The sequence below is a fragment of the Scardinius erythrophthalmus genome (genome assembly GCF_964197995.2).
Source record: "Scardinius erythrophthalmus genome assembly, chromosome: 19".
In the NCBI taxonomy this organism is placed as follows: Eukaryota; Metazoa; Chordata; class Actinopteri; order Cypriniformes; family Leuciscidae; genus Scardinius; species Scardinius erythrophthalmus.
The window spans coordinates 34498641-34786998 of NC_138239.1; the positions used below are offsets into that span (position 1 = coordinate 34498641).

General features: G+C 39.5%; 7 protein-coding genes across 16 annotated transcripts in view; 4 read left to right on the top strand and 3 right to left on the bottom strand.

Annotated features, from left to right (window-relative positions):
* Positions 1–5681, bottom strand: part of filip1a (filamin A interacting protein 1a) — a 19124-nt gene extending 13443 nt beyond the window's left edge. The window contains exon 1 of the mRNA XM_081347456.1: positions 5405–5681. The gene's annotated coding sequence lies outside the window, so the exon portion shown is untranslated. The remainder of the gene's footprint in view (positions 1–5404) is intronic.
* A 3910-nt stretch (positions 5682–9591) lies between these two features.
* vps39 (VPS39 subunit of HOPS complex) lies at positions 9592–38252 on the top strand. Its single transcript, XM_081347457.1, has 24 exons — positions 9592–10181; positions 11065–11130; positions 11223–11287; positions 11685–11727; positions 11899–11993; positions 14527–14625; positions 14711–14803; positions 16655–16838; positions 18556–18676; positions 19745–19865; positions 19953–20082; positions 21048–21190; positions 21275–21415; positions 23322–23463; positions 24226–24312; positions 25985–26058; positions 26141–26357; positions 28046–28174; positions 28259–28361; positions 29961–30006; positions 31312–31461; positions 34012–34146; positions 35533–35624; positions 37251–38252. Exons 1-24 carry the CDS (start codon positions 10109–10111, stop codon positions 37327–37329), a joined length of 2628 nt encoding a protein of 875 aa, XP_081203583.1. The 5' UTR covers positions 9592–10108; the 3' UTR covers positions 37330–38252.
* Positions 38253–43900: 5648 nt separating this feature from the next.
* galnt16 (UDP-N-acetyl-alpha-D-galactosamine:polypeptide N-acetylgalactosaminyltransferase 16) lies at positions 43901–107713 on the top strand. Its single transcript, XM_081347944.1, has 15 exons — positions 43901–44339; positions 56327–56508; positions 57945–58043; positions 58894–58961; positions 69353–69418; positions 71282–71403; positions 82568–82655; positions 83650–83734; positions 83921–84024; positions 88215–88341; positions 88423–88515; positions 89756–89839; positions 89985–90108; positions 94536–94652; positions 106542–107713. The coding sequence occupies exons 1-15, from the start codon at positions 43956–43958 to the stop codon at positions 106683–106685; spliced, it is 1887 nt and encodes a 628-aa protein (XP_081204070.1). The 5' UTR covers positions 43901–43955; the 3' UTR covers positions 106686–107713.
* A 3099-nt stretch (positions 107714–110812) lies between these two features.
* On the top strand, positions 110813–186061 carry numb (NUMB endocytic adaptor protein). Of its 5 annotated transcripts, XM_081347238.1 has the most exons (12): positions 110813–110984; positions 145020–145120; positions 151410–151549; positions 156410–156484; positions 166210–166242; positions 168110–168184; positions 171481–171621; positions 174320–174524; positions 175923–176228; positions 178129–178272; positions 179807–179950; positions 184704–186061. In XM_081347238.1, exons 3-12 carry the CDS (start codon positions 151424–151426, stop codon positions 185465–185467), a joined length of 2013 nt encoding a protein of 670 aa, XP_081203364.1. In that variant the 5' UTR covers positions 110813–110984; positions 145020–145120; positions 151410–151423; the 3' UTR covers positions 185468–186061. The 5 variants fall into 5 exon arrangements, with proteins under 5 accessions (XP_081203364.1, XP_081203363.1, XP_081203367.1 ...); XM_081347237.1 differs by lacking the exon at positions 145020–145120; XM_081347239.1 differs by lacking the exons at positions 110813–110984; positions 145020–145120 and adding an exon at positions 123733–123833.
* Positions 186062–187774: 1713 nt separating this feature from the next.
* Positions 187775–204776, top strand: exd2 (exonuclease 3'-5' domain containing 2). 6 transcript variants are annotated; one of them, XR_014032177.1, is made up of 10 exons: positions 187775–187918; positions 189421–189783; positions 190076–190332; positions 192036–192162; positions 194943–195232; positions 197014–197120; positions 199900–200035; positions 200542–200907; positions 203388–203837; positions 204457–204631. XR_014032177.1 is itself a non-coding variant. In XM_081394054.1 (9 exons), exons 2-9 carry the CDS (start codon positions 189451–189453, stop codon positions 203602–203604), a joined length of 1842 nt encoding a protein of 613 aa, XP_081250180.1. In that variant the 5' UTR covers positions 187778–187918; positions 189421–189450; the 3' UTR covers positions 203605–204776. The 6 variants fall into 6 exon arrangements, 4 of the variants coding, with proteins under 4 accessions (XP_081250180.1, XP_081250178.1, XP_081250181.1 ...); XR_014032178.1 differs by having other exon boundaries at positions 187782–187918; positions 189421–189798; XM_081394054.1 differs by having other exon boundaries at positions 187778–187918; positions 189421–189792; positions 203388–204776.
* Positions 204777–207142: 2366 nt separating this feature from the next.
* On the bottom strand, positions 207143–220632 carry LOC308679975 (uncharacterized protein; the record flags this gene model as incomplete). The annotated part of the gene is made up of 11 exons (XM_081347849.1): positions 207143–208287; positions 208659–208761; positions 208852–208946; positions 209055–209203; positions 212383–212441; positions 212561–212658; positions 216326–216662; positions 217226–218674; positions 220079–220144; positions 220427–220469; positions 220592–220632. The coding sequence occupies 11 exons, from the start codon at positions 220630–220632 to the stop codon at positions 207590–207592; spliced, it is 3138 nt and encodes a 1045-aa protein (XP_081203975.1). The 3' UTR covers positions 207143–207589.
* A 65169-nt stretch (positions 220633–285801) lies between these two features.
* Positions 285802–288358, bottom strand: part of odc1 (ornithine decarboxylase 1) — a 5984-nt gene continuing 3427 nt past the window's right edge. The window contains exons 6-11 of the mRNA XM_081394193.1: positions 287927–288143; positions 287754–287837; positions 287494–287656; positions 287080–287195; positions 286764–286978; positions 285802–286205 (exon numbers count right to left, since the gene is read on the bottom strand). Of these exons, the coding sequence (XP_081250319.1) occupies positions 286067–286205; positions 286764–286978; positions 287080–287195; positions 287494–287656; positions 287754–287837; positions 287927–288143 (934 nt within the window). The 3' untranslated portion in view covers positions 285802–286066. The remainder of the gene's footprint in view (positions 286206–286763; positions 286979–287079; positions 287196–287493; positions 287657–287753; positions 287838–287926; positions 288144–288358) is intronic.

The window sequence follows — 288358 nt, forward strand, 5'->3', positions numbered from 1 at the left end:
GCCTGTATTTAGTTCTACTCGTATTGCATGAAAGGTTGCAGCGCTGAGCATTGTGGCCAATGCAGTGATCTCACTAGCTGAGTTTCCATTACAGATTTGCGCAAAACTTTTTCGATGTTTCCTGAATGTCGATAAAAAACTATTGCGAAATGACGGCGTTTCCATTAACCGATGTTATGAGACTAAAACGTCATTCCAAAAATCATGGCAACGGATGTTGGTAGGTTTACGTATTTCCTGCACTAGCCATTATGTTTAATCGAAGGAGATGTGAGCGTGTTATTCAAGCATTAATGGCAAGGAAAACCCAATTAACATGAGGCCATTATTGAACCCGCGGACAATCCTATATGGGATCACTTACAAATGTTGGCTGGGTTATTATACTCATGAGCTGCACATGTGAGGTGTTTCTCCCTCATATCTGCTTCAAGGTCTTGATAAATTGTGCCATTTCTTTGTTGTTTAGAATCCAGTATTCCCGTAATACTTTTATCTTTTATGAGTTCTCTTGTCTCGAAGAACTCTTGTCTCTGTCCAAACACACTGAACCTGACGTTTACTTCAGGTTACCTTTAAAAGTGCAAAAACTGTTTCCATTGCAGTTTTGCGAAATATTGCTTTTTCGCATTGCCAGAAAAAGCACCTCATGCGAGCATACAAACTTTTTTGTGATATATGGGAGTTTTACGAAATTGGTCGTATTTTCAATTCGCAATTTCAATTTTCGCATTTTGAAGGGTCATGGAAACGCGGCTACTGAATTCTGCACACTCACAAATGATTTTATCATGACAAGTACAGTGCTGTAGATGAGAGACTGAGTGCAGTGTAGACAGCACCATTGATTATAACATGGGTTTGTCTTGGCGAGAGAGCAGAACTGCTGAAGTGAAATGATTGACAGCTCCGGTCATTATAAAGCGAGTGCTGTTTGTTGACTCCTGCAGTTTAATGCAGCTCAGATAACAAAGTCTCCTCAGATATGTTTCTGACACTAAAAGGTAAATCAGGCTCAAGCCAGCATACTGTGTTTGTACTGCCTTTATGTGGAAATGCATATTTAGCCAGAATGGAGGTGGCACAGAGCCAATAAGCTGGAAAATATCATATTCAGCTGTCACCAGCATGCGAAAAGATGATTTCATGTCTTTGAGAGGTGTCAGCACTCATAGTAAAGTGCTATTTATAAAGCATGTCTGACAGTTGCTTTAGACATTTGTAGTTGGGCGTTTTCTTCTAATACACAGGACTGGGCAGGGTTAAAAAAAATATCTTTAATAAGATTTTTGAGATCATTCATAAGCTTTCCAGAATTTGGGGTCAGAAGGATTTTTTTTAAGAATTTAATAAATGTATTCAGATGCATTAACCCTTTCATGCATTGAGGTCACGCAGTGACATCGATTAAAAAAGCACTTTCTTGCGTATGCATAGTTGCACATCAACCTCTACAGTGAACTCTAGAGCATCATCCTATACACTGCCACCAAGTGTCAAGCTATTGTATGTGGATTTTTTTCTCCAAACCAAGATGAAATGTCAGAAATGCCAAGTTGCTCCGGAATATCATCCATGCCTTCTATAGGAGACTCTTGCAGGTTAAACAAATGTTGTAGCTTCAATTAGCATCTAAGGAGTCATATTATTGTTATATTTTCCAAGTATTGATTTTAGATTGGGAGGAAAATCTGACTGATCATCTGTCCACTAAATTGGACATCATGCATCACTTGCTATATTTCAGCTACAATTCATACTGTTACTGTGACTGTTGTTCTTGAAAATACTTCATCTCAAGTAACTTTTTTGGCTGTGAATAAATGTATTTGTGGTATTAGAATGTAATTCACAGTTACAACAAAAAAGTAATCTGATTACATTATGCATGTTACTTTTAATGTGTTACTTCACTCATTACATCAGAAAGTAATCTGATTACTCTATGCATGTTACTTGTAATGCATTACTCCCAACACTGCTCATTTCAGATGAGATTGAAAACATCTGATCACTGACTTTTCCACAATCTGAAAACATCAATAGATCAATGTAGATTTCAGTCTGAGGTTTTCTCGCTACAGTAGAAATGTGTCCATTTTGAACATAATCAGAATAGCTAATCAGGGTAAATCGACATACTCTGGTAGACTGGAGGGAGCATGAGCGTTTTCTACATAGTCTGAGTTGGGTTTCCACAGAGTTGTACATCGACCAAATCTTTTTTATGGAATCACGTCCTCATGTTCTGATATCAAAGACATGCAATGTTAAACTTGTATGAAGTTCTTCGTCTGCTGGTTGAACGGGAATAAACTCAATTGCAGTTGCAATAATTGAAGCATATTATAATTTTGGTTTCCACGTGATTTGATATAATTTTATTCATTGGTTTATTAAATACACACAGTATTACTGTCCACCACTAGTGGACATCTGAAAAATCTCTTTTAAAAGAGCAAAAAAACACAGAAAAAATCCTGACTGAGGCTGTAATAATTCATGCAAGAATTGATCAAAAGTAACACAAAAAAATATAAAGGTGATATATCTTTAAATTATGCATTATGCTTGTTATGTTATATGCGCTGGCATGTAGATGCAAATCAAGAGAGATTTTGTGGGGGAAACATTTCAAACATTAGGGAGGAACCACATAGTTTGCAGATGTTTGCAGATTTTAAAGGGACATATGTGCCCATGGGAACATCCCTGTTTTTTTTGCTGAGCTGGTGGTGTTATTGGCTCCTAATTTGGTCTGCTTTTGAAGATAACCAAGAGACACAGCTGGTACCAGCAGCTGTCCAAAATCCACATTCCTGTGCCGCCAATGAAGAAATGAAAGGTTTTAGCGGACATGATGGGTCCAATGTGTCTAAATAAGGGCTAGGAGAGTCATGGCATTTGCGGTTGTGGCTTTGGCAAGGCATGAAGTCTGCCTCACACTGAAGTTTCACATTTGCGTTCCTGGTCACTTTAAAAGGTGTCCATGTAAGCGCTATAAACAAACTAATACCAATATAAAATGGAAAAGAAAAAGAACTTTCCAGGCAACAAAACACATGGCCTGTTTGATGGACACTTGTTTAGAGAGGAGGAAAGAAGGTCAAAGTCTCTAACAGTTTTATCATTGGCTCTGATAACAGTAAAACACAGACAAACATTACGAGCACACAATCTCATGTACGTTTTATGAGTCTCTTTGATATATATTTTTTATTATTTGCGATCTGTATCTATTACGCATGAGTAAATATTACCCAGTTCATCTTACTGTATACAGTCATCAGCTTCTATTTATATCAGCCATCCATAACTTATGTTCAGTAGGAGCAGTTGTCTTATTGGATTTCAGCTTATAGTTACTCACAAATACTCGGACTACAGGCAAAGTGTGTAAAAGTGCACAGCAGTTTTGATGAGGGTTGTGTCATGCAGCTGAACTGATCTTATAAAAAATAATTTCTTATTTCTATAAGATTCAACAAATCTCACTTCTTATTTTGTGCAATGATCATTCAACACCAATTACATTCAAAATGTGTTTGTCAGTAATAAAATCACTACATAATAAAATGTGATGTTCTATTTCAATAAATGATGAATGGTGGTGCATCACAATGTCCACAAAAATACTGAGCTGCAAAAAAAAAAAAAAAAAAAAAAAAAAAAACGTTTTCAACATTGATAATAATCAGAAAAGTTTCTTGAGCAGCAAATCATCATTTTAGAATGATTTCTAAAGGATCATGTGACACTGAAGACTGGAGTAATGCTGAATGCTGAATATTCAGATTTGATCACTGGAATACATTACATTTTTCAAATATAGTCACATAGAAAACAGTTCTTCTAAATTGTTCATTTAAATCGGCTAATGTGCCTACATTGCTGCACATGATACCCATTAATACCTTTCTAACAGGTTACATTCTAATGTAACATCATAAGTAAATCAAAACCAAGACCTCTGGTTACATGACATCATTGGATAGCTCTTTAAAAAGCCATTCCAAGGGGGTGATTTTGAAGTTCATCTGCAAGCCGCAGTATTAATAGGAGCCGTAAACGACACCTGGATGAGGCGGTGATAAAATACAGTAGCCTACATAGTCAGTAGTCAATGGGCCACCATGAACATGACCAGAGACAACCGGCACCCAGAATCTCAGCAACCCACACACCAAGAACCGACACCACAATGGCCCTCAAAATAAAAATTTCCTAAAAAACAAGGCAAAACGTTCCTTCACTTTCCCATCACAACTATTATTACTGGAATAAATGGCCAAAGGCAGCAGTCCACTGGGAATAGATGAGCACTTTTTTATGCTGTCACATAATTTGTTTATGATAAAATTAAATTGTAAAAAGCCAAAACATATTATATTGACCAACATTAAAGGGATAGTTCACCCAAAAATGTTTGGATATTTTGAAGAATGTTGTTAACCAGATTATGGAAGTCAATGGCTACTGTCAACTTTTGTATTGCTTCCGCTAAAGAAAATAGTCTGTTCCGTCTCTACGGTTAGAATCCTGCGTCCATAGCAACTCTCTGTTTTTCATGGCAACATTGTGTTATACTTCGCAGCGGTCTGTTATCAAGAATTGTATAACAAGGCTTGGTTGAATTCTAATGTAGAATGTGGTGTGTTATTTCTTGATAACAGATCGCTGCGAAGTATAACACACCGTTGCCATGAAAAACAGAGCGTTGCTATGGACGCAGGATTCTAACCGTAGAGACGGAACAGACTATTTTCTTTAGCGGAAGCAATACAATCGTTTTTAAATCAATAAACTCCTTTTTAAATCAATATTTTGTGTCAAATTATTGATTTATTTGGTGGGTAGCCATGTAATAAGCGGGATAATGTAGAGCGAGGCGGTTGTTATAGCGAATACAACCCTCCGCTTCATGTCGAGGTCCTGATCAGCCTGTCAGGGTTGTATTCGCTATAACAACCGGCTCGCTTTACATTATCCCTTACATAACAGACCGCATTCTACATTGGAATTCACCAAGCCATGTAATAAAATAAGTTAATAAGCCAAGTTTTCTCCTTTTTTTTCTTTTTTTTTCCCAGTGTATACGCAGGACATTCAAATATGCACAAGATGTTAATTTATGCCTAAACTATATTTCACCTGAAAATGTGATTCTTCCATGCAGTCACACGATATAGATTTTACATTGCAATTTACAACTCTCCAAATTTAAGACAAAGATGCTGCATTTGCCTGAAATGTGTGTGAAAGTCTAAGAGAAAGTACACACAAGATACCACTCTCATGTGGCAATCTTTAGTAAATGATTAATAAAGTGGTGGATAGAAATTGCTGCGATCCCGTAGAACAAGAACACACTGCTCTCTGAATGAAACATGAATGAAAAACTTACCCACAATAGTCCCAAAGCCAAAGTACATTCCTATGAACTCCAGATTAGACGATTCTTCTAAGAGTGATACCCATTATCCAAAGATCTTTCCTCTGTAAGATAGTGCTATACTGAGAATCAGGTGCTTCAAACCATGAGGCAACAAGTGAAAGAAAGCATGACTGAATGCAAGCCGTTAGGAGCCGGGCTGTAAAATCAATGAGTCACAAACAATGAAGCTGTTATTCTATTCCAGGGACAAGAGGTGCACATGCTTCCTCTATCAGTGATTGTGTGCGGCTCCACCGCGCTGCTAAGCTATATATAACCTCTCCGCTTACTCAGTTGTAGCCATTAGGGTGTGAGAGTGACTTTAGTCTCTCAGAAGTGACAGCTGAGCCTTCCTTTCCTCACATCAGAGAACGCTCAGGCCTGTTACTCCACCCACATGCAGTCCAGGAACTGCTGTGACAAGACATGAGCTCTGAACAAATGTAGAATTTGTCCTTATGGATTCAGCTGAGAGCAGCAACTATCCTGTTGCTTTGCAGTATCACATGAATTACCACTAAACGCTTTTATCCATTTTACAGTAATTATAACTAGTAAAGAAAAGTGTATCAAAGTGTACCTTTAATATTGGCTTGACAAAGAAAGTAAAAAAAAAAAAAAGGTTTGAAAAGCCTTACAGGCCTTCACAAAAATATATGTGAATAATATAATTATTTCTTGACTAGCTTCGCATTAGCATCTGGCTAGCCTGTTAACTTATCTTTCGGCTTACCGTCTTTTTTCTCTCTCGTGCTTCTTTTTTTGAGTCCATCAAACAACTGTGGTAAGTCGGAATCGGTAAACAAACATAGTGAGCCATTGCACTTTCTCCTGTCATATCAGATGGACTGCCTGCCACGCCAGTGAGGGTTTCACATGTGATAAATGCAGGGACATAGTTAGGCTGACAGAGAAGATTTCAGAATGAGAGACACGCATCCAAACTTTAATCGAGGATAGAAAGAATGCAAGGGCTCTAGATACGGCTTTGGATGCGACTAGTTTAGAGATCCCCGTACATTGCTCTTTCCCGTTGCAGAGCCCCCGCAGCAGGGCATACCAGATCGTTTAAGAACTCAATGTTGCAACAGAAACTATAGACTCATTATTTTCCAGCACTTTAGACACGGTTGCTCCTTTGCGCTAAAATAAAGTTAAGGAAAATAGTTTGACGCCGGTGTATAAAGCTCGGGCCCTCAAGAGAGCAGCCTGAAAAATGGAGTCCAGCTGGAAAACAAAACTAGAGGTATAACCTGGAATAGCTACATATAACACATTATCACATATATATAATTCACATCCATTAAAGGATTGTTAGGCTGCATAAATTAGGTCAACCAGAACCAGGAACACTTCCTATAACACCCAGGGCCCTATTTTAATGATCTAAGCGCATGGTGTGCGCATGGCGCAAGTTCAGTTAGGGCGTGTCTGAATCCGTTTAGTTTAACCATGGTCTAAAAGGGTTGTCTCTGTTCTCTTAATGAGTAATGGGTGTGTTTTGGGCTTTATGTGCAATAAACCATCTCATCTCCTATTCCCTTTAAATGCCAGTTGCGCTCGCGCCATGGCGGATTCACTATTTGAGAATTTGATAGTGGAAAGACCGAACGCATCTCCAGAACGCAAACGGATCTGCTTGTGCGAGAGGTTAAAGCTCAAGCAGACCATCCACGGGACAAGCTGGATTCACCATATCTTTATGTACACAATAATAATCGTTTACATTGTAATCCTTTTATTTTTTATATTTGGCATGTCTGTGTGTTGCTGCGTGTAATAAGCAGAGTGTACGCGCGTTGTGGACCCGCCTATAGGCGCACATTACTACCAGGCTCTTTAAATAACAACAAAAAAAATTATATTGCATCATTGATTTTAGACCAGTTTTCAGTCGGTCAATGGCTCAGTCTATTTCAGTTGCCTCAAAATAGCAACGTGACAACAATGCACCTGAACACACCTCGTTTTCAGACTAGCAGCCCATGGGTGCACAGATGAGCATTTACTAATTAAACAACATGGTGCAGGACGTGAAAATGATAACTGCGTCAGGCTGAAACTAGCAAAAAACACTTGCGTCGGGTTGCACCGGGTGTATAATAGGGGTCCCTGTCACGGTTCATGAATTCACTGACTCTTTCTCGCGCTGTGTTGTGTTGTGTGTGTGTGTGTGTGTTGTGGGCGTGGTCGCTGATCTGTTGCTGATTGTCATCAGCGCCAGCTGATTCTGATCAGCGATCTCTATTTAAGCTCATGGTGTTTCGTCTTGTGTTTGTCAGATCGTTGCGAGAGTTCTCCCTGTGCTGTTGGTCTTCATTGGTGTTCCCGGTTCCCGTTTGGATGTTCACGTTGAGTTCTGCCTGCCTGTTCTTGTTCAAGGATCCTGTTTCGTCTCTGCACTTCACTGGTTCGTGTTGTGTTCCTGTCAGCCCACGTCATCTGAGGATTTATCCCTTCTCATCACATCACCACGGGATTCGGGTTGCCCATCTGCTCCCTGCGCTACCAGGGATATATGGACTGAATATTGAGTGTTGGACTACTCTTTCTACGTGTTCATTCAATAAAATTGAGTTCTTGCATTTGCATCTTCTGTCTTCATTTCCCGTAACAGTCCCAATGTACTTGTACCTGTGCCTAGACATGACCACAACAAGGCATGATGTAGTCAGCCGGATCCGGGCCGAATCCAGATCAGATGGTGGATCTGTGCCTAGACACGACCCCAACGCAGCCCTGAAGTGTCAGCAGAGATTGTGTCAATAGACTCTCCCCTGTGAAGGCCTCATCGACACGACAGCCATCGGCACTGATCCTCAAGAAAGACCTCAAGAACCAGACAGGTCCTCCACACAGACAATATTACTGATTTGACTGCTATTTGACACTATTGGATGAGAACTGAACTTCGCTGGATGAAAACATCACTGTTTTCTGCAGATTAGCTTTATAGAGGAATTTAACTCATTATATAATTGATGATGTTTACACAGTTATTGTACCAAAATCAACACTGGACTAATTTCAACCGAATAATAATGACTGTTCAGTGTTCACTATTATCTTTTTAGAATTATCTTGAATTCTGTTCGCATCATTGAATCTACTGTATATTTTGCTGTTATCACTGCAAAGATTCTTTGAAGCAATCATTATTGTATTAAGCGTTATATAAAAAAAGGTGACTTGACTTGTTTTCTATATTGTTCGCTATTTTAACTTGAAATTAAGACAAAAATACTCTTTAAGAAAGTAAGAGTTTGATGCAGTAGGTCCTATTCCTCTTTTTGACCACCAGATGGCCATAATGTACACAGTTTCGAAAAGCTTTGAGCAATGAACAATTATTTTTGTTGGCCCAACCCCCAAAATGAGTTTTAAATAGGTTTTTGGTTCAATGCATGAAATAAGGTCTGTGGTGAACACAAAGTGAAATCGTGTGACTGTAGTGTAGTTTGCTTATCTTTTTAATTCTATTGATTGTATTTAGGCTTCAAATTGTATTAAAAAAACGTTTGTTCATTTGTGAAGATTATCATAATGAACAAAATATGTAAGAATCACCAAAAATGGTGGAAAAAAAGGTATAGCTGAGTGACAGGTTATCCCGCCCTCGTGCCAGTAAACACGTCATCAGAGAAGAGAAATTATTTTGATTAAAGACTACTTTTCACGTGTGTGTTTTTTTTTTTTTTTTTGGCCACTGTATAATGAAATTATGCATATTTGGATGCATCTATACATTTGTCGATATACTGTATGCAAATTGATGAGAACAGGATAGTTTGAGAATCACATGTTCGTCACAAACTCACTGACTCGTTGTGTGAACGCCAAAATTGTCCTGAAACTGAATATATATATATATATATATATATATATATATATATATATATATATATATATATATATATATATATATATATATATATATATATATATATATATATATAATAAATAATAATTTTAATACATATTTTAACATACATAAAATATTCATACATAAGCATTATTACATTACAATTCCTATCAGGCAATACACAATATAATTCAACTGTGTAAAGGATTTATGTGTGGAATGTCAATCATCTGTGGCAGCAGAGTGCACGCGCTCTATGTGTGATGTTTTTAATATAACTCTCACGAGCTCTCACAGTCACGTGTTAGTCACAGTTCCAGGAAGTTCCCGCAGCATCAGCTCAGGCTCGGTGCTAGCTGTCAAACACTGAAACCTGTCAGATAGAAACTCAGATTAACGGACAATTAAACGGTTAAAACGGGAATAAACCACCGCGTCTCGCAGAACAATGGGATGAAACACGTTTTTAATTTCAGGATCTGTGTTTTTGCGAGTTTAAAGGGCAAATATGGAAGCTAACTAGCAAGATGCTCATGACACATTAACAACACAACAAAAACAAAGGAGTTTCAGTGTTATTTTTTTTAGACATTGGACCGACACAGGACTCAAGAAGGATGGAGTGGGACATTTGACAAGAGGCGAGATGGTTAACAAATAAGTTAACGATCTATGTCTGCTGTGTAGTAGTAGTGGATTTGCCATATTTAGTTTGTTTACTATTGTCCTGTCAGCTGCCATCAGATTATACAGTGCTCGGGCGTTTAATTTTTTGTTTTACCATTGTTGGTTAAGTACATTAGAGCTCCAGTATGCATGACGCATTTGAACCGGTTCCTATTTTGGAGAAATTACCGCTCCAGATTGACTGTCTGGCGGCCTGGGGTGAGTTCACATTTAGTCATTTAGCACGTCTTTATCAAAAGCGAGTTCTGCTTCCCTTTTTTCTCATTCCCATTTCCTTATACACTTTTAACTCACATGTGGAGTATCATTGATAACAAATTTGTATTCGTCGATTAAAGACTAACTTTAAAGAAAAATTAAAGTCTCAAAACCTTACACACTGTAGCATTTGATGAATGAGTTGTTGTATAGTTGTTCAAATCGCCAGAAAGCTGTTTCCTCTGGCTGTCTCACAACATCTTTTAGCTGTCTACATAGACAACGCGTTAGTATTTCTTCCCAGACAGATTTTTGAGCAATAGGGATCGAATAGTTGAATGTTTGTTGATCAAAAAGTGGAATAGTTGCTGTGCATCGATTAATCGCATCCAAAATAAAAGTTTTGGTTTACATAATATATGTGTGTGTGCGCTGTGTATAATTATTTTGTGTATATAAATACACACATATGCATGTATATATTTAAGAAATATTTGCATTTATTTACTGTATATATATATATATATATATATATATATACATATACAACGTGTATTGTATATTATATATACATATACATATTTTATGTATAAAAAACTAAATTTTCTTAAATATATACTGTACATGTGTGTGTATTTATATATACAAAATAATTATACACATATATTATGTAAACACAAACTTTTATTTTGGAAGCGATTAATCGTTGCACAGCCCGAGACCCAGTTGACACGCCTTTGATGTCCAAGAAACTTTAAGCATTTTACACCACTTGAGATGGACTGAGCCTCTTAATTCTGGATTATACTACAGAATTAGTTCATGAACTCATTTGTACATCTTTGCCATGTCATTTAGTGTGATAATGATACTGTGATTGCAGATGATTGGCTCCTTGTCGGGACCAAACCGGGTCATCTCCTTCAGTACAGGATCAAGAAAGATGCAGGTGGATAGTTTTTGTTCGCAGCTGTCATATATTCTGCATTGATTATTTGTTGGATTTACTTTTAGTTTCATTGATAATATATTTCATTACAGGTACAAACCGGTTTGAAGTTACATTAGAGAAATCCAATAAGAACTTCTCAAAGAAGATTCAGCAGGTATGAACCGATAGAGTCCATCCATCAAAGGATTAATTCACCTAAATGTCGTCATTATTTACGCACCGTTATGTTATCGATCAATAGTACTTAATTTGTGGTCTGCTTCCCACACTAAGCTATCGTACGACTTCAAAAGATGTAGAACATGGGCCATTTTTATGCTGTTCTTTGGTCCTTTGTGGGGTTTGACATCTGTTGTCACGTTAAACTGATTTTTTTATAACCTGCATGAAGATTCTTCAAAAATTCTCTTTTTTTAAAATAGAAAGATTTGCTGCATGATGGTGAGAAAATAATGACAAATTGACAGTGGTTAACAATGTCTAAAGAAATGAATATACTTCTGGGCATCTCTTATAATCTGTCAATTCCTCTTTCTATAATCCTCTTTCAGCTGTTTGTGGTTTCGCAGTACAAGATTTTGGTTAGTCTTTTGGGTGAGTATTTGTCATATGATGTGTCATACTCATATGTACTTTCTTTGTTGGTTGCATATTTGAGTTCAGCTTGCAAACTTGTTTCATAGACTAACATTGATGTGGTGTAGTGCATATTATGGAACTGTGTAGTTTTGGTGTCAGCTGTGCCATTGCCCTCTTGTATTTCAGAAAATAACATCCACGTTCATGACTTGCTGACGTTCCAGCAGATAACTGTGGTGTCCAAAGCCAGGGGAGCCACACTGTTTGCCTGCGACCTGCAGGTAGGCTAAAGAAGTCCTCTGGCCGGCTGATGTTTTCATGCATACAGTACAGTGGTCCCAAAATGTGTTTGTGAAATGTTGATGTTGATATTTAAAGGGATATTTCACGGCTGGAAAGATGAATGTGTATTTAAATTGGGTCATTTATGTAGTAGAAATGTGAAATTTGGAGCTTTCTAGACTGAGAAAAGCCAGAAAATGTATTTTTGGCTCATGTGGATGAAAGACAACAACTCCCAGAATGCACTTGCTTCGCTGCCCTACGAGGACACTCCCAAGCCACGCCTACCGGTTACAGAGGGCAGTGTCGGGAGAAATAATACAACTAGGCTACTAGTCGACTCGAAACTGAAAAGACGGCGTTTTATCGTGAGATCCCCCTATGGGCGAGTTGAACATATGCGGGACGAGCTCCTCCTACTGGCTGTAGTCTCTCGCCTCTGGACAAAGAAGCCTCTGATGATGATAAATGACGTTTTTTGCATCATCTGAGTTTTTTTTCCAGACACACAATACAGAAATCTCTCGTCTCAGGGGGACATGAGGGAGGGAAGCACATCACTCGAAAATACTACTAGGTTTCTACTGATACAAAGCTTAATGCTAATCGCTGAAGTATCCCTTTAACGTAATAAATTATGCGAGTGGTTACTCTGCGAGGACTGAACTTGAGGTGAACTGACTTCATATATCTTCTAAAAATCATCGCCACAGTTGCTTAAAAGTCATTACAAAATAAAAAAATTATTCTGTGAAAAAATATTTTGTTATGATATGATATTCATACACTTTTAAGTGTGCCTAAGGGGTCCAAATACTCAGGGTCCCCGGGGATCCTTCAAAAGTTTTAAAAATCTTAACTGTTATTAGAAAAGTCTTAATTATAATTTCAAGAGGTTCTTTAATTTGTGGATAGAAAAACAGGAATCTTGATATGGCATAATGTGATTGCATGAAAAAGGCTGTTATAACAAACTCAGGGTTCCCACGGGTCATGGAATTTCTGGAATGTCATGGAATTTTAAAAGGTCTATTCTAGACATTGAAAGTCAGGGAATTTTATATATTTTTTGTCCAAGTCATGGAATATCAGGGAATTGAGTTTGTTGCTTTAAATTTTAGTTTCCATTTATCAAAATTTGATAATTTTTTTTATCGCGCTGTTTCACACATCTTTCTGTATTGTTGTGCTTAGCCTATTTTGAGCGCCATATTTATTCCCTTGCCGCCCAATTGGAAATCACTTAGTTAACAGGTACAGGTGACTGCATTCGACTAAGGCAAACATGCCAGGAAAATGTAAATTTCAAGAGCTTTGGCTACAAAATAAACAATTTAAAGACTGGGTGTAAAAAGTAGATGACAGAAAAGCTAAATGTAAAAATTGTAAAACTACTATTGAGCTATCAAATATGGGTGAGGGTGCACTTCACAGCCGTTCACATTTTGCCGTTCATTATAGGTCATAGAAATTCATCTTTTTAGTCAGTGAAAGTCAGGGAAAAGTCAGGGAATTTGACACTTGGTTTAGAGTGGGAACCCTGCAAACTGATAGTTGTGTAATGTCTGTTGCATAATCCAATGTTTTACTCTGGGTAAAATAATTAATGTTGTTAATAAGAAATATTTTATAGCAAAAAAAAAAAAAAACTGTAGTTTGCCATGTTGTCTTATTTGTATTTTTTATTATTTTTTTCTTAGTTTGTGCCTCTCTTACAATGTTGGACTGTTGAAGGTTAAATGGATCCAATCCATGTTCAATAAAAAGGATTTGATGATGCAGCAATAACCATAATACATGTGTTTCTGAACTTTGCTCATTTAAAACAGGATCTATTTTAATGGCAAAAGTTCAAATAAGTGAGCAAGTGACAAAATAAATAACAGCTGATGTTATTTATCGGTTGTTAAAATAGGTATCGGTATCGGACAAAAAAAAATCCTAAAGATGCATCCCAAATTTGAACTGTAAAGTTGTTTAGTATGTGACCATAGACAGACATTGTTCTACCCGGCTCAAATGGTAATAATTATGTTTGTGCAGGTCTTAAAAAAAGCCTTACATTTGATTTTTACAACCCTGCAAATACCCTGAATACTTTTGGGACCACTTTTAGTCAATGCCATTGCTTGTTAATAATCTGACTCTCTCTACTGTCTCTCTCTCTTTCTCCCTCTCTCTCTCTCTCTTTCTCCCTCTCTCTCTCTCTCTCTCTCTCTCTCTCTCTCTCTCTCTCTCTCTCTCTCTCTCTCTCTCTCTCTCTCTCTCTCTCTCTCTCTCCCTCTCTCCCTCTCTCTCTCTCTCTCTCTCTCTCTCCCTCTCTCTCCCTCTCTCCCTATCTCACCCTCTCTTTCTCCCTCTCTCTCTCTCTCTTTCTCCCTCTCTCTCTCTCTCTCTCTCTCTCTCTCTCTCTCTCTCTCTCTCTCTCTTCTCCCTCTCTCTCTTTCTCCCTCTCTCTCTCTCTCTCTCTCTCTCTCTCTCTCTCTCTCTCTCTCTCTCTTTCTCCCTCTCTCCCTCTCTCTCTCTCTTCAGAATTCCAGCTCAGGTGAGGCCAAACTGCGCATGTGTGTTGCAGTGAAGAGGAAGATTCAGCTGTATTACTGGAAGGACAGAGAGTTCCTTGAATTACAGGTTGCTTGAGGCTTGGAAACACACAAACAACATATTTTTGATGAACCATAACAGTAGCCTAAATCTAGTTTGGTCTCTCCTGCAGGGAGATTTTGCCGCTCCAGACATTCCCAAGTCCATGGCTTGGTGTGAGAACTCAATATGCGTGGGTTTCAAACGAGACTACTATCTGATCCGGGTAAGGGAAATACAATTCAGCTCTGCTTATATTTCATTTCCTTTGCAATTTTGTTAGCCAGCAACAATACAGCAGTGGCCCAATAGGGCGAGTGATCATTCAGTCAACACCCCCATGATGGCCCCTTGGTAACTTAAATCAGAAAACCAATATTTAGCTTTTCCTCACTAGTGTCAACATCAGCCCGGGACCTTTCAAGCACACTTTGTTTCCTCTTAAACTAATACAGGGTTTCCGCGGAGTCATAAAAAGTCATAAAACGTCTTAAATTTAATAAGAAGAATTTTAGGCCATAAAAAGTCATAAAAACGTCCGGATTTTCCATACAAGGTCATAAATTTAATTTAGCCACGTCATAAATTGATATGCTCGTTCATTCGTTGGTTCTACCATTGCCTTTTCCCCCTGAAAATGCGCTGGCGGTATTATGTTAAATGCACAGGATAAATGCGCCAAAAGCGGAACGCTCATTTGAAACGCGCGCCACACGGACCATTTAGCCGCTCGGCTCCAAGTCCAAACGGCAGCGCAGCGCGAGCTCAATAGAGCAGACGCGTTTACTCTGATCGGTCTCGGTCACAAGATCCAGTGAGAAGTGCTTGAATTCAGCGAGGAACACAAGTGTCTCCGTGATTTAAACCAGTTTAAAGGCAGATGAAGCAGCGCTGACAAACAGGAGAAACACTGTGCGCAACGATACAGTCAGAAGGCTTTTCCGTCTACAATCTCCCATCATTTATCATGGATATACTGTAACGTTAGCCTAGTAAAATTAACTGCACCATGTGGGATATACATATTGAATTTTATTATATTATTAGTGCTGATAATGTATTAAAGGACTAATGGAATATTTACAGTATTTAATAATGTATTTAGGCTACTGTTTTTCATACATTTCCTGAAGATACGTGCCATCAAAGTTAGGCAACACAAACCTGTTTCAAGGCTTAACCCCTATTAGCATATGCAGAAACTAAGTAATTATTTTCCCAATAAAGGTAATTATTTTCTCAATAAATATGTTTGAATGTCCTACCTCAGATTTGTGAAATGTTCACCAGTTTGGCAAGTGTTTGTCATTTATATTTTCTGACAGTAAAGAGTAAAGTTAGTTTAAAACCACAATTAACGCTCTGGTTTCTACAACTTTCACTTAGAAGCAACAGTCTGCCTTTAAACTTGAAAGAAATAAAGATTTGACATTTATCGTGATAATTATCGATATTGACTAATATAAAACAATTATCGTGATAATTGCCTTTGGCCATATTGCCCAGCCCTAACTGAAATCTCCCGGTCTATCACAATGGGAAAGTGTAGGCCTACATTTAACAAGCCATGGCTCAAAGATGGTGTGTTTAGTAGTTGGCTCAAGCCCGTTGCAAATAATCAGTATCAAGCATATTGCACACTGGGTAAGAAGGCGTTGGAGCGGTCTTTAGGCATTTAAATAATACATCTTGTTACTTTAAATGAAAGTCAATAAAAAAAAACTTTTGAAAGGAATTTTAATGAATTTTTCGTAATTCGTGTAGGTCATAAATTTCAATCATAATGGTCATAAAAAGGTCTTAAAAAGTCTTAAATTTGACTGACCAAACCCTGCAGAAACCCTGTAATAAAATCAGTCAGATGTATAGTGAATGGTCTATGATCCATGATGTATAGCTGATATATAGTGAATATAGACTAGATTGCTCTCCTATAATCTGTAGCTTAAGATACCATGTATGTATATCAATATATACGTGATATATTAAGCTCTTAATATATATATATATTACGGATATTCACTCATTAGGTTATTGTTGTTGTTTTTTGGTTCAATCATATGACTTTTCTCTTCAGATGGATGGACGTGGCTCAGTCAAGGAACTGTTCCCCACTGGGAAACAGCTGGAACCGTTGGTGGCCCCATTGGCTGATGGGAAGGTGGCAGTGGGTCAGGATGACCTCACGGTTGTTTTGAACGAAGATGGCGTCTGCACTCAGAAATGTGCCCTTAACTGGACGGACATTCCTGTTGCAATGGGTATGATGTCAGTCTTAACAAACGTGTTTCTCAGGTGCTCATAAGCCACTTATCAAACGTGTTCAGTCAACAACAGATTGTCAAGAAACAGTTAACGATCAGATAACCTGATCAAATAATGAGCAAAATAAGTGGTTGAAAATCTTGTCTAATATCACTTCCAATGTCGTGAACAATCAAATCTTTACTAGCTTACCGTACATAGCATAATAAAACAAACTGCAAGCAAAACATGCTTGACAGTGTCATTTCTTTCACTTGATGAACTGTTTGTTAATTCTAACAAATAATTGAACATCATTACATTGTTTTTTTAACAACTGAAAAGAAAATAATAGGATTTCTAACAGTAAATCGATATCATCATATTTGTCGATATCATCGACTCAAATCTATATTTGTACTGTTGTTTTATTGCTGTTAGTTTTTATGATTTTTTTTTTATTAATACTGTAAAGCACATTGGACAAAGTAAATTGTATTTAATTTAATTGACGTGTTGCAATGCTCTTCGGTTTTTAATGCTTTATTCAACATCACAACCGACATCACAACTGAAATACGCAGATACGCGAATCATTGCATTTTCACGTCACTATGGGGAAATAATCTGATTTATTAATAAAGTCTTGTAAACGCGGTTTACTTGCGTCGTCGGGTTATTGGTTTACATGTAAACCCGGACAACAGGTTTTTTTTCAATAAGCTGTTTTTTGTGAGTTATCAGCGTACTGTGCATGTAAACGTGCTAACGTGTAAACGATTGTTATAAATGCATATAGGGTACGTGCAAATGCTTAGATTGTAAACCGCTTTAGTTTATGCAAATGAAAGGCATTCACTTTATTGTTCGTAGCCTAATTTGCTTCATTGTTTTTATTTTATTACCGAATCTTGACTTTTCCTCAAAAGTTGCCTGAGAACTTTTTACTTACGTAAGTTAAGTTAGTATCAGGTTTTTTTTTTTTGTGGTACCGAAATTGGATTCAAGAATTGTGAAATTTAACTAACTAAACAAAAATTTTGGTTTCTAGCGAAAATAACAATATCATCATGATATATATTGTTATTGTGGTATAAAATTACTCATATCTTGATTATAAAATTTTGGCAATTTGCCGACCTGGGCGTTTATTTTTTATTATTCTAGTACTCTACTAATTTTATTGTTTTACAAGAAAGATAATTATTTGTTTTATTGATGGTACTTGTGCATTATCTTTAAGCTTCCGCTAAGGCAAACGTTCATTACAATGTGGAAGAACAGCATAGCAACAAACACTCCTGGAACAACAGTGCTTTCAGTCCTTATTTTTTTAAGTCCTTATTCAGATATATTTGACGCCTGAATGCTGCAACTTACTAATGAGGATCAGAATCGGAACTTTTTTTGAGTGATGATGCAAACAAATCATTTACATGATTTTAAACTGATTCCTAGAAAAAACAATTATGTGAGTGTATAATTATTAATATTGGCCTATGAGCAGTTCCACACGTAATCTGTTCCTGCAGGAATATCTACAGATTTCCACACTCAACATGCACAAACTTCTTTGCATGGCTTTTTACATATTTGCGCTCGTTTGATTCTATTTTAAGCTATTAATGATGATGTATTACTGTCAGCTCTTTTGAACATGTTTTTCTATTTTTAAATCCATTCCTCTTTCATTTCTGAGTCTTCTTATGGCTATTTTCTCATGTCTGTCACTAGAGCACCAGCCGCCCTACATCATTGCAGTGTTGCCCCGGTATGTGGAGATCCGCACTCTGGAACCCAGACTGCTGGTGCAGAGCGTAGAACTGCAGAGACCGCGCTTCATCACCTCCGCTGGGTGAGAGCTGCACACGATCTCACTTTACAGGGAAACATGGGCATTTTCACTCTGACTGAAGAGCTATTTTACATTAGCTATGTTTACATGAACCCACATAATCAGTTTAGAATCAAATTAATTTAGTCAGACTGAAAATCCGTCATGTAAACACCACTATCGATGTGATCGAGCTTGATCCGAATGAAATTTTCACCGGATTGAAAGGGGTGCTGTAGACCTGAAATATATGGAAGCTTGTTTGCGCCACAGAATAAAAAATAAAAAAGATAATTGCGACTTTTTCTCTCACAATTGTGAGTTTACATCTCACAATTCAGACTTTTTATCTCAGAATTGCGTGATATAAAGTCGCAATTGTGTGTCATAAAGTCAGAAATGCGTGATATAAAGTCGCAATTGTGTGTCATAAAGTCAGAAATGCGTGATATAAAGTCACAATTGTGTGTCATAAAGTCAGAATTGCGTGATATAAAGTCACAATTGTGTGTTAAAAGTCAGAATTGCGTGATATAAAGTCGCAATTGTGTGTTAAAAGTCAGAATTGCGTGATATAAAGTCTGAATTGTGAGATTAAAAACTCGCAATTGCGAGAAATAAACTCGCAATTCTTTTTTTCTCAGAATTGCATATTTATATCTCGCAATTCTGACTTTATAACACGCAATTGGGAGATATAAAGTCGCAATTGCATGTAAAAAAAATGTTGGTTTCTAGCAAAAATAACAATGTCATCATGATATATATTGTTATTGTGGTATAAAATTTCTAATCTTTTCTCAGAATTGTGAGATATAAACTCGCAATTCTGTCAGTATTTTTTTCCTTATAATTGGACTTTATATCTTGCAATTGCACGTTTATATCTTACAATTCTGAGAAAAGATGTCAGAATTGTGAGATCTAAACTCGGAATTGTGAGTCCAATTTTCTTTTAAAATGTTTTATTCTGTAGCGGAAACAAGCTTCCATAGAAATAACCGCATCAGCAGGGGAAAATGAAGCATGTAAAAGCTTCAAGCGTTTTTTTTTTTTTTTTTAACTTTCTTTCCCTCTTTGATTTCACAGATCAAATGTTGTCTATGTCGCAAGCAATCATTTTGTCTGGCGTCTGGTGCCGGTCTCCATAGCCAGCCAGATACGGCAGCTGCTACAGGACAAACAGTTTGAACTGGCGCTTCAGCTAGCGGTGGGAAACTCTGATTTTAGCATCCAGTAAATACTGTACGCAAAGTACACAGTGTGTTGACCTTGTTTTCTTCTCATCTTTCCTCAGAAAATGAAGGATGATTTAGATGCAGACAAGAGACAACAGATCCATCACATTCAGAACCTGTATGCCTTCAACCTGTTCTGTCAGAAGCGCTTTGACGACTCCATGCAGGGGTTCGCTAAGCTAGGCACCGGTGAGTTAAGTTCACACAGCAGTGATGATGCACCAACAATGACGAAAGAATAAATGGATTGTTGTAATTGATTTCCTTGACGACCACATTCAATCATTCTAGAGAACTTTCTGGTAGGCTGATTAAAAAAACAACAACTGTTGTTTAAATACCAACAACTGGTCAGATTGAAGTTAATTTTCATGTCTGATAAATCTCACGTTATCTGTGGTCTTGCTGACTAAGGCTGAGCTGCATTGTACAGTCCACTAGAGAGTGCCATTGCACCAGGACAGTAAGAGGTGAGGAGAGGAGAGTGATGAGGGATTTTTGTAAGTTAACATGTAAGATTGCATCACTGTTTTTCCCTCAACAAAACCATTTTCATTGGCTTTTGGATTATTGCAGAAAATAAGCTTTGTGACCAACAAAAGTTCATGATTTATACACATTTTCTTCATCATGGTAATCTTCATAAATGAAGTTTTGAAGCCCAAATACAATCATCAGAAATATAAAGCTAAACGTAGGCTTTAAATGAACTACAGCACGGTCACATGACTTGAGCGTCACCACCATTAAGCTTCAACAACTCTTTCAGTCTTAAATTTAGAGTTCGAATAGTTTGCAAGAGCACAATTATATGTGTGACTCGTGAGTAGGTGAGTTTACCTGTTCAGTGTGATGATGTTTAAAGTCCCCGACAACCTCTCTAGTCCCATTTAGACATTTATTAGCAAAAGCCTTTTTGAAGCTTTATAAAATTCACAAGGTGTTATTATCACTAATGTGTTTTATATCATAGAATAAAACATGAAAATACTTTGAGCTTGTGTTCACCACAGACCTCATTTCAGGCATTTAACCATAAACCCAATGACTTCAGGAAGATGCAAAATGCAACTCGTTTTGGCCCCTCAAAAACACGTCATCGCTGCAGCGCTCTGTATAATGGGTTAAATCTGATTTGCTCTTCTCTTGTATAGATCCCACTCATGTGATTGGACTGTATCCAGACCTCCTTCCCTCCGACTACCGCAAACAGCTTCACTACCCAAACCCTCTGCCCACACTGTCCGGAGCCGAGCTGGAGAAAGCCCACCTAGCCCTCATAGACTACCTGACACAGGTGTTCGGGACTTACGAAGTTCACACGGAGTGCTTTACAAACGTTTTTCATATTCTTACGGTTTTCTCTCTGTGTTTTTGATAGAAACGCAGTCATTTGGTGAAGCAGCTGAATGACTCGGACCCCTCTACCACCTCGCCTCTCATGGAGGGAACCCCGACCATCAAGAGCCGCAAGAAACTCCTTCAGATCATCGATACCACCCTGCTCAAATGTTACCTCCATGTAAGACCTTCAGATTGTTCTCAATAGCCCTGTTGTAAGCCCTCGTGGGCTGCATGCACAGCATCACCTACTGGTGATTGCATCTCGCTTATCTTAAAGGGATAGATCACCCCAAAAATGAAAATTTGCTGTTAATTTAAGCCCTCATGCTATCCAAGATGCTTCAGTAGAACAGTAAAGAAGATTTTTAGCTGAAACCGTGATCCTTGGTGATTTATATAATGCAAGTCAATGGCTACTGCCACTTTAAGAGTCACAAAAACACACAGGCAAAATATACCTGTGGCTCATGATGATACATTGAGGTCTTATGAGGCGAAACATTAATAACTGTAATCCACAGCCTCCGCAAACAGTGTTCATGACAATCTGTAGTGCGAGCATCCTGTCGCATAATGACGTATTCTGACGTCTGTCTGTGAAAATGGTTTAAAAAACGTCTTGTAACAAATCTAGTGACATGCTGTAATTATCTGTCCACAGACTGTTGATTTGATGAGCGTAACTGGTGCCCGCTGCATTCCCAAATGTCCTTTAAATTCACAGCACATGCACAGACTATTCACTGTGAACTGAGACGCAGAAAACACCAGATCACGAGATGATTGTGTGATCAAAGTGCGCTCTCCACTTTGAAACATGTAGCGCAACACATCTTGTTATTTTGAGAAGTGTAAAAATATTTTCGGTTCACTGAAACTGCCAGTGTAGTGTAGTGAGAAACAGTGAGGATCATGTGACACTGAAGACTTGATCACAGGAATACATTACATTTTACAATATATTCACATAGAAAAAAACATTTTAAATTATAATAATATTTCACAATATTGTTGTTTTTACCATATTTTTGATCAAATAAATGCAGCCTGGGTGAGCGGAAGAGACTTCTTTCAAAAACATTTAGAAATCTTACAGACCCCAAACTTTTGACCTGTAGTTTGAATATATTGCATATAGAAAATGAAGACTATTTTTAGGACCATTAAAATATCAAACCACATTATTTATAAATTGGACGCTGCAAGATAATTTGTGGCTGCTGCTATTAATACTTTTCTAAAGGGATTTTGTGACTTTTCAAAATCTTAGTTATCCATATTTATCAGTATGTATCAGTAAACCAAAGCTGACATTGAATGTTATGATAAGCTCACGAAAGATTGTAACTAAGGTGTGTAGGGATGCACAGATATTAACATTTTCACCGACACCGATAACCGATATATCGGCAGATAAATCTAAGTCCAAATTTTTATAGAATTTTTGAGAGCCTGATTACAAAAACAAAAGTCTCACCATTAAAAGCCATGTCCCAAGCACACAATTATAATGTTCTCATTATAATTTTATGTAGCATATATGACAGACTTGCATGTTGCACTTTACTGTATTTTACTTTTTGAAGTGATTTCAATCATAAAACATCACGGAGAACAGTGTGCATCTGAAGTGTCTCAGCTGAAGGAAATAATACATTATTTATCGTTTTTAATATATCGGCCAAACGCATTATCGGGACAATAACGTTAAAAATTATCATATATCGGCCAATACCGATAATATGGTGGCCTATATATCGTGCATCCCTAAAGGTGTGATTAGTTCTTTAGATAATTGTGCCATAAACTCTAAAATATTTTCCTTCAAACTGTTAAGAAACTCATTTTCATTACAAAATGCCACCAGTAAACAGTGTTTTTTTTTCTGTTCTCTTAATTATTCTCAGTTGTTTCTCATAACTGTAATACTGTCAGTAGAAGTATGATGTATAAATGAATACTTGTCTATGATGCCTAAAGTGCTTGACCAGCTAGACGGCTCTCTACAGTTAAAGCTAGATTACCTCAACACACTGTAATGGATTCTGTGTGAACTTACAATGTAGTTTTGTTTTGTTTTTTAGACCAATGTAGCCTTGGTGTCTCCTCTCCTGCGCCTGGAGAACAACCACTGTCACATAGAGGAGAGCGAGTACGTGCTGAAGAAAGCTCATAAATACAGCGAGCTCATCATCCTCTATGAGAAGAAAGGCCTTCACCAGAAAGGTGCGCACAGTCTTATCAACCGCTTACTGAAAACTTACATCATCTAGACTATCATGTGTTTATGTGAGCCTGAGGACTCTCCATTAGGAGTGTAATGTGTGTGTGTGTCCGACATGTTGCTCATCTCTCTGCCAAACCCAAGCATCTGAACATCATTCGGAGGGCTCAGATCAGCTCTTGTTTATAGAGATGGCTCTAATCATGTTTTGTTGATGTCATGCCTTACAGAAAAATGCAGATGAGGACCAGGCTGTGTAGATCCATACTGCCTAATAAACCCTCAGTGCAGCCAAGAACACTTCTGTATATCAACATCACTGTCACAAACCGTTCATGAATATACACTGATTGCCCTCTCTTTCTGTTTGACTACGTCATTCTCATGCTGTTGCTTCCTATTGTTTTTATTTACGATCTGTGTGTATTTATGTGGTTGATTGATTGATTTCAGTATCACTAACCTTTTAAATCAGCTTTTTTTTAACATTGCATTCAAAATAACCTGGGGTTTAGTGAGAGCGAATCATCTGAGCTGTTTCATTGAGGAAGCCCGTTCAAACTGAATGAGTTGTTCATGAATCGGACGACGTATTGCACCGTATATTCTGCAATAGTGTGTCTGTTGACTATTTACTGTCAACATATGATTCTTTCTCTCTTGTAATTCAGAAGTCACCTGAAAAGTGCATAACCATGTTTGCCAGTCGTGTGTGTCATCTTCCTCATTCAGTTGAATTGACTTACAGAAGTGTGATTGTCCAGCTCTGCAGGTTCTGCTGGATCAGTCCACTAAAGCCAACTCTCCTCTGAAGGGTCACGAGAGGACTGTACAGTATCTTCAGAGGCTGGGTGAGATTAACACACTCATTTACTGCACACTACCTGGCTGTGCTTTAATATAGTCAACAGACAAGTTGAGTGAGTGCTGTGGTTAATGTGATATCCGGATGCCCACTTTTGTCTGAAGGTCGAGACAGAATCTTAAACATGCTAGCAAACTCTCATGGACTCTACAGCTGCACAAATTCATGAGATTTTAAGAGACTCCAACCTAGGGCTGCACAAGTAATCAAAATCAAGCCAATATTGCTTAGTGGGATTTAAATAAATAAATGCTTTGCATTTTTCAGAGTGAAGCGCAGCACTGTGTTCATGTACACGTCTCAGAGCGACTCGGTTAACAGTAAATGCTGCTCCGCATGAACTCGTGAGCTGCTTTTGTAATGAGAAGAGCTTATCAATAAAAGAGAAGCTGCAAGGGCTTTTGTCGGTTTCCATCAAAATAAAAGTTTGATGGTTTAACGTTTAAAGAGGAAAAACTTAAAGACAGCCATAATTATTAGTATTGTATATTTACAGCTGTAATGTACCATACAATTATTAATTATTATTATATTATTATTTTCCCTAACTACTTATTTTTTTATTTTACAGTCAATTATTACAATATTGGTATTTAATGTGTTTATATCTCTATATAATTATTTGTTTTTATTCAGTTATTGTTATTTTTATATAGCAAAAATGGTTTATAATTACAAAATGTTATCCAAATTGTGCAGTCCTACAAACAAGATTAGCAAACTTTTAAAGGGGGGTTGATTATGATTTCACTTTTCTAACTTTAGTTAGTGTGTAATGTTGCTGTTTGAGCATAAACAACATCTGCAAAATAACAACGCTCAAAGTTCAAAGCAAAGGGAGATATTTTCTTTTAAAGAAATAGATTTTTAAGGACTACAACAAATGACTGGTAGAGACTACATGACATTCCTCCCGGGTTAGTGACATCACTAACCCTACAATTTGCATAAACCCCGCCCCCGGGAACGCCATTTATAGATTATCATGACAGAATATGCTAATCAATGACTAGAAGATAACTACACATAAACTACCTAAAATCATCAACTAACCATTCAGAAATGTCCTGTTGCATTCTGTTGTCACTTCTTGAGTCTCTCCATCATTGTCCGAAAGTTTTTGAAATTTTCAGTGCATGTCTGTGTGAGGTAAAAGGACACAAGCTGTTGAAGCTCCGCCCCCTGTGCCGGCAGCAGCAGCTCATTTGCATTTAAAGTGACAAAAACAAAAACAGTGCGTTTTTGCTCACCCTCAAAAAGTGACAACTTTAACATGCTATATAAAAATATCTGTGGGGTATTTTGAGCTAAAACTTCACATACACACTCTGGGGACATCAAAGACTTATTTTACATCTTGTGAAAAGGGCATTATACCACCGCTTTAATATTTAAAGTGCATTTTAAATTGCAACCAAAAACTACAATATTTTCAGTATATTACTCTCGGCTCTATTTAACACATTTTGTAATGTTAAAAAAAAACATTTCACAGATTTTCCCCCAAATATACAATGTAGAAACATGCAAAACCAGCCCACAGATTCTGCATATTAGTAACAATGGGATGATCGATGAGTCGCATTCTTCCATTCTGACTGACTCGATCAACTATATTAATCTGTAACAGTGACATGCATTGGTGTCTTTCTGCACAGGTGTGGAGAACCTGGGCATCATCTTCGAGTTTTCACCGTGGGTTCTGAAGATTTGTCCTGAGGATGGACTGAAGGTGAGATATGCATGGTCTGGTTGTGTCTGCATGTCTTCTGTGGTCATTTTGAAGAGCTTGAGTTTGACTTTGCTGCTGTCAGATCTTCACTGAGGACCTGACGGAGGTGGAGACTCTACCCAGGGATAAGGTGTTGAACTTCCTGAAGGAGGGGTTCAAGGAGCTGGCCATCCCATACCTGGAGCACATCATTTACATGTGGGAAGAGACACGGCCCGAGTTCCACAACGTTCTGATCCAGCTGTACCTGGAGAAGGTGCAAGGCCTCATGAAAGTGTACCTCAACTCACTGCCCGAAGGTCAGACACTGCTTTATCAGCACAACTACAGAGCTGCAGGAAAACTGTCTGTCTTTTATGCAGCAGCTTCTGAAAAAACTATACAGAGGTCACGGTCAACTGCTGCTGACTAGTGTTAGGTTACATCATCTAGTTTTTAATTTACTTTTTAGTTTTTTTCATATTTGTGACCCTGGACCACAAAACCAGTCACATGGGTCAATTTTTTAAAATTGCAATTTATACATCATATGAAAGCTGAATAAATTAGCTTTCCATTGATGTATGGTTTGTTAGGATAGGACGATATTTGAAAATCTGGAATCTGAGGGTGCAAAAAAATCGAAACATTGAGAAAATCTCCTTTAAAGTTGTTCATTTATGTTGGCGATTGTGCTGCATTCACTCACCAAAATAAATGTTTTACATATTTACGGTAGGAAATTTACAAAATATCTTCATGGAACATGATCTTTCCTTAATAATTTACTTTACTTAAATATAAATATACAATAACAACATACAATGTATTGTTGGCTATTGCCACAAATATACCCGTGCGACTCGTGACTGGTTTTGTGATCCAGGGTCACATATAGTCAATTTCAGTGCATTTTTAGCCAATGAAAACATTTTCGTCATGCTGCATAATTTTCAAATTGATAATCACGATTATTTTGCTCACAATTATAATTGCAACAATTGTTTTTACAAAAAAAATATTTTTATTATTGCACATCCACCTATTAGCACAAATCAAGAGGATGCTAACTCGTATGCATGGTTTATTTGACCACCTAGTTTCCTGATTTATTATAGGCTGTTTATCATATAAATTAACACACATTGTGAAAATGTGCGCTTCTTCCGTAGTGTGGAAAATGTACAACACAGTTCATGTCTTGAAAATAGCCTCTGCTGACATTTCTACCTACCGATGTACATTTATAAAATAAAAAATATAATTGTTTTGTAATTAAGCCACCAATGCGTTCATTTAATGTTTAATGTTCATTTTATATATAAAAACATATATATATATATATATATATATATATATATATATATATATATATATTGGCAGTATGTGCGAGTGGTAGCATGTGTGTGTGTGTATATATATATATATATATATATATATATATATATATATATATATATATATATATATATATATATATATATATATATATATATATATATATATATATATATATATATATATATATATATATATTTATTTATTTATATTAATTGTAACCATTGTTTTTATTTTACTTTTGTAAAAAAAAACATTCTTTGGTTTTACACTTTACAACAATGTTTAATGTTTTTTTTTTACATTAGTTAATTAGTTAGTATAACATAAACTAACAATGAAAAATAGTTCTACAGTGTTTAATAATCTTTGTTAATGTTAATTTCAACATTTAATAATATGTATAAAAAATCTAAAGTTGTATCTGTAAATATTACTTAATGCACTGTGAACTAACATGAACAAACAATGAACAATAGTATTTTTTAATAAATGCTGGAAAACATATTTCTCATTGTTAATTAATTTTTGCTAATGCATTAACGAATGTTAACAAATTAGACTTTATTGTAAAGTGTTCGTAAACATAAAAACAACATTTGTGCCAAAAATGAATATTTTCCAGCTCTGTGAAAGTACAGAGTAAACGCGTTGTGTTGACTGTGTCCAGGTGTTTCAGCTGTAGCTGCGGGAAAGGAGGCAGGAGAGCTGGGAGAATTCAGGAACAAGCTTCTGACATTCCTGGAAGTTTCCAGCAGTTATGAGCCAGAGAGACTTATCAGTGATTTCCCATTTGATGGTGAGTCCAGAGGTCAGAGACATTACACTGTCAAATCTAGCAAAAGATGTGTATGAGCCGTACTGTTCCTCTTTGCTCTGTCAGGTCTGTTGGAGGAGAGGGCTCTGCTCTTGGGTCGTATGGGGAAACATGAGCAGGCTCTCTTTATCTATGTTCACATTCTGAAAGACACGCGTATGGCTGAAGAGTGAGTATCCTTCTATAATGCTGTTCTACATCATGAAATCAGTATGGACCCTATTTACTTTTTTTTAAAGGGGTGGTTGATTATGATTTGACTTTTTTAACTTTAGTTAGTGTGTAATGTTGCTGTTTGAGCATAAACAACATCTGCAAAGTTACAACGCTCAAAGTTCAAAGCAAAGGGAGATATTTGCTTTTAAAGAAATCGCTTTTTAAGGACTACAACAAACGGCTGGTAGAGACTACACCACATTCCTTAGTGACATCACCAACCCTATAATTTACATAAACCCCTGAACACGATTTATAGATTATCAAGACAGAATATGCTAATCAATGACTAGAAGATAACTACACAAGCTACATAAATTCATCAACTAACCATTCAGAAATGTCCTGTTGCTTCTACATGTTGTCACTTCTTCTTGAGTGTCTCCATCTTTCTGACTCCGGTTTGAACATTTTTAAAAGTTTAAAAGTTTTTGAAATTTCCAGTGCATGTCTGTGTGAGGTAAAATGACTCAAGCTGTTTGAGCTCCGCCCACTGTGCCGGGAGCAGCAGCTCATTTGCATTTAAAGGAACAGACACAAAACAGTGCGTTTTTGCTCACCCTCAAAAGGTGACAACTTTAACATGCTATATAAAAATATCTGTGGGGTATTTTGAGCTAAAACTTCACAAACACACTCTGGGGACATCAGAGACTTATTTTACATCTTGTGAAAAGGGCATTATACCACCCCTTTAATACACGTTCCTGCCGCTATTCATCAGTGCACACTATTATTGAAAAAGAAAAATAGTTTAATAATTTCCTCCACCTCTGTATCGTCTGATGCGACTTAGGCCGCACTATTTGTTATGACGAAGCTATAAAGATATTAAGACATTGTTTTAGTCTGCTTTTGTAGGTAACTGTAATATAGCGCTGCATAATGTACATTGCCGTGAAAAGTTTGGAACAATTTAGATGTTTTAAATGTTTTTGAAAGACGACGACTCTGCTCACCAAGGCTGCATTTATTGATCGAAAAAACTTAATATTGTGAAATATTAGTACAATTTAAATAAATGTTTTCTATTTGAATATGTTGTGAAATGTAATTTATTCCTGTGATCAAAGCTGAATTTCAGCATCATTATTCCAGTCTTCAGTGTCACATGATCCTTCAGAAATCATTCTAATATGATGATTTGCTGCTCAAGAAAAGCATTCATTTGAAATAGAAATCTTTTGTAGCATTATAAATGTCTTTACTGTCACATTTGATCAGTTTAATGCATCCTTTTTGTTTTTAACATGAAAAATCTCAACAAAATTTTAATATATTCAAACTTTTGACCGATAGTGTAAATTTGCATTGAAGTTGCAGCAATAATAGCAAATGACATTGGGGTCGTTGGTATATGTGCCGAGGCTCTTGACAAAAACATCAAGTTCCACCTTTAATGTGTGGATTATCCTGTTACTGTATACAGTATGTCACACTCACATTACAATAGTAAAATGCATTGCATTTCATGTTGACTGTTCCATGGTAAGGAATCTGACTCTAAACTCAAGCTGTCACTCATGTTTTGTGTGTTTTGTGATGTTCTCAGGTACTGCCACAGTCACTACGATCCAGCAGCAAATGGGAATAAAGATGTGAGTGCTCCTCGAACACTTTTCACCAGTGTTATTTCAACTGGTTTCATTTTAACATTGTGATCCTACATGTTGTGTAGTCACCGAAGCAACAATCCCAAACACTGCAGCCCGAAATGAAAGACTTTGTGGCATGTTTTTGTGTTGTTTTGTAGTGAAAACCCACCAGCAATCATGATGTACTTATTATTAGTGAAAGAAAGAGTAAAATTACTGCTAAATATTTTGTGCATTACTGAAATTTGAGTCCTGGTCCCAATGGTAGCATCAGCATAGAAATACTCATAATTTGCTTTGCTGCAAATACAGAATAGTGTTAGACACAATAGCTTGTACACTCTCTAAATCAGTGCATTATGTATTTATTTACTGATTATTATAAATGTTTTTAATTATTCATGTTTTTACAGTTTAATAGTTATATCATTTATCAATTGTTGTCATTTTTATTTTATTTTTTTACAAATTATAATAGTAAATTAGTGATTGCATTTTCTCTAAATATAAAAAAGTACATACACTCCAAAAATTAAGCCTTTTTTCAAGATTTACACATTTAAATAAATAAATCTTAAACTTAAATTTAAACCTATTTTACCCTTTTTTCAATTTATGAATACGAATCACATAAAGTAAATGGTAAAAGTAAATTTATACAAAATGTTTTAAGCTCAATTTGTTTTAACTCATTTAGAATTCTTGTAAATGTAAGGATTATTCTATTCAATTCAATTCAATTTGATGGAATTTTAATATTAATTGAAATATAAATGAATTACTATTAGAACTTGTTTAGTGTATCCAGTAAAATAATTAGCTTTGTAATCTACTAGTGAAATCAGACATCATGAGGACTAACAAAATATTCACCCTAGTTTACATTATATTCAGTATTATATATTGAAGTTTAATACTATAATTAAACCACTAGAAGCTTTCATTTCATCACACGTGTTTAACATGTAAATATAAAAGCTGCATGCGGTTTTGGAAGCAAAAAGGTTGGAAAGACAAAAGAGTAGGTTGTGAATGAATGATTTGAAAGTATAACAATTATGGAAATAAGACCTCAGTTGAACTCATTTGTGATAATAAGACTTTTCGTTCATTGAATTCATCATCTTTAATATTTACTGTACAGTCACTCTCACATACATTATTCATTCAGTGTTGGAGTGGCTGCTGTAAACTGTTGAATGAGAGTAACTGTAAATATGGTTGTCAATGACAGACACTGTGGAAGTGTAGAAGTGTCTCTCTTGTTCCGACACACCTTGTGTAAATGTTAACAGAGTCTGTCTGTAGGTGTATCTGTCCCTCCTGCGCATGTATCTGTCTCCGCCGGACGTGCACTTCCTCGGGCCCATAAAGATGGAGTTATGTGAGCCACAAGCCAACCTCCAGGCGGCCCTGAACGTCCTCAAGCTCCACCACAGCAAACTGAACACCACCAAAGTGAGTTTCCACCAAACACCAACAGGATCATAGACTCCAACCACCATCCGCATAGCAGAAGCCTGGAAAGATCCAACACACTTAAAGGGTTAGTTCATCCAAAAATGAAAATTCTGTCAGTAATTACTCTCCCTCATGTTGTTCCAACCCCGTAAGACTTTCGTTCATCTTCAGAACACAAATTAAGATATTTTTGATGAAATCTGAGAGCTGGCTCACTCCTCCATAGGCTTCTAGGTAATCGAGATCTGCCGGCCCAGAAAAGTTATTAAAGACATCGTTAAAATAGTCCAAGTGACTACAGTGGCTCACCCATAAGTTTATCAAGCGACGAGAATACTTTTTGTGCGCAAAAAACAACAACTAAAATAACGACTTTATTCAACTCTTCATGTTCTTCTATGTGGGCCTGAGTGAGTTCACGTAGTGTAACAGCGCAGCGCTTCTGGGTTGTATGTCAGAACGTAGGCTCTCTATTGGCCAGCATCACACGCATCACACACATGAACAGCGTCGGCCAATAGTCTTTACTATTGTCTTTACTAACTTTCTGGGCCGGCAAGTTTCAATAACATGGAAGCCTATGGAGGAGTGATCCAGCTCTCAGATTTCATCAAAAATATCTTAATTTGTGTTCTGAAGATGAACGAAAGTCTTACGGGGTTGGAACAACATGAGGGAGAGTAATTACTGACAGAATTTTCATTTTTGGGTGAACTATCTCTTTAAGGTGTTTTCACACTGTCCTCTTTAAAAGAACCAAACTCTTTGGGCCCTATCTTGCACCCAGCGCAATTGACTTTGTACACCGACGCATGTATCATTACTATTTTGCACCCGCGCAAAGCGGACTTTTCCCTCCAGAGACACACGTCGGTTAACTAAGAAATACACTTCCGCTCCCTGGGCGGTTCAGCGCAAAGAGGAGGCGTGTTCCAGCGCAAACGTTCCTTCATGCTATTTTGCAGATTTAGAAAACAATTCCGCCATTGACCGAAAAACCTAGTTTAAAGTCAGTGGCGCGTTGCGCATGTTATTCATATGCTATTTTAAGGGCGCATGCTTGGCCATAATCAATGTAGCGTGTGCACAACGCGCATACACTTTGATTCTCTCATCTACATAGAAGTAGATGAGTTTTCATTTTTGCAAATCATACATTATTATGATAGATAGATAGATAGATAGATAGATAGATAGATAGATAGATAGATAGATAGATAGATAGATAGATAGATAGATAGATAGATAGTTTATTATAAAAGCATACATCTAGCTTACACATTTACCCACATTATCATACGCCTGTTTAACCGAAGTTAATTTGGGTGGGTTTCTCCATCCCCAACGTCACTTCTCTGTGTTTTACGGCCCTGACGAGAACGTCGGTCTCCTCGGCTGTGAACCGCTCCTGGCGCGCACCTGGCAAATCCGCCGTTACAATAGGAATCCGCTTTAGAACAAGCGCGCCTGCTCTTAAAGGGAATGTGGGAATGTGACGCTCTGATTGGTTTATTTCACGTTACGCCCAAACCACACCTATGAATAATGAAGCTACTTCAGACCAACCCATTTTAGATTTGCGTCGGGCGCAAGAGTCATTTATCCCGCTGAGAAAATAGCAACAGCTCCTGAGACCCGCCCACAAAGTTACTTGCCCTTTGCGCTTGACACTTGCGTTTCAGATCGTTAAAATAGGGCCCTTTGTGTTCTCTTTACGTTCACACTGTCCCTGTCCTTGAAAGAGGACTCGGATCCTTTTTTGGTCCGCTTAAGTAAGAATGTGGTCTCAGACCTCTTTGTGTTTATACTGTCCAGTTCAATGTTTAATGGCTGACATCCCGGGATGTAAAAGTGTCCTAATTTGGTGTTACTTATGTCAATTATCTCAGTTTTAAGAAATCAAATATTGCAGTAACCACCTGGAATAGTCAAATTGAATAAAGGCCCATTCACACCAAGGATGAGAACTATGGCGAAAACGATATAGTTTAAAAAAAAATTAAAGCATAGCAGAGTTCAGATCTCAGCTACAACGGCACAGAGGAACCATATAGTTGGAATGACTTTTTTCCCAGCATAATGAATGATAAAAACATTGACAGCCAATCAGAATCCATCCTGCTTTAAAGAGCTCGAGCATTTAAAGCGGCAGACGACAAAACTGCAGTGTGTGCTGAGAATAAACAGAATGATATCATCCACCGCTGTGAGCGCTAATGTAGTCATCGTTGTTGGTGTGAACGGACCTTAAGTGTGTGTTGCCAGCCCCAATTAAATAAGACTGAGAGAGTGAAGCATGTGCTGTAGACGTGAAGAGAGAGAGCGGAGAGTGTGTGTTGAAGTGCTGCACAGTTCAATCCTGCTGATGTCAACACATCGTTTAAGATGCCGGCGCTGGAAATGAGACCCAGTGTTGGCGTGTTGTCAGATGCCAGAGCTCTGAACATGTGCATTACTGTGTGGGAAACATCTGTGGAAACATTTCCACTTTCAGACAGAGACAATTCCTGAACAGAACTGAATCCATGCCTCTGTCTCCTTCATAAGGCCATAAACCTGCTGCCAGCCAACACACAGATCCGGGAGATCCAGGTGTTCCTGGAGAGTGTGCTGGAGGAGAAGGCTGGGAGGAAGCGCTTCGACCAGGTCCTGAAGAGCCTCCTACAGGCCGAGTTCCTGCGGGTGTGTTTACTCCTGAATGATTGATTCAGTTCCTTCTGAAGCTGTGTAATTAACTCAATTCTGTGTTTTAAAACACTGTATCCATGCATCTCTATTTTTATTTTATTTTTTCAAATTATAGTTACTTGCTGAAAAAATCTACCTTGTTACTGGAAAAGACACAATACTTAGATTCTACAGATTTTTTTTTTTAATTAGTTGCATCACTTCTAAATAATTCCCATATATTTATTTTAATGTGGTCCTATTATATATATATTTTTACATGTTTTATGTTAGCATCTTTCTTTAGTGTGTAATGTTGTTGTTTGAGTATGAAAAAGCTCCAGTTCTTCTCTGTATCAGTGTCAGTGTTTCTGAACTCCTGAAACGCCTCCATTGTAGTCTTGAGTTTCTTCCGGAAATATACACGTCACAATATTCCTCATTTAAATAATTCATACGCAGAATAAAGGGGCGGGGCCTGGTTGAGTTAGTTAGTAGTGTGTTGAAACATACAGTTATGGGAAGGGACGGGACATTTCCCAAACACACTCGAAGCACTAGACCAATCACAACACACTAGTCCAGCCGACCAATCAGAGCACAGTGTGCTTTTCAGGAGGAGGAGCTTCATAGAGACAGGAACTAAACAGAGAGTTACTGACAGACTGGGAAGAGAGGAGCTGCAACAATGGAGAATATAGGGAAAATAATGTGTTTTTTTTATGTTAAAGCTTAAAGCATATACTAGTATAGCCTGGTTCTACCAGACTCTCGTACATTTCATTTGTACAGAGAGTCTGGCCTCGCTCCATTGAGAAACGTTTACTTCCTTGTAGGCGGGTTCTCTGTTAAAGTTCAAAACTATTGGATCTGCCCAGAGTCACTCAGGATCTGCCATAGCCAATCGCTAACGTGTGGTCGTCCGAATGATCAGAGGATTATGTTTAGAATAAGATGTCTGTCTTTTATGAAGTTTATAAAGCGACGAGAATACTTTTTGTGCGCAAAAAAAAAAAAAAAAAAAAAAACTTTATTCCACTATTCATTTCCTTCTCTCTGTTCCTCGAGTCTTGATAAAGCAGCGCGTCTGTGTGTTGTACGTCACACGTAGGCTCACTATTGGCCGACGCTAGTCATGTGTGTGATCACATCAACGTCATCGTTCTCAGCCACTCCCTCTATTCGCTGATTGGTCCTACAAAAAATTTGTTTCTGGAAACTTAAGAATATACTGCAGTCCCAGACGTAGTACTGAAGGAAAATGAAATTGAGCGGAAGTACGTAGGAGGGCGGAGCCAGGCTAATACTAGTATAGCCCAAAAGCAAAATCAAGACTTTGTAAAAGTGCACAATATGTCCCCTTTAATAATATTTTAATACATTGTATTTGTCCGTGTGCAGGTGCAGGAGGAGCGTATCTTTCACCAGCAGGTGAAGTGCGTCATCACAGATGAGAAGACCTGCAGAGTGTGCAAGAAGAAGATCGGAAACAGGTCTGCCTCACATTATTACCAGTTACACCGTGAACTGGCCTTTCAGTCAATCTGGCACAGTTAGGCCCTGTCACAAATGGCACACACTTACGGTCTTTTGGACTTACAGTGGCTGCCGTGCGCACGTGTCCGTTAAGTCCATGAGACCGTAGGGTCGATCACGAGAGTGTGGACTTGGAGGAAGACCGCGAGTGATTAGGGTGCCATTTAGGACAGGGCCAAAGTTTATCTTTATTAAATGCATTACATTCATGTGTGATTACATAAAACACAGACAACAATAGATGAATCAAGCCAAAATTGGTCTGATGATTCATATTACTTAAAGGAACACTCCACCGTTTTTTTGAAATAGGACTTATTCGCCGTCTTTCCTACATTTAGATAGGTGGGCAAACACATTTTTGTCTCAGTGCATGCATTGTTTTAGTTTGGAAGCGCTGCCGCTAGCTTAGCTTAGCATAATGAATGGAATCCTTTGTTGCCAGCTAGCATGTCCTGAGTAAAAGTGATAAAAAAAATAAAAATAAAAATTACTTATTGTGTATTCACAATTACTACCTGCGTATTCACAAGCATATTCACTCACAACCTCCTCCTCCTGTCGTTCTATTTCCAAAGCAAGCAGCTCCTCTTCTGAAAACTCTGGTTCATAGAGGTATGGTTCTAGATCTTGATTGTCTGAGAAGTCACCCTCTTCGTCTCTCACAAAATCCGCCATGTTCATCGCCATTTACTATGTCTACTGTAGGAAAAATAGCCGGCTACTATTCACGCTAGTATGTTGACAGAAGTCGTGGGATTTCAGGTGTTGTGTGATATCTCTGCGCCCAAGTAGCAGTGCTTCGCCTGTGCTTCCCCCTAATATAGTCCCAAGTCAATATCTGCCTAGGAAATCGCCTAGTGTTAATCTGCATCGCTATTTGTACTCGTTGTGAATACGCAGGCCACAAGAAGTAATTTTTTTTTTTTTTTTTATCACTTTTACTCAGGACATGCTAGCTAGCATCAAAGGATTCCATTCATTATGCTAAGCTAAGCTATTGGCGGCACTGTCAAACTAAAACAATGCATGCACTGAGACAAAAATGCATTTGCCCACCTATCTAAATGTAGGAAAGACGGTGAATAAGCCCTATTTCAAAAAACGGTGGAGTGTTCCTTTAAGTTAAATTCTGAACTATTAAATTGAACGTTATACAGACTAAAACATCATTCAGAGTCTCTATTTATTGTTTTCTGGTTTCGTCAAACTGTCAGATTAACACAACCGTTTCCTGGTGGAGAATTTGACATATTGCTGCAATGTGGAGTTGTATTCATTCGAGTGGATGCGTTAATTCCAGTCACACATATTGTTTAGGACAAATATTGTGCATGTACGTTAAAGGGATAGTTCACCCAAAAATGAAAACTCTGTCATCATTTACTCACCCTCATGTCGTTCCAAACACATGCGTATTTTGTTAACCTTCGAAACACAAATTAAACCCATAGAGGAAAACAAACGTCTCTGAGAAACTCTACAGTTGTGCTCTATTAGTTCTCAGTATGTGATTGAAGGGCTGTTTGAGGCGATGCACTGTATGACAACTTCATTTGTTTGTGTGTCCTCTTCATGTCCAGTGCCTTTGCCAGGTATCCAAACGGTGTGGTGGTTCACTACTTCTGCTGTAAAGACCGCAACATGTGTCCAGCAGAGTAGAGGAAGACCGGAGACGGTGGACACACTCCCTCAGATGAGCACAGAGACCTCAGCAAACATCAAGCGTCTGTGTGAAAACACACCGAAGGAAACTCACTCGCTCTTTACATCTGTCTCATGCAATTCATCTAAAAACTCTGGACTGTGAGACTTAATTCAGATTTATGAAGTGCATTACTTTGAAAGCTTTGCCTGAACGCACAACACAAACTGTGGCTTCCTTCGTCCCCCTGAGAAACGCTTCTCTTTTCCCTCACGTCCCTCTTTACTCACAGTGCATCCGACATGACGCTGTGTGTGTGTGTGTGTGTTCAGCATCCAGGCTCACAGTAGCTGCTGCTCTGCTTCACTCAGTTAGCTTGAGATGAAATCAGACGCCAGATAAAACCCGTAATGTGGCCTCTCGTACAGAAAGGTCAGCGCTAGCACACAACACACCCGTCCGATGGAAGGATGAATGCTTGCATGGACGTTCAGAGATCACTTATAGCTAGAAGTCTGCTTTTTTTAAGCAATGCCAAAAAGCTTGGTATTGTGTCTTAAGTTTTCTAGAGGTTTTGCAGAGCTCTACAATCATGGTAGCGTGCCACTTTTTCTTTTTTGTTCTGGTTACTCAAGTGGCTTTAACTTATTATTAACACACAGTCTAAACATGTCCAGGAATGTGTCACCTATGTGTGCAATCGCGTCAGTATTTTTCTGGCTTCCTAACACACATGTCCAACTAACACTGTTTTAAAATGCTTGTGCTTTCAGTCAACTGTAAACCGTGACCTGGACTGTTGCTCAAACAAAGGCACGCTCACTGACATTACACCATTATAACAGGCCTGAAATGTTTCGGCGGAAATGGATGTGAATGTGTAGATTGTACATTGAACCCGAGGTGGAAGATGAACCTAATAAACATGTATCTTCTCTTATGAGTACGAGTGTCATGTGTTTGAACTGTAAGAGTGATGCCTGAGACTTGAAGAGGGACTCTTTCTGCAAGCAACCACACAGAAACATGCTGGAAATCTCACAAAAAACACACTATAGCCTCTTTTCTCTTTGATTCTCTTTGAAGTTTTAGTCATTTTGTTTTTTTTATGTATTAGTTTTTAAATGTCTATACAGTTTTTATTAACTTGTATTTCAGATTACACTCTTCGGGATGGTTCAACATTGAACCAGGGTTTTTTGTTCAATTTTAAAGAACCCTTTATGCCAAAAAGGTTCGATATAAGGAGAAATGAAAAGCCTTGTACAGATACTAGAAATCATGAAAAATGGACCGAATTTGACTTTATAACGTGAAGTTTATATTGGTTTTTCCTCTGAAGTCACGTTTGATCCTGCGAGTTTCTGTGAGATCTGGTGTCTGTGAGATTTGCCACTTGTTCTGAGGATTATACTGTTAAAAATCATATGAAACTGTCCTTATGACTGTGGTTTCCCATGGTTTTAAAATGAAAATCGTCTTGTGTGTCCCAGGCCTTAGTCAGAGCTCAGTTATGATGATTATAAGATCTGGTGTCTGTTAAATCACCTCAGATGTAATGCGTGAGCTGTGAAGAACGGACCACAGCTTGAGCAGCAGAACCAGCACATGCTACAACATACAGTGACACTTCAAGATCTGCTAAACCCACAGCATTCTGATACATTATGACTCACGCCGAGGAGGAGCCAACGATCTCAGGCCAAACCTTGTAAATGATTCAACATTTACAGATAGTTGCTTATTTGAAATACTAAAAGTGAAGTTTTAATTCCAACAAATTCTCATTGTGTATTGTGTTTGGAGGCTGATGCTTCTACGAATGCAGTGCAGTGGTCAGAAGAGTCCATTGCCAGCAGGAATAATAATAATAATGGTAGTTGGCTTTAGTCCAAAACTGTAAATACAATGTAGACACAGTCAAAGACGCCCGTTACTGTGCTGTAGTCTATCTGAAGAGGCGCTCCGGGATATTCATTTTGTTTCCTTGTGTTCTCTATTTGGAGATTTAAAGGGGACCTATTATGCCCTGCTATAACATTTTGATTTTGTTTTCTACTAGTTTTTCTACTTTGTTGTTCTACCCAGTCTGTCAGAAACGCTCCGTTTAGTTCCTGTCTCTATGAAGCTCCTCCTTCTGAAAAATACAATGTGCTCTGATTGGTCGGCCGGACCAATGTGTTGTAATTGGTCAAGCACTTTGAGTGTGTTGAGCAAATTACCATAACCGCCAGTTTCAAAACACTACAGACTAACTCAACCAGGCCCCGCCCCTTTATTCTGTGTATTAATTATTTAAATGAGGAATATTGTGATGTGTTTCAGGAGTTCAGAAACACTGACACTGATGTAGAGAATAACTCCCGCTGGAGGGACTTTGTGCTTTGGAGAGCTTTTTCATGCTCAAACAACAAAGTTTGCATAACTGGATATTACTGCTGTAAAATATTAAATGTTTTGCTACTTACGTCTTACCACACACTCTTTCACTACTAAAACTAAAGTGTTGGGATGGAATTCACCCTCGTCTTCTGTGAACTGTAAGCCCTGCCTTCTTTGATTTGATTGGCCATCTCAGTCATAGGCGAGGTCCCTGGCCTTAAAGAAAGGCAAAGTGGCCGACCGGTTCCGCTTTACCTTGGAGGGGTCACCAGAAAGACCAGTCAAGAGCTTGGGGAAGATCTTTGACAGCTCCCTGAAGGACACAACCGCTCTCCAACAAACAAGAAACTATGTGACGAACTGGCTCACTGCAGTCAACAAGTCGGGGCTTCCAGGAAAGTACAAAACCTGAATGTACCAGCACGGAATCCTTCCCAGGCTTCTCTGGCCCCTTCTCGTGTACGACGTACCCATGACAATGGTAGAAGCACTGGAGAGAACCATCAGTCAGTTCCTCAGGAGGTGGTTAGGGCTCTCACAGTCCCTAAGTAACATCGCCCTCTATGGCCACTCCACCAAGCTGCAGCTTCCCATCAGCAGCTTGTCCGAGGAGTGCAAGGTCACACGTGCCCGGGAGGTCTTGATGTACCGAGATTCCTCCGAAGTCTCCTCAGCTGGAATGTGCGTTAAGACGGGAAGGAAGTGGCAGGAAGCGGTGGACAGAGCGGAGGCACGGCTGAGGCATGGTGTCTTGGTTGGCAACGTGGCAGTGGGACATGCAGGCCTGGGCAGTTTTCCTAAGCCACGCTATGACAAAGTAAGAGGGAGGGAGAAGCGTCAGTTGGTGCAGGACGAGGTGCGGGCAGAGGTGGCACACTGGAGCATATCCTCAGCTGCTGTCAACTTGGACACGTCTTTGGGGACTTTGGGGGACGGCTTTGGGGGATGGGCTGTATCGCTGGCGGCATGACCAGGTCCTCAGGGCTCTGGCAGATACAGTCACCGCAGCGATTCAGAGCAGTAAGAGTCAGCATCCCTCCAAGCAAACCATCTCTTTTGTCAGAGCTGGGGAGACCCCAGGTGGGCTCCTCGCCAATGCAAGAGACTGGCACCTTCAAGTGGACCTGGGAAAGCAGCTCAAGTTCCCGACTTCCATCACGCCCAGACGTGGTGATAACATCGGAGTCGACCAGGCAGGTGGTCATAGTAGAGCTTACTGTCCCCTGGGAAGACAGATTGGAGGAGGCAAATGAGCGCAAGAGAGCCAAGTATGCGGAGCTGGTGGAGGAGTGCAGGAGCGGCGGCTGGGAAGCACGCAGTGAGCCAGTGGAGGTCGGTTGCCGGGGCTTTGCTGGACAGCCGTTGCTCCGAACACTCAAACTCCTTGGAGTTAAAGGACAACTGTGCAGGCGAGCCATAAAGAACATTTCTGAGGCTGCCCAAAAAGCCTCACGATGGCTGTGGATCCGGAGGAGGGATGCATGCCACTTAAACACAGGGTCGCCCGGGCGAGGGTGTCTGTTGATTAAAGACCCGAAACACCTGCTGACCCTGTTCATCACTGATGACGTGTCCAAGTTGCTCCAGAAGGTGTGTGTTAGAACAATAGAATGAACAGAATACAACTTTCAAACGAACTTAGAAAAGAACTTTAAAATATCTTTTGGAATGGAATGGAAAAGAATTGAACTTTTATATTTTTACATCTGAAGAAAGTGTGAGTGGTGCTTGCCATGGAAAAACTTATCATGATGCTAAGATCTTCTGAGTGGATTTCAGCACATTGCTATATGGTTGCTAGGGTGTTGTTGTGGGTGGTTGCTAGGTGGTCGCTTGGCTGAGTTTTTTGCCCCCAAGAAAAAGAAAACAGTAGGAATTTTTCTACACTTGAGCCAGCAGAAGAGAAACCAAGAGGAGATGTGTGTGTGTGTGTGTGTGTGCTTTGGCAGCAGGGTTGTAAATGCCAGCTGTGGCTCTGAGAGGATTAAGAGGATCATGTGGTTCATTTTAGAGGCTGTTCCAGGATCAGGTGGGGCTTGTTTATCCTTTTAGCTTCTTGCAGCTCCAGTGAACAATGAAGAAACTGCAGTCATCAACGAAATCACTAATTAATCGAACTCCACCTGATAACCGTTACCAGAACAGCTGATGATGTTCCTGGCCCATTTGTGGATCCTTAGATGTCCTGCAGTGAGGGGAGATCTTCAATCTTCTTGAATATAATATTTCATTGGTTCTCTTGTTTTTGCATTTTCATAATTTCTATATGACATCCTGGACAAAAATTATGTCGGCTCAATTTGGCATGTTTCATTTCAATTGATTCAAAGTACAACTATGCAATATGCTAAAAATTTATTAAAGAAATGTTTTAATAGTATTTGAAGAAAGGAGGAATATGTAAATTGTCTTTTGGCACCTGTAAAATGTTTCCGTGACTCAAATCTAAGCTAACCTACAGTAAATGCCTGGCCACTTTCTCTCAGATATCAGTAAATTAGATGAGACCATTTTAGTGCACATCAGTTTAACTTTTCTAGCCTTTCTTTAATATTAATTCTTTATTAATTGAACTGTCTGGAAAACGTTGATGCTGAGATGGGAACAGCTGTGGCACATTGTCAGAGCTGCTGATGGGCTGGGATGACCTCATATGAGGAAAGAACCAGCAGAAGAAAGTCCTCTCTGACTGCCAGAGCAGATGTTGATGAGCAACAGCCTGTTAACCTGCAGAGGTGAAACATCTGGATCATGCTAATGAAGACAACAGCAGGACAACACTGTGAGCTGATGCTGGACACAACTCGGACATATCTGCTTTTGGAATAGAACAGAATAGAATAGAATAGAATAGAATAGAATAGAATAGAATAGAATAGAATAGAACTTTGAAATGAACTAAAGCACTGAAATATCTTCTTTTGGAATAGAATAAAACATAATAGAATAGAAAAGAATAGAATAGAACAGAATAGAATAGAATTGAATTAATATAATATAACCTTGAAATGAACTTAGAAAATAATTGAAATATCTTTTGAAATAGAACCAAATAGAATGGAATAGAATAGAATGGAATTAACAGAATAGAACCTTAAAGGAACTTAGAAAAGAACTGAAATATCTTTTGAAATAGAACCAAATAGAATAGAATGGAATGGATTGGAATTAACAGAATAGAAACTTGAAAGGAACTTAGAAAAGAATTGAAATATCTTTTGAAATATAACCAAATAGAATAGAATAGAATAGAATAGAATAGAATAGAATAGAATAGAATAGAATAGAATAGAATAGAATGGAATGGAATGGAATTAACAGAATATAACCTTGAAAGGACCTTAGAAAAGAATTGAAATATCTTCTTTTGAAATATAACCAAATAGAATAGAATAGAATAGAACAGAACAGAATAGAATAGAACAGAATAGAATAGAATAGAATAGAATAGAATAGAATAGAATAGAATAGAATAGAATAGAATAGAATAGAATAGGATTTTTTTTTCACAGAGGATTATGTTGTACAAATAAGAAGGGATTATTTGCGTTAGGCAATTTTTGGTTCAGTGAATTTTAGTCTGCAAACCGTCCAATACAAGAAAACATCTTGTTAACACTAGAAGAACTGTAACCAATCTGTAACTTCATTTAGTTCACAAATGCCATGAAACCTTAGAGCACCTTAGAGACCCTTTATTGTATTCATCAAAGGACATTTAATTGATCAGAAGTGACAGTAAAAATACAATGTTACAAAAGATTTCTATTTCAAATAAATGCTGTTCTATTAATCTTTTTTATTCATCAAAGATTCCTGAAAAAAAAAAAGCCCGGCACAGTTTCCACAAAAAAAAAAAAAAAAAAAAAAAAACATAATAAAAAAATACATTTTTTAAACAAATGAAGAGTTTCCGACTGTAAGCAATTTGGCAACCAGGTTACATAAATTGTGAATCTCATTTAAAGTAAATAAATAAAACAGCTCATGTTCAGTTTGACCTCCTGTGGTTGTCAGTCACTATTTTCTGAATCACCCTTTCATGGATCTTTTGTAGAAAATGAATGAATGAATGAATGAATGAATGAATGTATGTATGTATGAATGATCGAACTGTTTAAGAGTATATAGGCCTATATTTACATATGACAAAACACTTTTGTTTGTTTGTGATCTATAGAATCATCTGAAAGTCCCTGTATTCTTGGCACACGTGATGCGATGTGATGTGTGTGATGTAATGTGATCTGATGTGTGTGTGATGTGTGTGATGAAGGAGAGACGGGCTCTAGGACCTGCGCGAAACCCGCCAGAGATCCGCTCGATCAGCGCAGCTCTAGTCTGGAGAGGCTGTTCACTGCGCACGGCTTCATCATCCTCCTCCTCCTCATCACCGACAACACACACACACACACACAGACACGTAGCGGGTCGCCAGCGCTCGGAGCCGCTCATGATGCGCAGGATTCGGGCCAACGCCATCCTCATCCTCACCGTGGCCTGGATCCTCGGCACCTTCTATTACCTGTGGCAGGACAGCAAACCCTCCTCTTCATCCTCCTCCTCTTCCTCGGGCTCCCAGCTGAAGATCCACGGGCTGAAGTCCTCCTCCGGGAGGCTGGAGGAGCGCACTCTTCCTCTGATCGTGAGTAAGATGAAGATGATGATGATCTTCATGACTGATGTTACTGCACATGGTCATCATCACTGCTGTAATGCACGCGTTCATGCATGTTGACATACAGCAGCTTTCACTGCTGGTATATGGAGCTAGTGTGTGTGTGTGTGTGTGTGTGTGTGTGTGTGTGTGTGTGTGGATCTCATCAGCGTGATGTCAGGTTTATAAGAGGCTTTCCTTAAGCCAGCTGCAGGTGTGTGTGTGTGTGTGTGTGTGTGTGTGTGTGTGTGTGCTGCTTTTGTTGAGATTTAACCTACTATAAGCTATGCAGGCTATCAGTAACACCCTGTGTCATTTATCAGCAGGACAATAATTAGACATTTGTATTTTAGATTCATATCTTCTATTATAATTCGGAACTAGTCCTAACAGATTCTAATTAGAATTTTCTTATATCCTTATAAAGGTCTTTAACATCCATGGAACCTTTCAAATGCACAAAAGGTTCTTTACAATGGAAAAAGGTTCTTTAGATTATTAAAAAGTTCATGATTATTTTAAGATCAAATATAGATCATTTTAACATCACTGCAAAAAAACTTTTTGGAACCTTAAAAGTCTAGATTTCAACATTCCAAATATGTAATATTTTAGAATATATAATAGTAGGCTACTGTAATAGTAGTTCACTGGGGGAAAATGATAAAACTTGATTTTATAGAAAATATAGGATTTTAAAACTTCCTATCTGGTTGTTGAGAAAGATCTGCTTCAAACTCATCCTGACATGAAGTGTAAATGACAGAAGAACGCTGATTGAGTCCAAGCCTGTGTGTGTGTGTGTGTGTGTGTGTGAGGTGTGTGTTCTGTAGGACAGCTGTTTGCTGTTTGTTTTGCTCTTCTCACAGTTTGACTCCACATTCATCAGGTTGAACACAGGCAAACACTTGAGTTTGACTTCTCAGTCTGCCGGCTTCTAAAAACAATGCGTGATTTGATTTCAATGATTACACATTCAGAAAGATCACAGAATCAAGGAATCTGAATCGCATCTAAAGTTAAATTGTGAAAATACAGATGCTTTAAAGAAGATCAGAGAGTCCTGCATCCCTGAACTGTGTCCAGTGTCCATGGCAACAGAGCATCACTCCTGTCAGTGTCATGACACACACACACACACACACACACACACACACACACACACACACACACACACACACACACACACACACACACACACACACACACACACACACACACACACACATGTTTACATGCACAAAAGCTAATGGTAACATGAGTTCTGAATGCTTTTATCCTGGGACCTTGAAAATACTCTGTAGAAAATATTATACATTTAGCTTAACATATTGAATTTGACCAGTGGTTTCTTAATAATTACAGATAATTCTTATATAAAATTCAGTTTAATATAATATCTATGCTAAAGTGGATGGGATGGCCAATATAGTGCTGTTATATATTTCTGATATTGGCTAATGCAATTTAATTACAGGAACTGTGATCTATACATACTGTATGTGCTGAAATTTAATGATAATGTTATCACACAGTATTTACTAATATATACTGTATATGTTTGTTTATATATATATATATATATATATATGTTTATATATAAAACATTTTTGTGGCCTATTCATATTTAAATATATATTATCTTTTTAAATTTGGAATGCGTTTTTAGTTTTTTTACTTCACAATTTGACTGAAACTGTCACTTTTAAAGAAAGACTGCTCGCGCACACACATACCGGTACTGTACGCATTTAAACACGTATGCCTATAGACTAAACATGTAATACACATGTGAACACCGTCACCGTTTACACAGATTCCCATTTTTGAAGTGTACACGGTATCGTTTTCAAAACGTCTTTCAAAGTTATTTCAAAAAAACTATTTTAAAGTTTGTATTCTCTGGCCACCAAAACACCTGTGTCGTGTAAATGAACGGCCAGAACACGTTAAAAGTTTTCTGTTTCCAGTTGAAAATGGAGTCATGTAAGCGGCCGCCAAGTTAATAACTAATGATTTTTACAACAGAAATGAATCACTGAGAAACAATCCGTGCTGCGTTATTTTCCTGTTATCTCTGTAAAGCTGCGTTGAAACAGTCTGTATTGTAAAAAGCGCTATATAAATGAATGTGACTTGTTGTTTCTTTGTAATTGTTTGTGAAATTCAGTAGCAATTTCTGACTGAAAGTTATTTCTACACCAGTTCTTTTTTTCAGTTTAGGCTGATTATGAACTGAGAACAAGCTAATGCAGATTTCTAAGCCTGGCTATCATAACACAGAGTCTATTACTAATAAGAATGGACCAGCGTTGGCTTGTCCTCATAAAACCCCATTAGCGGAGCGCCGTGAACTACAGTAATGCTCGACTTTACCTCGAGTAATCCCGCTCTCCATTAGCAAACCTTGATATCTGATCCTCCCTGTAAAAGAAGATGAAATGATTGTGCACTCTCTATTAATGACACAACAAGTCCTGAAACAATAGGATAGCCAATATATGTGCTTTATCACAGTTATACACAGTAACTCAAGCTGATTTTATATGGACAGTGTCTCTGGAGCATTGTTGCACAACACATTTAAAGAATTGCCTTGAGCCGATAGCAGACCTTCTCTGAACTGAGGACTTTATGCAGTGCATCAATCTCAGCTAATGCTCTTTTATGAGGAGAACAAATGCTGAGATATCAGTGCAGGCATCTCTCTCATGCTCTATTGTGTTCAGTTTAGGAAGAGGAACAGATGCACTTCCCGTACCACAGGGAATTTATTAGATGTGTCTTTTATGCAAAGTGTGCTTATCAGAGTGTTTGTTTCAGTGAGCAATATTTGCTCTCGCCAACTCTCCCCAGCGTGATTCGCATGTTCCTCAAACGGATGACATTAGTGCCGTTCTGCTAATGGCCTGGTTTGATTTTGTTGTACTTGTCCATTTGATACATGTAAACAGCCCGAAACGCTTGGACACACTCTTAACACACACCAGATGTGCCTTATCAGGGTTGTTAGTGACTCGACTGAAGGGTTGATCGGTCACTGTTATGAAGTGAAGCAATGCAATGAAGCAAATGATCCAGCTTTATATGAACTCCTCTGTACAAATGACCTACACAGCTTGTTTCAATCCAAATTTGGGTCAGATATGGACAAACCCAACCGTTGGGTTAAAAATGTAATTAAAAAACTTAACCCAACCCAAATTTATGTGCATATTTTTTTATGTGCAGTAACATCACAAGATGCTCATGTGAAATATTATTAAATTATTCAGTGCTTGCTATAATAATAAAAGCAAATATTATATAAAAAAATATTCTGATAATACACAGTAAAAAAACGTTGGGTTATTTGTGTAACCCAACCGTTGGGTTACACATATTAGGTCAATAGGTTGGGTTATTTTCCAAAAATATTGGGTCATTTTTAAAATCGTTGGGTAATTTCTAGAAATAATTTGCAATAATGCATTGGGTTAAAATAACCCACAGTTGGGAAGGTGCTATACCAATCCACAGTTGGGTTATTCGTTGGGTTATTTTTAACCCAACATTTTTACGTGAGTAATAAAACATTGTGCATTTAAAATTTTCACTCAGATGTTATGATAATATAATTTGTAATTTTAAGGGTAAAAATTTTTTTTATTAATAAATGTCGCCATACTTCCCCAGTTGATTACGTAAAGAATTGCAAAGATTTTGGACATTGGATAAAGCCAGGTTCAGAGTTCTTGTTTCAGACTGTTGACATATTAAAGATAAAGGTTTTTACTGAGGGGATTTTGGATATCTCTTTTTACCACTTCATAAATGTTCGTGTTTAGGAATAAAGTGTTTATGCAAGTGCTACTTAAAAGTAGATTTCTGAAAGAAATTATTTAAAAAAACGGCCTTTGAAGATATGAATCGTAATTGAAATCTACAGATATAATAAGCAGTCTGTTTTGGATGTCTTCTTTCCAGTAGTCTGATGAAAAGCCCACACAGAATTGACCAGTGCCTGAGAAACACATAAAACAGAGCGTCTGGGTTTATCTGTCCGCTTTGGTTTTGGGTTTTCATCAGTTTCAGTGGTTATTCATTGTTTGATTAGTGTTTGTTAACTGTTGTGAGTTGTGAGTATTCAAGCCCAGTGTTTTGTTCTGTTCATTGTCCGTTCTCATCACATTTATATCGGTTGTTCTGTTCATGTTCTTTGCCTGGAGAGTTTAGTTAAATAAATATTTACGGTGCTGCTGCATTTTGATCCATCATCATCATTGTTCTTCAACAGACTGCGACACAGACCAAATGTTCTGCAGTCGTTCAGCTGAAGAACAGTGTGTGTGTGTGTGTGTGTGTGTGTGTGTGTGTGTGCTGAATCTGTGGGGATGTGTCCTCATGATGTGCATCTCAGCTCTGATCAGATCAGGACACTTTTACTGCAACCTGCCGTTTTAAAGCAGAGGAAATCTATGAGATGGCGTATGAACAACTTCAGTGAAGGAAATTAAAGCACACGTGACCATGTTGAAACAAAATGAAATTCTACACACACAATAACATTGTATGTCTGCAACATGTTTTAGCTCACTGTCATGTGACTTTATTGAATCTGTTGTTGGGATGCATGGTTCCCCTTCGTTACGGGGAACTCCCGCTGCGTCGAAATACAACGCTACGGGGAATGCCTTCGGCATGCGCTATCTGAAGTCACTATACAACTATCCCAATCTGGATTGGTGCGCGTCATCGTGCGTCATGACGTCACATGTGACGGTGACCCGGACGCTATATAAGGGTCACAGGAACAAGGAAATGACAGCTTCTGTTCTTCAGCAGCGCTCTGTGTTACTGTCTGTTCTATTTGGTGTTGTCTGTCTTTTGGAAAGAGTTTATTATGGCGGAAAAGAAATTTCAACAGTGTGTACCTCCTTGCCCATGTTTTCTTTGTGAAGGAGATACTCATGCTCCTTGTGTGGTTTGTTTGGGAATGGAGCATGCTCGGGCAGCACTTGAGGGTGTTGCCTGTGAGCATTGTGAAAAGTTGCCCCTAAGAAAGCTCCGTTCCCGCCTGGCTCTATTCGATAAAGAGTCAGGTCAACCACGTGCTCCCTGTGGATCAGGACCCGCGTCTGCTGAGGCAGCGCGGCGACTGCATTCATGGGGATCACAAAAGGATTTAGCAATGGATGTTGAGACGACTGAGGTCCTTTCTCAACATTCCAATGCTGAATCCATCTGTCCCGCTCAGGGTTCGGGAGCCCGCGCTGCGGCTTCTCCCGTCCCCGAAACGGACCCGATGCTTCACTTATCTAGCTCTGAGGAGTTAGATATTGTGGGTGTCGAGGCAGAGGAATGTGTGACACCGCCATCCCATTCCCCTGCTTTTGAGGAGCTGCTGGATGTTGTGACTAGAGCGGTGGCCAAGTTAAATATCGAATGGCCACCGCAGGTACAAGAAACGGCCGTTAAAAGCAAGCTGGATGAACGTTTCCTGCAGACCCGGTCACAACCTCCACGCCGTAGTCTGCCATTTTTCCATGATCTTCACACCGAGGTGTCGAGGACATGGAATAAACCCTTCTCCTCCCGTATTTCCGGTCCCAATACGCACATATTCAGATATAATGGGAGCGAGGGAGATGGGTTATGGGACGATGCCGCGGGTGGAGGAGACTTTCGCCTCTCATCTCTCTCCCGACGCGGCATCGTCTCTGCAGGCTCCGGCGCTCCCCACCAAGCCCTGCCGTACAACATCAGCTTTGGTGGGGAAGGCATATATGGCGGCGGGTCAGGCTGGTAGCTGCCTGCACACTATGGGGCTGCTTCAGGCATACCAGGCTGACCTGCTAAAGGAAGTGGATGAGAGTGGGGAAGTCTCCTACGACGATGTTCGAGAACTTCGTCGTGCGGTAGACGTGTCTCTCCGTGCCACCAAGGAGACGGCCCGTGCTATCGGCCGCTCTATGGCAGCACTGGTGGCTACGGAGAGGCACCTGTGGCTGACGCTAGCGGGTATCGGCGACAAGGACAGAGCTTGTCTGCTCGATGCCCCCCTCTCTCCTCGTGGCCTCTTCGGCGACGGCGTTAATAATGTCGTCGAGAGGTTTCAGGAGACGAGGAGGCAGTCAGCCGCATTCAAACAGCTGATTCCCCGCCGTCATCCCAAACCTCGCGAGCCTGCCGCCAGGGGGCAGTCTCGCGAGGGCGCCGCCTCCAGCTCCTCTCACATCCAGCAGCAGAAGGAGAGTGTTGCCTCCCGGGTACCCCCGCAAAAGGCCTGGCTCCGGAGGCAACTCGCTCGGTCGAAAGCCCCGGCTCAGAAGGCGGATCTGAGGACCGTCATTCAGGGCAGGAAGGCTTCGGCCAAGAGGCCATGACGGGATCCGCAGGCCTCAGAGGGTGTCCCCCTCCGTGTGACAATTTTAAAACTTCGCTCCACGGAGCCCTCAGGAAAACGATGTAACCAGACTCTGGTTACACCCATTTCTAACGAATGTACGGCACTATCAAAAACCCTGTCTCATTCGACCCTCTTGAGGTCTGCTGAAAAAGAGAAGAAAAAGATTCAGTTACGTCCTGCCAGTAAACTGCTTCAGGTCACTGTAAAATCTGCTTTATCACCTGAGACTAGCCCAGAAAGACTCATCCCGCTTTCAGATTATTTAGACGCCTGGAAAGGCCTTCCGAATATATCGAAATGGGTTCTGGATATAGTTAAGAAGGGTTATAGGATCCAATTTAAAATTCAACCACCTCATTTTCAGGGGGTGTTGCACACTTTGGTTCCTGCTGATCAAAGCCAGGTGATGGAGGATGAAGTTAATTCCCTTTTAGCAAAGGAGGCGATAGAGGTTGTCCCCGTTCGGGAGAGGGAATTCGGTTTTTATAGCCGGTACTTCATTGTTCCTAAAAAGGATGGTGGACTTCGTCCTATAATAGATCTTAGGGTTTTGAACAGATCTCTGAGGAGATTTAAGTTCAAGATGCTTACTATACCTAATATCGTTCAACAAATTAGATCCGAGGACTGGTTTGTGACGATAGATCTTAAGGATGCTTATTTTCATATTTCCATCATTCCTTATCATAGGAAGTTCCTTAGATTTGCTTTTGGGGGAAAAGCTTATCAATATAGGGTTCTTCCTTTCGGCCTAGCCTTATCTCCTCGCACGTTCACGAAATGTATGGATGCAGCCCTTGCTCCATTGAGACTTCAGGGGATTCGCATTCTTAATTATATAGATGATTGGCTAATTCTTGCAGAGTCAGAGAGCCTGGCAATCCAACATCGAGATGTTGTTTTGCGTCATCTTCAGTGCTTGGGATTAAGACTCAATGTTAAGAAGAGTTCCTTGTGTCCCCAGCAAAGAACAACATTCCTGGGGACAGAGTGGGATTCGCAAGCCATGCGAGTCCAACTAACTCAAACTCGTATCGAGAGTATCTTAACTGAGGTCAAGACGATTAGGCTAGGTCAGGCCATCACTGTAAAACGATTTCAAAGAGTTTTGGGCCTTATGGCAGCCGCTTCAGTGGTAATTCCCTTCGGCTTGCTCCATATGAGGGCCCTGCAGTGGTGGCTCAGGACCAGGGGGTTTTCCCCGAGGGGTAACCCCTTCCGCACGATTAGAGTTACGTCCAGGTGCCTACGTGCTCTAGTCAGTTGGAAAGATGTTCGGTTCCTGTCTCAAGGCCAGGTGTTGGGAACTTCGGGTCACAGAAAAATTCTGACCACGGATGCTTCCCGCACTGGCTGGGGTGCGGTTATGGAGGGCCGTTTCACCCGGGGGGTCTGGGAAGACCGCCATCTTTCTCGACATATTAATTTCCTCGAGATGATGGCAGTGTTTTTCGCCTTTAGGCATTTTCTCCCAGATCTCAGAGGCCATCATGTCCTGGTTAGGTCTGATAATGTATCTGTGGTCTCTTATATCAACCATCAGGGGGGCTTGAGGTCTCGACCTCTGTGTAAGTTAGCCCATCATATATTACTGTGGTCTAAGGACAAATTTCTCTCTGTGAGATCCATGTATATACCTGGGGTTGAGAATGTGGGAGCGGACACCCTGTCGAGGCAGGGGCCGAGGCCCGGGGAATGGAGGCTTCACCCTGAGGTGGTGAAGCTCATTTGGGAGAGATTTGGCCAGGCGGAGGTGGATTTATTCGCTTCTCATGAGAATTCTCATTGCCCGCTCTGGTTCTCTCTTTCGCACCCTGCGCCTTTGGGCCTGGATGCTATGGTACAGACGTGGCCGAGGCGACGTCTGTACGCCTTTCCCCCGGTGTCTTTGCTCCCTGGAGTTCTGGAAAGAGTAAGGAGGTATGGAGTAGATATTATTCTTGTAGCTCCATTCTGGCCGACACGGATTTGGTTTTCCGACCTGGTTAGTCTCCTGGCAGGCTCCCCATGGCAGTTACCAATTAGGGGAGATCTGTTGACTCAGGCGGCGGGCTCTTTATTCCACCCGCGTCCTGAAGATTGGAATCTTTGGGTCTGGCCCTTGAGGGGGTTTAGATCTCGTTAGTTCTAATTTCTTCTGGAACTCCTGGCTATGCAGGATAATTTAAGGGAGGGTGAACCCAGTGTTTACTGCCCATTGGCTTCAGTACGGGAATTTCTACACCCTTCCGGGACCTCTCATCCATGTTCAGAGCCTCTATGGCGCATTCTGCCTCCGTATGCTCTGAGGGTGGGCACGTGGGACCGTCCCATAACCTCCATTTGATCCTGTAGCTTCTTGGATGAATCCTGTTGTTGCAGGCTGACAGGTGACCCCTGGCTCCTGTCGGCGCTGCAGGGTATTTTGGAATTATAAGCTTTCTCTCATCCCCGGTCTCTATAGGACCGGAGGCTTTTCATTTTTCAGGTATTTATCCTCTGTTGCATGGACGGTGCAAGAGAGCCTGGTTTTTGGGCTTCCAAAGAAAGGAGTTTTCCCTTTAGACGGGTTAGGAGTTGAAGGAAGGACCTGCTTAGGTTATACAGGTTATATATCAATTTTGAAGTTGCTGAGGCATCTTTCCCTTACCACACCAAATAAGGATTATGATTCTTAGTCTAGTGGGATTTTGTCAACTCCTGGCGTAGCGCCTCTGAGTGTGCCAGATGTTTCACACCAGGGGCGCCTGTTCTCGGTGGGGGCTAGCTGGTACTCGTTCCCCGTAGCGTTGTATTTCGACGCAGCGGGAGTTCCCCGTAACGAAGGGGAACGTCTCGGGTTACTGGATGTAACCCTGCTTCCCCGAGAGAGGGGAACGAGACGCTGCGTCCCTTCTCCCCACCTTCGGGGCGCCCCGAGAGCAGCTGCTTTGAACCTTGTCGAAGCTGTCATTTCCTTGTTCCTGTGACCCTTATATAGCGTCCGGGTCACCGTCACATGTGACGTCATGACGCACGATGACGCGCACCAATCCAGATTGGGATAGTTGTATAGTGACTTCAGATAGCGCATGCCGAAGGCATTCCCCGTAGCGTTGTATTTCGACGCAGCGTCTCGTTCCCCTCTCTCGGGGAACCAGGGTTACATCCAGTAACCCGAGACGTTTTTTTGGGGGGGAAGATTAGTGGTTAGCTGTGCTAAAATGTTATGATTATATGGCTACAAAATAATACTACTAATAATAATAATAAAAGTATTATTATTATTACTATTTATTGCAAAATAAAAAATATAAAAATACAATTTAGTATTTAAGAAAATTATTTAATAATAAATCTATTTAATATTACTTTATTTACAATAATATTACTTTTTAACCACGAGGAGGCCAAAATATTGTAATTATGCATCATATGGCTATAAAATAATAATAATAATTATTATTATTACTAAATAAAGATTACTTAGGAAATATTACTGTAATATTTCACGGCTAAATTAATAAAAACACGATTTCAGCTTCATTTCAATTAATTGTGCTGCCCTAATCTGTGGTAAAAAAAATATATATATATGAAATTGTCATGCTAATTAATAACACCCATGTCTTTAACTGTAGAGGTTAAACAGTACATCCTTCTAAATGCAGATTATATTCTAAGAGATTGTGTGTACAGGTTTTTGTTCCAATTAGTAATACCTCAGTCTTATTTTAGAAAATGACTGGTCATCCAATATTTTATATCTTTAACACACTCTGCCAACTTGTATAATTTCGAGATTTCACAGTTATGCCACTTCAGCATAACAGTGGAAACTAATTCCATGGTTTCTTATAATATTACCAAGTGGCAGCATATTTATTGAAAATAAATCTGAGCTAAGCTGTAGATGTAAGCTAACAGTGCCTGTTCACTGAGTCGCAGCGGGTTCATGAACAGGTCTGGATAAAGCAGGTCTCTGGAGCTCTAAGTGCATCTATAAGCGTCCGCTGCTCTTTCTCAAAGTGTTTATGGAATGTGGGATTTTCAGCTCTATTTTCACTTCTTCACAAATGTAAGGTGAGGTCGCTCTGAGCTAAGCCTCTCTCGATAGCGCATGAATGCTTCCACTTATATCTCCGTCTCACAGCTTGATTCTCTTCTTCTTTTAGCCCCATTTTTCTGCATTTGTAAGTGTTGAACATGGTTGACCTTTAGGCAAGCTACCCATTGTTTTCATGCACCGGTCAATTTTGGAAATATGGGCTGTTTTGCCTCCATAACGTGTCTTCTTTCAGACTAGTGGCAAAAAATACACATTTTATTCAGTATTAGTTACTTTTTTGTTGTTGTTGTTTTGTAATTTATTGTGCTGTAATTTCATGATGTGTTTTCTCCTCTACTCAAAATAATCTGTTCAGTTGATTGTTACCCTTGTCATATTTCACATATCCAGTGTTGAGGTCCGCGTGTGGAATTTTAATGTATTTAGAGTATCATGTGATTTATGCCCGTGTGATTTGCCACTATAGCTTAACAGCAAGCATAAATCATAGATCAAAAGTTATATAAGCTCTATCAGGCTGAGAAAATATTGAACAATGAAAAGCCACACTGCAAAGATTGATTTCTTATTTTCAGTACAAAATATCTCAACCTTCTTAAATCAAGATAGAATTACTAGAGATGCAAAATGACATTAGATATTTGTCACGCTGGCTGTGCAGACAGAGATGAAGGAGCAGGGAGAGGAGGATATTAAAGTCCCCCTGTGGGTGAAAATCCAGCTTTTAATGTAGTTTATATGTCTATGTGGTGTTTTTAATATGCTTTAAGACAAACCATGTACAAATTCATAAATCAACTCCATTGCTGAGTATTTCCTCCTTAAAACTGCAGTGAACCAAAGACAGTCTCAAAAACACGCTTTGAAATCACTGGTGTTTCTGACGTCACAAACTAACTTGTAACCAATCAGATCAACGTGTGATTGTCAAACAGTGGATCTCTGAGCTGAGTGAGTGAGTGGAGGCGGGGCTCATTTGCATATTCATAGAACCGCGTATACTAAATGAGGCATGGGTGTCGAGTTACATTCAAGATATTTTAAGGTATGAAGAATTTTTTTCTAGGAAAAAACGTTTAAATATGTCATTTTGGTGATCAAAGATGAGATTTAAGGGATACAATTATTGACTACAGGGGGACTTTAATATTAGCTGTTTAACTATTAATAAATAAAGATAATCCAAATAACAGGAATCGCAGGAGTGCAAAGATGTAACAGCTTTGGCTTCAACTCAAAGTCACTGACTAGAGGACAATGGACAGGGCTTAAATACACAAGACAACAACAAATCCAACCAGAAACAGGTGTGCAACATAATTGGTAACCATGGCAACAAATGAAGAGTGGAGCATACGGAAAAAACGAAACGGACGGTTGACTGGGTAGGGTTATAGGAGATTGCACTAAGTTTGAGCTATAGCAACAGTGATGCTTGCCTAATAAATGACTTATAACACAGCAGTAAAATGATTGATGTATTATAGTGTACCTGTGTAATCTCTGTGACCAGTGTTGAGCAGCATCACTCACCAGCGTGTGTAATTGTGTGTCTGTCAGGTGACTCGTGCACCAAAGGTCGAGCAGCAGGGTCAACTCTTGGGCTTGTTCGATGAGAAGGCCTTTCTGTCCAGTAAGCAGCTGAAAGCAGGTGAAGATCCTTACAGGGAACATGCGTTCAACCTGCAGGAGAGCGACCGGCTGGGCAGCGAACGCGCCATCCGAGACACACGCCACTATCGGTAATATGTTCATTTGTTAAATATTTTGGCTATTTCAGGCCTTCTGTTATGTTAAAAGACTGGGAAAACTTTTGTCCTGGGGTCAGATAGACCCACATTAGTTTCCAAGCAATTCACCAAAAATCGACACTATGAAACATCCTAAGATTCATGGAAAAACAGAAGACCACTGTTGTAGACTTAAAAGATAAAATATGGGAGAAATTTAATGATTCCCACCCATTTCTACTGTATTATTTCTATTATTTTGGGATATATATATAATATATATATATATATATATATATATATATGAGTTCAGATGCAAAAGCCTCTAAGTGTCATCTGACATTTTCTTCAAGAATGATAATTTTTATCAAGCTCGTATATTTAAGTTCAATAATTTCACTTAAATGGCAATGCAAATTACCTATTAATTGTCATTTAAGTGAAATTACTGAACTTAAATATACAAGCTTTATAAAAATGATCATTCTAGAAGAAAATTTCAGATGGCACTTAGAGGCTTTTGCATCTGAACTCTTCATAAATTGTCATGACTATTTGTTGTGCCTATTTTCACACTAAGGTGCAAATAACTACTAGTAAGCATAAATAGTATTTCACATGATTGTCAGTGTAAAATGGGTTTCTCACACAACAGAAAACATCCGCTGACAGACTTTTTTTTACTATGAAACTCAACTAAAGAATCAGTGAATTTTCCCTGAGTGAATCAGAAGACGAGACTTCAATTTCAAGTAAACTTTTGTGTCTTAAATTTTTATAAGTTCTCATGCATTTCAAATTTTAGTCTTTGACGTCTACAATAAAGGTTCTCTGTTTTTTTACCGGATTACCAGTTTTTCAGAGTGTTGATTTTTGCCCTTTTTTTGACTCCTTTCCAAAACACATCTATTTTATCACATCTATCTAGTTCCTAAATGAGGAATATTCGCACAATTTCAAGAATTGATATACATAGTTAATACATATTTGAACCATTGATCTTCAAGCAGTTTGAAAATCGAATGCGGGTCAAACTGACCCGAACACAACAGCGTTCAGCTACCAATAGACCTTAGTCAGGTTAGACGCCATATTGAATTTTAACAGAGGAAAACGAGGCTGTGAGGGATAGACGTTCATTCTTTTTAATGTATAAAGGTCCTAGATCACATCATTTTCACAACTTACAACTGTTTTATGGAGTTATTGTATACAGATAGTTTATTCGTCAGCTGAAAAATCGGTATGTTGCTAAACAACAGTTTTCATTCCTGTCAAAAATGTGATATGGCGCTACCCTAGTGTAGTTCTCAGTTCTGCTTAACTTATGTGACCATGTTTAAATCCACTCCTTATGGCAATGCAACTGTCTACCATTGTGAGCACAGCCGTGACAATGAAACCCCTGTGTGTGTGTGTGTGTGTGTGTGTGTTTGCTGCATTCACAGATGTGCCTCTATGACCTTTGACCCTGACCTGCCGCCCACCAGCATCATCATCACTTTTCACAATGAGGCGCGCTCCACCCTGCTGCGCACTATTAAAAGGTAACAGCCTGGCCAGAGTCGAACACACACACAGTTTCTAGAGCTGTTCCAGACACACACACATACCTATTTCCAAATCCTTTACTTGCAGATAATATAATATTAATGAAATAAAAAGGCCACTTATGTGTACTTAAAATGAGCACATTTTAATGAGCTTTTTGTAATAGTCAAATTAAAAGTTTTACTTTAAATTACATTTTAAATTTTGAAGTTCACTTATTTTGATGTACTGACTAATATACTAAAGCACATTTAAAGTTCTTGATTATCATTTTAAATGTAGTGTTTTATTTGATATAACATTTAAAGTTAAAGGAGAACTCCGGTCAATTTTAACATTCAGCTCATTTTTTTGTAAATTTGGAGTGGCATTAAAGTCTTCTAGATTACCACAAATGCTTGTCTCTTCATTCAGCAGTGCACGTTAAACATATTTCAAAGACAATAGAAATAATTATGAAAGTTCATATAAAGATGTACTTAAGTGGGTCAAAAAAAGCATTCTACTATTTGCTTTTGAATTACATTTAAACTATAATACATTTTCATTTAACATCACATTCAGTATATTCTAACAAGTCGTCTTTTTAAAAGTCTGCTAAAGTGCAATTCTTCTTCACAAGGCATTTTGCTCTGCGATCACCGTGGTTTTATAGACATCTGTTAGGCTGTTACGAGGTGCGCAAGTAAAAAGAGCCCAACCACGCCTGCATAATTTAAGGTTTCATTCATGTCTGTAACAACAGACAAGTTACACACTGAAGTTTAATACTTAGAGTAAGATATAATGCATTAGCCTTTTTATATGGTATGTATGTTGTTATTCACCCTTTTCTTTTTGTTTCAGTGTACTAACGAGAAGCCCGCCTCATTTGATACAGGAGATTATTCTCGTGGACGACTTTAGCTCTGACCGTAAGTAGAGCTTCATTTAATTTCATACACACACACACACACACACACACACACACACACACACACACACACACACACACACACACGCGCGCACGCACGCACGCACGCACGCACGCGCACACACACACACACACACACACACACACACACACACACACACACACAAAAGCACTGTATGAAAGCACTGAATGATGACAAAGTGTTTCCCGCACTTGCGTGTGCTCATATTTGACCTCTGAGGACGCATTAGCTGTAGTTCTTTATAACTATTGCTCATTCTATGTTCATCTATGAGCCAAGGCTGAACCCGGCCCTGCTGTTGTCATGGTGAGGAAACAAACGGCACAATCAGAATCGCAGCTCTGTTGTGATTAATGTTGTGGAGCGACAGAGAGACATGAAGTTGGAAAATGTTCTTTTTTCCCTTTACAGAGATCATGTGTTGAGCTTAGGCAGTGCTTTATTCAAGAACACACACACACACGCACACACGCACGCACACACACACACACACACACACACACACACACACACACACACACACACACACACACACACACACACACACACACACACATACATGCAGAGATGCAAGCAACTGAAAATGAGATAAGACTCCACTACTGATTGCTTCAAGGGTTCATGTCTGATGAGTTACAGGAACTATGTCAGGTTTCTGAACTAAATTCTGGATTTACTAGATTTGCCTATCTAGTAGGGCTGTGTATCACCAACAATGTCACGATACGATACGCATCACGATACTAAAGCCACGATACGATACGTATCACGATATGGATCAATTTGGAATTTCAGAGTTTAGTAACAGTAATATATGTTTATTTTATAACCAGTGTTATAACAGTTGTGATCACTGAAAAACCATTTAGTTTTTGTCATAAAAAACGAAGAGTTAAATGAAATAAAAAACTTGTCACAAAAAAGCTTAAAATGGCTTTTCCTTCAGTAGCGCAAATAAATACAATAGAATAAAGATAGCCTACCAATAAAGAGAAAACTTTTTGAATAGGTCTAGCACTAGTATTCAGAAATACTAGAAACTGAATAAAGTAATCAAATGCAAAATAAAACAGTAGTATTTTAGTCCTGATTAAATTAAATACATATGCTATTAATCCAAATTCTTCAAATTAAAACTATCTTTTGTTGTTTTGACAACAATATTAAATGACAGACACATATGGCTTCTGTCCCTTTAAGAGCTAGTGCACGGATCCTGATTTCATTATACTGTCCCATCATGCGTTTATGCTGAAGACATAACCGACTGTGTTTAGAGGATACTCAACAAGACCGAAATGTTTGACATAATTTTGCGTGTTTTTGTTTGTTAAAGTGATATAATCCGCGAAAAATAACTTTTGTTACTCGCAATCTGTTTGTGAGCGCGTCGAGTATAAACGCCTCGTCCGTTTGGGGAGGTGCGCGTGCAGGCAGCGGAGACTTGCGCTGCGGAGCCAGGCGAAAGTACAAACAAGGCTTCACGCTCTTTGTGACATTTTAAATTGACTGATCTGATTGTATAGTCTGTGTGGATTAATTTACTCATACAATCTACATGCTAAAGTGCAGGAATGATTAAAATTATGCGCAATACCTGCGCCGAAATTCGAGCCCTGATTTGGCTACATAAGCACAACAGTATCGATACAGAAGCTGTATCGATACGCGCATCGTTCGTCAGGAGTTCATGACGATGTATCGTTGTATCGATATTCTGAGCACAGTCCTACTATCTAGAGCAGTCTTTACAGTGCTAATCATATACAGTGAATACACTGCAAAACTGATTGGTCCCACTTTATATTAGCTGTCTTTAACTACTATGTACTTATGTTAAAAAAAATTTTTAGGTACAATGTGTTTATTGTGTTCAACTTGCGCTGCTATTTGGTGGTATAGGTTAATGGGTTGGTTAAGATGTAAGGAAAGGGTTAAAAGTATCATTATAGATGTAACTACATGCAGATATATATATTTTTAAACATAAATACAATGTAAAAACGTGTGCACAATAAGTGCACTGTATCAATAGATTAATATAAATGTTAGTACATATTTAAATCGTCCAAATGATTTTTGTCTTGTTATTCAGTACAAATATCTAAATATTCTTAAATCAAGATAGATTTACTAGAGATGCAAAATGACATTAGATATTAAAGGTCCCGTTCTATGCCCCTTTTCACAAGATGTAAAATAAGTCTCTGATGTCCCCAGAGTGTGTATGTGAAGTTTGAGCTCAAAATACCCAACAGATCATTTTTTACAGCATGTTTAAATTGACATTTTTTGGGGCTCAGAAAAACGAGCCGTTTCAGTGTGTGCCCTTTAAATGCAAATAAGCTGCTGCTGGACGACCCAGGGGGCGGAGCTTCATGAGCTCGCGCTCAGTCTGTCAGGAAAAATTCATCTCACGGAATGATGATAATATCAGAAACTCTCAGTAACGGCGTTCATTTCGAGTCGGACAATAATGCCTACAGAGTCAGATTGCTGTATAGAGATGAAACAGGTTTGGTTTAGTAGTTTAATTACGGTTATTAAAACGTATTTGTCATCTGCTTGTAGGCTATGTATCCATTATTTATTAATAGCCTACAAGTCTGCTGTCTGAATGATGATCAAACATATACTGATGAGTTTAATAAAGTTTATTGTACATCACACAAAAGATGAAGCGTCAGTTTTACTTCAGAAAATCACCGTAAGAGCTGAGTAAACACAGTAGGCTAAGTTATAAGAAGTGCGCAAGTAGCCAGTAGAGTTGAGGGAGCATTCCTGTGGGCGGAGGTTAGTCAAGAAACGGTTCTGGTGATGTCACTAATGCAGGAAGTAGAGGGGTGTAGTCCAATCGAGCCGTTTTTTGTAGTCAACTTCTGTTAAATAAAATATCTCGCTTGGCATTGAACTTTGAGCTTTATAATTTTACAGATATTATTTATGCTCTAACAGCAACATTACACACTAACTAAAGTTTGAAACATGGAATCGCATGCAACGGGACCTTTAAGTCTTGCTTTCTGAAAAAAAAAATGGATTAAAATTAAGTGAGTTTATGCTTAAAACAAGAACAAAATGCCAATGGTGTAATTTTTCTTAGCCTATTGACAGATACTTTTTTTCTTGTTTTAAAGGTGCCATATGTAACAATTGAGGTAAAAATATCCCAAAAATGAGCTACACACATCAAAAGAATGAGAAGAAATAAGGGCGATGATGTCATTAAAAAAATGTCAAGTTATAGTGCTGCAGAGATATCAACCTTAATTAGCATTAGCATTACTAGCCACGGCCCGACAGGTGTCGTAATACCAGTTTTGGCCATGGGAGGCGGTATACGGGCAACATAACCACCAGCCAAACATGCAATACACGAATAACTCGCACGGCTTGTGGGCGTACTTGAACCTGATGTGGAAAGTACAGCCCACTACTACATTTCAGTTCAGGGAAGAGAGCGGAAGGATGGCTGAAGCCCTTGGCAAGAGACCCCTACCACCACCCGCTGCAGGGAAAAAAACGCGCTCTGAAGCACAAATAAAATCTCAAAAAGCTATCCGCCACACTGGCGGGTGAACGATCATACCAAAATATGACATTTTAAGCGCGCACGCGCTCTTCTGCCTCTAAGAACTAGCAGAGAGAGAGAGCGAGCCCCGGCCGCGCGCGCGCGCACTCACTCACTATATTCAGAGCGGTCAAGTTTCCCCGTACTTTTTGACAAGCGTCCTTGACAGGGCGGCCAGAGCTTCTTTGCAGCTCAAGTCGGCGGCGGTGTATACAGTTTTAGTAACGCTCTATCTGTTGACGGCGCTGAGGAAAAAGCTCCCGCCACTGGAAGAAGCTGTCGCCGCCCATTTGTGTCCTCCTGCGCACCCATCAAAGCCGTGCAGAACGTCTTCAGCACTCACGGATCGCGCATACTCCGCCGCTGGCCAGGCTGCTTCTGCTTTACACACCCTGGACGCACGAAACGTAACGGAAAACATTGCAAGGTGTAATGAGACCGAATGTTTTTTGGTGACTAATGATAACTTAGCTAGAAGTGGTATTGCTAATGAAAATCAAACTTGATATATGCTGCTAAATTAGCTTCAGGCGGGCAGCGTAACACTCTAAATAGATGTTGTCCCTATTTTAACTTGTATATGTGCAGCTAAGAAGGTAGGGGCGGAGCATAGACCAATTCACTTTCTGGAGGTATACTGCCCCCATCTGGTATGGAATGTGGAGTATGACTTGATTTTTTTTTGCCAGACATGACATATGGCACCTTTAAGCATAATTTTTTTCAGAGAGCAATACTTTTTGCTTCTCTTGTAAATGTATCGTGATTTAAGAGTGTTTAGATATTTGTACTGAAAAAGACACAAATACTAAACTAAGAAAATTATTATTGCATATACTGGGCCCTATCTTGCACCCAGCGCAATTGTCTTTGTACATCAACGTATGTATGATTGCTATTTTGCATCCGACGTACTGCAGACTTTTCCCTCCACAGACACACGTCGGTAAATTAGGGAATGAACTTGCGCTCCCGGGGGCGGTTCAGCGAAAAGAGGAGGCGTGTTTCGGCGCAAACGTTCCCTGGTGCTATTTTGCAGTTTCAGAAAACAATTCCGCCACTGATCAGGAAAAACCTAGTCTAAAGTCAGTGGCGCTTTTTCAGTGGCGCGTTCAGATGCTATTTTAAGGGCACATGCTTGGCCATAATGTAGCGTGTGCACATACACTTTGCTTCTCTCATCTACACAGACGCAGCAGCCCCCATTTTTGCAAACCATACATAATTACAAGGAAAAATATTCCACATGAGGGAAATCATTGTTGTGTCCTTGAAGATGATAAAAAATAGGCATAAATCTAGCCAAATTATCATACGCCTGTTTAACCGAAGCTAATTTGGGTGTGTTTCTCCATCCCCAATTTCACTTCTCTGTGTTTTACGGCCCTGAAGAGAACGACGGTCTCCTCGGCTGTGAACAGCTCCTCGCGTGCGCCTGGCAAATCCGCCGTTATAATAGGAATCCGCTATGGAAAAAGCGCGTCTGCTGGAACGTGAGATGACGCTCTGACTGGTTTATTTCACGTTACGCCCAAACCACACCTATGAATAATGAAGCTACTTCAGACCAACCCATTTTAGATTTGCGCCGGGCGCAAGAGTCATTTATCCCGCCGGTATGATAGCAACAGAGCCCAAGACCCGCCCTCAAAGTTACTTGCGTTACGCGCTTGATACTTGCATTTCAGATCGATACTTGCATTTCACTAAAGCTATAAAGATTTCACTGACCTCAGACATGCCCAAAGATTAGAAGTTGTGAGTTTATTTCAAAGCATGTTAAACTTACACAATGAGTTTGTTCAGAAGTTTGCAGGCTGATTTTTGCTCAGTTCATGAGTTTCGCAAGACCTGCATCTAGTCAGACTCAAACAGTCAGTATCTTGAACTGTATATTTGTCTTTGTTATCAGAGTCAGAGGAATATGTGTTGCTCGGCACATCTGGATGGAGGAGCGCAGGGTTGTTGGCAGAACAGAAAGCTCCTCAATAATTTAAATGAGCTTTTAGTTTGTTGCTGGATAAACTACAAAATGCGCCAGGTTTGATGAATGATTCATTTACTAATAAAAAATTACCTCACACAAAAGAAATGGTAATAATGTTAACAGGTTATTGTCCTTGTTCATTTTGGTTCAGGTTTTAAAAAGATTATGTCATTTTTTTTAATGATATTTAATGCATCAACTCCCGACTTTTTTTTTGTCAGCCGAACCCCTTTGATCTAAAATAATTACTTGCAGTACCTATTGAGATTTTAAGTAAATATTTCAATAATTTACACAATCGCATATTCAATTTGCCATAAATGCTTTCCAGTACATTTAGCAGCACACTTTAACCATATTTCAAAGGCGATCAAATTATGCAATTACATATAAAGATGTGCTTAAGACCTTCTTAAGTGGGTCAATAAAACACTCTTAATTGAATTTTATATAAAATTCAACTATAATACATTTTAATTTAATTGCAATTAACATGCAATTAAGTGTCTGAAAACATTACATTCAGTTTGCACTTAAGTAGACTATATGCTTTTTACAGTTCTCCATTATTAGTTACATTGCACGTAGGTAAACAAACTGAACATTATTGTCAGGTTTTCACGATGGATGTGAAAGAACTGTACATACAAAACAACTTTTGGATTGCTATCAATGAAGAAAGATGCTTTTCCCCACACAGTGCCGTTACTGAATCCACCAGCCAAAGCTTGACAACCCTCTCAATATCAGATCATGTACATGCAGATGGGGGTGTTGATCATGGCGGCGAGGAGCTTGGAGGTTTAGCTCTAGCCAGCTGTCCTGTTTCTGTGTGTATTTGTGAATGGCCATGATTATTCAATGTAATTACCTCCAACAAATGAGCCTCAGAGGTGCCAGCTAGCAGCTGTCCTGACGGGTTCACTGCACCGGATTGAAACACTGCCAGGCTTCATGCTGAAGCTGCAATGTTTTCATTCTGCTGGACATGTAAACCTGCACATGAGCAAATGTGTTCTGAAGGGTAAGGCAGGATTTTCACTGCACCTTTAAATCCTGTTAACGCTAGTCTTAACACTCCTCCTTCATTAGCAGGACACTTTCTTGCTTTTTCACGCTGTATATCTCATTTAAGTCCTGTTTTTTAAGGCAAGTATTGCTATTGCTACTGATTATACTTAGGCTTAGTGATTAGAGAGTCAGACTGGTAACCTGAAGGTTGCGGGTTTAAATCTCAATACCGAAATGACTGAGATTCCCTTTGAGCAAAGCACCAAACCCCCAATCGCTCCCCGGGTGCCGCAGAAAAACGGCTACCCACTGCTCACGGTGTATGTGTGTGTGTGTGTGTGTGTGTGTGTGTGTGTGTGCTTGGCTTGCAGTGTGTGTTCACTTCTCACTACTTCTAATGTGTGTGCACTAACTTGTATGGGTTAAATGCAGAAGACAAATTCTGAATATGGGTTACCATTCTTGGCTTCACATGTAAACTCGTTGAGTTGAGAACTCAATCAGGGATGCCAAGTCAGCAGTTTTCTCATGGAATTGGGCTACTTTTTAACAGTCGCCATGGTTTGACGTGGCATAAATTTAACTGAAATGTTTGCATTGAAATATTGAATATTCTACCAATCATAAAACCGTGCTACATGTTGAGTTTTGTGAAGGAGGGCCACTAATAGGGAGCCTTTGAGCTGTGTTAATGATCACTATGATTTAGTGGTTTTCAATTTACATAACAGTGACTGCAAAATATGTATTTTAGGTTTGGGAATGGCATGTTTTGATGTTTGGAGTATGATCATTGGGCTACTTTTGGTCTATTTGTGATTGGCCATTGGGCTTGTTTTGTTATGAAGACCTGGCAACCCTAAACTCATTTCTCACCACTGGGTCAGTCCATCTCAAGTGGTTCAAAGAAGATTACATGACCATTTTTTTAATTTTCCTTTTTATTGATGACCTCTATGTATTGCTATTGTAAAAGCACCCGTTTTATATTTTTGTGTTACTTGTTTTAACCACAACGGCTGTCTTTTGTGTCATGGCGCACAACATATTTTGGTTAAGCGGAAATTTTAAATCCTTGAAACAAAAAAAAACGTATCTTTAGTCCATGTTTCAAGGTACTTATAAAAACATTTTGCTAATTTTTTTCCCTTAGACTTAACAAGTCCAAATGTAATGATCAGGATTGCTTTTTGATAAGTTTTACTTTTCTAATTTTCAAAAAAAAATTAGGGAGTAAAGGTAAGTATATAGTGCACATGTAGACTAAAATTAGTTTTGAAACATGACACAAAGAAGCCGTTGTTTAACAAAGAAAAAAAAAACTTGTTTTGCAATACCAACACATAAAGGTTAAAAAACCTGAAAATGAATGGTGAACTGTGAAAATGAACAGGCATGAATGAAACCTCAGATCATGAGGCTTTTTGAGGAAAGGTGTGCTGTTACATAGATGGAGGAATGGGGATCAGAATATCACAGAGACTTGCTGGTGAGCTCTTTTGGCTTGAGTCTCCCGCAATACAATGCAGGAGGAATCAAAAAAATTGTATTTACTAAATAACACTGAATGTCACAGAATTGGCAAAATTTTGATGAATAAATCAAAAGTCCCTGTATTAGGTAACACTTTAATTAGGTGCATTATTAGGTAACTCTTTATTTTAAGATGACGTAGTACATATGTTACATCTACTTACTAGTAATAACAGCATTATATTCATAATTACTAGTAACTAACCCCAAACCTAGCCCCATTGTAGCCAACCACAGACATATCCGATGAGCGTGTGAACACAATGGCCAATCAGAAGTGTTTACGATTCCGCTCAACAATGCTCAAAGCGTCACGATTAAAAAATGTCAGTACCGACTTGGTACCAAGTCGTGAGTCCTGCTGTGAGTCCAGTCAGTTTGGGTGGTTCCTGCAAAAACGCTGCTTCAGGGCATCGATAAGACTAATTCAATCCAAATGATTCCTCTGTTAGACTTCGTGGCAGCGTGGCAACGTCTGCCTGATGTCTCTCGTGGGTTTTGAATACTTAAATGAAAGGTTACAGGATTCAGTTTGCCTGGTGGTGGTGGATGGTGCTACCAAAAGCATGGAGCGTGGTGGTAACAAAAGTGCGCCAAGTAGGAGACAAAGTATTTCTCAAACACGAACTGTGCCGCAGAATTTTGGAAAAATTTACATGTGAATTTGGGGGAAAATAACAGATTTCATAGGGCCCTATGTAAGCAATCACCTAGCAACGCCCTAGCAACCACCCAGAAGATGCTGGCAACCTTAAAAGCAACATGGTAAAACACTCAGAACACCGTAGCGATCGCATCCACCACAGCGCCTAGCATTATAGTGAGTTGCACTGATTTAAGCAAAAATTCTATTGTGAGGCTGTATATTCCTTTGTAATTAACACTGAATATAAATTCCACTCATTTAATTTCTTCACGCAAAACAAATACAGACAACAATCCACACACAGTGTGAATGTGGTCGTGAGATCATGATGACATCTGGATTAGAGTGAGTGTGACTTGACTTTTGTCCTCACAGTAATCTGTGGTTAATCCTCCCCCATCACCATCTGCCACTCTTCCTCTTCACCGTCTTTCTCTAACACATGCAAAACACAAACACACTATGTATGTGCAATACAAACCATAAGAAGCTTTTCGGCACATAGAAACAGGGATGCAATTCTAATTCTGAATAGGGAATTCTGGTTCTGATTCCTCTTAAAAATTATTTCCTTAATGATACCTTAAAAAAAAGTACTTTATTTTTCCTCAAATAGTTGTAGCTTTGGTGAATATAAGAGACTTCTTTCAAAAACATTAAAACCCCTAACTTTGGCAATGTATCATGGTTTCCTCAAAAATATGAAGCAGCACAACTGTTTTCAACATTGGTAATAATAAGTAATGTTTCATGATTAGAATGATTTCTGAATGATCATGTGACCTTGAAGACTGGCGAAATGATGCTAAAAATTCAGCTTTGATCACAGGAATAAATTAATTATTTTAAAATATGTTCAAACAGAAAACATACATTTATTAAAACAGTAATTTTTAATTTCTATACACATAGAAGTCTATCATCACATTCAATTAAAGCTGCAAACTCAGCAAAAACATAATTCCCTTTGCCCTGCTGAACATTTTCCAGGGATATTTTCAGCGTTCCGTCCGCTTCAGCAAAAGAATGCAGATGTTCAATAACCATTAGTGCAACCGCGCACAATGCAAATCATTCAATTAAAATTGAGCCAGTTCTGCTTCTGGATTCCTGGCTTGTCAGTGCATTTAGTTTTCACTGCGGTTCCTCCAGAGGTCTAGATTTACCTGATGTGTGATCAAGCTGTAATTAATCCTTCCTCTTCCAAAGTCAGCCGCGGACACGGCTTATGTGTGTGTGTGTGCGTGTGTGTGTGTGTGTGTGTGCGCATTTGTTTCATTCATGGATTGTTTACATGTATCTTATCTGTTACATTTTTACCTGTTTATTACTGTAAAATGATCATGTTGAAATGATGTTGCACATGTGTGCTGCACACTCTCTTGGGATGTTTGTTGGTGTATTCTGGGAAATCTGATGTCTCTCTCTCTCTCTCTCTCTCTCTCTCTCTCTCTCTCTCTCTCTCTCTCTCTCTCTCTCTCTCTCTCTCTCTCTCTCTCTCTCTCTCTCTCTCTCTCTCTCTCTCTCTCTCTCTCTCTCTCTCTCTCTCTCTCTCTCTCTCTCTCTCTCTCTCTCTCTCTCTCTCTCTCTCTCTCTCTCTCTCTCTCTCTCTCTCTCTGTAGCTGATGACTGCCGACTGCTCGCTCAGATCCCAAAGGTGCGCTGCCTGAGAAATGAACGCCGGGAAGGTACGTGTGAAATGGACACGCTCATATATACTGAGATAAAACGTGTAATGTTTTATGTTGAATCCGTAAATGCTGTACAATTATTGGACAGATATTTAAGCAATTCGGAATTCATATCTCCCCTGCGAATATTTTTCTTTCTTATGCACTTGTAACGTTTCAATCTTACACTGTAAAACATTGTAATCTGCAATTGTTTCCTTAAAGTGCCTATTTCTACCTGATTTACCACCTACAATTATTTTTGTTGATATAAATTAAAAGATAATATATATATATATATATATATATATATATATATATACACACACACTGTATATATATATATATATTTTTTTTTACACTATATAATATATAATATAATACAAATTTACTAATAAAATTACAATAATATAATCATATTTTTCACTAGAATAAAACCATTTAATTTGACCTTTTTTCAGTGTGCTAAACAAACAAACAAACAAACAAACAAACAAACAAACATACATAAAGAATTACAGCTTCCAACAGGAATAATTCACATAAAAAACTTAAAAAAAATCCAATAGCCTTTAGTCTAGGGGAAATTGTATATGCCTCTTTGAAGAAGACACACGACTGTTTAAAAGTTTGTTTTTTAAAGAAATTAATACTTTTATTCAGAAAGGATGCATTAAATGTATCAAAAGTGACAGTAAATACTTTGTTACAAGTATTTCAAATAAATGCTCAAATAATCATGTAAAAAATGTATCACGGTTTCCAAAAAATATTAAGCAACTGTTTTCAACATTGATAATAAAATATACTAAGTATATTAAAATAGAAAACAGTTACTTTAAATTGTATTCATATTTGACATTATTACGGTATTTTTGATGAAATAATGCAACCTTGGTGAGCAGAAGAGACTTCTTTCAAAAACATAAAAAAATCTCACCGACCTCTAACCTTTGAACTGTAGTGTATATCTACTTAATGTTTATGCTTAAAGGAACACTCCACCGTTTTTTGAAATAGGGCTTATTCACCGTCTTTCCTACATTTAGATAGGTGGGCAAATGCATTTTTGTCTCAGTACATGCATTGTTTTAGTTTGACAGGGTCGGCGCTAGCTTAGCTTAGCATAATGAATGGAATCCTTTGTTGCCAGCTAGCATGTCCTGAGTAAAAGTGATATAAAAAATTTAAAAAACCCACCTAATTACTTCTTGTGGCCTGCGTATTCACAACAAGTACAAATAGCGATGCAGACTTATATATTAAGGACTATATTAGGGGGAAGCACAGGCGAAGCACTGCTACTTGGGCGTGATATCTCTGCGCCCAAGTAGCAGTGCTTCGCCTGTGCTTCCCCCTAATATAGTCCTTAATATACAAGTCAATATCTGCCTAGGAAATCGCCTAGTGTTAATCTGCATCGCTATTTGTACTTGTTGTGAATACGCAGGCCACAAGAAGTAATTAGGTGGGTTTTTTTATTTTTTATATCACTTTTACTCAGGACATGCTAGCTGGCAACAAAGGATTCCATTCATTATGCTAAGCTAAGCTAGCGCCGACCCTGTCAAACTAAAACAATGCATGCACTGAGACAAAAATGCATTTGCCCACCTATCTAAATGTAGGAAAGAAAGTGAATAAGCCCTATTTCAAAAAACGGTGGAGTGTTCCTTTAATCAGCATTAAGGAGGACATACGCATATAGATGATGGAGCTGACAGACATGGACTAAATGCCACAAAACTCCCATTTATATTTCGCACGAGAAACAACCCAGTCTTTTACTGAGTGAAATGATGAGCTTGATTTGTGCGCTTGTTTGTTATGGGAAAATGAAGTTATGTGTAATGAATGTGTTTGTCTGTCGGTGTCGCTCAGGTCTGATCCGGTCTCGTGTCCGAGGAGCGTCTGCGGCGTCGGCCTCCATCCTCACGTTCCTGGACAGTCACTGTGAGGTCAACACAGACTGGCTTCAGCCCATGATCCAGAGAGTCAAAGAGGTGCGTCTGATACACTCTCTGCCATACGTGCAACCCTTACACACGGCATCACTAACACTGAGCACTCAGCCACCCGAGCACAGACACCCCATAGATCATCACTGTGCCATTATTTACAAAGATTGTATATAAAAGAACACTTTCAGACCTGATATTAAGATGCGTTTTGGTCAATCGGATCCCAAGTTGATGACGCTAAATGCAGGTGTAAACGGTTTTGAGCTTGTCCACTTTCAACCACTTCCAGAGGTCGTCGAGAACGCATTCGACCGGATTGCTTCCGCAGTGTAAATGCTCATGTGGTCGAATGTGTTCAAACAGCCACAAAAGACCGTCTTCTCTCCGTCTACTGATCTCATGGGTAACATTATGGGAAGAGCTCTAGCCAGACAGGGTTTAAACTTTGTTTTGAAGATGAAAACGTATCAAGCACAATGTTCTTTCATCATTCCTGATTTCTGACACACACTCACAGCGTTCGGCTGGTCTTGTGTCTTTCAGAGCAGAAACTAAAGCTGATGCTCTGTGTGTTTTTCCGTCGTCTCCAGTTGTGTTCATGTGTAAATTGTGTGAGCTTACTGTATTTCATCCTTTAGATCTAAAGATCTGAAAAAACCCATACATTTACCCGCCCATTGACCCTCCCCTCGAAGAAATCAGGACAGAAGTGGTCGGAAGTGGACAAAAGACACGGATTAAAACACCAGGTGTAAACGGGAATGTGTCTCCCCTGTTTACTTGTGATCCGATCGACCAAAACGCATCTTAATACCAGGAGTAAACAGAGGCTCTAATGCATAACAGTTTATTTCTTTATTAGGCAAGATATAATAAATGCCTTCCCTTTATTTATGTACAGTGATTTATGTAGTGAAAGTCCACTGAGGCGAGTTGCAGCTGAACCCATGTGCAGTTTATTTACAATAATCCAAAATGAGCAAAACAAAGAGACTTGGACTTTGACTAAAATAAACTATAAAAGACATGAAACTATAAAAGTGAGCCAAAAACCAAACCAATGTGACAAACTCAAAACATGCAAATACCAATAAAATGGCAAAGTATTACATTAGAAAAATTATATTATTATATTTATAAAAAAAACGTATCTAGTTGTCAGTGGTTTTCAATTAGTGGGTCGCAACCCATTTTTGAGTCGCAGATGTGTTCTGATACTGTAAGACAACAAGTGCTAAATACCAATAAAATTAAACCAGCCAAATATTCATATATTGCTAGGAAATAAATATGATCTTTTAAAAAGGAGAAAACACTTCCCGTATACACTACCTGTCAAAAGTCTGGAATAATTACTATTTTTAGTCTCTTATGCTCACCAATAAAGCATTTATTTGATTAAAAATACTGTAGCGCCAATAATATTGTGAAATATTATTACAAATGTAAAATAACTGTTTCTTTGTGAATATATAGTTAGCTGAAATTTATTCCTGTGATCAAAGCTGAATTTCAGCATCATTACTCCAGTCTTCAGTGTCACATCATTCTAATATGAGGATTTTATGATCAATTATTACCATTTATTATTGGTTCTCAATTATTAATAATTGTTCTTATTATTATCAATGTTGAAAACGTTTTTTTTGCTGCTTTGTTTTGTGTGTTTTTGGAAACTGCAATACAGTTTTTCTTTTAAATTGTAATAATATTTCACAAAATTACAGTTTTTACTGTATTTTTGATCAAATAAATGCAGCCTTGGTGAGCAGAAGAAAAAAACATAAAAAAAATCTTAATTGACTCGTAATGTAGTTTGTTGTTGACATCAAACATGTCGAAGTTTGTCCAGTTAGTCAGGTGCCAACACGTAGGATTTGTCATCATGCAGAGAGTCTGTGGAGGAACGTCAGAAGTGTGTGTAGCTTATGAGGAACACTGATCATCTCTGATTTAGAGCAGTGCTTTCTTCAGGAATCATATTTTACATTGGTTTGCGTCATCAAGTCATGACGCAAACAGCACTCCAATGGTTTACAAAATTAAACACAAACGTCCCAAATCTGAAACAGGCAAAAACCGAATGCAAAGTGATTGACGTTTTGGAAAATTGACCATAAATGTCATTTGAATTGTGATGCTCTCAGCAAAAAACACATTACGTCATGCTTATCATCACCGCATGAGCCTGTCTTTAATGTAGTCGAGATTTGTTATTAGATTTGTTCACAATTTCAGAGGACGATGCATGTCATCCAATAACCTGCTAATTTGACTAGCTTCTAACTAGTGACACGTGATTTTGCACAATTACTGGAGAATAATCAGATTTTTAACTTGTGTCCATGACCCATCAGAATGAACTTGTGACCCATTTAGTAAACCGGAGAGCATTAAAGGGCATTCAAATACTCGGTATTGTGTTTTAGATAGTTGTGTGTCGTGTCAGGACTGTTTCAGCAGTGTGAGTGTGGAGAGTCAGTAGTGAGTCATGATGGCCAGAATCCAGTCTGGTTCTTCAGAGGGAGATTTTCCCAGAATCCGAGCGAGAGGAAAGCAGTTTGTCTTCTCACAGCTGCACCATGTAGACTCTCTCGTCCTAAATCATCAAGAGCGATTATCATCTTCATCTTCATCATCATCATCATCATCTACTCAACTGCTGTCCTCCAGCATTAGAGCTGTAACTGATCTGGTTTGTGCTACAGACTTTGATAAAGAAGGATTTTTCAGATGTAAATATAAAAATTTGGTTATATATTTTTTTTTTGATATATAGTTTATTTAACTAGAATCTGTTTAATACAGTCCATGAATGTTCCTATTTCTTTTCCATCTTTTTACTCAGGGGTCATTTTTTTTATACTGTTTGTGATCGCTCTGTGTTTGTGGTTTTCTCAGTCAAACACTATGAGCTGACGCACGTCTGAATAATCAGAGAACTGACGACACACACTGAGAGAAACACACACTGTTCAAACATCACTGTGAAAGTGTTCAGTGTGTGAAGCGTTGAGTGGCACTCAGTCTGACTCTTCAAACTTCAACAGACTAACAGCTTCTAATGGATATGGAGCTAGAAAAATGACAAAGCAATTTGAATTTTGTACATTTGAGGCATATTTTTATGGATCTGCATTTATAAACAGCAGATTTGGTGAAATTAGTTAGAAAATATTTAGTTATGAAATTGAAGAAATCACAAAGTTTGCAGCTAAAGACGAAAATCAGGATTCTAAATAAAATTTTCATTTTAGAATCTGAATAATGGAAAAATACAAATGTTTAAAAATACAAATCTGTTAAATATGCCTCAAAAACAATTAGTTAAATTCAGATTTACAAAATGTTATTATTTTTGCATTTTTTCTGGATCCATAAAAATAACAGTTTGTAAAGAGATTTACGATAGTAAATGGCCATTTGAAATTGAAAGGAAAACATATATAAACATACTCACCTTGTTTGGACACTATACTCAAGATATATAATTTCAGTCCATTTGGATAACACAGTTTTAACAAATAAATTTGTAAACTTAAAGTGATGTATATTTGACAGTCATACTGTACATGAATGAAACAGTTAAAATTACTGTAATAGTACTAATAATAGTACGAAGGTGTTTTAGATACACAATCACCAGTTTTATATGTTTATCATCAAGAAATCCTATGTTTCAATCTCATATGTTGAAACTAGTGTCCACAGCTAGCCATATTTTAATCATGTTCATACTTTTTTAACTGAATTAATGTTTTTTGTTATGAACAGATTTGTGCAGATTCTAATTTAAACCTTTTGAATAACTGCATTAAAATTTAATTATTTTGAGTGCAAAAAATCTTACCTGTTTCGTTTATGAATGACTGATCAAATTAAGTTTATTAGTTTGTTTAGGTTAAAACTGTGTAATTCAAATGGATGGAATAATTGACAAGCCATGGACGACTAAGTGGAGTGTCCTAATGTTGTTCATGATTGCCTAATGCTGTATGAATCTATGTGGGATATGTTGCAGATGGATTTCTGGGTCCCCCTCCACACACACAGGCACACACACACACACACACACACACACACACACACACACACACACACACACACACACACACACACACACACACACGCACAAACACACACACACACACACACACACACTGCAGCTCTGAGCACAGAGTTCAGTGTCTTTGGGTAGAGCGCCAGCTCTAATTGAAAACATTTGATTTTCTTATGCAGTTGTAATATGAACTTCCCCCGCACAAGTTTTTTTAATGTGACACACGCTTACAGTACATGCTCATAATAGTTTTATGCACAACTGTACTCACACAGCAGCAAACCATATTTCAAATGAGTATATTTTATCTATTTCAATTTATATCTTAATTTAAAAAAAAACTGAATGTGCATTTATAACATTCTACTTATGTAATATATGTGTTATTTATGCATCTGTTATATTATCTTGGCATTAAAACAAACAAACCAAGGGGGTTTCTAGTTCAGCTGCTGAGGGAGGGATTCGTGACTATACATTTGACATCTCTCTCTCTTCTGACTGCCACGATCCATCTCTCTATAATATGTTCCTCTTTTGGAAAGTTGTGAAAAACAAACACAATAGAAAGCTGCTGTTACAGAAAATAATAAGTTACAGGAATAATATTTGTTATGGTCTGCTCTACAAGTTTAAGCTTTATGCTGTAGTTTACACTGAAACCAGACTTAAAGTGGTCAGCTGGTGTCCTGGACTGGCCATACTGGATTATTACAAAAGAAAACGTGGGGCGGAGACTTCGTTCTATGCATTGGGTGTTGATTGGATGGTGAGATGTGGGCGTGACATGCAAAAGGGGCGGAGTTTAGGTGCACTAAATGATTGGCATGCGTCGACATTTTGATTAAAAATTACAAGTCATAGACAACACAAAAAAAAACATAGTCAACACCGGACACTGAACTGAAAGAGCTCAAGGCTTAAATACACTGGGAACTTACTGTTTTGATTGCTAAAACACTATAACCAGGCTTTTGAACAAAAATTTGAAAACCATAACGCCATTTATCAAAAAGCACAACCATTTCCCTTAACTATAAACAACATTCCCCTGTTTTGACACATGAGTCAGATTTGTTGAACTGTCACTGCAAAACTCTACGCACAAATCCCCTCATTTCTCATTGCCTACACCATGTTGTCATTTAGAAAGCACTAGCATTCAATATTGTTCACTCAAGTCAGCACAGCTTCAGCTCAGTTAGCACACAATTACCCAGGTGGAAACACTAAGAGTCAACATTTAACACACATCAATCAGAACCTTTAATAGATAGATAAAAGGGCCCAAATCAGTGTATTGGGTTTTGGAACAATAGATCCAGAAAGACATGAAGGAAGAGGTCGAGGACACTGGAGTGGAGGAGGAGGAGGAGGATGAGGATGAGAGGATCTGGAGGAGAAGGATGAGGACACTGGAGTGGAGGAGGAGGATGAGGATGAGAGGAGGTGGAGTAGGACACGAGTGGAGGAGTATGAGGAGGAGGATGAGGAGGAGGATGAGAGGAGGTGGAGTAGGACACGATTGGAGGAGGATGAGGAGGAGGATGAGAGGAGGTGGAGGAGGACACGAGTGGAGGAGGAGGAGGAAGATGAGGATGAGAGGAGGTGGAGGAGGACACTGGAGTGAAGGAGGAGGAGGATGAGGATGAGAGGAGGTGGAGGAGAAGGATGAGGACACTGGAGTGGAGGAGGAGGATGAGGATGAGAGGAGGTGGAGTAGGACACGAGTGGAGGAGGAGGAGGAGGATGAGGATGAGAGGAGGTGGAGGAGGACACTGGAGTGAAGGAGGAGGAGGATGAGGATGAGAGGAGGTGGAGGAGAAGGATGAGGACACTGGAGTGGAGGAGGAGGAGGAAGATGAGGATGAGAGGAGGTGGAGGAGGACACGAGTGGAGGAGGAGGAAGAGGATGAGAGGAGTTGGAGGAGGACACTGGAGTGAAGAAGGAGGAGGATGAGGATGAGAGGAGGAGGAGGAGGACACTGGAGTGAAGGAGGAGGATGAGGATGAGAGGAGGTGGAGGAGGACACTGGAGTGAAGGAGGAAGAGGAGGATGAGGATGAGAGGAGGTGGAGGAGGACACGAGTGGAGGAGGAGGATGAGGATGAGAGGAGGTGGAGGAAGACACTGGAGTGAAGGAGGAAGAGGAGGATGAGGATGAGAGGAGGTGGAGGAGGACACGAGTGGAGGAGGAGGAGGAGGAGGAGGATGAGGATGAGAGGAGGTGGAGGAGAAGGATGAGGACACTGGAGTGGAGGAGGATGAGGGTGAGAGGAGGATGAGGATGAGAGGAGGTGGAAGAGAAGGATGAGAGGAGGTGGAGGAGTACACTGGAGTGGAGGAGGAGGAGGAGGAGGATGAGAGGAGGTGGAGGAGAAGGATGAGGACACTGGAGTGGAGGAGGAGGAGGATGAGGATGAGAGGAGGTGGAGGAGAAGGATGAGGACACTGGAGTGGAGGAGGAGGAGGATGAGGATGAGAGGAGGTGGAGGAGGACACGAGTGGAGGAGGAGGAGGAGGAGGAGGATGAGAGGAGTTGGAGGAGGACACTAGAGTGAAGGAGGAGGAGGAGGAGGAGGAGGAGGAGGAGGATGAGGATGAGAGGAGGTGGAGAAAGACACTGAAGTGGAGGAGGATGAGGATGAGAGGAGGTGGAGGAGGACACTGGAGTGAAGGAGAAGGATGAGAGGAGGTGGAGGAGAAGGATGAGAGGAGGTGGAGGAGGACACTGGAGTGGAGGAGGAGGAGGGTGAGAGGAGGATGAGGATGAGAGGAGGTGGAAGAGAAGGATGAGAGGAGGTGGAGGAGTACACTGGAGTGGAGGAGGAGGAGGAGGAGGATGAGAGGAGGTGGAGGAGAAGGATGAGGACACTGGAGTGGAGGAGGAGGAGGATGAGGATGAGAGGAGGTGGAGGAGAAGGATGAGGACACTGGAGTGGAGGAGGAGGAGGATGAGGATGAGAGGAGGTGGAGGAGGACACGAGTGGAGGAGGAGGAGGAGGAGGAGGAGGATGAGAGGAGTTGGAGGAGGACACTAGAGTGAAGGAGGAGGAGGAGGAGGAGGAGGAGGAGGATGAGGATGAGAGGAGGTGGAGAAAGACACTGAAGTGGAGGAGGATGAGGATGAGAGGAGGTGGAGGAGGACACTGGAGTGAAGGAGAAGGATGAGAGGAGGTGGAGGAGAAGGATGAGAGGAGGTGGAGGAGGACACTGGAGTGGAGGAGGAGGAGAAGGATGAGAGGAGGTGGAGGAGGACACTGGAGTGGAGGAGGAGGAGGAGGATGAGAGGAGGTGGAGGAGGACACTGGAGTGGAGGAGGAGGATGAGGATGAGGGGAGGTGGAGGAGAAGGATGAGGACACTGGAGTGGAGGAGGAGGATGAGGATGAGAGGAGGTGGAGGAGAAGGATGAGGACACTGGAGTGGAGGAGGAGGATGAGGATGAGAGGAGGTGGAGGAGAAGGATGAGGACACTGGAGTGGAGGAGGAGGATGAGGATGAGAGGAGGTGGAGGAGAAGGATGAGGACACTGGAGTGGAGGAGGAGGATGAGAGGAGGTGGAGGAGAAGGATGAGGACACTGGAGTGGAGGAGGAGGATGAGGATGAGGGGAGGTGGAGGAGAAGGATGAGGACACTGGAGTGGAGGAGGAGGATGAGGATGAGAGGAGGTGGAGGAGAAGGATGAGGACACTGGAGTGGAGGAGGAGGATGAGGATGAGAGGAGGTGGAGGAGGAGGATGAGGATGAGAGGAGGTGGAGGAGAAGGATGAGGACACTGGAGTGGAGGAGGAGGATGAGGATGAGGGGAGGTGGAGGAGAAGGATGAGGACACTGGAGTGGAGGAGGAGGATGAGGATGAGAGGAGGTGGAGGAGGAGGATGAGGATGAGAGGAGGTGGAGGAGAAGGATGAGGACACTGGAGTGGAGGAGGAGGATGAGAGGAGGTGGAGGAGAAGGATGAGGACACTGGAGTGGAGGAGGAGGATGAGGATGAGGGGAGGTGGAGGAGAAGGATGAGGACACTGGAGTGGAGGAGGAGGATGAGGATGAGAGGAGGTGGAGGAGAAGGATGAGGACACTGGAGTGGAGGAGGAGGATGAGAGGAGGTGGAGGAGAAGGATGAGGACACTGGAGTGGAGGAGGAGGAGGAGGATGAGGATGAGAGGAGGTGGAGGAGAAGGATGAGGACACTGGAGTGGAGGAGGAGGATGAGGATGAGAGGAGGTGGAGGAGAAGGATGAGGACACTGGAGTGGAGGAGGAGGATGAGGATGAGAGGAGGTGGAGGAGAAGGATGAGGACACTGGAGTGGAGGAGGAGGATGAGGATGAGAGGAGGTGGAGGAGAAGGATGAGGACACTGGAGTGGAGGAGGAGGATGAGGATGAGAGGAGGTGGAGGAGAAGGATGAGGACACTGGAGTGGAGGAGGAGGATGAGGATGAGGGGAGGTGGAGGAGAAGGATGAGGACACTGGAGTGGAGGAGGAGGATGAGGATGAGAGGAGGTGGAGGAGGAGGATGAGGATGAGAGGAGGTGGAGGAGAAGGATGAGGACACTGGAGTGGAGGAGGAGGATGAGGATGAGAGGAGGTGGAGGAGAAGGATGAGGACACTGGAGTGGAGGAGGAGGAGGAAGGTGAAGGTGAAGGGCAAGTAGACAAGTCTCGGATGAAATCGTGCCACTCTAGTTGCCCATGTCTTTGTCCATGGTATGGCTATGAGGGAGGCTGGGCAACGAGGAAGGCCAAATTTGAGTCGCTTCACTGCCGCCTCGATCATAAGAACCTTCAGGGAGAAAAACAGGTACAGTAGATGTGCTTCAGACTGCAACATAACTTGTTGTTTTGAAACTTGGAAATGTTGTTTTGAATTTATTGCACCAGTGTGTTAGACTATGTTGTAGTGTGTGTGTTTGTGAGGGCTTGTGTGATGTCTGAGGGCAAAGTTTGTTTTTTCAGCAAGAGTGAATGGTTTTGAGTGTAGAGCTTCATTTTGACCTGAAAATGGGATGTTTGGAGAATTGGGTGAGAAGTTATGGCTTTGTGTTTACAGTTTTGAGAATACAAGGCATAGTTTCAAGAAATGTGTTTAAGCAATCGAGAAAAACTGTAATCAGTCAGAACAGAAACAGTGTCACATACGCTGGATAGTTGATCTGAGAGATTTGGCTTGAAGAGCAGTTAAGTAGAATTTAATAGAAACCAAGAAACAAATAGATACAGTCCAGTTAGTAACGTTAACAAAGACCAGAAGCTAACTGAGGAAATAATACACTCTGGTAATGGGGACACGTGAGAATCTAATCACACTCTAAAAAACACTGGCTTAAAAACAACCCAATTTGGGTTGTTTTCAACCCAAGGGCGGGGTAAATATGGGACAGAACAGAACACATGTTGGGGTGGTTTTACCCAGCAAATTGGGTTGTTTATTTGATCCTAATGGGTTGATGTAATCCATCATACTGAGTTGATATAAAACTATAGCTTTTTTTCTTATTAATGTCTACAAATTAACCTCAAATCCTCTAAACATAAAAAAAATATATATACTCCACAGAACCACTGGTTTGTATGATAATTCCTTTATTTTTGATCATATTTTACAGTAGACTATAGCATATTTTATATAGTTTTGAAGACATATTGCATACAATTAAGCTTGTTTAACAAATATTAGAAGTAAAATTTAAACATTCAGAAGTAACTCACGTGTAATCGACCAGTCTCTTTTGTCCCGTTTCCACCGTAACGGCATTGGATCTCGTGTCGGCACTTGTATCATGTTCAGCGGGGGAACTTCTAACTTCAGACCGCCACCCTGCGTTTCACTCTTAGCCAAAAAATCATAAAACTTAACGATATACAGAACAATAACAAATTTATAGATACAGAAAATGTACACAAGCCTTTATTTTACTGAAGACACGCAACAAGTTGACAGAGCTGCACTGCTCTCTCCTGAAGAGGTCGCAACAAGCCCGCAAGAAACAACTCAATCCCTGGGTTGTTACGTCTGACCCAGGATCTGGGTTACACAAAAACTACCCAAACACTGGGTTGTTACGTCTGACCCAGGATCTGGGTTACACAAAAACTACCCAAACACTGGGTTGTTACGTGTGACCCAGGATCTGAGTTACACAAAAACTACCCAAACATTGGGTTGTTACGTCTGACCCAGGAAATGGGTTAAACAAAAACTACCCAAACACTGGGTTGTTACGTCTGACCCAGGACCTGGGTTACACAAAAACTATCCAAACACTGGGTTGTTACGTCTGACCCAGGACCTGGGTTACACAAAAACTATCCAAACACTGGGTTGTTATGTCTGACCCAGGATCTGGGTTACACAAAAACTACCCAAACACTGAAAAAATAACCCAAAAAATTTACCCAAAAGGCTCAACCCAGGATTTGGGTAGAAAAAAATAACCAATTTTTTTTGCAATTAACCAATAAAACAATGAATGACTGGCAAACTAGGGAACAGGAACTACACACACTGGAACTAAACACAGGCAAAGTCAGACAAAAGAATATCAAAATAAAAGTCCATGGACCCAGACACATGGAATTTGTGACAAACAGGTGTGTGGAAACTAATTAACAGCCAGAGAAACTATCTAAGAACTCAGGCAAACAGGAACAGAGTCAAAACGAAACCAAAACATATATACACTTTACTAATATGCCTACATGAATTAATCGGTCATAATAAGATAGCATGCATTTAGAACATAGACGGATTTTCGTTTCATGCACTTTAGAAAAATTTCACCTGATTCAACTTAAAAACTGAAGCACAGTTGCTGTCTTAATTTTTAAGAATAATCAAATCAACTCATTTTTAAATCTTGGCTAGCAGAATCTCATATCCTTACTTAAAAAATAAAAGTTGATATTGGTTAAATTATATTGAGTTAAGGTAATAGAAAACATAATTTGCCATGACATATTGATCACTTTTTACAGTGTGCTGACTTTGCACACAAATGTCTGTGTCCTCTATGCTGTATTTAGCTGGCCTGAAATGCAATAATGACTCAATAAACTCATTAACATAAATGCTTGGAAATATCCAGACACATAATGAAATAATTCATTTGGAATGATCATCTGTGGTTTGTGTTCTCCTGTAGGATCACACTCGTGTGGTCAGTCCCATCATTGATGTCATCAGTCTGGATAACTTTGCGTATCTGGCCGCCTCTGCAGACCTGAGAGGAGGTGAGAGAACTCAACCTCTTTAATCTGTCTGAGATTTCAGCTTTCTGTCATTTCAGCTTGATTTGATTTTAAAATTGTGATTTTTAATAGTTTTTAATTTTAGTTAACAATAACAACACCCAAATATTTCACCAAATTCTTCTAAAATCAAATGATCCGAGCTTCTATCCACATCAGCTTTATAGCTCTACATACTCATTTCTCAGAATTTGACTTTATCTGATTGACTTTAAGAATTTATGTCTTTTTTTTTTTTTTTAGGAATATTAGGAGACAAACATTTGATCTGTTACCTGATCTTTATTTGAGAAAATATGAGTCCCAGTATGCACAAACTTAGCAGAGTGCTCTGTTGGTTACAGTATTTACTTACTTTTTATTCATGTTTTTAACAATTTCTTTATTTGTGAAAAATACTATATTAGAATTACAGTATTAAATACTATGATTGCTGTTTATTTAATATATCGGTAACACTGCAAAAGGGTTGTGTAAACATTAACATTACATAATAGTTAACATGGATTAATAATCTTGGGTTATGTAAATGTCTACATATACCAATTATTTTTAATAGTATGTATTAGATGTAACATCATTAAGAAAGAACTGGTTACAATGAATTTGAAGGTGAAGGTAGAAGGTGACAATGGACAAAAGTATATTTATAGACAATATCTATAAATGAACATTAACCAAGATACATTAAAAAGAAATGTATTAATTCATGATGCCTATAGAATGTAGCACATGTTAACTCTGCAAATGGCAATGTTTACAACCTTGTTATAAAGGTTTTGGAATCACTAAATCATAATCCCAAAAGCATAACCACTCTTGCCACTCTTGAAGGAGAAGTGCCACCCTTGTTCGGCCACCAGAAAATACACATTGGTCCACCACTAGTCTGATTGCTGACAGATTAAAAATAACTGCATGTGTTTATTCGAGTGATCCAGGAATAACTGCCTCACTTTTCCCCCTCTGACATCAGGTTTCGACTGGAGTTTACACTTCAAATGGGAGCAGATTCCTATAGAACAGAAAATGGCAAGAAACGACCCAACACAACCAATCAGGTCTCTCTCTCTCTCTCTCTGAATCATATACATACAGTACAGTATATCAAGTAAAGAAAATCTAGGATATTTTTATTTCAACTGAGAAATAACAAATTTACTATTGCTGAATATTGGTAAGGACATGTCCCTAGCATTCTACACCCTATATTTCTATACTCTTGATGCTAACTGCTGTTCATGCAGGACCCCTGTAATTGCTGGAGGAATCTTCGTAATGGAAAAAGGCTGGTTTAATCGTCTGGGCCAGTATGACACTCACATGGATATTTGGGGTGGTGAGAACTTTGGTAAGTAATGATCAAATGTATGACATTATCCTGAAAGATTCTTTCACTCCTCTTCTGTGAATGTGCTGAAGTTACAAACATCCTGTGAACAGTTTAGCAAGACAAGCTGCAGAGATCGTATAAAGAAAAGTGTGTGGTGAAGATGTCCTCACTAATATAGTCAAACAAACCTCAGGTATATTATTGTTAACTAAGATTACAACTAAAACCATGAAAAAAATGTTAAGTGAAACAAAATAAAATATACAAAACTTCAGCTAGTTGCCAAGGCATTTTTTTCTTCCTTTTTAGTTTAACTCGATGAATTAAAAAACTTAAACTGAAATAAAACAATAAAAACTGGACAGACATTAAAAGAAAACTAATAAAAATTACAAAAACTTCAATTGAAGTTAAAGGGTTAGTTCACCCAAAAATGAAAATTCTGTCAGTAATTACTCTCCCTCATGTTGTTCCAACCCCGTAAGACCTTCGTTCATCTTCAGAACACAAATTAAGATATTTTTGATGAAATCTGAGAGCTGGATCACTCCTCCACAGGCTTCTAGGCAATTTATATCTGCTGGCCCAGAAAAGTTAGTAAAGACATCGTTAAAATAGTCCAAGTGACTACAGTGACTCAACCTTAAGTTTATCAAGCGACGAGAATACTTTTTGTGCGCAAAAAAAAACAAGAAACGACTTTATTCAACTCTTCATTTTCTTCTGTGTCGGCCTCTGAGTGAGTTCGCGAGAGCGCCACGACGCATGCGGACTCCAAGGGCTCAAACGAAACCTCTGTTAAACCTTCCAGGACTATGGAAAGATCCCAGAAAGGAACTCATGGTCTGCAGATAGGCCTCATTCGTCTGGCAGCACACATAAAATGAGACAAGGAGGGGATGCCTCCCCAAAGAGACTCCATCAAAAGGGAACTTAGCAAGCTGAAGGCGGACAAGTAAACTTTAACAGTAGCAGGTGATAGTCCTGCCAGAAGACACTGCAAGATCTCCTGCACTGAACCACACAGGCAGTGTACTGGGTCAATGCTGAGCACACCGTGATGCAAGAGATGGGGCATAATGTTTCCTTGTGGAGGGAGCTCTAGCATTTAGGTCGGTCTCAACATCATCAGTTGAGAGACCAGGATCTATGAGCTGGGGTCCCTCAGGGGCCAGACCCACAGTTCCCAACTTTCAGATCAGGGTGGAGAATCAACCCAGGGACAGAAGGTCCCTCCTGGTTGGAAATCTCCAAAGGAGAGCCTTCCAGGAGAGACACAAGCCGGAGGAACCTTTTCACAGTTCCTAGAACTATTGGCTAAAGTACCCGGATGTCGGCGTGTTCGCACCGCAGGAACTAGGAACGATTTTAGTTCTAGGAACTCCTTTTGGAGGAACTAATTTAGGTTCTACTTCGGAGTAGGGTCTAAACCAGCACTATAGGAACTACCTGTGACGTTAGTGTACGCTGATTGACCGAACGCACGCGGAACACCAGCACCCGCCATTTTTAAAACAGCTATATGTAAACACACAGATTATAGCCTATATATTTACTCCATGAACTACTAAAACAGTGATGGATGGGTCTCTAAACCTTTATGCTGAAGAGAAAATCCAACGCAACTTTGAGAGGACCAAGCCAAACATGATTATGTTTATCTGCCCAGCTAGCAACACTGGACATCAACCACACGGCATAGGCTAATAACCTTTTTTCATATACTGTCTACTTTCTATAACAGTTCTATCTAATAAGATATTAAACAGTACTGTTAGACCGATTGCTAACTAATAAACACAGAGAATGCGAGCATTGTTTGCTCTGGCGTTCTCAGCGCTGCCAAAATAAAGGTCTGTCGCGCCGTCAAAATAAAAGTCACAGTGCTTGCGTCACTCCCTTACCCCTCCTACCAGTTCCTATGGACACTTGGCCAGTGCGAACACAAACAGCAAAACCGAGTTTGGGGGAGAGTAGTTCTTAGAACTGTTTAGAAGTGGACAGTTCCTATAACTAAGTTCCTGTAACTACTTGATCGGAAAGCGGCTATAGGGTCTGAGAACCAGACTCGGACCAGTCGACTGCCCTGACAACCTATAATGTCCCAAGAGGGGGTGGGTGCCACTCTCTGGCAGCATTGCTGAGATAGGGTAGAAATCTGCTGAAGACTGCTGCTCCCTGAAACACAGAAGTGGTTGTGTTTCAGAAGAACTGTGTCACTGAAGAACCCCACGGTTGGCAGAAATGGATGCATGACTTGTCGTGGTGTAAAAATTCCCCCTTGAGGTGGCATGCCCTTAGTACCCTGAGCCCAGTCTCTACCACAGATTCCTTCCTGGGATCTTTCCATAGTCCTGGAAGGTTTGTCAGAGGTTCCATTTGAGTCAGCCTTGGAGAAGTTTGTGACTCAAGGTGGCTCTGTTACTGGTCATACTAAAGGATGTTTTTTGAAAATGTAAATATGCAGAACGTTTTCTGTGATGGGTAGGTTTATGGTTAGGGGATCGGATATACAGTATAAAAATCATTATGTCAAGGGAAAGTCCCCATAAAACATGGAAACCCAACACCCCAATTTGGCATAATTCTGTCTTCTGACGGCTGTAATCAATCTTTCTATGTTTTTTCTGCTTTTAGAAAGCCGTGGAAACACTATCATGGAGGGGTTTTTTGTTGTTGTTGTTGTTTTGTGCTATTGGAGCAAATGGGAATAAAAAAATTATATTTGCTGTCATCTTATTCACCACTGTAGACGTTTACCCAACTATGACGACTTCTGAGAAACCCGGATATGTGAAAAGGGTCCATAGAAAAAGAAAAGAAATTCACAATAGCATTTCTATGACTTACCAAAACAGGAAAAAATATTGAGAAATTGATTACAATGATAAGAAGAGAGAACAATGTCAAATTTACCATCACTCCCTCAGCCGTTGTACTACAGACACTCACGCGGCGGCGTTAACTAGTTTTCTGTAATTCAATGTCAAGGTAATATGTAAAGTCTTATAAATGTGCATTACATTGTTTTTAAAACGAAAATATAAATTTAAAATGTTATTAACTGTGGTAAAACGTCCATCAGAACATGTTTTGTGTTTAATGTAGAGCTATAAGGAGAGGAATTTGGACAAATACAAAGTCCTGTCATGAAACTCTAGATGGTGCAGGCCAGAGTATGTGAGCGGAGCAGTGCGGAAAGAATTTGCGCTCCACGCTCAAAACATTTCATAATTACTTCGCTCAAGCTCGCTCTGGGTGTACAATTTTCCGCTCCTCGCTCGCTCCCCACGCCGTCCTTAATACGTCTCGCTCCGTTTTCGCTCCACAGTAAATTTTTATTCTTTTTTTTTTTAATAACACCAACCTCTGATCAGAAGATGCATGTAGGCTACTGTAAAACGAATACGCAGTACTAAGAGAAGAACATCCACATACTTTATTGGAATTTTGAACAGCCCCAAACCAATAAATTAGGCTATCCTTTAGCTCACTTTTAAATAAAGCAAAATAAAAAAAAAGTGTTGAATGAGACTAAATTAAATACATTATCAAATGAAAAACATTATATTAAATAAATTATAAAACGAAAAACATACATTAAATAAAATAAATAAATCACAAACTAAAATATGAAGTTAAACAAATTGCCAAACGAAAAAATATAGCTCTCTTTAAGCCAACTTTTATAAAATCGTCCATCATGTAATGGAGTTTCACAGGTGGAAATCGCGAGGGGGTCGGTAAAAATATCATTAAAAGCATGTGTAAAATTAATTACATGATATATACTTTATATAAATGTTTGTGAAAGTACTAGTAAAACAATACAAATGCAAAATATGATTAGAAACATTTTGAGTCCCCCTCCGTTGCCTCACAGTGGTTTGGTCCTGAGCGATAGTTTGCTGTAGCAGGTGCAGTGCGGTTTCAGAAACCCCCCTCCCTCCCCAGCTCCACCTGCATGGGTAATTCATGTACGCTATATTGTACAGCATTAGCATGTCTTACTTGCTCACAGCAGCGTGGCTGCCTAGAACAAAGGGATTGATCCTCATGGATGCCTGTATTGTTTTTTATGTTTTTTTATCGCTTTATATCATTGGTTTTCCTATTTCAAAACATTTGTAACCATATTTTTAATGTTTCATTCTTGCATAAACAAAATTATTTCCATAATCGATTTTTTTTTTTTTCTGTTGTTGTAGAGCTGTCGTTCAGAGTGTGGATGTGTGGCGGCAGTCTTGAGATCCTGCCCTGCAGTCGCGTGGGACACGTCTTTAGGAAACGCCATCCCTATGACTTCCCAGAGGGCAATGCACTCACCTACATTAAGTAAATTAGCCTTTATTGTAATCATGCTTTACGACGAAGTGTATGAGTGCAGCGCTGTTACATTGTCTGTGTGTGTTGTAGGAACACGCGGAGAGCGGCTGAGGTCTGGATGGATGAGTATAAACAGTATTACTACGCTGCAAGACCGTCAGCGCAGGGAAAGGCCTTCGGGAGGTCAGACATCTCTGATAACTTTTATACACTGTGTTTTTATGTAGATATTGTTATGGTGAGCTGGTGAAAGGCTGTTTTATGAGATTATGATTATGTTTACCTCTGATTCTGAAGGAATAGTCACATCCAAAATGAAATCTCTGTTGTTGTTTACTCGCCCTCATGTCAGTCCAGACTGTGTAACACAAAAGAGATGTTTAGCAGGATGTTCACGCTGCAACATACAATAAAACTGACCATCAAGCTCCATAAAAGTACTTTAAGTAAATACTTCAACTTGGCTTGTCAAGATGTGTCATGTCAGGTTTAAAAATCAAACACCAAACAACGTACACTGAAAAAGAAAATGGTATCTTGTAATGGCTAACATCTATATTAACTGGATTTATTCAAGTGAAGAATATTATATAACATCACTGAATCAACCTAAATACATAAATTCCCTTGTGAAAAAGAAGTGCGCTTAATTGTGCACTTGTAATGTGCTTCAAATCTTAAGTATAGTTTCAAAACTTGCAGATAATATAATATTAATGAAATAAAAGACACTTAATGAGAGCACACTTTCATGACTGTTGAAGCACATGTAAAGTTATTTAATATTACATTTAAAAGTAATACATTTTACCTTTATCATTACAAATGTTTAATTGCATATATATTTTTACATACATGACATTTGAATAAGTTTCATATTTTAATTTACCATAAATGCTTGCCAGTACATTTAGCATATTTCAAATACAATTGAAGTAATTATGAAATTACATAAAGATCTACTTAAATGTGTCAAAAAACACTCTTAAGTTCAAATAAGTACATTTAATATAAATTAAATATATAATACATTTTCATTTAGTTTTAAATAACACACAATCAAGTGTCTGAAAACATTACATTCAGTTAAAACTTATTTAAAAGTATATTATATATTTTTTAAAGTATGCCAAAGTGCACTTCTTTTTCACAATGGTTTATACCAACAAAACTCAATTTTATTTTAAACTCATTAGATGTTCAGTGTATATGTTTCTCACACACTATTCTCACACAATATTGCATGATCGATACTGTGCACAAGCAGTACAGACTATTTGATGGTACTTTTTGGATCTTGACAGCCCCTGGTGAGTATCTACTCTCTGTGAACTTTCTGGAGCAACTTGTGGGTGAGTTAGATGATGATTTTTTCATTTCTGGGTGAACTATTCCTTTAAACCGCTTCTGTTTCTCCACACAGTATTGCAGATCGGCTTGCACTGCGATGGAAGCTGAACTGTAACTCTTTCCGCTGGTATCTTGAGAATGTGTACCCTGAACTCAAGTGAGTCGCGTTCACTGGACTGTGTCTGGGCTCTGGTGGGCTGCCAGACAAAGCCTGGACTTTTTGTATTTGGAGTGAAATGCCATTTAACCCTCTCAGGTCCCTGTTCTGAACGTGTTTTGTCGTTATTGCTTGTGTTTGTCAGAATCCCAGAGCAGGAGGAGGTGTACAGTCTCCTGAAGCAGGATGGGTTGTGTCTGGAGAGCCACGGCACAGACAGTCTGGGTTTGGCTGAGTGTAAGACCACACCGAGCATACCTGCCTCACAGGTGAAGCTTTAACTGACTGAAAGTAGCAGTTACTAACTTGACATTATTTTCAGTAATACATCAGGAGCCATGGCATTTTTGTTTTCAAAATAGTTTGGTTTTTCCTGTAAAAATGTTAGGTGTTTTTCCATTGGGTAAGAGTATAAAGTTACAAAACTAAGACTAGGCACTGGCACTGATTTTGTTTGGTCATTGTGATTGCAACACACTCCATGTTCACATTTTTTTTTTTGACCATTAAAGGTCGTTTTTTTGTTGTTTGCATACTTTTGAATATTGTATATTGCATTTTTGTGAGTAAGAGTATACTAGGCAATGGCACGGATTTCCTGATTCGATTTTGATTCCACCATCTTTTTTTATTTTTTACAATGTCAACAGAGCTTTCTCAGTTATTACCTAACTGCCTTGTGCACCATGTGCATTGTAATTGCAACCCTCTCCATGTTCACATTATTTTCACTTTTGCATTTTTCAAAAATATTTTTGGCCATTATTATACCAGTACTAAGCTAACGTAATTCAGTGACATGGAGAAGAGGAGAGGATTTTATGTGGAATTAAATGGAATTCAGAGATTTGGAATGAGAAGCAATGTTTAATAAAAAATAAATAAAAAACTCCAAATCAACTCATTGGCAAATAAACAAATAAAAATACAAATAAACAAAGTAAATTTTTCAGATTATGAGTGTGATTCACATACAAATTCTGCATTGCTATATACACTCACTGGCCACTTTATTAGGTACACCTTGCTAATACCGGGTTAAACCCCCTTTTGCCTTCAAAACTGGCTTAATTCTTTGTGGCATAGATTCAACAAAGTGTTGGAAACATTCCTTAGAGATTTTGGTCCATATTGACATGATAATATCACACAGTTGCACCACATCCCAAAGCTGGTCTATTGGATTGAGATCTGGTGACTGAGGAGGCCGTTGGAGTTTAGTGAATATCATAGTGAACATGGTCATGTTCAAGAAACCAGTTTGAGATTATTTGAGCTGTGTGACGGCACGTTATCCTACTGGAAGTAGCCATTAGAAGTACTCTGTGGTCATAAAGGGACAGACATGGTCAGCAACAATACTCAGGTTGTCTGTGGCGTTTAAATTATACTTAATTGGTACTAAAGGGCCCAAAACTTGCCAAAAAAATATCCAACACACCATTACACCAGCAGCTTGAACCGTTGATACAAGGCAGGATGGATCCATGCTACCATCTGAATGTCGCAGCAGAAATCGAGACTCATCAGACCAGGCAACATTTTTCCAAACTTCTATTGTCCAGTTTTGGTGAGTCTGTGCGATCTGTAGCCTCAGTTTTCAGTTCTCATCTGACAGTGACCGGTGTGTCTTCTTCAGCTGCTTCTGCTTCAAGGCTTGACGTGTTGTGTGCTCAGAGATGCTCTTCTGCAGACCTCGGTTGTAACGAGTGGTTATTTGAGTTACTGTTGCCTTTCTATCAGCTCTGACCAGTCCGGCCATTCTCCTCTCCTCTGGCATCAACAAGGCATTTTCACCCACAGACCTGACCCTCACTGGATATTTACTCTGTTAGGACCATTCTCTGTTAACCCTAGAGATGGTTGTGCATGTAAATCCCACTAGTTCAGCAGTTTCTTGACTATATGTAGACCAGCCCATCTGGCACCAACAACCATGCCACGTTCAAAGTCACTTAAATCACCTTTCTTCCCCATTCTGATGCTCAGTTTGAACTTCAGCAGATCGTCTTGACCATGACCGTTCCTCCATATGTGTTCTTGTCTGTACTTGTATTCTTGTGGACTTGCGCTCATTAACCCGGCCTGGAACAGCCTTACCTCGGCTAGTCCTTCTGACATTTGCCGCTGGCTCCGATGTCTCTGTAGTGGTTAAACATGAGATATACAGTAATTTGTCTTGTGTTGGCTGTATCTAACGATCTTTGGTCTCATGAATCTATAATTTGTTCCCTGGCAAATCGTTTTGGCTGCAGGCAAAGTAAAGTTTCATAAATACCTAGTCCTGGCATGAAACTGTAGATGGTGCAGGCTGATAGTCATTTGATAGTGATTATGTCATTATCATAGCACAGCTGATTGGTTGTTGTTGCATCAGCGGCCAATAAGCTGCAGCTTAACATTTAACATTTAAACAAATACCGGTAGTGTTGCTGTTATCAGTCTGCAGCGGTTTCAGAAACCCTCCCCCTTCCCCAGCTCCACCTGTATAGATCTGCTACGGGGGTTATTCATGTTTGTTACATGTGCAGCAGCAGCAGCGTAGCAGATCTATTTAGCCAAGAACAAATACATTAACATTGCCATATCCATTTACATGCCAATCTCTCGGAGAGTTTTCATGACAGAACTTTATATATTTAGGCTATTGACCTTATTCACAGCAGCGCCATCAGCGCGAGGCTGGGAGGGACAAACATGCATCTCTTCAGTGGGCTGTACTGTTATTTCATGTGTTTTTGGATTGTTCTGCTCATGAAACACTGGAAAAATATCTTTCCAAGAAATTTCAGTTGACAAAAAACTCCAGACAATATAAGCTGTGGAAAACTGTAAGTAATCTAGGAGCTTTACACAGCTTTTTACAGCGGATGCCACTGGAAACACGGCAAGTCTATAATCCCTCACAGCCTCACTCTCACACCTGTCATGGCGCTGCTCTGAATAAGGTCTATTTAACTGTACCATTGTAGCGTACTAGAGCACTGACTTTGTATGTTTGACTGAATTGTTTGCTTTATTTCATATATTGTATAGCTTCATATACTTTTTACTTATACTTTTATAATGGCTATTATTGATAATTAAAAATGACATTTAACAAAAAGAGACAGGGTTGTGTGATAGGTCATATTTTATTTTATTACAGTGAAGATAATCAGAGTAGGCCTATGCACATATTGCCTGAACCACATAATTATATTATTAATATTTTTTAGAAAAGAGCCAGGGTTGTGCTTTATATTTCGATTTGTTATAAATATACATGCAATAGGATAATTAATGTACACGTTGCCTGAACCACATTTGCGTGGCTATTAATATGTTTAAGAAGTTCCCCTATGGTGAAAATCAAGCTTTTAATGTTGTTTACTGTATATGTTTATGTGGTGTTTTTAATATACTTTAATACAAACCATGTGCAAATTCAAAAACACCATTGCTGAGTATTTTCGCCTTAAAAAGTGCAGTGAATAAAAGACAGCTTTTCTGACGTCACAAACTACCTTGTAACCAATCAGGGGTGTGTTTCTCGAAAGCATCGTTAGCCAACTCTGGTAGCATGTTCTGTCGTTATCAGCATAGTTCAACGAGTCGGTGTTTCCCGAAACCATCGTTCCAACGAACATTCGCAAACAGCATCGCAAAGTTGTGTGTTTGGAACAACAGCTCTCGACCTGTGTTAGAAGCAGAGTTTCTTGTTTGCATGACATGTGGACTCAATAAATCCTGATCTTAAACAAAATAAGCAAGCTGACATTCAGTACAATCTGTATCTTTTATTTAGAATACATACAAATGTAATTTACGTCTTTTAGTTTGTCAAGAGATTTAAAGCACCGTTTTTGAAGAGTGCGCATATGCGAATGTGCGCTAGTACGTAAGAACGAAATAAATAAAAATAACTGAGAAAAATTAGAAATAGCCCTCAGATGCCATGTGTTTAATTTATATAAAAACATCTAGCATTAAGTCGATCTCAAACAGATTCATTAAAAGAAGTTATTACTCCACCACGTGCGTGACAGCATAAACCAACGTGGTTGAACGGCCAATTTGCGACAATATGTTTTCGGGAAACAGTTGTGACTAGCTAGTTGATTTCTTCAACAATGCATCGTACAATGGTAGTTAAGCAGCGAGTTACGTCATTGAAACGCACCCCAGGTCAACGTGTGATCGTCAACGAGTGGATCTCTGAGCTGAGTGAGTGAGTGGAGGCGGGGCTCATATGCATATTCATAGAACCACGTATACTAAATGAGTCAAGGGTGTAGAGTTACATTCAAGCTATTTTATGGCATGAAAAAAACAATTCAAAAGTCATTTTGGTGATCTAAGAATAGTTTTAAGGGTAAAATTATTGACTACAGTGTAGTCAAATGAAAACGAAAAGAGGCAGAGTGGTGATTTATAACATTTTTCAATTTATTGTTGCCTAATATATACACATAACTGAGATCCCGAGTCGAACTTGGCAAGTCCGAACTTTGCGTACTTAGTATTGAGAAACGCCCCATGTCCAGATGCATTGAGTTGCTGCCATGTGATTGACTGATTACATATTTGCGTTAACAAGCTGTTGAACAGGTTTACTTGATAAAGTGGCCAATGAGTGTGTAACTTATCTCTATAACTCTACACCAGCATTACTCACCCACTAATTTGTCTGTATCTTTTTTTTTTTTTTTTTTAGAAGTGGACCCTGATTGAACCACAGATCCGTCAGCATGATCAGTGTTTGACCATCACAGCCTTTACTGCAGGGTCAAAGGTCAGACTGGAACCATGCAACACCAAAGAGTCCAGACAGGTGAGTGTACGTGTATCTGACAGATGGGCAGTTCCAGTTTTGATGACCCACTGAGAATTAATCATATACAAGTTTGATGTCTGCGTGTTTCAGAAGACTATTAGCTCTCGAACAGCACTACTGTTCTCTGTGGAAGTTATGTACATTTAAGCGTTTAAATGTTATGTACATTTAAGCGTTTAAGTGATTTTCTGTTGCCATTTCTGGGCGAATGTTCAGCGTTATTCCTATTTTTCCTAATATCCTCTCTCATTCTTTCAGTCATAATAGCTGCATTTTTTCTTTTTCTCTTTGTATATAAATCTTCTGCCATCAATCTCAAACACAACAGACACATATCTTCCCATAAGCCCACTGCATATGGTTCCACTCACAAGCTAAGAAGGCTTAGCTGGTTTGGCTTTAATCTTTTTCGTTTTTCTTCTCCATCTTTCATCAGACTGACCTCTACCTCTGTCCACTCATTCATGTTCGGCTCATTTGTGATGTCTCCTAAAGTCTGAACATCCCTCACAAACAGATCAGATTCCATATAGAGAAGATTTGCTTTACTCTTTGTGTCTCTCCATATGAGACCATTATAAAAAATATATATTTTGTTAGTAGTTCATAATAATATTAATAATAATAATTCATTACATTTATATAGCGCTTTTGTTGTGCATTACATGTATCACATTAATGTTGTGGGTGAGTCTGTTATTTAAGCTGTTCACTAAACTTTGGAAGTCAATTAGCTCTATTCAAAACCTTCCTGATCTGCTTACTTTGTCCCCAAAATGTCGATACCTTGTTTTGGCCACTACATCAAGCTCAGTGAAAAAAATAATTCGGGATGATTTAAAAAAGGTTTATTATTTTTTGTTGGTTTTAGTGTGTAATGTTGTTGTTTGAGCATGAAAAAGCATGTCTGCAGTCAGCATTTTCACTGGGCACAATTTTGACATTGATACATTGGGAAAAACTGCCATATAGATATTTTTAATATTATCTCATAATTTGGCAGCAGATTTATTAGGCTGCTGTCACTTTAAGACCTGATGCACGGATCAAACATACTGTTACACGTGTTTTCTTTCTCAACTGCTTGTTAAAACCTTACTTAAACTTAACACATAACTGACTGTTTATGTAAATACTCGCCAAGAGCAGCATTTAGACATTATTTTGTGTGTATTTGACTGTTTAAGTGCAATAATAAGCAAAAAAGAACTCGGTTTAGTACTGAGAGGCGGATTTATGTGCTGCACTTTGAGTGTGAGAACAAAATCTGCAGGACTGAGTAAAATTATGCACAATCCCACGCCAAAATTCAAGCCCTGTCACACCAACAATATTAATCAGGATCAAATTAAACGAGTGAGTGAGGAGAGACGGTTTTGTGTGTCACTCGCTGTCAGAGAGATGAGAGAGATAGAGAAAGAACAGCTGGTATCGTGTATCTATTCGTATCATGTTTCAGATATTTCAGGATTGATATGTAGCGAAAAATCTATATTTGACAACACTACATTCCACTTGTTTTTTTTTTTTACAGATGCCTTTTAAAAGACTATTGTTGTGGCAAAAATATTCATTAAACAACCATCACTGCGTAAGAGACATTTCTGAAGTCAAATTGTCTTTTAAAAGTATTTATTCTTGCAAGAAGGCCCAGTTGCCACACAGAAGTCACCAGTACAGTCTGTGAAACAAGTGCGACCACGAGAGGGAGGGCAGAGGAGTCTTTATACTGCTTTCAAGGTCTTCTGCTTACAGGCCCTTATCTAAACAAGGGTAGGCTTTCCTGCTAGTTTTCTGATACTGCTGAGTTTGTTCTTACAAACTCACAAATTCTAAATTGGGCAGCCTCTGACCCTAGGGGTCAGAGGTCCCTTTTCAATCTGCCTCCTCCTGACGTCTCGCCTGTTTCCCAGTGTTTAAAAACACACACACACACATTAGTCATATGTTGGCAGACCACATAAAGTCCAGCAAAGAGTCATTTCAATGTCTTACTGAAATTAAATGAAAATCAATACTGTAAATCAAGGAAAATCTAAATTTCCCATAACACTACAATTGAAAAATGTATCTATTATACACTCACCTAAAGGATTATTAGGAACACCATACTAATACTGTGTTTGACCCCCTTTCGCCTTCAGAACTGCCTTAATTCTACGTGGCATTGATTCAACAAGGTGCTGAAAGCATTCTTTAGAAATGTTGGCCCATATTGATAGGATAGCATCTTGCAGTTGATGGAGATTTGTGGGATGCACATCCAGGGCACGAAGCTCCCGTTCCACCACATCCCAAAGATGCTCTATTGGGTTGAGATCTGGTGACTGTGGGGGCCATTTTTGTACAGTGAACTCATTGTCAAATTCTGACTCTACCATCTGAATGTCTCAACAGAAATCGAGACTCATCAGACCAGGCAACATTTTTCCAGTCTTCAACTGTCCAATTTTGGTGAGCTCGTGCAAATTGTAGCCTCTTTTTCCTATTTGGAGTGGAGATGAGTGGTACCCGGTGGGTTCTTCTGCTGTTGTAGCCCATCCGCCTCAAGGTTGTGCGTGTTGTGGCTTCACAAATGCTTTGCTGCATACCTCGGTTGTAACGAGTGGTTATTTCAGTCAAAGTTGCTCTTCTATCAGCTTGAATCAGTCGGCCCATTCTCCTCTGACCTCTAGCATCAACAAGGCATTTTCTCCCACAGGACTGCCGCATACTGGATGTTTTTCCCTTTTCACACCATTCTTTGTAAACCCTAGAAATGGTTGTGCATGAAAATCCCAGTAACTGAGCAGATTGTGAAATACTCAGACCGGCCCGTCTGGCACCAACAACCATGCCACGCTCAAAATTGCTTAAATCACCTTTCTTTCCCATTCTGACATTCAGTTTGGAGTTCAGGAGATTGTCTTGACCAGGACCACACCCCTAAATGCATTGAAGCAACTGCCATGTGATTGGTTGAATAGATAATTGCATTAATGAGAAATTGAACAGGTGTTCTTAATAATCATTTAGGTGAGTGTATAATGTTCATCTCGCCAAAGTGTCTAGTAGGAGTGACTGTGTTACACACCACTGCTGAAATACACACGCATTCGGTGGGTGTTAATGTTAAGCCCTGGTTTTATTTATCGCTCTCTACAACATTGGAAACATAACTGTAATTGATATGATTAGCCTTTTGCTAGACTATGTTATCAAACAGCTAATAACGTGTTGCTAATGTTACACAAACCATGTTCCCGTTCGCCATCTCAGGCCCCGTTTACACGTACATGGTTATTTTGAAAAACGGAGACATTTCCCTTCGTTTGCACCCTTCGTTTACACGCAAACGGAGGATTCGTCAATGAAACCGATTCTTTCTAAAAACTCCGGCCAGAGTGGAGATTTTGAAAATCTTCGTTTGCACGTTTGCATGTAAACAGAGAAAACCGGAGTTTTAGGTAGCGACGTCATAGAATGTGACTATTTTCGGGATTCTGATTGGCTAAGGTGGGCTTGAGCTTCTCGTTACACTGCCACCTACAGGTTCGGCATGCTCTTGACAGCATATACACAGGTTCGTGTGCACGATGTTATTTTTGAAAACGAAGAGGGGTGAAATGTCCGTTTATGAAAATAGCCACCTACGTGTAAACGTAGCCTCAGAGTCAGTCAGCATCCTTAGAAACGCAGTGGAGAAAGGCATATAGTTCATCATAACATGCAATATACATCATATACTGTACATAATTCTTACACTATATTGCTAAATGTACCCGATTTTTCATATCAACAGTAAAGCAGGGAAATTATCGATAACTTAAACTAAATCTAAATCGCTAATATATATAAATAGTATATCAATGATACTAAAATAACAGTGGCTTTTGTTTTGAGCATTGTTTATTTGTCTTGAAGTGGCTGAATATGTAGAATGTCTACAATCAGTTATAAATGTCACAGGATGAGGATGAAGAAGACGAATGAAGACCAGATACATACAAATATAAATTTGATTTAATACAAAACAAAAACGCAGACAGGCATAACAGTGTGCATAGCATACACAAACAACAACCGACATCCAAAGACTAAGGCCCTGTTTACACGAGAACGCTCGCGGGTGAAAACGCAAAAATATTTTATCAGATGTGCCTTTCGTTTAGACGGCGACGGCGTTTTTGGGGCTTAAAAACGCAAAAAAGTGAAACCACCCTCCAGAGTGGAAATCTTAAAAACGCTCCACCGTCGCGTTTTCCGTCTAAAGGGTAAAAACGCAAAAGTCTGCTAGACAGTGAATGCGCCGATCACCGGTCCATTGCCACCTAGCCGCCTGGAGTACATACTACATCGAATTTCACTCACTTTTGCGTCACCATATGCACGCAGATTTCCCCCCCATAACGCTCGTCTAAACGCAGAATAAAAAAGTGATAACGCAACGCCACTTTTGCGTTTTCTCTTCAGATCGTTTCCGTGTAAACATAGCCTAAAACAGAGGCACTAAATACACAGAGATGATGAAATGAATACGAACAGGTGTGATGATTAGATGAGTGTGTGCAGGTGTGATCCAGGAGGGATTATGGGAAATGTAGTGTGCTGTGGTGACTAGTCTGGTGACTGAGGATTGTGACAATTGGCCCTATCATACACCCCGGAGCAATGCAGCGCCAGGCGTGACGCAAGTGTTTTTTGCTAGTTTCAGCCTGACGCAGTTTTCATTTTCACGTCCTGCGCCACGTTGTTTAAATAGCAAAATGCATTTGCGCCCATGGGCTGCTGGTCTGAAAAAGAGGTGTGTTCAGATGCATTGTTGGCACGTTGCTATTTTGAGGCAACTAAAATAGACTGAGCCATTGACCGACTGAAACTTGGTCTAAAGTCAGTGCTGCTTATTACACAATTCAGCAGCACACAAACATGCCAAATATTAAAAATGAAAGGATTACATTTTAAAAGATTAATATCGTGTACATAAAGATATGGTGGAATCCGGCTTGTCCCGTGGATGGTCTGCTTGAGCTTTAACCTCTCGCATGAGCAGATCCATTTGCGCTCTGGAGACGCGTTCAGTTTTTCCGCTTGCAAATTCCGGCATGTAAATAGCGAATCTGCCATGGCGCAAGCGCAACTGGCATTTAAAGGGAATGGGAGATGAGACTCTGATTGGTTTATTGCACGTAAAGCCCAAAACACACCCGTTACTCATTAAAGGGTTAGTTCACCCAAAAATGAAAATTCTGTCAGTAATTACTCACCCTCATGTTGTTCCAACCGCGTAAGACCTTCGTTCATCTTCGGAACATAAATTAAGATATTTTTGATTAAATATGAGAGTTGTCTCACTCCTCCACAGGCTGCTATGTGACCGAAACTTGCTGGCCCAGAAAAGTTATTAAAGAGATCGTTAATATAGTCCAAGTGACTACAGTGGCTCAATCTTAAGTTTATCAAGCGACGAGAATACGTTTTGTGCGCAAAAACAAACAAAAATAACGACTTTATTCCACTATTCATTTCCTTCTCTCTGGGCCTCTACACACACACACACACACACACAGGATATTATAGTATATCAAGCCTTCTGAATTCAAATTCACTGATCGCTCTCTAAACCAGTCACACGCAATGTGACATGCCCTTGGCTAAAACATTTTGCTGCTTTCATTTCATTGCAAGACTGCTTTGCAACATTTTTAGAAAGATGTGTTTCATATTGTCTTCCTCTGTCTGTTTATTTAAATATGATATTTTACAGCCATGCTAATTCCTGTATCATTTGTTCCCTATCAGTCGGTCACTCTCGGCGTACATCATGACCGACAAATAGGAATGTCGCTAGAGAGGCCAATCTACTTCGAGTGAAACTAAACTAGCCAATGCACACTGGTGTGCCATCATTTGCATCAGCTATTCAGCCACACAGCGCGGGTATATAATGAGGGTATATATTTTGCTTCAATATATATATATATATTGCATATATATATATATATGCTTCGGAGCCGAGCACTTCGATGCCTGTGCTCTCTACAAGAGTGTTACAAGAGTGTTACAAAGACAAGCAAGCTCTCTACGGGACCTCTCCAATCTGTTGTGGGTGATACGGTACCAAAATTTTCAATAAAAGAGCAGTTTCTTCCATCTCTGGGTCCGAAGAGGGCCTGGAGAGCAGTGGGAGGAGAGAATCCTCACCACTCTCATCCCCCTCTTCTATTGCCAGTGGGCAGCAGCTTGCAGTTTGAAAACGCATCCAAGCCGCCTCCTGTTGCACAGCACACTTCTCAAAGATGGCCTACCGAGCCACGTCCCTGCGTTCCACCTTGCTTCCCCACTCCGGGTACACCTACGGTCCCTTTGGTCCAGCTTGTACGGTCTCTGCAAGCCTGGTTAGCGCTCCCCAGTCCGTCTTGCAGGCTCATTCAGACCATCAGGCTCGGATATGCGATTCAGTTCGCCTGGCGTCCCCCCAAGTTTCGGGCCATCCACTCCACTACAGTGAAAGCAGCCGATGCCCATGTCATGCGGGCGGAGATCGCATACTGCAGTCGCAGTATGACTAAAGTCGCAGTACTGGCGAAGGACACGAGAGTGCCGGTCCCTCCAGTCGATATGAGGTCAGGGTACTACAGTACCTACTTCATTGTACTCAAGAAAGGCGGTGGGTTACGACCGATCTTGAACCTGCGAGTGTTGAATTGGAGTCTCCACAAGCTACCGTTCAAAATTCTCACACAGAGACGCATTTTCAAATGCATCCGTCCCCGAAATTGGTTTGCAGCGATCGACCTGAAGGACGCGTACTTTCATGTCTTGATTCTTCCTTAGCACAGGTCGTTTCTGCGCTTTGCGTTCGAGGGTCGAGCATGTCAGTACAAGGTCCTGCCCTTTGGGCTGTCCCTGTCTCCCCGTGTCTTCACGAAAGTCACGGAGGGGGCCCTTATTCCCATGAGAGAACAGGGCATTCGCATCCTCAACTATCTCGACAACTGGCTCATACTAGCACACTCTTGAGATCAGTTATGCGAACACAGGGACCTCGTGCTCAGGCACCTCAGCCAGCTGGGCCTTCAGGTCAACTGGGAAAAGAGCAAACTCTCCCCCGTGCAGAGGATCTCTTTTCTCTGTATGGAGTTGAATTCGGTCACGCCTTGAAGACACGTTTACGCCTTGAAGTGGAACCTGTTCGTCGAATGGTGTTGTTCTCGCCGAGAGGACCCCCGAAGATGTTCGATAGGGTCCGTGCTTTCCTTCTTGCAGCAAGGGTTGGAGTGAAGGCTGTCTCCCTCCACCCTCAAAGTACATGCTGCCGCTATTTCAGCATATCACAACCACATAGATGGCAAAACAGTATGAAAGCACGACCTGGTTGTCAGCTTCCTTAGGGGGGCGAGACGGTTAAATCCTCCTCGACCCCCCTCCATACCCTCTTGGGACCTTTCCCTGGTGCTTCGAGTACTTTAGGATGCTCCCTTTGAGCTTTTGCAGTCAGCAGACTTAAAGCTTCTCTCTCTGTCAAGAGGGTAGGGGACCTGTAGGCATTTTCGGTCAACAAATCGTGCCTAGAGTTTTGGCCGGGTGACAACCATGTTGTACTTTAAACCTGGCTATGTGCCCAAGGTTCCTACCATTCCCTTTGGGGACCAGGCAGTGAACCTGCAAGCGCTGCCCCTGGACACCTAACACGTTCACTAGATATTATAGCCTACGTGTAGAGCCGGCCTCCTCCCGTGTTCCCACCTTAAACGGGTAGAAGCACTAAGAGGCCTGGCTCTGTCGACTTGCTGCATCCATAACTCCTTCGGGGAAGAATGTGGGTTCCACAGCGCAACGCAGTTTTCATTTTCACGTCCTGCGCCACGTTGTTTAAATAGCAAAATGCTTTTGCGCCCATGGGCTGCTGGTCTGACAACGAGGTGTGTTCAGACACATTGTTGGCACGTCGCTATTTTGAGGCAACTGAAATAGACTGAGCCATTGACCAACCGAAACCTGGTCTAAAGTCAATGGCGCAATATTTTTTTTGTTATTTAAAGAGCTCTTTAGTAAAATGTGCCTAGAGCCGGGTCCACAACGCGCATACACTCTGCTTATTAAACACACAGGGACACGCAGCAGCACACAATCATGCCAAATATTAAAAATAAAAGGATTACAATTTAAAAGATTAATATCGTGTACATAAAGATATGGTGGAATCCGGCTTGTCCCGTGGATGGTCTGCTTGAGCTTTAACCTCTCGCACGAGCAGATCCGTTTGCGCTCTGGAGAAGCGTTCAGTTCAATAGATAATCCGCCATGCCGCGAGCGCAACTGGCATTTAAAGGGAATGGGAGATGAGACTCTGATTGGTTTATTGCACGTAAAGCCCAAAACACACTAAGAGAATAGAGACAACCCTTTTAGACCATGCACACTGACCATTTTTCCCATCGTTAAACTAGCAACAGTGGATTTGGACACGCCCTAAGTGCACTTGCGCCCTGCACTTTACACCATGCGCTTAGATCGTTAAAATAGGACCCAATAAGTTTAATTTCAGTGAGGATGCTGCCTATAGGCAATAGTCAGAAAGCTGGATCACAAGGGTTTGGAACACAGCTACTCAGCACTGAGATCATTGCTCTCCTGAATGAAACCTGCCATGCTGCCAGCAAACACACACACACACACACACACACACACACACACACACACACACACACACACACACACACACACACAGAGAGGATATTACAGTATATCAAGCCTTCTGAATTCAAAATCACTGACCTCTCTCTAAACCAGTCACACGCAATGTGACATGCCCTTGGCTAAAACATTTTGCTGCTTTCATTTCATTGCAAGAAAGATGTGTTTCATATTGTCTTCCTCTGTCTGTTTATTTAAATATGATATTTTACAGTCATGCTAATTCCTGTATCATTTGTTACAGTTCAGAATTCAACTGCATATATAATGTACCGCCTATCATTATGTGAAATAGTATTTAAAACATTATACAAAGAGAATAATTTCAAACCGTTGTAATCTATGCTACATTTATGTCATATAACCTCACCACGTTTGATGCTTAATTCTGCAAAGACTGTCCAGTTATTGGATATCTTAAAAATACAATTATTTTGCATTTTTATTCCAGGTTTGTGTAAAAATGTGAAGATGGAGAGGTTAAAAATCTATTACCTTCGGTTCACAAGAGTCAGTGTATTGCCGATTGTAGTTTATCATGCTTTTGATAAATGTTGTAGGTTATCCAGGTTATTCCATGCATATAGAAAATCCACATACTACACAAAGCAGATGTACTATACTAAAGAATAATAAGATAATTACTTAAAGATTATAAGAAATTCTTCAATCCTAGAAATAATATTGTTAATAGCAAACATGAATGTTTTCCACAAGCAAATTTCAACTATCTGTTGTCCTTAATTTATGTAAAACATAAATTTATCAATACCGTAAACAAACGTTTGGTCCCAAACTAGCTCGCTTTGATGTTTGTTGAATATTTCATGCTTGAAAATAACAAATTCACACAAAATTGAGTTTTTAACTCTATTCAGACACGTCCCAAATTTCGGTAACAGGGTTGCAAAAATTTGCAAACAACACACAAAATAAGAATAAATTTAGTTTGTCCTTCTGAGGTGACCATTAACCTTTTCTGAAAGTAAAACTTCTTCTTTCACTGATCGTTGTGGTCATGGGCTGCTACAAGGAAGCGCACGACAGGAATATTCCAACTAAACAGTCTTTAATCCAAAAATACACAGGAACACTCAGGGAAACAGACTTCACAACCACTATAACGTTGACAACACCGATCACAGAACTGAATGAAGACACGTTTACACAACAACGATGTGCTTAAAATGGAGAAGTCTTTCCTTTGAGTTTTCCACTTACAGACCACATCATTGTCAAAATGATCCCCATTCACATGGATCCGCGAAAACGACAAAAAACGCAAAAACTAAATAACTAACCAAACAACTAAAAACCAAACTAAAAACCCTGTATTCTGCTGCCAGGCCATTAGATGGCGATGAAACACGTAGAATGAACATGTAATACGCATGTGCATGACGTCATCGTCTTTTCAAAAACTTGCACTTTGAAACCCGTTTTAAAAAGTTTGCATTTTTAGCCACCCAAAATGCTATTGTTGTGTAAACAAATGGCCAAAACGCATAAAAAATCTTATGTTTTTAGTTGAAAACGGTGTCGTCTAAATCCCCTTAAATACACAGAGGAACAAAAGAGCTATTGAGTTAATTAATAAGACAACGGGTGAACAGGATCATTAATCAAACACACTGGGAAACTAGGTCGAACACGCAAACAGGCACAGGGAAAACATAACCAAAACACAATGAAAACTGAGGGGTTGTTTACACGGCACCGTTTTCAACTAAAAACGTCAAACTTTTTATGTGTACACATGTACACGACAACTGAGTTTTAGGTGTCTGAAAATGCAAACTTTTGAAAATGGGTTTCATAGTGTCTATAGAGTCATAATCTGAAGACCACGCCCACCCAGGGGGAAAACAAACCAACCGTCTCCATTGACTTTGCATTGCGAGAGGCTGCCTCCTTGTCATTTCTTGCTTCTAAGAAAAGACAGAATAATGCCTAAAAGCTGCTATGTGACAAGGTGTACAGCAAACAAGCTAAGAAACCCAGAAATAAGTTTTCATAAGCTGTCGACACCAAAAAACGAGCGTTTGAGGACATAAAAGTGAATACAGGCTGGAACGAATGGGTAAATTGTGGGATCCTGACACTCAGAATGCACTAAAAATACACTACGTGTGCAGTAAGTTAAACATTTTGGTCACTGGTGAGTCAAATATCCAAATGTCAGTTGCATATATTATATTTCTGTAAGATAAACTATCCTGTGTTGCCGATTACGGTCTCCTCCAGCGGCGGGCGTACGTTAGTTCTCAGAGTAATGAGACACGTGACGCTCTGTCTCAACTGCCTGTATCCACTTTTATGTCCTAAACACTCGTTTTTTGGGGTCGAGAGCTAATAAAAACGTAGTTCTGGGTTTTTTAGCTTGTTTGCTGTACACCTTGTCACACAGCAGCTTTTAGGCATTTTTCTGTCTTTTGTTAGAAGCAAGAAATGACAAGGAGGCAGCCTCTCGCAATGCAAAGTCAATGGAGACGGTTGGATTGTTTTCCCCCTGGGTGTGGGCGTGGCCTAAATACGCTCTGTCTCTATGTCTACAGTGTATCATCGCCATCTACTGGCCTGGCAGCAGAATACAGCGTTTTTAGTCGTTTCCGCGGATCCGTGTGAATGGGGATAATTTTGACAATGGTGTCGTCTGTACGCGGACAGCTCAAAGGAAAAACTTCTCTGCTTAAGCATATCGTTGTCGTGTAAAAGTACCAAAGGTCAAACAGGCACAGGGAAAACATAACCAAAACACAATGAAAACTAAATCAAAACAAAGCAAACACGTTACATGTGCAATAGAAGAACCATTCCCCAAAGAATCTTTCAGTTCTTGAAAAATATAAATCATGCACACCACCCAAGTTTCCATCAGCACAAAAATATTTTAATGATCAATTGAATTTCCTCATGCTTAGCAGTTCTTAAAATAACCATTTTTTCCTTAGTGTGAAGAACATTTTAATAAAGAACCTTTTTCCATTTTAAAGAACCTTTTGTGGAATGAAAAGGTTCCATGGATGTTAAAGGTTCTTCATTGAACCATTGATGCCAATTAAGAACTTTTATTTTTAAGAGTGTATTCTGTACTTCACTTGTGGAAGGTGCCGTCTGTGTGTGGTGGGTGTGTATGTGTGTGTGTGTGTTTACTGGTTTAGTATAAATGTAATTAACCCGTCTCCACTTTTTCTGTTTCTCCTGTAGAAGTGGAAGCCCCGAGGGCCGGCATTGCAGCACATGATCAGTGGCTTGTGTCTGGATAGCCAGCCTCCTTCAGGCCCACCGGTCATCACACAGTGCCGCCCCCTGGTGACCAGCCAATCCTGGGAGCCGCAGCTGGTCACCTGACTCGCGGAGCTCACAGGGAGGGCGGGGAAAGGGGAGGAGTTTCGTGAGGTTGCTGAGCTCGAGGTGCCGTAGGAGCCAGAGGAAAACGTTTGCACACTGTTTTAGTTGAAGGTGCTGATCTCAAACGAATCCAACATGACCATGTCCAAAACACCTGACCTCATATCTTCATCGTGGAATGGCTGATGAGGGGAAAGCAACATTTTGCCTGCCAAACCGAAGCCTGAATGCCTGCGCTCAGAGCTTTCACTGTCCAGTGTTCTGGTGTTCTCAGACACAGTCACACGGCATGGTTTTGTCAGTTGACAGGAGTGCTTTATGACATCTTTTGAATGTTGTGTTAAGGTCTCAAACACCAGAGAATAGATGTGTATATAAATGCCTTTTACTACATTTCAGACCCATGACCTGTATATTCCCTCATTCCCACAAAGACTGTGTTTTTTGCAGCATAGGCTTCATTAGCTGTTCTCATGAAGGTCTGAACTGTTTTCCCCCATCGCTGTGGAAAGTTTTCTGCTTGATTTGTTCAGTATTAGGTTGGGATGAAGTGCAATGCTTTGAGATGAATCTGCATATGCCATGGAAACTGTCGTTCAGCGGCAGAAAGACTTTACGACTTTGAGAGGTTTATCCTAAACAACAGTCAAAGATTAGCAGTACCGCGCTGGCTTTCTAGACCCGCGTTGAAGATGTTGGAAAGAGACGGACAGAAATGGCTCTTGAATGGTCCACTAAACCCATTGAAATAACCAAATGTTCTATCAAACAAGCAGCATTGAGATGTCAACTCAAATGAAGTGTAACGCGCTTTTAATGAGCTATTATTCTGCATGGTACTGTACATCAGCACAATGAAAAGGCATTTGCAAACATCTAAAGCCCAAAGACTGTTTTTCCTCTGTCTTATTTGTTTGCCTTTTGAAACTTTGTATTTACTTGAAGCATTTTTTCATTTTGAACATGTGCTAGGAAGCAGTTATGTTGTTTAAAAATAAAGACTACCACCAAAAAACAGACAACAATCCAAAAAAAATCTTGAGTCTGTCTTTGTATGCTACAGTAGAAACACACTCGCACACACACACACACACACACTTACACACACGTCTGGTTTACTATCTTTGTGGGGACTCTCCATAGTTGTAATGGGTTTTATACTGTACTAACTGTATATTCCCTCCCTTAGAAAACTTTATGCATTTTTACATTTTCGAAAAACATCACTTAGTATGATTTATGAGCTGATTACCTTATGGGGACCACAAAATGTCCCAACAAGGACAGGGTTTTTGGATATTGCCATCTTTGTGGGGACATTTTGCCCCCATAATGTAGGGTTTACCACGGCACACACACACACACACACACACACACACACAAACATTTCACTGTTATTGCATATTGAAAACAGAATGCAGAGATAGACATTTAAAACACAGAATTTTGTCAAATATAATACAATATGTAATTGAAATGTAACAAAAGTAGTAGCTGGCGGCTCTGTCCTACAACAGTCATGCAGTTTTATACATACAGTATACAGTGGTTATACACAGGATTTACATGTAGTGCCCAAAATATTTAGGCTGAAAAGTATGGGGGATCGAGATCTTTGACCTGCATAAATAAACACCATGAATTTGCCACATAGTTGTATGAAGCTGGAACTTAATCGGAACCTGCTGAATTTAATACTTATTTGATAACAAGATTTATTATTGAAAATATAAGTGCTATTTCATATTATGTCTATTTCCTCAAGATCACACGGCTTCCCGAAAGAAAAGAGCACATGAGCATAATTTATTATTTTTCTCATAAAAATATTTGTCATATATATTTTTTTACATTAAACAATGATTGAAAAACTCCTAGATATATTAACATTTAAAATGAACCGAGCACCTAAACTGCAAATTTCACTTAATTTTGAATATTTTGAATAACAAAATTTATGTAACACTCAAAACTGAAAAATATTTTTGTAAAACGATGTAATATAAAGTATGTGACCTTCATTGGTACACTTGCTGACTGTAGTCTCCTGAAGCGACCACAAGGTGTCAGGCCATCATCACAGATACACACATAGATTTAACTTACATAAACAGATTCAACTTTCATGTTCAGACATTTATAGAACAAATTACAAACACTTTAGGAAGCCACACTACTCATTTGAGTGGTGTTGTGGCCTAATGTTAGACAGTCTGACTTGTAACCCGAAGATTTTTTCTTTAATAGCAGAAACATAGTAAAAACATCTATAAAAAAAAAAAAATTGTATTCATATATTTATGCTACTTATTGTCCATAAACAGTTCTTCCTTCCGGTCACTGCTTGTTGATGGTTTCTGGTATTTAAAGGTCAACACTGACCTATGGATCAAATGCGCCTCACTATCATGTGCTTGGATGTACAGTACTGTGCAAAAGTCTTAGGCACGTTAATACCCCCCCCACACACACACACACACACACACACAAAAAAAATGGTTTTAAGTCAGTTATTTATATCTTTTGCTGTAGTGTGTCAGTAGGAAATATCAGTTTGCATTTCCAAACATTGTTTTTGACATTAATTGTAATAATCCAGTGGGATTTCTGTATGCACAAGGAATGCACTACAGCAAAAGATATAAATAACTGACTTTTTTTTGGTATTAACATGCCTAAGACTTTTGCACAGTACTGTATGTATGTGCACACTTGCAGGACTGACGTCACGAGCGAATCAACATTGTGTTCCTTACCTCGTCTTTTCATGAAAGATTCAAGGCAGTGAATGACCTGAGAACACACACAGGTGAGTGGAGAGAGAGATAGCTAACAGGATCGACAGCTCTGTCATTCCTCTCATTCCTCGGTGTGATCCCATCCCTCGCTCACAGCTACACCTGCCGTCCAAGAGGGCCTTCCAAACACGCTGGGTATTTCTGAAGAACAGTTGTGTTATATTGCCACATCTTCTCTGTGTGTAATGCTTTTGTGTGTTGCTGATTCAAAACATTGCATTGTGGTTTTAACTGTTGTTCTTGCAAGTCTAGATGATTTGAGTTGAGTAGTGCTATTGCACAGCCACGCACAATATCTATGTATGGCTGTATCAGCCAATTCTTGCATTTTTATTGTATCTGAATTGGCTGATTTTGGAAGCTATTGCAGCTTTTACTCATTTATTTTACTCCTGTGTATTATAATGTTTTGCTTGAGAACAAGAATATAATATTCCAAATTGGAGATTTACTGTGAAAGAAGAGTGAATAAAATCTAGATTTATAGTGTCAGACAACATTGTTGGAAACACAATATTGGCCTGGTTTCACAGACAGCATTAGACCTTAGTTCAGCTAGGACATTTAAGCAGCTTTTATAAATATGCCTTATAGAAAAATGACTGGTGTGTATCTTGAGATGAACCAATGGCACTGATATATTTTAAGATATATAAGTGCAAGTTGCTTTCAGTTGAATCAGCTCAATAATGAACTAGGCGAATAATGAAACAGGGATAATGTTTTAGAAAAATTAACAGTTTTATAACAGAAGTAATTGATAGTTGTGAAAAGTCAAGTATTTCAAAAAATTATCATTAATATAGGCTACATTACAATAATATATGTCTAATTTACAGTAGTCAACGTTTGAAGTTTATCAAAACCTTTCATCAAAGTTATACATGAATTTTGAACAATACCCGTTCTTGTCTTAGGAAACTTTGATCAACTTTTTTGATCCACTTCAAATGTTGACTACTGTAAATTAAAATGATATTAACCTGTTAACTATTATAATTATTATTGAAAAGCACAGCATAGGGTTCTACAGAATATAACTTCTGAAATTGCAATTAATTTAATATATCAATAAAAAAAGTTTGAAAACAAGCAACTTTATCATAATTACAGCAGAAAGGCTATTGTAAATATGCAGTATTAGTGGGGGGTGTTAGTGTTTTGTGTATATATAGCCTATATTTATACATTACTTCGGTCACAGTGGTGTCATGAATGCTCCTCCCAGGCTAATTGTTTATGTTGTGAATAATTAATGAGAGCTCGTGCTCGTGTCAGCCTGTAGCCCCGCCCACCAGCAGATCAGCGACTGACGGCTGAACCCGGCGAACAGTCAGTCAGAGACACACACACACACACGTCCAGCAGGATACATCCATCATCTGGGGAATATAACACTTTATTTCACTGGTCGTGTAAATCTCTGAATCTGTCTGGTCGGGTTCACGGGTAACGTTACATCTGTGGATACGAGCAGTTCATCTGACCCGCCGCTGAACAGGTGAGTCGATTCACCTTTACCTCTCCGTCTGAACTGAGAGGCTGGCTGGTGATCCGGCTGATGATGTTATTACAATAATAATGCTGATGTTTGTAATAACGATGGTTTATGATGTTGTTGTTAGCCAGCTAACGTTAACCAGCTAACTGACTGTTTGTCTTTGAGTTCATAAGGTAGCATCCGGCTAAGTCAGCTGCTAACAAGCCACTAGCGAGATAAAATGACTCAAACTGATGGTTTCTGTGTAAAAACAATGTGTGTCTTGCGTGTTTCGTGTCGAGGGTTTGGCTTTGGTTATCTGGGTTATGGGTTTGGGCTGTTTGTTGAAGAGTTGCTAGCAGAGCTAGCCGTTTAGCAGCTCACCTGCCACAGATTCACAACACTTAAAACACTAAATACACCATTACTGTGATCACCTATCATGTACTCTGTTATTATGAACACCAGAGTAGAGGAATATCTTATGTTACGAGGTATTATTGGGCAAATGACATGCAGTAAACTGTAATTCATGCCTGTAATTCCTTTAGTGGTTGGACATGGTTAGGACTGGTCATGTTAATGTTGGCATAGTTTGACATAAGTCAGGCACTTGACATTTTTAATCATCAGTCTGCTTATACATATGGTGACTCAAAACAATTATTGTGTGTAGCTGTCACACTCCAGAATGATGGTTTGGTGAAGAGTGACTGGTCAGTAATGATCATCTCTTAGGTCACATAACAACAAATTAGTCATGAATGGCATCATGGGTCTGTCAACTTGGCATATTAAATAATAATCAGAAAATCAAATGTTTTGATGTGGAATAGTTTATTGAACCTTTATGCAATTGATGCAAAATATAAAGAAAATCGAGAACAGTTTAGTTTTTGTTATCATGTTTGATAGATCAGGCTTTTTACTCATATAGTATGATATGATGAGAATATAGAGGGGAAACACTTCAGTTTTATTCAGAGGCCAAAACTGAGCAGAAATATGCAGTTTGGTGCAGATGCTGATCTTTATATGGTCAACAGTAAGATAAAACTCTGAGGCTTTAATGTAAATGAATGAGATTTATAACAGTATTGCAGACTATCGACATAAAATAGATCACTCTATATCTGCCAATAATAGCCTGTCTTAGTAAGATGATATTTAAATGCTTAGTTTATAATCAAAGCTCTGTAGTTTTAAAACATATAATGCAATGCAATACAATGATGATTGAGAGATGAACAAATAAACCTTCCTCAAAAGCCTGATGGTCATATTTGATACTCACATTTGAGTGATTTTGTTTCTTAAAATGATCTTTGGTTAATCAAGTATTTAAGTTGCTATTGCTAAGCAAGTAGATATTCTACTAACAATATAAAAGTTATTCTTTTACTTTATAAAAATCAGTGCAGGTTTCACAGCAGAAAGACACGAGCTGAAGGGGGACGTTTGTACAATTAGACTCAAATACTTTGCTTTTACTTGATAAAAAAGTCTAAAATATCAATCAGAGGACAGCATGATTGTAGTAGAGTGTGTGCAACAGGTTTTACAGCAAAGTTTTGATCATGTTGATCATCTAGAGGCCTTAGAAATTCAAGTATCAAATATGATTACAGTAAGCTAAGCTTCCAGTTGGGCTTGAGCGATAAGCTCTGGTTTAGAGACGCTCTCTGCCCTCGTCTGCATGTCTAATATCAGGCACTTTCTGATCAGATAATCACACAAGGCTTTAGTCGGTGACATATTGTCCGTACATCTACATAAATACCAACCAAAACCAAACAATGCTGGATTTCCATTGAAAACCAATAGGTTTTGTCGTAACCACATGTTCAGGGTTTGGCTTTTCTCAGAAGTTTGATGACATCGGGAAACGAGTGCATCCAGTTATGAGTCATCAGAATGGGAGTTGCTGTCAAACTACACGCTTTATTTATGATGGGTTTTCTTGTGGGATGAAGTCATTTCTCATTTCCTTATAGAGGCCAGGCTCTGCCAAGATACAGATCGAGAGGGTGCTCTTATCTGTTTACTCAGCTACCTTTGGTTCCAGCTGTCCTGCTTGGCTCAGCGGTTAATCATTATCACATCCAAAACTCTGTTCCCTCGCCAGAAAGGTTCATTTGGACAGTGCTTTCAAATGATTGTGCAGTTTTGCATGTGTAAGCCTACTAAAATGTGAAATTACGTTATAAAGATTTTGAAGTGGGCCGTACTCTTCTCTGTTGTGGATGATTAGGTCTTCCCTCCATTCTTGTCATTTATCAGGACTGCGTCTGCTCCGTTTCACATTCCCAGTTTTATAGGCGCGTGTAAAGGAGGTCACGGCACAGGATGAATGGCTGAGATGTGAGATATCACTGCCGTTTCTGCACATGGACTTTGACCTGGTGTGTGTCCAGTTCTCTGACTTATGCTGACATCACAGTCTACGACAGCACATTCATGAACCGCTATCTGGGAATCCAGCCATACCCCTTTTTCACCAGAATGGAGCTGGTGATTGGCCAGGGATCTCTCAGAACCTGCAGCACGCTTTCTGCAATCTCTTACTCCAACTTTTGAGAACATATGTAATTTGATTCAGTGTGTTTGACGCAAGAAGGAAGTTATTTAAAGTTGCAAAGAAGTGGAAGGAAGTAGTATTTTTGTTTTTGTCACTTCATGCATTTTTACTGATCTGATAGAATCGTTTTGATAAATCAGATAAGCTTAACCCTTGTGCATCAATTTAAAAAAGTTACTCATAGGTCCAAAGAGGACAAAAATGTCCATGTCAAAAAACGGTCATAAAAAGTTGAAGCTTGGGAGCACAGACTTAACTTTGGTATCATTTTAAAGAATACCCTTGGCAGATTATTGCTAAAGTAAAATTTTTTTTATAAGTAAATCCAAAAAAAAGTTATATAGGTTTAAGTTTATTAAAATTATTTATGAATATTATTTTATATAAAATATATATTTTATGAAACACGTTGAACTCTAAAACGGCTAGAAAATCAAAGCCATAAATCTAAATAAGTTGTGTTCCAAATTTGAGGTTGATATCTCAAAAAATGAGCTTTCAGTAAGATTTTGTTTGGGCGCAGTACCAAACTTTCCCCATTGGATCCCAGCAAAACTCCTCTGGTCACACAGTGATTGGCTTTGTTATTTGCAGTTGAGTTTTTCTCTATCAATACTACAAACACACAAACACATTTTTTTTTATATAACACACATACCAACCACACTCTGACATCCATACCAACACACGCATACAATTATCATTGCATAATTTATCCAGTTGGCTCTATAATAGCTCAAAATTCATGCAGTTAAAAGTAACAAAAAACAAAAACTTACACATAGGTCCAAAAGGGACAAAAATGTCCATGTCAAAAAACTCTCATAAAAATGTTATGCTTGGGAGCAAAAACTTAAGTTTGGTCTCATTTTAAAGAAGACCCTTTGCAGATTGTTGTTGAAGTGAAAAAAGTGAAAAACGTGCAACCAAACTTTTTTTATAGAAGTTTAAGTTTATGAAAAATATTTATGAACATTAAAATTAATATTTTATATAAAATATATACAAGTATTTTGTATAACTAGTGCAACATTTTTTTTTTCAAATGAAATGGGGGTGAAATAGTAAAATTACAATAAAAATAGACACCTGTGCCAAAATTTTATGCAGTAAACATAAAAAACCCCAAAAACTTACACATAGGTCCAAAAGGGACAAAAATGTCCAAGTCAAAAAACTCTCATAAAAATGTTATGCTTGGGAGCAAATACTTAAGTTTGGTCTCATTTTAAAGATGACCCTTGGCAGATTGTTTTTGAAGTGAAAAAAAACTGAAAAAAGTGCAACCAAAAAAATGTTATAGAAGTTTAAGTTTATGAAAAATATTTATGAACGTTATAATCAATATTTTATATAAAAAATATATTTTATGAAACATTTGGAACTCTAAAACTGATATAAATTCAAAGCCATAAATCTAAACAGGTTGTGTTCCGAATTTGAGGATGATATCTCAAAAAATGAGCTTTCAGTAAGATTTTGTTTGGGCGCAGTACCAGACTTTCCCCATTGGATGCCAGCAAAACTCCACTGGTGAACACAGTGATTGGATTTTCGATTTGCAGTTGAGTTTTTCTCTCTCAAATATTACAAGCACACAAACACACTTTTTATTTTATTACACACATACAAACCACACTTAGACATCCATACCAACAAACCCACACAATTATCGTTGCATAATTTATCCAGTTGGCTCTATAATATGCCGAAGCAGAAAACAGGAATAAAGCGAGTATTTGCTTTATAGGCCTAACCTGAAAAAATGGCACCATCTGATAAAAAATGGTAAAAATGTCAATTTTGAAGCCTTGCCAACAGAATGAAAGCCTATTAAAAAAGATTGCATCATTTTATAGTTAAACGGCACAGGGATTAAAAAATGCAGTTTTAATGGGTTTCAATGGGGACATTTTTGTCCAAAAGGCGCTGAGAGGAAGTATTTTGTGTAACTAGTGCAAAATCGATTTTTTAAAGGAAATGGTGATGAAATAGTAAAATTCCAATAAAAATACACACCTGTGCCAAATTTTATGCAGTTAGCATTAACACAGGCAAAGGGATCCAAAAAACAAAACTGAAAAGGACAAAAATGTCCTCAAGGATGCACAAGGGTTAACTATTTTACACTTTGTTACATAAATGTGTTTTCACAAAACGGATATTATTTGATCTTCAGTTCCTGCGCTATACTCATTTTTTCAAGATTTTGATCGCTTATTTTATGTTCTTGCCGGCTTTTTTATCATAAAAATTTGGCTGGGTGGCTATCCTGGCTAATAACACATTTTTCTGTGGTGTGACAAACTCAGAACACATACTTAATTTTGACTTTACAGGGACTTTAATGGAGTTCACGTCACCGAAAGCAACAGATATGAGCTGTGTTTTATTGATCATCAGCTAATTTCAAAATCAAAGACCGTGATAGGAGAATAGGAGGCCGCTTCATTTACTTTTAATGAAGATGATTGTGTGTTAAGCGTCTGTGACTTTGATTTGCGATAGTTTGTGCGTTGGGTTGATGAAGAGATGCTCAGCTGCTCATCTGTGGCGATGCGTGTTGCAGTAGCGTCGTCATATCTGACTATAACATGACATATAACACGCTCTCACACGTTTATTTTTTAGCACTGATGGGAGGAGTCAAATTTACATTTGTGGTTTCAACAACCAGATGCGTTTACACTTGTCCAGTTTGGTCTGGTATACGGCCCAGACCTCCTCCTGAAGTGGTTTGAGCGATCGGATTCAAATCCGTCTCGAATGCGTTTCAGAGGGTATTTACACCTGGTCTTTTCACCATCGGATAGCTATCCGATCACAGAAAACGCATGAAGTGAGCAGGTGTAAACAGGCCCATTATGATGCACAGCACATCCAAGTGAAACGGACTATTGATTGATTGGATGGAGGAAGATGAGCTTGCAGTCGATTTTAAGAAAGTCATGGGGTTTAAGTGGACTAAATGACCGGAGAAGCAGAGAGAAAACACCATTAGATCCGGTTATGACATTTTGATTAAATTAAAAATGGAAAAAATTTAAACATTCCTGTTATTGAATGTTGCAGGGCTTGACTTTAAAGATGGAATAGGTGATTCTCCACAGAAACATCTTTTGTCATGCTGGTTGAAAAAGTCTACTCACTTGAAAAAGCAATCACTATGTTTAGCGGTCTAAATGTATTTTTATAAATCTTCTGTGGAAGGCGCAGGACCATAAAATGTTCATTGCATTTGGACCCAAGATGCCAGATATGACAGGCAAACAGTTATTTATGTTCATTATTGTAGTAGCCTACTGTTACTCACTGTACTGAAAAGTTATCTCACTGATGAATGACACATGATGTAATCCAATAACGTCGTCTCTAGTCATCTCGCTTCTGGTCTGTGCGCGTTCATGTGTTTTGGAGGAGGCTTCGTTTTGGACAGCGATTTGCAGGGAGGGGTAGGATCGTATGCATTCAATGCTAGCAGGCTAAATTTAGCATTTCCCAGATCACCTATTGCACCTTCAACACCCGCCAAATGCGGGTCTATTTCAGCAGTGGCGTGTAACACAGTCACTCCTACTAGACACTTTGGCGGGTTGCATTTTATATACATTTTTCAATTGTAGTCTTTTAAAAAGGCATGTGAAATAATAAACCTAAGTGCAATGTAAATATAGGTTTTTCGCTACATTACGATCCTGAAATATCACAAACACTTCCAGTACTCATTTTCTGCAGCGAGTGACACACAAACCCGTCTCTCCTCACTCACTCATTTCATTTGCTCTGCATGGATAATGTTGGTGTTACAGGGCTTAAATTTCGGCGTGGGATTGTGCGTATTGCGCATAATTTTACTCATTGCTGCAGATTTTGTTCTCATACTGAAAGTGCGGCACATAAATCCGCCTCTCAGTACTAAAATTAGTTATTTTTTGCTGCTTATTGCGCTTAAACAGTCAAATACTCACAAAATAATGTCAAAATGCCTTTGCGAATATTCACGTAAACACAGTCATATGTTTTAAAAGAACGTAAACAGTTGAGAAAGAAAACACACGTGTAACAGTATAATTGATCTGTGCATCAGGTCTTAAAGTGACGGAAGCCTAATACACCTGCTGACATATTATGAGATAATATTAAAAATATCTAAATGGCAGTTTTTCCCAGTGGTATCGATGTCAAAATTGTGGCCAGTGAAAATGCTGAGTGGCTAGTAACTTTGGAAAATCGCTAGCCACAGTGGCTAATGATGAGTAAAAAGGTTAATGTTAAGCCCTGAAAGGGTGAATTGTTTTTAGTTAATGATCTGTAAGACGGGGGCTTTATTAGTGCTGGTCATTGATTCATTTACATTTACATTTACATTCTGGACTTCCATCATGTGCAACTAATGATTCCTCTACAAATGATTCAGAACGCTGCAGCTCGTCTTGTCTTCAACGAGCCCAAGAGGGCCCACGTCACTCCTCTGTTCATCTCTCTGCACTGGCTACCTCTCGCTGCTCGCATCAAGTTCAAGGCATTGACGCTTGCTTACAGATCTATCACAGGCTCAGCTCCCTCCTACTTTCACTCACTCCTACGAGTCTACATCCCTACCAGAAGCCTACGATCGGTCAACAAGCGACGTCTCGTGGTTCCATCACAGAGAGCCACAAAATCACTTTCCAGAACATTCTCATTCACAGTTCCATGCTGGTGGAACGCTCTCCCCACCCTCATCCGGAATGCAGAACCCCTGACAACATTCAAGAAACAGCTGAAAACCCATTTCTTCCGTGAGCACTTAACCTCATGAAAAAAAAAATCCCTTTTTCCTTTAAACCCTCGCTTATCGGGCTTATGCTACTCTGAACAATGCCTGACCTAGGGCTGGGCGATATGGGCAAAAAAAAATATCACGATAATTTTTTTATATCAGTCGATATCGATAATTATCACGATAAAAGTCAAATCTTTATTTCTTTCAAGTTTAAAGGCATATTTTTGCTCCTAAGTAAAAGCGTTAACTGTGGTTTTAAACTACCGTACTCTTTATTGTCAGAACATATCATGACAAACACTTGCCAAACAGGTGATCATTTCACAAATCTGAGGTAGAACATTCAAACATTTGTCATTTTTCCTTAACAAAATAAATATATTTATTGGACAATTTCTTAGTTTCTGCATGTGCTATTTTTTTTTTTTTTTTTTTTGGTAAAATGTAACATTCTGACTGTTTGAGTTTTATTAAACTTAACTATTGGTCATCCAGTATCATGCATTTAGATCATGACAACCACAGATGAAACCAGGCATAGCCTATAGCACCTCACTATCCTGGCAAAGTGTAACTTTATGGTTTCTATGGTATTTGTATGAAAAACAGTAGCCTAAATACATTATTAAATACTGTAATTATATTCCATTAGTCCTTTAATACATTGTCTACATTAATAATATAATAATTCAATATGTATATCCCAGATTTCAGTTGATATTACTAGGCTAACGTTACGTTACAGTAAATCCATGGTAAATGATGGGAATTTGTAGACGGAAAAGCCTTCTGACTGTATCGCTGCGCACAGTGTTTCTCCTGTTTGTCAGCGCTGTTTCATCTGCCTTTAAACTGGTTTAAATCACTGAGACATTTGTGTTCTTCGCTGAACTCAAGCGCTTCTCACTGGATTTCGTGACCGAGACCGATCAGTAAACGCATCTGCTCTAGTGAGCTCGCGCTCGCGCTGCCGTTTGGACTTTGAACCGAGCGGATAAATGGTCCGTGTGGCGCGCGGTTCAAATGAGTTTCGTTCCGCTTTTGGCGCATAAACATTATCGAACATTTATCGACCTCTTGATATCGTTTTATCGAGAAAAATTATATCGCGATAATTATCGTTATCGTTTTATCGCCCAGCCCTAGCCTGACCTTTGTATTTTGAGCACTTCTTGCGTTGTTTTTTGCCTCTTCACGATGACTCGCTTAATTTAGTCCTAATTTGTAAGTCGCTTTGGACAAAAGCGTCTGCTAAATGACTAAATGTAATGTAAATGTAAATGTCATTGATTCAAGTAAATGTTTTGACACTTGGGTATAAAGTGTTTTAATTCTACAATATATGGTGTAAAAACGTCTGAGTGCTGCCCTCTTCGAGTTGAACGGTGGCTACTGCAGTTGAATTTTCTTATTTTAAGTTGTTACCCCGTGTATACAGGCTCTGCCAACGGCTCACTACCCACGCCCTTGGCATAGGCTCAGCCCCTGGTATAAAAACATTGAGTATTGAAAACGATCAGGATAGCGTATATTAGCATCTAGTTAGCATAGCCATTTATATGCTTTTTTAGATTATTTCGTGTAGCCTAGTTAGGAAGACTTGAAATCTCTGTTTTTTGCTTAATTATTATAACTAAATCATACCAAAATTAATCTAAATGCATGGGTTTGAAATTTTTGAAAGTTCGTTAGCATTTGCTATGAGCATTAGCCTAAATTAGCCATAATGCTTATGTTTTACAACTCAGTCACTGTCCCCATTCTCTCTTGCGCTGCTGCTTCGCTAGCATCGTCGGCATCGGGAGTTAAGACCGCAGTTTGATAAGGCTCTGGCCTTGTGTCCACAGACAATTCACCCTCCTCCACTTCAGGTGAAGCTGGGGGAGAAAAGTCATCTAGGCTACTTCAAATGACCGCTCTGTTGCAAAGTTACTGGCGTCACTCCAGTCACTCTCCATCTTTGCGAGTCTGACAGCTGTCAATCAATCCGTCACTGTGGGTCTCAGGTGCACGGCCCGCCCTCGGCTCGTCCCCTCTGTCTCCGCCCACTTCCAGAATTTTTTAATATATTTCCAGTAGGTGGAGTCTGGCTCTGACCAGAGGTTGAGTTACACTTTAATGCCGACTTAAAATATCTCATACACTAAAACAAATGTTTTGCATTTGCAACAGTTTGCATTCATCTTTGAGTTATGACAACTTGTAATGACCTTTTTAAAGTTGATTACTTAATAAAATTAAGTTGTTACAACTTATTTCAACATAATTGAGTGGTGGTGCTGGGCTGGACCCAATTAATGTGATGCATTTCAGTTCAAATTAACATCTAGCATAGCACATGTTAAATGTAGGCCTAACTTATTTAGCTTGTAAATTTAATGAACAAGTAAAATATTATGTTGACTGTTGTCAATGCCAGTGTTGTAGTAGCCTATACTTTCATGTAACCACTGACAAACCTAATTACAAGCACTACTTTTCTACTCTTCAGCACAATGGTAACCACAAAAATTTAAACATGGCAGAAATGGCCCAACTCTGTGTTGGTGAAAAATTCATCAAGCTGTTTTAGTCCTCAGATTGGTGTTTTTCCCTAGTTGCATGAGTGAAGCTCCATTCAGTATGATGTAGCTTTAAAATGAACCAACACCACAGCGTGTGGAGAACCTTATCAACATGCAGAATAATGCTAATCATAATTAAGTCTCAAGCATCGTTAATGCTTATGCTAATAGAGGCATTTGTATCTTCAGACCATCTGCTCTCAGACCCTGGATCTCATTTTACAGGAACACAATGCTGGTGTTAATGAGAACCCTTGACTTTCAAAGTGTGTTGAAACCTGCCAGCCAGTTTCACCTATCAGCAAGTGTCGTAAGAGGAAGAACATTGCGAAATTCCTCTGAAGCTCGTCATTGTTGACGTCATTACACATCTGCAGTTATTTTCAAAGTGTTTCCCACAGGATTCTGGGAGACTGTGGGGGGTGAACAACATCGGTCCGTCTATGTGTTAACGGGGGAATGCACCCAGAAGAAAATGTTGTACATTTTAAGTTAAATGCATCAATCAGGTTCAGTTTGAGAGTTTAAAATTAAGAGCTCCAACCCTTTTTCACTGACCAATTTAAATGGAGTAAAAAGTATTTGATTTGACTTGTACTTGGACTTTAAAGCAGACTCAAACATCTTTTTAGATGTGATAGTGTCTCTGTCCACATTAGGATGCCAAACAATTTGAATAAAGTAATAGTAATAATAATAGTGTTTGCTATTAATATTATTATTATTATTATTATTATTGTGATTATTATTATTATCCCAATATATTACTATTGCAATATAACAGCACTGTAAAAATAAATGTAAATTAAAAATGTATATTTCATAAGATGTATATATTCATTATTTTACTTACACAGTACTAAAATTACAATACTCATGTCTTCATTTCTTCTAAACTTTAATTTTGGAAGAAAACCGCAGTTTCTGTTAAAACAGGTTCACAAATGTGTACATTAATTAAGTGAAATGCTAACCATCTGTGCACAAAATTGTTGGAAATGTTGGAAATTCCAGTGTGAAATACAGCCCACACACTACAAGATGACCATGCCGATGTTGGGCCCCATTCACCCCCTTCCCACAATCCTCGGTAAAGTCCAGATTATCTTGATGGTTCTACAGGTTATTTGATCAGATTCTCCTGTGGTGTGATGTGTGTTTAGAGCGTAGGGCCGCACTGATCTCAAATCTGAAATATCCAGCATTTTCAAACCTTTGTCCTTTTTCCCCCGCAAATTTTCTGTAAACACACAGTCCAAACAATATTATTGCCATTTCTTCTTGCCCGTCGTATGTCATGTTTGATTACTCTAAAGTCATGTTTAGAAATTTTCAGTCGGTACAGTCTTGGTCACATCGCAGCACTCCACAAACTATAGGAACAAAACTCCTAAATCTATGGGGTTTTTTTATCGTCATGTTTGTGGTCTCACATTTGTTCAGCCTTAACTGGTTGTGTTCCCAAAATCCATGTTAAACTCATGAGCTTGCGCCACTGTGAACCAAGATTTTATAAACGCCGGCTCACTTCGCTCTGAAACACTCAGCACCGCACACTATATACTTATTTACATTTTCCAAAGTTCAAGTTTGGTGAACTCTGCCCTTAAAATTGGTATCACGTGAAGACGTGAGACCAATAAATGTCTTATACGTCATGCTCTAACCTCTGAGTCTGAATCATCACTTTCACATTTGACACTTTCACAAAGGTCTCTTGTATGACAATTAAAAGAACACAAACTTTAAATCTGCAAGGTGGCATATTTTTACACATTCGATACATATTATATGTTGAATATTGTTTTAAAAACAGAGGCTGCAGAGTGTAACATCACATTACAACGATAGCATTGTCTGTAGAAATAGTTTTGCATGCTCAAAGTCTAGTGTGACCGTGGCTTGGGGGATCTGGGCAATTAATTTGGAAACACTTTTATCAGATATACAGAACTGTGAAGAGATGTTGCATCTCATCTACTCTGTAAAAAAAAAATAAGTTATGTTAAGTTAATCAAAATAAGTTAAGCAATTTTTACAAAGTTATACAAGATTCAACTCATTTTTTAATGTCAGTTTAATGTAATTTAAGTTGAAATGACTTAAACATCCGAGTTGATTGTACTTAAAAACTTACTGCAGCCACTTTTTTAGTGTAGTTTACCAAATGATAAACCTGTCAACATCCTCATGTCATTTACAACTCTTTTCTGTCTCTTGTGGGACAAAAGATGTTAGACAGTGAGTCTAATATTTAGTGACCAGCTCCAAAATAGACAAAAATCACCCTAAAATTCAACTTTCTCATAGAAAAGAGCAGCGTGAACATTCTTCTAAACGCCTCCTTTTATGTTCCGCAGAAACACGAAAGAAAGAAAGGTTAAAGGTTTTTGGGTGAACTAACTATCCCCCTCATACAAGAGGCCTTTGTGAAAGTGTCAAACGTGAAAGGGGTGATTCAGTGCTGTAAGCTTCTTGATAGCGAAGCTAATTATCAGGATAAGAGTGTTATCATCAGTGTTAACGCAGCTACAGAACGCAGGACCTGTAGTTTGAGCACAGTGCTTTAATTCTCTGCCGGGTTATCATCGTCACCCTCACGCTCAAGGACAGCCGCATGCTAATCTGTGACCTGTGGCACACTGTTCTCTTCTCGATACCCTGCACACGTAACGTGCTGCATGCGCGTTACCGCAAGAAAAGCAGTGGTTTTGATGCTGGTTTCCCGGAAGCAGAGCAGTCGCAGATCCGACTGGTTGAGAGGGTCTCCTCTCATGCGCTCAGATGCTGGCCCGCTGTCAGGAACGGAGAGCTTACTGAAGGCTCCTCGCTGACACCAAATCTGTTCTGTTTGCTGCATCATGGCTCACTCGCATGCTTGTGTAACCCAAGCCCCGTCGTGCTGCGCTGCGCTCGCCGTGTTGCTGTTGACGGTAATGCGGAGTGTTGCTTTTGTGACTGAGGTGAGGTCAGGATGTTTCCTGTGGTTTGTTTGTGGGCAGAGCGTTTCTATTCACAGAGCTCATGAAATAGGTTTTGTCATGTACGTCATTTTAGCTGAATTTCGACATGCACTTTCTGCCTGTACTCATTCACAATTTTGTTGCAAAATGTGCTTTTTTTCTACACTGAAGAGAACAATTTGGTGTGGTATTTATTTTGAAACTGCTAGTCAGTAGAAAAACTGAGTGTTTTCTTGTAAAACATGCCCCAATAAACAATTTATTTTAATTGAATGTTTTTACAGTGTAGGCCGTCATAACATTTCTCTGCAAATTCTCTGCATTTCTCCTCTTCTCTAGCTTGCTTAGTTGTCTAATAAACCTGCCATTGTATATTATGAAAATTGTTTGTTCTGGCATATTTGCTTTTGTTCCTCTTTTGGATAAAAGCGTCTGCTAAGCATGAAGACGATGTAATAAAACGGCAGCCGTTTTGAGTTGTGAGCTGAAGATTGCTGATGCAGACGTTTGACTCAACACTGGTGATTCAAATGTGAACGCGCACATAAGCAGCACAAGCACATATTGTGCTTTCCAAGAGCTCCCTCCCTCAGATAAGACGAGAGTAACGTGGGAAGAATGTGCATTCCTTTCCTGAGGAGAAGGAGGAGGAGGAGGAGGGATGGCGGTGCGTTTCCTTCTCTGACTTCAATCAGTGGACGATCCTCAGCCGTTCAGGCTCAGAGATCCGTGTGTGTGTGTGTGTGTGTGTGTGTGTGTATGGTGATTGTGCAAAGCTTTCTGGGGAACGTTTACACTAACTTCAGACTGTTACTATACGATCAGACCACAACTGATACAAAGTAATCTAATTTGGTAGATTTTCAAAAATACGGTAAAAACAGAAATATATATATTTTTATTTTATTTTTTTAGATATTTTTCCAATTACAAAAAAAAAAACAATTTCTATTTGAATATATTGTAAAATGTAATTTTTTACTGTGATCAAAGCTGAATTTTTAGCATCATTACTCCAGTCGTCAGTGTCACATGATCCTTCAGAAATCATTCTAATATGATTTGATGCTCAAGAAACATTTCTGATTATTATCAATGTTTAAAACGTTTTTTTATGGAAATCATGATAGTTTTTTTTTTTCAGCATTCTTTGAAAAGAATAGCATTTATTTGAAATAGGAATCTTTTGTAACATAGGCCTAAATATCTTTACTTTCACGTTTTATAAATTGAATGTGTACTTGCTGAATAAAAGCTTTATCTTTTAAACAAGAAAAATCATAGCATACATTTCACATGTATTATGTAGCCTAGTATCATTACACAGCTCTGTGGAATACTTGATTCTGATTGGTCAATCTGTCAATCGCTCAATCCAGCGGTATGTGATTCCTCGATAACAACCACTAAAAGCAGATAACTCAGGCTCATCCGGGTTATTGAAATCAGCGTTTTAAGCTTGCTAGGAAAGTTTTTTCCACGTGGAAGTTTTACGTTTGGTGAGCTAATAAAATATTATGTAACAGTTATTTAATTATGCCATCCATTATCCTGGACTCGCTCTCTCTCGTTTCCTACAAACGCAGCCGCTGCCATTTTGCGACGATTGTTTTGTGCACTGTTGGATTATAAGATAACAAACAGGAACGATTTTAAAACAGTTTCATCTCAGATCAATATCTCTTTTCCCCATAATTATTTACGTGGTGGAATGCTGTGTAATAAGACTGTTTACCGTATCTCTTAAAGGTGCTGTATGTAACTTTTTTTTTTACTCTACTAAAGCATAAAAATACCATAATATATTTGCAGATATTTAAGAAACATGCTAAGTTCACATACTCGTTTCTCTGAAAAACACTTCTAGCTAGTTATTTTACTTATTATTTTACACGTTCCTGTTGTCAGTCGGTTTTTGTTTTGGTCTGTGATTCCGCCCACTTCCAGTTCACCCAATAGTATTTCGTCATCCGGGATGCCAGTTAGACAAACAAACAAACAAACTGGGCCAGAGATTGCAGATTTACTCACAACCTAAAAAGCCTCTATCCATCTAAAAATGTTTATGAACGAGAGAATAGTAAAACGCTGATAAATCAACTTATTAACTTACAGTATGCAAGTCTCTTCGGCTTTCGTTGTCAATTGCGCTCGTTCCTGTTGCGTGTTCTCAAACTGGCAACCCGCATGAGCGTCGAGTCTGAGCAGGAGGGGGCGGGGAAATAACGATCTCTGATATTTTGAATTTGGTCTGCAGTACCGATGTCGACCACTAGCTGTCATTCTTACAGACTGCACCTTTAAATGTCCGTCTAGTTTGAACTTGCCGCGCTAGCAACTGCTCTCTCCGTGGAAACTTTGCGTTTGAAGAGCTAATCAAATATTTAATCTCAGATCAATATTTCGCGTCTAGTTATTTACCTAGTGCCAGGTAGCCGTGTACCCCCACCCCCCACCCTTTTTTTTTTCAAGATGTACCTTTTGGAGAAGGGCTTTTTGAAGACCAAATCTTGTCTTGTAAAGAAAATGCTTTATTTGAAAATAATTTTCATATTGCACATTTTTCAAATCTTTAATTTTTGTATTTTGCTGGTAAAATGTACCAACAACAACAATCACATTCAGAAATAATCACTTTATGGCATAGATACCATAACAATAACCTGAATTTCTCATTTAGTGTACTTCACTGTGACTGATTTCAGTGAGGGAATGATCCTTCCTCCTCATTTGGTAGAAATGGGGCCAGATTGGGCCCCCTGTTGGGATTAGCAGTAGCACAGGGTGTACTGGACCCGAAGCCATAGCATTCTCGACCCGACAGAAGCCCTCGCTGTGCTTGAGCAGAAATCACCTGCCCTCGGTAAGCCAACGGTGTCTGAGACTGATCTGAGCTTCATTCACAGCGAGGTCTCGGCCCGTACACTGATGGAGCTGCTCTTCGCTTCAAAGCAATCAAAGCACTTCTGCGGTCGGTGCCACGGGGTAATTTTCCATTAGCCGGACTTCTTTTGCTCCACTGCACGCACTGGTCCGTAGAACGGCGATCTCTCTGAGGCTTCTCATGCAATACAGTGAGTCTCCATTGTCTTGGACGACACACAATGAGTTCTTTGAGTTTGTTCAGTTGAAGCTGTGGGCCGAGAGGGAGAGGGCTGGACGGATTGGTCGCTTCAGGTGTCACTCAGGTGGAGAATGTTAAACGCTACAGGCCTCTCTTGGCCTCCTCGAGTGGTCGGACCGGTCGGGCAGGAACGGGATGTGATGAAATTCCCTGCTCTGGTTAGATCCAGCACGCTGTGAGTCACATCGGCTCCTGTTACCTGTTCTTCAGTGTTCTCTTCCACACAGAGCACCAGAGCAGTTCGTACTTCGTATCTGATTTGGTTGGGTTTGATTCATGCACTAAGCCCTTGTGGAATTGAATAAAGCTTTTACAAACAATTATTGTTTACGGCAAGCATGACGTTGTTAGGGCACTATGAAATCTGTTTTATTTTTTCCCATATTCCATTTTTTTCCCCGTTTTAATTGTTCTGCTTTCTGTTTAAATGGTTAAATAAAATTATAGACAAAGGAACTGCTAACTGCACATTGAATTAGATCCAGACTGGAGAAAGTCTAGAAAGTCTTATAAACTGCATAGTGCAAAAAAAGTGTAAAATGCAAGTGAATTGAAAGCTAGACATGCATGAGCAAACATTATTAAAAGTTTAACAAAAAGGAAATTTTAAGGGCCCTATGAAATCCATTTTTATTTTTTCCAAAATTCTTTTTTTTTTTTTTTACATTTCTGGATTCCATTTGAATGGTTTAATTAAAGTTTCATAATTAAAAAGCATGTCTAACCATTTACAGTATATGTTCATATTTTTGGGCCCTATAATTATTTTGCATTATGACAGTTAAGCACATTTCCCCCCAAAATATCGATTTTTTTTATTTTTTTATTTTATTTAATTTTTTACATCCTAATGGTACAAATAAATGCTTTATTTCCTTAAATTTGTTTTGTGAAATATGATTATGTTCCTAACCGTTTTGTGACATTCACTCATGTGCAATAAGAATATTAGGCTTTTCATTCTGCTGAATGGTCTTTTGACAGGATTAGGTGCAGGAGTAAGAATGGCTTGCTGGTTTCAGTCAGGATGGATTGTTTGTGATTTTAGTCACAGGTTTCAGATGTACTTGTTGCTGGACTGGCAGAGCCTGAATAAAGCATGAGTACACAGCCATCAGAGGCTCTGGTTTCAGAAGGGCATTTAACAAACCTGCAGTTTACTCTGACAAGACCTGTTTGAGCTGTCCGAAGAGAATCAACATAACCTCTGTGTGATGGGCCAGGCGTCCGGCCTCGACCTTCTCTGATATTTTAATAGGAGACGTGGGGCTGGTATGTTACTATTAAGGTTGATATCTGTTGATATCTTTGAACAAGCGTGTGCCCACTTTCTACCTTCATATGAGAGTTTGGTGCCGCTTTCACTGTGCAGAGTAGTTAGGGAAGGTATTGGGTATTATATATATATATATATATATATATATATATATATATATATATATATATATATAATGGACTTTAATAGCGTTTGAGGTTTTTAATGTTCTAATGAGGTTTTAAATGCTGCATGTAAGTGATTGGCATCACAAAAAGGGAAATTCATCAAGTTATTTAAGAGGAGGAATTTTTATTGGTGCCACTTAAAAGCATTTACTTTTTTACATTGTCACCACATGGAATCATAATGTTTAAAAAGGGGGGTTGATTATGATTTCACTTTTCTAACTTTAGTTAGTGTGTAATGTTGCTGTTTGAGCATAAACAACATCTGCAAAGTTACAATGCTCAAAGTTCAAAGCAAAGGGAGATATTTGCTTTTTAAGAAATTCCTTTTTAAGGACTACAACAAACGGCTGGTAGAGACTACAATGAGATTCCTCCCGGGTTAGTGACATCACCAACCCTAAAATTTACATAAACCCCGCCCCGGAGTACACTTGTATGTCAAAGGCGGCCTTATCATGTGTGCCCTTCGGATGTGAGCTTGAAATCTGTGGGAATGAGTTGAATTATGCGCAATCCCGCGCCGATATTCAGACCCGGTCACACCAACACTATTTAACCGGAGTGAATGAGAGGAGGCGGGTGTGTGTCATGGCAGCAATATGATTAAATCATATCAAATCTCAGCTGTTGCCCCAGAGTTAGGCTATGTGAGATACTATCATCAAGATTCCATCATCTGATAAAACTCAAAACCTTTTGAACTTTTAATGCCTCAGTTGACACCTGAGTGTTTGTGTGTGTTTAAGCTGTCACTGTGGAAAGCTGATTCCTGAGTTATCATTCTTTCTTTTTTTTTGCACTTAGTTTCAGCTTTTTAAAGTTTGAGAATGAGGAAACTGGGTCATTGTGCATAATTTAGCAGTGATTAATTTCTTTTCCACGTATCTCCCTGAAGGAATAGGGATCCACCAAAGCATTTTTTTTTTTTTGACAATGCTTATTCGGAAATTGTTTCTAATAAATCTGCATGATTAATCTGTAAAAGATTGTGATCTCGATTCAAACACCCACACAATCTCATTCCTAAATGACAACGATTCGTCTGTCTATGAAACCTTTGACAAGTGCGATCACCGCAAACATTCAGATCTCGCACAGTCACTGCCGCTGACCCAGAGAGAGCAGATAAGGTATGAAACAGCTTTAAAAAACTGTTAGTGCTGTCTGTCATATCGACCACCCCTTTGCGGTCAGATGAGATGCTGTCACGCTATATGTCAGTGTCATTATTCTAACATTAATTTCATGTTAGTATAGTTTCCTTAACCCCAAAATACCACTTTATTTTCACTTTGTATATTTAAATGACTGTGGTGGCTCATGTTGGTAGAAGGATATGGGATCAAATTCCCGCCAAATATATAGCGGTCACGTATAAAAAAATAATAAGCGTGAATCAAAAATTTAAAAACACATGTAAAAATATATTGCACAAACTGAAAAAAATAATGCAAAATGATCAGAATAGCAAACAACGTGGTCACGGATCAAAATATAATAAGCGTGAATAAAGAAATAACAAGCATGAATAAAAACTTTAAACACATTAAAAGTTATTTTGCACAAAACTTAAACTTATGGTCATGCTTTGTTAAAAAGTATGGTTTTATTACTGTGTACTTTGTGCTTTCTTGCATTTTCTGCTCATATTTTACTCTTTTGTACGCTTGTGATGTTTTTCTCTTCGCTCTTCTTTCTATGTTCTGCGCTTGCTCTTCCAAATGTTGCAGTTCGAGTTTCATGTAAATTAGGGCGGGCTTAAGCGTCACCATTGGTCCACTAGTTCTAGATTGACAGATACTCCTCTAGCCAATCAATCGAAGAGGGGAGTTGACGTCACACTAATGCGACTCGTGGTACAAGCTGTTTATGTTTGTACAATTTCTTCAATCCCATTATAATATACTAAAATGTTATTTTCTAATACTTTTATATACTGTTCAATTTCTTATTTGTGCTTTGATATGTGCATTTATTAAATTAATTATTTTCGCTTGGCATACCAGCGTGATTACGTCACCGCACACTTCAGTGGGTGGTGCGCGCCCGTGAAGCACTTCATTCTGAGTAAATATAACAACAAAGAAGCTCTGCTGCACTCTCTTTTGTTTCATTTTTCTTTAATCATTATACTCTTTTTCAGGACTGCTACACTTACAAGGGAAGACGGCAGTTCAATTTAACTTTACAAAGACTTTCAAGCAGTAAAGCTATCTGAACTCTGGACATAAATAATTAAATTCATTTTTTTTTTTAGATACATGAGAATGTTAATGTGCACACAGGTAATTGGTGTTAAACAATATTACTTGGCTCATGATGTCAATATGTTAAGGCTGCTGTTAGCGAAACATCCTGCAATTATGAAACACTACAATTCGTCGCAAAAACTAAGTTAAAAACGGCCATTGTCTGAAGACTTTAGGACTTTGACCTGTCGCCGCTACGCATTGCCTACCTTTTTTTTATTAACCTCGCCAAATTTGACAAGATTATTGAAAATGATTGTGTTACAGAGAAGATATAGAGAAACCAGTTGAATTTAATACAGTGGTTTATTACAAACTTACTGTGTTTACTTACATAGCTACATAATTGCATATTACTTTAGAATTAATGTTTTAAATATAGCTTAAAATTTGAATACAGTAACATCTCCATCAGCGATAGGTAACGTTGTTTCTAGAGTGCCGCTGTCCTGCAGAGTTTAGCGTCAACTCCGATTAAAAACCTCACCTGTCTTAAATATCCTAAAGACGATGATTAGCTGGTTCAGGTGTGTTTGATTAGGGTTGAAGGAGCTAAACTCTGCACCCAGGAGTCAGGACCGACATTACACATCCTTGTTATTGATTAAATATGATTTTAAATATGAAAGTAAAACGGCCAGTAGGTGGTGGTGGCTGCTTGGAGAAGATCGACGTTCGCGGTGCCAGGTCCAGTGCATTAGAGGTGAATGATGGATCATCAGACAGTCATATCTGTAACAGGTCGTTGTTAGGATGACGAATTTAACTATACCATATTGCCAGGTATACGTATACCGGCAACAGTTTGAGTTGCAGTCCTGTTGATGGTCGTCTTCCCCTGTATAACAAGTAAGCATCAGTAGCCACGAGTCGCATTGGTGTGACGTCAACTCCCCTCTTCGATTGATTGGCTAGAGGAGTATCTGTCAATCTAGAACTAGTGGACCAATGGTGACGCTTAAGCCCGCCCTAATTTACATGAAACTCGAACTGCAACATTTGGAAGAGCAAGCGCAGAACATAGAAAGAAGAGCGAAGAGAAAAACATCACAAGCGTACAAAAGAGTAAAATATGAGCAGAAAATGCAAGAAAGCACAAAGTACACAGTAATAAAACCATACTTTTTAACAAAGCATGACCATAAGTTTAAGTTTTGTGCAAAATAACTTTTAATGTGTTTAAAGTTTTTATTCATGCTTGTTATTTCTTTATTCACGCTTATTATATTTTGATCCGTGACCACGTTGTTTGCTATTCTGATCATTTTGCATTCTTTTTTTCAGTTTGTGCAATATATTTTTACATGTGTTTTTAAATTTTTGATTTACGCTTATTATTTTTTTATACGCGACCGCTATATATTTGGCGGGAATTTGATCCCATAGAAGGATGACTGTGAACGACGACAACAGTGAAGGATGAGAGAGGACCAGGCCTGGACTATTTTACGTTATGTTTTGTTAATGTGTGTGCGGCAGTCGTCCATGAGGGGCTGACGCTTTTACTTTCGTTTTGTGTTTGTTTATTTGATATTAAAGTGTTGAACGTTCGCCAGTTCCCATTCTTCCCTTATCAACAAACCCCGTTACAGCGTCCACACCAGCAGATGATATCGTTCTGTTTATTCTAAACGCATGCTCGTCTGTCACTTTAAATGCTCGAGCTCGTTACAGCAGGATGAATCCTGATTGGTCGTCAATGTTTTTATCGTTCATCAGCTGGATAAAGTCGTTCTGAAAGTGATTCCAAAGATATAGTTTCTCTGTGCCGTTATCGTTATTGCGGTGAACTCTGCTATTATTGAGACTGATTTAAGCCTCTTCTCGTTGACTATTAGGGGGCAACTAATATCTTCATATTTATATCTTGAAACATATACCAAGATAATTTGGTAAAACTTTACAATAAGGTGTCAGTGTAGGTGTGGTTTACATTGAGGGATGGAGGGTGGTTACGTGAAATCTAGCCCTTTAAAATCTGCTTGGGGTCCGCTCTGGATGTTGTACATGGTTAACCTTTGTTGGAAATAAACTTGTACACTAGCTGGTGTGGCAGTTTAATTTCTGTGACTTGTGTCTTTCTGACAGCAGACTGTGTCTCTCTTCCAGGGAAGTGTGCATGAATGAGTGTGCTTGTGTACTAACTCAGACTCCATTAGCTTTATCCATTATCCTGAGATTGCTACAGGCTGTCTGTCTGCTTTCTATCCCAAATGCTCCTCTTCCTGTTTCCTTCTTTCTGCCTCTCTTCATGAACGTCTTTCCTGATGGCATTCAGAAACTGTTTGGGATAAAGTTCAGTGTACTCTTTCCATCATAAAAATACTTGAGGTGGGCCGCTCCAATACATCACTTATTAACTGCATTGTTTTGCTTCTTGGAGCATGTGAATGTTCTGCATCCTTATTCTTCTGAGAAAAAAATCGCACAGCAAAAACTAATACTAATACCTAAAGTAAACATTGTAAGTGTGTTTCCAGTTAGTTCGCAAACAAGTAGCCTATGCACTACTGTTCAAAAGTTTTTTTTTTTTTTATAGAAATAGCCTATATACTTTTATTCAGCAGGGATACAATAAATTGATAAAAAGTGACAGTAAAGACAAGTCTAAAGGCCTGTTCACACCGGGACGAATTTCGCGCGCGATATTCGCCGACGTTTAACGCCTCGTGACTAAACAAAGGGCGCCAATGTGAGTGTGCACACCGACGCGAAAAACGCCACGCGTAAAAGCGTCATTTTTTTTTTAAACGCCTCGGGTTCATTTTTTTGGTTTGACGCGCCGCGTCAAAAACTATCCGACCAATGAGATTGGTGCTTTTGCTCACGTGTCTGGAGCTTCTGAAGTTACAGTAAAACACAACTTGGGGGCGCTCAAACACAAAACGGTCTTGCCGAGCACACATACGTAACGGCGAAGAAGATATACGCCAAGTACCGTCTATACTGCCGGGAAGAAATGAGACGAGGAAGATGCAAGGCCAGATGAATGTAGAGCTGCTGGTCTCGTTGGTGTCGGAACATAAAGAACTGTGACAAACGCGACAGCGACTACAAAAATCTTGATAAAAGAGAACTGTTATGGAGTGGTATTAAGCGCCATCTAATGTCAGGGAATGAATTTGCATGTTCACTCGGCTCATCGTCAGCGAAAATCGCTTGGGTGTGAACACAAAAAACGCGTTGAATAACGCGCGCCGATATTCGTCCCGGTGTGTATGGGCCTTAATGTTGCAAAACAATTATATCATGGTTTTCATGGGAATTAGTAAAATTATGCACAATATAAGCACTATTTAACCAGAGCGAATTAGACGACTAGTGTGAGAGGAGGTCAACTAAACGGACAGGCTCAGAATCGTTAAGACGTGAGACGGTCGATCATGAGGAAAATCAGCCGATTCCGATCCCTGGCCGGTCAGTCGGTGCATCTCCACTGATTTGAAATATGATTTTGAGTTCGGCCAAACACAATCTGAGATTCCAGGATTCCCCATAAGCAAAGATAGGACTTGGTCTTGGATGCCTGAAATAGCTGCCGGGAGGCTTTGCAAATATGGCCGCCGAGTGAACAGAATTATCCTTGAAAGGGACTGTGTAAATACCCAGCCTCAATGTCTGAGAGCATTAGACAGTGTGTGTGATGTCCATGTGTGATTCTAGCATGTTCTTTTGTGTAACTGCATGATCTTTTCACTGAGCAAATGCCCCTCAAATGTCAGTCAGTTTCTTTGCATTTGTCAGAGTCATTAGAGGAATGTTCTTTCACTCGCTCCTTTTCTTTCTCTGGAATATGATGTTTTTCAGGGTGAAAAGGCTGAAATGACTGAACTCCGGGAATCATTCTCTCTAGACAAGTATAGATGATCAGATTATTGTGTCAGTGAGTAAAAGCAGAGGCAGACTGTGCAACATCAACAGTGTTGTATGTCAGACTGTGTGATGTAGATCTTGAGAAGATTTTGGTCATGACTGACAATATTTATCTGATGGTCTGTGTTACTTTTGACAGTTTCAAGCTTCATCTACGTTAATCTGGATATGTTTACGCATGCATCTTTTTGTCCATGTTTTGGCCTGATGTCCACACTGTTTTTGTCAGGAGAAAACCGAGCTTTTTGATGCTCTCCCAATTGAATAAATTAGAAGTTTATTCAAGCATTGTTTACATCTACCATTGTCTTTATACAGTGGGTGCAGAGAGAGAGAGCGAGTGAATCCTGTTATTAGAATATATTACATTTCTGCAAAGATGACACAATATTTACTCTCAATTGCTCAAGAGCAACCTGGATGTGCCAGTGAGTATGTTATATGTTGTATATGTATAGTTATGAATGTATTTGACAGTAGTCCTTCTTTCCCTGAACATAGCCAGGCACATACCGAACCATGACCCTAAAACCGCGATACAAACCAAACCATGAGTCATTTGTACTGTTACACCCCTAGACTATATAATGTAAATAATGTGTGTAATCTGTCACACCCTCTGGAGCCTCGAGGGCACATATACGCTGAACACCTCTGATGTAAACTAACTAACCCTAAGGCCGTGTCTCCACCTAAACTTTTTTAGCCAGCTGAAAATGCCTACGAGACGCTTGCTATGATGCGCACGGAGCAACCGCGGAAGTGTTACTAGCATCTCATTTCACAAATAATTTGTTTCTTTATTGTTTCAATATAAAAATGCTGATACAATGTTAAGTATTTGCTCTGGCTCTATATATATATATATATATATATATATATATATATATATATATATATATATATATATATATATATATATATGTATGTTTGTTGTTAATGTGGTACCAGCAGCAGAATGTGGTGGTTGGTCAGTGTGGTGTTAGTCCCGCCCCTCCTGCACTGTGATTGGACAGCCAGGGAAAAAGTGAACCCAAATAAACGCCTTGTCACGCTACTGGCATTTTAAAAACACTCTGTTTCCCATTGAAAAGAATTGGTTAGTTGGTTATAAGTAATAGTGACAGCCTCTTTAAATGTTTTGGACACTTCATATTTTTTTATGGATTCACACCTGCATTTTGAGAGCAAGTTTGTTAAACCTGTGCCATGTGAACAGAACAGCACAGTAGTTGTCACGTCATACAATGCGAGAGCCACTCTTCACATACACTTTTCTTGTGTGTGTGTGTGTGTGTGTGTGTGTGTGTGTGTGTGTGTGTGTGTGTGTGTGTGTGTTTTCTGGCATATATGGTTTAAGGGGACAGAAAATACATTTTATACACTATATAAAAACCATTACACCTATGGAAAGTCCCCGTAAACAACATATACAAGTGTGTGTGTGTGCGTGTTTTGTGGTTTTGGCAGCTCAAAGTGATGGCGATATGAGCAGTGTGTCATCAGATGTAATCATCTGACACCAGGACTGATCTCATCAGTTTTGTGGTCAGTGTGCAACACAGATGCTGTTTTCTCAGTTATTAACAAAAGAGTTGTCAGTTAGTTCATATTTTGATGGATAGGCCTAAATGTTATGCTAAATCTTGTCCATGACATTCTGTGTGATGCGAATGTGATAAGAAGTAAATGTTGGAAAAATCTGATCAAATATTACCAGTTATCATTTGAATGGAGGACATTTGGGCTCTGTGTGTTTGAATTGAAATTCCTTGTGTTATTTGTGTTATTTGTGTTTTGTGAAGGTTATCATACTGTGACACCGCTTCTGTTGGCCGCTCCTCTGTGATACGCTCTCTGTGTTTCAATAGATGTGCTTTTCTTGGCTGTAATCGGGTGTTTCGGTCAGGGTTTCTAAAACTGGCTGTTTGTCAAGGCTGGGACAGAGTCGGACCAGCACTTCCACAACTCTAGATCCAGAAGAGGGTTCCCTTCCTTCCTGGCCCCTTTCACTTCCTGTTTCACTGCTTCCTGTTGCGCAATATCGTTGACTCACTTCAGTAGGCGTTATGCAGCAATATAAGCATCACTACCTCACATTGTATTTTTTTTTCAGCGGATGGCATTCAGTTATATATATATATATATATATTAGGGCTGTTTTCGACTAAGGATTTTCATAGTCGAATCTGATTCGTTAGATTTTGCCGTAGTCGACTGATAGTCGAACCTTTTTTTTTTCTTTTTTTTTTTTTAGATAGCAGCTAGATTTTTTCCATTTCAAACAAAAGAGCTAAAAAAACACATATATATCACACATATATCATAACATTTCATAAACATGAGGAGCAATATGAGAGAGAAATTTGGTGATGGTTGTTTAGGTACATTAAACCACGTAAAGCTTTTTCACGCCCATGAGAACCGCGTGGAGTCAACTCACAGCCGCTCCGCTGCCCTGCTGAAAATGTGAAGCAGAAACGCTTAATATCAGATAACGTCCATAATAATTGGACTCTGGGTTCGATTTTTTTTATCATTTTAAGTGGTTATGTGGAGCAACATGAGAGGGGAATTTGGTTATCATTGTTTAGGTACATTAAACCATGTAAAGCTTTTTAACGCACATGAGAACCGTGTGGAGTCAACTCACAGCCGCTCCGCAGCCCTGCTGAAAATGTGAAGCAGATTTTTGAATACATTTTTATTTATTTACATTAGTAAGCTACAGGACATCGTCTTTCAAAACATGACCTGAAAAAATAAAATAAAAATGGTACCCAGCCCTTCTGAAAATGCGAATGCATCTCTGTCCCCAGCACATTTCAAACCAAACTGACGCCCATGTATTCGACTATGAGGTTCATAGTCGAATCAGACCTCTCCGAATCGAATCGTCGAATCCTCGACTATTAGAAGTCAGCCCTAATATATATATATATATATATATATATATATTTTTTTTTTTTTTTTTTAAATCAAAAGATACTTTACGTTTTAGTTTGCATTGGAGTATTTTGTAGCACTTTAATTATACAGTGCCCTTCTTTTGGGCCTTTTGTGTTGTTGTTCTTTTGTAAAATTTTGTTGTCTGTTTGAATTTTTCTGTATTTATGATTTAAAACAAATTTATTAGGCCTATAATATCAAAAGTGGTGTACCTTTTGGCAAACAAAGTGATGCACTATAGAGGTTTACTGTTAAGATTAAAACATGGAAGAAAAACTGTGGGTAACATTTTATTTTAAGGTGACGTAGTTACATGTACTTAATATAGACCTTATGCGGCAAAGAAACGAGGGCGCCGCCATCTTTAGAATATTGTCTTTTTTAACTTCTGTTTTTGCGGTCGCTCTGTATATAGCCTATGGCATTGCTGTCCAGGAGTAATTAGCTTTTGAAGTGGATTTACTTAATGTAAAGGTAATGAAAGTTATCATGAGGATTGTAATGTTTAAAGCAGATGTCTTAACAAATGTCAGTAGACCGGGAAGATTTTAAAACGAGACGTTCATTCATAAATACGCAAGATCGCTGTGATACAGACCGGAAGACAAAAGACCACGAGCGCAGCGCTGAAAAGGGGCGGGGCTACAGAAGGTCTATCGAAGTAACAGTAAATTATGCATATTAGTAACGAACCCTAAACCCTTTCTGTAACTCTATAGTAAGTATATGTTGTTCATTAATATCACTCAGTACTTATTTGAGTATGTACAATGTAACTAAAGTTCAGCTAAACTGTCGCACCAGTTTGGCTCAGTCAGTCAGTGTTGATCAAGCTGGTCGGGACGCTCAAAGAAACAGTGTTACTCTTGTCAGAGAAATCAACCTTCTCAAATCAGTACTGTGTGATTGATTTTGATTTCTTATTATATCAGGACATATGTAACGATTTTTCCATCATTACATAAGCTGCAAGTGATGCCTGAAATTGCTTCTTTTTACCAGCTTAAATGCATATTTTAGTTTTCATTCATGAGATGTTTGAGCGAAGCCACGGGTTTGTTGCGTTGAATGAGTGTTTCTTTGCTCTCTCTCTCACTCTCTCTCTCTCTCTCTCTCTCTCTCTCTCTCTCTCTCTCTCTCTCTCTCTCTCTCTCTCTCTCTCTCTCTCTCTCTCTCTCTCTCTCTCTCTCTCTCTCTCTCTCTCTCTCTCTCTCTCTCTCTCTCTCTCTCTCTCTCTCTCTCTCTCTCTCTCTCTCTCTCTCTCTCTCTCTCTCTCTCTCTCTCTCTCTCTCTCTCTCTCTCTCTCTCTCTCTCTCTCTCTCTCTCTCTCTCTCTCTCTCTCTCTCTCTCTCTCTCTCTGTAGGTCTTTTGTCTTCCTCCCCAGGTTCTATTTGTAGGAATTAATAAGTGTTTTCCGTTCCTGGAGAGATGATTTAAATAGCTTCTCTCTCAGCCCAGCGCCGCTCATCGGCTCATTCCTCTCTTCACCCCGTCTCCTCTCGCTCTCGCTCCTCCTGCTTTCATGTCTCGTCTCTGAGCCGCGTGACTGAGGAAGTGAGAGGCTTGTGTCTGGCAAGCGCTCAACTAATGCTCTTCTAGTGCACTAATGACCTCATTAACACAACAGGCTGAGAGAAGCCCCTCTGAATCAGTGCTCATTCAATCACGGACTGTTTAGTAAAGATTTGTTCATTCGTCAACTGAAAACAGCGTTGGTTCATTGAATCAGTATTGGTTCATCAAAATGAGAATCGTTTAAAATCAAGAAATAAGCATTAGGCTAATGCAGCTTTAGCGATTTGAACTACTTGTACAGCCCTACTTCTGATTTATTTACAGTATCCATTTTTATGGTGAGATTCTGTGAAGCTGTGTTTTCCACATTGCAGAAATCGTAGTGACATAGTTAGGAACACTTCAGCCTTGAAAAATGTCATCCTGCTTTTGTGTCCCTCAGAAAAACAGCGGTGATTTTGCTTTAGAGCTGCAGGAGTGGTGAGTAACACATCGGTAATGACTGGGGTGTGACGAGACACTTATCTCACGAAACGAGACACGAGATTGGGTTCACGAGAACAAGACGAGACAAGATTTTTGCAAGACAAAATTAATCACTGGAAAAATAGTCTGCAGGTGCATTTTGAAATATTTTAACTAAAAATCTTGTAATGAATGTCAATTCAGTTCTACTTTGAGTATGAATTATCAAATGCATTGAAAGACAACAATATACAAGCACTGTAAAAGGTTTTGCCACAAACTCAACTTTTCTCCTGTATGATTTCGAGTCTCTTCAGATCTTACTGTACATGATTTATGAGCTTCCAGATCTGATTCTGATTGAGGCAGTGTGTGACCTCCTAATTCAACTCCTTTCCATAAATTAAACATAGAAATAAAAAAGTATAAATAACAAAAATAAATAACAGTTTTTTCTTAGTCTTAAGTGCAAACAGAGACCAGAGCCACAACTTCACAGTCCAGAGATGTGTTTGGTATTGGGAGACAAGATAATTTTTATTGCACGTGTTTGTCCTTCACTTTTGTGATCGCACATAGCCTACAAAACGACAGTGGAATGTAATGTTCAAACATATTCTGTTAATTTCACCCTCATTCTCCGTCATGGCAAAATCGTGAGAGCTTTTCACTCTGAAAAATCACATTTTAGTCTCACGAGATCTCGTCACACCCCTGCTACTGACAGGACTTTCGTTTTTGGCTGAAATATTTAAGGAGCTGTAACTACCAGAAAGTGTGAGAAAAGCCGTAACTGCCAAACAAAGTCTGAGCGAGCCGTAGATTAGGACACTTGACGTAGGAAGTCAAAGAATTGAAGCCGATCTTAATGTTGCGAAGATGCAGATACAGTTATTCCTTGCTTAACATTTACTCGTAGCCCTATGTACAATACTCACAGTGTGAATTCAGTTCAAATAAGCTGTGCTGTGTATTTTTATCCCAACTTTACCCTAAAGGGTTTTTCCTGGGTCAGAAATGGTCTTCAGTGGTGGTGTACGAACACGGTCATCCACACACACAGTACTTTACCCATGTGACCCTGCGAGCCCAGTACTGACAGCAAATCCAAATTAAATGCAAATAAATAGTGTGTAATATTAACTTATCATATTTGTTCATGAAATTAAAAAAAAGCGCTGTCAGGACAGATCGTAAAACAAAGTGATTAGAACTACGGCTGTGCGATATTGGCAAAAAAATGCATTTCTATATTTTCTGGGATTTTATCGATGACGATAATTAGACAATATTGAATTTATTGTGGTTTAAACCTTTTCAGGTTTACGACTGCTGTGGACAGATGACTCCTACATTTTTTGATATTCTTTATATTCTGTGTGGTATTTTTTTTATTTTTTTTATTTTTTTTAAGTTTAAATGGATTTTTTTTTTTACCTTTTATGGGCATTTGTAAAGCCATTTTTAAACCTAATTAAATGTATGCATCACATTTTGTGTCGAATTCTTACATGTAATCAATAAATTCTATTAAAATAATAAGGCGCAATATAATAAGACACAATAGGGCTGTTACCAATCAAATGAAATCAGTAAAAAATGCATCTTTGCAGTGCAGAGGAAACAGAAGCTGCATCTGAAGTGGCATTGAGATGCTGTTACACAGACTGTTTAATGCAGCTCAGAGGGACATCAATGCATTTAACCTGCCGTTACAAATGCAGAAATAATGATTTGATGTTTTAAACCTAAAACGTTGAATATTGATATTTTGAAATTATTTAAAAAATGAAAAGTTACTTTAAATGTGAAATTAAAACCGATTCATTCAAACGGCTGATTTATTCAGGAATGAAGGATTCGACTGTCTTAATGAGTGAGTCACTGAATCATTCATTCAAACGATTCGTTCATTCTGTAACGAAACACCATCATGTGTTGCTGAGAGACTCAAAACAGTCCTGTGGCTTTTGTTTGAAACTGTTTCCATTGGCGAAGTAGAGCAAAAACAGGCAATATTGTGTCTAAAATGTAAGTCACTTAATATTAACTTCTTGTTTATTGAACTGTTGTAAAATCAACATCACATTTGAAATCATGCTGATATTTGGAGAAAAAAACGGCACTCTTCATGTGATATTGATTAACTATAATATTAGTAATATTATATAATACAATTAAAAAAAAACATACAGAGGTGTTTTGAGGTATATTATCTTGAATATTGGGGGCATTTGAAATGCATTTTAGTAGAATAACTCACGCAGTGAAAGCGTGCTTTCTAAATGCACTAGCGCACTAGTCTATACTAGACTATATCATGTAGGGTATGTGTGCAACGCTCAGGTGTGATTTGACATTATCCAGTATGTCCTTCATTCTACAGTCACATCGTTAAAACAACATTCACAGTATTATCATAGACGATAGGCTATACCCTAGGCCAGGGCTATTCAATTAGTTTCATTCGAGGGCCGCATTATCAAATCGAAAAGTTGAGGTGGGCCGGTGGGTTGGTTTGGGTGTTTATCTTATTTATTGAAACATAACAGTTTCAATAAATAAGCTAAAGTAACCCTAAAGACGTGTGGTATTTACTTGGAAATGTGGTACCCAACAGTATGCAAATATATAAAACCATAATAAATAAAAACTTGATAATTTACAGCTGTGTACAACTATTTTCCTAGGAACAAATAAATTATTTATACAAACTTATAGCTGTTGGTGAGAAATAATAATTATTTTATTTATAATAGTTATGCTTAAATGAAAATATTCTGACAGTGAGACTTGTTAACCACAGGCTACTCACTCCCACTGTATAAAAAATGCCTAAACACAAGTTAAAAACTATACGCACCTTTACAAAGAAACTGACATAATTTCATAAGCATTAAATATATATTCCTCTACCCACCTAATAAAACTAATGCAATATAAATCACTATATTTACTATTAAACTATATAATATTATAGTATATATTTACTATATTTATTTATTACTACATAGTATTCAATATAAATATTGCACATTTCTGCCCAACCATGGTAAATTACTACAGTAAATGTGGTAAATGTTTGTAAGGGTGATTAGGGGATTAAAAGTCTTCTAATTTCGTTCATGCCACAATGTTTCTCCTGCTTTCCTCATCAGTCTTGTTGGGAATGTTGAGGCTGTTTCATCCGATTTAATACTAATTAAATCATCGAGTGATTTGTGGTTTGTAACAGAAATGTTTCTGTCGAACTGAAACGCTTCCACTGGTTGTCGCAACGCTGTTTAATATTAGTGTGTCCGGGACCGGGAGTAAACGCAACTCCGCGCTGGGCCGTGTTTAAACAACTAGTGAAACAACTGAAAACATCGCTATTTGTTGTAACTGTAGCTACTGACCGAGAAACCGCTTCAGATGATTCAGTGACGGAGCAGTCCGAATGAATCCGAATAGTTTTAGACCGTTATGCAAGCGCGTTTAGAAAGAATCGAACCAAAAGAATGATTCATTCACGAATGATTGGTAGCCTATCGCTGGTTCAGTCGACATAAATTCGGGACACATAATAACTGCTGAAATATTCACACGTAAAACGTTTCTCAGGTCAATCGGAGCGAAAAGAGGAGGAGGGAGGTTGGTGCCGTCGGGCCGCATGGAGATGATTGGCGGGCCGCATGTGGCCCGCGGGCCGCCAATTGAATAGCCCTGCCCTAGGCTATTTCACACACCCCTACTAAGAAATTTGTAATATTTAAAAATCTGTACATTTCTATGTAAAAAGCACTGAGTGACTGATTTGAAAAGTTAGTGATGAAATGAACAACAAAGTAACTCATTACTTGGGGGGAAAAAGTGGCAGATCTCTTATTTTGCATTTACACTCCTAGTCTTAATGCACAGATCATTTGACACATACAGTATCAGACTGTTTTGTTCCGTCCATTGCTGTAGTTAACACTGTCGATCGGATTCAATCGGATTTAAATACGGTTGTTAATCCAGAAACTTTGCCATGTGTAGTTAGCAGCAAAGCAGTGTTGAATAACAGATGTGGCTTTTTAAACGAATCCATCAATTTAACGGCAGTTAAACATGAAATGTGTGAAAGTGTCTGCTGTGCTGCTAAGCCTGCTCACATGACTCGGTTTACCGTGTGTTTCTGTTTCCCATAGACTCACTCTCTACTGCTTTTCACACACACTCACATTCGCTTTTATTTCACCCCCTTGACACCAGTCTCACTCTCCAACACACTCCTCAGAGAGACAGAAAGACACAGACAAGAGAATCATGTAGCAAGTAAAGTGTAAAGCCTGTTCACACTGACAGCCGCTCGCAGGGCAAAGCAACCGGACGTCTGTCATGAACAAGAGAGTGAAGGAGCTTCAGTCATCATCCAATTATGATATTTTGAGTTATTGTTATCGATGGGTTTGAGTCACGTAACCTTGTATTCCATTGAATTAGCTAATTATGCAAATCTGTTTTAAGCGTTTAAAGGGGTCATGAACTGCATTTGTTTTATTGTTTCGTAATCTTTCCATGGGTGCACTTATAATGTTAGTATGATTTTTACTTAAAAAATTGTCATAATTTTGAAATATATGGCATTTTTCCTTTCCTGATTTTATCCCCTGATTTGAATGCTCTGTTTGAAGGGGCGTGTCCGTGTTAGACTTCAGTGTAAATGCCCTCTGCTGCGATTGGCTGTGAGACTTCAGTGTAAATGCCCTCTGCTGCGATTGGCTGACAGCTTTGTGTATGAAATAGCTAGTATTACATGTGGAACTCTCTCGAATACCAGTTTTAGCAGGTTTTTACTATTACAGCTCTCAATGTTTTCTACTTGTGAAAAGTGATAATTATAGCATTACAATTAGATCTATGGCATTATATTTAGATCGTGGCATGAAAGGTTGCAGTGAAGAGCACTGTAGCCGATCACAGACACGTTGAATGCAACAATTTCGTGATTGCAACTCGATTTCTGCACACTAACGATTGCTTTCACCATAACTAACAGTGCAAACACGATGTAAATAAGAGATTCGTTGATTATAATGGGAGTTTTGGCGCGAGTCCAGAACTCAGTCACTGATAAACTCACGCTGTGATTGTTCTTTTGATCGCTTTCTATATATAATTAAATCTGTTTAAATAACTGATTATTTACACCCTACTAAGAGAAACAATGTGAAGTTGACCGTTTAGTCACTGGTTTGATTTTTCTGACAGGACAAAGAACATCTGACTGTACAATACATGAATCATTATATCAGAAATCACTGGTCACAGATCAGGCATTAGAATGAACAGGGTTATTACATGTTGTGTCAATACTGTCGAGTCCATATCGTAAAAGCCTGCAAAGCCTGCGCCGAGTTTGCGGACTGATTTACCAAAGAAATGTACCGAATACGAATAAATAATGTTCAACTGAGACATTCACATTGTTGAAAATAAATAACCACATTTCTAGCATTAGGATCCTTTGTAAGGTAATGTTAACTTTCGTCCAGTGAGTGACCATGTGCTCTTCTCTCTTCCTCATCTCACTAACGCCAGTGGGCGGGGACTACGTTGATCTTCTTCTGCAGAGGCGGTCTTTCACCCATCTATGAGGTCATAAAGAGGCACGTTCCAGAACGAGTCGTTCGCTGGGCCTGGTAACAATACAAGCTGATTTTGGACTAACAAGGAAGTTTTCAGTTCTGAAACTTTCAGGATATTCTTATAATATGATGACCTCTTATATGTCAAAACCTGAAGGAAAATTAGAAAATTATTCTTAGTTCATGACCACTTTAAGGTTTCTTCTCATCATTTAAGTGCATGCTATTACTTTGAGAAAGCCAATGAAAGAAAAAAAAAACAGAAAATAAAAATACCAACAACTATATAGCTGAAAAATCTACTTGGATGTCTGGAAATTTTAGTCCCGAAAAGTAGTATGGAACTTTGAAATGGAAAATGTGTACTAACCCTGAGTTTTATTAATCTTTGTTAAATCTAGAAAAGGGATTCAGTCAAGAACAGTGAGTGATGATCTCTTTGTCTTTCAACGGTTTGTGATTTGTATCTGTTTCGTATCAATTTGTGATTAACATTAATGCACAGACGGCAGCTGGTAATTTATAGGCTGCTGTCACTTTAAGAGCTAATGCATGGATCCAGTATGATGATACACAACCGATTTCTTTCTCAACTGTTCACTTAAGACATAACCCACTGTAAACTAGGATACTCCCCAAGATGGGTATTTTGACAATTTTGTGTGTGTTTATCCGTTCAAGCACAAGAAGACGTGAAAGAGAGCTCAGTTCGGTGTCTGAGACATGGCTCTCTGTTTGCACGCTGTGTGTGTGAGCGCACAGAAAACAGCACATGAGTACACAATTGAGTTGTCTTTCATGTCTTTTTACGCTGGGATGGTTTAAAATCATTTGAATGTTTAAATTGGCAAGACTTAAAAAAACGTGAAATGGTAAACTTTTGTGATGATGCAGCACGGACAATTGCCAATTCTGTCCCAAGCGTGTCTTTAGTGTTTTTCATGCTGACCCCGTGCCATCGGCCTGCCCAAAATGGCACACTTCTTGTCTGTTTGCTGTCTTGTGGACTAAGCTTGCTGCGATAGTCAGTAGCCGCGTTTCCATTAAAGATTCGCGCAAAACTTTTGCGATTTTTTTTTTTCTTCTTCTAAATATCGATAATAAACTATTGCGAAATGACGGCGTTTCCATTAACCAATGTTGTGCGACTAAAACGTCATTTTTTCCTCTCGCAAAAATCATGGCAACGGACGTTGGTAGGTTTATATATACATATCACAGCCACGTACTGCACTAGACATTATTATTATTAATGGAAGGGAACATAGGCATGTTATCCAAGCATTAATGACAAGGAAAGACCCTTATACTGTGTCTGTGAGCGGCACATATGAGGTGTTTCTGGGTTTTTCTCACTCATTTCAGCTTTGAGCTCTTGATTGTGGCATTTCTTTGAGGTTTAGAATCCAGTATTTATGTCATTCTTTTGTCTTTTATGAATTCAGTAAAGAACTCCATCTCGTATTCTGTCCAAACACACCGCGTCATCTACGTCAGCTGACCTGTAAATGCGCAAAAACTGTTTCCATTGCAACCACCTCATGCGAGCATAAAAAAAACTTTTTTGCGATAAATGGGAGTTTTTGAGAAATTGACGTGTTTCCATTGAGCGTATTTTCAATTTGCTCAATTTGAAGGGTAATGGAAACGCGGCTAGTGTTACCGGTGTTCAGCCACATCACCGTTTTTTAAATAATAAAAATTATTTAGTTCAGTTAGAGAACAGACACTATAGTTAAAAACTGAATGTCTGCTCAATGCTGCTCGCACATAGACCAGCAGCAGGAGTCAGATCTCATTTATCTCCAGAGTGAGGAGCTGACTGACGAGACGATGGCGGAAAATTTGGTTTCAGTGTGAAATGTAAAAGTGCCTATTTGGTAATATTTTGGATTTAAACCCAGTGCTTTTAGGGAACCTACAAATGGTTAGTTGTGTTTTTCATTAAGAATAATAATGATCCCACCATTTAATCAATTGCCGTCCCCAAAATTGAGGCTAATTCGCTGCAAGGACATTCATAACGGTGCGTGTGTTAATTAGTTAATTCCTATGGAAGCTCAACTTTCATAAGAATTGATTGAAAACGCTCGCTCTGCTCCGCACTGTTATGAATGGCTATGCGCATTTTACTTTCTCTTTTGAATCACCGCCCCTTCCCCAGTGAAATCGGGATTACAGATGTTGTCACACGTCGATTAACCGGTGGAAAATGTCCTCACCATCACATCCCTAGTAGTCGGTGTTACCGGTGTTACTTAGTGTTCGGCCGTACACCCACTACATTACTTGCCCACCGCTGCATCCGTACAGCACGAGCTGCGGAGTCAGACGATGAGAGGAAGGAGCGATGACTGATGGCGGAGGATTTGATGTGCAACAGATCCTGACAAATATCTTATCTTGTAAAATGTGCGGTCGCTCCCCCCCCCCCACACACACACACAAAAATGGATTGAAACAGATTGTCCTATGTTCTATACGATTTGCCTCTGCCTACATACAGGGATAATGTAAAGCTAGCCATTCATTTCCATTGTGCTGACTGACTGCACATTATCCCTTATATAATGCATGGAAAACCGTATCAGAAATGGTCAGCATTCTGAAGGCGTTTGATTTATTCATTGATCTCATTTTTTTTCCATCCATTTCATTCCAAACCTCTATTTCTGACTCATTATGCATTACTGCTGCTTCTTTCCCCTGCAGAATCCTTTCTAGCAACAAGAAAACGGCTTCCTTATCTAGTTAGATAAGCCCATTTGAGGTCAAGTTTTCATTACACAGCCCACCAACCAACAGCAACAGGAATTGACCATGACTAACAGTACAGTGACCTTGTGACCTCCACACTGTGGTTGTGAATGGAGCTTAACACGGGAACAGAACGCTCTGAGATCACGAGGGAGAGGGATGTCAGTGTTATGAGGAGTGACAGAGATCTGCGCAGTGGTGTTTTTCATCATGTCTGCTTTCTTCTGCAGTGACAGAGCTTTGCCCGCGGCCTGCATTGCACAAACCATCTGACCCACATACAGACGAGCACAGAAAAGCTGCCGAAGTCGAAGCGTTACGCAGGATTCTCTCTCCCTCTCCTCCTCTGCACTGCTTTCTTCTGGTGTTCTCACAGCTTCTGTCCTCTGAAAGTGGATGAACTCATTGGCACTGGCCTGGCTGTTTGATGACACACACACACACACACACTAATCTCTTCTGCTTATTAACATTTTTCCGTTTTCTTCTGCTACTCTGTATTTTCCCATTGGGAAAGATTATTTGTCCAAGGACAAAAGGATTTTATTTATCCAGTGACAAAAACTCAGTAACCGATAAGATTCTTTCAGGAGCCTCTGCTAAAAAAGGTCTTCTTGTTTCACTCAAAAGTGGCTCTAAATACACTAGCGTTCAAAAGTTTACGGTCAGTAAGATTTCTTTTGTGTGTGTCTTTGAAATAAGTCTCTTCTGCTCACCTAGGCTGCATTTATTTGATCACAAATACAGTAAAAATAGTAATATTGTGATTTATATTATTAGAATTTACTATAACTGTTTTCTAGTGTAAACTGTTTTTATTCCTGTGATCAAAACTGTATTTTCAGCATCATTATTCCAGTCTTCAGTGTCACATGATCCTTCAGAAATCACTCTAATATGATGATTTCATGATCAAGAAACATTTCTGATCATTATCAACATTGAAAACACTTGTGCTTCTTCATATTTTTGTGGAAACATAATATACTTAAAAAAATTTATTTGATGAATAAATGTGTCAGCATTTATTTGGGGAAAAAACACTTTGTAACTTTGTAACGTTGTCTTTGCTGGCTCAGGGTTTCGGAGAAGGTCAACATCAATGAATATATGAAGTATGTAATGAAGTAGTAAAGTATAGACATTACAAAATAAGAGTCCTGGTGTATTTAATCAGGCTTGTTTATAATTAAAAGTTTTGCCTTAGGCATTTTTGTCCTGGTAGTAGTTGGTGTTTTAGTTACACAGTAAACCGTATGGCTTTGCCATCGCTGGAAGGAAAGACTAAGAACATCATTTGAATTATGCAATAGACTTTTACTAGTATCAGCACAACAATCTTTATTACATGCATGTATTTGCACACACAAATGCCTATAAATATTTACATAATATTTTAATACAGTTTGAAGCAGAAATGTTTAAATAATACATTTAATTACTATACATTTTTATTTTTATTCTAATAAATTTAATTTTGCATCCATTATTTTATACATTTTGATGTTTTTTCTAATGTGCTCCTAAATTGCTTAACTTCCTTGGGGAAAAAGAAAGTTAAATCTACTAATTAACTAACTATATACACATACACAATCAGGAATAACTGTGTGTGTGTGTGTGTGTGTGTGTGTGTGTGTGTGTGTGTGTGTGTGTGTGTGTGGTGTTTGTTTCTATTGCTCACTCATCACAGGCAAGCAGGGCTTGGCACTGGTGTCTTATGCTAATGTGCTATTGTGTTTTTCTCCTTGCAAGACAAGCTGTTACTTACTGCCTGTACGTGTGTGTGAGTGTGTACTCCTCTTGCTCATTCAAATGAGTGTCACGTTATGCTGTTGAAATGTGATCTTCTGTGGACTGTACAGGGAAATGAAGCTTCTCCCTATTTCTCTGTTGCTCTTTGTAGAAGTTTCAGTGGCGTAGAGTCTTCTGTGTGAGTCTGTCTGCTGTCTGGCTCTGATGTGACTCATCACTGCGTGTGTGTGTGTGTGTGTGTGTGTGTGTGTGTGTGTGTGTGTGTGTGTGTGTGTGTGTGTGTGTGTGTGATTGTGCATTCACTGTTGACACCGCACAGATCTTGTTTAATTTTGGTGTTAGCGAGAGAGAAATATTGTGTGTGATACGAAGGCATTGCAGTTTAAAATTTGTTGCAGCTGCAGACCTCACTAGCACATCTCCTTTTGTTTTCAGAACACATGATTAATATTCAGTAGATATCGGCACAAAAAATCCTTATCAGAACAACAATTCAGTACCAAGTGGATGCCAAATTTTTTAATGTAACATTGCCAGTCTTCTCTGTCTATCTATCTATCTGTCTATCTATCTGTCTATCTGTCTATCTGTCTGTCTATCTGTCTGTCTGTCTGTCTGTCCTCCCCCCCCTCTCTCTCTCTCTCTCTCTCTCTCTCTCTCTCTCTCTCTCTCTCTCTCTCTCTCTCTCTCTCTCTCTCTCTCTCTCTCTCTCTCTCTCTCTCTCTCTCTCTCTCTCTCTCTCTCTCTCTCTCTCTCTCTCTGTATATATACATATACAGTACCAGTCAAAAGTTTGGAAACATTACTATTTTGAATGTTTTTGAAAGAAGTCTCTTATGCTCATCAAGCCTGCAGTAAAAACAACAACAAAAAAAACAGTAATATTATGAAATATTATTACAATTTAAAATAATGGTTCTCTTTTTTTAATATACTTTAAAATGTAATTTATTTTTGTGATGCAAAGCTGAATTTTCATCAGCAAGTACTCCAGTCTTTGGTGTCTTATGATCCTTCAGAAATCATTCTAATATGATGATTTGATACTCAGTTATTATCAATGATGGAAACAGTTGTGCTGTTTAATATATTTTTTTGGAATACTTTTTTCAGGATTCATTGATGAGTAAAACGTTAACAGCATTTATTCATAAAAACAGCATTTATTCAAAATAAAAACATTTCTAACAATATAAATCGTTACCATCACCTTTTATCAATTTAACGCATCCTTGTTGAATTAAAGTACTAATTTCTTTAAAAAAAAATAGAATATTAGATATTAGAATGATATAAAATATTAGAAAGATTTCTGAAGGATCATAAGACACCAAAGACTGGAGTACTTGCTGATGAAAATTCAGCTTTGCATCACAAAAATAAATTACATTTTAAAGTATATTAAAAAAGAGAACCATTATTTTAAATTGTAATAATATTTCATAATATTACTTTTTTTTTTTTTTTTTTTTTTTTTTTTACTGCAGGCTTGATGAGCATAAGAGACTTCTTTCAAAAACATTAAAAATAGTAATGTTTCCGAACTTTTGACTGGTACTGTGTATATATATATATATATATATTGCTAATAATGACATCAATGTCATCACTGTACTTTCACTGGCACTGGTATTGACTGCTGAAGGTTTGGTACTATGCCAACCATTGTATTTGTAGCAAGTAAAAAAAAAATTGCTTTTGTTTTTTTGTATGCTTTTTCCAATCATTTAGACATTTTTAGTTATTAATGGACCAGGTGTGAAGCTGATATGAGTCTGGCTCTGTGGGACTAGTCATCTGTGTGAACGTCTCTGTCTGTCTCTGTCTGCAGGAGGAGGCTGAGCGATGAATAAGCTACGGCAGAGCTTCCGGCGAAAGAAAGACGTTTACGTGCCCGAGTCCAGCCGGCCGCACCAGTGGCAGACAGACGAGGAGGCCGTGCGCGGGGGCAAATGCAGCTTCGCTGTGAAGGTAATGAACCCACACACACACACACACACACACACACACACACACCTGTGCTCAACCACCTGCAGCTGTCAATCGTTTTCATGCTGTTCATGCTCGAGATTACTAGAGCTTTGAGACACTTGTTGTCTGCTACTGTTCTGCTTGTCTGAACACTCGTCTCTGAACTATTTTTGGAAAATAATATGCTGAATTTCACACCATTTTTCTAAGTGAGTGTTCTTCTGTGCTCTTTACGGCTCACATATGTAGAACCGTAGCTTTAAATATTTTCATGTAAAAACAAGACATTCGTTGACAATCTAAAGTAAAATTTACTAGGGCTGTCAATATTAATGCGTTAATGAATGCGATACATTTTTTCAGTTCAATGCGTTAAAAATACGTATTCTGTCATTCTTTGGCTAGCGTTACATTATACAGTATAATCACGCTCTTATTCAAGTAAATGCTTTTAAACTATTCAAGCGCATTAACACACAAAAGAGAACGCAGTGCAGTACTGGCCTGTGTCTGTGAATCTCCTGTCTGTGTGACACACACACACACACACACACACACACACACACACACACTCGTGTGCACAGAAAGTCACTTCAGGCAGTGCTTGAATGACAAAAAAACTCAAAATTATGTTTTGCTGAGTATCCTCACTAGCACAGTCTTAAATGTGTTAAATGAACGTAGAGTTGTGAGGAAATGTGTATCAGATCTGCGTGATGTGCGTCAGGTCTTAAAGTGACGGCAGCCTAATAAACCTGCTGCAGTCTGTCATTAATGTTAATCAAACAACAACAGAAAAAGAGAAAATCACTCACTGCTCTTGATTGAAGAACTTTTGTAGCTTAAATAAGGATTAATCTATATTTAAGTTTTACACATTTACCCACAATCCCACAAAGACGAGTGCATGTCTCCAGATTCTGACCGATTTAGATTTTTCACCTCTGTTTTTAGGCTGGTTTATTATTGTACCATAAGGTCTCAGTAAATCGGTGGCCTCTGGCGGGAGTGTGTGTGTGTGTGTGTGTGTGTGTGTGTGTGTGTGTGTGTGTTCTGTTGTCATGTCCTAGTTTCACTATCATCATCTGAGCTCTTATTTCTCCACCTGCTGATCATAAATATACTCCATACAGCTCAGTGTGGGTGTGTGTAAATGTGTGTGTTTGAGTGTGTATAAAGCAGTGAGTCAGTGTTTTTATGGCTTGTGCTTTTGTTCATTTGAGGTGCTTTTTCAGGAGAATGACATCCAGTGAATTGGTTGTTTAGGTGCATAGAATAACCATTTCTAAAAATTCTTAATTCCTTCTTCAAGGAATAGTTCACCCAAAAATGAAAATGACCTGATTATTTACTCACCCGACAGGTCGTCCTAGATGTATATGACTTTCTTTCATCAGCCGAATAGAAATGAAGGTTTTGGAGGAAACAAAAGATTTTTCTCCATCCAATGCCAGTGAACTGTGAACTAACATCTACAGGACTTTTTGTAATTCTCAGATTAGTTTATGATGAATTTGTGTAGTTTTGCACATCCTTAGCATTAATCAGTTCATATTGAATGTCTTGATGAATAGATCTGCGTTAAAAGCAGATGGAAGCAAAGCTGAGGGAAACAGTCGCACAGTTCTGAGCTCCTGCACAGATTAGCGGTGCATTTTTCTCAGTTTTACAAGCCACTGAAAATGTCAATGGAAATCTAATAAACAATAACCCCAGGATGTGTGTTGTAAACCGTTGAAAAGAATTCCATTAATTCTAAGTTAAAGGAATTTATAGAATAGAATAAGTTAATTCTAACTTAATGTATATATTGAATATTATTCATAATATTATAATTTGCAACTGGAAAATGAAGCATATGTTTTAAGATATTATGATTTTGTGACATTTTTGTGATCAATCACATCACCCCTCTCCCAAATATCTCATTCTCAATACTATAGTGCAGTTGCTGTTTACAAATATACTTTACAATTTAAATAATATTTTATTATCATGTTTTGTGGCATCTGTTTGACGTATGACATGGATATCTTTTAAATGTTTTTGTCGCACGGACTCTGCGTGGACTGGAGCAAGTTTCTGATACCTGACTTATTAACACACATGTTTGAAAGCGTCTGATGATGACCCGTTCACAGAAAGGTTCAGTTGTGTTGAGGACACGCTTCTGACTGCCCGAGAACACGAGCTCTATGAATAACTGTGCCCATTTCCCAGCTAAATTACTGCTCTGTTCTTTACAGGCAATGGAAAACGGCTGTTCTCGTGGTTATAGACAGCTGGTTTTCTCATTCGTCCTCAATAACTGGTTCAGAGTCATGTTATAAGTAGGGATGTGCGCAACAACTAATTTCATTAACGTTTTTAGCGGAAATATTGCAACCGGGAATGCCGGGATGCGCACCACTTCAGGTAATTAAAACATCACTTAAAAAGAGGGCAGGTCTACACAAAGCACAAGGAAAGTCAAATGAAATCAGATCTGATTGGTTTTGCATACTCAGTCCATTTGGTCCAAATCTTATAAAAAAAAAAAATCAACTTTGAGGGAAAAGGATATCTTTTCCATAACATAAGTCTCTTAGACAATTTCAATCCATTCATCAATGGTGGGTGGATCTACTTTTAACCATTTCCTCGTGACAGATTTCTTACTGGCTGCCAATAGTATCGCCAGCAATTTTTTATCGTTGATGTTCCATGTTTCAAACCCTAGATTGTCCAAATACACAGTTTCACATTTGAATGGACTCTAGCAATTTCCCGGGATCAACGCACTGTGTAAAAGGGGCTTATATGTGTCCTATTTGAGATGGACTACTTAATCCATGAACAGTCAAATCTTTTACTGTCTGAATGCCACTAAAAATAATAATAATAATTCATTACATTTTATATACCGTATTTCTCTGCACTCAAAGTGCTTTACATAGAAGGGAGAAACTCCTCAACCACAATCGATGTGCAGCATCACCTGGATGATGCGACGGCAGCCATATTGTCCCAGAACGCCCACCACACACCAGCTTACTGGTGGAGAGGAGACAGTGATGAAGCCAATCAGTATATGGGGATGATTAGGAGGCCATGATGGACAGAGGCCACTGGGCAAATTCGGCCAGGATGCCGAGATTATAGCCCTACTCTTTTTCGAAAGACATCCTGGGAGTTTTGTGTGACCACAGAGAGTCAGGACCTCGGTGTAACGTCTCATCTGAAGGACGGAAAATAGATACATTCCTCACATAACGATCATTGTATATTAAACTTGAGCGTTCACTTAAGCAGCGTTGACCATTATAGACATATTTATTCAAATCAAGCCTATTATAAGCAGATTTCCTCAACCACTTTGGCAACCACACTTGCATGTCCGGGTTTGAATGCCCTTCTCCTGTACGAAAGGGATCCGTACACTTGACGATGGCAAAATCACAAAAAAAAAAATATATATATTGTCTTGTACTGACAACTACATTTAAACGTATTCTCTTTGTTAAGATGCTGATATAACAACAGTTCAAGTAAGTTTCATTCATAATATTTCTCCTTCAATCTGACATCAAATTTCATATCATATTGTCTGAGGTACATTTGTTTTCTGCTCCAGATGTACACTTTTTAAAATAATATATTAATTCTGAAATGTAACATTAACATGACTAATTTAAACAATAGCATTTGTAAAATTATAAAGCAAAACATTAAAATGTGCAACAAAAAAATTGTAAACGACTAGTATTTCCAAGTCGACTAGCAGCAGCAGTCTCGTTTAATCGACTAGTCGAATACTCACACATCCCTTTTTTTTCCTCCTCGAGTTTAAGCAGCATATTCTCCATATTCATGTTTCAGACTACATGAGCAATAAAAGCCTGATGTATCAAATATGATACTAAAAAAAAAAAAGCGAAAGATATGCAATTTTTGGCTAAATGTTCAATAAATTCTTCCATTATTGAGTATTTTTTTCGTATGTCAAGCTTTAACAGGGTTCATAAACATGTGCACACCTCTAGCTGTGCGTCTTCTGATGTCACACACTGACAATAGGCAAGCAGCTCCTGTGTGTTTGACTAGGGAAGGGGAAGGACTTCCTCTCTGCACAATGGCTGTCCGCCTCAGCCTGACCTCAGACGCCCCGGTCACGCTTGTGGGCGAGACGCAGGGATGTCTTCTACGAGAGGGGTCTGTCGTGGGCCAGTGTTTCCGCACATTGAGTGTCAGTTTGACACCGCTCACGTAGTTCAAACAGGATTAGATGGGTCTATGTGACCGCCAAAGTCCTAATATGGCGCTGACATCTTGTGCAGATTTGAGACCTGCTTCTGCGCAGTTGTGAACATGTCGGACGAGTCGCGATATCAAGGTCCCGCCCTCACTCCCGTAGAAACGGTCACTACAACAGAAATAAACAGTTCATGGACATGTTGAAATTAAAGTTAAAGCTCCAATCTCCTCCCTAAAATCCAAAAAAAAAAGTCATTTGGTGCCTCGGTGACTACTTCGTTTAGAGAAGCTGTCAATCACAGCTGTCAATCATGACGTCACATTCCCGTTTTTATAGCATCAAATAACTCAAACAACGAACACTTAAACTTAAATCAGCATGATAAAACTACTTAAAATGACAGAAAACATCTTTGGAAAAAAATTTTTGAAGTGTAATTTAATTGTTTAGTTTCCATCGCGTCCCATTAGACTTCATGGGGAGGGCGGGGTTTATGACTGTACTGGGACCAGCCACCGGGGGGTGATCGAGACACTTTCGCTTCACTTTTCAGGACTTGGTTGGAACAGGAAAGACTGAGTTACACGTTTTCAAAGCTAAACTACTGTTTCTCTGTGTGTCTATAGTATCTGGGGCACGTGGAGGTCGATGAGTCTCGTGGAATGCACATCTGTGAAGAAGCCGTCAAGAGATTGAAGACGGTAGGTGTACGAACACACACAGATCTTCAGTCAGAAACACAAGACTTCCTTCATCTCCTGTTCATCACCTTAACAGTCTCCTCAGTCCATGTCTGTTCTCCTCCAATCACATCACATCTCTTATCCCTGCAGTCGACACCAAGTGATCTATTTAAAGTGTGTCTGTCTTCTTCTGCTGCTCTCTCCCCCTTCCGTCGGTCACGCTCATGTTAACAGTTTAAAAATGTTCCAGGTTTAAAACAAGTTGAGCTCAAATGTCTGCATTTGTGTCATAATGTCGATTAACTCGTCACTGAAAGGTAGGGTAGGTAGGATTTTTATAAAAAACTTTTTTTCTAATTTGTTTAAACTGTCTTTATATACTAATACATAATTAAAATGTAAGTGCTCTGAAAAAGAGAGTATAAAAATCGAGTGACTGTAGACCTTTTAATCTGCAATAAACACAGCTCATTATTTCCATCCGGGACGAAACAATTGATTGGTTTGGGCGACTGTCACTCACTCTCGCAACCATGGCTACCACCCCTGTTGCTAGATCTGCCCATATGCGCGCACACCCGTTTGATTTGAGGAGTGCAAGAGAGGCGCAAAACCTACGAAGAGTAAAATTATGGCAGAGAAAGAGCATTCAAAATTCAAAGCACCTGCATATGCAGTCAGCGAAGGCAAACAAGGCAAAAACTACTTCCTCGGACCCTGGTTGCCCGCACTCTTGAACGACCTCCTCTGCTTCGCCCTCGACCCCGGACCTGTCCTCGAACCGACGATGCGGTACTCATTAGAGTCAACAATGTTTTCATCATGGAAACTCTTACATGCAAAACACCGTATATGTTATGAATCTTACACGAAATTCACCTTCATCACAGTGTAACTGATGGTAATGGAAAAACATGTATCAATGCAACCTGTTTTTAGCTTTGCCTTATAAATATAGCTCGTTACCTATAAATATAGCTTGTTACCGAATCAAAGAAAGTATATTTTAAACTTTACCAGTATCGATATCCTAGCTTGATAGTGAGTACTAAAAGAAATCTTATGTTTATATTTATAGTGATAAAGTTAGGTGTTTTATTACATGTGATTCTGACATGATGTCACTGCATGCACTGCGCTCCTTCCTCTCCACTCGTCTCAGGTAAATAAATGCGTCTTCCAGCTGAGCCTGAGCGTTTGGCGTCGCGCGCCCATGTGTTTTGGGGGCGTGGCTTTGGAAGGAGCCCAGAAGGGAGGGCAGTGAATGGAAATAATTAGCTGTGTTTACAACAGTCGTGAGAGGTCTACAGACACTCGATTTTTATACTCTCTTTTTCAGAGTACTTACATTTTAATTATGTATTGGTATATAAAGACAGTTTAAACAAATTTGGAATGTTTTTTTTTTTTTAGAAAAATCCTACCTACCCTGCCTTTAACAAAAGCTACATTTACAATAGGCACTTTAATGGAAGTACTGTACTGTAGATACGAACAGATAATATATGTTAAAGTCCTCCTGTGTTTAAAAATCCTGCTTTTAATGTAGTTTATATGTCTATGTGGTGTTTTTAATATGCTTTAAGATTAACCATTTGTAAGTCGACACCATTGCTGAGTAAAACTGCAGTGAAACAAAGACAGTCTCAAAAACACGCTTTGAAATCGCTGGTGTTTCTGACGTCACAAACTACCTTGTAACCAATCAGATCAACGTGTGATCGTCAACCAGTGGATCCTCTGAGCTGTGTGAGTGAGTGGAGGCGGGGCTCATTTGCATATTCATAGAACCGCGCATACTAAATGAGGCAAGAGTGTAGGGTGTAGATTCAACCCTTTTTTAAAGGAAACAATGTTTAAATATGTAATTTTTGGTGATCAAAGATGAGTTTTAAGGGATACAATTATTGACCACAGTATACAGGGGGACTTTAAAATAAATATTATTTAAGACAAGTATTTCTGCAAGAATTAAATATCATTCATGTTAACATAAGACTAGTGTGAAACAATTGCTTAGTTTTTAAGTTTTTAAATCATTAAAAAAAGTATTACTTTGATTCAGTAAGGATGAATTAAATAGATAAGAGACAGCAGACTTTTACGTCCTTGCGAAAATATTCTTTTGAAAATTCTTAAAACAATCCTTAAAAAAAGATAACCTTTTTCACAAAAAATCATGAAGTTTTCAACATTGATAATAACCAGAAATGTTTGTTGAGCAGCAAATCAGCATATTAGAATGATTTTTGAAGGATCATGTGACACTGAAGACTGGAGTAATGAGTAACACAGGAATAAATTTACATTTTAAAGTATATTTTTTGTTTGACCATTATTTTAAATTGTACAAATATTTCACAATTACTGTTTTTACTGTGTTTTCTCTTAATTAAATGCAGCCTTGGTGAGCAGAAGATACTTTAAAACAAAAACATTAAAACATCTAACTGACCCCAAACTTTTTTTTATCTTTTTTTAAAGTTTTTATCCAATAATCGTGCAGTAAAGTAATCGCTGTAAATCCCCGTATCGCTTTTCCAAACCGTCAGAATCATCTGCATTTCCACTGGCTTGACTGCTGAGCGAGGGTGTTGCGTTACCTCATAACCTGCCCACAAACCTGCCACAATAGTCTTTGTTTACGAGTTTTTCCAGTTTTGATAACATACTTAACATTCAAAACAGTTCAGTGTAGCATTAGTGTCATCATGAGCATCACATTTGCAAAATAAAATAATTTAATTTCCGACTGACTTAAAAAAAGGTAAGTAGGGCTGAAGTAACTTGCCAGCACAACAAAAACCGGAAACTGCTGCCAGTGTACAGCATTGTTGATTTGAATGGGAGTGATGTGGTTTCGTGACTTGTTTTGTAAACACATTATCCTGAATGGTTCTACATTGGGCACCAGCTCCAGCACCGAGTCAGCAGAACAGGTATCTTATGATTTCCCCAAACCGCAGCACGTAAGCACACAATCCACCAGGAGAAGGACAGGCGTGAGTTTCCGGTCTCAGCAGCGTCCAGCGGAAGACATTCCATTCCTCAGGGAAAAGGAAATCCACTGTGTGTCTATTGACAAGCCTCAGACGCCTCCGCCCAGGTTAAGCTCAGGGGAAAATAGTCGTGATGTTTGTCACTTTCCACCTGACAGCTTGCTCTGAGTAATTGCGTATCTTCTCAGTCTGACCTTCTGTTTAATCACATTTCACATTAAGTGCTTCAGGTCGGAGGATGAGGGCTGCTTGTCGAGGGCCGTCCTTTTCTGTGAGGTTTAATATAGGAAGTGGCTATAGAACTAGTCTCTTTCTCACACTCCTTTTTTTTCTTACATTGAATTTCACGAAGTCTGTCAAAGAAAAGATCTTGCTTGTTTCAATGCGTTCAATAGAAACGAAGGTTCAGAGTTCACAGATGTCTGCATGCTCTGTGAATAAACTCCCACTCGTCTGGGAATTCTGCCGTAGTCTCTCATACGGCTGCTTTCACAGAGAGAAATAAAAGGAAGAGTTCAACTAGGAATGAAAATTGTGTCATTTACTCTACTCATGTTTTTAAAATCCCCATATTCTGACTAAAATTGCAAAATGAAAGGTTCAGTAAGCGATTTCTGAAAAACGCTGTTGAAAGTGGATCGGAGTGAGCACCACAACACACTTGTGGCCAATCAGCAGTAGGAGGCGTGTCCACTCATAATGGGGAGGAGAGAGAGTGAGCCAATCAGCAGTAGAGGGTGTGTCCACTCATGGTGAGGGAGGTGAGAGAGTGAGCCAATCAGCAGTAGGGGTGTGTCCACTCATAATGGGGGAGGAAAGAGTGAGCCAGTTAGCAGTAGAGGGCGTGTCCACTCATGATGGGGGAGGAGGGAGAGTGAGCCAATCAGCAGTAGGGGGCGTGTCTACTCATGATGGGGGAGGAGGGAGAGTGAGCCAATCAGCAGTAGGGGGTGTGTCTACTCATGATGGGGGAGGAGGGAGAGTGAGCCAATCAGCAGTAGGAGGCGTGTCCACTCATGATGGGGAGGAGAGAGAGTGAGCCAATCAGCAGTAGAGGGTGTGTCCACTCATGGTGAGGGAGGAGGGAGAGTGAGCCAATCAGCAGTAGGGGTGTGTCCACTCATGATGGGGGAGAGTGAGCCAGTTAGCAGTAGAGGGCGTGTCCACTCATGGTGAGGGAGGAGGGAGAGTGAGCCAATCAGCAGTAGGGGTGTGTCCACTCATGATGGGGGAGGAGAGAGAGTGAGCCAATCAGCAGTAGGGGGTGTGTCTACTCATGATGGGGGAGGAGGGAGAGTGAGCCAATCAGCAGTAGAGGGTGTGTCCACTCATGGTGAGGGAGGAGGGAGAGTGAGCCAATCAGCAGTGAGGGGCGTGTCCACTCATGAGAGAGTGAACAAGAGGATGATTTGAAGAGAGATGGCTGAGAGACATTACAAAAGAGAACAGTTCAGAGGAATATCACTGAGAAGGATTATGATCAGACACAAGCTTTAGGACCCAAGAGCTTTAATTTTGCAGTTTCAAACTTTAAATCATTGAGCTTTTATTTTGGCGAAAAACCGCAGGGAGCTCTGAAAGCTTTTTTTTTTTTTTTTTTTTTTGAATAAGCACTTTTCATTACAAGTATGTGATGATGTTTAGTGCATGTTTTTTTCTTAAATGCTTGTTGAAGTGACTCAGACTCAGAGCAGATGCAGAATTTGAGTTAGTGTGGAACCGAGACGCTGAAAACAGCATCGGGTCATGAACTGCTCGCGTGCAAATGAACACAGTGCAGCGCTTCACTATGAAACAACACATATATTTATATGATTTAATCACAGCCTTTGGGGGCACCGTATTGCCATTTCGGTTTCATTTCAAATAATCTTGCAGCCCTAGTCTGAGTGTTATGCCTGTTAACATAACACAAGATTTAAAGAGGCAGCTAGACAGTCCAAACCTTATTATCTCCACAACTAATCAACACTAATTAAGTTACCATCACTGTAACCCGGAGCACAAAATCAAGTGGCTTTAAAAGGAGAAGTGGCAGGATCTCTGTGTGTGTGTGTGTGTGTGTGTGTGTGTGTGTGTGTGTGTGTGTGTGTGTGTGTGTGTGTGTGTGTGTGTGTGTCTGTGTGTATGTGTGTGTGTGTGTGAGGACTGTTTTCTAACCCGTAATGTGATTTCCTCTCACTGGAAGCCTGCCACCCGTGTCCAGGAAGTCCATGTCTCACTGCAGAAGCTCATCTTTATTAATGTCATCCACTTGTGTTTATTGTTTATCATTACTGTGTTAGCTGCACCCAACATCCTCCAGATGGCGCTCTCATTCATAATGATAAACGTGCTTCACATATAAGAAGGCTTGTGTCTGGCATGTGAAGATCTAATCCCTATAATGTCCCTAATGTCTGCATTTGGTGACTATATTAATAAAATTATATGAATTTTATAGACTATATTAAAATAATTGTATGTAATTACTTAAGAGACTTCCTGCTCTCACGCTTAAGTTATGTTTTCACTTGCTTTTTAAAAGTGCAAATGCTTGGAGCTTGTCTAATTTTAATTGGAAAAATATTTAACATTTTCTAGGTTGGTATTGGCATATATATATATATGAGTCTATTTCCTTATTTATTGCCTTATTAGGCAGCATACTAACTAAAATCTCATAAGTGAATGAATATAAGCGCTCTTTTTATAACATTTCTCTCAACTCAATTTTCTCACTGTGTTAATCACAATGCATATTAGGATGACGTATCCATGAAGCGATAAGTCCTTCGATTTGATCTTTTGTGTTAGAAGCCAACCCTTTTCGTGAGGCCCTGTCTTGCTCGGCTTTGTAACAGAACTCTTATCCCGAGTTTAACCTTCAGGTTTCAGAAGAATGAGAGCAAGCACACACTTCCGCACTGATTCTAGCCGCTCTGTTTGTGTTTGCTGATGATCTTTGACCTCTGGAAATTGGAATTCAGGGGAAGGACATTAGCGTTATGCCATCAGACGCACCCTTTCTGTTCAATGATTAAGCCATTCATGTTGGCGCTCGTTTTCTCTTCTGTTGTAAACAACCTTGTTACCTCCTGTTTTCTGCAGACCTTGATGGAAATAAATGTTGTGATGTCATTTCCATCAAGATGTGCATCAATTTTCTAGTATTGACAATGCAAGAGTCAAGACTCTGTAAAGTCTCCTCCAGCACATCCCAAAGACTTTCATTGAATTTAAGGTCTGGACTCATTTGTGAGTTTCATGTGTGAAAATGCTCATGCTCATTACAACCATTCTTTCACAGTCATGAATCCTCATGAATCTTGACATTGTCATCCTGGATTATGGCCGTGATGTGTTTCCTACATGGTTGTTTAAGAAATGAAAAGCTATACACTCATCAATTAGGGTTAAAAGAACTGTTACCAAACATAAAACATGCTAGAAACATAATAATAACTGCAATAATGATCCAGTCATAAACTCTCAAGTATTTGACTATTTGACTCCAAACAGCAACTTTTTTTTTGGCCGGACAGTGTATTCTCAGAACTAACCAATAATGTTGAACCACAATGTTCGTGGGCTGGTTATGTAGTAACTGTTATGACAACTGTCCTCAAAACAGTGGAAATGCATGGAGAGGATTGCAGATTTCAGCAAAGGGGGACATTTAAATTTTTCTTTCCTTTTAGTGTTTCCCTTTTTCTATTTATGTCCAAATCTTGTATTCATGTCTGTCTACGGTCTGCATGTTCTCTGCTCAATATCTCTAGCGTCAGTGCGGACGTTATTATCCATGAAACTCCAGCCCTCCTCCTCCATCTGTTTGCATATGTTCTGATGTGAATGCATTATGATGTTCTCTTTTTCTAAGCAGGTTTGTTCTCATGAGCCATTAAGAGCATCTCTCTCACCCCTTAAACCTCTTTACTAACCCAATGAGCATTGCTTTCCTTCTATGGCTGTGTATGAACGTGTGACATGCTCTTCAGCATAACCATAACTTTAACTTTCCGTAACATGTAACCTCCACCTCTTTCTGTGAAACTCTCTGTGCCCTTAACTGAAGATGTGGGGTCAGTATATAATGGTTATGGTGGTCACGATTACTTGAACTGAAATCCAAACCTCAGTTAAGGGACATGAGGTCAGTGTAGATGAGAAAGTGAGTCTTCTTGTTTCACAAAGGCCACATACACACGGCAAAGTTTAGGGAATGCCGGATGCACTGATGCGGTTAACAGTCCACATGCATATTCATAATACAGCAGTCGGTCCTTCTTCTCCACTAATGATAAACACTGCAACGTATGAGTCGCACATCTGAAAACAAGAAACATGATGCGAGCAGTTTGTGAACACAGTTGTAGATGTAGTTGTCATATCTATAAATAACCAAACTCTGTAGAGAACAGGAATTCAACTGCATGTGTATCAGGGTATCATTATAAAATAAAAAAAATCAGTTTAAGTTTAATTTTGTTATTTACCAGTTACTAGTTTTTTTTTTTTTTTATAATAAAAGTCTATAATTAGTTAATTTTGTTAATACATAATGACAAATAGCTCTTTTTCAGATTTTATTTTCATTCAGTTAGCATTTATTTTATTTAAGTAGAGATTAAACCGTATGAAGGTTTTACAGTATATCACGATTATAGTGACCAAAATGATCACGGTTATCAGTATTATCAAGGTATTGTTAAGATGTGCTGGAAATGTTCAAAAGCTGAAATAATTTCGCCAAATTTTATATTGAAAACCAACAAAAAATGAATAAAATTAAAGTTTGCATAAAAATTAAAATGATCATATTGACAACAACAACGGCCGTATTTGAGGTGAACAAAATGCTTACCACATAACGTTTATCTACGACATGTTCAAATATAATTTTAGTTTTTTTAAGAAAAGCGATGAGTCAAAATGATAAAGGATTAAAGGTATTTTATCTGCTCTGTAAATAATTATAGATACCTTGTTATACGAATTGTTTAGATATTATAATGCACATCAGATTATTTTCCATCAGTCGGTTAAAATGTACAACTTTGCATACAAATCCAGCCCAATTTTCAGGGGCAGAATAAAAAAAGCCCCCTCTCTGACAGTAGGTGGCGCTTACTGAACAGCAGAAATAGAGCTGTGTCCCTGTGCACTTATAAACACTACTTTATTAGGCACTACACAGACACAAGATGAAGACAGTCAGTTCCCATTCGATTCATTCATTCATACATTTTTATAATCACACAGCACTCGACTGTAAAGACTGTAAAAGTTTGTAGAGGTTGTAAAACTCACTGCCTTCTGCCATGTTTACACACAAAATGAAACCTAAGCTGCATGCTGTTGCTTTACTTTGTTTAATGCTGGACATAATTTACCATAAGGTTTTCAAATCACGGGAATCAAATACGGTTTTAATGATAATTCAAATATTAAATGGTAATGCAAACCCCCAGGAGTTTTAGGAAACCTGTAACCGTTTCATCCCTAATTTCACTTTTTAAAATTGGTTTTAGTTAACAATTATACCTCTAGTGTGTATGTGGCCAAAGAGGGATTTTCTTCCTCTCAAATCAGGGATGTGTGTATGGGATCAGTGAACACCGGAGCCGAGATCAGTTCTGTCCCTGTGGCTCTTCTGATGGAAACCCTCGAGGTCATCAGAAGCAATCCTAATGAACTACTGCTCAAAGCTGCTGCCATCACTAACATGATAACATGATTTCGTTTAAGGATTAGTTCACACCAAACAAGGAAACATCTGTCATGATTTACTCACTCTCACTCAAACCTGTTTCTTTTTTTCTTATGTGAAACACAAAAGGAGATATTTACTAATTTGTTCATGCTGCTCTTTTCCACACAAAGAAATTGAATGGAAACAAAAGCTGTTGAACTCCAGAAAACAATAAAAAAAGCACCATAAAAGTAATCAGTGTGACTCTTAGGGCTGCAAGATCATAGTTAAACTAATCGTAATTATTTTGATTGGTCTCATTTGAGAAATTTCTTTTTTACATTTGATCAGATTTATTGCTCTTTGGCGCAAGTTGTAAGCTGTTTATGCACATATAGACCTATGAAACTAAACAAAAAAATTGTGTTTGTTTAGTTTAGAAACTAAACTAAATTAATGTTACTAATCATTTTGAAAATAAATAAAAGTGCATTTCCGATGACAGTCATCACTAGCCATGAAGTAACGCTTCATATTAAAACTGAGAGAGGTTAGATTATTCATTAATTGTTAGATTAATTGGGAAAAAATAAATCTAGAGATTAATCGATTGAGGAAAAAACTGTTAGTCGCAGCCTTATGTGGTCTACTTTTACGATTTCTCATTTTTGTAGCTCAACAGCATTGGTCCACATTCACTTTCGCTGAATGAAAACGAGCCGAAGTGAGTAAATGACACATTTTTCATTGCGTGTCAACTATTCCTTCAAGAATACTGAAATAATCAAACTCACTTAGTGGAGTAATAATACTAGACCTGTAACAGCACCAATAACTTCAACCTTAAACTTCACACGTGGTGAGTCTGACTCCTGATTGGTGAGCTAGAGGTGTGATCTCCCCCTCTTATCCTCTCCATACTTCACAACTTTGTCACTCTTAACCATCGAAAGCCCCTAAACCAGAGTCCGCCCCGACACGCTCTCACAGGACATTGTGTCTCAGTTCATTTGTAACCCTCTCCTGCCTTTTCCTCCCACCAACATCCCCTTACCAACCCTCCATTCCAGGACAGAAAGTTCTTCAAGGGCTTCTTTGCAAAAGTAAGTTCTGCTGTGTGCATTTATGTACAGTACCAAATATACTCTATGCAAGTACATCAACGCAAGCTTGATTTCATATGTTGTTGCTTCAGAATTATGTGCAATTTCAGTCGTTATTGAAACACAAGTAGATGCTGCAAAGTGTGTTATGGCGGCCATTAGATTAAGATTTTTCTGCAGTCAGTTTTCTCTTTCAGTTTATCTAGACAGGCACGATGGAAGAGAATCATTGCCATCCTTTGAGTAGAGGTTGACCGATAGTGGATTTTGTGGATACCGATAACGAAAATCAGAAAATATTTTCAGATAGCCGATTTTTTTTTTTTTTGGCCGATAGTTTTTTAAATCAGTAATATGAATGAAAACTTTTAACATAGAGTAAAATAGTGCTGAGTTTTATTAGAAGATACAACAATGTAAAATATAACAATAATGCCATAACAATTAGAGTATTTTGTAATTATTAAAATAAATAAAAATGCATAAAAAATAGCTAAGCTAAAAAACACAGACATGTTTCTTTTATTTTATTGTCATATAAAACATAAAAAATCATGTACAAGAAGGGGAGAGAGCAAATGGGATAGAAATAAAATCAACTCGACTTTTTAAATGTAATTTTTGAATGGAAATTGAAAATTGAAAATACGCCCAATGGAAACACGTCAATTTCACATAAACTCACATATATCGCAAAAAAGCTCGCATTAAGTGGTTTTTCAGGCCATTCGGAAAAGGAATATTTCGCAAAATTGCAATGTAAACCGTTTTTGCGCATTTACAGTTCATCTGACGTAGATGGAGCGGTGTGTTTGGACAGAGTTCTTCATTAAACTCATAAAAGATGAAAGTATTACTGGAATACTGGATTCTAAACAACAAAGAAACACCACAATTTATCAAGACCTCGAAGCAGACATGAGGGAGAAACACCCAGAAACACCTCATATGTGTATACGTGGTTTTCCTTGCCATTAATACTTGAATACACGCCTACGTCTCCTTCCATTTAAAATAATGGCCAGTGCGGTGGCTGGGATATACATAAACCTACCAACATCCGTTGCCATAATTTTTGGGAAGGACTTATCGCGAGAGGAAAAAAAATTCCATAATTTCTCAATCGTTTTTTATCGACATTTAGAAAACATCGCAACAGTTTTGCTCAAATCTGTAATGGGAACGCGGCTACCGTTGATTTGAACCAATAGCCGAGAGGTCCAGAGCAGCGATGAGTGTGGATTAATCAGTCATAGTGCTGAGGTCTTTTACCTCCACAGCAACTAAGAAGTATTGCACGATTGCAGTGCCTTGCTCAAGCATTCAGCTCTGTGTTTGTGTACTTGCATAGAGTATGTTTGTGGCTCAAACATGTGTGAATGTGTGTCCACTTTTTTCCCCACTGATAGATTAGTTTGCTCCTAAAACACGCCTGGAGCAATAGAAGAGTGTGTGCAAAGGGGCAAACTGAGTTACACAACTCATTTGCTTCCTTTTGTGTAATGAAAATGTGTGTGTTTGTGTGTGTGAGAAAGAGCTAATTTCTGCATTTAGGTAAGTGTGAACACACAGCTCCCCCGAATCAGGATGTGTGTGTGTTTGAATGCTTACTTTCTGGTCTTTCCTTCTGGTTTACGCCAACATGCCTGCTTCTTCTAACACTGCTGTAACCTTCTCAAAACTCAATGTTTTTAACTTTTCTCTATTTTCAGGTGTTGTTGGTAGATGAAAGTACATTTGTGTGAAAGTCGAGGAGGTTGAAGGGCCTCAACAAGGGGAACTTGTGGGAAAATCAACTCTCTTCTCTTTGAAAGTCTCTCTTCTCCCTCCATCTCTCATTGTGTGTGTGTTGTGTGTGTCCACACAGGCGGGTAAGAAGGCTGTGCGAGCCGTGCTCTGGGTGTCTGCAGATGGCCTGAGGGTCGTAGATGACAAGACAAAGGTACTGAAGGACTCCACACTGACCTGAGATGATCCACCAGATCCCACAGATGCTCATAGTGAAGAGCACTTGCTCACTGCAGTTTGATGCAGTCTCTATTCCATTCATCCAAACTGGTTTTGTGAATCAGACCAGCGGATTAAATGAAAAGATGCACTCGTGTCAACTTAAAGGAACACTCCACCGTTTTTTGAAATAGGGCTTATTCACCGTCTTTCCTACATTTAGATAGGTGGGCAAATGCATTTTTGTCTCAGTACATGCATTGTTTTAGTTTGACAGGGTCGGCGCTAGCCTAGCTTAGCATAATGAATGGAATCCTTTGTTGCCAGCTAGCATGTCCTGAGTAAAAGTGATATAAAAAATAAAAAACCCCACCTAATTACTTCTTGTGGCCTGCGTATTCACAACAAGTACAAATAGTGATGCAGATTAACACTAGGCGATTTCCTAGGCAGATATTGACTTGTATATTAAGGACTATATTAGGGGGAAGCACAGGCGAAGCACTGCTACTTGGGCGTGATATCTCTGCGCCCAAGTAGCAGTGCTTCGCCTGTGCTTCCCCCTAATATAGTCCCAAGTCAATATCTGCCTAGGAAATCGCCTAGTGTTAATCTGCATCGCTATTTGTACTTGTTGTGAATACGCAGGCCACAAGAAGTAATTAGGTGGGTTTTTTTATTTTTTATATCACTTTTACTCAGGACATGCTAACTGGCAACAAAGGATTCCATTCATTATGCTAAGCTAAGCTAGCATGCACTGAGACAAAAATGCATTTTGCCCACCTATCTAAATGCAGGAAAGAAGGTGAATAAGCCCTATTTCAAAAAACGGTGGAGTGTTCCTTTAACAATGAGAGCTCGTGCACATCAGGATTAGAGTAGTTAACTAAAACTAAAACTAAAACCATACTTTTTTTAATTCAAAATAAAATATTTATACAAAAAATTGTTTCAGCTAGTAAATTTCTCATTGTCATTTAGTTTAACTTGATGTACTAAAATAACTAAAAGTGGGAAAAAAATAAAAATAATAAAAAAATAACAAAATGACTAAAACTTTTAACTAAAATTAAAAAGAAAGCTGAAATACAAAACATAAAAAACTGTATGTATGGCTTTAGAAGACATTAAAGTCCCCCTGTAGTGAAAATCAAGCTTTTAATGTTGTTTGTGTCTATGTGGTGTTTTTAATATGCTTTAAGACAAACCATGTGTAAATTCATAAGTCGACACCATTGCTGAGTATTTCCTCCTTAAAACTGCAGTGAACCAAAGACAGTCTCAAAAACACACTTTGAAATCGCTGGAGTTTCTGACGTCACAAACTAACTTGTAACCAATCAGATCAACGAGTGGATCTCTGAGCTGCTGTGAGTGAGTGGAGGCGGGGCTAATTTGCATATTCATAGAATCGCGTATACTAAATGAGGCACGAGTGTAGAGTTACATTCAAGATATTTTAAAGCATGACATTTTGTTTTTTTCGAGGAAAAAACGTTTAAATATGTAAATTTGTTGATCAGATGAGTTTAAAGGGATAACATTACTGACTACAGGGGGACTTTAAATAAACTGACCAGTAGTTATACTTTTTATAATGCTCTTGCATCCTTTAATTCTTTGATCCCATTCATTGAAAATGCACAGAAAAGAGCATCTCTTCAAAATGTCTTTGTGTGTGTGTGTGTGTGTGTGTGTGTGTGTGTGTGTGTGTGTGTGTGTGTGTGTGTGTGTGTGTGTTACAAGAGGTTTGGGTCAACATGAGGACTAGGTGAATGAAGCAGTTCTCCTATATTCATGCACACTTATCATATTCATCTGCCGCCTGCTGGTGTGAGCCAGTCATTGCTCATCACTGCATGAAGGCCTATGCGCATGAAACCATCTGACAAACATGTCAAGAGGATAACCACAGTTCAGTTTGTTTTATGTGATGTTTATGCATTATAATAATAATAATAATACTACAGCAGTCTCCTCAAGCATTAACACTGACTGAAGAAATCAGCTGAACGTGTGTATAGACTCCGTGATCAGAATCTCTGTCCACCCAAAGCAAGCGCTGATCAGTGATCACTGCACAGACGTAATGAAGAAATTAAAGACACTAACTGACTTTTAAAATGTACAATCTCTCACTGATGCAGATTTCTACAAAAGCAGAAATTACAAAAATTACAATTGTTTATAAATCTGTTGTCAACAAAAGAGAAGCTCTCCCTTCTGTTTCACAGTACAGGAGTAAGTAGTTTTAAAATTGTATAAAATACTTAAATCCACATTTAAAGCTGATATTTAAAAATAAATATCTTCTTTTCACCCCTGATGAGTTTGAGTCCCTGATTACAGTGTGACTGCAGATAAACTGATGTATGACTGATGAACACTGGGTGTTTTCAGACCTGTAGATCGTTTGCTCTGTTCTGAAAAAGGGGCTTTATTTTTAAAGGCACTGCATGGATTTGCTCCAGACTATCTTTCAAAAATGCTTACAGTATATGATCCTGTAATCCTCAGATCCTTGGATTCTTTTCTTTTATTAATACCTCAAAGTAGAACTAAAATATCCGGTGATGCTGTGCTCCTCGCGTCTGGAATAACCTTCCAGAGGAAGTACGACGTGCTAAAAATAGTCTAAATTAAAACACATTTCTTTAGTCTGGCCTTCCTGTAATATCTTATAATGCTTTTTATATATTTCATGTGTTTTTCTTCATTTTTAGATATTTTATGCCTTTAGAGTTAATCCTTATAAACTTTATTCTTATTCTTGTATTTTAATGGGTCTATTATCCATTGTATCTATTGTTTTTTTGGCCTGTAAAGCACTTTGAACTGCATTGATTTGTTTGGAAAGTTACTATATAAATATATTTGCTTGCTTAATGTGTTACAATGTTGCATTTTCTTCTTGGTTTGGTTAGTTTTTTCACAAGGCAACATTTCAAAGCATACCAAAATGTGTTTATACAAGTCACATGTGCGTAAAACGTCCTCTTATTGGTCGGAGATTCCTCTGCGTCATCCGTCAAGATGGACTGACATTTATGTTCCACTGGCTTATTGTGGCTTCATCTGTAGCGGTCGTGACAAAACATTGTGCGTTTGTGAAATAAAGAAAACAAACAGGACGCCACTGGTTTCCTTTCCGGGAAGTTTGTGGAGCGCGTCACAAAAATGTATGGAAACTCAGCGTAGGGGCTACAAGCAAGCCAGCTGTGAAAACACCCTGAAACATAATATAAATGTCATTTGTAATGATTTGCATTTTGCCTGTTTTGTTCTCAGGATCTGATTCTAGACCAGACAATAGAGAAGGTTTCCTTCTGTGCGCCGGATCGTAACTTTGAGCACGCCTTCTCCTACATCTGCAGAGATGGGACCACACGCCGCTGGATCTGCCACTGTTTCATGGCCGTCAAAGACTCGGTGAGCACTCCCACACCTGGCAGATACTCTCACGGACAGGTCATGGTCACAGACTTGTGACCTTACTTTTCATTAATGCCCAGGGCCGTAGCTAGAGGATTCGGGGCCCCCTGAAAACATATTGATGTGGGCCCCCACCACCCTCCTCCAATATCATATACTGTACAATAGATGAGCATGGAGGCCCACATATATCAGAAGAAGGTGATGTTGTTGTAAAACCTTTATTTTAAAAGTTAAATTTATATAAAAATTACAACTAATAAAAATAAATTGTTAAAGGGTAACTAAACCCCTGGTCAGAGCCTGACTCCACCCACTGACAATATTTGAAAAATGCTAGAAAAGTGGGCAGACCCCAGCGGAGATACAGGGGACGAACCGTGAGCGGAAGGGCGTGCACCTGAGAGTCCTGCTGACAGACTGTCTAAAATGGATAGTTTGCTCACAGGGTCGCAAGACGACGTAAATATGCATCTGATGAGTTTTATCGAGTTGATGTCAATAGCACGCGCTCTCTATAGGCATATTCACATTTTGCCGCTATGTGAAAAAATCCAGCAAAATGCGCCGACGCGTTTGTCGACCCCAGAGGATTAACTTTAGCCTAACCATAAATTGTGATTAAAATATATATGATCACTCACATCAAGACGCCGCTGCGGTGGTGGAGTCCATGCAGCATCGAGGAGCAGCGTTTGGCACTGCGTCGCTGTTCAGCGCGAGCTGTGTGGAGAAGTCCATGTCCACCTCTATTGCGTTGGAGAAGCAATTCCACGTAAAATGCAGGTTTTACACTCACGGTCTTCCAGGCCAAGTGCATCCAAACACTGGCGCCTAATTTCCAAGTCTGCTGGAAAGCTATGCAGTCCAGCAGTGCTGTCGCAACCAGCAACAGTACACCTACCACTGTACTAAATCCAGATAAATCTACGCTAGCTCATCCAAGGGCGTGGTGAGCTCGTACCAAGGGAGGGCGTGGTGAGCTGGAACCAGCCTACGTCACGCAGTACCGCTTTCGTCACGCAGTACCGCAACATCCAATAGGAAAATTCAACTGCAGTAGCCACCGTTCAACCTGAAGAGGGCAGCACTCAGACGTTTTTACACCATATATTGTAGAATTAAAAACACTTTATACCCAAATGTCAAAAAAGTTACTCGAATCAATGAACAGCATTAATAAAGCCCCATTCTTACAGATCATTAACTAAAAAAAAGTTGGTTTAGGGTTTAGTTACCCTTTAAATAATAATAAAACCAATTTTAAAAAAGTAACAGCAAAATAATGTTTTTTTTTTTCCATCAGGGAAACAGTCTGTTATAATTCATAAATCAAAAAGTAAACATTTATAAATTGACAAGAATGCAGTCAATTTAAAAAATAAAGTAATTTATTGTCTTATTTTTTAATAAAGATAATATTATTAAATAAAGCTAAAATGTATTCATTCAAGTGCAGTGTGAATCCGTGTTTTGTTGATGTAGTAAATACATCATCAGCCGGCAGGTTAGGTGCACAATGCAATGCGTCGTGACTCGTGTCAATTTTTGAACTCTATTTACAACAGTGTTAAAAGACAGGAATTTTGAGCACATAATCATTCGGTCGATTGTGGTGCGCGCCGATAATGAAGAGTGACAGGACCGGCAGGCTGTAGACGGTAGTTTTCTTATTCCCAGCGAAATAACAATACAACCTGTCTTCAAGAACGTATTGATCGACTGGGATACAACAACTCTCCAGGCCTCCCTCTCCTTCTGTTCATGGCATTTCTGGTTCCCTGATTTATGTTTTCAGTCAGTCAGTCTCCTGCTCTTCCACCAAGATCATCGTTAACTTCAGGCACTGCCGCCTCAACTCTGATTGGTTCTGTTCACGAGCTGGGGTGGGACTTACAATTTTATTGGGTCCATCTGATGTTTGTCACTGACTGAATAATTAATAAATACTTAAGATCGGACTAAACCATTTATAGGGAGGTAAGAGAATATTTGGAAAAAATATTTAACCAAATTGCATGTTTTTGTGGTTTTCATTTAAATCTCAGGCATACAACTAATATAAATATTAGAATTATTCATACAACAGGAGCCTATATAGTATGACTGCTGGATTTTGTGGGGCCCCCTGAGCAGCGGGGGCCCCTATAATTGTCACCACCTTTCACCCCACTTGCGACGGCCCTGTTAATGCCTCTTCATATAAAATTCAGTGTCTGGAAAACTAAGAACAAGAGCTTACAAGTTTTACATCTTTCACATGCACCTTGTGAAGTTGCTAGAAAAAAATCGAATTGTTCTATATGTTGATAATTGCACATAATCTTCATGAGAACCATATACCATATGCTCTTTGTGTTGTCATTTTCTTAGGAAGATTCAATTTTGTGTCTAAACATTTTATGAATATCATGAAAAGTACAAAGTACAAATAATGTGATATGTGATATATTAAATATTTATATTTAAATGATCACAATTACAAGAATAAATACCCAATCTATTGCAGTGACAACAATATAGACTAGAATACAGCATTAAATCTGCAATAAAATTATCAGACAGTGCTGAACTACATTATATTACATTTAATTATATTAGAATATTATTAATTTTCACAGCATAAAGATAGATAGATAGATAGATTTGGTTTGAAGAAAGCGCTTTGACTGGTTTGTGTGGTCGGTGTCGTCAGGGGGAGCGTCTGAGTCATGCGGTGGGCTGTGCGTTTGCCGCGTGTCTGGAGCGCAAACAGAAGCGGGAGAAGGAGTGCGGGGTCACGGCCACTTTCGATGCCAACCGCACCACCTTCACGCGGGAGGGCTCGTTCCGCGTCACCACCGCCACAGAGCAGGCGGAGCGAGAGGAGGTCATGCGGCAGATGCAGGACAACAAGAAAGGTGCGTTTCAGAGACTGACCATCTGGATCTGGGGTTCAGGGAAGGGATGTACATGTGTTTACAAAGTTTTTATACACTACCATTTAAAAGATTTTTGGAAGAAGTCTCTTCTGCTCACCAAGGATATTTGTATTTGATCAAAATTACAGTAAAGCACAGTAATATTGAGAAACATTATTACGATTTAAAATAACTGTTTTCTATGTGAATATACTTTAAAATGTAATGTATTCCTGTGATCAAAGTTGAATTTCCAGCATCATTACTCCAGTCTTCAGTGTCACATGATCCTTCAGAAATCATTCTAATATGATGATTTGATGATCAAGAAACATTTCTGATTAGTATCAATGTTGATTTTTGTGGATGCTGTAATTATAATTTTTCAGGACTGATGAATAGAAAGTTCAAAAGAACAGCATTTATTTTAAATAGAATTCTGGATTGTAAATGTCTTTAATGTCACTTTTGAACTTTTGATCAGTTTAATGAATAAGTTTATACATATAACATTAATAGTGGGTAGAAAAACATATGCTTTCAATGAAATAAAATGTACTTATTTTCCATTTAAAATCTTAAACATGTGCTTATTGACAATGACAATAAACAAAGCCATTTGAAAGTATTGCTTATTTTTTAAGAAACAACATGTCACACATAACATTTTTAATGGGTCTTTATAATGAACAGTATTGGAAGTAAGAGGAACCGTATTTGAGGATCCTTAGCTTTAAAATTTGAAATCCACTGCCATAAAATATCAAAGCAAGTGCGCTCAGATTTAGCTTTTCTTTTCTGCACTGTTTTTGCAATGACTTTTATCTAGCTGGTGTCACATTCTGATTTTTAGTGGATCAGTAATAACATCTATTATTATGATACACTACTGTAAAAACATTTGGGGTCAGTCACTTTTTTGTTTGGTCAATGTTTTTTATTCAGCAAGGACGCATTCAATTAATCACAAGTGACTGTAAAGACATTAATAATGTTATACATTATTTCTGTTTCAAATAAATGTTCTATTCACCAAAGAATCATTAAAATAATGAATCATGGTTTCCACAAAATCATTAGGCAGCACAGCTGTTTTACACACTGATGATCAGAAATGTTTCTTGAGCATCAAATCAGCATATTAGAATGATTTCTAAAGGATCATGTGACTGGAAATTGAGCTTTGATCACAGGAATAAATTACATTTTACAATATATTCAAATAGAAAAGTTATTTGAAATTGTAATAATACTTCACAATACTAATATTTTTAATTGTATTGAGAAGAAATAAATAAATAAATGCAGCTGGATGAGCAGAAGACAAAAAATTCTGACCCCAAACTTCTGAACGGTAGTGTTGTGGTGTCATTGGCAATGGTCTTGGTCTCTCCTCAGACTCAGAGTGTGTGTTGAGCATCTCCTCTGGGGGCGTCTCAAACCCTGCGGTCTCCCTCGCGGGACCCAACGGCTCGTCGTCCTCGCCGCCTCTGCCCATGAACACACTGGCCCCTCAGGACGCCAATCCTCACGCCATCCCTCGACGCCACGCGCCCGTGGAGGCTCTCGCTCGCCAGGGCTCGTTCCGCGGCTTCCCGGCGCTCAGCCAGAAAACCTCTCCCTTCAAACGACAGATGTCCCTGCGCATGAACGAGCTGCCGTCCACCATGCAGCGCAAGTCCGACTTCCCCAGCAAAAACACAGGTGAGGCTCTTCACCTTCTCTGATCATCACCTTTCCAGATCAGAACGTTTTCTATATACTGTATCTACAGTAGTCAACATTTGAAGAGGATCAAAATCTTTCATCAAAGTTATACATGAATTTGAACAATACCCGTTCTTGTCTTAGGACAACTCTGATGAACTTTTTTGATCCACTTCAAGTGTTGACTACTGTGTTTCATAGAGCTGGGCATTGACTTAAATTTCACAATTTGATGCGATTCACAAGCTTGCAATTCGATTCAATTTGATATCGATACATTTGGATATACAGTATATCAGGTACAGTACTTTTCTCAAGGAAAAAAATCTCTCTCAACTAATGCTGTAAACTATAAAGTGGTCAGTTAGTACATTACTATTATGTTAACAACTGATTTGGACACAAACATTTAAATTATACATTTAAAGGCAGTTTATATAATAATAACGTAATTATAATAACCTTTTAGTGCATATATAGCAAAATGCTCCTCTCTAGGGTTATTTTTCTCTAGCTGACTAATGGGTTTATGGACACTGAATGACTTTTCAGAGGTAAATGTGAGATTCCGTGACATTGTTTACAAGCTGATTTATTGACGTCTTTCTGCGGAAACATTTCAGTATCATTCAGTAACATTTCTTTTCAACATTTCTTCTGATTTTCATTTATTTAATGCTCAACTAGTAGTAAAGAGGAAGAGGTGATCGTTCACGTTAGGGGTGGGAATCACAGGGTACCTCACGATACAGCAATTCTGCGATAGTCGATATATTGCTAGAAAGTCCTATAAGAATACATCACAATATCTGTTTAGCTATGAAAACAAAAATGTCTGTAAAAAGTGCAGGTTTTCTCTCTTTATTCAAGCCCAAACTGGTGGAAAAAAGCACAAAAAGTTTTTATTACCCATGTACTTTACTTTTACCAAGCAGCTCCTGTATATCGCATACTCTTTGTTGATTTTGTTTGTGGATCCAGACTTTGGTCTTAAACGTGGTTTGGCCATCTATTATTTTACTCATACTGCTGTCCGCCATCCCATTGAAAACCTCTTTTTCTTAGGCTAGTTAACTCACTTTATGTTCACGTTTCCCTCATTCATGTGTTGAGCGCCACCTTGAGGAGCCATGAAGTAGTAAAGCAGGCAAATCTATTTAGAGCGCTTTATTTTATTAATTAAAATATCAATATTTGGTGCCAGCGTATCGAATATCGTATCGCACAGAGAAGGACAATGATATATTGCTGTACCGATATTTGGTCCCACCCCTAGTTCACGTGCCGATCAAGTCAAGTCACCTTCATTTATATAGCGCTTTTAACAATATAGATTGTTTCAAAGCAGCTTTACAGTGATAATAGGAGATTAAAGTAACAGAGATTGTTTAGGCTTTACAGCAGCTCTAGAATAAAGTTATTGTCCAGCTAAAGTTAGTTTTGATTGATTCACTTCCATTGCAAAGATCATTAGTTATTAACTTAGGGGACGCTAACACGACACCGTTTTAACTGAAAACAGAAAATGTTTAATGTGATCAGTCCACAAAAACAGCGATCTGTCACGCCACATTAAAGACATTGAAAACTGAGGCTGTTTCATATCAAAACTAACAAAGCACAAAGCTCATTGTGATTATAGGATGGGAGAAACACTACAAATAATGTTTAGTGAAGTTTTGATATGTCTTCAAACGATATCGGTTCATCAAAATGAGAATCGATTTAAATCGACAAATCAGTATTTTCAACCCAGCCCTACAATATTGGACGTCCGTCTCTTTTTCTCCTTCTCTCTTTGGTCCTGACGCCTTAACAGTATTGTTTTGTTGCCTTGAAGGCAGTGAGTTGGTTTGAGGACCTGTAGACAGTGACTGTTGTGCTGTGTGTTTGTCAGTGCCGGAGGTGGAGGGTGAGAGCGACAGCATCAGCTCTCTGTGCACTCAGATCACATCCACCTTCAGTGGGCCTCCAGAGGACCCGTTCTCCTCGGCACCGATGCCCAAACACACCTCCTCACCGCAGTCGCCCGCTGCTCCAGGTCAGCCTCACTCTCACACTCTCAGTGGATCTGTGTATGTGTGTTACGGATTCACAGTTTTTTATATACAGTGCTATGCATAAGTTTAGACACCCATGCTAAAATTGACTAAAAAGAGGAATAAAAAATCATCTTTTGGAAATTGAACTTCATGACTTAATTAAAAAAAATTGGAAAAATCCAACCTTTAAGGACACCAATTTTCTTTGTGAATGAATAATGTATCGTAAATAAATAAATGTTCTTCCTTAAAATACAGGGTGCATAAGTTTGGACACCCCTATGTTAAATTCCCATAGAGGCAGGCAGATTTTTATTTTTAAGTATTTTTTTTTTTTTTTTTTTTTAGGATACTATATGCATCCTGATAAAGTTCCCTTGGCCTTTGGAATTAAAATAGCCCCACATCATCACACAGCCTTCACCATACCTAGAGATTGGCATGGTTTTATTTCAGTTAGCCTAATAGCTGGTTTGATTTGCATTGAGAGATGATCTTATGGAAAGTACCCCATGCCAATCTCTAGGTATGGTGAAGGCTATGTGATGATGTGCGGCTATTTTAATTCCAAAGGCCAAGGGAACTTTATCAGGATGCATAGTATCCTGGTTCCATGAAGTAACTGGCCTTTAAAAATAAAAATCTGCCTGCCTCTATGGGAATTTAACATAGGGGTGTCCAAACTTATGCACCCTGTATTTTAAGGAAGAACATTTATTTATTTACGATACATTATTCATTCACAAAGAAAATTGGTGTTCTTAAAAGTTGAATTTTTCCTAATTTTTTTAATTAAGGCATTAAGTTCAATTTCCAAAAGATGATTTTTATAGATATATATATATTAACACATAAACATTTTGATATATTGTTACAGTATAAAACAACTGTTTTCTTTTTAAATGTATTTTTAAAATGTAATTTATTCCTGTGACGCAAAGCTGAATTTTCAGCATCGTGAGTGAGTGATTGAGTGTGTGTGAGTGAGTGAGTGAGTGAGTGAGTGAGTGAGTGAGTGAGTGAGTGAGTGAGTGAGTGAGTGAGTGAGTGAGTGAGTGAGTGTGTGTGTGTGTGTGAGTCTGAGTGAGTGAGTGAGTGAGTGAGTGAGTGAGTGAGTGAGTGAGTGAGTGAGTGAGTGAGTGAGTGAGTGAGTGAGTGAGTGAGTGAGTGAGTGAGTGAGTGAGTGAGTGAGTGAGTGAGTGAGTGAGTGAGTGTATGTGTGTGTGTGTGTGGATTAACTCATCGACAACTAGCTAGTAAATTGCTCAACTAATAAAAAGCCTTTAGCCATTACTAATAAAAAGCTTATGTTGTGCAGTTTGAGAAAAGATGGATTTTTGCACCATATATACAACAAGCTCATGTGATCCAAGGCTAATCAATACAGACCCAACACATTCACTACTGGCAGAACTAATCATCTAGTCTTTTCAATCCCTAATGTGTGTGTGCATGCCTCTGTGTTAGCACTCTTGCTTGTGTCCGGCTCTGTCTCTAATCTACTCGTCGTGTCACTCCTGTCTGCTGCTGTAGTCAACGGTGCAGTTCCTGCCTTCCCGCCGCCTAGCGTCACAGTCTCCGCTGCCGCTAACTCTCCCGTGCTGCCGCCCCCGCTGCCTGTGCGAGAGACTAACCCCTGGGCCAAGACCCCAAACACAGCCCACACTGCACATATAGGTAAGACACCTGGGCTCCCTGTGCTGCGGACCATGCAAGATAGGTGCTAGAAACTCACTTTAGTTTGTAATGCAAGGTTGTACTGTGAGCTGCTGTTGCATACTTTCATCTCAAAATTGCATGAGATGAAATGTGTGCATGCATATAAAATCACAAAAATGTGTCATTTTAGCTGCTGACTGTAGTTGCAACTTGCTCAGTTATTGTCACAGTCCGATATTTATGTCAAAAATATATAATTAAAAAAAATGTGATAATGTTTCCTTTACTTAAAATGTTAGTATGATTTTTACATCCAAAATTCTCATCATTTAGAAATAAAAGGCATTTTTCCTGCCTTTGCGTATGAAATAGCTAGTGTTACTTGTGGAACCCTCAAATACTTTTAGCTCGTTTTTACTATTACAGCTCTCAAGGGTAACTAATCATGAAAAGTGTTGATTATAGCATTATATTTAGATTGTGGCATAAAAGGTTGCAGTGATGAGCATTGTAGCCGATCACAGACGTTGAACGTATGAATGCAGTGATCTCGTCATTGCAAGTCAATTTCTGCTCACTAACGATTGCTTTCATAATAACTAACAGTGCAAACACGATGTAAATAAGAGATTCGTTGATTATAACGGTAGTTTTGGTGCGAGTCCAGAACTCAGTCACTGATAAACTCACACTGTTTGATTGACAGCTCCAGCGATTGAAACGGGTTCTTTGATTGCTTTCTGTATATCATTTAATCACAATTTAAATAACAGACTATTTTTATGCTACCAAGAGAAATAATGTGAAGTTGATCGTTTAGTCACTGGCTTCATTTACTGACGCATAAACAGCAGTAAACGATATTTGAGACAAAGAACATCTGACTGTACATGAATCATTACATATCAGAAATCACTGGTCACAGATCAGGCATTAAGAATTAACATGGTTGCTTACATGTTTGGCTGACGGATCCATATCATAAAAGTCTGTTTGCAAAGCCTGCGCCGAAATTGCGACTGATTTACCAAAGAATCCATAGGAAAATATTCCGAACAAACAAATAATGCTCAAGTAAGACATTCACATAGTTGAAAATAAATAACCACATTCCTAGCATTAGGATCCTTTGGAAGGTAATTTTATTTTTAGTCCAGTGATCCTGCATCACACTAACTTGTCAGTGGGCGGGGCCAAAGATGTGATGATGTAGAAGTAGGCGTTGATCTTCTTCTGCGGCCTTTCATCACACTATTACGTCATAATGTGACAAAATCTGAAATGAGTCGTTTTCGGAGCTTGGTTTTATATAAAAGCTTCAGATACCTGGGTTGGCGACTGACCAATCAGAATCAAGTATTCCAGAGAGAACCCCTTAGAGTTAGAGACGCCAGAGACGTGGAGCAGGGACCTACGATACAAAATGTGTCAAACAGAGCTACTTATTAACCACATATCCTTCGATATTAATAGAAACTAACTATATCATTATCAAGAATAAGTTATATTATGTTAAGACAATAGATCAGAACTATACACGTTGTTGTTCGCACATGCATCACTGTCTGTATATTACTTTCATTGTTAAAATTGAGATTTATGTATCATAATAAACAACATGTTGCGATAAAAATCAATTCATTAGTTGTTTGCAGTTGTTTTTAAATTATTTTAATGGATTTAGTCTAGTTTTATTTTATTAATCAGATGGACAATTCAACATTTACCTGATCTTTAGCTACTAGTTTATTAAAAATTCATAAAAATTCACATTTTAATTTGACTGTCAGATGGAAAATTAAGAATCAAATCACTGAGTATGTGAAATGAGTGTGTGTGCTCTAGTAAATTGCAGATGTAATGTGTAGCAAAGGCTCCACCATGACAAGAACAGCAATGAACAGTGATGCATTTAAGGTTAAACTAAGAAGTCATTACTTTTACAAATAATTGGAAAGGAATTGAAAAAAAATTTGTATACATTTTTTTTTTCTAGTAATCTGTTAGTCTGCATTTACATTCTGCGTATCTATTTTGCTTGCCATATTTGTGTCCCGTGCAAGTTATCACTGTCAATTGCAATTTTGAGAGTGAATCCTGCATTAATAGATGTCACTTCCAAAATCTTTCAGCATGTAATTGGCCATCTGTCCTCTTAGCTGCATGAAAAACAATACTTTTGTTAAATGGATTTATTTATAGCTATAGCCTCGAAAGCACGAAAGAGCGCTCACTTTACAATGCCTAAAAAGCTGTGACTCATCTCAGTTCGCGAGCTCACAACGTTCCATCAAAATCAATAAAGTTGTCTACACACACTGCAGTCTCTTACTTGCATCGTGTCTTTCTTTGTTAATGAGAGGATTCGTGAGAGCGACCAAAACTCGTCACCGAACAAAAACTCATATTGAGCAGTGAGTGGATTCTGTCTTAAACACCTCTGATTTGGACATTGCCTTCAAGAGATCAACAAACATGTCTGTGATTGGCTACATTTCTCACCGCTGTAAATAGAAACATTTCATGTTCTCCAGAGCGCAAACTCAAAAACGCAATGGAGTTTCGCCAATATTGTTAAGTTATTACTGTATCAACCGAGGGTTCTCTTGCTTTCGTTTCAGACTGCTTATATTTAAATTTGACTTTGTGATGTTTTTTTACCCATGTTTTATTTTTTCTTTACAAAAAAATGTTGTGATCAAAAATTAATTTGAGGACCCCACATTGGTTGAAGACCCTTGTGATAAAAAATAACATTAACTAATCAAATAACAGTCAAGTCACTACAGTATCGTTATCAAATTAAAAAGACAAACTTTCAGATTTTGCTGTATTTGGCCGAGCAGTGGTTTGGGTGGCTCGCCAATGTATTAGATTTCTCCAATACATAAAATAAGTAATCTTGACCAGAGTTCTTATGGGGAAAATAATTTATTGAAGGTTTGTAGTGTAGCAGTCCTTCAGCAGCGATGTTAGCATGTCGCTATGAGACATAACTTTATACATGGGCTGCAAACAATAGAAAACTGTAAGGGCCTCCCACAGGAGATTGATCTACCCTGCAATCTACTCTGAGCAATGCTGTTTCTTTGTCATTCACACCAACCAGTTTCTATGGGCCATACATCTGTATGGTCCATTTGGTTCACACCTTCACAGACACAGATAGAGAGACACACGCACAGTAATTATGTAAATGCTTCTGACTAAAGTTAATTGAAAATAGACATAATCTTTCACGATGATACCATAAATGTTTAAGTCTGGGATATCCAGTCCTGCTCCTGGAGGGTCAACATTTAGCTCAGAGTTTTGCTCCAACACATCGGGAAGTTTCTAGTGATCCTGAAGACCTCGATTATCTGGTTCAGGTATGTTTAACCCTCTAGGAGTGGGATTGGATACCCTTGCTTGCTCTAATGCTTGGTACACACTGTATGATTTTGGGCTGTCCCAGACGAACGATGACCAGTCGTGGTGATTTCTGTGGTCGTGGCTCCTAAACGGTGTTCCTGGATCATAGAGTGAGAGAGGCTCAAAGATGGCCATCGTCACGGTCTTGAGATCATTTTCTGGCAGTGTCTGAAGTGCTGCTACGTCACCGTCTACTGACGAGCAAATAAAAGTGCAACATGAGCGTATTGATCAACGCGACATGTTAAAACTTAAAACTACTTGCCTCAAGCTCCATTTGCAAAATTGACATAGACATACGTTATATAAGTCTAGATAATGTGGTTCTCTGTTTTTCAGGTTTTCAAATTAGAGCAAAACGTATTTTGCACATTTTTAATGAATCCTTTGTCATTTTAGTCTTGTGCTGCATCTCAGTTTGCCTACTTATACTATGCTCTAAAAGTATGTACTCCTTTTGTGAAGAAAAAGTACTTACTTTTGAGTGTGAAGCAGATTAGACAAGCTTTGGGACATAATATCACTTCTTTTATGGTTGCTCTCTGTCACATCCTGTCACGTAAACTGACCTATCAATCATCTTGTCAAAGATAAAATCCTCCACATTTAATTAAATTAAATTTAATTTCCTACCGTATCTGCCAGTCAAGGGTCTTTCATGCGACTCTCCTCCTATTCATGCATAACAATGCATTTAAAAGTTAATGGCCAAACAGATCTTTATAAAAGTTCACGTTGTTGTTGCAAATGAAATATAACACAGATAACATTACTTAAATATTTTTTATTAGCTTGAATGTTGATTAGTCACTCAAAGCCCTTTATCTAAATCTCTACTTAACCGCCGGTCGCGCACATCCTCCATGTTTTGTAGTTTTCTGAACACTTTTACCTCGTGTTTGTAGTTCTGAACTGAATCCTCTTTCAAAGCGCAGTGGGTTGTGGGCAATATTAGCCGTTATAGTGAGCACAGATCCAATCGATCCATTTCGATTCACTTCGAAAATCCACCGGAAGTAGTAGACCATCCGGGGCCTTCTGGCATACTCTTTTCAACATATACTTTGGGCCACACTTATTTTAATCTCACATACTGTTTAGGATGGATAGTATGGACATTGAGATGCAGGGTTGGAGTCTATTCTAATCAGAATCAGGTGTGTTCTTCCTTATTATACAGTATGTGAAAAACAGTATGCCAAAAGAGTAGTATGTCCGAATACATAGTATCAGCTCTCGATTCCAAAAGCCTCGGAATTGAGGAATTGATTCTTTTTAGAATCGAGTGGAACCCTCCGGAGAGAACTGTAACAGCCTAGCAGAATAAATGGTAAAACTTCTTGTTTTTTTCCCATAGGGAGCGAGTGGCCAAATCCTGCCCCTGCCGTGGGAGCCCATCCTGCAGTCAGCGCGACTCTCTCCACACCCTCCTCCTCCCACAAACGCACGCCATCGGAAGCGGACCGCTGGCTGGAGGAGGTGTCCAAGTCCGTGCGTGTCCACCAACCCGCCGGCGCCGTGAGAACCGACACGCCTCCCGCTCAGCAGCCCTTCCCCCCCGCTTCTGCCCCCTTCATCCCTCCACCTGCCCCTTCTGCCCCCTTCATCCCTCCACCTGCCCCTTCTGCCCCCTTCATCCCTCCGTCTGCGGTCCCTGCCGTCCCCCCCCGCCAGCCGGCCTTCCCGGTGTCCAACGGGATCCCCTTCATGCAACCAAGCTTCCCGCCGGTCGGCATCACACCTTCACAGATGGTGGCAAACGTGTTCGGATCCGCCACGCAAACCCAACCCATCCCGGTGCCCGTTCCAGTTCCCCAGTCCTCCCCGTTCTCCACACCACCGCAACCAGTCCAGTTCGACACCCAAACCGTGACCAGCCCCTTCGGAAAACCATTCCTACCTCCGGTGTCCAACGCCACAGCATTGCAGCCTCCCAAAAGCAGTGTGGCGTTTAACGGGGCGAACAACTGGGCGGCTCAGTCTAATGCAGTTCAGCATCCAGCCGATGCCTTCGAGGCCCAGTGGGCCGCACTGGAGACCCGCTCGCAACAGCGCACCGCTCCTTCGCCCACAAACCCCTTCTCCAGCGAGCTCCACAAGACCTTCGAGATCCAGCTCTAAAGACACACGGTGTGGCCGAGAGTCACAGAGCGACGCGATGAACATTAATGCAGAGACGACGATAGAGTGAACGACCCGAAACCACTTCAGCTCCATATCTCTCCCTCTCTGTCTTTCGATTTCTTTGTCTGTTCGTCCATGTTTTGGTTTTTGCTCGTGACATGAACAAATGGAGACGAGGGGGTTGATGAAGCTGCCCCCAAAAACGGTTACGCCGAATTTGTGTCCGAGATTAATCAGAGCGACAAGAAGATGGTAAAAGGATTCTTTAGATGCTCTAATGCGACCCCTATATTATGCAGGACTCCCTGGACCTCGATTGACCCGTCTCACAGCGCCCCCTAGCAGGCTGGATGAATGAATGCTCCCCATCAGAAGGACGAGGCACTTCGCAGAACTTCCGGGTTCACAAGGTTCTTGTAGAACTTTGCAATCAGAAGAGGAAGAAGCAAAGAGAATGCCAAAATCTTTATTTTTATGCATTAAGTATATTTTAAATAGCTTTGAAAAATTTACTGAAGAGCTGTAAATAATCTTTCCAAAGGTGCAGGCTTATTTTGTGTGCATACAGGAAAAGAGCATATATATATATATATGCATGTGTGTGTATATATATATATATATATATATATATATATATATATATATATATATATATATATATATATGCATGAGGGATGGTTTTCATCTCTTTCTTTATTTGGTTTTAGTCTTCTGGCCACCATGCATAGTTTGGGATGTTGTAGATAACGGAAATGGACCCCGGCCGGGTTTGTGGACCTTTAAATCACACAGGTCCCAGACGGTGTTATCTGTCTTTTATGCTGTCATTTTAAGCTTATTTTTTGTACTATAGTATCAGTACTTTGATTTCTATTGCAACATATTATTATCATTTTTTAGGACATTTTTAATGAATTTTAACACTATTGAAAGTGTCATCTTTTATTTTATTTTGATAAGAAGATATCTTATTCATTTAGCACAAGCACTGTACTAATCGATCATTTGGCCACCTGTGGCATTAGTGAGCTACTATGTTCACTCTCCTGTGGTTCCAGCTCTAATATGATTGCAGTGATTTTTTATTTTTATTTTATTTTTTTGTTCTCTGCTTTTCATGCAATCCCATCAACACTTTTGTTTTATCAGACATGAAGATGATTGGCCCTGTTTTTAGGTTTTGATTCCATTTTGTAAGTATTGCATTGTATTATTCCAATTCTTTACGAAAAATTTTATCTAAAAGATTGAATAAAATGTTGGTGGTAGAGGAAAGCGCTTCTGTGTGCTTCTGTTCCATGATTTGCTGTGTATTCTTGTATCTGTGAACATTGTTTTGCAACTAAATAAACATCATCATGAGATGAACTGCATGCTTTTGCCCGAGGGAAGCAAAAGAGATGCTTCTGAAGCTTCATCCACAGGTCTCGAAGTTGGAAAAAAGTAGATTTATGAGTTATTCTATGCTATGAATTAATATATTTCCCCTGCACACGAGCAGGGGCAGCAAGTGCACATCGAGTGCATTATTTGGGAAAGGTCCCTCCCATTTCCAATTTATATCGAATGGGTAAAGAAAGGGACTTAATGGCATGATATTCTCTAACTGGTCAAGTATGCTGAGTCTGAATAATTCTCTTATTTTCTATTGTGTATCACTGTATTTCAGTTCAATGACTATTAAATTCTTTCCATATTATTCAGGTGTAAATTATTGTCCACCACTGCTGAAACACGTGCTCACGTCATGTGATATCTGATGCTTCTATTAAATATTGTTTAAATCATTTTAAAGAGGGTATTTTGCTGGGTAAATATTTATTAACATGCCATTGCATTAATCACTTTGCACAAACATACTGTTTAGTATTCAAACATCTCCAATAAGACAAAAACAAAATGTCATTCTATTTGAATTTGGCGTAACTGGTGTTGACCTTTCTGGAGGACGAATACTCTAATGTGTAATTCTTCAGTTACATGTTTAGAAAATAAGTGCTCTTTTACAAACCCTTTTTTGAGAGCTCTTACAGAAGATGCCTCTGGAAATCATTGCAAGTTGTTCGCCTAATGTAATGCAGTAAATGCACAATACACACACGTTATGTGCAAAATGCATGCAAATAAAATGACTATAGATGCATTACAGTAACAGTAATTGTGTAAATGTTGTGTTTATTTTCTGAAAATGAATTAAAAATGGCTAAAAAGTTTGCAAAACAACATTCAATTTTCTTTATGCACAATGTTTGTGGTTTTTGTTTCCGGTTGAGAAGACATTGGCAGTTGCGCTTCTCCAGCATTGGTGGCGCTGTGGCGCTGTTGATTTCTGCGAGCGCTGATTAAATAAAACCAGCGAAGAAGCAGCGCTGCAGCTGTTCATCATAAGAGTGTGTGACAGTGAATGGTAATATTCGCTCATTATTCTGACATCTATTCAGTCTTCAGGTACGTAAACCCTCTGCAACATTCACACGAAAACGACATGTTACATAGTGATTTCATTAGATGTGCGAGTCCTAACAATCCGCTAGAATAAAGCACTACATCTGTAACACACACACTGAGATTAAAGTCATTAAATCGGTGTGTGAACGCGATGTGAACTCCTCATCAAACCGCTGTTAGGTCAGTTTGGGTCGAAATGCTTCTTGGTTTTAAATAGCGTTTAGTTTGGTAGCTGCTAATGTTTTCACAAACGCACAATCGGTTTTTAATGAGTAATATATTCTACACAAAATAATTAAGAAGTGTCATTAATACGGCAGGTCATTTGTAGTTGTGTTTGAATGATTTTTAGGATACATAAAACAATTATGTAAAAACCATTCAAACACAACTATGACAAAGGACCTGCCTAATTAATGACACTTCTTAATTATTTTGTGTTGGCAATAATCTAACGTAGGCAATGCATGGTTTCTGCCAAATTATCACAGTTATTACAATAAAAATGCTGTAATTTTTGTGTTAGCCTGTGCTGTTAACAACAACAACAACGACAAAAACAGATCAAGATTTTGAGTTTATGCTTTTGATATTGTAGTAAATGATGGTAGACTAATATAGCCTATTGCTTATGTTCATTCATGGGCTCGTAAATGAAATAAACGGGAGCTTGGGGCAAAAAAAAAATGCTACTAAAATTCAAGATATGAGGCAAAAAAATGCCCCTCAATGAGTTGTTGATTTTTATCCTCATGATTAATACACTGTTTTCCTGAATATCAGCACAATTGCTAATTTTATTGAACTAAACTACTGTATAAAATCAGTTGCGCAAGTTAGTATTGAGTTAGTTAAATTTTTAGACACAATATTGTCCGCTCTTTTTGTTCTAGTTCACAAATGAAACGTTTGACATCTCCAAGCGAAAAACTGTGGTGTTTCATTACTGAATGAATCTGGTTGATGCCGATTTCATTTAATCGATTACATCTTATGGTTCTGAATGAATTTTATCGATCATCAAATGTAAGAATTTGTTGTAAAAGATGATGGATGTGATTAGAAAATCGAGTTTTTTTCTCATTTGTTGCGCATCACATTTGAGCTTCAGCGAGAGGTTTGTTCTCGCGCGTCAAGCAGGTTCGGTTGAGCTTGTTTATGTTCGCTGATCAACGTTTATATGTGAATCTAATATAGTGATATTCATATCATATAGTGATTAAGTCTCTTCAGAAAATTTGGACTAAACAGATCAACTCATGTGGATTAGTTTGACTATCTCTTCATGACCGTTTTGAAGAGTCAAAGTGGTAGTTGCGTAGTCTGTCAATGGAGGGACAGAAAGCTCTCAGATTTCATTCATTCATTTTTGGGTGAACTAACCCTTTAAGCAGACAGTCTATTAATACTCTAATGACTTCTAGTTGACACTTAGTTGCAAACCTCCTTATAGTTAGTAAACTGTCTGGAGTGGACTACTGAAATAGTGTCATCATCTTCAGTTTTAGGTGGGAGTTGGCGCAGCTGCAACGATGTCCAAGCAGAGCACATGGACCGCAGCAGTGGCCACTATGTTAGGAGCCACTCTCGGTGGTCTTTTCCTCTGGCGCAGCATCCGCACTCAAAAGAGAAAGGCCCTCAAGGGCCCCGCTTCGGCTGAGCCCATACAAGCCCAGCTAGAGGTGGAAATCCCCCCCTCACCAGAGTCGCCTGCACCGCCACAGACCGTGAAGCTTCTGCGTGCGCAAACACTGTTAGAGGTGCCGCCTCTGATCGTGAGTTCTCTGGACGAGTGGGAAACGCTTTGGCCTGCGTTTCAAAAGGACCTTTCGGTGTATCCGGTTTTGGGACTGGACTGTGAATGGGTAAAAAGCGTGCGTGTAAGCATGGCTCTGTATGTGATCACATAAGGGCTGCACAATATATCGAAATTATCGAAATATTGCAAATGTGTGTATCGCGATATGCATATCGCAACGGCTTGCAATAATTTAAGCTTATTTTACACACTTGTAGCATTATCGTGTGGAATATCGCATTATTTAATGTTATTGCACATTGCATATTTCTTCAATATCGTGCAGCCCTAGACCACATGTTAGTGTTGTCCTGGGAGCATCAGAGCTCTCCTTCACTAGATGTTGTGTGCTTCCCCAGGTGTCTGTCAAAGGCAAGGCCTGTGCGGTGTCTTTACTCCAGTTGGCGACGTTCTCCGGCCGCTGCATGCTGGTCAGACTGCTGAAGTTTCGTAATGCGCAGATTCCTCTACCTAAGGCTCTCATGGGGGTCTTGTCTGACCCCTGTGTGCTGAAGGTCGGGGTGGGATGTTATGAGGATGGCAAACGCCTGACCCACGATCATGGTCTGACTCTGAGTTGCACCGTGGACCTGCGTTACCTGGCCCTCAGACAGAGGTAAGGCCTCAGTTTGATACTGCAGTCATTTTAATTTACTGTTGTAGTCAACCAGTCAGTTTATTTATAGGGCACTAATTGACTGACCATTGCGCTCTACATCATCATCAAACATGCATTAATAAAAACAACCTAAAAAATAAAACAGGAGCTGCACAGTTAATCGTTAAAGATCGCGATCTCGATTCGAACACCCACGTGATCTTATTACGAGATGTCAACGTTCCGGCTCTATCTATCAAACCTTTGACAAGTATGATCACAACGAACATTCAGATCTGTGTTGGCACAGTATCATTATTTATGTGTTACAAGTATTCAAATGATCACAGAAGTACTGGGAAAAAAGTTAATAGTTCTGGTTTAAAAAGGTAAATCACCTTTTTTAAGATTTCAAAGATTGTTTCAGTTACATTGTTACACCAGTAGGTGGCGGCAAGTGACCGTTAAATGTATTTGTCATTGAATCATTCAAGAGATCTGATTCATCCATTAATGAAACAAGTGAAGTATTTATGAGTGAGTCATTAAATCATTCATTCAAAACTATTTTTTTTCTAAATAATTAATTACCTAATTAAATATTTATTAAATAGTCTCCAATTAACAGTTAACATTTTGTAAGAACTTCTAGTAAATGACATTTATTTTGTCTGGTTGACCATTCAGAGCCGTGGGAGAATCATGATCTCTATTTTAAACAAAAAAAATCATGATTCTCAGTTTATCCAGAACTGTGCAGCTCTACATCAGATCATACATTAATAATCAGAAATACAATAAAACAATAACTGCATTTCTAATTTATACTCCAATTCAAATATGTTTGTTTTAAGTTTAGATTTGTATTCTGCCTCTATCTATTAGGGCTGCACAAATCACGATTAACCGAACGCGATATGGCTTAGCGCGATTTATAAAATCACAAAGGCTAAGATTTTAATTAAACATATGCTCTGCTTTTATTTTTTTTCCATTTACATGCGAACAATTAGTAATATTTATGTGAGCGTAGTATCTCGGAGTCCCCGTGCACCGCCGAACCATTGTGTTGATTTTCCGTGAGACGTTGCAGGTTAATCCGGGTGGAGTACACAATTAAAAACAGCAGTCCAATGTGTATAAAGTGGTACAACCACATCGCAACCGTAAAGGCGCGGAGAATAATATAACCTGGAAAAAAACAAACAAACAAAATAGGAGAAAGGAGCGGCAGCCAAACGCTGCAGTTTGCAGCCCTACTATCTATAAATGATCGTGTCAAGACACATTTATTTAAATTGACCTTTATACAATACAGATTAATAACAGAACAGGAAAATAAGTATATTATATTATAAAAAAAATTATATATAATATATAATAATTATATGTAATATATAATTATATATATATATATATATATATATATATATATATATATATATATATATATATATATATATATATATATATATATATATATATATAAGTTCAGTCCAGCTATGAGCTGCTCTACAGAAGACAACAGTGTCTTTATTCAGCTCAATTTAGTTTAGTGACTCAATTCAGTTCAGTAACTGTGTCTATGTTGTAGAGTTAGTGTGAATATCAATCTCAATTCAGTTAATTTTGTTTAAGCTGAGTGTTCAGTAATTGTTGGCAGGTGTCTATAAAAGTCATGATTTCTGGGGTGACATGAGGTGATGTTGACTGTGTTGAAGGCAAGCGGTGCTGAATAACGGCTTGAGTCTGAAGTCTCTGGCTGCAGACCTGCTGAATGTCTCGCTGGACAAATCTCTGGAGCTGCGCTGCAGTGACTGGGAGGCGGATGCGTTGACCCCGGAGCAGGTGAGGAACGCGGCCTCGGTCTCACACACTTCACCTGGGGACCAGCGCCGCAGTAAGACTATCAGAGGCCCCTGGGCTTCAGCTCTTGAGGGACCCTTCATCCACCAGAACTATTACACACATTCATTCAATCTTCTTAATCACAAAGCGCAAGTGATCAGCCTTTTTATTTTGCAGGAGTAAATGCCATTAACAAAACATCTGAACCTATAGGTCTGTCATATAAAATATACACACACATCTCTGCGTAAACTACATATTGGCATTTAGTTCGACCTCTTTGCACAGGCTACTTAGAACTACTGCCTACATCAGCTCCAACTTCCTATCAGATCAGCCTTTTGTTTTGCAGAAATAAAAGCAATAAAACTTTCATATACAAAATTTCACTTTCACGTTCAACTAATGTTCAAAATCTGCCGCGCCAAAGAGCGCCACTCGCATGTAGTTTTGTTAATGTACATAATGAATGAACTCTTAAGTTAGAAGTTTGAGAATTCTGCATTTTTCAGCAAAGCGTTTGTCTTTCTGTGACTTTAATAAAGTATTAAAGGCTCTATACAGCCTCTGCTTTGTATAGAGAGCTACAATAATATAGATCACGCTTTCTTTTCCCCTTTGCTCTGTTTTTTTCAAACACTTCAAGCTCATCAACACTGTTCACTCTTGAAGTGAACTTTCACCTGTTTGGTGATTAGATGTAACTGTTTTCGACTGCTGTCCAGAACTGAAAGCGACGCGACTGGTGTGCGATACCTGTGAGTTGCTAGACGCGGCCCGTCTTGACACTTCACACACTGGACTTGAAATGCCCGCACATGCATTCAAAGCAAAGAGATAAAGCGTAGTTTTAAAGGGACAGTCAACTCATAAAAAAATACGGTTATAATTTCTGCGCTTTTAACAGCAAAAACGTGTTCTATGTGGACCGGCCCTAACGTTGATTCGGCATGTTCAATCAGCGAAAACAAGCTCCAACAGACACCAACGGGTAACGCACTGATCCGACAAAACCCGTTGCCGTCTGTCGTCGCAGTGTGAATTGGCATTTAAATACTCAAGCTCTTAAAGGAGAACTTGGTAACTTTTTTAACTTAATAAAACTGTCTAGAAATCATTTGGATGGTTAAACAACCTGTTCTGGTGATATTGTTGACTTTCCCCGCTCCCCCCAGCGTTCCCAGGTGGAAAACCAACCTTTGCAAGTTGCAACATGGGGACTACCGTCCCGGCAAGATAGAAATTGGAAGTCTCGTGAGAAGCGAGAATGTAGAACGAGAACGAGCGTGAAACACGAATTGCTTTACGGCAATTCGACATACACGCACACACACACACATGTATGATGTATTACCAGATTACCCACCTCGGTAACAGCTCCACACGATACAGCTGGCTTGCTCCGATCAAAACAAACGCACATGAGCAGCGGTAGAGAGGGGGAGGAGGCCGCCGCAAGTGAGGTTTTTACGACCGTGTTGTGAAATATACACCCCCCCACAGCTGTAGGGGGAGCTCGTGGGGAAAACATGCGACAACAAAAGGGAAAATCAGCAAAGAAGTGACTAGAGTTCGCTAGAGTTGCCGAGTTCTCCTTTAAAACGGTGGATTCTAGTCTCACGTAGTCAGAAAAAATATGGATGACGCCCCTTCGCTCTCTTCCATTGGTGAGAAGTGAAGCCGCCAGTGTCCCGATATGGCGCTGACATCTTTGGACTTGAGTCTGCGCAGTAGCGATCTCGGGACCCGAGTCTTTAATTAATTATCAGCGTGATGACAACTACAATAAATGACAGAAACCATCTTTGGAAAAAAGATATTTGAAGTGTAATTTGTTTAGTTGGTCTCACGTGCCGTTGAATAACACGGGGAGGCGGGGCTTATGACCTATACTAGGACCAGTCACCGGGGTGGGGGGTGGGGGGGGCGATCGAGACACTTTGGCTTCACTTTTCAGGGCTTGTGCGGCACGCTTGAGTCAGACCTACAGACTGATGGCAGGTCTGGACTCCATCGCAGCTTTCATTGGCTAAGGACCGCCCAGAGGCCGTCTGACTGACATGTAAAGCAGCCAATCACAGTTCGTTTTGTTCCATGATGGTTGGGGGCATGAAAATTTAATGCCGATGTCCCTACAATAACAGACCGGTGTGTGAAACTCTTGGACGTATTTTTAAAGTCTATGCCGTGATCTTTACATGCTTTTGAAAATCCAGTGTTTAGTTGATCCTGATAAACGCTCATTGACACAGTTGTAAACAGCTTTCCTCTTCCATGAGGGTTTGGCGTCAATCTTTATTTTTCAGGCGGACCGTTAAAGAACATACACACATGTCTCCTGGACATCCTGTTGAGTTCAACCAATCAGATAATGACTTTGAAAATCCTGAAGCGTTTCCAGTAAAGTGTGCCTTATGCACCAGACGTTATAGTTGTCGTGTGGACAATTCTTTTGCATATTTTACAATTCTACAAACTATATTGGTAACACTTTACAATAAGGTTCATTAGTTAACAACCTTAGTTAACATGAACTAATAATGAACTGCACTTCTACAGCATTTACTAATACGTTATTAAAATTTAAGGTTGTATTTGTTAACATTAGTTAATGCTCTGTGAGCTAACATTTAACAATGAACAGCTGGATTTGTATTAACTAACATTAACAAAGATTAATAAATATTGTAACAAATGTATTGCTCATAGTTAATGTTACACAAATGAACCTTACTGTAAAGTGTTAGCACTATATGTCTGTCTCATACTGTCTCCTCCAGATGACGTATGCAGCGCGTGATGCCCAGATCTCTATAGCCCTCTTCCTGCACCTGCTGGAGCCCCGTCTGCCCGCTGAGGGTGGCGCCGTGTTCGCCCCGCTGGCTGCCTGCTGTCAGGGGCTGGTGGATGTGCCCTTTAGGGGGCGCTATAGTGCTGGAGAGGGGGAGGAAGGGGAGAGGCGGCGGCGGAGCCGGAAGTCCACAGTGGACAGTCCTGAGTCTGGAGACCAGCAAGTTCCAGACCCACGGCGGAACAAGCGCAAACCACTGGGCATCGGCTACTCGGCCAGGTAATGAGGGAACTGGGAGATTTTCCTGTAATTTGTCACGATAGAAATGCATCTGACCAAAGATAATGAAATGTACGACTAATCTTTCAAAATGGTTTTGAAGTTGAGAATACAAAATACAACAAACTAGGGCTGTGAAACGAATTAATCGTGACTAATTGCATACAAAATAAAGGTTTGTGTTTACATAATGTGTGTGTACTGTGTATAATTATTTTGTATATATAAATACACACACATGCATGCGTATATTTAAGAAAAATTTATTTATATATAAAATTTATATATAATATAAATTATATATACAGTGTATATACATGCAAATATTTCTTAAATATATACTTGCATGCATGTGTATTTATATGTACATATTATACACTCACCTAAAGGATTATTAGGAACACCTGTTCAATTTCTCATTAATGCAATTATCTAATCAACCAATCACATGGCAGTTGCTTCAATGCATTTAGGGGTGTGGTCCTGGTCAAGACAATCTCCTGAACTCCAAACTGATTGTCAGAATGGGAAAGAAAGGTGATTTAAGCAATTTTGAGCGTGGCATGGTTGTTGGTGCCAGACGGGCCGGTCTGAGTATTTCACAATCTGCTCAGTTACTGGGATTTTCACGCACAACCATTTCTAGGGTTTACAAAGAATGGTGTGAAAAGGGAAAAACATCCAGTATACGGCAGTCCTGTGGGCGAAAATGCCTTGTTGATGCTAGAGGTCAGAGGAGAATGGGCCGACTGATTCAAGCTGATAGAAGAGCAACTTTGACTGAAATAACCACTCGTTACAACCGAGGTATGCAGCAAAGCATTTGTGAAGCCACAACACGCACAACCTTGAGGCGGATGGGCTACAACAGCAGAAGACCCCACCGGGTACCACTCATCTCCACTACAAATAGGAAAAAGAGGCTACAATTTGCACGAGCTCACCAAAATTGGACAGTTGAAGACTGGAAAAATGTTGCCTGGTCTGATGAGTCTCGATTTCTGTTGAGACATTCAGATGGTAGAGTCAGAATTTGGCGTAAACAGAATGAGAACATGGATCCATCATGCCTTGTTACCACTGTGCAGGCTGGTGGTGGTGGTGTAATGGTGTGGGGGATGTTTTCTTGGCACACTTTAGGCCCCTTAGTGCCAATAGGGCATCGTTTAAATGCCATGGCCTACCTGAGCATTGTTTCTGACCATGTCCATCCCTTTATGACCACCATGTACCCATCCTCTGATGGCTACTTCCAGCAGGATAATGCACCATGTCACAAAGCTCGAATCATTTCAAATTGGTTTCTTGAACATGACAATGAGTTCACTGTACTAAAATGGCCCCCACAGTCACCAGATCTCAACCCAAAAGAGCATCTTTGGGATGTGGTGGAACGGGAGCTTCGTGCCCTGGATGTGCATCCCACAAATCTCCATCAACTGCAAGATGCTATCCTATCAATATGGGCCAACGTTTCTAAAGAATGCTTTCAGCACCTTGTTGAATCAATGCCACGTATTAAGGCAGTTCTGAAGGCGAAAGGGGGTCAAACACAGTATTAGTATGGTGTTCCTAATAATCCTTTAGGTGAGTGTATATGTAAATTATACACAGTACACACACACATATATTATGTAAACACAAACTTTTATTTTGGCTGTGATTAATAGCTCTACAACAAATCTCTTGCACAAAGCATTACAATTTGTCATGTTTTAGATATTTGGTTCAAAACTTTAGGACATGCAGTGACTGTTGATGTGCTTTTTGTCTTCATCCAGGAAATCCCCCCTCTATGATAACTGTTTCCTTCATGCTCCTGACGGGCAGCCGCTCTGCACATGTGACAAGAAGAAAGCAAAATGGTACCTGGAAAAGGGCATAGGAGGTACACAATGTTATAAATGTGGAAATTATAAATGCAGAGTCGAAATGCATTTCCCCCCTCACCTTGTGTAAATAATGCAGTATGAGAGTGTAACAGAGTAGTTTGCTTATGATAACAATGAAGTAAAACTTTTACAGTGTCTGTTACATATTACATGTACTTACTGTAGTACTCTAACCCTAACCCTATAGGATGTTAATATTACTCCGTAATTAAATGTATAATGTAACAAAGAGACCTTAAAATAAAGCATAACCATTTATTATTTTTACAATAATGTAATATTGAAGTGGGCCAGGATCCAAAAAAGGGTTACATTTATTTTAAGATGTCCTTGTTACAGTGTAATTATACAATTAAGTGTTGAGTAGTATTAATTTGCATGCACTTACTATGGTTTGAGTTAGGATTAGGGTTTTGTTTATGGTCAGTTGCTTGTATTTATGTATAATTTACTGTTATTACTATAGTAAGTACATGTAATATGTAAAATAAAAATATTTAATTTGGCAGTGGATGCTATCATTACCAGGGTAAGTATTAACTAAAACATGAAAAACCTTTTCATTATTTGAAAAAAATGTATCGAAATAAAATAAAAATCTAAAAAAAAATGAACACATTTTATTTCAGCTAGTTACCAAGGCAACATTTATCATTTTCATTGTTTAAAAACTAAATGTAAGAACTTAACATAATATGAACTATGAAGACATTTAAAGCAAAAACTAATAAAATGACACATGCTAGAAATTACTGAAACTCAAAAACAAAATATATAGCTTGTTAATATTTATTTTTATATCAAAAACTGTGATCATTACAGAGAAGAAAAAACATTCTTTAAAAATATTATCTAAAAGTGGATTTTATGTCATTCTATCTTTAGTATTTATTTAGAAAGTCTACAAGGAAATCATAGATTTTTGTTTCCATTTTCATATGCTTTGATTCGGTAAATATTGAGTGAAGTTTTCACTGAAGAATGCCATCGTTGCTAAGGAATATAGTTGGCCGTCGCTCATAGAGCCATTTATACATACACTTAATGTACACTTATTGATGTTTATTCTTGATGTGAGATTCTTAATTCATGGTTAGTTTGAACACAAGGTTAAACATGGAAAATCTATATTTATAGCAAATCAGGTTGGCACGGAGCGATGTATAAACTAAACTCGCTGAGACTGTAATACATAAAGTAAGCTACATGTAGGATAAATATGTGACAACGTTTCTGCGACAGCTCTCTGATGCGGTGTAATACATCAGTATCTGAATTCCTCGCTTAATCTCACTCACTTCTTGCTTGTAAAGTGCACTCAACTGTCACACACTATATTGAGATTAGAGAATCAGTAAACAAGTGAGTGACTTTAGACACAGCCAAAGAGTGGACTCCCCATCACTACTGCCAGTCTGACGTTTGTCGGAGAGAGTGAGAAGACGGCTGTATTAGAACTATTCCAGGCGTTTTAAGCTAAAATGGGGGTCAACCTTGAACAAATTGCAACAGAATCAAACTCAACTGATTTTGTATCCTCCATATGTTCTGAGTAAGGAAAAAAAAGCCCCGAAGAATCCCATTAGGGGGAAGTTCTGAAAAAGACCCAAATATAGCCTATTCATTCTTTTTCTTACTTGAATAGGGTAAAAAATGTAACCTTTAGATATCACCATGAAAATTACTGAGTTGATTACTGATATCAAGACAAACAAAAAATGTATTACAAGTTTTTTTAAATTGTTTGTTAAGCTGGACAAACGGTGCATAATCTAATTATGTATGTGCTAATTTGCATAAACACCACAACAGATCTAAACATTGGGTCTAGCCAGGTGAAAATGTCTTGTTGAATCTTGTTGACACACAACAGTAAAATACTTAATATTAAGGTCTGAATGAAACCCATTTAGGCTACCCATGAGCATTAATACATAGAGGCTGGAAGAAGTACTTTAGAAACCAGCCTTTATTAATTATTATTGCAGAGATGGGGTTTGGGGCTGGGTCCGTGGGACTGTTTCTGGGGATTCACTTTTTATTTTACTTACCTTTTGTCTTCTGCATTCTCCTTACCATTGTCTCCTGTTCTTCCCTCAGACTCGTCCCCCAGAAACAGTCCCACGGACCCAACCCTTAACCCAATCTCTTAAAAATTAATAAAGGCTGGTTTCTAAAGTACTTCTTCCTGCCTCTATGTATTAATGCTCATGGGTAGCCGTAATGGGTTTCATTCAGACCTTAACATTAAGTATTTTACTGTTATTTGTCAACAAGATTCAACAAGACATTTTCACCTGGCTAGACCCAATGTTTAGATCTGTTGTGGTATTTATGCAAATTAGCACATCTGTAATTAGATTATGCACCGTTTGTCCATGTTAACAAACCATTTAAAAAAACTTGTAATACATTTTTTGTTTGTCTTGATGTAAGTAATCAACTCAGTAATTTTCATGGTGATATCTAAAGGTTAAATTTTTTTACCCTATTCAAGTAAGAAAAATAATGAATAGGCGTATGAATAGGATATTTTTGGGTCTTTTTCAGAACTTTCCCCTAATGGGATTCTTCGGGACTTTTTTTTCCTTACTCAGGACATATGGAGGATACAAAATCAGTTGAGTTTGATTGTTGCAGTTTGTTCAACCTTTTTTCCTAAAACACCTGGACTGAACAGTGTATTCATCAATCAGCATTCAGGTTCAAAATTATCCTATGTATAATGTCTAATATAATTGATTAAAGTGTGATCTGTACATAATTTAATCTCAGAATTGGTCAGTGAAGATCCCTTCATTGTCCGGCTGCTGTTCGAGCCGTCAGGGCGTCCCGACTCGCAGAAAGACTACTACCTCACAGCCAAGGAGAATCTCTGTGTGGTGTGCGGGAAAGCTGAGTCTTACATCAGGTTTGTCTCGTGTTTCCTGTGGAGTTGTCAAAAGTACTGACTTCTGTACCAAGTCGGTACTGAAATTTTAATAATGTGACGTTTTGAGCGCTGTTGAGCGGAATCATAAACACTTCTGATTGGCCGTATGGTGTTCACGTGCTCTCATGTCTGTGATTGGCTATAATGATCAACGCACGGGAGTGTTTGAAAGTGTTTTGAAAGCGAGTGTATCTGTATCTGTGTAAGCGCTCGGTGAAGAGCGTCATGGATTGTATATTTACAACGTTTTTGAGGCGCTGATCATTTTAGCCAATCATAGACATATTTGATGAGCGCATGAACACAATGGCCAATTAGTGTTGACGATTCCGCTCAACAGTGCTCAGTGTCACATTTTTAAAATTTCAGTACCAACTTGGTACTGAAGTCGGTACTTTTTGGCAACTCTAGTTTACTGTGATTCTCGAGTTTGTTTTGAAAGTGGGACTTGTCATCTCAACAGTTGTTTTTCCATTTTAACCCAGGAAGAACATTGTCCCACACGAATATAGGCGCCACTTCCCGGCTGAGATGAAGGACCACAACTCGCACGACATACTGCTGCTGTGCACCTCGTGTCACGCGGCCTCAAACGTGTACGACGGGCTCCTGAAGCAGCAGCTGGCCGATGATCACTCCGCTCCGCAGGGCTGCGAGGAGGGCTTTCGGCTGCTGGAGGACTCGGATCGGCGACGGGTGCGCTCGGCCTCACGGGCTCTCCTCAGCTCCAGCGACGGCATGCCCCAGTCCAGGAGAGAGGAGCTCCTGGCAGTCATCCAGAGCTTCTTCTGCAGCGGACAGCAGGAGGTCACGCAGGAGATGCTTCAGAAAGCTGCAGCGTTGGAAACCAGGTTAGATTCCTTTGCGAGTGTCTACTTGCCATAGCTTATTTTGACCAGAAAACACCCACATAATAGATGGATAGATTTTATTTGTCCTCGAGAGGAAATTTGTTTCCACCGTAGATGTGTACATAAACACAAACACGCATAACATGTTAAATTATCAACATATCATAATAGCATCAAAAATAGTTGCTGACATCACACAGAAAAAGAAAAAAAACTGCAACAAGAGAGCATAAGTGATGTATCAATGGCCGATTCCCTGTGTTTAGAGCTCGTATAGAGACAGGAACAAAACCTGTTCTGCGTTTCTGTTACGCCCTTCACCCGCTAACTTCCCTCCGTCTTGTTCACTCGGATGTACGTCATTGCTTTACGTTGCACGACTGCCCACTAACGTCCTAAGCCCTTGATCACTTGGAATCAGCTGTGGAGTTGATTTATTTATTTTTCCCTTTAAGAATTTGTTTAATGCAGCATCCAAATGTATATAGGTGTGTTTGGGTTGTTTTGAATAAAAAAAATTTGAATTAATATATCATTAAGTTGTTTGTTGTAGTGGTGATTAGATTAGGGACGTCACAATCGTACTGCATTGTGGGACATATAGGTGCCTGAAGTGTGCATATGAAGTAGACTCGCTCCCTCGGTCAAAATCGAGGGAACGAGGGTCTGTCCATATAAACTTTCCTCGTCCACTTCACAAAGTGGAACGCACTTCAAAATGGCGGCAGGGATTCCCCCGAGGGGAAGTGCTAAGGGAAGTTCGCAAGTGCGTGTCTAAAAGTGGACTGGAACGCAGCCCTGGCCTTTCTACACATCAGTAACCTATACCTATGGCCAGAAGGCAGGGGGATAAAATATTTGTAAAGTGGTTGGTCTGAGTCGTTTTAATAGCGCTTTGGTGGCCATAGGTCTGTGAAAGCGCTATATAAATGCAGTCCATTTACCATTTAGACAGGAAATGGCCGTCTTACAGAAATGTAAAACAAACAGCTAAAATTAGTTTTAAAGTACCCCAAGATGCTATTTTAAAGGTTCCTAATTTTGTTTTGGAGGTCTCCGACAATAGGATTACATGCATCCAAAGTCATAATATACATTGCAGCATCAGCTCTTTTCTCACAGTGTCTGAAACTGTTCAATCAAGGATTCGGTCTCTCTAAACCCCACCTCTGATCTGGTCAGTCAGATGGCCCAGTCTGTTGTGAATGGTCGACTCATTACCATATCTGAATCTCCACTGGCGTGGAGCGTTTTTAGTTCATTCCTATGGAAGCTCAACTTTCATAAGAATTGATTGAAAACGCTCACTCTGCTCCGCACCATTATGAATGGCTGTGCGCATTTTACTTTCTCTTTTGAATTAGCGCCCCTTCCCCGATGACACCGGTGTTAAGTGTTGTCAGACATCGATTAACCGGTGGGAAAACTTCCTCACCATCACGTCATCCCTACGCTTCATTCACAGTGATACGAACAGTAACAATGGCTTCAGTTTTACCGTATCAAATGCAGCACGACCCAAACTCTTCCAGACCTCAGTTATAACTGCTGTGTTCGAGGACAGGGCAAAGTAGATATTGTTCGCGAGTAGCCAATGGTATTGATTTAAAATTAAAGTTCTGACTTGCTTAATTTGGATGTTGTTATTGCATATTTTAATGCATATATGTCTCTCCTGTTGTATAAAACAGCCTATACTATTACATGATGTATTTTAACAGTATTGTTCAATAAAACCATGAGGACTTGCTTTTGATACGATATTGGGAAAAATCTGATTACTCGATAATTCGAAATATGTCAAAATATCCTTAAGGGTTTTTTTAACTTAAGGGGTTTATTGCAACCAGACCCTGGTCTCTAGATCAAAAGTGTGTGTCCCTACTTTAAAGTCCCCCTGTGGTGAATATCAAGTTTTTAATGTTTATTTGTCTGTGGTGTTTTTAATATGCTTTAAGACTAACCATGTGCAAATGCACAAGTCAACACCATTGCTGAGTATCTTCTCCTTAAAACTGCAGAGAAAAAAAAGAGCGTCTCAAACTCAGTTTGAAATCGCCAGTGATTCTTACATCATAAACTATCTTGTAACCAATCAGATCAACGTGCGGGCGGGCTTTAGCATATCTTTAACTATGCTATGGAGCAGGGGGGTCTCAACAGAAGGGGTAAAATTATTGACTACATACAATGACACTTAAATGTAAATCCATGGAATGTTTACCAGTTTTATTTTGCACTGAGTCAGATTGCTGAGGCAGTAATTGCACAAACATTAAGCAACTGTTAAAATGGTACACTTGGGATTGGGTGTTTTCTTACTATACAGTGCAGATACAACTAGTCGGGCCAAAATGCTGAACACCAGATCTTTGTCTTGGCATTCATATGTTAATGTCCTTACGAATGTGAAGATTTGGACTGGGGGGTTTTCGAGTTCTGTAAGGTCCTGAAAGTTGATGTCTTTTCTACCTTTGCAGGATCTTTAATGAGAGTTACGTTCCACATGGACTGAAGGTAGTGCAGGCGTACGCCGAGCGCGGCCTGCGTGGCCTGATGGAGCTGGAGTGCTGCTGGCGACAACACTTTCTGACCAGCATGAAGCCGCGCCATTTGCCCCCTCTCTGGTCCGTCAACCACAACCATGACAAATATCTGCGCAAGTATGGCGAGGACCTTCAAATCCAGCTCAATTGAGCTCCTCGCCACCCAAACAGAAAGACTTTGTGCTACAACTGCTGGAATAGGACGGTTCCCACCGTGTGTTTAACACCTTGGTGTCCTGTCCTGTGTTGTTTGTGTACCAGAGACACTCTCCCTGACCACAGGCAAGCCCTGGTGTTGACTTCCAAACGAGAAAAACAACAACAACATAAGACTAGACTGTGGCCCCAGTTTGAACGGGCTCTAAGGGACCAGATGGAGATTGGGTAAGAGACTCTTTTGGGATCGGAAGCCACTGTGGTGAACGGCAGAACGTTAAACTCAACGGTGCGAAAACAGAAATGGTGATCGGTAAAATAACAGCGTAATGCGCGCACTTTTTAATGTTGAAAATGATGAAAAGCATTCTCATTTCCCTGTGGAAAGTAGATTCTACTGTATTTTAACCAGCCCAAACCTTTTCTTCTTAATTCTTAATCATCAATTGAATACAACATTCATAGGCAGGTTTGAGGCCATATTAAATATTTAGTTATTTGTTAAATCAGTTTGTCTTTTGAAGCTATACAAAAATGAAATGCCCATAATGGAGCTTTATCGTTTCGGTTTAAAATTTCAGGCTGTTTTTTGTGTTTAGTGGGTTTTGAGGAAAACTCCCTTTATCTTTGAAAGACTGGACCAAATTAAGCACAGCTTCTGTACTATAATCCTCCTTGAGGTCAGGACACCTCCAAAACACACCAGAACATCTTTCGTGTGTGAATATATATATATATATTTCCCTGACCGATTGAAGACGGGCTAAAATGATGCTGGAAAAAATGTAATTCTCAACATTCTCACCCGATCAAGATTAAATAGTGCCAGTTTGTGTTGTATTTGCAGTTACAGCCGGAGAGATTCAGCTCCATGGATAGTAACGCATATAAATGGCCAAATCAAGGAAACTGACGTCTGAGCCTAACATTTGTAATTTAACTTAAGAAACACTACAGCTTTACTTTTTATTTACATTTGTCCATGTGTAACCTATTAAAAGCTGCTGTGTTTCCTTAATGTCAATAAAAAAAAAATTAAATTTCAAATCTTATGCCTGTATGAGTTGGCTAGTGGTTCTCAGTTTCTTCTTTACTTTGTAGATGATGTATAATATACTTTTGTTTCACATCCTGAATGATCGTATCACATAAAACAGTCCAACACTCGTACAGTTTTACTGTTTATTACTTAGAAAATCAAGATTTAATAAATAATCTGTAGAAACGTAAAAAAAAAAAAAGCTTTCTTTTGGTCACTTCAGTGATATTGGGTCTAAAATGGGGGTCAACATCAGTAGTGACTCGTCTAGTGATTCTGGAACAGCAGCTTTAAGGCCTCTTCGATTGTGGCATCAGAACAATCTGTTTGTCAAATGACAGTTTTGGATCCGTGTCAAATATTCTACGTTTCACAGTAATAGTACACAAGTTGAAATCAAACAAAATGGGGTAATGTTACAAACATTTCGTCACATTTAGGGCCAGTCACAGTATTTAGTTTGGTGGCCAAGTGTTCTGTTAGAGTAGTGCATAGCATTTGTCAGATAAGCAATACATAAACATTTAAAATCTTTCCTGTCTCATAAGACATGAACATACAACTTGAGCACAATATTATTAAAGACATCAAGTGGCACAACTAACATGACAAACAAACACTGTTATTTTAAAATGCTTCACTATACTACTCCATTATCCAATTAAGAAGTAATCGTCGCTGGTGTAATGTGAGCATGACGTAGTAGATTGTCAAAAAATCATTAACAATAATATAATATTTGTCACTGTCTGGATGTCTATAGTTACTGCTTTAGGCTTTGGTGAACTGCAGTTAAAACTATTATACACTGAATAATTACACTGATACTCTGAATAATTTTCATACAGCTGAATGATTTAGAACAATGAATTTAGTTTTTTGATTGAGGCACAACCACATTTTAACAACCGACTGCTACTTATTGCTTTTGCATCTATATATCTTCTTGACTTAGACCACAATAGGAATAGTACAGATCACTGCAGTGACAGAATAAGACAAGGGTGTTCAATCCTGCACCTGGAGGGCTAACGTCCTACAGATTTTAGCTTTAAAGGGATAGTTCACCCAAAAATGAAAATTCTGTCAGTAATTACTCGCCCTCATGTTGTTCCAACCCTGTAAGACTTTTGTTCATCTTCAGAACACAAATTAAGATATTTTTGATGAAATCTGAGTGCTGTCTCACTCCTCCATAGGCTTCTAAGGGACTGAAACTTGCTGGCCCAGAAAAGTTATTAAAGAGATCGTTAATATAGTCCAAGTGACTACAGTGGCTCAATCTTAAGTTTATCAAGCGACGAGAATACTTTTTGTGCGCTAAAACAAACAAAAATAACGACTTTATTCCACTATTCATTTCCTTCTCTCTGGGCTTCGAGTCTTTTCGCGTGGTGTTTAAGCGTAGCACGTCTGTGTTGCACGTCACCACGTAGGCTCACTATTGGCCGACGCTGGTCATGTGTGTGATACGTGGTGACGTGCAACAGACGTGCTACGCTTAAACACTACGTGAAAAGACTCGAGGTCCAGAGAGAAGGAAATGAAAAGTGGAATAAAGTTGTTATTTTTGTTTGTTTTAGCGCACAAAAAGTATTCTCGTCGCTTGATAAACTTAAGATTGAGCCACTGTAGTCACTTGGACTATATTAACGATCTCTTTAATAACTTTTCTGGGCCAGCAAGTTTCAGTCCTTTAGAAGCCTATGGAGGAGTGAGACAGCACTCAGATTTAATCAAAAATATCTTAATTTGTGTTCTGAAGATGAACAAAAGTCTTACGGGGTTGGAACAACATGAGGGTGAGTAATTACTGACAGAATTTTCATTTTTGGGTGAACTAACCCTTTAACACACTTGCCTCTATAGGACAGTGGCCCTTCAGGAACAGGTTTGGACGCCACAGGAATAAGGCATACATTATTTCTGCCATTTGCTCTGTGGAGGTCCTGTTATGCTTTACATTTTCAGTCTGTGGTTAGGGATAATGAATTTCTTACATCTGGTGATTTCAGCTGGTGATTTCAGAATGAAATACAGTATATTTTCTTTGGGGGTAAACAAGCTGGAAGCTACACATTCTGTGTACTGTCTGGGCTTACAACACGTGGCCACTGAGTTGATGGTGCACTCAACTCTAGTGTTAAAGTCTACTTGACATCAGTACATCTGGCTGGTGTTTTCTGAACCAGTTCGGACCAAGCATTTTGCCTTGATACATTCTCACGTTTGCTGTACAAGGCAGTTTTCACAGGTTAAGGCTGTCGGGCCAGTTAAATTCTACATGACCTGCACACCAAGCTGCCTTTTCAAGTGTACTCTGGTTTGGTTCTTTGGGAGCTCCAGACTTTAGGTAAGGAGCATTCAAAATAACCAAACGTCAAACAGACCTAAGTCCCCATCAAATAAGGAATAGTGTTATTATAGACACATTGACATTTAAATGGCATGTACAAACAGCCAAACTGCACTTTCTTTTTTTTTTTTTTATCTTGCCTTAAACTGATCGAAGGCTATAAATTACTGTAATGTATCTCCACAAAAAAGGTTTCCAGACTCTATTCACTCTATTTGCACAATAAATAATAATAAATAGGATTTCTTGCTCAGGAAAAACAAATAAAATTAGTCTCTGCTGGATGTGGATTGCAAGATGTATAAGCTATATTGGTTGCACTTCATTTTACAGCATGTGCACTTACATGTATTTACAGTGTATTTACCTAAGAAAGTACTGGGTAATATAAGGTAACTACATAGGTTAGGTTTAGGGGCAGGTTCAGGGTCATTACCTAGTTATTACCCAGTAATAGTAATTACTATAATACGTACATAAATGGGGAGCAGGACTGTTAAATAATGTGCTACCGCTATGTTTCTAGCAAAAGATTGGTGTATCCTGAAGCTTTTCTGTTCATCTTGCACTTCTTTCCTCTCCCTCTTATAGTTGTCCTTCTAGCATGCTGCTAATTGCCTGATCCAGTGCATGAGGCTGTTGAATCTTGGGTTTAACCCCTAATGCAGAACCCTGCAACCTTTGCAGCTCCAGGATGCTGTCTATAGCACTTTGCAGGTGTTCACTCAGTTCCCCTTCCTCTACTAGTGTAGGAAAACTTGAAGACTCTGCTGCCGAAGCAACCAGCCTGTTCCTCTTAAGCACTGGAGTGCACTCCTCTGGAAGTAAGCCTTGCACCCTTGAAGCTACATAATCTGCTATGGCCACAGATTCAGAGTGGTTCTGTGAATCGCTACCTGTCCTAACCGTTTCCATGTCAAGGTGTAATTTCAGATCATTTTTGTTCTCTTTGACATTTGACACAGGAGGCTTGAGGGATTCATCTTTCCCCTGCATGGCGCCTCCCCTAGTTAACTGCCCGCTGTAGTTTCGTTTATACCCAGAGATGGCATTCGAGGTGTCGCATGCCGAGTTCTGGATGACTTTGCGGGATCCTGACTCATGTTTGATAGTGAGGCGTAGTGCTCCTCTGCTGCTGGAGCGATATGTCTTGAGGCCAGGAGGTCTGTCAGATTGCAAGGTCCACGATGGTGGAGATGGAGGACAACCGGAAAGGCCAGTCTGGATAGATGACACTTGACTGTGCTGCGATGAGTTCTTAGGCCTTGACATCAGGAAGGACTCTGCTGAACCACCAAAATAATGAAATCTGTTCACATTTCACTATTTCTGGTCAAGAGTGCAGGTAATCTGTGGCTGTAATTGTAATACCTCTGTCCACGTTACAGCAGAGTTCCTCAAATCCGATTCTAGAGGGCCACTGCCCTGCAAAGTTTAGCACCAACTCTAATCAAAGACACCTGAGCAAGCTAATCAAGGTTTTCAGATTTACCAGAAAATTACAGGTAGGTGAGTTTGATCAGTGTTTGAGTGAAACTGCAAGGCAGTGGCCAGATTTGAGGGAGCCTGCTTTATAGAATTGCATGAGCAGCATATCAACGAAAAGAAACTAGTGAGAAACAGAGGCACACGAAAGAATATTGTGCCTTTATACCTGGATCTCTTCTGGCTCGTCGTTTATCCTCCCCCAGTGAGAGTCTCTCTGACTGCAGAAACAAACGCTCCAGCATCACCATCTCTGCTGATGGGCTGTCCTGCTGAAGAAAGCAATAACAACTCAGACCTGCCACCTCTTATATTCCCAAAAACCCAAATGATATTCAGCGTTTCAGAAAGCCATTTGTTACCTGGGATTCAGCCAGGAGTAGTTGCCTGTACTTGTTTAGCATGTCTTTGGTTCGTTTCAACAGAACAACTGAAAAACACTCAAACTGCTTGTCCACTGCTCAAAGAATGACAGATATTTTCATTAAGTTTTGTTTACAGTGGGGCCCATTACAGGACAACAATTTTGTAAAATCAAATTCGAGCTTCTTTATAGGAGTCGAACCTGAGATAAAGTCAGTCTGGCTGGGTAGAGCTCTAGCACAAGTATGGTAGGGCAGCAAATGTCTGACAGCATCCTCCACTGAAACAAATGGAGCCAAAGTGTTTGGACTGAGAACAGCACTGTGGTCCAAAAATAGCTGCTGTTTGACCCTGAAAATAACAAAATACACAAAGTATTTTTATGTTAACATGTATTGTTACTATTGTAACAATCAGTTATTGTGACTTTGTGGATGACTTCCATCGTTCTTCTTTTTGTCTTTCAAACATTTGTTGGGTATCTCACTATTGTGTCTTGGACAAGGCAAAAGAATAGCATATCTTACTCTTACTCCACTTTTAGTGAATTCTTACCTTTATTCAAATTTACTTAAACTCTTAGCCATGGGAACTAACTGGTTGTCATAATATTACTGAGGTAGAATGCTCTGGCTTGTCAATGCTATTTAAGCAACATCTACTTGTTCACATTAGTGAAGTGGAAGCTGACCAAGAGAAGGTTGAGATGCTTGCACTCCTCCTCTGAAGCATGCCCAATAAGGATGATGATGCTATCCTTCCCAAAAAAGACATTCAGGCTGGCTAGCATTCAAATTGATGAGACAATCTTATTGGAGTATGTAAATGAGCTCATTATTCAATGGTCAGCTTCTCTGTGGGACCCTGGTGACAAAAGAGCTTTTTTACGATGGTAAGAGACTTCCCTCTAATCTGGTGATTCTTAACCCTGTTCCCATAAGCACACCAACCACACACATTTCCTAACTCTTCCTAATCAAATGCATCTGATTCAACTCATCAGCTCATTAGAGAAGTCAATGCCTAAAATTAATGGGTCAAAAAAGTCATACAATATGTGCACTGTTGGAGTGCATCCAGGAACAGAGTTGGGAAACTAGAAAGTAGCTTCTACTAGTCAAAATCAGGTTGTTCTGGCCATCAAGGGCTAGTCCACGCAGTATGGGATAAATCCCATCACATAGTGCCTCTTTCACCTAGATATCATCATATAGAGACTGTGTCTGTTCCCTGAATTAGGAAATATAAAAAACTCCCAAACCCATCTAAGGGTAATAATTTAATTGTTCAACAAATAAAAAAAACAGCTATAATACAGATGAACAAATGATAAAGCTCGGGTTGCACTCATGGTTAATTATATGATTACAGATTATAACCTAGATGTGCTGTGTTTGACAGAAACCTGGCTAAAACCAATCGATTACATTACTTTAAATGAGTCCACCCCGCAATATAACTGTTATAAACATGAGCCTCGTCTGAAACGCAAAGGGGGAGGAGTTGCTGTAATTTATAGCAATATCTTCAGAATTACTAAGAAGTCTTGTTTTAAATATAATTCTTTTGAAGTGTTGGTGCTTAACGTAACACTATCTAGTGTAAATGATAAATCACGTTTGAGATTTGTGTTGGCTACTGTATACAGGGCACCATACAGACTTTATCAAAGAATTTGCTGACTTTCTTTCAGAGTTAGTACTGGCTGCAGATAAAGTCCTAATTGTTGGTGATTTTAATATACATGTAGATAACGAAAAAGATGTATTGGGATTGGCATTTGGAGTTAGACAACACGTGTCAGGACCTACTCATCGTCGTAATCATACTTTAGGTCTAATATTATCACATGGAATAGATGTTGGTGCCGTTGAAATTCTGCAGCAGAGCGATGACATCTCAGATCATTACCTAGTCTCGTGTAAACTTCATTTAACCAAGGCTGCAAAGCAGACTCTGTTACACAAATATGTTAGTATAGGGTTAGTCATATCACCCTCATATCACTTCTGCCATTAATAATCTTCCTGATCAGTTTCATCATCTCAGCATCCCAGATAACTTAGAAACTTTCTCTTTTACAGTACTTATGACAGTTGCTCCTTTGCGTAGAAGATTAAAGAAAATAGTCCAATGCCGTGGTACAACGAGCATACTCAGTACGCCATACTGAACTTTTGATCGATAAGACATCTCTTCATTTACTGCTACAAACTGATAACGGTCAAATAAATATGATTTAAACCATGCTAGTGCATTTCCACTAATGCCAACATCATTTTCAAGTCTATTTAAAAGAATGTTGTGGTCGATAGTGTCAAACGCAGCACTAAAATCGAGTAACACTAATACAGAGACACAACCACGATCGGATGATAAGAGCAAATAATTTGTGACTCTAATGAGGGCAGTCTCTGTACTATGGTACGGTCTAAATCCTGACTAGAAATCCTTGCAGATATCATGTCTTTCTAAAAAGCAACATAGTTGTGAGGATACTGCTTTTTCTAGTATCTTTGACAGAAAAGGTAGATTCGAGATCGGTCTGTAATTGACTAATTCTGTAGGATCAAGTTGCGTTTTTTTAACAAGCGGTTAAAAAAAGTAATCCTAAGGGACTTGATTAGTTGGCTCAGGTGTGTATAGCTTGGGTTTGGGGAAGGTACGACTGGGGTGTCCAATCCTGCTCCTGGAGGGCCACTGTCCTGTAGAGTTTATGTCTAAACCCAATTAAACACCTGAACCAAAGTAAAGTCCTTCAGGATTACAAAAAAATTCCAGGCAGGTATTTTGGGACAAGTTGAAGCTAAACTCTGCAGGGTGTTGGCCCTCCAGGACCAGGATTGGACACCCCTGTCCAAATCTCATATACAAACATGTATTGTCCACTGCTCACCTAACTGGCAGAAATCAAAGTGCCTTTGTGTTAAGATTGTTTTGTTTTGGTCAGAGAGACCTTTCTTTGAAAGACTTGTTTTGACCTGAAAAACAAGTGGGCAAACCCAACTGCGGTTCACCCACTGTGACTGGGTGCAAAAGGTTTACATTGCAACCTAAACCTGCTTTTGTACCTAAGGCGGAAGGGTTCACTGCTGCTCCTAAAGATTTCCAGTTAAGTAGGATCCTCAGGAACAATTGATAAAGGTGTATTGGAGCAGTGTTGGAATTGAACTCTGCAGAAAGGTAGCTCTCCAGGAAGAGAATTGGGCATCCCTGACCTAAGGTCAGTTTGTTGCCTTGAAAATTATTGTCAGGTCAGACACAATGACACTACAGCTTCATACACTACAGCTTCAGTAAGCAATCAATGCAGGAATTGTCTGTATCTTTACATTGTGAGATAACAAATGAATGCTTAATAGACAACTTTAGGTTGCTTGAAAATGCACACCAGAGGCATTTTCCATAGTGAGATACCTCACTCTGTTTTCAGAGAACTCGGGCTATGCAAGTAACCTTACATCTTTTTGAATCTATACTGAGGTCTACATAGAATCAGAATGCAACTGAGCAAGTGTATTTTTACTTACATGTGTTGCCTCTTTGCTAGTGTCAGTTTCTCCTCCTTCGGACTGCATGCAGTTGGTGTCTGTGACACAAAATGCATATTAATAAAATAATACTTTTCCGAATTACTTTGAAATAACATCTCCCTGAAATCTAGAATGATCTCTTGAAGACTTCACATTTTATTTATTATTTTTGCACCTTCTGAAGTGTTGAGTAGGTCTCTTTGTCCTGGGAATGCAGGTATACCATCTCCCGTAAGTCATGCTGGTCCAAAGAGATTATTCCACTGTTGATCTCTAATAAGAGATGATTATAACAAAAATGTGTTTGTTATAAATGTTTCTAACAACGGCTGTTTAGTTCTTCTTCTGCAGCTACAGTGATAATATTAATTGTAATATATTCAATATTCATGTACTGTAGCGGGACCTAAGTCATGCTGTAATTTTCCACCTTTCCAGAGAGGACGCTCCCAATAACAACAGAGTCAGACTAACATAGCTGAAGTTCATCATTCTTCACTCAATTCAGAAGAACCTGATTGCAATTTCAGCACCATCAAACAATTGAACCATAAAGACTTTCATCCAAACTGCATTCAGACACTCATTCAACGGCTAAGGCAAAGCAAGTATTGTACATTTAACTAACAATATAGAGGTTTAGTACAAGTTGTAGACCACTTGTTACCAAGATGCTTTAAATTAAAGGAGTCATGACCTGCAATTTTCACTTTTCCACGAGAATCAATGTATGTTATGATTGCCTAACGATTATACACTGGCCGGGAAGCCGATATTTAAAAGTGAAGCGTTCGTTTACCCCAGGGTTCATAAACCAGCGCGCGTGCACAGGCACTCAAATACAAGATTTTGATTTCAGCCCCGACTTGACGTCATGACGGGGCAGGATATACCATATATGGACACCGCAGACCTGCCGCAGGAAGCGCGCCCTTGCGCCCCTCCTCCCCTCATATTCAGTCGAGAAAGAAGCAGAAACGTAGTGCACACTGAGTTGCTCTGTTGTTGACTGCCAGAATCAACATGTAAATGTGTTTCCTCTCCAAGGAACGGACCAAGCTGTCAGGGACCAGTGGATTAAATTCATTTTTAATGACGCGGTTCCTACAACCCTTCCCACTGGCTTAACGTTATGTGTCTGTGCTAACTAAACATTTTACGCTGGAATCCTTCACAAATTTGAGGCAATATCAGGCGAAGTTGGCATCGAAGCTCGGGAAAAAGGGGCCATTTTCAACAATCAGACACTTGCCTGCAATTGAAACAGTAAGAATGTGTTTTTATTGCTCTACTCTGTGTAACAAACAGCAGCTAACTGCTAATGCGGCTATTGTATGCTAGCGGGAGTATTAGCTTCGAGGTAAACATGGGGAATGGCTGCTAACGTTACTTTGCAAACAACAAATGACTGAGATCATCATGAATTCGGCTATTGTATATTGATTGCCTAACGCTTATATATGAGGCGCCGTCTAAGTTTGTGTGTGTGTGTGTGTGTGTGCTCGCGTCTCATATGAGTATGTGCGCGAGCTTGTGTGTGTGTGCTCGCGTTTCAAATGAGTATGTGCGTGGAGAGTTCATATACATGTATGTGTGACTACTTAGTATGTATGCAAGCGTGTTTCATGTGTGCGTGAATGAAGTTTGATTTAAGCCCTAAACGGCGCCTCATACTTCGGGTCGGGTCGGGTTCATTCATAATTTGCGCCATGATGTCATTTTGTAATGATATGCTAAAGCGTCACCTGCGGTGTCAACCCCCTCCTTCCTGCCACCAATCATGGCGCCCCTCATTTGCATTATTAAAATTAGAGCCCGACCGATATATCGGCAGGCCGATATTAGGCATTTTCAAAACTATCGGTATCGGCATTTATAACGGCCGATAAATGAATATTTCAAAAATAAAATAAAAACGGACGAAACACCCTTCAACCATGTTATGAGTGTTGGCGTTGTATAGTTTGTCCACCAAAGGGCACTCTACACCGTCCCTGTTGGCAACACTCGTGTATAACGCGCCACACATTCTGCAACCTGCTGATCCAGCCCGAGTCGAGCAGAGAGAACCGCGAGTGAGATCAGCGGTGAAGTGTGTTCATGGTGAGTTGGTAACGACTCACGAGACATACATTGCTTGAATAACAATTAAAAGAACATCCCTATCAGTTCTCTTAACTCAAATAAGGATGACAAAATTCGTGACTCATGTCCAGTTTTGCTGCGGTTAAATAAGCCGAGAGTGAAGCGGAACAACGCGACGTAGGCTATATTCACATAAAATGTTAACACTGCAGTTCACAAAAGTTCATAATGTGCATGTGCTTTAATGCTTTGTCGGTTAAACATTTAATTTTAAATACTGATGCGCTGTTCTAACGTGTGCGTTTCTCAGCGCGTACATGTGAAGCTCACATGCACTAAAAGCCTTTCTACCAGCGCCTGGATACTGGACTAAGTTATCTTTCGAGTATTATTGTGCTAATACTGTTAAATACACACAAGACTTACATAAACAAAGTCGGTTGTCTAAAGTAAAGGCAAAAATTGAGAGAAAATCTGCTTGTCAAATGCGTGTACATTAGACGTGTCGTGCTCAGCTCTTAAACAGACAGTAGCAATTGTAAACACATTGCCGCTTGTCCTTAAAGGGATAGTTCACCCAATAATAAAAATGATCTCATTATTTACAGGCACTCTAATGTTGTTCCAACTGTATTAATTTCCTTCTAATATTTTTTCTAATATTAATAGTTTGAAGAATGTGGGTAACCAAACAGTAGCTGGTCCCCATTGACTTCCAAAGGAAAAAAATATATACTATGGAAGTCACTGGGGTACATCAACTGTTTGGTTACCCACATTCATCCAAATAACTTATTTTCAACAGAAGAAAAAAACAACTTGAGAGAGTAAATTATGACAATTTGAATTTGTTGTCAATTTGAATGTGAAATTGTTGTTTTTGTTCAAAGGACTAAACGTTTAGTCTTAAAAAAAAATCTTAAGTTTGTATTTTTATACATTTTATTTATCAGAACTTTAATATATTTTGATGTTCCTCTGTTCTGTTGTGACAATTTCTTTTTAAAATGCATTATCATATTATTTTAGTTAAAACTCATAAATAACTACAAATAATTAATGTTAGGGAAATTTGTTAATGTTTTGTTGCGCGTTTCTGAAAAAAATTAAATAAATTTAAAACCAACAAATATTTGTACCGGTATCGGCCTTCAAAATCCTTTATCGGTCGGGCTCTAGTAGCCATCAAAAGTTTGTACACACCAATTGTAAAGTGTGTCCAAACTTACTGTACTATAATACACATAAATAATATTGCTACTGTATTATAATATACACATAAATAATATCGGCCGATATATCGGTATCTTGCTTTTTTTTATCGGTATCGGCATCGGCGCCCAAAAATCCATATCGGTCGGGCTCTAATTAAAATGACTGTCCACGACAGCCAAAATATCGCATCAGATCTCGCGAGACAATAATGCCTTCAGAAATAAGGGTCTGAGGAGCTCTGTTTATTTTTTTTCCACTTTTCTTTTTTAGAAGGGCCTGAAAGACTATAATACAGCAGTAGGTATCCAAGGTAATACTAGGTCATGACTCCTTTAAGAAACTGATGGTTTTGTTCGGGTGGTTAACTGACTTTTACGTTTCCATAGCTCCATTCCCCTGTTTCTGGTTCATTCATTTATTCACTTTCCATTTTACCAGTGTGTGCTTGAATGTCTATTTGTTTTAGACTAGTTATGTGTTCGTGATTTAATTAACTTTTGTGCACATTCACATGAGTGTTGATTCTCTGGTCACTGCTTACAAACAAAGACTCTCTGGTTCCTCTGAGCTCAGGTAAATCATGAATTAGTTAAACTGCCTTTGATACAACTTTTCTAAGGCAAAAAGGAAGGGATCTTACTCTTTACAGGCCCCTCCTGGCACTTGGGTTCAGCACAAAGAGCAATCGACATGAAGGAATCCAGCTCATCTGAGGCTGGGGGTGTTGAGCCTATCATGGAGTCTGTGCTTGTAGTCTTTACAGTAGGAGATTGCAGTAGAATTTCACTGTGCTCTGAGGCATGGTACACTGGCAAAGGAATCTCTTTACTCTCACAGGATGCAGAAAAGTTCTCAGATGCAGTCAAAGGTCTGAGTGAATCCTCAGTTTCACCTGTGGCAATAGAGATGTTGTTGTCCATTTGCACAAGCAGAGTTGTAGCTAAGGTCTCTTGGGTGGTTGACGGTTTAAGTGGATCCTGCAGGGAAAGAAGTATATTGTGTATTTACTGAAGAGGTATAAAATACTTTCCTAATATGCTGCTGCATTTTCATTTCTGTCTTTGAATGCAATTACACAAAATGCTTGAGAACCTATGACAGAGCACAATTACATTTGCCTGTTGAGGAAGATGTATTGATCCCTGATTGTGATACAATGGATTATGCTCTCCTTCAGTAAATTGTTGCTCGTCTGTTTGGGTGATCAGTTGTGGGGACAATGACAAAACTGGCTCAGGGGTACAACTAACATCTGGTTGTGATTGTAGTAGAGTTGATACTGGAGAGGGATGAAAGTGAATCTCCACAATAGGTGCTTCCAGTGAAGCTTGAGGAGGCAATCTGCTCTCCTGCCAAATCAAGTTTTTAAAAAAAGCAGTGAACAAACATATTGATCCCCAAATATATTGTAATATGCAAGCATGTTTTCAAATTGTAATTATAACATTTAAATGGTTATTAAATTGTTATAATATTTACTGTTCGACAACATAAAAAACATTCTTAGCGTTACAACAGAAAATGTCACAAATGAACTCACTTGAAGCAATTCGTTGACTTTCTCCTCGTCTTCTGTTGTTTTCTCAGGCGAGAGAAGCACTGAACTCTGGGTAAGACTCACCTTCCCCTCAGGTCCCCCTAACAGATCTCTTTGGATCACTGACTCACCATTCCCTATTGGTCTGGTGGTCATGTCAGGAAGGAGCATATTAGCATTATTAATCAATCTGATCTGGTTTCTGACAGTGTTTTGAACAACAGCATCATGCTGCCCCTGCACTTGAGGTGCATAGGTCCCTGCGAGCTGTGTTGGCATCTGGAAGACTGTAGGAGGTGTTGGCCGAATCGGTAAAGACCCTGATAGAAGTGCCCCATGTTTGAGTGTGAGTTGTCCAGTTGGAGAGGTGAAAATAGGGCTGAAGTTAATTTGCCTTGGCTGTATAGTCACAATTTGAGAACTGTCAGCGTTGGGTTTGTTAGACATCTGATTGCTTGGTGTACTAAGAAGACACCTTGAAATGCTGGTAGACTGGGTCATAGTTGCAGGTGTTTGGCTGGGCAGAAAGAATTGTCTCTGACCCTGAAAAGGATCTTGGGGCTGAATGACAATGGGGCCTCCCTGACCCACCAAATTAAAGCTAACAGGTTTGCTAACACTTGGTGCGGACTGTGCTTGCAAGGACTGCTTTGAGCCAACAGAAGGGGATAGCAAGACAGTCTGTGTTGTATTTGCTGAGATAAAGGCAAATCCTGGCAATGGTTTCTGTCCTGATGGCCTGGGACTGATCTGTACAAGCCTGGGCTGGATGTTGACAGGTAACTTGGGCTGAATGGGTAGAGGAGTTTTTTGTAACATGACCACTGATGGAGTAATTGTTTTAACGGTAGAGGCCAACATCTGGCAGCTTGTGAGGCTTGGCAGGGTCTTTTGGGTGATCATGCTGGTCCTTTGTGCTGAATTAATAGAAAAGGATGCCTCGAGTGGAGGTGTGGGGAAGACATTCCCAGGAAGTAGACTCATTAACTGGGTTCCTGGAGGCTTGAGTGAGGGGCAGCCTGGACCAACAGCTAACAAAGATGGCTGAGGAGGCTCCACTGCTGTCTGTGTGTCCTTTGGTGAAGAGAACAAGCCAGGCATGGTCAATGGTTTGGAGAAATATGGTGTTGCAGGCAAAGGAAGGGATGCATCAGACAAACCAAGCTGGAGAGTCTCTGCTGTCTGGGCAAGTCCTGCCTCTAATGCAAGAGTGTCCTCAGTGATTTCTGCCTCTTGGAGACTCTGCTGGAGAATGTCACAGATCTCTTCTGACTCTTCCTGCTGTTCCACTAAGTGGACATTGGGATCTTCTTGTGCCTCTTCTGGACCTCCACTTCCTAGGGATGATACGGGTGATGCAAGCAGCGCCTCCTCCAGAAAGGACAGATCTACACAGCCAGAGACAGGAGTGTCCTGAGAACTTGCATCATCTGCTAACAGAGATGCAGGACTCTGCAGAACAAAAGTTCACAACAGTTATGTAAAACGTTCGCTAGGAACACAAACACTATTTTAAAGCTTAAATTCAAATATCAATTCTTTTGATGATAAAAAGTGGGACAGACATGCAATACTGAGTTCTGGGAGATCCCAGCTGAAACAAATCTATATGTGACCCGTGCTGGGAAAACGAGTCGGAATCAAGCTACGGGCAAAACAAGTGAAAAATTTCAATTTTGGTCGATTTTGAGGCTTCCACAAAAATGACTTCATTAAGCCCTCGGGGTCTAGCTATCCCAGTGCTCCAAATATAGCGACTACACATGTAAAAAGTATCTTTATTTGTGCGTTTTTTGAGAGGAGTACCTTTCCTTTGTCCATGAAAAATGCAGTTTTACTCTGCTCGCTTCTCACACTTCCCCTCAGCACAAGTGGGGACATTTGGGGATATTTAATTTAATTAATCAATCAACAATACTATTGATCAGCATTACCAAACGTGGACGTTTTCCACTAGAAACAAACATTGATGTATTATTTTAATTTAATAATGTGAAGCTGCTTTGATACAATCTGTATTGTGAAAAGCGCTATATAAATAAACTTGACTTGGCTTGACAAGTTTGGTATCGTTGTAAAGCAGTATTCCAACTTTGTGAATATTCATAGCAAATTCTCCATGGCATGAGTCTGAACCATTGAAATGTGATTTTTTTCGAACTCATGCTGATGTAAACAAAACGATCTCACTCACGCTGACTGACAGAGCTGAAGAGTGTGCACAAAGATGTTTCAGACAGCGTCTGAACAAAATTACAGTATTTCAAAATATCTGTCTTGGCGAGTATTCACGCAAACATTATTTCTTATGTCTATTGTAAATGTTTGGTTAATTGTTGGGGAAAATCATCTAATGTGTAACATCACATCTGTGCGGTACAGTAGGTCTGAATATATAGACTGTCTGTTAAATAAAATGTTAAAATTAATAAATAAATGTTAATCAAACATTTGTGGTATGCTGGGAAAAAAAGGTTGAATATATATTATTTTCCTATAGATATTTAGTTTTGACTTGGTGTGTGCCAAATTTGGTGGTATTACCAGAAATTTTAAGGTATGGTTACTAGTTGATTTTGTTTTGGAGCCTTCAGAAAACTTGAACTCTTTTTTTTTTTTTTTTTTCACAAAATTGAATTTGCTGACTCCATCGACTTCAAACAGGTGCAGCTCAGGCATTTTTTGTTTGATTCCAACAAATCATACATCATTTTGAAGGTTTTTAATAGGATAGGGAATGTATAGAATAGAGAAAATAACAATAATTCATTTTAGAAAATGTGCTCATTGTGACTAACTTTGCCAGCACAGATCACATATATTGCCTCTTCCATAGGGAGAAAGGTCTAGACTCACTGGAGTGTCTGTAAAGAGTGATGGCTCTCCAGAGGATGAATTAAGGAGTAAGTCTCCACTTGGCAGCTGTTTGAACAGAAGGGAGGAGGGACAGTTAATTGCCTGGAGTATTTTTTAGACCTTGTATCTGCACACAAAAATATATATACAAACACAAGAGTTTCTCTTGCGAAGGTCCTTCTCGGTTCTTCACGTGAGATCTCCCTACATATAACCTTATAAGTGTGGAAAGGTTTCCAAATTACCACAACTGAAACAAGTTTAGGAGAAAGTACTGTAACAGGTAGTCACTTATGTCACTAACTTTAAAGATTACAGCCACACAGTAATATTACAATCCCTTCATACCTCGTTTGTCCCATGAAGAAAATCATTCAGGGCTTGAGGGTCACTGTTTCAAAGCAAAACATTTAGTAGTTAACATGAGCAAAATATCTTGCAACTCTTTTTTTATTTATTTAAATAAAATACATACAAACTGAGAAAATTAAATTTACTACATGTAACACTTACCACAAAACATCAAATAAACAAGTACCATCTTCATCCTCCATTTCAACTAATTAAGAAGAAAGGTAGATTGGAATTACAAAACTGTAAGAAAATTTCAAACAAATTCAATTTTGTATGGATAAAACATGCATGCATCCCTTGATATTCAATCTAATATGTCAGTATTGTGTTCATATAGAACTTAACCCCTTAGCTGTCACCCCCCTTTTTGAGAATTTACATTAAAATGCACTATTCAAGCTTAAATGGTTGTAATTCAAGAATGCTTTGGAGTATAGACCTAAGTTTGGTCTTGTTTTAAAGGTAAAAAATAGCAGATTATTGTTGAAGTGAAAGCCCTTCAAAAAATTAAAGTATGAAAAAGTTATGGAAGTTTAAATTTACATTAAATCAAATATAATTTATTTAATATTTTTATTTTATATAAAATATATATTTTATAAAATATGTTTTACAAAAAAATTACTATAAAATCAAAGCCAAATATCTAACCAAGTTGTGTTCCAAATTTGAAGTTGATATCACAAAAAATGAAGTTCCCATGAGATTTTGTTTAGGCGTATTACCAAAAATAGCCACCGGGTGTCATTGAATTCCATTGAATTTTACTGTATGCATTCTACCATAACAAATTAATAAATTTCTGTCCAAATATCACTTCTGTCATAAAATATGGAACCTTGAGACTCAGACCTTTCTGACAATATGTGTTTTGTCAAGATTAGAAAATATTTTGATCATAAATTATGAAACATAAGGATGCCCAAAAGGGGAGGAGCCTGATAAAATAATTTAGAGTACCGTTTCTATGGTAACACAATGTCCAATTTCAATACAGTTTTCACAGGATGAATTCTGAGATCATAAGCTTTCAAATGATACCTAATTTATGATAACTAATAAAATATGTAATATAATAAAAAAAAGCGATAAAAAAATATAATACAATATTTTAGAGGATAATATATATATTATACTTTTTAGAAGATAATATTATTTTATTATTTTTTATTGACAAATACTAGATTATATATTTTCTAATGTAATTTTAGCATAAAAACCAACATATCAATTATTAAAAGTGGGTGCGTCAACTTTTTGTCACGAAGGTCAGAACTCCTGTTATTACGTAGATTTTTTGAGGTGCACTCTTGTCATAAATTCATCTATTTCTGTTCCTACTTCCTACATAATTTATAACAAAAAAACAGTCCTAAATATCTATTTAGGAGTCTTAGAACTTTCCAACGATATATAGTTTGTCATAATTAGATTAGGATTAAATAGTAATATAGGGAAGTAAAGTTAGGCGTCCCGTATACGGGACGGTGACAGTTAAGGTGAACTATATAAATGAACTCATATATAACAAATGCACTTTAATAATGTATATACGCTATTTTAGATTTTCTTTGCTTGGTGCCAAATCTCTAGTAAATCTCTTTCACAATGTATTAAATGAGATAAAACCTGGCAATTATGTAATAATCTAGGTTTGTGTAGCAACCTAACCTCTGATTAGAGTGGCTCCATTCAGAGCAGGGAGAGAGAGTTTGTGTGAGACTTCATTGACTGGATTTCAGGGACTGGCTGTGAGAAAACCAGACATTTGGACATATGCTTCTCAGCTGGGACATCGAGTCATCGGGATCTGAGAAAGTAAACATGAGGTGCACAGAATGCGATTATATAGTTCTTGCAAGTCTGGATGCTGAAATGAAATGGCTTGACTGAAAACTGGCAAACATGCTGTTTACAATTATATTTTACAATTTCACTGTTCTGTACATTTTCGGTCAAATAGCCTACAAAATGTGGACATCTCAATAAGGTTTTGTTTATTTATTGAATATAACTGAATAGTAAAGATCAGACTAGAGTTATTTGTACAATTTGCCGCTTTTTAAGTCATTTATAATGTTAAATTGTTAATAATGTTAAATTCAGCTATGAATAAAATTGGCTGGTTAAAAAGAGTAAGGCCTATTTATAATAACGCAAATACCAAACAAGAAAAAACAGGCTTGGATGCTACATTTTACTTGGTTCACTTTCCAAAAATATCTCCTAAAAGTCCATAATTCAGTGTTATTTAAGTTATTCAGTGTTATTTTATTAACAATAATTGCCACATTTAACTGTTAATTTACATTATTATATTAAAACGCCAAATATGGCTTTTCTATCAATTTTCAATATCTCTTGATTGATGAAAATAAAAAGATAAATAATAATTCATTGTGTGTTTCAAAGGAATTAGGCTTTGTAGAAATTACAGATTGGACGACTGTAGGAATGACTAAACTACACACATATACACTGTTTACAATTTCTTTATAACCATTCAGTGATATAAGACATCTTATACAGGCTAGGCAGCAATAATATAACTTAACATAAAAAAATGCTATTATGCATAACGTATAATGTTAGTTATGTAATGTCAAAAATAAAATGCCAGAAGATTTAATAAAGGCTACATGGACATCATGAAGCACATGCCTTAGAGGTTCAGTATCCGTTCATTTGCTTTGGCCGAAAACCATCTCCACTTAGTGAAAATTTCCCTATTTCTCTCTCTCTCTCTCTCTCTTGACTTTCAGCGGAGGTCCAAGCACCTAGATCTCCTGCAAAGACACTTTCTTGTTTTTCTTCACCTGCACCCGCATTTCATTACCGCTGCACACGCTGACTGTAATGTTAAAAATGACAGCATTATAGTCTGTTTAAGCAATGACTCCCAACATTATCCGTTTATCATGCCCCCAAATCAGAGCAATTATTAGCGTTGCGTCTCAGAAAGAAACACTTGAGGTTTAAAGGGATGCTGTTCAAGACGGCGATGAGGACACAAAAGCTCTTCACGTGAACACGCAGCTGCACATGTATCCCATCATCACATCTCGTGCCGCGCTATGACGCGCGTATCCTAATGCGGCATTTCGCAGAGGAAGAAGGAGAAGAACTCACCAGCGTCTTTGTGCTTTATTATTGTCCTTTCAGAGGGGCCTGTGCGCCATCCATCCATACTCGCATGCTCAAGGAGGAGGGGGAGACGGGCTCGTGCGGGTGGGTGACAAACACAGAGGTGGAAGACACAGAAAGCGCGTGTGCATGTGTTGCTCTTCAGTCTGAAACACACTGGAGCCGAAAGAACGGGTTTCACTGAAGCGCGCATCTCTTTACACACACACATGATGAGGCACGTTCACGCATTGCACATCATCTTGACTTTGCCACATCTTGTTCTGAGATTTGCTTCAGAGACCAATGCATGTTCTCTAGCTGTAGTTTTGTATGTTTAGTGTAAAAGACTGTCTTAAATATATATATATATTTTTATTTATTCAAACTAAAATCCTAATATTATATTTAAAAAAAAAAAAAAAAATATATATATATATATATATATATATATATATATATATATATATAAACGAGAAAACAACAAAACCACTGAGAATTTAAAGGAAAGTTTGACTATTAAAAGTATTGAGCATTTTTCATAAAGGCAGGATGTTACGTTTTGTAATTTTACATAAACAGGAATGTTGTTCAATAGATTATGTTTTGCTTTAGATATTTCATATTTCCCCACAAAAAAAAAAAATGTGTGATAGAGACCCAAGCTGTCACAAGGAGGATCACACCAGGCATCCGTTTAAAGGTCGATCAAAAAAAAAAAAAAAAACACTTTTGCAAGATTAGTCAAATATTTTAGTTTATAAAGTCTAATTGTCATAGTCTCTTGGTTCGGTCAGGCCTGGCTCCACGGGGGTGCAAGAGCATAATAATAATAGGATATTAGCGAAACTCTCTAGTGCGTATTTGTGTTTTAGCTCTGGAGAACAAAATGTTTCTGTTTACAACGTGCTTTTGCAGTGTTGAGCAATGTAGCCAATCACAGACACATCTGTTGATTTCTTGAACGCAATGGCCAATCAGAAGTGTTAGTCAGAATCCGGAGATTTTGTTCAGTGCTGAGCAGTTAATTTCATTGATGAATAATTTGTTTTACACAGTCATTGTGTTTTTGCTTTTTCACAGAACAAACAGAACAACGACAACAATGAGGAACATTTGAGGAGACAAATGCATACAAAGACAAATTATCCTTTGACTGGGCAGGTAATTACGGTGACCGGGAGGGGACATGTTCGGTTCACTTATTTTTGTCGTGGCCACAACATATAAACTCGTGGGAACGTGATATTAAGTCGTGGGAACGTCATAATATCTCGTGGGAACGTCATATTAAGTCGTGGCCACAAGATCATTTTGTTGAGGTAACGACATCATTATGTCGTGGCCACGCGATGCAAAGTCGTGGCCTCAAGATCATATGTTGAGGGAACGATATATTTTTCTCGTGGCCACGAGATCATTTTGTTGAGGTAACGACATCATTATGTCGTGGCCACGCGTTGAGGGAGCCACAGCGGCCAATACTGTAACCGTACCATAGACTGGGCTACAGCAGAGATGGAGATGACAGAAGAAATAACATTTTACTTTAAATTAGGAATGTCATATAAAGATATAGTGCGGTCTTTGGCATTAAGACATGGGTACGTTATAAAGATAAGCGCATTCTTAGACTTTTTTTGTCGCACGCATATTTAGGGACCGTCTCAAAATTACATGCGACATTGGCATAAACGTTTCTAACTTCAATAGCATTTGAAGACAATGACTTACAGTCATAAAACCAATTGTACATTGTTCACCCAGGTCTCATGTATGATGCACACCTTTTAGATTTTTGATATTTATGACAATAAACTGCTGAATCATATGCAAATATTGTAGGCCTATTTCACATCTCTACTGTATGGGATCATACACAAAATATGACAATATTTAAAGCTCAATATCATTTGAAGACAATGACTCATAAAACCAACAGTATATTGTTCATATAGGTCTCATGTATGATGCACACCTTTAATATTTTTGATATTTATGACATAAACTGCTAAATCATATGCAAATATTGCTATGTATTTCACTACTGTATGGGATCATATACAGAATATGACAATATTTAAAGCTCAATAGCATTTGAAGACAGTGACTTACAGTCATAAAACCAACTGTACATTGTTCATATAGGTCTCATGTATGATGCACACCTTTAATATTTTTGATATGTATGACAGTAAACTGCTAAATCATATGCAAATAATGCTATGTATTTCACTACTGTGTGGGATCATATACAGAATATGACCACATTTAAAGCTCAATAGCATTTGAAGACAATGACTTACAGTCATAAAACCAACTGTAGCCTACATTGTTCATCTAGGTGTCAGGTATGTGGCAGTAGTGAAATAGGCCTACAATATTTGCATATGATTTAGCAGTTTATTGTCATAAATATCAAAAATCTAAAAGGTGTGCATCATACATGAGACCTGGGTGAACAGTGTACAGTTGGTTTTATGACTGTAAGTCATTGTCTTCAAATGCTATTGAAGTTAGAAATGTTTATGCCAATGTCGCATGTAATTTTGAGACGGTCCCTAAATATGCGTGCGACAAAGTCTAAGAATGCGCTTCATGTGTCTTTCACTTATAACGTACCCATGTCTTAATGCCAAAGACCGCACTATATCTTTATATGACATTCCTAATTTAAAGTAAAATGTTATTTCTTCTGTCATCTCCATCTCTGCTGTAGCCCAGTCTATGGTACGGTTACAGTATTGGCCGCTGTGGCTCCCTCAACGCGTGGCCACGACATAATGATGTCGTTACCTCAACAAAATGATCTCGTGGCCACGAGAAAAATATATCGTTCCCTCAACATATGATCTCGAGGCCACGACTTTGCATCGCGTGGCCACGACATAATGATGTCGTTACCTCAACAAAATGATCTTGTGGCCACGACTTAATATGACGTTCCCACGAGATATTATGACGTTCCCACGAGATATTATGACGTTCCCACGACTTAATATCACGTTCCCACGAGTTTATATGTTGTGGCCACAACAAAAATAAGTGAACCGAACATGTCCCCTCCCGGTCACCGTAGGTAATGCTTAAACAGGATACAAATTCATAAATGTTGAGAGTCACTTAATCCTTAATTCACTTAATGAATATATATTAAAATAAAATATCTACTACCCTTATGACTCATAAAAATGACAATGGTAACAATGATTGTGTACTATACAAATAGATAGATAAAGTGCATTATCCTGACTATTGTCAGCTGTCTAATAAAAAATTAGGCATAGTATTAAATACATTATCAATGCATACAGATTACACTCCATTATGAAGAAAAGTTTGTGTCAACATTTTCGTCAATGACAATTTGTCTCTACTAAATCTACTAAAAACTAAATAAAAACCTGTTTTTGTATTGTGTTTCAACTGTTTATTAAAAAAAGGCACCTCTGGTGTTGTCATTCCCCTTGTAGCACATGCAAGTGATGATTCTCAGTCAACCAATCAACGTTCAGCAGTGAGTCTAGCTCCACCCTTTAGGTACCGGACTACTGTGCTAGGTACCCAAATGGAAGGGTCCCAAAAAAGTGGTACGGTTCAGTATTTTGGTACCATTCACAACTTCTGACAATCGAAACAGAAATAATTGCGTACTGTACTGTACCATTTGGTAAACACAAACCATTAGATGACAATCTATGCGTTTGTCATGTTTACTGAAGTCTGTCAATCATCATTAGAGCGCCACACCTTGGGCTGAATATCAAAAGGACGTTAGAATTCTACCAAAAGTGTGTCTGATGTGTTCAGCGAATAGAATATAAAGCTTATAAAACGTTTATCATAAACTAGTGCTGAGACCCAGAATCTGCCCTACCTAAATTCATAGCCAGGAGCCGCTGCTGCTTTACATTTGCCAAAAATACAACTTCCTTTTGTTATTAAAAACAAAGCAAGCCTAGCCCAGATGAGAAAAAGTAATGCAAAGGTAACACATTACTTTCCATAAAAAGTAATTAAGTAACGCAATTAGTTATTTTTTAGGGAGTAACGCAATATTGTAACGCATTACTTTTAAAGCAGTCTACATGAAACACAGGTATTTGAACCTTTTTGTAGTTGGTACATGAAACACATATACCCACTAGGAAATGCCAAGCTTACCCATTTATAAAAGCGCAAGAATACGTAACAACATAGTTTTATGACAGAACTTAAACACTTTCATTCATAAATTCACCCCGTCTGTTTTGAACTTTGGACCATCTGGGCTTCCGTGGCCTGTGACCTGGATCTGAAACCTACCAAGGAACAACACAGTTGGTTGGCGGTCATTTTTGGCACAAGTTTGAAATGAACTAATCTAATGTGAATCACTAAAGGATATATGAAACGAAAGCAAACTCAAACGGCGCTCTTTGAGTGTTTTCATAAGCCTGACCCTGAAGCTACTGTCACCTCGGATGACACCACAGCTGCAGCAGATGACACGAACGTCAACGTTTCAGAAAATGAGCCAGATCCTATCCTATCCTAACTACAGCCAGCCTATCCTACGCGGTACACAAAACGAGCCTGGTGCTATTGTAACGTTACCTGGTAAGTTAAAGTAGCATACACATGATCATTAATGTATCTGTAACAGCAGGGGATTGTTGGTATATTGAATTCTATCTAGAACTAGCTAACTTCACTAATGTTAGTGTGGTGGATCAATAAAAGTGGGAGAAGGGGAGAGATAACTTGGAGACTGTGTGTGTGTGTCAGTACAGTAGTTAACAGAATACAATGTTTATATCTCCTTGTTTCAGATGATGAGAGAGATGAGAACTCCTGACCAGCGTTGTGGACTGAAAGTCAGGCTAGGGAATTTAAAAACAGATATCCTTGGTTAGAGTCGAGGGCGGAAAGTTTGTTAGATATCAGTGTAGAAATTTAAAAGGAATTTTAGGCTGATTTGGCTGTTGCTACCAGAATGGTGGGTCCATTAAAACTCATTCAGTCATCGGTCTCTTTTTCTCCGTTTATGACAGTGCTGGTAATTGTTGGTTTCTAATAAAACCATAAGCAAAATAGAAACAATTAATGTACAATTAAACATACATCTGAAATCAGCAATAATTATGCACGATCAAAGAAAACTAAACTAAAGAAACTAAAATTCAATGTATGCAAAATATCAAACATATCAAACAAACAAGCAAAAGGAACTTACATTGTCTACAATGGTAGAATGAGCAATAGGATTACCATCAAGTTTCCACATTTGATGAGTCTGAAGACTTGGAAGATAATCTTTGACAAAAACTGGCCCAGAATCGATCCGCAAGAACTTGACTGTGTCTCCACTTTCTACGGGATTATATCATTATAACCCCAAATATCATTAGGATATTTGGGGTGATGAGATCAGGGTCTGAAATATTTGAAGACAGATAGCCAATATGGTTTTGAGTTAAGCAATTCCACAATTTAAACAAGCACTGTATATAGAACTTCCTCTGAGACTACTTGTGTTCCCAAAGTTACTCGTAATGCTGTATTAACAGACCGTACCTCTCTCTCCCAAGTACCTCTAAATAGGGAGAAAATGGTGGATTGAATGGGAATTTAATTTGCTATTGGGCAAGCATTTACTGAAGAGAGAGACTAAGCTGAGAAAATGCTTCCCGGAGTTCTCTTTCTCCTCCCTTGAAATTAGTCCCTTGATCAGACGATATTTCATAGGGTCGACCTCTATGAGCTACAAATCTTGAAGGGCCAGAAGGAGACTGTCAGTATCCATACCAGAAAGTAGTTCCAAATGAAGACACTATGTTGTCTGGCATTTAAAGATAATGCCCACCTCTTCATGTCAACGATCTACTTTGATGGTTAAAGGTCCAAAACAATCCAGTCAACTATACAGCCATGTGAGGAAACTTCATAACCATCTTTAAGCGGTTTATATTCCTCAGGAAAATCTTCCATCTGGGCTTGATGCAGAAGATATAATTCTGCTTGCGTTTGAGAAGGTTTGGTCTTATCTCCTAACTCCTAAGAGAGGTTTTCAAACAGTGTTTCTGCAATCAACTCTGACCAGGTATGGAATTGAGACAAATAAGACTTTGGAGAGTTTGCCGGTGCTTGATTAAGTCTACAAAACAAAGGTTTTCTCAGCTCTGTCCCAACCTCCTTGGAACTTGAAGCTGGAGATTTTGGCCATTGATGATGGGGCAAGTATAGAAAGGTAGGTCCTTGAAACCAAGAACTAGTACCAGACAATTCAGCAAGTCTCTTGTCTCGAGTGATGTCATCTGGATTATTTAAATTGTCAACATATCTCCACTGATCTGGTCTAGTATACTCAAGAATCTCTGTGATGCGGTTTGCCATGAAGGTCTTGTACCGGCAGGATTACAACTCAAAACAGTTGTAGAGTCAGACCAAAGTTTCACTTTTTCAATTGCCAAGGTGAGTTCCTTTTGCAACAGGGTCGCTAGCTGAGCCCCAGTCAGAACAGCACACAGTTCTAAACGAGGAATAGAAATGGTCTACTTTGGTGCTACTCTTGAACGAGCCATGACAAGAGATAAAGAAATCTCCCTATTTCCATTAATCAGATGCAAGTATAGGCAACTGAGCCATTTGCCTTTTTGGATGAGTCACAGAATATGTGAAGCTCTCTGATGACTGGATCTTCCCAGTCCTTTCTTGGACCATACCATCGAGATACTTGGCCCATAACCAAATCTGGTAACTCCTTCCCATGCCATCATGGCTGCCTTGATTCCTTCTGGGATATCTGGATCATCCCATCCTCTAGTAGGCTGCATCCATAACTGTTGCAGAAAAACTTTAGCATGCGTCATAAATGGAATGATGAAACCCAGTGGGTCATACTGACGAGCAAGTATCCAATATACAACCCGCAATGTTGGGACAGTATACTCCACTAGACGATGCTTGTAGCTCAAGGTATCCTGCAAGAAATGGCAACTGAGTCCAAGGGTACCCTTGCATGGATCTGTGAAGTCATGACTTAACCCTTTAGAACCGGCTGTGTCGTCGCCGACACATACCAGCAAGCTGTATTCATTTTACCATAACTCTTCAACCGTTTGCACTATAAAAACCATTCAATTGTCCCTGACAGTAGACAACATGTGCTTTTCGGCATTATACGGCTTATTACCGTCTACAAATGATAGCAGTGCGGGAAGGAAGGATTTGAACAGAGAGATTCGAAGCGCGGCAGGTTAGAGTGTTTTGGATTGCATAAAATAATAAAAGAAACGAACAAATACATGGCGAAAGAAGTGTTAGACAGCAGAAGAGGGGATTGGAATGATTTTTAATGAAACTTGGGAAGCGGATGGCCGTTACTCTTTCATGTATCTAGCATGTAGTGTGTGCATGTGTATGTGTGCGTGCCAATGAATGTGTGCATTTGTATGTAAAAAGTGTCCTAAATGAAAACTGTGCTACCCAATGTCACAAAAAGACTTGTATATATGTATTATAGTTCATTTTTTCAACTTTAAAGTGTTAGGTTCTTTGCTTCATGATTTTTTCTGGGGGTTTTTTCTAAAGAAAAATCAGTAAATTTATTCTCTCTTTTTTTTTTTGTCTATTTAAATTCTATTTACAAACTCACCACACACAATAATGGTCAATAACTGAGAGCCTTTAACGCAATAGTGTACGGTTGGGAATGATGGGCATAAGTCAAGGCCAGGTGTCGAGCTGCATCCGAATTCAAGTGATCCAGAAGACTATGTAACTTGTATTGCTCAGTTTCTTCTGGGGGTAACAAATTATTTAAAGCCATATTCAGCATTGCAAACTTTTGGGGGTCATCACTTTACAAATATGGAAATGAAAGTCTTTCAATACGGGCTGACCTGAAAGGCTGTAAAATTGGCATGAGGCACATTCACTACTGAATGAATAGGCATATGCTGATCAGGTACCAAACATTTGTATTCCAATTGGAGAAAGTGCAGTTATTTGATCTTTTTGCTGCTCCTGAGGCGCTGAAGCAGAGGTAATGACTCTGGGTGTCAAAGGATTCTGAAGAGACATAATGGAAGGGTTAACTTGCAGCTCCACAGCTTTTTTAGTTGTTTGCTGTTGTAAGGAAGTGTGATGTGAATGACCAATAGAAACTTAAGGAAATCCAGCTGATAGATCTCTAGGATGCAAAGTTGCGACTCTTGAAGGAATACAATTAAGCTGAGCTGGATGGATATAATACTGGATAAGGAAAATCAGGTAGGTATGGAGGCCTAAACAATCCTCCACTCGGAAAGAAGTTCGGCAAACTTGGAGGCATCCATGAAAGAGCGGACATACAAAATACATTTCCCTGTATTTGATCAGATGGCAAAAGCCTTTGATCCCTACCTACTTGTGAATCGTTGGGATAAAAACTGGGATTAATTTGATGATGACTGACTGAAGATAGCCATGGAGGACCATTAGATTGCTGATTGACCTTTCAACATGATTATTTAATGGTGCATCGCAGTGCTAGAGCAAGATGAACATCTGTGGTTAAAAAGTATATATATATATATATATATATATATATATATATATATATGTAGGGCCCTTTGAAGCTGCGTTGAAACTGCAATTTGGACCTTTAAACCATTGGACCCCTTTGAAATCCACTATATGGAGAAAAATCTTGAAATGTCTTCATCAAAAACCTTAATTTCTTTTCGACTGAAGAAAGAAAGGGTGAGTAAATTATCAGGACATTTTAATTCTGAAGTGAACTAAGTTACTATATGATAATGTTAGTTTTAAATAAGTTGTCAGATAATTAGCTATTGAAAGAGTAGAACATTTTTCTCCTTGCATTTGTCAGGCAAAGTGTGGAGATTGTAAACAGTTTATTAAATACTTTCGAGTTAATTTTGACCCTGTTCAGCAGGTTTTATTACTAATATTCTGTAGATAAAAAACTTGTATGATGATGCTAATTAGTCATGGTTTTGTTTGCTTCCAGGTTGTGCTGTTTGCAGGGCAACAAAATCAACTGGCACCCTCACAGAAAAAGAGTGTCCATATCTGAGGAGTGGCTGTACTTTAAGATCCAGTCCTCAAACGCAAACAGATCAACTTGGCCTCTTTGAGGAACAAGATATGACTACATGAGACAATCAGGGCACACTAAATAGCCCAGGAGCTCACTGAAAAGGGTGGACAGGATTTACTTGGAAATTTGGTGAGATCTGTGTCAGAGACTGTGTTGGCTGAGACATATGCTGTATTCAGAACAGCATACTATCTTGCGAAAATGAACCCACCTTTCACTGACCATGACAATCTCATTGAGCTTCAGGAAACAAATGGTGTCAACATGGGCACTAGTCTGCACATAAGGTACAGTTCTGTATAAATTGTTGAACATATAGGACATAGACAAGCTTACAGAGGCCTGACACGTCGCATGCAAAGCATGGCATTCCTATGTGACCTTGGACTCATGTACGATGCACTGTCTGAACTTGCAAACCTTTCTGAGCAACTCCAGGCCCATTCAATCACACTCTTGAGAGCAGACCAGTTTCTGAAGCGCACCATCAGTGCTGGCATCATTTAAAGACACCATAGAAGAGAAATCAGAGGACAGCCTGACAGCCTGTCCCAAAGCCTGACAGCACATGCTTTAGGACATTTTGGATCAGTTCTCCTGGAGTCAAATGCAAAGCTCACACAAATCAATGCAAAGCAGTTCCTACAAAGTCTGATCAACAACATGGAGAAGCACCTCTCATTTGAAGGTGGAATGCTTCATGATCTCAGCGTTCTGGATACAGGTAACTGGCCATCAACACCTGGCACAAGTGAAACGACTGTGCAGCATCAATGGGCCTGAAAAGACCCAGAAAGGACCCAGGCCCTTTAAGACTTTTTGAGCCAAGGAAGTATGTTACAACATGGCTGAAAAGCCTTCGCTCTGCCACGCAAGCAAGGAGGCAACACACACCTCAGATGCCTGAGTACCAACATATTTGGAAAGCTTTGAAGACTACAAGGCTTTAAACTGATCAATTTATGCAAACAGTAAAGTAGATATTCAGTCCAGTCTCATCAGCTGTAAATGTCATTGGCTGACATGTTGATAACACATAAGCAGTCTTTCAGAATGCTCTCAATTACTTGTAGATGCATACGGTATTAGTGAGTGCGGTGGTGCTTATGGGGTGTCGTTCTGGGACGGGTGAGTTAGAGGCTGGGAGGGAAAAATCACAGTATACTCACTACAAAAAATTTGAATACACCACTGTTTTAAAGGTAATTAAAAGTGTGTGGGAAAAAAAGATCAAATGAGTCAGGTCAAAAATAAAAAAAAAAACAAGAAACTCCTGCACACTATGAATACTTGCAAATGAGTATCAAAATTTTATTAGCAACGTTTCGGTCTCACGACCTTCATCAGGCAAATACAGCTATTCAAACTCAATCCCATTTAAAATGATCACATGACCAATCACCGTAAAGATCCATTTGTAACCAATTAAGCTCAATGACTGAATACATAATTAACACCACATCACCATAAACAGTTACAAACATATTGGTTCATAACATCAAAGATAGAGAAAAATAATAAAATAAATATATGAACATTATAACATCACATTAAATAATGCTTCATCATCATTCCTGGAGGTTGGTCCTGGAGGGCCATTCTCCTGCAGAGTTTAGTTCCAACCCTAATCAAACACACCTGAACAAGCTAATCAGTGTCTTCAGGATCAGTAAGGCCCTGTCCCAAATGGCACACTTCATATGCACTTTCGGTCTTGTGGACTTACAATTGCTGCCGCATGCGCGTGTCCATTAAGTCCGTGAGACCGTAGGGTGTCCCATTTGTCATTTTAGGCCTCAGAGGGGTGCTCGCGAGCGCCCCCTTTACAGTCGATATGCGCCCTGATGTCCGGACTCCGCAGCAGACTTCTTCCTGACAGTCAAAGCGGCATTACGTCACAAAAGTGCGGACTCGTAGGAAGACCACGAGTGCTTAGGGTGCCATTTGGGAGAGGGCCAGAAGCTACAATCAGGTGAGTTTTTTTTCAGGGTTGGAGCTAAACTCTGCAGGACAGCCCTGCCCTAGGTGATAAAGTCTGAAGGGTAAAAATCCCAAACAGTCTCTGTAAGGTCGTCCCCTCTAGGTGGCACACTCATGTTTTCAATCCCACGAAAATGTTGACATCTTTTCTTCTGTACAGAGTACACTTCCTAGATATGTGGCAACAGAAGGACTGCCAAAGAGTCGAGTAGATTGAGAATTTGTTACTCTGATTCATCATTTCAAAAGACACGCTCTTAGTTGCTAAAAAAGAAGAGAAAAATTAAAAAAAGCATCCTTATACTTTTATTACTACTCATTAACCCAAGTCTTATGTGCTAAAATCCATTTTTAAAAAGTACTGTCATTTGTTGTCTTCTGATCCGGAGTTGAGTAAAAATTTTCAGCATCCTCGTTGATTGTGTATAAATGGGCTAGGAATCTCAAAGATTGTTTTTCAGAGTGTCAGTCCGCGTCCGTCTCAGAGTTTACTCAGTCCTATACAGAATGGTAATTATCGGTGTGGTAATTGTTCTCAGTGCAAGAATACATTTAAAACATCTTTTTTTTTTGTCATCCAAGAATTGGTAAAAAAATATATAATCAATTCTGTGATTACTTGTGCTTCTACTCATGTTGTTTATTTGATCCGGTGTCCTTGTGGTTTAGGTTATGTTGGAAAAACATCACATCAATTAAAACAAAGAATTAGTGAGCATAAGAGTTCTATCAGAAGAAAAGATGTCATCTATCCAGTTGCTGCTCATATTCTATCTTCGATTCACGATGTTTCCTCCATACGTTTCTGTGGGTTTGGAAAAAGTGAGTGTGCCACCTAGTGGGAGGGTGATATTGAATTGCTCTTACAGAGATTGTGAGCTGTTTTGGATTTTTCCCCTTCAGACTTTATCACCTAGGGGTATGAATTATGAATCATTATTTAATGTAATGTTATAATGTTAAAAACAAAATTCTCTATCTGATATTATGAACGGTTTATGATGATGTGGTGTTAATTATGTATTCAGTCATTGAGCTTAATTGGTTACAAATGGATCTTTACGGTGATTGGTCAAGTGATTGAGTTTTAATAGTTGTATATGCCTGATGAAGTTCGTGAGACTGAACTGTTGCCAATAAAATTTTGATACTCATTTGCAAGTATTGATAGTGTGCGGTAGTTTCAGTTTTTTTTTAAAAAAGAACCACTTAAAATCTCCTTTTTTATTAGGTACTGAAGATTAAACAACCATTTACCAATGATGCCTGATGTGTGCCTGTGTTCATCATAAACTCCTAATCCATCAATACACTCTTAAAACTACAGGTTGTGGAGGCTCTATGGAGCAACGGAAGAGGTAGAGGTAGGTGTTTGCCAACTCCTCCATATCCAAGTTGATAAAATTGTAATCTTGTCATCTCTAAAATGAAAGCTTTAGCATAAAGTTCTGCCGAAAAGACTTAAAGGGTTAGTTCACCCAAAAATTATGTCATTAATGACTCACCCTCATGTCGTTCCAAGCCCGTAAGACCTCCGTTCATCTTCGGAACACAGTTTAAGATATTTTAGATTTAGTCCGAGAGCTTTCTGTTCCTCCATTAAAGTCAATGGACGTGTCACTGTTTTTGTGTTTTTGCGCAGCGTGTCTGTGTTGCACGTCACCACGTAGGCTCACTATTGGCCGACGCAGGTCATGTGTGATGCGTGATGACGTGCAACACTGCGCAAAAACACTACAAGGCCCAGAGAGAAGGAAATGAATAGTGGAATAAAGTCGTTATTTTTGTTTGTTTTTGCGCAAAAAAGTATTCTCGACGCTTGATAAACTTAAGATTAAGCCACTGATGTCACATGGACTACTTTGATGATGTCTGTATTGCCTTTCTGGACGTGAACAGTGACACGTCCATTGACTTTAATGGAGGAACAGAAAGCTCTCAGACTAAATCTAAAATATCTTAAACTGTGTTCCGAAGATGAACGGAGGTCTTACGGGCTTGGAACGACATGAGGGTGAGTCATTAATGACATAATTTTCATTTTTGGGTGAACTAACCCTTTAATTGTTACGTCACTTTACCTTTCATCTATCCAATCACATTATCACACTCATGGTATAAAAGATCGGTACTTACTCGTGTTTGAGTTCGCAGATGCTGACGCTCCAATTCAGTTGCTCGCGTCAGTTGCCGACAAAAATATTTCTAAAGACACACAATTCGTTTGCGACTACTCCGACTCTGACGATGATTTCGTCGCACCATCTCCTCCCGCTGCACGCCGCAGCTCACACATTCAGAGCCGCATTTCTCCGTGGGCACAATGGTCATCTGAGGATACAATTAAAGCCCTTGAGGAAGCCGGCATACCAACTAGCCAAGGTTTCTCCAAAGAAGATCTACACCTTTTGGCCCAGAACACCTTGGGCACTCCACCTGTCTCTATTTCATCAAAAGCCTCAACTTCGGCAGCTCAACCCAAACCAACCGGCAAGAAAAGATCAGCTAAATCATCCTCACCTCATCCAGCAAAAAGATCAGCAATACCGGCTCGGCTACCATCTTCTCCACAGAGCGTTGAACCTTCAGATATGAATTATCAGCTCATTTCTGCAGTGCAAAGCCTTGCCCAAACGTTTCCAAAAGGATTGGAATCCAAAATGTCATCTCTTGAACATTCTTTCACGAATTCTAACCTCAGCACAAACCCGGCCACGATCTCTTCAGTGATTCCACAGTTCTATTCTCTCTCTTCAGGATTAAGCAACCCCTCGAACGAGCCCTCTACATCTTCTACTTTGCCTACTCTTTTACATTCGATTCAGACGCCTTTTCAAGACGTATCTGCACCAACGGTTTCCTCAAACTTCAACTTATACACAGCGGCTCCTGCCCAAAATTTTGGTAGGCGTTTTGTTTCACCAGCCGCTGTTACGGTGTCACCTCACCTAAGAAACAACATCATCCAAGGTAAGGATGTTAATTTGGCTACTTTACTGCTTCCTTCACCCGCGGGCGACAGGAAAATGGTTGACTGTGGTGACGTGGCAGTTCTTCTTAAAACCTCTGATCCTCGCCTTCAACGCAATCTTTCATTTGGCGAATTTGTAATCGCTTTCAGCATCTACAGAGACATTTTGTGCCAAAGTAATCCAGAGAGAAGGGAAGAGCTAGATCTATACTTGTCTATGATCGCGGATTTCTGCCAAAGATATGGGGGCACGTTGTTTTACGAATATCACAAGTCCTTTTCTGCTAAATCTGCTTCCTTCATCGCACTTTTCAATTCAAGACTAGACTGGTCAGTTACAGACACTGAACTACTCGTCCGGCACTTTGCGGCCAAAAAATCTTGGCTTGTGCTATTTGCAGCGCGCACGGTCATTCGGCTTCATTCTGCCCCAAAGCATTTGCAAATAATGATCCAGCTACTGTCCGTGGTGCTGAAAACGTAAGACTCCCTTCAAACAGCAGAGGTCGCCATATTTCACTATTCAATGGTGTTCCTGTATGTTCTCGATTTAATGAATCTGTTTGCACATATCCTAATTGTAAATTTGCTCACATTTGTAGTTCTTGCAAGGATCCGCACCCGAAATCTGTCTGTCCACGCCGGTACAGACCTGCATCCAAAGGGAAAGCCTCAATACAGAAAAAATTCTGAATAGTCACCCCTCTACTCCTATCAATATCAATATCCCGAACCTTATCCCGTAACCGAAAGTTACCTTTCTTCTCACCCTGATCCGGTTTTTGTGGATTATTTAATCACCGGCTTGTCCCAAGGGTTTCGGGTGGGAGTTCTTTCACACCTCTCTGCCTCTTTCGTTGCAAAAAATTTGCAATCAGCTAGAAATGAACCCGACGTGGTTTCAGCACTATTAGAGAAAGAAGTTAATAAAAGATATGTGATTGGCCCTTTCGCTTCTCCTCCTTTCTCTCCTTTTCGAATCAATTCTATCGGGATAGCAACGCGTAAATATTCCGGCAAAAAACGGCTCATTTTTGACATGTCTTCTCTTCATTCCTCTAACGTTGCAAGCGTTAATGAATGTATTCCTCTAACTTCTTTCTCTCTACATTATGCCTCGGTTGACAATGCAATTCAGTTAATCAAGTTAGCTGGCCAAGGTGCTTGGTTAGCTAAGGCTGACATTACTGGCGCTTTCAAAACCATGCCAATCCAACCTTCAGACTGGCATCTTTTTGGAGTTAAATGGGATTCAAAATTCTATTTTGCCGTAAGGCTTACATTCAGGTGTAGAAGTAGCCCTCACATATTCAACAGTCTCTCCGAAGCTTTGTGCTGGATCCTGCTGAATGTCTGTAAACTTCCTTTCGTTTTGCATTTACTGGACGATTTTTTGTTGATCGATTTTCCAAACTCTCAATCTCCCATTCTCGACATACTTAAACAGGTATTTAGTGACGTTGGCGTTCCCCTCTCTGCAGAAAAAACACTGGGCCCCTCTACTTCGCTTGAATTTCTAGGCATTTCTCTCGATACGGTCAAAATGCAAGCTTCACTTCCTCATGAAAAACTCCTAAGGATCAGATCCTTTCTGGAACTTTTTTCCTCTTTACGTGTCGTTTCAAAAAGTGACATACTTCACCTGCTCGGCCACTTAAATTTCGCCATGAGTATAATTCCGCAAGGAAGGGCTTTTATTTCTCGCTTGCTAACCCTGGCTCATTCTACGGAAAACCTAAGTGATTTGATTCATTTAGATGAAGGATGTCTGTCTGATATAAAATTTTGGACTCGATTGATAAATGATTGGAACGGCATTTCTTTTTTCTATAATGATTCTTTCGAATCATCAGCAGATTTACATCTATTTACTGACGCTGCCCCATCCATCAGATTCAGGGGTTTCTTTCAAGGTCACTGGTTCGCAGAGAAATGGCCAATCGCATTTCCCGCATCTACTTCTGGCTCAGTGTCTTCCGCGCTTTACAAGCTTTATCCACTTGTGATAGCCAGCTTAATTTGGGGTCCAGCGTGGTCAAGGAAACGCATTATGATGTTCTGCGATATCGAAGCCGTCGTTGCTATCATTAATAAAGGCAGATCATCTTGCCAGACGATAATGCCTTTCGTGAGACGCCTTATCTGGCAATCAGTCATTTTCAATTTCATCATTAAGGCTGTTCATATACCCGGACACTCCAATGTTATTGCTGACGCACTATCTCGTTTTCGTTTTCAGACTTTCAGACGGCTTTGCCCTTCAGCCAATACGGATCCCACTCCTTGCCCTCACCTATCGGCAGCAATGTTAAATTAGATGACTTGGTTACATCAGCTAGACATTATATGTCTAAAGGAGTAGCTCCTTCTACTTTTAAAGCTTATACTTCCGCTTGGTCTTCTTTTTTAATGTTTTGCTTTTCCTTTCAGATTCCTTTATTTCCCATTTTGCTTACGACTGTCTGCTCCTTTCTCGATTTTAATTTCGAAAAACGCAATCTTAATCCTTCTTCCATTCGCAGATTATTCGCAGGCATTCAATTCTATGCAAAATATTTAAATCCCGATTTTCCAAGTCTTTTCTCTGCTACTTCCATTCGGCTGTTGCTCAAAGGTTTTAGTAAATCCTCTAGTAATTCTACAGATAAACGATTGCCAATTACTTTGCCCTTATTGCAAAGATTAATCACTTCAATCCGTAACGGCCTATTTTCTACATATACTAATATTTTATTAGAAGCCGTGTTTCTAACTGCTTTTTACGGATTCATGCGTCCGGGCGAATTTACTTAAGCAACCAATCATTTCAATCCTGCCCATGGTCTTTCTTTTTCTGATTTACGCTTCTCACCTAATTTCTTTACACTTTTTCTCAAACACTCCAAGAGTGATTCTGAAGGTTTTGGTGTTACACTAACAATTTCTAAAATTAACAACAATTTCTGTCCCTTCTCATCTATGCTTATATTTCTTAAAATTCACCAGAGATCTTCAGAACATTCCCCTCTATTTATCCTCCTTAACGGAGCACCCCTCTCTAAAGCCTGGTTTAGGAATCACCTAGTTTCCGTCCTTAAAAGCTGCAGCCTATCTCCCTCCCAGTATACCGGGCATTCCTTCAGAATCGGGGGAAAGCCACTACAGCAGCTGCGGCCTGCGGCCTTGTCTCCATGGTCTAAAAAGGCCGTGTGGCCCTGCGGCCTTGTCTCTGTGGTCTAGCAGACCGTGTGGCCCTGCGGCCTTGTCTCTGTGGTCTAGCAGACCGTGTGGCCCTGCAGCCTTGTCTCCATGGTCTAAAAAGGCCGTGTGGCCCTGCGGCCTTGTCTCTGTGGTCTAGCAGACCGTGTGGCCCTGCGGCCTTGTCTTTGTGGTCTAGCAGACTGTGTGGCCCTGCGGCCTTGTCTATGTGGTCTAAAAGACTGTGTGGGCCTGCGGCCTTGTCTCTGTGGTCTAGCAGACTGTGTGGCCCTGCGGCCTTGTCTCTGTGGTCTAGCAGACCGTGTGGCCCTGCGGCCTTGTCTCTGTGGTCTCAAAGGCCGTGTGGCCCTGCGGCCTTGTCTCTGTGGTCTAGCAGACCGTGTGGCCCTGCGGCCTTGTCTTTGTGGTCTAGCAGACTGTGTGGCCCTGTGGCCTTGTCTCTGTGGTCTTAAAGACTGTGTGGCCCTGTGGCCTTGTCTCTGTGGTCTAGCAGACCGTGTGGCCCTGCGGCCTTGTCTCTGTGGTCTAGCAGACCGTGTGGCCCTGCGGCCTTGTCTCTGTGGTCTCAAAGGCCGTGTGGCCCTGCGGCCTTGTCTCTGTGGTCTAGCAGACCGTGTGGCCTTGCGGCCTTGTTTTTGTGGTCTAGCAGACTGTGTAGCCCTGCGGCCTTGTCTCTGTGGTCTTAAAGACTGTGTGGCCCTGTGGCCTTGTCTCTGTGGTCTAGCAGACCGTGTGGCCCTGTGGCCTTGTCTCTGTGGTCTAAAAGGCCGTGTGGCCCTGCGGCCTTGTCTCTGTGGTCTAGCAGACCGTGTGGCCCTGCGGCCTTTTCTCTGTGGTCTAAAAGACCGTGTGGGCCTGCGGCCTTGTCTCTGTGGTCTAGCAGACCGTGTGGCCCTGCGGCCTTGTCTCTGTGGTCTAAAAGACTGTGTGGCCCTGCGGCCTTGTCTCTGTGGTCTAGCAGACCGTGTGGCCCTGCGGCCTTGTCTCTGTGGTCTATAAGGCCGTGTGGCCCTTGTCGTGGAAATTACTTTCACGTCTTTAAATAATAATTGGAAGACAGCTGGAAATTTCAAAAGTTATAAAGATCTTTATTTCTTGCAAGAAATTTTGGCATTCACATACAGAGAGCATCTGATATGAGAAGGCACTGACTTCTCCTTTTTGCCCAACTTATATACTCTTAACACATCCTGGTCTGTCTCAAAAGATCGCCTTGGTTTACCTTAAAAGGAAACGTCTTTGTTCAAGATCTCTTGTCTAACATAAATTCTATCTAGACAGAACAATATCACGTCTGCAAAAGTTTCCAGTTTTTAGCTGCTGCTCTTATTCACACATTTTGCTTATCTCTATTTTCATCAAAGCTGCGCACATACTTTTCACACTTGAAGTACACAATAGGTCACTTGAAGTACACATTGTCTCTTTGTTACTTAGTCTTCTAACCCAGAACATTTTGTCCCTGCAAGCTTATCTTAACTTATACATTTATAAATCTTGGTTACATATCTTTAATAATGTACTTTAGCTTATATGATTATATTTCTTTAAATGCTTATGAGTAAAAATAAATGTTCAACGTTAACACAAGTTGCACACACCTAAAAGTAAAAGAACACATCTAAATGTAAAATTTCCATTACACCCTGCGGCCTTGTCTCTGTGGTCTAGCAGACTGTGTGGCCCTGCAGCCTTGTCTCTGTGGTCTAGCAGACCGTGTGGCCCTGCGGCCTTGTCTCTGTGGTCTAGCAGACCGTGTGGCCCTGCGGCCTTGTCTCTGTGGTCTAGCAGACTGTGTGGCCCTGTGGCCTTGTCTATGTGGTCTAGCAGACTGTGTGACCCTGTGGCCTTGTCTCTGTGGTCTTAAAGACTGTGTGGCCCTGCGGCCTTGTCTCTGTGGTCTAGCAGACCGTGTGGCCCTGCGGCCTTGTCTATGTGGTCTAGCAGACTGTGTGGCCCTGTGGCCTTGTCTATGTGGTCTAGCAGACTGTGTGGCCCTGTGGCCTTGTCTCTGTGGTCTAGCAGACCGTGTGGCCCTGCGGCCTTGTCTCTGTGGTCTAGCAGACCGTGTGGCCCTGCGGCCTTGTCTCTGTGGTCTTAAAGACTGTGTGGCCCTGCAGCCTTGTCTCTGTGGTCTAGCAGACTGTGTGGCCCTGTGGCCTTGTCTCTGTGGTCTAGCAGACCGTGTGGCCCTGCGGCCTTGTCTATGTGGTCTAGCAGACTGTGTGGCCCTGTGGCCTTGTCTCTGTGGTCTTAAAGACTGTGTGGCCCTGCGGCCTTGTCTCTGTGGTCTAGCAGACCGTGTGGCCCTGCGGCCTTGTCTATGTGGTCTAGCAGACTGTGTGGCCCTGTGGCCTTGTCTATGTGGTCTAGCAGACTGTGTGGCCCTGTGGCCTTGTCTCTGTGGTCTAGCAGACTGTGTGGCCCTGTGGCCTTGTCTCTGTGGTCTAGCAGACCGTGTGGCCCTGCGGCCTTGTCTATGTGGTCTAGCAGACTGTGTGGCCCTGTGGCCTTGTCTCTGTGGTCTTAAAGACTGTGTGGCCCTGCGGCCTTGTCTCTGTGGTCTAGCAGACCGTGTGGCCCTGCGGCCTTGTCTATGTGGTCTAGCAGACTGTGTGGCCCTGTGGCCTTGTCTCTGTGGTCTAGCAGACTGTGTGGCCCTGCGGCCTTGTCTCTGTGGTCTAGCAGACCGTGTGGCCCTGCGGCCTTGTCTATGTGGTCTAGCAGACTGTGTGGCCCTGTGGCCTTGTCTATGTGGTCTAGCAGACTGTGTGGCCCTGCAGCCTTGTCTCTGTGGTCTAGCAGACTGTGTGGCCCTGTGGCCTTGTCTCTGTGGTCTAGCAGACCGTGTGGCCCTGCGGCCTTGTCTATGTGGTCTAGCAGACTGTGTGGCCCTGTGGCCTTGTCTCTGTGGTCTTAAAGACTGTGTGGCCCTGCGGCCTTGTCTCTGTGGTCTAGCAGACCGTGTGGCCCTGCGGCCTTGTCTATGTGGTCTAGCAGACTGTGTGGCCCTGTGGCCTTGTCTCTGTGCTCTAGCAGACTGTGTGGCCCTGCGGCCTTGTCTCTGTGGTCTAGCAGACCGTGTGGCCCTGCGGCCTTGTCTCTGTGGTCTTAAAGACTGTGTGGCCCTGCAGCCTTGTCTCTGTGGTCTAGCAGACCGTGTGGCCCTGCGGCCTTGTCTCTGTGGTCTAGCAGACTGTGTGGCCCTGTGGCCTTGTCTCTGTGGTCTAGCAGACTGTGTGGCCCTGCGGCCTTGTCTATGTGGTCTAGCAGACCGTGTGGCCCTGCGGCCTTGTCTCTGTGGTCTTAAAGACTGTGTGGCCCTGTGGCCTTGTCTCTGTGGTCTAGCAGACCGTGTGGCCCTGCGGCCTTGTCTCTGTGGTCTAGCAGACTGTGTGGCCCTGTGGCCTTGTCTCTGTGGTCTAGCAGACTGTGTGGCCCTGCGGCCTTGTCTATGTGGTCTAGCAGACTGTGTGGCCCTGTGGCCTTGTCTATGTGGTCTAGCAGACTGTGTGGCCCTGTGGCCTTGTCTCTGTGGTCTAGCAGACTGTGTGGCCCTGTGGCCTTGTCTCTGTGGTCTAGCAGACCGTGTGGCCCTGTGGCCTTGTCTCTGTGGTCTAAAAGGCCGTGAGGCCCTGCGGCCTTGTCTCTGTTCTAATTTATTACACTAATATAAATAAATTAATAAATAAATATATTATAATTTTGGAAGCGTCAACAATGGTTAAACGTTTGTTATACTGCAGCAGATATTAAATGGTAAACACATTAGATCTCCAGGTTCTGTTCTAATCATAAAGTGGCCTTTTATTAATTAGCTAATAGCCATGTGGCGTTCTATGTTCACACTTACTATGTTAACTCTCTCGTTCTTTTACTTTCTAGGACTTCAGGACACAAGAATAGTGGGTCTACTTTATTTACCATTTTGGGGGGGGGGTGGGGGTGGGTAGGCTCCGTCCTGGCGGAAGCATTCTTCCACCTAATTTTTGGGGGTCGGCTGCGCCCCTGCCTTGGTCTTCAGGCAGGATATGCAGAGTCCGAACCCTCAGATTGCGAGCTACGGACGGGGCCTACGCCAAAGAACTTTATTGCTTGCTGGGTTGTTAATAAATGGATAACTGTCACAGTATTTATTCTCCCAAGTCTTTCTGGTAGAACTACTTTTAAATGGGCTAAAAGTTGGGATAGACAACCATAGCACTACACTTAAACTTTATGCTTTGTCGATACCATCAAAAAACAGCCCCAGGGCACTAAACCCTCTCAGCCACAGCCTGATGCTACTGACAAAATTACGATGGGTGACTAAACAGCAGGCCTCAGCTTGAAGAAAAATATATGTTGCTGATGATGGAGAAGATTTTGGATAAGATTATCAGTGCCTTTGACAAGTGATTCGATAAACTAGGAGCGACTCTTCAAGCCATTCAAACGACGCAACGAGAGTTAAATGAGAGAGTCGAGGCGGTAGAGGGGCAGGCCAGTGATCATGAAACCCATATCCTAAAGGCCCTTTCACACTGGACGCGATTTTGACGCACGAATAATTCGCGCGATGGGTTTATTTTTTGATCAGCTGTTTGTGTAATGAGTGCTTCCACACCGAACGCGAATGTGCTGCGGCGAAAAAACGACTTTTATTTTTTCCGCTTCGATGTCGATTTTTTTTTACTTTTGCTGCGACAGAAAAGGCTTCAGCCAATCACATACTACAAGGACAACGATTTGAAAGACAATGTGTGGCGTAGCATTGCCAACCAACTCGGTTATCTTGACTGTGAGTATACTGTGTGATAGTTTTAGTCGTTGTATAGTCCTGACTCCTGTGCTGTGTAGGCTAGCAGGCTAAACTACATTTGGGATAGAAAGCTAACACTATTATCGTCAAAGATCAGGGTTGCTGCAGGTTTCAGTTAGTCAAATTTAAGACCTCTTTTAAAACATTAAGACCATAAAGATTGAAATTTAAGACCTACACGACGCATTGCCAAAAAATATTCAAATCAAAGAATTCATTTTATTTCAATGAATTCAGTAATTGAAAAAGCATTAACTTAATTTACAGATAAAGCAATCACATTAGTAACCTTCCAGACCCAACAACGCGTGTCAGAGAAAAGAAAAGAATCAGATATAATTTTTTTATAGAAAATTGTACTTTGCATATTATAGGCCTACTGTAAAAAAAACACATACTTAGTTGATTTTAGTTGATCATAACTAGAGATGAAATGGCATGAACATTTCATTAAATTATTATAGTGCCAAAAATTATCACTGTTATCACAGAATCCTGTTCAAAAAGTACTAATACTACACAATGAAATCAATTAACCAAGTTTTATGTCAAAAAACAACAAATAACAAATAAAATTAGCATCAATATGCACTAACATAAACATTAAAATAATACTATTAAAAATGATAGCCAGATTTTAAAAGTGTCTTGCAACAACTACTTATATACTAACATGTACAAGTTCAAATAGAGTTGACAAAAAAGGTTTTTATAAAAAGATAAACCTCACATATTTCAGACTTTAATTTATCTTTTTTGACTCATTCTTTTTATAAAAAAAATATTTAGTGACATTTACAATACACTTTAGCTTATCTTTTATTATTAATAGTAAAATTCGGTCCGATTTTCCCGTGGCGTCTGTCGTTGCTATGCAACTCCACAATGACAAAAAAGTTTTAGTGGCTAATGGATTTCCACCGCCGAAAAACGCTTGCTGTAGCTCTGTTACAAGATTTATTTACGGAGAAGAGAAAAACACCCGTAGTGTTTGGGTGCACCCGCATCCTTCATGTCTTTTTTCATGTTGCTGCGCCTGGAAAAAAAACGAGCGCGTCGCTTCTAAGCGCGCTTACCTCGCGCCTACATTTGAATGAACTAGAGCGCGAAAAAGACGCGATATGTGAACTGCCTCTTGGCGAGCGACTTCGATACTTTTTTGCTACTTTGTAATAACTTTATGCGGCCAGCGTTTCTGGAAATTAACGAGGGTAAAATCTTTTTTAAGACCTGACTAAATGAAATTTAAGACCGCGGATGAAAATCTGGCTGTTTTTAAGACGTTTTAAGGCCTTAAATTTAAAGTTCAGAATTTAAGACATTTTAAGACTTTTTAAGACCCCGCGGGAACCCTGAAGATAGAGACAGAGACCGTGTTTACTTTGAACACGTAACAAAATGTAGTGAGACTATTTAGGGCTGTTTTTACATTCTTTGATATCTACAGTTTCTAGTCGAATGATTTTTAACTTACTTACGTCGTGTGTTACATGTAATGTGTATTTACATTACAAAACGAACTGTGTTTAGTTGAAGACGCAAAAAAACCTGTGCACATAAGCATACTCCCCTTCAGACTCTCTGTTCTGTAAGATTGGCTGCACCCAAAACTTTCTTTTCTGTCTTTTAAATAAAATGAAAAGCTCGTCTTCACTGGATGCTATGACTATGACTGGATGATGATGATGAAGTGTCCATGTTTTCTCAGCTGTCGGCGCGATTCGCGCGAAAGTTTTGGAATGTTGAAGCTCTCTGAACGTCACAAACGTCGCAAATTCGCGTCGCGGCTGATGTGAATGGTTTTGATGCGAACTATTCGCACACGAACTATTCGCTTTTTCGTTTCGCTTTTTCGTTACGCATCCGGTGTGAAAGGGCCTTTACTCTGGAAACTTCCCTGGATACTTTAAGTAAAGAGAACAAGATGCTGAAGTCCAAGTTTAACGATCTCAAAGGCCGATCGTGCTGTAATAACATCAGAATTGACGCTATCCCAGAAGTAGCTGAAAAAGGTAGGCCAACCGAGTTTGTGGTGGAGCATCTTTTCGAAGACTTCTCAGATCACCCAGTCATTGATCGTGCGCACCGAATTCCACAGCCAAAGCCCCCTGAAGGAGCCAGATCTTGTGCAATTAATCCATTATCCACACGGATCCATTACTGCCTTCGGCGGGGACATCAGCTTGAGTCCCAGGGGCGTATGGTGCTGTTTTTCCCAGATTACACGACTGAGGTAATGGAACAACGTTGGGGCTTCGGCAAGGGGATGCAATCAATAAGAGAGCTTAACGTGCTCTTCCCTGCTGAGCTTATAATCACTTATAATGGAAGTTTCTCCCACGGACGCAAAGCTATATATAAACAAAAAACTAAGGCCAGTCGCTATGACAGATCAAGAATCAAATCTGGTTGTGTAGGACAATAAAGTCTGTATAGAGACTGAAAGTGCATAATGCATTTTTTTTTTTATAAGACTTGGTTGTGGAGTTGTATTTTTTGTTTTTCCTATCTTGTTTTAATTAGTTTAATTGGGAGTGCTAGTGTAATTTGATACTCTGCTTCAAGTATCCAGTGCTCTAGTCACTAGGGGGAGCCATAATGCTTCGTTTGGGGAAGTCATTTGAGGCACTGAGGTGGGACGGGGGGCTAAAAGTTCGAGGTTTGGTTTGTTTGTTGGTGTTTTTTGTCGAGGGGGCATGTTATGGTGGGTTTACCTTGTGGTACAAGAGTGAAATGAAAGGGAATGGTCAAACCAATAGAAGAAATCTTAACTTTGGCATCTCGGAATGATAAAGGGCTTGGCCACCCCATTAAAAGAGGCAAAAGTGTTTACCCATCTCAAGGCCTTGAAAACAGACATTTTATTTCTTCAGGAAACACATATCGCTGTGGGACACAAACTTAGGGCAAATTGGATATCCCAGGTATATCAGGCTCCTTTCAGCTGTAAGGCCAGGGGGGTAGCAATTTTATTTTGAAGGGTATATCATTTCAGCTTGATTCAGTGACTACTGATTCTCATGGCAGATATGCCATGATTTCAGGAAGACTTAATTCTTAGCATAATACAATGTTAAATATATATGGTCCAAATACTGATGAACCTCAAGTGTTTTTATTTATTTAATACCATCTGGGTGTGTAAATGTCATTATCGGTGGTGATTTCAATTGTTATTTAGATCTGTTTTTGGACTGATTCTCTTTAAAGCCACCTCCTATTATAACCTCAGTACAGAATATGGTAAATATTTGGAGGTTACAACACCCAACAGATAGGGAGTACTTATTTTACTCACATGCTCATAAATCTCATACTAGGATCGACCATTTTTTTGGTTACTTCTGAACTGATACACAGAATAACTGGTACACAGTACCATAACATCTTGATATCAGACCATAGTCCAATCTCGGTTCACCTTAATAAAATCCTGCCACGACAAAGTTATTATTGGCGATTTAATCCTTACCTACTAAAAGACCCAGCTTTTGAAAAATACAAATTAACGCTAAACTGGATGGGGTTTTTTTTGTGAAAAATGACGATGGCCAAGTCTCAGATTAAATTTTCATGAGTGGCCACATTATTTCTTTCGAAGCTGCTAATAAGAAAAATAGTGATAGTAGGCTTTAAATAATTGGACATTTACTCACAACATTAGAAAAGACATGTAGAAACTCCGGATTACAACAAGATTATAATAAAATACTGAATTTTAAATATGAATATAATAAAATTTTAGGCAAAATAAACGAGAATCTCTTACTTAAACTGAAACAAAAACAAATTGAATTAGGTGATAAGCCAGAAACTTTATTAGCGAGACAATTAAGGGGTGAACAAGCAAAGCAAACAATTCATCAAATTAAGTCAAAAACAGCTGAAATAAATTAAGAATAGACGTAAGATGGGGTTAGTAAGGTATACTAAAAAGGAGTGAAACACACTGATAATAATTAAGATTATAATGGCATCAACACCTGTAGAGATACCAAGATCAAAATATTAATTTTGCAGAGATACTATAGGACAACCCTCCAAAAATGGGAAAAGAAGCCTAAAAATAAAATGACCAGCTGAGGGAACATTAGATGTGACTATGTGCAGAGACAATGAAACATTCGTAAAAAAAAAAATTATAAATAAATAAATAAATAAATAAATAAAAAGATATGGAGGATTGCGCAAACTGGTGGCCATCAAAAACACTGGAGTTTTCTCCTTAGTATAAGTGGTTTGTGTAGTTCAAAGAGGAAAATCAAATCATTGATAGAAAGGTTTATAGAAATATCTGACATTTAGAGACAAAATATGTATATATAGAGAGACATGCTAGATGTGGGTATGACTGACCTGTTATATAAAGACGTAGCCTACGATGTTTGCATCTTGTTGTCCCTGAGACAGTTTTAAATTTGAGCCATTGCAGAAATTGAGATCTTTGGATTGCGTTACTTAAAATTACTTGTGCATTGTGTTGAATGAGCAGGATTGGGTGACCAAACGAAACAGACATTTTTAACAGCCATACTGTATTATACACATTTCACAGTAATGAGACTCATTGATTTAATCCTAAAATGCTTCAGAGAGTAGGGATCGATAGAATGAGTGATAAAAATACTATATATGTGACTGAAAATAAGGCAACTCGGATAGACTGAAAGGCTGCTATTTTCTGCATTCTACAAAGAAGAAAAATGCTTGCTCTTTTCTGCAAAGAAGAACTTGCTTTATTAAAATTGCATGGGGAAACTGCTGTTATCAACCAGATGAAACTTCTGAAATTAAGGGACAATTGAAAGAGATGGTTGAAGAATTTATAAAGGATGAATTTGATTCATGCGGATCTCTGAGTTTTTAATTTCCAGACGACACCAGACAACTTTTGGGACGGCTGCCTCAACATAAACAACAGCAACTGGACTGTGCAACAAGTGAGACCAAGAAACATAAGGACACGGCTGCAGAGAAAATAAGAGGCGTTTGGTTGGTGGGCCTTCATCCCCTCTGAAAGAGGAAGCTGAAAACTTCTGAGGGGCTGGTATGGACAAAGACTGTGTTGAGAAATGACCAAGAAAAACATCCTGCCATCATGCAAAATTGCCTCCTCCATGGCTTGGCCAAAAGCCAGACTGAGGAGAGGCAGAGAGACAACAGCATCCAGAGTCAAACCACTATGTCCCAACATGACACCAGACCCTTGAATGCCAACAAAGACTGACAGACTGACGGACTTCATCCTTTACTAAGTGGGCACAGGTGATGCCTTTTCAGTGATCACTACAGAGACCGCTTCAAATTTCATTGATTGGCCATATGAATTGTATTTTGATTATTCACTGGTCCAACAGCAGTTCTCTATATTCTGTGAAGCTATCGATTTGCTTTCTTTCAATAGACATTAGTCCAGCTGTAAGCATTAAAAAAAATGGGAGGGGAAGTGTTTGCATGACTCAATAATTAACTACAATTGATGCTGAACTTAGCATAGTGAGGAACTACTGCATTAACCAACTAGGGGTAAATGCATAATTAGATAATTGATGATGTTGTCCATTGAACAGAGAGCAGCTGATATAAGCTTGAGTGATACTGAACTCTCTATCAGGAAAAAAAGAGGACATAATATGTTCAACAACAAGAAATGTGGATGATAAAGCTATGGTGCTGGTCACTCCATCTTGGTCAATAGTTATTTTTTTTTTAAGTTTAGAAATAAAAATAGTAACTACACAAATTACAAACATGTGATATCACAAATGTTGTCATTACCAGGGATTACACAATGTTAATATTGTTTAGATGTTAGATTATGCTAAAATCTCCAGTCATTTAATAGAGCATCTCATAAGCAACAGAAGAAAAGATTTTGAAGAGAAATTAAATTAACAGATGAATGACAAATCAGATAAGAGAAATTGATAATGGTTCTTTCAAAAGACAGCATGTCCAGACCTACCAGAAATTTTTATCTATTAGATACTGAAAAATTTGGGGTGTATGACAGCAATGTTTAACACAATCAAATTGCAACTGATATCGACCAGCTGTGTTATTCAAAACGTACTCGGTTACCTAATGTAACCTCGGTTCTCTCTAGAAGAGGGAACGAGTATTGCGTAAGTTTGCTTACGCTACGGGTAAAGTTGTCTTTTCTCGAGATCTGAAGCCAAAAAATTATCCTTAATTTTGTATTTATTGTCAACGCAGTGCGACAGCCGGCAGACCATGGCAGGCTACATAAGCGTGCTCATTGGCTGTCCAGCGGCAACTGCTGCAGCCTACCGGTGAGCCCTGTGTGACGTCACACCCAATGAGGGCGCTTCGTGCCCTCCACACCCCTCTAACCGTCAGGATGGGTGTGGCTAGCGTGTATATAAGGAAGGGCTCACAGGCTGAAAATATGGTTTTCATAGTCTGATGCGCAAAAGCTCGTGGCACGACATGGCAGGTTATGCAATACTCGTTCCCTCTTCTAGAGAGAACCGAGGTTACATTAGGTAACCAAGTACATTCTCTTACGAGAGGTTCTTTAGTATTGCGCAAGTTTGCTTACGCTACGGGAACCCTTTGTCAACACCGTGTGCGCCGAGCATTCAGTGCATGAGTCCCAGGGAAAAACTACATGCTGGAACAGGTGGCCGGTCGGAAAAACGGGCCAGCACATGTAATAAGCACTTCATATAAAATAGAGCGGCGCTGCCAGTCTATGTATCAATGTAGGCAATGCGGCCAGCAGCGCGGGCCAGCACAGTACATAAGCACATCATAGGGGAAAATAGAGCGGTCTCGCCGGTCTATGTGTAGAGAGAATAATCCCCAGAGCAACTGAGTGGAGGATAGGCGGCCAGCGGCGCGGGCCAGCACCAGTACACAGGTGCGTAATGGGGACAAGAAGACAGAGCGGCACAGCCGGTCTGTGTACAGAAAAACTCTTCCCTTGGTGCCATTTACCAGAAATATTAACAGTACATGAACTAGGGCTGTCAATCTTCCTCTATAATACTATTCGAATTCCATTCCTTATTTTATTTAATATTCGAATAATATTCGAATATTAAATGCTCAAATTCATCCTATTATTAATATTTACGACATTACACAGTCTTATGGATCGCCAATGCAAATGCGTGATGTTGATCGGTCTCATATCTTCACAGATAAACCGTGTCAGTTTGTCTGTTATCACCTTTTGGCGGACAGCTGGTAAACGTTTTCGTTTGAAAATGTATATTTTTCTCTCCGTTTTGGCCTTCCGTCCACACTGAGACGGCGTTTTTATTAACGAAAACAAAGCTTTTTTGTAAACGCACTCCAAAGTGGATACATTTGAAAACTCCGTTTTCACGTTGTAGTGTGGACTGGGAATCAAATTGTCAGGAGTGGTGATCTCCGTTTCCGTGGAGACATTGCTCTCCGCGATTTTTGTATTGTTATGATACAGCGTGGATAACGTGCACAATTGTGTTACGATTCAAAAACGTTATTGTTCATCAGACGAAACAAAAGCATTTAATTTTCACATGCGTGTTAGCGAGAAAGATTGCATTTTTCTTTTTTAAATGATGTTTTATTAACAAAGTTCGGGAGGAGCACGTTCAAATAATCAAGCAAGCAATCAATCAATCAACTCATCAAACAATTACCATGTCTACCCTATCAGCATGAGAGGAAGCATATATATATTCACTCTGTCAACTCACCTAACTTCCTTGACAGTTTTCAGCATCCCTCCACCACCCCGACTCCTCACTCTTGGCTTGTTCTTTCACAGCCAGGAATACGGGGGGAGTACTCTGGGTTCGGGCCAAATACCGAGCCCGGAGCCCTCTCCTCGGACAGCACGCCAAATACGCATTTATTCTATCTGACTTATTTGTAAGTGTGAACTCGTGAAATATACATAAAGCAATATTCGAATAGGAACTTCAGCATTCGAATAGTATTGATTTTTTAAATATTCGAATTATATTCGAATTTCGGAATTCGTTCCAACAGCCCTAACATGAACGTAGTCTGCACATGAGCAACTGGGCAGAACATACATATCACTTATACTGATAACAGTTTAACCTGCAAGGCGGGAACTTCCAGGTTATAAAACCTCACGTATGTAGATGGGGAGGCCCAGCCCGCAGGCATGCAAATATCGTGAATAGAAATCCCGCTAGACCAAGCCCACGACGAGGCCATGTCTCTAGTGGAGTGGGCTCTGATACCCATAGGGAACTGCAGGTGTTTGGAGGCGTAGGCTGCTTCCACTATCCACCTGGACAGGCTCTGTTTCGAGGCGGCGAGACCCTTGGTGCGCCCACCAAACGAAAAACAAAGAGCTGCTCGGAACGCCTAAAGGCGGCGGAGCGCGTGATGTAAACTCTCAGCGCCCTGACGGGGCATATGAGGTTATCACTGTCCTCGCTATCGGATGCTGGCAGAGCCGACAGGGAGATGATTTGCGCCCTAAAGGGGGTACCAATCGCTTTGGGGATGTAACCGTGTCTCGGTTTGAGGATGACTTTGGAGTCATTTGGTCCGAACTCAAGACATGCGGGGCTAACAGATAGCGCGTGTAGATCCCCCACGCCTTTTACTGAAGACAGAACTATCAGAAAAACGGTTTTGAACGAAAGGTATTTCAAATCCACGGATTCAAGCGGTTCAAAGGGAAAAGCCTTCAGGGCCTCCAGGACCAAGGACAGATCCCAAATAGGAACCGAGGGGGGCCGCGGGGGATTCATCCGTCTGGCTCCTCTGAGGAAACGGATGATGAGCTCGTTCCTTCCTATTGCACGGCCGCGCGTTGTCTCCGCGAACGCTGCAATAGCCGCAACATACACTTTGAGCATGGAGGGAGATCTGCCCCGGTCCAACAGCTCTTGTAGGAAGGAGAGCACCCGTGGAACCCCACATGTACGTGGATCCAGGCTCTTGGTAGCGCACCATTTAGAGAACACAGACCATTTAGACGCGTAGAGCCTTCTCGTGGAAGGAGCTCTAGACTGCGTGATCGTGTTTACGACCCCTTCTGGCAGGTCAACGAGTATCCGTTGATTATCCACGCATGCAGAGACCAGCGCTCTGGATGGGGATGCCAAATTGATCCACAGGCCTGAGATAGGAGAACCTTTCTCACCGGGATTGGCCATGGGGCTAAGTGCGACAGCCTCACTAGCTCTCGGTACCAGATTTGGTTCTCCCAACGCGGGGCTATAAGGAGCACTGGGTGGTGCGTTTCCCTGATCCTCTTGATGACCTGTGGTAACAGGGAGATCGGAGGGAAAGCGTACAGTGGGAGGCTGGGCAAGGATTGGGCCAGCGCGTCCTCGCTTTTTGAGAAGAACGTTGGGCAGTGAGCGTTGTCTTTTGATGCAAAGAGGTCGACTTCCGCCCAGCCGAATAGGCGCCAAAGTGACTGGACTGTCTGAGGGTGCAGAGACCATTCTCCCGGGGGAATGATGTCTCTGGACAGTCTGTCTGGGCCGACGTTCAGGTGGCCCGGCACGTGCGCGGCTCTCAGAGAGCGTAGTGAGTGATGAGCCCACGCGAGAAGGCGTTCTGTCAGTTTGCAGAGGTTCCTGGATCTGACACCACTGTCGGTTCACATAGGACACCACGGACATGTTGTCTGAGCGGACTAGCACATGGTGATCCCGTATGAATGGGAGGAAACGTTTGAGCGCGTTCTCGACCGCTATCATCTCCAAACAGTTTATGTGGAGACATTTCTCCTGGTCTGACCACAGGCCAAAGACCGGTTTGCCCTCGAAAAGAGCGCCCCAACCTAAGTTGGATGCGTCCGTCGAGATAACTTTGCGGTGCGAGACGGCTCCCATTGTCACTCCCCGCTGGTACCAGTCGGCCGCTAACCAGGGCTTCAGTGCTGAAATGCAGCTCTGAGTCACTCTGATTCGAAAGCCACCGGAAGCCCAGGCTCTGTGAGGCACTCAGGCATTCAACCAGCATTGCAGCGGTCGCATACGCAGTAGACCCAGCTGAAGCACTGCTGCAGCTGAAGCCATACAACCCAGCATCCTCTGAAATGTCTTGAGAGGTGCGGTGCTGCCCGGCTGGAAAGATGCAGCCAGGCGTCGAATACAGTGCGCACGCTGTGTTGACAGGCGGGCTGTCATTGCCACAGAGTCCAGTTCCAAACCCAGAAAAGAGGTTGACTGACTGGGCAGTAATGAGCTCTTGGTCCAGTTGACCGTGAGACCCAGGCTCTCCAGGTGGCTGAGAAGCACTGTTCTGTGAGCGATAAGGTCTTTCTCTGACTGTGCTAGAATCAGCCAATCGTCCAAATAGTTCAAAATTCACATTCCCTGACCTCTCAGGGGAGCGAGAGCCGTGTCCATGCACTTCGTGAATGTACAGGGTGCTAAAGACAGGCCGAACGGCAGGACGGTGTACTGATATACCTGATCGTCGAAAGCGAATTTCAAGAATGGCCTGTGACGGGGTATTATCTGGATCTGAAAGTAAGCGTCTTTCAGAACGAGGGAGATAAACCAGTCCCTCAGGCGAATCTGCGCGAGGATCTGCCTGGTTGTGGGCATTTTGAACGGCCTTTTCATAAGAGCTTTGTTCAAATATCTCAGATCCAAAATCGGTCTGAGAGCTCTGTCCTTCTTGGGAACGAGAAAATAACGGCTGTAAAAGCCTGACTCACTCATAGAAGTGGGTACCAGTTCTATAACCCCTTTGCACAGAAGTGTCGCTATTTCTGCTCGAAGTAGATGTGCTACTTCCCCATTCACTCTCGTCTCGGTTCGCGCTCGAAAGCGCGGGGGGCGGCGAGTGAACTGCAGAGTATAGCTCTTTTTTACTGTGCTTAGCACCCATTCTGACGCACCTGGAATAGCTTCCCACGCTTTCGTGTGTGCGGCTAGGGGCAGAATGGCCTCCGGGCTCTGATTGCCGCATATCACGGGCTCGAGAACTCGATACGGAGGGGCGGGCGCAGCGCGCACGCTCTCAGTGCTTAAATACGGCGGCTCGCATGCAGCGATGGCTGGCCGTTTTACACACAGTGTCCCGGTGGCTTTGGACGGGGAACATATAGTGTGAGGCACGCGTCGGGGGCGAAATGTTTGTTAGTATGTGTGAGCTCTCGAGGCCGGGCACAGGACTTACATTTGAAACATGACCGGTAGTGAGAGGCTGTGTAACAGAGCGGGCAGTGAGTAGGTGTGAGCACAGGGGGGGTGGACACGTGACCTACTTCTAAAACTCGAGCGGCTTTTGCCAGCTTTATGAGAGTGGGTTCTGTAAGAGACATGGGATTTATAGTGCTTGTGTGTAGGGGTGAACACAGAAACATGGGCACATTTACTACACTTGAAACACATGCGGCGTGAGCCGTACAACCAGACATCATACTCTTTTGAGATTTCTCTGGGTCGCCGTGAAAACGGCGGTTGTGTGCACGCGAGAGGGTAGATTTACCGGCTCGTTGGCTGCGAGGTAAACAACTGCAGTAGCCGTGGCAATGGGGACTGACAGAGCGTGAAGCTTTGACGGTGGTCCGGCTGCAGCGGGACTTAACCGTGGGCACTGCATGAGTGAATGACACAGGGGAAACCGTGCTTGTGTGTAGGGGTGAACACTGGGAGGCGGGCACATTTTCTACACACCATCGGCGCCGTAAAAACAGTGTTTTGGTGCAGGCGAGCAGGTTGTACAATGTGCTCGTGGCTGCAGAATACACATCTGCAGTCGCCTTTTTAAGGGGACTAACAGAGCGAAATGCTTGAAGGCTTGTATTTAGACGCTCAGCAAATACTCAAGCACCATCATGTGAGCGGGAGGGTGCGAGAGGCGGGTTCGCTTTCAGTATGTAAGAAAAGCTGGCCGCGAGCTCGGAGAAGCGAACAGCATAAATTTTTTGTCTGCCGCAAGAGCCGGGATCGAACACAGGTCTCTGGCGCAATAGCCTAAGATTCTGCTACTGAACCACAGGGGAGAACACATTAACTTTCAGTTAGCGCGAAAGTTGTATTATAACAAGCTCGTTTACTGCAATAGTAATATTTCCAGCCGCCTGAACTTAAGAGGGGACTGAGAAATGTGTGAGAATTGGAGGTTGGTCTGGCCTCAGCGGGACTAAAACACTCTCTCTCCTATTTTCACCGGTGAGTGAGGCGTGCGCGCAGAACATTGCTTGTGACCGTCCGCTCTGCCATCCCTTGTGAACAGCGTAATCTGCACGGCTCAACAAGGGAGAGAGCGGGATGAGTGACGCGCGCGAACGGGGCGAGTAGCCAGAGAGCGTCATCATGTCTTGTGACGGCGTTTGTTTGCAGGTGTGCGTGTATTATAACAGGCTCGGATACTGCGATATTAACAATTCCAGTTGCCTGAACTTAAGAGGGGACTGAGAAATGTGTGAGAAATAGAGGTTGGTCCGGCCACGGCGGGACGAAAACACTCTCTGTTCTCCTTTCGCCGGTGAGTGATGCGCGCGAACGGGGCGCGAGGACGGAGTAGCTTTCTTGTAACGTAAAGAGAGCTCCAAGACCGTCCGCTTCTGCCATCCTTTGTGAGCGGCGCAGTTTGCGCGGCTCAAACAGAGGGAGAGGAAGCTCGCTTCGAGACCGTCTGCTTCTGCCATCCCTTATGAGCGGCGCAGTCTGCACGGCTCGAACAGAGGGAGAGAGAGCGAGGAAGCTCGCTCCGAGACCGTCCGCTTCTGGCATCCCTTGTGAACAGCGCAGTTTGCGCTGCTCGAACAGAGGGATAGAGAGCGGGAAGTCGTGCGAGGCATTTGAAACAACGCCTCGTAGAAATTGCTCTTTTAGAAGAGGAGAGAGAGTGTGTGTCGCAGGGGCGAACACACACAGCAGAAAAAGATATGTCGCCGGATGGCGTAGCAGGCACGGATGGCTGAAGGTGGCGAAGGCGGCCGGCTTCCCCAGACGCTTCCTAGGCTTGCTGGTCGCTAGACTCGACGGCGGCGGCTCTCTCAAGATCCAGTGATGCGAAGAGCTTCGCTGAAGACAAGAAAATCAGATTTTCAGCATGTGAGCCCTTCCTTATATACACGCTAGCCACACCCATCCTGGCGGTTAGAGGGGTGTGGAGGACGTGAAGGGCTCACTGGTAGGCTGCAGCAGTTGCCGCTGGACAGCCAATGAGCACGCTTATGTAGCCTGCCATGGTCTGCCGGCTGTCGCACTGCGTTGACAATAAATACAAAATTAAGGATAATTTTTTGGCTTCAGATCTCGAGAAAAGACAACTTTACCCCTAGCGTAAGCAAACTTACGCAATACGAGAGAACCTCTCGTAAGAGAACATTTAGACACTGTCACATGGGGAATGCCACATTGCCTACATTCAGTAGCTTTTGTCATCAGAGTTGTGTTACCAATTTACAATTGGTTGTATTCGCACCTTGAAATTTAGAATAGATAATTGAATATAAAATTAAGTCTATATCATTAGTCAAGAAGGCATAAGCAAAACCCTCAACTTCAGACTATTGGACAAATGAGGTTTTAAAAGACAAATAATTACACTAGCAACCCTTTTTACTATTTTAATTTCAGATGTGCATGGTTTTGACCATTGCGCAAGGGGGGAGATTATTAGAAAAATAAAAAAAGACAAAGATTCACAAAATAATGTCAGAAAAGGACCAGCAACTCCAATAGGCTCTATCCCGGTTCCAGAAGGACCCTTCAAACATCTAGTGATGGATTATGAGGACATGATAAAATCAGTAAGAGGAAAAAGATACAGATACAGTTTTCATTGATAGATTTAGCAGATGGGTCGAAGCAGAACCCTCAGCAGACCAAGGAGCAGAAACTGATAAAATTTTAACCAAAGAAGTCATCCCAAGATTTGGCATACCACCTCAGATTAGCTCTGACAATCAACAGAACAATTAAGACTAAGATCAAGCAATGGATGCCTTAGGCCATCAGCTAAAATACACCAGCAAAATGACATGGCAAAACAGACAAAAACAGACGTGGGATAATCCTAACTTCAAGTCTGTACACTGAGATATGTTGATTATGCTGAAAACAATCTTCATTTTAAGTCTATACACTGAGATATGTTGATTATGCTGAAAACAATCTTCATTTTAAGTCTATACACAGATATGTTGATCATGCTGAAAAATAAATTTTTTGAAGTGATCTATCCCTTCAAGACTGATAATAGAATAGGAAGGTGGGATCTTTTACTCCACTCTAGTCAAGTGGGGGCGGAGATGTTTGGTCTCACTATTCCTCCAGGGTGTACCTTCGTGAGTGGGCCTATTGATAAGAACGATGGATGGTCTATACTGGCCATGATTGCTAGATAACAGAGAGAGGTTTATTCATGGAGATACTTTCTGGGAAAGAAATGAAGGTGGGACTAGGATTAGTCCCAAAGGGGTGTTATGTTGGAGATTTTTTCTTTGATTCATGTCTAAGTATGATGCAATGAAAATGACAAGCATGAAAAAATAGGTCTGAAAAGGATGAGAGAATGGAAAAATACCCAGTATGCAAGGTGTCAAAATACTGTATGAAACAAAGCACCATTATGTGAGGTCTGACCAATAGAGAAGACATGTCTGACTGTGTCAAGGTCACCAGGCGTGACAGAGGGGAAGAGATAGATATGAGGGTGCCCATTGGGCATCTAGCGATAAGAAAAAGTATAAGACATGAACACTGGCCATTGTAACCTCAGATGTCCGAATGGCCAGCCGGCTTCTCACTTTGTTGCTTGTCAATAAAGTTAATTCTTCTGACCTGGAACCTCGACTCTGAGAAACTTCTTTGAGACCTGAACCAAAAATAACTTTGAATTTGCCACAACACGGGTCAAGTCTCTGTCACGGTTCATGAATCCACCGTCTCTCTCTCGTCCTACGTGCTGTGTGTGTGTGTGTGTCTGTTGGCGTGGTCTCTGATCACTGCTGATTACAGCATCAGCTGTACCCACTTGTTCGTGTCTTGTTCAGTGTTCAGTGTTCATGTTCAGTAACTGGTGTCTTATGTTGTCTGAGCGTGGTGGTTTCTGTGTGTGTGGTCCTGTTCCTGTTCCCGTGCTGTTCGTCGGATTGTGGATTTTCTTTGTGTCTTCGTGTTTGACGTCTGTCTGGATTCCTGCACTTCCGCATCGATTCAATGTGCACTACCACAGAGGAACACTGCACTGGATCACCGAGCACCATCACCTAGTCGCCTGCCGAGGTCCCTGCGTTACCCTCCATCTGTGTTTGTGTCCGCCTGACCTGCATCTGTTCCTTTACTTAAACCGTTTTACTTGTATTTTCATCCAGCCTCGTGATTGTCACAGAACGCTCTGACCATATCATGGATGCAGCAAGTTCGATTGACTGGGACGAGTTCGCCTCTCGCAGTATTGCGAGAATGGACCAACAGCAGGAGAGCATCTCCAATACAGGTCGGGCGGTTCAAGCTCTTGTGACGCAGGTGTCCGAGCTCACCCAACAGCTACAACATCTAAGGACTCCCACTGCGCCACCCACACCGCCCGTTCAGCCCATTCCACCAGAGTCGTGGATTCATCGCGAGCCACACTTACCCACAACTGAGGGATATTCAGGTGAGCCTGAGTTTTGCAGAGCTTTTCTTACCCGATGCTCTATGCATTTTTCGTTACAGCCAAAAACATTCAGCCAAGAACAGTCTAAGGTGGCGTTTGTTCTCACACTGCTTTCGGGCAAGGCGGCTCTTTGGGGAACGGCGCTGTGGGAGAACCAAGACCCATGCTGCGCCTCGTTCCAGGCACTCTCGGAGGAGATGAGGAGAGTTTTCGATCGTGTGGTGGCGGGTAGGGAGGCGGCCAGACTACTCGCGATCTCCGCTTACTGGACTCGGGGGCTGAAGGTAATTTTACGGACGCTGGACTTGCTCACCAACTTCAGATCCCCATCTCACCACTCACACACAAGATATCCATCACTGCTCTTAATGGCCATGAACTTCCCAGTATTTCTCACACCACTGAATCTATTTCACTCATTACATCTGGCATCTGAGACTATAACATTTCTCCTTATGGACTCACCGCTCCCACCTATAGTACTTGGCCATCCCTTGCTCGCTCAACACAACCCCATAGTCGATTGGGGTCACAATTCTGTATCTGCTTGGAGTAATATGTGTCATGAGTCATGTCTAGTGTCTGCGTGTTCGTCTGTACCTGTTTCTGTGTTCCAGGAGGAGGCAGTGAATTTGTCTAACGTGCTTGATGAGTACCAGGACCTGAGGGAAGTGTTCAGTAAGTCCTGTGCTGCGGAGTCTCCCTCCGCATCGTCCCTATGACTGTGCTATAGATTTAGTGCCAGGTGAGTCTCCACCTAAGGGCAAGTTATATTCGTTTTCTGTTCCAGAAAGGGAGGCTATGGAGAAGTATATTTCTGATTCTCTAGAGAAAATTCATTCGCCCTTCCTCATCTCCAGCGGGGACAGGAGTCTTTTTTGTGGGGAAGAAGGATGGGTCTCTGTGACCGTGTATTGATTATCGGGGGTTGAACAACATCCCGGTAAAGAATACCTATCCTTTGCCGTTGATGTCTTCAGACCTCTGGCCATGCGTGCATAGCACCCCTCGGACTCGGACGCCACCACCACTGTGGTCAAGAACTGACCCCACTCATTCAGCACGCTGGTGTCGTTGTAGTCGTCCGCGTGTGCCTGGCTCGGCTCCTCCCTCAGCTTGAGACAGTGTTTGCACATCAACCTCTCGGTCAGCAGGGTGTAATAGAAGTTCATGCCGCACACTTGCCTGGCGTAGCTGCCGTACCCTCTCTTCTCCAGGTAGTACTCTGGCGGTGCGGGGCAGTGGGTGTTGGGGCAGCGGATCAGTGCCTTCATCACGCCGACCGGGCGCCAGAAGAAGGCAGGGGTGGTGAAGAAGGAGAGCATGTTGGGCACAGCTCCCTTGACGGCCATAGGAGGTGGGGGCGGGTGGAACTCCATCTTCTCCTTAAAGAGCTTCCTCTCGGCCATCTCTCCCCTGACATTCTTGTACTTGGACGCCCTCTCAAACAGCCCGTAGGTCTCGTCGGTCTTCAGCCACTTGATGTTCGCGGGGGCTATACCAAGGGCTTGGGCAGATTCAGGCGGCTGCTCCCAGAACTTCTGCCAGCCCTCCAGCACGACGCCACCGGGTTCCGAGGTCTCTCGGATGGACGAGGGTCTGGGCCTGTCGTCCTGGCACACAGAGCTGGCGAGGTCTCCCCAGGTGGTCAGCTGCGTGCTAACCGACGCCTCGAACATGTCCAGGACAGTCTCTGAAGAGGAGAACACCACAAAAATTTATCAACTGCATTGCTCGATACATACTGATGAATTTCACGTGGCACAAACACAAGTCCTAGCAGCTCCACAGCATACTACAAAGTAATTTCATGTTCATTTCAGCATAATACTATTATACCTGCAGCAGCCAACAACTCGGCATCGCTGGCGTAGCTGGGTTCCTGCTGAGAGAGGTCGGGGGCGGTCGGAGGAGCCCGGTCTTTCTTCGATTGCTCTTTCTGCAGGAAATAAAACACAACCATAGAATAATCTCATAAAACAATACTTTTACTAATACTGTTTACTGCTTAACATCAATTACTCAGGTCTAAAAGGTAACTGAGTTTATCTTACCTTCAACCTCGTGTCAAGGTGCCATGTGACAGGAGGGAACTCTCTGGCGTACTCGAGCAGTCGCTCCTTCTGCCACTTCAGCAGCTCGTTCTGCTCTCCCTCCTGGCAGTACTGGAACAGCAACCACACCAGCCAGCCGACATCGTTCTCTAGAAGCCACCTGAAGGTATGACCGACGTACTTCCCGAACACGATGACCAGCTGACCTTTCCGCAGCTCACCCCCGGACCTCTTGGCAGCCGCCTCTGCTGTCTTGGGATCCAGCCATGTAGGGACAACAATGGTGCTAGGGGCCTCTGCCACAGACTTTGCTGCCTCTGTACACTGCAGCCTGGCCTCTCCTTGCCGGTACAAAACAATGTTGGGGTACTGGTGTTGCTGCTGATGGCTGACCAGCAATGATTTGGTGGTCAAGCTCTTCCTGCAGACATCACAGTCAAAGGTCTCCCTGGCGACGGCATGGATCTTCAGATGCCTTGTCAGGTTGGACTTTTCAGTAAAAGTCTTGTCGCACACACTGCACGGATGTCTAGGCTTCTCCATGTTTCATCTGGTACAGTAAAACACGAATAAATGAGTAAAACTAAAAGCAGATGAGGGCTTAAATAAATTTTTAGAGACCCTGCAGCCCTCGAAAAAATAGTAGTAACCAAAAACAGCCCATTCATTCATCACTTTGTTTTTAGCATGCAAATCGCGGTTGACATGTTTACACTTCTAAAGCATATTTACACATTGAATTTCAACTCCACACTGTTGTAACACCATCTCTATGGTCTTAAGAAGTGAGCTAGAGTGTCTGATCACATTTTTGAAGTATTTCCAGGGATCGTCAGGTCCCAGCAGCGATTACAGCGGCGATTGGTACACTTAGCTCATTCATTCATTCATTTTCAATGCATTTAGCATGCTAATCGCGGTTGATATTCTAATCTAACACATCTAACGCATATTTAACGATCTGGGGTCTGAGGTGTTTTTCTGACATGCTCTGACATTTGTGCTTATTTCTGTTACTTGTGACATTTTCATGGCTGGAGTGACGGAGTTTCAATGACGGAGTAATTTAAGTTTATTGTACTACAATGTGAAGAAAATCCAGCAAAACGCGCCGGCGACTTTGCCGACCTCGGAGGGTTAAGCTTTACATTTCAAGTCCACACAGTAGTAGTACATTCTTCAAGGTCTCAACATGTAAAATCAATAGTCTGGTCGCATTTTAAACGCATTTCAGAGAGATCAAACCTAGCTATTTTAAGCTAGCCTAGCCAGTTGGTGGCAGAAAATTAGTGTCAGTGCGGCGCCAACGAGATATTATCATGTAAAACCTTGAATATCAGGCAAATTATCCAAAAATATATCGAGTTAGCACATAATTATACCAAACGTACCTGAGAGTAAAAAAAAACAGTCCAATCAGTCATCAATAACGCCGACCACAATAAATTAGTTAAAAGATCAGCTCACACAGCTAGATGACGTTTTCCGATCCTCGCTCAATGATTGGTCTGTTGAGCGCGGAGCTCTGCTCAGCATTGCTCAACCATTGGCTGATCGCTGCTCAGCATTGCTCAACCATTGGACGGCTGACAATCGCTTAGGTACTTGAAGGGGAATTTGCCAGCCCTATCCTGGGTCCTGATCACCTTGGAAAAAAACAAAGTAAACAGATCAGCAGGAGAGAGGGGAGGGGCCGAATGGAAAGAGAGACCAATGTTTTCACACTTCAGGACATCAATACTAAGTCTTGTTTACTGTTCTTTTTTACGTTTTTGTGAATAAGACCATGAATAAGACCATATAATATGATGTCTGTCACGTAATGTAACAAACATAATGCTTCAATAAAAACAATAAAAAACAGGAACCCTGGCTCGTTCAAAGCGGCCCATCAGACCTTTGGCCATACGTCTGTAACACCCCTCAGACTCAGCTCCCACCACCACTGTGGTCAAGAACTGGCCCCACTCGTTCAGCACACTGGTGACATACTGCATGGTGCCCTGGCCATCACCATATATCTTCTTAAGGACCTGGAAAACACAAAGCAGAACATTAATTTGATAATTTCTAACAATAGAAACAATAGAAATGTCTGTAGAAATGTCTGTCCAATATAATTTATATGAATTACAATGCATGTACATTTTGTATCCATCACATTTGAACGCTGAACAGTGAGGCCAAAGTCCCTTATTCAAAACAATAAGCTGGCTCAAGTCACTTTAAAGTGACTAAATAAATATTAAGTCTGCTTAACTTCATGAATTGATACAATACACATACCTTTCTTGTACCATCAATGCAGAGGATTTCTCCAGTCACACTGAGGATTGAGGCTCTGTACACAGGCATCTTCTACATCTCCATGATCATGTGTGCACGCCTCAGCACACGGGCACAAGGAAGGGGAGTCCGGGGCAGAGGAGGGGTGTAAGTACCAGCAGCTTTGACAAAGGACAGAATGCTCTTCTGAGATGATGCAGATCCAGCTGTGTGGGCTTCATACAGAAGAGTCTGGTACAAGTCACGGCGCTCCACATACCACTCATCATGTCCCTGCTGCAGCAGTCTCTGGACTTTGTTCATGGACACACTGTTGACCCTGTCATTCAGAAGAGTAACCACGCCTTTGTCAATAGCACGCTATACACAGTATGGCAGGAAACATGCTTCTGATGGCCGGGGCCAAGTTCATCAGAATCTTTGGACTGTGTGCCAGCCAAATGTACTGCTGAACATGATGACTGTCTTCATCTTCACTGTCTGCGTCACTATGTGTCTTACTCACTGCTCGCCTCATCTTTTCACAATGTGAACACTTCAGCTTCTCCGTCAACAGGGTGTAATTGTACTTCATCCCACACACTTGCCTGGCATAACTACCAAAGCCTTTCTTTTCAAGGTATTCACCTGGTGGTGCAGGGCAGTTGGAGCTAGGGCAGCGGATCTTGGCTTGCATCACACCAGCTGGGCGCCAGAAGAAGGCAGGGGTTGTGAAAAAGGCCATCATGTTGGGCAGTCCTCCCTTGACAGAAGTAGGAATTGGGGGTGGGTGGAACTGCATCTTCTCCTTTAAAAGCCTTTTCTCCACAATCTCTCCTTTGGCATTCTTGTACCTGGAAGGCCTCTCAAACAGACAATACATCTCATCACATTTCAGCCACTTGATGTTAGGAGGAGCTATACCACTGGCTTGTGTAGATGAAGGTGGATGCTCCCAGTATTTCTGCCAGCCCTCGAGCGAGATGTTACCAGTTTCTGAGGCAGAGGTGTCAACAGGGGAAGAAGGTCTTCCCTGAGATGTGCTGAGGCTGTGGGAAGAGTCCTGACTCGCAGCTGGTGTGAGCTCTCCCCAGGTGGTCAGCTGTGTGGAGACCGCTACCTCAGACTCTTCAAGGACAGTCTCTGTAGAAAAAATCAGACAAAATGTATTGAGCACATTGCTTAAGATGTGAATATAATGACAAACACAAGCATTATCACAATAAACAAAGTTTGTTTCTATTTTCCATGTTATCAGATCCAATTTTAGAGAACACAAATGATATTTAATACAAACATTTTAGTATAGAGCTGCTACAAAAAATATAGGCAATAGTGTAAAAAAATATTGTAATATAATAAAAAATCCCACATTTCACAAACAAATTAAATTTATTTTTGTATGTGTTATCTAAATGCCAACAAAGCATTTAGACAACAAATCTGTTACACTGAAAAAGGGGCAGCTAGCTTGATAATATCCCTCACCCTGCTGAAAATTAAAGTGAAATACTAAACCTACTGTCGTCATTATCAGTGCCATAAAATGTGTGATATTTCGGCAGTGTATTTAGTCAGATGTTTGAAATACATCAGTAAGAAAATGTTATATGAATTTTAAAATAGAGTCATGGCGTGTTAAATGTTAATTACCAGCTGCTGCCAACAATTCAGCATCACTGGCATTGTCAGGATCCTGCTGGAACTTAGAAAGGGTAGATTCAGCCTTCTTTCCTTTGTCTTTCCTGGACTCCTGTTTATGCAGAAAATAAAGAAATGATAGAAAAACACATACAAAGTTGTATTGTACCACATAAACACAAGTACTTAAACTGTTACTACTTCCTATGTCTAAAGCACAAGCTTTTGTGAAGAGTAAACATTGATGATTTTACTATTGAAGGTGGATTAATATGTATGGAAGCTTGTTTCCACCACAAAATAAATAAAAAATAAAAGATAATTGCGACTTTCTATCTCACAATTGCGAGTTTACATCTCGCAATTCTGACTTTATATCTCAGAATTCTGACTTTATATCACGCAATTGGGAGATATAAAGTCAGAATTGCGTGATATAAAGTCAGAATTCTGAGATATAAAGTCAGAATTGCATGATATAAAGTCAGAATTGCGAGATATAAAGTCGCAATTGCGAGAAAAAAAGTCAGAATTCTGAGATATAAAGTCAGAATTGCGTGATATAAAGTCAGAATTGCGAGATATAAAGTCGCAATTGCGAGAAAAAAAGTCAGAATTCTGACTTTATAAGACGCAATTCTGACTTTATATCTCCCAATTACGTGATATAAAGTCGCAATTGCGTGATATAAAGTCAGAATTGCGTGATATAAAGTCAGAATTCTGAGATATAAAGTCAGAATTGCGAGATATAAAGTCAGAATTGCGAGATATAAAGTCGCAATTGCGAGAAAAAAAGTCCGAATTCTGAGATATAAAGTCAGAATTGCGTGATATAAAGTCAGAATTGCGAGATATAAAGTCAGAATTGCGAGATATAAAGTCGCAATTCCGAGAAAAAAAGTCAGAATTCTGACTTTATAAGACGCAATTGCGACTTTATATCTCGCAATTCTGACTTTATATCACGCAATTGCGACTTTATATCTCGCAATTCTGACTTTATATCTCAGAATTCTGACTTTATTTCATGCAATTCTGACTTTATTTCCCGCAATTCTGACTTTATTTCACGCAATTCTGACTTTATATCTCAGAATTCTGACTTTATATCTCAGAATTCAGACTTTATTTCACGCATTTGTGACTTTATATCTCGCAATTCTGAGAAATAAAGTCAGAATTGCGAGATGTAAACTCGCAATTGTGAGATAAAAAGTCACAATTATCTTTTAAAATGTTTTATTCAGTGACAGAAACAAGCTTCCATAAATATGTGCTTAAGGGCAATTCCACGCAAAACTGTCACATCCATAACGCCAACACAATACCATTGTATTTAGTTGGTGTTATGGATGTGACAGTTTTGCGCGGAATTGCCCCTAACTGATTTACACATTCACTAAATTTTTTTTATAAACAAAACAGTAAATATAATTTAATCTCAGTTAAAGGGTCAAAGTTACCTCCAAGCGTTTGTCAAGATGAAAGGTGACAGGCGGGAACTCTCTGGCATACTGCAGCAATCGCTCCTTTTGCCACTTTAGGAGATCGTTCTTCTCACCCTTCTGGCAATATTCAGACAGCAGCCATATGACCCAGCCCACATCATTTTCAAGCAGCCACCTGAAAGACTGTCCTGCATATTTGCCGAATGTGACAACTAGCTGGCCTTTCCACATTTCCCCTCCAGCTTTCTTTGCAGCAGCCTCCGCCTTTTCAGAATCCAGACAGCTGGGGTCTACTGCTTTGCTGGGGGCCACTGCCACACTCTTAGCTGCATCCGTACACTGCAGCTTGGCCTCTCCCTGCCTGTACAGACGGATGCATGGGTACAGGTGCTGTTTTTGGTGGCTGCTCAGCTGCTGTTTCAGTGAGAAGCTTTTTCCACACACTTCACACATGTCTCTTTGGACCATGAAGCTGCATGTGCCGAGTCAGGTTGGACTTCACAGAGAAACTACTGCCACATACACTGCACTTGTGTCCCTCCAAATCCATTTTATCTGTCAGAAACAGATTCAGATTAGTTTCTTCTTTTCAAACTGTACAGGGGACTAAACACTGGAAGACCAGGAGATGCAAAACATGTACACAAGTAACAGTACTGCTATTACTATTACTTAAAGTAGAAGTAAAAAGGTATTTTGTAAAATAATAGTAATTAAAAAAAAAATACTACACAAGTACTGAGTAATCTTTATGGATGTTATCTGATTTACCTTTTAATCAAGTCAAGTCAAGTCATCTTCATTTATATAGCGCTTTTAGGCCGTGTGTCCACCAAAGCGTTATTAGCCAGCTGAAAACGCTAGGCGCTCTGCTAAAAACGCTCAGCTGTGGGCGCTTGAGAGCGTTTTGGTAGCGCAGCGTTTTTTCAGTTGAGACGGTTGAGACCGAGACACTTTGCTTGTTATGATACGGAATATCCGCGAAAGTCTTACTAGTATCTCATTTCACACATATTTTGTTTCTGTGTTGATTCTATATTAAAATGTCAATACAATGTAATGTATTTTATCTGGCTCTTGATTTTGTTCCGTTATTATGCTTGTTGTTGTCATCTGTTGACGTTGTACAAGCAGAATCATGTGGCGGACGCGGTTGGTCGGTGTGCTATTAGTCCCGCCCCTCCTCCACTGTGATTGGACGGTTGGGTAAAAAGTGACAGTGATGAGCGCTGCGTTTTACCAAAAGTTGAACATTCTTCAACTCTCGGCGACCAGTAAAAAACGCCGAACGCTCAGCGCTTCAGCGTGAAAAAGACGCTCAGCGCCTCGTTACGCTCATGGCGTTTTAAAAACGCGGCGCTCCCATTGAAAACAATTGAAAAAACACGCCAGCCGCGAGTAAAAACGCTTTGGTGGACACACGGCCTTATCTCTGTGAAGCTGCTTTGAAACAATCTACGTTGTTAAGGCCGTGTGTCCACCAAAGTGTTTTTACTCGCGGCTGGCGTGTTTTTTCAATTGTTTTCAATGGGAGCGCCGCGTTTTTAAAACGCCATGAGCGTAACGAGGCGCTGAGCGTCTTTTTCACGCTGAAGCGCTGAGCGTTCGGCGTTTTTTACTGGTCGCCGAGAGTTGAAGAATGTTCAACTTTTGGTAAAACGCAGCGCTCATCACTGTCACTTTTTACCCAACCATCCAATCACAGTGGAGGAGGGGCGGGACTAATACCACACCGACCAACCGCGTCCGCCACATGATTCTGCTTGTACAACGTCAACAGATGACAACAACAAGCATAATAACGGAACAAAATCAAGAGCCAGATAAAATACATTACATTGTATTGACATTTTAATATAGAATCAACACAGAAACGAAATATGTGTGAAATGAGATACTAGTAAGACTTTCGCGGATATTCCGGATCATAACAAGCAAAGTGTCTCGGTCTCAACCGTCTCAACTGAAAAAACGCTGCGCTGCCAAAACGCTCTCAAGCGCCCACAGCTGAGCGTTTTTAGCAGAGCGCCTAGCGTTTTCAGCTGGCTAATAACGCTTTGGTGGACACACGGCCTAAGCGTATAATTTAAGGTAACAGATATTGTTTTGGCTTTATAGCAGAGTTAAGTTATTTTCCATCTAAAGTTAGTTTCGATTGATTTGCTTCCGTCGCAACGATAATTTGTTATTAAATTAGGGGCCACTAAGACGACACCATTCCCTCTACACAGACTTTAAACGCGAACCTGTGAGAAACACTGATGGCGTTCACATGCGCATTTAGAATGGGTTCTATAGTTATGTGCGTTTGAAAATATACAGGTTTGGAATTCCCTACAAGCCAAGCCTAAACAAAATACTTGTCTTTCCTTATAAATTTTGATAAAGAATTTTTTTTGTTGTTGCTTTGGGGTAGGAACGCGAAACGAAATTATCCCGACAACGCCTTATCTGTAGAGTGGTAGAGGGATCCTCCATAGGGAGAGACTAGTTGGCACTTCAGCACTGCGTTGTCATCGGAGGTGAAGATCCTTTGTCAGATCTGGATACGGCCTGGATCCAATATTATCTGCCTGCAGAGCCGGAGGCTGCATTTTCAGGACCCCACTTCTAGGACCGCATTTCTAGGACCCTAGGTTTTTGTGACAGCGCCACCTACCGACTCGGAGAACCGCAGTCTCAGGAACGCATTTCCAGGACCCTAGTTGTGCCAGGCAGTATTTCCACCCACCCAGTTTCAACTACATTAGAGTTTTACAGTTTTATTACACCCAAATACTACTTTATTTATTGCAATTAAACCTGGTTCCTAGGAATGTTGAGAAATTATTGGGTCTAGCATAATATAATAACTCAAGTAAAATAAACAAGGAATCATGTTATAGTCTTTTCAGTCACTAGATCGACCACATTTTCAAGTATAGAGGGAAGACAATGACTCTGGGGGTAGATTGTGTATATTTTACAAAATAATATATCACACCTCAACTTGAACACACTAAATATTTTACAAAATAATATATAACAACTGAACTTGCACACACAAAATATTTCACAAAATAATATATAATAACTGAACTTGCACACACAAAATATTTTACAAAATAATATATAATAACTGAACTTGAACACACACAAAAACAAATTTGTTCATGATGTGGACCACAAACAGAACTTCATGGACAACATCATCACTGACTCCTAAGAGAGAGAGAGAGAGAAAGAGAAGTGAATTAAATAAGGAACATTTAGTTGAACATGTTCTACACTTTATTTTTTTTTTCTTAGTTACCAAACAGTGCACACATATCAATTAATGTTCATAATACTATTATTGCATACTGTTCAAAGATTTGAAAAAAAAAAAAGGTTTTGATGTTGTGGGAACAAAGGTTCTAGAAACACTCATGTCAATAAAGCCCATCTCAATTGAGAAATCTGAATAGAAATAACATTGACACGACTTTTTTTCTGACCATATATATATATATATATATATATATACACACATTTACATGTATATAATATTTAAAGCACACATTATAAAACCATGTCAAAATGATGAGACGCATGTAGACGCATACTACACATAACTTGTATTGTGGGTAACGTTAAACAGGCTGACTGTGAGCACGTGACAGTGAAAACATTAAGATTATTTTAACTGAATTAAAATGGAAGAACAAGGAGTAATTAACAAGCTTTCAGAACGAACATGCTACAGTTTTATTGTGCTGTCAATAAGTCAACACAGGCTTATCACGCAACAGTTCCGTTAAATGAACGTGCTAACAATTCATTTTCAAGCATTAGCCCTTGTGCATTGTTAGAATTTACATCCTTTCGTTATGTTTGTGGCTGAAAACAGCCACTACTTTAAACTGCTGTAAAAATGTATCAGATAAATATTTTTTTCAAATTTTTTTGCATTAATCTATTAATCAACCTCAGTCCTGCTCAAAAATATTAAATGTTTAAAAAAAATTCAGGATTTGAACTCTTTAATTGCCAAATTCGTAAATGATGTCACTGATTTGGGGGGAAAAAAACCACAAAATTACTCATTTTCAATATAAAATGTGATTGTGGACTGGATTTTTTTTTACCTTTTATCACAGTCTTGGACATGTCAAAGATTAGAAACAACATTGGTTTTGATGCATTGTTAGTTTTTGTGCAGCATCAGATTTTAACTTTTTCTCCCTCATTTACTGTTCGTGGCTGTTTTTGCCCCATTGACTTCCATTATAACCACATTTTTTGATTGCAAAGCCATGACACCATATAATCATGCATTTTTGATTGTTGGTGGTTTTCCCTGTTGGGAAGAGGTAAAATTTGTAATTTTTACTGTTGATAACCGGGTGGCACCATTAACCCTTTAGATAGGCCTGTGCCAAAAAAAGCTTAGTTTCTGGCTTTTACATGGAGTTATATGGACAGCATAATAAAGTGTGTGTGTGTGTGTGTGTGTGTGTGTGTGTGTGTGTGTGTGTGTGTGTGTGTGTGTGTGTGTGTGTGTGTGAACTCACCTTGATGCGTCTGAGAAAATCAAAATATGCACCTCAGCTCTCAGAACTGCATGGAGTAAACAAAAACAAAGTAAGTGTATTTATGCACCTGCTGCCTTTTGATGGTGAGAAATGCAGACTAAACAAAAACAAAGCAAGTGGATTTAAACGCGTGCATGCAAGCCTGCTGGTCATTTGATGGTGAGAAGAGCAGCAAGCAACATGAGAAAGGGCTTGACTTGTAGTGAAGTTTTAGAGATGATTATGCAGCCTGACCCCTCCAGCGAGCTGCAGGATGTTTCGTCTTCTCCCTCTGACACCACAGACTCAGGAGAGTCAGATCCTGATTTGGATGTGGCACCCTCATCATCCACTCTAGCTTCCACTGAAGGCGAGGAGGATTCGGAGGATCCTGGATCTGGGTGGATTGGGAGAAACGGCGAAGTGTTGTTTTCCACTAACGCGGAGACAACTCCCTTTCTTCAGCCTGCCAGAGGCGTGACTCCAGGGCCGACGCGCTATGCCATCACAAGGCATAGTCATACATGTTTGTATGACTGTACAAACATGTATGTGTTGACGCAAGTCATGCTGACAATGAGGTCAATCATCTCCTCCGTAAAAAACAGATTGAACACGGAATCCATGTTCTGGACCCTTGCGAAGGCATAGCGCGTCGGCCCTGGAGTCACGCCTCTGGCAGGCTGAAGAAAGGGAGTTGTCTCCGCGTTGGTGGAAAACCACACTTCGCCGTTTCTCCCAATCCACCCAGATCCAGGATCCTCCGAATCCTCCTCGCCTTCAGTGGAAGCTAGAGAGGATGATGAGGGTGCCACATCCAAATCAGGATCTGACTCTCCTGAGTCTGTGGTGTCAGAGGGAGAAGACGAAACATCCTGCAGCTCGCTGGAAGGGTCAGGCTGCATAATCATCTCTAAAACTTCACTACAAGTCAAGCCCTTTCTCATGTTGCTTGCTGCTCTTCTCACCATCAAATGACCAGCAGGCTTGCATGCACGCGTTTAAATCCACTTGCTTTGTTTTTGTTTAGTCTGCATTTCTCACCATCAAAAGGCAGCAGGTGCATAAATACACTTACTTTGTTTTTGTTTACTCCATGCAGTTCTGAGAGCTGAGGTGCATATTTTGATTTTCTCAGACGCATCAAGGTGAGTACACACACACACACACACACACACACACACACACACACACACACACACACACACACACACACACACTCTTTATTATGCTGTTATACTCCATATAACTCCATGTAAAATCCAGAAACTAAGCTTTTTTTGGCACAGGCCTATCTAAAGGGTTAATGGTGCCACCCGGTTATCAACAGTAAAAATTACAAATTTTACCTCTTCCCAACAGGGAAAACCACCAACAATCAAAAATGCATGATTATATGGTGTCATGGCTTTGCAATCAAAAAATGTGGTTATAATGGAAGTCAATGGGGCAAAAACAGCCACGAACAGTAAATGAGGGAGAAAAAGTTAAAATCTAATGCTGCACAAAAACTAACAATGCATCAAAACCAATGTTGTTTCTAATCTTTGACATGTCCAAGACTGTGATAAAAGGTAAAAAAAAATCCAGTCCACAATCACATTTTATATTGAAAATGAGTCATTTTGTGTGTGTTTTTTTCCCAAATCAGTGACATCAATTACAAATTTGGCAATTAAAGAGTTAAAATCCTGATTTTTTTTTAAACATTTAGTATTTTTGAGCAGGACTGAGGTTGATTAATAGATTTATGCAAAAAAATTTGAAAAAAATATTTATCTGATAAATTTTTACAGCAGTTTAAAGTAGTGGCTGTTTTCAGCCACAAACATAACGAAAGGGTAGTAAATTTGCCCACAGTGTACTGTTGAGTTTTTGAAAAATTTCAAAGCATTTTCCCAAAATATGTGTCAAAATAAGATTTGTCACCAAAAATCATTCCATTTGCTGAAACACAGAAAAAGTTATAGCCAAATTTAGACTAAAAAATACCCCATAGTGGATGAAAACATCCCCAACAGCACATAAGGGTTAGAGGCTAAATACTATGGCTATGCATTCAAGACTATTTTTTTAGCAAATCACCATCACGTTTGCTACGTTAACTTTCCAATTAAATGCATCGCAATTGTAAAAATTTATTCGCATTTGATACTCACACTCTGATTGTCATCCATCTTCGCTGGTCCTCTAATTCGGTAGGTGGCGCTGTCACTAAAAACCTAGGGTCCTAGAAATGCGGTCCTAAAAGTGGGGTCCTGAAAATGCAGCCTCCGGCTCTGCAGGCAGACCCTACTCCCTGGATCCGGCAGGCTGCAGGAAAACCTCGAGATAAACACAGACACTAAAATTAGCGTAGATGCCATTCTTCTCATGATGTAACATTAGCTGAAAGTTCAAAAGGTAATGGTTTTATCATTTTAGACTATATTTTTGCTTGCCTTGTGTTTTAACATGTCATTGACTGTTAATGACTTATCAGTTACTATGAGACAAAATAGTTTAGATTAGTGGAGATAGCCGGACAAAACAGGCCTATACTATTTAAATGTACAGTAAGTAGTCAGTCAATTCCAACAGGACAAACTGGCAAGTGACAGTAGTGTTACTAGCCATAGGTAAAATCTACCTGTATTTGGATAGTAGGTTAGTCCTAATGTCCAGCCCTGATTGTGTTTGGGTATTTCCAAAGTATTTACTTTTTAGTAAAACATTACAAAGACTATCAAGAATTACTGCAGTTTACGATTCATGTTAGTTGTTAGATAGGCGATTATATTTTCCCTATTAATGCTTTTAAAACTTTAAAGTTAATAACTTTGTAATTACTGCACGTAAATCCATGCAGGAAAAAAATGTTAGAAAGCATTTATATGAATATACTGGAGAATATACTGGACTTACCTCTTGTTTGCTGTTACCGATCTCACTGTTACAGATCTCAGTCCACTGATGATAGTAGTGTTGTTTACGCTTGTCACTCACATGATGCACTTGATCCGGTCCGGCCATCTGATTGGTGGGTTGAGGAAGCAGCCTGCTCAACAGAGCTCAGTGATTGGTTGATTGAGCTGCTCAACTTGCTCAACGGCGCTCAATGATTGGTCAATAATTGGTCAGTATAGGGACTTAGAGGAGAGTGCGCCTGCTTTTGCTTCATCTTCACTACCAAGATAATTCACTTCACCAACGCTTTTTCCTTTATCCTTTCAAATTAGATTTATTTTATTACATTAATTTTCTTACATTTTGCATTCTGTCTGGCTTTTGTCTGCTATTAGTGCCAATATAAGGAATAGCACAGCTCAGCCTCGTCATTCTTCCTTCCTCCTCCAGGAGGCGATCGAGTTTCTTTCTTTCTCTCTCTCAGCAACTCAGGATACTATAAGCTTGGTTTGGCGCAATTACGGACTATGACCTTTTTGATTCTATTTGCTAAAATTTTGGTTAAAATTTTATATTCTGTATTTAATAAGCTTGGTCTATAGTTTTCTAATTTAAGTGGACTACCTTTATTTTTAAAAAGAATCGTTATCATCCCCATACACATAGATTTTGGTACTTCCTTTTTTCTTATATATATATCTTGGTACTTATATCTTCCTATACATTTTTAACAATATCGGAGACAAAATTTTAACAAAAATCTTATAAAATTCATGTATTAATCCATCTGCTCCTGGGCTTTTATTTGGCTTTGTCTGTTTAATTGCTTCTTCTACTTCTCCTCGAGTAATATCTCCTTCACACAACTCCCTATCCTCTTCGGTAAGGCTTATATTTACATTGTTTAAAACCCTATCTACATCTTCTTGTTTTATATTCCCTTTCTTATATAAATTCCTATAGAACATATCTACCCTTTCTATTATTTCTACATAGTCTGTAACTTTCCCCCCATCTTCATTTTCCAACTCCGTAATGAATTTCTTTCGTTGTTTTTTCTTCTCTAAATTAAAAAAATATTTTGTACATCTTTCCCCTTCTAAAACATATTGAGCCCTGCTCCTTATTTTTGCACACCTCTATTTCTGCTTTTATCTGACAATAAGGTGCAGGAGCAATCATTTCACTAGATTCCCAAAAGACATTTGATCAAATAGAGTGGCCATTCATGCTAGAAGCGCTTGAGCACTTTGGGTTTGGGTCTCGTTTGTGGGTAAAGTGGGTAAAAATTCTACATTTATGTCCTGTTTCATCCATTCTTACAAATTTTAACAAATCTAACCCCTCTGAGTTGTGTCGAGGAGTTAGGCAAAGGAGATCCTCTTTCTCCACTTCTTTCTGATATTGCGCTGGGACCGCTATAGCATTAGGGATCAGAAGTCACCCACACATGGAATAAAGATGGGAAATTAGGAAGCTTTGGTTAGTCTATATGTTGATGATCTTTTATTGTATCTTTCTGATCCAGCCAAATCAGTTCTGCATTTACTTGATTATATTAATGCCTTTGGTAAAATCTCTGGGTATAACATTAACTGGTCCAAAAGCGAGTTTATGTCTTTTGCTAGACACACAAATCCCAGTCAGGCTGGTCCCTTGCCTAACAGTCAAAGACCCCTTTACATTCATTGGCATTGTGGTTCCAAAAATCCCTATAAGCAAATATTTAAATAACATTTTTAAGCTAGGATTGACAAATCGGCCACGATGCAGAAAAAAAAGTGCTCAGCAATGAAGGGATGAAACTCGAAAACATCAAGAGTGAAAAACATAACATAATTAATAATTATAATTAATACATATATTATATATATATACATATATATATATATATATATATATATATATAATATAATAATTATTAAAATTATAAAAATAATAATAAATAAAATGTTATAAACCTTGGCACAAAGTATTATTTGAGAATTTCTAAAAAAAATACATTCAATCCACATCTTAAAGGTATAGCAGAGGATTTTTTACTTCCGGGTGGATCACCTATACTATTGGTCCTCCTAATTGTCAATCATTCTGGTGAATCAATCAAACTTTTCAAAAAGGGGAGAGGGTGGGTCTTATCTAAAATTCGGAAAGATCCTCCGCTATACCTTTAAAAGTAAGTAATTTGTTCCAAAATCAACTAGAATTCACAAGCATCTCCATTTAGAGCTATACAGGCATCTAGTGGTAAACCCATGCAATAGCCTAACATGATTTATTTAATTTTATGTTTAATACATTTTTTTTTCTTTTTTTTTTTTTCTGAAAGCCTTGTCTCTATTTTAACAAAAAATACTGTATAGAAAGAAAAACATTTTTATCTTTAACGTTTTATTGATTGGAAAAGCAAAGGCCTGATGTCTTTTAGGTATCTTTATATAGATGGTACATTTGCATCTTGTAATTAATTGCAATCTGCATTTAATCTCCCAGGTTGCGACTTTTTTCGGTTTCTACAAGTGAGACATTACTCTGTAAAAAATGATCGTAATTTTAACAGTAAAAGACTAAAAATGCTACAGTGAAAAACTGTTTATTGGTTAACAGAAAGTTTCCTTACTATATACGGTAAATAACTGCGATAGATCTAATGGTACATTTAATGTAATTTTAATGTAAAATACAGTTAAATTTACAGTTTTTGGAAGTAAAAACTAACAAGTCATTGTATAATTTACAGTGAAAAAAACGTAAATTGACATTCCCACAATTCCCTGCGTGACACTTCACATTTGATGTATTTTTGTTGAAATAACTATGTTTCGTCATAGTTTTCTTAGTATTTTTATAAACAGTTATGTAGGCTACATTAGGGTTTTATGTTGAGGGTATTTAGGTTTTAGGGTATTACGATGAGGTTTGATTAATCATTTGACTCTCATTACCGCTGTGATTGTTGGTTGTCAGTGTATTACTATGGTACAAAACAGATATTAATACTTCAATAAGTCGGTAAATTAACATTATATCAGATAATGAAATACGGTTTATTACTGTAAATTTTAAGTAAAATCTGTAAAACCTAAAATGTTGCTACTGTATTTTTTACGGGAAATTTCTGGTAGCTGCCAGTTTTTTTCCGTAAATTTAACAGATTTTTTTTACAGTGTATGTTCAAACGGTTATTCCATAATCATCGCCAATTCCAAACTGTACGGCAGCCCTTCGTGGATTTCCAGTCTGAATAGTGTATTATTATTGTTCTCACTGTAATAATCCACTGAATCTGTGATTATGCTTTGTTCTTGTTTTGTTGTTAACCATGGCAAATGTAAATTTCTCTTTTTTCAACTTTCATCTCTATTTTTTGTGTTTATTTAAAATTAGACAAATCTGATATTATTTTAATCTTAAAGGCTGGCTGTTATTTAACAGTTGAGATAGTTATTTAATGCTGATCTAACCAGTAGAAGACACTAGCCGGGTTTAAATCCCAGCTGTGCAGATGGGACAAGTTGTATTGTACATGTAACTATGCTATTTTATTCTATAGTTTTTATTAATTCTATTGAAAACCACGAGAAAAGGGTGATGTTGTCAAACTCAAAAATAGGTTTATTTTTTGGCAGGGTATGTCAAGTGTACATGAAACAACTAGACATGTGGGAAATTAATGTGGGAAAAAATAAATTCACTGAACCCCAAGTGGTTTTACACAAACTGAGAAAGTCCAAAAGTGTTAGGTTGTGCCCTGCTCTCTCCTTCACTTTTTCTTTCTTAACCAAAGCTCATTGTAAAAAAACACTCTCCCATAACGGACGGGATATGGACGTCAATAATCAGTAGCCTATACAAACCAGTATACGGGTCAGTGACGTGACGGGTCATTTTTTTTGTCCAAAGACCTTAATAATAATACAAAAACAAATATATAACATCCAAAGTATGTAAGGTAGTACAACTTGATCTCTTTTACTGAATCCAAAAGGTTTTAATTATATTTTACTGCATATAAAGGATTTTAAAGATTTTGAAGTGTCAAAAGGTCATTCAGTAAAACCGATATAGTAAATATTTAAATGGAATAATATTGTTTTTAATAACTAAAGGAACTACAATAATACAAATATAAAGCAGATAAGGCTCTTTTTTTACATTTCCCCTTTTCTCCTTTCCCTGTGCAATGTTTTACTAGAATATGTTGGAGTGTTTAGAGTAGTCCAATAAATGATTACATTTATGAGATCAGTGATAATTTGTTTTAATATTTCTTCTGTGGTACACACTATATACTATCTCAACATCAATGTCAAATCAGTTTTTAACTTTCAAATCAGTGGTTAAACCGAATGACTTTATTGGTGACATTTTATCCATCTTGTAAAAAATGACAAAAAACAGTGTTAATTGATTGTACAAACCACAAAATCAAATATAGTTATATCTCCATTCTATTTTTTTTTTTTTTTTACACTTTTAAAAACCTTATTCGTCAATGACCCATACAAGTCTTGTTCAGAACTATTGTTTAATCATATAATCCGAGCACATAAACCTTCATATGGAAATGCATTTACACATACATGTATATATATATGTAAGATTTATTTTATTATTATTTTTTTTTTACATTATGCAAGATTTCCTAACTTGCCTATTGAGTTCGTATGAGTCACTGCCCCGTGATCGGATGTTTCCCCACATTGTTTACCTCATGTTCTTTTTTTTATTTTTTTTTTTTTTATTATAACAACATTTCAGTCTTTCCAGTTCACATTTGTTATAATAGTAACAATACAATATATGTTAAAGGTTGAAAGAAAGAAGAAAGAGAAAAAATAAATTAAAATAAAAAATAAATAAATAATCAAGTTACCAATAAATAAAAATAAATTTTGTGACAGATTTGTATCCCATGACTAGTGACATATTATCCATTAAACATTTCTGAATGAATGTTCATTATTGATATGCATTTCTTGTTTGTAATTAATTTAAGAGACTTAAAATAAAAATCCACCTCTATCAAAAACAACTTAAATGATGGTGAAGAATTCTGGAATTTACATTTATGGATATGAAACTTGCCTAACAAAATGTAAAGGTTTACTATGGTACATAGTTTCTTTTCTTTGAATTCAAAATAAGTGATAATGTTCTTCCCTTACCTCATGTTCTTTCACTCGCTGTTTGCGACATATTGTCGTCACTGATGACGAGGATGTTCCCGGACCCGGAAGCGGGTTTTACAACTTGCAAATAATTTAAAGAACGCGTAATTTCTTTTGTTTATTATTCTTTTTCTCTTTTTTCTTCTTCTTCCTTTTTTAACTGAGATCAGTTGCCACTCTAAATCGCTAAAATTATCAAAATTGATGTCGACGTGTTCCAAGCAAATAGTAGTATAATTTTAAAAAACATTTCTAATGTTAACACATGATTAGATAACTTTGTGTTTGTGTGTTTTCCACGTCTTATCTATTCAGTTAAATAACCAGGTTAGTTAATGTCAAATCAGTCAAATTTCTGAAAATTTCCATTACCCAAATGTGTTAAAGGTTATTGATCAATATTTATAATCCATTATTTATTTTGTAGAGGGTTACCAAACGTAATAAGTTTAGTAAAATATTAGGTAACATTTTTTATTTTAAGGTGACGTAACTTACAACATGTAGTATACTTACTATAACAGTATATTATGCATAATTACAAGTAACTAAACCAAACCCTAACCATAACTCTAAGTAGCCTACATGTTAATTAATATTACTCAGTAGGCTATTTCATGTACAGTGTAACTACGAGACCTTAAAATAAAGTGTAACTAAATAGTACGCTGTGTAAGGGCTTCAGAAAAACTATACAATGAATCCAAACCTAATGTGATCACTTTGTATTCAAAAAGTAATGCATGAAGAACAAATAACGATGAAGGTGTGCTGCATGTCTTCCTTGGTAAAAACAAATGCATAGAATATATTTATTTATTTTTTGTCAAAAGTCCACTGACATGGTCATTTTGAGGCACATTAAAAGGCTGGTAAATGAATTACCATTTATATTTCAGAGATAACTGAGTAACCGTCTGTTTAATTGAAATGATCCGTTCAAAAGAATTTAGTAAAATGAAACCTAAACCTGTTGCCTTGAACTGTGAGAAATACTTAAACATCACCAGAAGACGGCGCTACAGTCATCACAGTTCTGTAGAGTTGCTTACACACTAAAAGCGGAACTTGAGGCCAACTCAGAGAAACCGTTCACTCATTTAACGAAAAATCTGCAAGCACATTATCTTTTGTACATCACATTACAGTTTGCAATTGTAAAAAAAACAAACAAAAAAAACATTTAGCTAAACAGTTCTCTACATTGGACACATTACTCAAAACTAACAGCTCTTGTGCTTCATTTGAAAACACTGGCATTTTAATGACACACATTTACTGATGACCTACAAACAACATTCATGTGTGAAAACACTTACAAATCGTTCACTTAGAAATCAAAACTCATTTTGAGAAAGAAATCACTTATTTTACCCCCTTGCATTTCTGTTGATAGTGTAAATATACCTAACTTGTTCACTTAGAAGCCAAAACTCGATGTTCTGAGAAACAAATACATTTTTTCACCCTTGTATTTCTGTTTATTTTAATCAGGGGCGGCTGGCCAATAGAGGGCGCTAGGGCGCCGCCCCCCCATGAGCCAGACCACAGTTTATGAGCCACACTCATTACATAAATAAGTAAATATATACATAAATCATACATACAAATTGTCAGTATTTGTGTGTTTGAGATATTAAATACACCCAGTATATGTGAAAAATATAATAGAAATTCAAAATATCTGCTTTTTCAACACGTCTCCTCCACTTGGAGAGAGGCGCCCCAGAGAGGCGGGTCTGTGGATCAGTTTAGCCAATTGCTGATTTAAGTTTGACATGTTTGACATAAACTGTAGCCAATCAGCGAGCTCAAATCTAGTCAGCTATGGGCGCTTCTGTTTAGCGCCCAAAGCTGCGCGAGCCCGAGCCGAGGCACGCCCATCTCTATCAGACAGCGGTCTATCGGGCTAGCTAGCTGGATGCGTCATGCTAATGCCTTGTTTTGCTTTCCGTGATTACTTTTTAAAACAACAGCGATAGATCCAGCATGGACAGTTACCGGAGCGAGGGACCTGTCTGAGAAAGTAACTACTGTTTTAATTAAATTTCAAATGCAAATGGAAAGTTTGTGCAATTTGTTTTGTTTTTTTTGTGTAAGAATGCCTCAGCCTTGTAATATGGCATTAAATAATTACTGACTTTTTGACAGAGCACTGGTATCGTGCAGTTTGTGTTAATACTAATAATTATTTGTAATATTATTATTATTCGCTTTACAAAGATATGTAAAGGCAGTGGTTCTCAAACTGGGTTTGTGGTGGTTCTCAAACCGTGAGGTGACAGAAGGTGGTGCGGGAACAAAATGCTGAATTTTGCCGTTCCTTTAATACTACCTCATCTTAAAATACGATTTAAACTGAGCATGCATTTCTCTCAGGTTAAATGCTGTAAATACATGACATCCGATCAAATTACCTCATCTTTTGCGGTCAAAACTGTCTGCATTTAAGCAGCGTGTAGTGGGCTGCTATATGACAGGTCTCGTGCAGATTGCTGCCTCGGCAAATCGCGCTATACTGCCATTCTCGACCATGTGCGTTAGCGATTGCAAATGTCACATTGATTTTATACAACAGTTCAACAAACGAAATATTAATATTAAGTGATGTTCATTTTCAACACAGTTGTCATTATTTTTACAATAAAATAATAGCTCCAAAGCCACAGCAGAACTGCAGCACACAGCAGTGTTTGAGAACGAATCTGCGACTTTGAACGAATCATTAGAGTCAATGATTCAATGATTAATTCATAAATACTACCACTTGCTTCATTTCTGAATGACTCGATGACTCACCACCTACTGGCGGTTTTAATTTAATATTTAAAAGCATCACTTCGTTTTTACCATCATTGCATATTTATCTATTTAACTTTTTTTTTAAAGCATTATTTATTTTATAAAGGTATGTGTAAAGGTAAAAATGCACTTGAAAAAAATCGATTTAAGGGGGCAAATATTGTCCCTTGGTGTGACGAGTGTGGGTACGCAGAAGGACATTAAGCCTCTTGGGGTACAACTCTAAAAAGTTTGAGAACCACTGGGAGTGGGTTAAGGAATAGAACAAAATAAACATCAAACACAATACACATACCAAGGGCAGAAAGTAGGCCTAATAGCCTACTCCCATGGTTTGAATATGACACAGCCCCACCTAAGATATTTTTCACCAGCCGCCACTGATTTTAATATATACTGAACGCTCTCAAAAGCTACAAAAACGGCACAAAAGCTGTCACTGGGACAGTACCCTTCAAAAGGGTTCTAATATGTATCATTTAGCTACTAATATGTACACTTTTGGTACCAATATGTACCTTCGAGGGACTAATATGCACTCTTTAGGTACAAAGGTGCCGCCACAGTGACAACTTTTGTATCTTTTTTTCTGAGAATGAATATGCATGCAAGTCAAGTCACCTTTATTTCTACAGCACTTTTCAAAGCAGCTTCACAATTAATAACTGCTTTAAAGCAGTTCTAGCAAGCCAATGCAGTGTCTTTATTTAGCTCAGTGTTGATTCAGTTCATTTCAATAAAATGTAATTGTGCATATGGACAGTATGCAGTGTATCTGTGCACATACATGTATGTGTGAGTGCTATGACAAACTCCTATACACTTCACAAGCAAGACACAAGTGTTTTAGATTTTTCACGTGTAGTTTGACGCATTTATGGCTAATCATTTGATGCATGCGTGTAGTGACTATACAAACACACATTTATTTGAAGAGTTGAAGTCTTAGATTAAGTGTTTGCTTTTGCAAAAGATATGACATTTTGCAAGCTGTCTGCATGCTATGTGGTTGTGTGGTCTTCCAGGAAACGGAGCTAGTTTCAGAAAATGTGTGTAAGCAATTTAAAAAAAAAAAAAACCTGTGAGTGTGTAGTTCCGCATTTCTTGCACATATGCACCATGAATAATCAGAAATCATTAATAGCCATGAAGCCATTCACTTGACAAGCTTTTCCCATTGTGCTCCATATATAGTTACTCCTGGTTTGTAACCCAGAATCTTTGTGCACGTATTCAGATGTAAAATACTGAAAGGCTACTGGGCACATAAATGAAAAGCAAGACAATTCAACACTTTACACCTACCTTTATTTATATAAAAATACAAAACTTAAAAAAAAAAAAAAGTTTCCATAGGAAAGCAATATAAATGCAGTCCCATCTCTTTTATAGCCACTTCAAATGCATCAGTGGCATACAATTCAGATCAATAATACACATTTCAGGTCAATTATCTTAACATTAAGTTAATAATCAAGTAAAAAAGAGAAATGGTCTCTGAGGAGGAAATCTGTACGTGTCTTTATGGAGGGCGAGATCGAAAAGCAGCTCTTTCATGAAATGTTCTCCCAATAAGCTTTTAACACTCATCCATGGGAAGTAGCATGTCTTCCATTTGGATGTTTAAGAGGGGGAATCAGTTCAGGAATAGGCCTTCCTCCAACACACAGAATATCAGACACAGTTACACCTCCCTCGTATCCTCCACCCAAGCATCTGGCCTCAAATTACAAGTATATATATATATATATATATATATATATATATATATATATATATATATATATATATATATATATATATATATATATATATATATATATATATATATATATATATATATATATATATAAAATTAGATATATATATTTAAAAAAATGAGTAGAAAAAAACTAAGTTAAAAAACAGCCACAGGACTGTCAGACAAAATTGTGCGTCTTCAGGTCTGAGAGTTTGCAACTTTTACAAACAAGAGGCAAAAGAGCTGCATTTAGAATAGTTAATTAAACTTATGTTGTAACTTAAAAGCACACATTTGGAAATGGACCTCGAGACAGTCTGAATGAGAACTGGCTCTAGCGGTGGTGGTCAGAGAGTGTCACAGCACGTGAGTCGGGCTTGGCTTGGCCGGCACGTCCAGGGTGCTCTCGCGCCCGCAGTGAGATGGCATGTTTCCAGTGCTTTGCTCCTCGGCGGGAAGAGGAATCCCCTGCTCACAGATCTGCTGCATGCACTGCCTACAGTGAAACATCAGTCGGTCAGAAACAGCCTCTTCCATTAACCACTCTCTTAGTACAATCATCAGTAACACTTTATGATAAGCTTCATTAGTTCATGTATTAACTAACATGAACAAACAATGAGCAATACATTTGTTACAGTATTTATCTAAATGTTAGTTAATAAAAATACAGCTGTTCATGTTAGTTCACAGTGCATTAACTAATATTAATATTAGATACAACCTTTAATCTTATTAATGTATTAGTAAATGTTCAAATACATTATATTAACTAAGATTAATAAATGCTGTAGAAGTAGTTCATTCTTAGTTCATGTTAACTAATGAACCTTATTGTAATGCGTTACCCAATAATCAGACTTTTTGTTTGGATAGGGGTGTTATTTTTAGATATTTAAAAATATTATTTGTGTAATTTTAAACAAAATATTTAAGAAATCCAGTGTTAGTTTAGATACTTCTGAACATTTTAGTAAGGTGTTTGGTCTACATCAAATGAAAGAACTTGAAGAACAGTTAACATCATGAAAATGGATTCCCAAACCCAACTTACCAGGCGGTTCGGGACATGATGTAATAAATATCGGGTTTCTGGAAGCCATTGAAGGTGGAGGACGCGGCTACAGTGTAGGCACCCATGTTCTCGAACAGCAGCCAGTCGCCCACCTGCATGTCCGGCAGGCTGCACTGCTCCACAATGCGGTCGAGCCCATCACAGGTGGGTCCCCAAATACTGCAGGGGTACATGCGCTCATCAGGCTTGGGTTTCTACAAGAGAGTACGGGTTACGGGTTAGTTTTAGAGAATAAAAACCATAAAAAAATTTTTAAAAAAAGGATAATCTGATGGGCTAAAACTCATTTCCACACCTTGTGCAGAATGGGCAAGACATGCGCATGGTCGTACAGAATGCAGTTGAAGGAACCATAAACGCCATCATTCACGTAGTACATCAAGGTTCGGTCATTGGTCCCATCCTCTTCTTCTGAAGTAGGGGAAAAATTGAAACCAAGTCAGTCATCACATTTATTCATGTGGCGCTCCAGTGTTGATTCAATTCAGGTCAATAATACTGTCAATACTGCAAAGTTCAACAATAGAAGACAAGTGTCATTATTCAGCTCAAGTCAGTTCAATGTTGATTAAATTCAGTTCAATAACAGTGACGATGCTGCAAATTAGTGTCATAACCCATCTCAATTCAGTAAAAATTGTATTATCAGCTAAATCGACAATATTGCTGAACATTAGAAACAAACATGGTTTTGGATGTTAGCTTTTACCGTCTGAGGCTGATTGCTCCTTCATGATGACCTTTTTGGCAATGATGTTGACCGCCAGCGTGTACGCAGACGCCACGTAAAAGCGGCCAGGTTCAGAAATGATCCTCACGCCGGAGTCAGCAGGGAAGTATTTATCCAGTGCAGGGTTGATCACAGCAGCGATCTGCAAACCACAAAAAACAAACAAGAGTTCATCATCCAAATGTCTTTGATCAACCAAAGTTAAGATGGTGATTTAAAAATAATCGTCATTATAATACCTCTTCAAATTTCAGTTTGGTGTCATCTGAGCCTGGAAAGCCTCCGCCAATATCAAGCAGGGTCATGTTATATCCCAGCTCCGCCTGGTGGACGATGCATTTTTTCAGATTAATTATCCACCATCGCAGAAATGAGTGTGTTTTTTGAATTTCTACAGTAAAAGGCCACTCACCCCCATGTCAAAAACACAGCGTGCATCAGAGATGGCCTGCCTGTACGTCTCAGAATCAGTGCATCCGCTTCCCACATGGAAACTGACTCCGATCACATCCAGCCCGAGCTCCTTCGCCCTCTCCAGCAACAGCCGGCTGGTCTTTAACGTGGCACCAAACTTCACACTTAACCTGCACATGGCCTTGGAGTCGTCAGTGGCAATACGGAGAACCAGTCTGCAGACACAGAGAATGGGTTTAATGGTCATGAAAACCTAGTCTGTAGTGGTCAACCGATATCTGGGATTTCTTTTTACATTATCGGCACAAGTCTTTCTGTTTGGCCGTTAAGTGTCATGGGTGGGACTTTCATTTCGATTGAAAAGGTCTTCATTATTTTACAGTCTTTATTTAACAGTTCATTTCTTAAGTTTAACAGATTTGTTATATTA

Bases quoted from the DNA above. Each gene is read 5' to 3' on its own strand.
- exd2 (XM_081394052.1), top strand. From the start codon at position 189,451: ATGTCCAAGCAGAGCACATGGACCGCAGCAGTGGCCACTATGTTAGGA. The intron at 195,233-197,013 runs GTAATGAGGGAA...GTCTTCATCCAG, and splicing joins GGCATCGGCTACTCGGCCAG to GAAATCCCCCCTCTATGATA. The intron at 200,036-200,541 runs GTTTGTCTCGTG...ATTTTAACCCAG, and splicing joins AAAGCTGAGTCTTACATCAG to GAAGAACATTGTCCCACACG.
- vps39 (XM_081347457.1), top strand. From the start codon at position 10,109: ATGCATGACGCATTTGAACCGGTTCCTATTTTGGAGAAATTACCGCTC. The intron at 14,626-14,710 runs GTTGCTTGAGGC...TCTCTCCTGCAG, and splicing joins GAGAGTTCCTTGAATTACAG to GGAGATTTTGCCGCTCCAGA. The intron at 21,191-21,274 runs GTGTTCGGGACT...TGTTTTTGATAG, and splicing joins TCATAGACTACCTGACACAG to AAACGCAGTCATTTGGTGAA.
- galnt16 (XM_081347944.1), top strand. From the start codon at position 43,956: ATGTGTGTGATGAAGGAGAGACGGGCTCTAGGACCTGCGCGAAACCCG. The intron at 58,044-58,893 runs GTAACAGCCTGG...TTTTTGTTTCAG, and splicing joins CTGCTGCGCACTATTAAAAG to TGTACTAACGAGAAGCCCGC. The intron at 58,962-69,352 runs GTAAGTAGAGCT...CTCTCTCTGTAG, and splicing joins GGACGACTTTAGCTCTGACC to CTGATGACTGCCGACTGCTC.
- numb (XM_081347238.1), top strand. From the start codon at position 151,424: ATGAATAAGCTACGGCAGAGCTTCCGGCGAAAGAAAGACGTTTACGTG. The intron at 156,485-166,209 runs GTAGGTGTACGA...CCTCCATTCCAG, and splicing joins CCGTCAAGAGATTGAAGACG to GACAGAAAGTTCTTCAAGGG. The intron at 178,273-179,806 runs GTCAGCCTCACT...CTGCTGCTGTAG, and splicing joins GCAGTCGCCCGCTGCTCCAG to TCAACGGTGCAGTTCCTGCC.